Below are 247,338 nucleotides of genomic sequence, written 5' to 3'. Positions count from 1 at the left end.
CTCTAATTCAGGCAGCTTCCTAGTAAACCTCCTCTGCACCCTCTCTAAAGCCTCAACATCCTTCCTATAGTGAGGTGACCAGAATTGCATGCAATACTCTAAATGCAGCCTAACCAGAGTTCTATAGAGGTGCCTCATAACTTCTAGACTTGTCATAGACACTACATTACAAGATGAGGACAAACATAAGTTCACATAACCTTAAATTATACATATCTTACACGTACAAAAAAACAAAAAAATGTAACAATACTCATGCAAGATTGAATAAACATAACAACATTAGTGTAAGATTCTCAGCTATTCAACTGTATGTGCCATCACAACTAAACTCAGTCTTTTTCTTCTCGGCACATGTGCCTTCACTCTATCTACGCCTCTCATAATTTTATAAACTTCTATCAGGCCTCACATCAGTTTCCGCCGCTCCAGAGAAAACAAGCCAAGTTTGCCCAACCTCTCCTGAGGGATGGCACTCAGTTGATTTCGAGGGAAGGGCACTGAGGCCCGGTCCAGCCCCACTCTACACTGATCGGGGCTCCTTCAGTGAGCAGAGGGAGACTTTACTCAGAGTGTCTACGCCAGAGGTTCTCAAGAGGACATACTGTGACATTACTGTCATCCAGATGAGTGAAAGGCATTCACCTGGTCTACTTCTATTTCACTCGTAATGGGTCCATGATCCGATGCTTGGTACACAAAACCACAATGAAATCACCCAAGTATTTTCAGTTTGCCTCACCACCATCTCATTATTTCATGATTCTGTTGAAACAAAACAATTCTCAAGTTACACCAGTGACTGTATTTCCTAGCAACATTGGTGACTTGAACCTTTGGACCATCCTCAGTTCCACAGGGCACAACAAGAAAGATCTATAAAACAGACCTCAGTGTGACCCGCAGCTGAGTTATTACTTCAGGTGTTGTTAAAGCAAGGCCCTGTCACAGACACGTGGGGAAGAGACGGTCACCCATCTCTTTGCAGACTGTGGATTCGCTAAGAGACGGATGCGAGGGTCCGTGTCACGGTTCATCCCCAGCAGCTGCGAGACAGAGGGCTCTCTGATCTACGGGCTGTTCCCGGGGACACACACCAAGTGCTGCTGGAAGGTCATCAACTCGGTGAAAGACGCCCTTTGGTCTGCCCGAAATGTGTTGGTCTTCCAGCGCAGCGAGATGTCCGTAAGGGAATGCTGGCACATTCCAGGCTGCGGGAATACGTGCTGAGGGACGCACTGAAGCTCGGTGCAGCCAACGCAAAGGCTCTGTGGCGATGGCTCCATCCACTACCACACACGGAGGGGCTGAGTCAGGTGGTGAAGCCACTCAAACTTTGAAATGGTGTCTCACCCCAGGGGCAATGGTGCTATGGTTTAAAGAAATAAGTTAGCACTACTGAATGCATTGGCCATGAATGTAAAAGTTTTGCGCTATTTATTCTTTTGTCTATATTTTTCATTATGAATGAAGTTTATTTTTGAAATAAAAAGAAAGCCGTGCCACAGATACATGGGAGGTGTAGGCATTAATGTGTAAGAAGAGCAGGGGCACTCCTACCAACAAACTGGCCAAGTAAATTCCTTCACCAAAGTCATCAGGATGGATTATTTAGTTGTTGTTTCAGAGATCTTGCACACTGACTACATTTCAGAAGTAGAGTGTATTTTGCATGAATTGTGACAATGATAGACAAAATGATATTTCTTTATTAGTCACATGTACATCGAAACACACAGTGAAATGCATCTTTTTACGTAGAGTGTTCTGGGGGCAGCCCGCAAGTGTCGCCACATTTCCGGCGCCAACATAGCATGCCCACAACTTCCTAACCCTTACGGCTTTGGAATGTGGGAGGAAACCGGAGCACCCGGAGGAAACCCACGCAGACACGGGGAGAACGTACAAACTCCTTACAGACGGCGGCCGAATTTGAACCCGGGTCGCTGGCGCTGTAAAGCATTATGCTGACCGCTACACTACCGTGCCTGGCCGGTTTCTGCTCCTCTTCACGCTTTTGATGGAAAGAAATTGAGCAAACATTTCTACTTCATCCTACTTCAGTGATAGCCGAGCAACGATGAGCCACCAGGACTGTGGTGAGAACTCCCTCACTGGCCGGGTCTTGCACGAAAAGGCGACGTGCTACAGATTCTGGAAACCTGAGGTAAAAACAGAACCTGCTGAAAATGTGCAGCAAATCAGGCAGCGTCCACGGGGAGAGAAAGGGTATAGGGGATGCAGCCACGGGCTTGGTTTAACCTATGGCTCTGAATACAGCACCTAGAACAGGGCTGCACATCCTTTTGGGTGGTGCCGGTTAAAGGGATGAATCGTAAAGGGGGTGAATCTTAAAGGGATAAATCTTGGGCAAGGAGGTAGAAATCAACGTGCCAGGAGCTGGGTTAAATATTCTCATTCAAAACACTGTGCTTCTGGCAATGAGGCATTCCCTCATCACTGGCCTGGAGATTTAACTGTACCTAGTGCATCCTGAACACATATGGCCATTCCTTCATCGCTGAGTCTGTGTTATATTGGGCTTTGAACCCAAGATGTCTGGATCTGAGCCATCTATGTTACTGAAGGAAACTGGCTGGTCATGGATTATACAAAAGGAGGCCGGGAGTCTGAAGTATGAACAGAGAACGCAGGGAATCATCAGCAGGCAGGTCAGGCAACTTGTGTAGAGAGAGGAAGAGTTAACATTTCAGCTTACGGATGAATGATCATCGACGTGTAATGCTGGCTGTTTCTTTTTCTACACACGTCACCTGACCTGCCAAACATCTCCAACACTTTATGATTTGGCATGGATAAAGGTAATCACATTCTCAGATGGCAGGGCAGACCCCAGTGTGGTGGCATCTTCTAAAACTTCCTTTTTCCGTGCTTTTCACTGCTGAGACAATGAAGCAGAACCTTAGAAAGCACCTGATATAAAATGAAGGGTTATTTACCTTAGTTATCAACATCTCTCTGTCTCTCTCTCCACAGATGCTACCTGACCTGCTGAGTATCCCCAGCATTTTCTGTTTTTATTTATGAATTTAGAGAAACTTAGTTTGATGTGCTTGAGAGAGTGATCAAAAGAGAGAGGGAAGGAGAACAAATAGAGTTGAGTGCACAGACAGTTAAGGCAGGTTTGTCAATCAGTCAGCAGAAACTTCTTAAACTTCACAGGATTTTTTTTATTTCAAAAATAAACTTTATTCATGATAAAAAATATATACAAAAGAACAAACGATGCAAAACTTTTTACATTCATGGTCAATACAGATACAGGAGCCTGAAGGCACATACGACCAGGGTGAAGGACAGCTTCTATCCCACTGTGATAAGACTATTATGATGATGAGATGGACTCTGACCTCACAATATACTTTGTGACCTTGCTCTTATTGTCTACCTTCACTGCACTTCCTCTGTAGCTGTGACACTTTACTCTGTACTGTTATTGTTTTACCTGTACTACCTCAATGCACTCTGTACTAACCCAATGTAACTGCACTGTGCAATGAATTGACCTGTACGATTGGTATGCAAGGCAAGTTTTTCACTGTACCTCGGTACAAGTGACAATAATAAACCAATACCAATACATTCAGTAGTGTTAAATTTATTTAAAACCATAGCACGATTGCCACTCATGTGGCCCCCTGGGGTGATACACCACTTCAACGTTTGAGGGGCTTCCCCACCCGACTCAGCCCCTCCATGTGTGGTAGTGGAAGGAGCCCAGGCTGCTCCTTCCCCACAGAGCCTTTGCATTGGCTGCCCCAAGCTACAGTGGGACTTCACAGAATAAATGAGTCAGAGGCAGGAGATGGAACTTAACACAGGACTGTCATCATCTTCTGTAATCACTTACCCGAATGAAAATGATTTACCTTATGCTTAACATAACTATTGCAGCAAGTTTACATTGCTTCACTCTGGGACATGAACTTTGAACTGGTGCTGCAGCAGGCACCAAGGCAATGTGGCATATCAGCCTTCACACAGACAACAGAGGGTGAGTGATTCAGGGGAAAAAAGTTAACAATCCCATCGCTTTTTTGCAATTTAACAACACTACATCAAAGTAAGCTTGAAGTGCAGTTACTGTTTCTCTTGGTTTTCTGACCTGCAGTTTCCCTCAACAATCAATATCTCCAAACACAGCCAACTAGTGGGCCAAGCTATAGTGACCATGAGAAAGTCTAAATCGTCTGCTACCACTGCCTATTGTGATGAGGTATTGCTGGAGTGGGTGGGGTTAAAGTGCCTCCCTAGGCAGGAGGGGCACTAACTGGAGGGCACAGATTTAAGGTGCGTCCCAAAAAATAATCAAGGGGAGACACAAGAGGCAACAGATGCTGGAACCTGGAGCAACAAACAATCTGCTGGAGGAACTCAGTGGGTCGAGCAGATTCTGTGGGAGGAAAGGAATTGTCAACATTTCGGGTTGAAACCCTGCGTCAGGACTGGAGACACAAGAAAATAACCAAGAGGAGGTTGTTCCAGTTTGGAAGGCAACACCTGAAAGGTCAGTGGAAAACACAGTAGTAAACTTTAGAAGGATATTGGATGGCTACTTGAGTTGGAGAATGTATATGGATTGTGGTGGCAGGAGAGTGGGACTAATTACAGTGCTCCTTTATGGAGCTGGTACAGAGGTTGGACCAGACAGAGCTACCTGTAGTTCTTCTGGTGAAGTTATTCCTACAGCAGCCAGCGTGCAGCAGCAATGGAAGGGGTGAATGTTTAGGGTAATGGATGGGATGACAATTGGGCCATTTGGATGGTGCAAAGCTTCTTGGGTGTTGTTGGAGATGCACTCATATAGGCCAGTGGAGAGCGTTTCATCACATTCCTCACCCGTGCCTTGCAGATGGTGGGAAGGGTTCTGGGTGTCCAGAGGTGAGCCACTTGCAGCATCTCAAGTCTCTGTGGTTGTACAAGGTGGTGGTGAGGCCATACCTGGGGTATTCTGTATGGTTCTAGTTACTCTGTTGTAAGAAAGACATCATTAAGATGGAAAGACTACAAAGAAGATTTGTTGCCAGGACTTAAGAGCCTGAGTTATAGGGCAAAGTTGGGCAGGGTAGGACTTTATTCCTTGGAGCGTAGAAGACTGAGGGATGAACATATAGAGGTGTATAAAATCATGAGGTGAATAGATAGGGTGAATGCACAAGGTCTTTTTCTCAAGCAAAGGGAAATCAAAAATGAGTGGACATAGTTTGTGAGAGGGGAAAGATTTAAAAGGGACTTGAGGGGCAACTTTCTCACACAGAGGGTGGTGGGTAGATGGAACAAGCTGCCAGAGGAAGTGGTTGAAGCAGGTACAGTAACAACATTTAAAAGACATTTGTACAGCTACATGGATAGGAAAGGTTTACAGGGATATGGGCCAAATGCGGGCAAGTGGGACCAGCTTAGATGGGCATCTTGGTCGGCATGGACGAGTTGGGCCGAAGGGCCTGTTTCATGCTGTATTACTCTGTGATTCTATGACCTGCTCGTGTAACCACAACATGTATGTGGCTGGCCCAGTTAGATTTTTGATCTACAGTGTCCCCCAGGATGGTGATGGTAGGAAACTCAGTGATGGTAATGCCATTGACTGTCAAGGGAAGGTGGTTAGACTCTCTCCTGTTGGAGAAGGTCGCTGCTGGCACTTGAGTGGTGGAAATGTTATTTGCCATTTATCAGCCCATTCCCTCCAGCTCTGTTGTATCTGGCCCGATGACGACACCACACCAGTGAGGTGGTGAGACCAGCAAGAGGAGTTGAGGCCAGTGATGTTACCTGCCTTCTTGAATATTTCCAGCATTTTCTGTTTTTGTTTCAAATTTGAAGCAGATTTTGTTTTTAATGTAAATATCACAGAGCCCAGAAACAGACCCTCTGGCCCACCAAGTCCAAGCCAAGCATGAAGTAGCTGTCCACACTCATCCCATTTTCCAGCACCTGGTCCCTAGCCTTCTATGCCTTGACAATTCAAGTGGTCGTCTAGATACTTCTTAGATGTTGCGAGAGTCTCTGCCTCCACCACCCTTTCAGACAGTGCGTTCCAAATTCCAACCAATCTCTGCATGGAAAAATTCTTCCTTATTCCCCTCTAAACCTCTCACTCCTTACGTTAGACCTATGCCCTCTGGTTATAGATACTTCCTCTATGGGGAAAAGAACATATACCTTTTCTTTTAAGGCCTTAGCAGAAACTGGCTGTCCATGCAAGTGCAAGAAAGACAAGCACTGGGTTATTCATCCCCTTGAGTCTGTCTATGATCCATGCCTGATAACATAAGATAAGATACTTATTTATTAATCACATGTACATCGAAACACACAGTGAAATACGTCTTAGTGCGTTGCTAAGAATGTGCTGGGGGCAGCCCGCAAGTGTCGCCACGCTTCCGGCGCCAACATAGCGTGCCCGCAACTTCCTAACCCATACGTCTTTGGAATGTGGGAGAAAACCAGAGCACCCGGAGGAAACCCACGCCGACACGGGGAGAACATACAAACTCCTTACAGGCAGCGGCCGGAATTGAACCCAGGATGCTGGCGCTGTAATAGTGTTACGCTAACCACTATGCTACCATGCTACTATCTACGAAGCTCTTGATTTGCTCGGCATTCAAAAATGAATGCAAGACTTTATCTCCAGTTAATTGCTAATGAAAGAGGATGGAAGGTAGGGGAGAAGGTAGTGGAGGAAGGGGATCCTGCATGAAGCCTTAATGATTCAAAATGTGGTTTAGCAGTGCAACTGAACACCCTCAGAGAGTGACTAAGCCTGTTTCACTGATACCTGGAGTGGTGCCCAGGGGGGCGAAACTCATAGGATTTGCCAGACTCCGCGCTGCTCAATAAACAGGAAAAACAGGTCTTTAAACAGGAGACATCTTGTAATGAGTTAAGACTTCTCCTTAAAAGCACAAGTCACTCACCTCATTTTAAAATAACTTGCTGTCTCCAGTGCTAATATTTGATTTTACCCAATTGTCTTCCCATTGACTGCATGGCCCTGTGCCAAGATAAACTTTTGCATTCATTGATCACAATTGTTTACCTCTCCTATGGTCATATCTTGTGGAAAATTAGACATTCAGCAGAAGTAAGCTAAGTAACCTTGGGAGGCATCACGTCTGAGTCTGATCCCATTCTTAATGTCCACGGGTGTTTATTCCACCAAACAATACTGGCTGGCTCTTCCCTTGGCTGTCTCCTGTTGCCTGCTCTCAGGAATCAGAATTGGAGTCTTGCCACATGCTCAGGAGTTGTCAGTGTGAGATCCCTCCTCTGATTGGTTGCCCTCAGTATCTGGGTATTAGTGTCTGGGTGTGAATGTCTATTTCTCCAGGTGTTAAACCCACAGCTACTGCCCTGTCCTCCTGACCATACGTCCTTCACATTATTTGGCTGGGGATAGATTGTGCCGCAGTCCAGCTGGGTGATGGTGATGGTGTGACACCTTTTCATTAAGGTCATTGCTAGCCAACAACAAAAACGTAGATTTATATGGCACCTTTAACAATAAAACACACCAGGATGCACAATCAGATTTTTAGAGAGGTGAATCTGAGTGAGAGGAGAGACGACCAAAGGGCTTGGTCAAAGAGGTGGGTTTTATGTGTCTTAAAGAAGGGAGAAGCAGAGGTGCTTGGGAAGGGTATTTTGGAGCACAGGGTCCGGGCATGGAGCAAACCAGAAAATAGTAGTAGGAATAGGCCATTCAGCCCCTCAAACCTGCCGTACAATTCAATATGATCATGGCCCTAATCCTGGGTGGTGGAATGATTTAAACACAAGGATGAGGATTCTGTACATCAAGGCGATGCCAGGGCAAGGGTCCCTTTTAGTAGTTGACTGGCTGCGAATGTTGCTGGAAATGCCAGCATTTATTGTCCATCCCTAATTGCCCCTGAACTGAGGAAGCATGTAAAAGACAGAAACAACGTTGGGGCTAGAATTACATATAGGATGACAGATATACATTAGTGAGCCAGATGGATTTTTACAGCAATCTGATTGTGCTGTGTTTACCTTTGCTGACACTAACTTTAATTCCAGATTTATATAATTAGTTTAATTTCTCCAGCAGCCCTGGTGGGATTCAGACCTCTGCCCACCCATCCAGTCACTTAAGCGCCACATCGCCATAACCCACAGTGTAACTCAAGCACAGCAGTGAAGGGAGAAAGGGACTTTGGTGAGTTCGGGTCCACTTTGGATGAACTCTGATTCACCAACAGTGGAATAACAGAGGCCAGGGGTAGTGAACATGTAGATCAGGGTTTTGACAGCAGCTATGGCTGAGGGAAGAGCAGAGAGATTCTGGAGGTGAAAGTGTAAACACTGAGTAAACCTCGCAGGTGCAGCTGTGAAATTTCACCCCACTCAGCAGAATTAAAGCAGGTCGACCAGTTAATCCAAGTGCTGCTGGAGACTGAAAGATCTGGGGTGGAGCTGAGGTGTCGCGGGCCACACCAGTGGAGGTGCAGGGTGCTGCTGAAGACATTGCGTGTTGCATGTCTTCAGGTGCCTGCAGGCACAGCAGCTTGGCGGCAGCTTGCAGTGCACATTCATGTGGTTTTGTGACAGACGGCACAGCGACGTTTCAGAAGAGACGGCCATGCTGTCTCGGTGACTTCATCCCAGGTGATGCCAGCGCTGTCTGGCTTTCAGGCTGAACATCAAAGGCAGCACAATGAAAGAGCAGAGAACCTGAAAGGTGAACTGCTGCCATTTTGTGAATACAGGGGTGAAACAGTGGCTGAAATGGATGTGTTATGGAGTGAGAAAGAGAGGCTGCATGGAAAAAGACCCTGTAGCCCACCATCTGTGCTCACCACCCACCAACCAGCACCCATTTACACCAACTCACTTCATTCTCCCCACATTCCCATCAATGCCCCCCAGATTCTACCCCTCACATACACGCTAGGGGCAATTATATAAGATATAAGATATCTTTATTAGTCACATGTACATTGAAACACACAGTGAAAGGCATCTTTTGTGTGGAGTGTTCTGGGGGCAGCCCGCAAGTGTCGCCACGCTCCCGGTGCCAACGTAGCACGCCCGCAACTTCCTAACTTGTACATCTTTGGAATGTGGGAGGAATCCGGAGCACCATTTTTGGGATGAAGGAGGAAACCAGAGTATTCACAGGAAACCCATGTGGTCACAGGGAGAACATGCGAACTCCACACAGACAGCACTGGAGGTTGGGATTGAACCCAGGTCTCTGGAGCTGTGAGCCACTGTGCCGTGGTGTTGACTGTTGCTCAGTGACAAGTTCCCCACAGCATCAGAAGGTTGTGAATTCAAGAACTCCATGACCTCGAGTACAAGAATTCTAATGTGGCGGATGTTTCTGAGTGAGCGCTGCCTTGGCAGAGCTGCCATTTTCAATGTGGTGTTAAAAATGAGGTGCTGTTCTCTTCCCCAAGTGGATGCTAAAGATGCCAGGACAGCATTTGAAGAAGAACAGTGAAGTTCTCTCAAATACCCCAACCAATGTTCATCTGTCTGCTGCCTCAGTGATCGTCTGGTTATTATTGCTGTCTGTGGGAGCTTGCTATGCTCAAATTGGATGCCCGATTTTGTATAATACAACAGGGAGTTGACCCGAGAAGTACTTCAATGGCCGTGAAGTGCTAAATTCTCAAAAGGTTTCACCGGGCTGATGTGGAGTTAATGTCTCTGTTTGCCAGGGTCTTGAGAACCAAAGGCCACAATCTCAAAATTAGGGGCTATTCATTCAAGAGTGGGCTGAGAAGAAATTTCTTCACTCAAATATCTATTTCCATCTGTGGCCATTCACCTTGAGTAGATCACCATTTTAATTTCACCCATCATCCCTTTAAGATGGAGAAGGAGGCCGATCGGCCTATCGAGACTATGCTAACCCTCAGAGCAAATCCTTTTCTCTACTTATTTTCCTGCAACTATTCCCTCTCACCTTGATTCTCCTGCCTCCTACCCACATTCGGGATGTTTAAGTAGCCAATTAACCTACCAACCAGTGTGTCATTTAGATGTGGGAGTAAACCAGAGTATCCTGAGAAATTCACGTGGTCGCAGGGAAAACGTGCAAACTCCACACAGGCAGCATCAGGGGTCAGGGTCAAACCCAGGCTGCTGGAGCTGTGAGGCAGCAAGCACTGCCTGCTGCAGCATCATGCTGACTCTCTGAATTCAATCCTCCTCCTTGATCTGTTTCCTTTGAACGAAGAAAACTAAGTCAACAAATAAATTAGGTAGGTGCATCAGATTCCCTCATTGTAACTGTACATCTTGGAACTACATGCCGTTCCCTGGATACGAAGCCTACTTACCCATTGGCTAAGCTCTAGGATCTGGAGGGAGTGGGAATACTTTCTGAATCAAACCTGTAATCTTAAATGTGTGTCACCTGTTGTTCCCCATTGCAATCTTCTCTGAAGTTTTCCCACAGGATTTCACTTTTGGATATATAATTGGTCTGAATCCCAAGTTATTATCTAATCTTCTTTAGTCTATCTACAACAGATTCTTGAGAACACATGGGGGTGACTCCCTCTCCAACTCCCATCTTCCCTCCTGCTCTCTGCTCAATAACAATTCCAAAACAACTCGGGATCTGGAATTCACCTGACTGGGTCTGGAAGTCCAGGGCAATTGGCTTCTGGCAATCTGGTTCCTTACTTTTAGACTGTCATCCATTTGGGGAAATGATTTCAATGTCCATTTCCCCAGTCAGAGATTCACCTCAGTACCCCAACTCTGGAGTAAATAGACTGATCCTGTGTTATAACAAAAAGGATATTTACTCAGTAAAGCAACTGTTCTGTGAAGGAAAGAACAGAACTAAGAAGTGGGTGAGTAAGTCATTTCCCACAACAATTATATGCAAATCCTGCAAGTACAGTCCTGTTAGCCTTACATCTTTTCTTGAATTCCGTGTCAGACATGATAACCTACTATTTTCATGGAAATGTACCTGTTCTTTTGTTTTTAAACATGATCTGAGCAAACTATAAATGAGCTAAAGGGAAACAAAATTTGAGGAGCAGAGGTAAGGAACCGTATTGGTAAAGATTGGAGGGGTTGGGGGTGGGGGTGTTGACTTGGGGCTATCATTATTTACCACATCATGGAGGGGGGGGGGGCTAGAAAAGATATTTGACGTGCTTAGGTTTTGATCAGGTGCAGACTGAGGAATCAGGTTTATCCCATGCAGATAATGAGCTCATAGCAGCAGGAGTAGGCCACTCGGCCCCTCAAGCCCACCCCACCATTCAATGTGATCATGGGAGATCTGCCCAAGGCCTCACCCTCTCTTCCGTGCCAGTTCCCTGAGCCATGAATTCCCTGATCTTTCAGAGACTCACCTATATCCTTCAATGATCTAGCCTCCATAATCCTCCGAGGTTACTCAGATGCTTTTGGCTTTTGCTGGCTTTTGCTTCATGTTACCTCAACAACAAAACACATGCTCTTCAGAGCAACTTTTAATCTTGAAAAAACTCATGATTAAAATATGCTTAAAAAGAAGAAGTTTAGATTTTTTTTATTGTGGTAAATACATGAGGATGTCATTTAAAATCTATTCTGTCAATAAATCCCAACACAGCCTGACCACTAGTAACCCTTCCGTAACTTTGTAACCTCTGCCAGCTTTTGGGATCTTTGCATTCCTTCAATTCTGGTATCCTGCATATCCCAGAATCTAATTGTACTCTCAACCACACTTCCAGCTGCAAAGGCTAGAAGCTCTGGAATTCTTTCCCGAAACAGTTCCTCGTCTTTACCACTCTCCCCTTGGAATGTTCCTCCAAATTTACCTTTTAGCCTTGTCTGCCTGGATGCGGCTTGGTGGCAAATTTTGATGGATAAATGAAGTATAATGTGGGGAAATATGAAACTGTCCATTTTAGCAAGAAAGATAATAAAGAATCAGTTTATCAAAATGGTGAGAGATTAAAGGATCCCAACATCAATGGCCTAAATCGCCAGCTGTTTTATATCCACATGAGGCCAGGATTTATATGATGTAAATGATCCCATTGTACCACGAGAGTGGGGAGTTAGCCACAGGATGCTTCTCGATATTTGTACCTTAAGCAACGTCATCAATGTATTGTTGTTTGTGGGAACTCATTGTGTATAAATTGACCACTGTACTCTCTACATTAAAAAAGGTGGCTTCACAAGTACTTCATTGGCAATGAAATGTTTTGGTAGATCATCAGTTGTGAAAGGCGCTACATATATACAAATCTTTCACTTTCACATGCAGTTGTTGAGGCAAACAGCTCACATGTTTACAGAAGAAGTCTTCTCTCCTTTCCCATCAGGCAGAAGATACAGGACCCTGAGGGCACATACCACCAGGCTCAGGGACAGCTTCTATCCCACTGTGATAAGACTATTGAACAGTTCCCTTATACGATGAGATGGACTCTGACCTCACAATCTGCCTTGTTGTGACCTTGCACCTTATTGACTACCTGCACTGCACTTTCTCTGTAGCTGTGTCACTTTACCCTGTACTGTTATTGTTTTTACCTGTACTACCTCAACGCACTCTTTACTAACTCAATGTAACTGCAATGTGTAACGAATTGACCTGTACAATCAGTATGCAAGACAAGTTTTTCACTGTATCTTGGTATAAGTGACAAGAATAAACCAATACCAATACCAATAGTTGAGAGGAAAAGGTCTGGAAAGATGTGCTGAATGGCTGAGGTGAACTAAATCGAAATAGAAGAGATTCTTGTGAAATCTTCCTCTTGCTCTTAGGCAGTCCCTCAGGATCTGCTTTTGTGGGTTTGGGGTGGCTGACGAAGCTGATATGGGAACACCTGAGTCTTCCATAAAGCGGGCAGGTTGAGGGGGGCGGGGTGGGAAGTTGCGAGGAGTTAGTTTGCGAGGTGGCCCACTCCTTCCCCTGCTTACACAGGGTCTTTGTCTGCTCCCAAAGCATGGACTTGAGGTTCTAACTACCATCCTGAATGCCCCTTCTCCACTTTGAGTGGTCATGGGCCAGAGGTTCCCAGGAGTCAGTGAGGATGTGGCATTTATTCAAGGAAGATTTGAGCACATCCTTGAATCTTTCCTTCTGTCATCCTGGTAATTTCATCCCACGACAGAGCTCAGAACAGAGTATCTTCTTCAGGAGTCTTCTCTCAAGCATGTGACTGATGTGCTGTACCTAACGTAGCAGTCTGAGAGTGACTAGGGCCCTCAATGCTGGGGATGTGGTCCTGGGACAGGACACTGATGTCGGCTCGCTTATCCATCTAGTGATCTTGGAGAACTTCATTGGTGATACTTTGAGAAGCCTGTTATAGGTAGTTCAGGTTAGAAGCACATAGGAGTACAAACAATGGCACTGACTCATTGGACTGAATGTGTTCCTTCTACGTTGAGATGGAAATCATCCAACAATGCAAGCAATCTTATGTCCTGCCACCAGAGGGCCCAGTTCACTGAATTCTGCCCCCAGCATTCCCATCCCTGTGGGTCATGCAATGCCTGAGGATTCAACAGCACGACAATTATCTAATAAGACATAGGACAGTTAAATCCACGGTAGGGAGGGTCTTAAGAGAATATAGCCTTCATCTGGATAAATGTTTAACAAATGGAGGAGATTTCACTGGCTTTGTGGTATCACTCTTGAGTCTGATTTTAAGTCTCAGTCCAGAAACCCAAGTCCATAACCTAGGCTGACACTCCCAGTGCAGGACTGGAACCCAAACCACTGTACCGTCAGAGGTACTGTCTTTGGATGCTAAACCAAGGCCCTGAGCTGGAGGCTTCTCTCTACTGTCCTGGGGCCAGTATCTATCTCTCAGTCAACATCACAAAAAACAGAACAGCCGAGATATTGGATTGTGTGGCTCTGTTTTTAAGCCATGTGTGACCATCCCCTAGCACCAGGCATACACCAAGTGTTGTCACTCTTCACCTAACATGTGCTTCTGCCCACCGGCATTGTCAAAGGGAAAAGAAGACTTCTGTGGAATGCCCCTGCCCAACTTCCATGTCCTCATCGTCCAACAAAACAGTAGAGGGGTGCATTGTCCTGACAGAGATCCACTTCTCCTGAGGAGCCTGAAAAATCATAGTCCCTAGAGCAAACCAAGTGATCCTCTCCACACTCCCCACTCCAACTGTTACCAATAATCAGCCAGGAGAGCCCTTCGTACACACAATCCCTCAAATCCAACTTCTCACATGCATCTGCTCTGATTACAACATGTTAATAAATGACTCCCTGCTCCGGTTACTGAAATTATGTGCCGCTACATCTCGGCACTTCCTGATCTGTGGTTTTCACTCAGTTTTTCTCTTGATACACAGCCTGACCTGCTGGGCATGTCACATAACGCAAAGCACAGACAAAAAAGCATGATCATCCTCTTGCTGCCCCATAAACCCATTTGTTCTGGTCTCACCTTATCACAGATATTCCCTTTATACTAGCCATCCCTCCCACCACCTTTTCTGCAGTATAAAATTCCTTTTATATGTCTCCGACCCAGTTCTGATGAAGGGTCTCCGACCTAAAGCATTAACTCTCTTTCTCCTTCCATGGGTGCTGCTTGACCTGCTAAGATTTTTCAGTATTTGCTTATTTTTACATCAGATTTGCAGCATCTGCAATGATTCTGCTCACCATTTTGTCTTTCCTGATGAGTGACACCTCAGTTAATGAACCTGACCTCTGTGAGGATCTTCACTCCACAGGTATAAACAGTGGGTGTGTGGATCTTCATGTTGTTCCACTATGCAGGGATTGTCACTCCTGGAGGAGATGACTGCATGCACCTCTCACCAATCTCTTCTGCTGGTGGACTTGACTGTTCTCCAGGCAATCCCTCCCAGTTCATTGGACACCCCACCCACCCGGCTTGTATCTTGTTGACCTGGACTTGACCCCTTTTAAGTGAATTTGGGTGTTGTCTCCCTCTCCTCTGCAGCTGGTCTCCTCCAGCATAAGGCATGTTGCAGCTGTCTGGCTGCTGTGGGGAGTGTGCCTTTAAGGGCTAATGCCCTCCGAATGCCACACAGCAGATTGCACTGAACTGATGCTGGTCTGGTCAGGAAACATGAATCCTGTTTTAGTACCTTTTCCAGGTGGAAACACTGGATTTTGTCAACTTGGTGATATTTTTCGTGTTAGCATCAAATACATAAATGCATTAAGGCATCAAAAATAGATGCAATCCAACTTTGAGGCCAATATCGAATCATTAGTATGTAGGTGTTTGTGAGAACACACTGACTGAATATTGATGCCATGATTCCAATACTACAACATATAAATTGCATATATATATCATTGGCTATAATGCACATCGGGACATTGTGAAATCAAAAGTGTTGCAGAAATGCAATTCTTTCCTTCAATTTCCCATAAAAAGCCAATTTCCATTGAAAGTCTGACCTCATTGGGCAGCACAGTGGCACAGCTGGTAGAGCTGCTACCTCACAGTGCCAGAGACCCGGGTACAATCCTGACCTTGGGTGCTGTCTGCACGGAGTTTGCATCTTCGCCCCGTGGGTGTTTTCCTCCGGGTGCTCTGGTTTCCTCCCACATCCCAAAGACATGCAGATTGTTAAGCAAATTGGTCACTGTAATTTGTCGCTGGTGTGTAGATGAGGGGTAGAATGTGCAGGGTGTTGCTGGGAATGTGGGGACAATAAAATGGGATTAATGTAGGATCAGTGTAAATGGGTGCCTGATGGTCAGCATGGACTCGATGGGCCGAAGGGTCTGTTTCCCGGCTTTATGCCTCTGTGACACTGCTTATGCAAAATACATTGCAGCTAAAGTGACACATGACCCTCCCTCACTGGGGGCTGAGGTGGTGTCATTCTAAAAGTTATTTCTATTAATATTTAAGGAACTGTTGTTGACTTTCAATAGGAGGAAAATCCTCTGAAATAACATGAAGGAAAAGATGCAGTCATAGTAGAAAGGATGCCATAAAGAATAAAATCTGATGTGGTAAAACAGAAATTAAAAGTATAAATGTATTTTGATATGCAATACACATGTCTTATTATTACAGACCATCAAATACCCGACTTATGGTCACCCCTACATATGAACGAGCTCCCATAGTATTATTAAATTCAAAAGTCCTATGTATGTACATACATTTGTTCCTATGAACGGCAGAACTAGTTTCCTCTCTTTCTCTAATTTTACTAATTCTTCTTTCTTATCATTTCTATGTGCTTTTGATGCCACTCATTACAACTCTGTGGAAGGTGTGGTTACCATATCCAGTGATTTTTGTGCATTTTCCAACTTATGGACAAAATCAACTAACAGACGTCTGTAAAAGCGGAACCCATTCATTACCCAGGGATGGCCTGTACATTGAATTTCAAAAGCACACAACAGAACAATCTGTTGTCAGACAATGGGAAGAAATGGCACGTGCTGGGAGAAAGAAATTAGCTCCAATTAACATGAGTAACGGACAATGACAACTTTCAGCCAGGCTGGCTGGTTTGTTTTGCTGCTCACTGGAACCCCATCTGGTCGAGCCCCGCCTGACTCTTGCACGACATGTGGATTCAATTGAATTCAATTAATTTAATAGTGGGAACCCAAGCCAAAGGGAGAGAGAGAGCGAAAGGGAGAGAGAGAGAATACACAATACACTCAACCCTGTAGCTGAAAAGGGAACATGACGTTAAAAATAATTAACATTTACACTTCAAATTTTAGCTGTGTTAGTTTTACTTGCTTTGTTGTGAACTTTAAAATCTTTGAACTTGCAATTATTATAACATTCAGGCTTCCAATTAAGGGTTAAAATTAATTATTATTATAATGAATTGAAAACAACATTTTGAACAAATTTCATTCTCGAATTTCCGTTTGCCTCACTTTCTGCTTTAACTTCCATGTGGCTTATCTTCCAGGACTGTTTATGCTCGACACACCCAATACCTCCATCATCTGCCAGGTAATGTATGACTTGCCTGGTCCCCTCAAATCAGCTGATGACCCATCTGGTCCTGTGCAGTGAGGGTAGGGGCAAAGGTAAATGATTAGGGGAGGGTCAACGCTTGGGGAAAGGATGATGAACCATGATGGTGCAGGAGGAGGTGGGTGATGGGCAGAGGAAGGGCAAGAAGCACATGGGAACACCACCAATTGCGAATACCCTCCATGTATCACATTATCCTGACGAGGAAATATATATCACTTTTCCTTCTCAGTAGTTTTATTCAGTGCCTGGCCACCATCTTCTCAAGGGCAGTTAGGGATGGCCAATATTGTAATAATATAGGGCGTTAGTGAAACCACATCTGGAGTATTGTGTACAGTTTTGATCTCCTGAAAAAGTGCAGTGAAAGGGGAGTGCAGGGAGAGTGGTTCCAGAGACGGTGGATTTACTGAATGAGGAGATTTTGAGCAGAGAAGATCTCATTGAAACTTACTAAATAACTATGTGGCTCAACAGGGTGGATTCAGGGAGGGTGCTTCCCCTGGATGTGGGGTCCAGAAGCAGGGGTCTGTTACGGACTCAGTGAAAGTCCCTTTAAGATAGAGAGTGTGTGTGTATGTGTGTGTGGGGCGTGCTTACGTCAATAGAAGATAAAGGACGTAATGACGTTGTTGAAGAAGAAGAAGAAGAAGAGAGAGAGAGAAGGGAGAGAGACACCAGCCTGCTTGTTTTTCTCTATCGATGGATGAGAAACAATAACTGTGTTTACCACTGAAATCCATGTATGGAAGTTGGAAGTAATCCGGTGGAGTTCACTTTGTTGCTGACCTGTAGAAGGAAACAGGTATTTGTATGTGGACGACCACGGTTCGGATGCTTTTCGGGGTGAGGAAGTCACTACCGAGTAAACACTGAAGTGTCGTTTGGGTTCCATCGTGGAACATTTGGATTTCGTATGTACTCTCTCTAAGTTTTTCTACATCTACATCTTATCTTCAGACAACAGTGGTTGTTGAAGAAGCCCTTGCTCATGTTTCACCTTATGGCTTGCGGAACTGAACTTTAAGAACCATTCAGGAACTGGGAGTTTTGGACTTTGTCACACACACACACGAAGAGTTTAGTTTTGGGGTTAACGTTCGAGGTTTAACATTTTTGAATTCTAACATACTAACATTTTTACTTTTATTTTACGTATTATCATAAGTAGTGATTAATAAAATAGTTTTTAACACTGAATCATGCTCAGTGTGTTTCTTTTGTTGCTGGTTCGTGACAGGTCACAGTCTCTGAATAAGGGGTAGGCCACCGGGGAGAATCCTCTGCACAAGACAAGTGCTTAGTCTTTGGGATTCTCCATCCCAGAGGCTGTGGAAGCTCAGTCATAGAGTTCATTCAGGTTGATAGATTTCTCTACACTAGGGGAATCAAGGGATGTGGGGTAGTGCAGGAGTGTGGTGCTGAGGTAGAAAATCAGCATGATCCTGATGTATAGTAGAGGAGGCTTGAAAAGGTCAATGGCTTCTTCTTGCTCCTAGTTCTTGTGTTCTAAACGCTGGCCTTGCCGTCAACACTCACGTCCAGTAAATGGGAAAAATATGCTCAGGGGAAATTTTAATTGAAATAAGTTGAAGGTAGGAGTGGACTTTTCGCTGAGATTTTTTTGATGAATACAAATTACCATTTGTAGAAAAAGGTAAGAAAGAAAGAAATAGAGTTGGGGGGGGGAATGAATCTGCATTTATATAGTACCTTTCACAATTTCAGAAATTCCCAGGTTCATTGCAGCCAGTGGGGTGTAGTTGCTCTGTTATATAGCAGGGTTGCATAGCTACTGGATCCACTATCTCACAACACTAGTGACCTGGTTTCGGTCCTGGCCAGTATGGAGTTTGCACAGCAAGCAATGTGCCGGAGGAACTCAGCGGGTCGAGCAGCATCTGTGGAAGGAAAGAAATTGTCGACGTTTCATGTCGAAACCCTGCATCAGGACAGAGTTTGCACAATCTCTGGGTGCTCCAGTTTCCTCCTACATCCCAAAGGTGTGCTGGCTGGTATGTTAATTGGACACTGCAAATTGCCCCTGGTGTGTAGGTGAGTGGTAGAATCTAGGGGGAGTTGGCGAGAATGTGGAGAGAAATGGGATTAATAAAGGGACTGGTATAGATGGGTCAGTATGAACTCATTGGGCTGAATGGCCTGTTTCTGAGCTGTATTGCTCTGTGACTCCATGACAATTTGCCAAGTTGTTTGATTGGAATGTTAATAAACCACGAGAGAGAATATAACCACCTACTTTTGACATTCAATGGGATTACCATCACCCAGTCCTCCACCATATTCTAGGGGTCATGGTTGATCAGACACATAAATACAAGGACTGCAAGAACAGGTCTCCTGATGACTCATCTGCTGACTTGCCAAAGGTTTCCATCTTCTACACGGCATAGATCAGGAGTGTGATAGATCACTAATGTGCACAGCTCCTGCAGCATTCAAGAAGCTCAGCACCATCCAAGATCAAGCAGCCCAGTTGATTAGCACCTCATCCCCACCCTCAACATTCACTCCCTCCACCACTGGCATACAGTGTCTGCCACTAACATAATGCATAATGCTCACCTCTCCAACAGCACTTCCCAAACTCACAACCTCTGCCACCAATGGCTTCAGGTGTACTGGAAAACCGCCCTCCTACTGACTTAGAAATACATCTCCGGTCCGTCCTGGTGTCCAGGTCTCCACTGTGGGAGCAACATCGCCGGAGGGAATGGAGCAGTTCAAGAAAGTGGCTCACCGTCACTTTCCCAAGGGCAAGGACTCACAGATCCTCCCAAAAATGCAAGATACGTGTCAAGGAAAGAAGTAAGAAAGAAGTAGAGAGGAGAGAAGTTTGGGGAAATCTAAATCATTTAACAGACCCGGTTCTAGTTAAAAGGTTTAAATAATTTGTTAAAAAAAGAAAGTGGCCAATACTTCGGAATACTTGGAACCGCCCTGGTTACAATACTAGAATATATTTCAGGAAAGAAGCCTGTGGAAATTGTGAAACGAGTTAAGAATCGTTGAGGTTATAGGAAGAACTTTAACTGGGCCAGATCAGCGGCTGAACAACTGCTGCCGGGTTCTGGTGATTTGCAGGGACCCGGCCGCAGGAGCCGAGACTGACTCGTGCCAGACGCGTGGTTTTTATTTCCATCAATTAGTCCCAGCGAGACCTGGTCTGGAGAAAGGGCGAGAGAATGTACAAGAATGCACTCATTTCTTCTTTGCAAATAAACCTAATCTGGGACTAATTTCAGTGATATTATACTGCGAAATGGCACCATTTAGCAGGAGGATTTCGCATATAATGTTTGCCTATGTAACGTGTTTTGTAATATGCATTTGCCATTATATTTTTACATCTAGTAAACTATAGTGCAAGTCAAGTAAAATGGATAATGCTTTAGAACTTCGGTTCAACATTTAAGAATAATTGATTTTAATTATCTCTATTGGAAAATCCGCAATTTATTGTAATCAGCTTCGCATTATGAACCGTCTGCAATGCAAGCCCAACATAATTTGGGTCTGTTTTGACTTCCAAGGCTATCTGTAAAAAACAGAAAGCGGTTGTATACAGGCTGCAGGGGCAGATGTTTCTCTCCGTTAGCGTGGATTTTAGCTTGGGCAGCTGTCTTTCCATTCTGGGACAGATTTTATGCCAGTTGGGTCAAACCAAAACTGGTCGTAAAAGTTGACCCATAATTTCACAAAGTTCTCTGTCAAGTGATAAAATACGCATTAAGTCAATGCAGGCATAAGTAACCTAATTTTCAAGCCGACACATTGAACCGTATTTATTTTGGAGACCAAAGTGGAAACCTTTCTCGTTAAACCTGGTGTACTTCCCCAGTGTCCCAGAGCTCCTCTGTACACTTGGGAGACTGCTTGCCGAGTTTGAACAAAGCGCTGAGATGTACTTATTCTCCCCTAATCTCCTGTCCCAGAACAGTTCCAAAATAGTGTTGGTGCTAATTTAGAACAAGCTCTGAAGAGACCTTTGTTATTTCCCGCGGTTTAATAACTGCGAGAGTTGGAAGCTGAGGAATTCCTGATGTGTTTTTGGATGACCGGCTGCTGTTGAACCAACTTTCGGGCTTCTCCGAGTTTTCCATCGGCCCTGGCGGAATGACTGGACTCGGCGCCTCAGCCCTGAGGCTCCCATGGTGTCCTACGAAACTCACACGAGCGCAAATGGACTGTTCCTATTGTCCATTTATTAAAAGGCACGCGTTGGAAATAAATCAAAGCCAAATCTTTTAAACCAGTCAATTAATCCCTACTGGTTTATATGCTAATTCCCAGCCTCGGGTTTCGCTGACTAAATGGATCCCCTGTTGCACGGGTTACTGGAGAGGTTAACGGGTCTGGGGTAAGCGAAAACCCCAGTCTTTATATTACGCCCTGGGAGAGTAAAATTTCTGCTGAATGTATTTAGCAGGCGAACAAATGACAGAAGTCTGCAGTCTCTCCCTCTCCTTCCCCACACCGTCACATCCAATGTTACAGCAACTGCAGACACACAGCGAGAGGTTTGCGGTCTCCGATCGCAGGACCAGGCAACGATTTTTCGGCAGCTGAACCACCCACGTCGATTTTTAATCCTTTCAACCACTTAAGTACTTTTTAACAGAAGCTCAAAAATTTGTTGAGAGAAGGGCTCTCCTTCCAGCGCCAATGTTCAAGTTTTAAGTCTTCGATTCTAATGCTCGACTCAGACTAAACTAATGCTCCCCTTCTAAATCATGGACACTTGTGTCGCTTCCCGCTCCGTTCAATGTACCTGACCGTGCTCGGATCTGTGACCACTCTCGCTGGTGTGTGTGTGACTCGGTGAGGGTGCTACATAACTCGGTAGGTTTAACGGATTGTAGGCCAAACGCAGGCAAATGGAACTATCTCAAGAAGGCACCTTGGCCAGCATGGACGAATTGGGCCGAAGGGCCTGTTTCCTCGATGACGCAGTGAAGACTAGAGAACACTGCTGTCTGCCATCCGTGACACTGGGGTCGCACATCCGGCGCGGTGGCACCGTCTCTGTTTCTGTGGCCAGCTGACTCTTGTCCCGATTGAACCAGACTGTTCAACAACTTAAACAATTTGTATTTAACTAGCGCCAATCATACTGCAAAAACGTCCCAGGACGCTTTGTAGGAGCACCACCACACAGAAGTTAATAGGGAGCCACGTAAGGAGACATTAGTGGAGGTAATAGAGGCAGATTTGGAGAAAGAACGAGGGGGAGAGATGTGGACCATTTGCGAGGGGGTATTCCAGTGAAGCGGGTACAATTATGACATTTAAAAGACATTTGGATAGGAAAGGTTTCGAGGGATACGGGCCAAAAGCAGGCAAATGGGACTGGCTCAGGTAGACAACTTTGTTGGCAGGGCCGGGTTTGGCCGTAGGCCTGTATAACTCGATGACTCTATGAATGGAGCTGTTAACTACACAGTTGCTAAGGCATTCATGAGAGGCCAAAGGATTTGCAGCCGTCTTCCGTCAAAGGTACAGAATGGTTGCTGCACCTTGATCTCCTCTTGAGGGTCCCCCTATCACAGAGGCCACAATCTGAAGCTAATTATATTCATTCCACGTGGTAGCAAGCGATGGCCAAGATAACTGGATACATCACAGGTTATGCGACCAGATACCATCCTGCCTGTTGTACTGCAGACGTTTTCCGCTGAAGCTACCTCACCCACTGTATCAATGACCTTTCATTGGTTGAGTGAGCTGGGGCTTTTCTCTTTGGAGAGAAGGAGGATGAGAGGCGACTTGATAGAGGTGTACAAGATGATAGGCATAGATCGGGTGGACAGTCAGAGACTTTTCCCCAGAGCGACAATGGCTAACACGAGGGGGCATAATTTTAAGGTGATTGGAGGAAGGTATAAGGGAGATGTTAGGGGTAAATATTTTACACAGAGAGTGGTGGGTGCGTGGAACGCACTGCTTGCAGAGGTTGTGGGGGCAGATACATTAGGGACATTTAAGAGATTCTTAGATAGGCACATGAATGATAGAGAAATGGGGAGCTATGTGGGAGGGAAGGGTTAGATAGAATTTAGAGCAGAATAAAATGTCGGCACAACATTGTGGGCCGAAGGGCCTGTACTGTGCTGTAGTGTTCTATGTTCTATCATAAGCTTAAATTTTGTTGATTGCACAATATTTAATTCTATTCACAGCTCCTCAGATAATCAAGCAGTCGCTGACTGGACCCAGAAAGACCCACCAACACTCCTGCATGGCCAATGAATAGCAAGTATGGCCCGGGCCACACCAGTGTCTGGCAATAACCATCCCCAACGCGTGAGGACCTAATTCCCCTGGGTATCCATTGGCGTTACATCCACTGAGTCCCCCATTGTTAACGTTGGTCAGTAATGTAACTGGGCCAGCCACAGTAAAACAAAACACACAAGGAGAGGAGCAGATCAGTGGGTGAACATTCTGCAGTGAGTGGTTCACATCCTGACTCCCCAGAGCTATTCGCCATCTCTGGGGCACAAGTCAGGCGTGTGATTGGATACAACAATCCTCAGGAACTTGACGCCATCCAGGACAAAGTAGCCCGCCTGAATGGCAGTCCAGCACCCACCCCAAGCATTAACCCCTTCCATCACCAGCGCACAGTGGAAGGAGTAACTACCGACCACAGAATGCACTGCACTTCCTCACCTGGGCTACTCTGACATCCCCCCCCCCCCCCCCCCCAACTCCTGACCTCTCCCACCAGGGCAGCAGGTGCCTGGAAATGCCATCGCTCAAATGGCGCATTATCCTTAAATATATCGCCTTTCCTTTATCATTGCTGGGTCTGAACGCGGGAACTTCGTACCAACAGCAAAATGAAGACCGCAGTTATTCAAGAAGGCGTCTCACCACCATCTTCTCAATGGGTCTTAGGGATTTCCGGCCCCTTTCAAGTTCTTCAAGCAATTCCCTCCCCTTTTAACCATGTTGAAAAGGATTTTGACTGAGCTTTTGGCTTTCCCCGGAGGCTTTGTTTAGATGTATTATTTTTCGGAACTTTATTCTTTCTTATTCCAGTCTTCCGTTCTAGCTGTCGATCTCTCTACCCCATTAAGGATTTCTCAGTTTCTCTCGCTTTCTTCAGCCTCCCCGCCCTATCCCTCCCGTCCTTGGAGTTTGTTTCCATCCTGCTCTGTGTCTGTAATTCCGAATTTCCACTCCCCCTTTTTTTCTACAGAAACGATGATAACTGTGGTTTTCCGCTCCCCTCTTTCACCTACGGGTGGGGCGTTAGGCAGGAAACTCGGCTAAACTTTCGATCGCTTCAGATTTTACACCACACAAGCTCAGTAGAACGACCCCACTTGTCGATCGGTGTCACGGTCCTTTTGCACTTGTTACCTTAAAGTCCGGACCAACAAATCTAGTCAATGCAAATCACTTCGCGTCGCCCTTACAAGCAAATGCCTCTCAACTGCCGGCAGAAATAAATTAGGGTCTGAGTGATGGGGAGAGGCGGGCGAGAGCCAGATCATTTACTCGCTGCAAGTTTTGCTCTGTCCAGCTGCTGCCCAGTGATTGGGGAAACGGCACGCGACAGCTAGTGGGAATGAACTTCTTACCGTCTGGAGCTGTCGAGAGGACTCAACTGAATAAGAGAATGGACAAGCCCAGTCCTACATGATGTGTTGGGTCAATGGGATTTCAGATGTAATTATTGCAATACTTGATGATAAATGTGTTTTATTTTCTAGGCGCAGGAGCCTAAAACTGCATTATTTTGATTAGCACAGACTGCAGCGCTGTTAATTTAGATAGTACAGCTCTCTCAGCGCTGTGAGGCCATCTTCAACCCGTGTGGTTCCGCATTAGTCTTCGCTGGGTCTGGTTCTGCTTTAGTCCTTACCTGGAGAGCTCCCAGGGCGGTGTAAATACGAGTCCCAGGTTTGGCATCAAACTGCTGGATACCCTCCCCTTGAACCAAAACCTCACATCTGATTCCAACCCTGGGTAATGTGAATAATTAGAAATAGCGGCAAGAATAGGAAATGTATGGTATTATTTTTGGAATGTCCTGGGAATACAAAATGCAAACACATTCAACAAAACGTAAATGAACCCTATTACTGACTTCTAAATATTAGGGAAATGTAAGAGAGATTTGAATAAAATATCGGGTAGAATACTAAACATGGAGCGTTCACTTATAATTATGCCAATTTAATGTTTTTGTTTGCATCACAGTGAGTGGTCACTGTTATAAACGGGTGTAAAAGAGCTCAGTGCAGAATTACGCCAAGAGCACACTACTGCAGACTATTTTCATAATGTACACTAGACATAGTGCACTATCTTGTGCGGTAGCTTAATTTATGTTACAAAATATTACTATTTAATATTAAATAATGCTGAGTTGTTTTATTGTTTAACATTAATTTAACATAACGCTTATGCCGAATATAAGAAAGTTAAATTGTAGGGCTTATGCACCAATTCTAATCTCTAAATAAATTGGAGCCTCCTATATAAGTGCACATGGAGAGCGCACTGCAATATAGCACTGTTATTAACTGTAGTTGTACACCTGTTGATCTACATTTATAGATAAAGTTGCTTTAAATGTAAATGTGACTTCAAAATATATTTCAGTCACTAAAATACAATGCTGAACAGCAGCTATAATACAGTTTAACATTAGATTTTGAAAGGAAAATTATCGGTGACGATTTGGAGGAACTTCTTACCTCTGCCCACTGTTGTCGAGTGACTGGGCTCTGTGGACATAAGAGCCCAAACCCTTCAGAATGAAGGGGCAGTCTGATTGTTCATCCCACTCCGAGTCACCCAGAGAGAGCATATGGGACCCTGACGCCAAAATTGTTTGAAACACAACAAACCTCCCCCCCCCCACCCCCCACGCACCTAAACGAAATGGGAATAAGAAACTCCCAGGGAGAAAACGGGAGGGCAATAACTTTCAGAAAGGGGCTGCGTTCTGCGCTCCCTGGTCTCGCTTGTCCAGGGACCCTCCGTCTGTTCGCTGGCTCGTGTCAGACGCGTGGCATGAATTCGTCTCAACTAATACCACAACAGCCCTGATCTGGGGCACTGTAGAAGAAGATGCATTCAACTGCCAGCAGCACCTCGCACCCAGAAATGTATTTCAGCATCATCAAACGGAAAAGGCTCCTCACAAATAAACTGAAAAGAACAAGCTCAGCACTTGCGCCCTGCATAAGTCATTAAAATTGTTTAACCTGAAGACAATGATATAATTAATTTTTTCCTTACTTATAAAAGTTTTTTTTGGAAACAGGTTATGAATCTCTCTAGATTTTAAATATCCCCATGAGTTTCGCGACATCAATGGCAAACGCAGTGTGTCATTGATGTCGCGCAGTTGTGTGCAGTTTAGAGTTTATTGTGGCCCGATGTAATATAGCAAAGTGGGAGAACCCCCTGTGTACCCGTGTAAATACGGGGCGGGTGTTTCAATGGGACAGCATTCCTTTCGGCTTTGAGGCGCTGCTTTTCTTAAAACAGAAACGATCTGAAGTTAGTTTGAATGAAAATGGAAAGAGTTTAATGATGGAAGGAGCACAATTCTCCACTTCCTAAATAATCTCAACTGGAAAAGTGCCTTTTTCAGACAGTAGGTGTTAGATGGGTATTTAAAAGAGTCCGCGTTTATTACTCGGGGGATCTCAGGGATGTTCAACGAATAAAGAAAACTCTAAGTTAAAATTCGTTTCAGTGGGGTGTTTTAAACAAGCAACACGGGATTTTCACAACATTATACCAATTGCGAAATTCCACGTTGTTGATGGAAAACCGGGCGTGTCTGTAAGGGAGAGAAGGGTGGAAAGTTCCGTTAAAGAGGGCTGGGAGAAGCCTCGTTGAAAGGAATATTTATTGAGTCGAATGGTTTGATTCAGTTTTGTAAATTTCATGTAATTCATGCATTGATATGTGTTTGTTCCTATTTTCAGCCGCGGTCATCGAGTGCCAATTGGCCGTTTGACTGGGATATAATTACATCTTTCCAGTGCAAATTGATCATAAATTTTAAATGGTAAGTTATCTTGGTGCTTTATTGCTGGCGCTCTTTTGATTCTGTCCATTCTCTGGCGACACGCCCGGTCTCTGCATCCTGCAGTCTGCCGGAGCTGCTGTTGGCGCGTGCCGAGTACACGACTCATTAATCCCACCGAGAGCCAGCCGGCAGCAGGAGGGAGACAACGATGCGGAAGAATGCACTGAACTCAACCTCAGCACTTCCAGCACCGTTTCAACTGAAATAAACCTCTATATTACCCTCCAGTCCGGTCTAACCGAGGAAATTCTGTTAGAGTGTTGAGTTTTATGCACAGGAAATCGAAATGCAGACAGAGAAAGCCTCTTTGCGGTTTCCTCGGTGTTGGACTCCGTGTGGTCTGATTTGATGCTGACCACATCTCTAACGGCATCAGTTGTGTGACTTACATATAAAAAGTTTAGAATCACGTGATCCTTTGGCCCGAACCCTCCAATAACCTGGGGATGTTTTTGTTGGGGGTGGAAACGAGTGGAGGGGTGGGGGGAGTTGGGGAGATTGGTGTGTGTTGTGGCGGGGTTGGAGGGAGTTGGGGGGGGGGGGGTGCTGGTTTTAAGGACAGATGTTTCATTTAAAGCAGCTTCCCAAGCCAAAACAAACGCTCTCTTTTAATTCTAGGACAGATTGGAAGTTATTTTAATAATCCAACAACAAGCTAGCCTTTCGAAAATATAACGTATGTCCGACCTAGAAGAGTGGATGTAAGGGAAACTTTTACATAGCACAATTAAAAACACATCTTTTTAATATTAAACCACGCAGTAAATATTTATACCGGAAACAAATAACTTCAGAAAAATGCATTAAATTCCATCCAATTATGCATTTTAAATGGAGCTAAAACAGTGATATATTTTTCTCATCTACATTTCAAACCAAGACAATGGATTCGCTCCTTACTTCCCCACTCCCATCTCCCAGTTGCATCTGTGTCACACCTTGCTGTCCAAATCTGCTAGGGGTATTTATGACCAGAATCGAACACTTTCTTAATGTGTTGTTTAAAGATTCCAAGTAGTCAAAAAAGAATGGATTTTTGCTTTTGGAATTTGAATTAAACTTGCTTTAGGCTCGGGGCTGTAGGAAGTGCCAATATTAGTGACGGCTGGGATCGCGGCTGGCAAGTGCCTGACGCGTGGCGTGAATCCAAATCCATGAATCCTCGAGGGAGCAAGAGAGAGAAATGTTTTCACTAAATGTTCTTTATATAAGATTAATTTGTCTATACTTTATGCCAGCTATACCCTAACTAAATAGCACCGTTTAATTTCGTGAGTTTTTGCTAAATTAAGACAGAATTGTTTAACATTATTCTGCACCGTCCCAGAGTTCCAATTAAAATTAACCCACATTTATCCAGTTTTTGAGTACAAGTCGTGAAGGAACAAACGCAGTTTGTAATGACCATATAAAACGATGAAGTTTGCATTGTAACTGCGAAACAAAAGCATCCTCAAAATACAGGCAACTTCGCGCTGGTCACTTGGACACAGTTTATTTCCAACCCCCACCCATTCTCTCACATCCGAACTGTTATTAATCAAAGATTTAGTTTAAATGCCCGAGTCATTGTCTTCAAAATGAAGAGACGTGCGTTGTTTTGTTTAGTGGGACGGCGTAGTTTTCGGCTTGGGAAGCTGTTTATATTTTTTCACTTGAGAACAGGTTTGTTTCCAACCTGAGACCTTGGAAGTAGCGGAGAAGCTGCATCAGACCGGTTTAACAAAGCATACACAAATTAACAATTCAAAAAGAAACGAGCACCATCTTCCTGCAGTGCACCAGTTATTTGCGAATATCATTTAGAGGACTTCTGAAGGAGTTGTTACTTTTTAAAAATCAGATTTGGTGGAAAACTTTAAAACTTTTGTTTGGTACTTTTTGCGTCTTCTTTTGAATTTTCCTTATTTGAAGTATCACTTCCAAAACTCTGAAGACAATTCGCGACACGTTATTCTTCATTCTCTCAACAACATGCTGAGTCCACATAACTAAAGTTAACAATGGCAGATTTCAGCCGTACATTTCAACTTAAACGGACACGCTTTATAAAGCATTTCAAAACAAGAATTTTATATTAAAAGTCGTCTCCGATGTTTGTGTGATTGCTGGAGTTTGGCAATCTATTTTTTTATTGGCACGGTGATTTAGTGTAGGACAGATGGTAGCTTTATTGTAATAAGTTTAGTGTGGTGCACAGGAGCGCTGCCGCGTCCTTTTTGCCATCACACAAAAGACGAGTGGGCAGGGCGTGGGCACTCCCACTATCTATAAATACACTCACATGCGGGCTGCTCAGTCACTCGCACGCTCTGCATCACTTGCGCCTGTCGACTTGATCGCTCTCGCCCCGCACCTCTCTCACACGCATACAGAAACACAGAATGCCTCCTCGTCTCCTGGAACCGAGCAACCCCGCGCACGGACAGCTCTCAGCACAACTCAGCAAACGTAATAAAAGACAAGCCAGCGAGTTGAGAAAGGTAACGAGCACCGCTGATGTGCCATTCGACCCCGGGAAGCGAGGCACGGCCGATTGCCTCTCCCCCTGATCCCCACCGTATCCCGTGCCTGAAATCTGACAACCTGACATGCTATTTCTTTGCAGACTCTGAAACCTTTGATGGAGAAACGAAGACGTGCGCGAATCAACGACAGTCTGAATAAACTAAAGACTCTAATCCTGCCTCTCATTGGCAAAGATGTAAGTGCGCTTTGACTGATTACTTATAAAATGCAGAATATTAATGCGTCAAATTATAAACTGCAAAATAGTAATAGATCAGATTATGAGGGGGCTGATTAAAGTAAAGAGGAAGAATCTTTCATTTAGGAAAGGGTTAAAAAAGGACAGGGCATTGAATTAAAGTTACCGGTGAAGCAATTAGAAGGTAGCTGGGGATTCTTCATCACTATTGGGGGTCTGAAACTCACCGATTAAGGGAGCACTGCCCGTAGAAACTGTCACTGGATTTAAAACCAACTCGGATGTACACTGGGCCTGGAACTTGTCGCGATTTGCAGGGCTGCAGACCTGGTGTTGCAAGGTGGATTTAGTTAGGTAACTCTTTTCCGACTGGCACAGACACAAGGGGCCGAATAGCCTCCTTCTGTGTCGTACATTGTGATGTTGGTGATCAACCTCACTCCGAATTTGGGGATAATCGAATCAATAAAACTTCGAAAAGCAAAAGAATAAAACTGCTGATATTGGAAAGCTGAAATAAAACCAGACAAATGCTGGAAATACACAGCAGGTCAGGCAGCATCTGTGGAGAGCAAACTGTTTCAGCCTGATCATATCGTGTCTTTCCCCTGTCAGAGTCCACGATACTCCAAATTGGAAAAGGCCGACATCCTGGAAATGACAGTTCGATTTCTGCACAATTTGCCGAAGTCCCCAGTTCACGGTGAGTGCACGGCCACGGGGAGGCGGAGGAGGGGGTGGTTGGGTCTAAAGTGCTCCCATTGTTTGAACATGTCGCAGAGGGCAGATTAGCAGTTAATCATCTCGATTTGCACTTGCTGAATCGGTCGACAAACTCGGCTGAATTTCAAGACTATTCTGCCTTTGAAATTTCCCAGAATTGTTCATGAGATGTTTATGAGCGAACCATCGCTGTTTTCAGCATGACTTTAAACAATCCGATTATTTTGTCATATGAGAAGTCTAACTGAAAAGATTGGTGCTAAATCGGGGTGAAATTCCGAATGCACTTGTCGGAACATCACAAGGCGTTTTACAACCAATTATCTGCCTTTTGAAGTGTAATCGAGCGATTCGCTTCCAATGATATCGCACAGTAGATAAATGAGCCCTTAATCTACTCGCTGGTGTTTCCAAATGCTGTGTTATTTTTATCTCCCTTGTATTCTCAAATGCAAACGATGCAAATATAGAACGATCTGCCAGAGGAAGTTGTAGAGGCGGGTACAATTACAATGTTTGAAAGACACTTAGAGCACAGCGTGGATAGAGAAGGTTCAAAGGGTTTATGGACCAAACGGAGGCGAATGTTAATAGACATGTTGGTCGGTATGGACGAGTTGGGCCGAAGGGCCTGTTTCCGTGCTGTATAACTCTATGACTCTATCCAGATTTAGAACTAAATTATGAGTGAATGTATAGACTGGTGACATCTTAAACTGGGTAAAAGGGGGAAATAACCATTGTCACCTCTGACTCTACAGATCACCTGGATAGCTATCGCGAAGGATACCGGGCGTGCCTCCTACAATTAACTAGCCTGCTCCCGTCTTCAAAACTCATGGGAACGGAACTGTGCAATAGCCTGACAGATTATCTGGAGAGGTGCATGGACTTGTCCTTGGTTTCCTACTATTCGTATTCACACGGCAGGGCCCCGACCTGCCCGGAGGAACCACGGTGCTCGGTCCAATCCAACCCCAACGAAAGAGCAGCGGATCTTGCTCCTTCCTCGCCTGGAGTCAGCCCTCGCCAGCAAGCCACCGCAACTTACCAGGACAGATCTATCTGGAGGCCTTGGTTATCGGCGTGAACACATGAATTATAAGGACTATTGATGTGTATAAAATACTGTATAGACTTAACTGTAACAAAGTGTAAATTTGTAATAGCTTTGCGTTACATTTCGTTTTGCTGTCAGTTGCACAGTTTCTATTCAAAACAGAAACTTTCGTTTACATGCACCCGACTGAAGGTCGACACACGAGGGGCACTTTGCAATGCGAGCATGCCATTTATTTTTGTGTAATGGGGGCCGGGTATATTGTACATGAGGGTTCAAAGGTGACATAATGGTGTTTAATGGTTGGATGCAAGGGATTTCTGCAAATGAACCGAAATAGAAAATCAACAGGTTGTCCCAGTGTCCTCATTTTCAAGGGGTTTCATTCCTGTGACGTTGCTCGATGCTGGGCAAACGGGGCGGGGGCAAATGGATCCGCGAGAATAGGCGCAATAGTGTTGGAACTGCGGGGTGGGGGTGGGGAGGGGGGTAATGGGGTGGGGAGGTGATGGGGTGGGGAGGGGGGTGATGGGCTGGGGAGGGTGATTGGGTGGGGAGGGGGGTGATGGGCTGGGGAGGGTGTTTGGGTGGGGAGGGTGGTGATGGGCTGGGGAGAGTGATGGGGTGGGGAGGGGGGTGATGGGCTGGGGAGGGTGATTGGGTGGGGAGGGGGGTGATGGGCTGGGGAGGGTGATTGGGTGGGGAGGGGGTGATGGGGTGGGGAGGGGGTGATGGGCTGGGGAGGGTGCTGGGATGTGGAGGCTGATCGGTGGGGAGGGGGTTGATGGGCTGGGGTGGGGAGGTGGTGATGGGGTGGGGAGGGGGGTGATGGGGTGGGGAGGGGGTGGGGAGGGGGTGATGGGGTGGGGAGGGTGATTGGGTGGGGAGGGGGTGATGGGGTGGGGAGGGTGATTGGGTGGGGAGGGTGATGGGGTGGGGAGGGGGTGATGAGGTGGGGAGGGTGATTGGGTGGGGAGGGTGGTGAAAATGTTGGAGATTGAAGCAGGGAAGGATTGTGATGGTCTGGGGTGGTTTGGGGAGTGGGGAATGACAGAGATTCTCCTCCCGCTGTGCATTAAGATCCCGGAATAACCCACTGTCACCCTTACCAGTCCGCCAGAAGCTAAGTATCAATGACAAAGATTTAAGCTCACGGGTGAAAGATCCGGAGCAAAGATGAAGAGATATTTTACCTTTCACTTTGGTTGTTGGAGTCCGGGTCTGCACCTGAAGTGAGAGCCAACCACTCCCGGCTTTTGCGGAGCACAGTTCCCAGGGTTGGGGATGTGGTTTGAGATGAGCAGGTAGGAAGGTTTCACACAACTTCCCGGTGTAAAACATAAACTAAGTTTAAGGTTGCAGTTGAAGGAATCACAGGCGTAATTCTGATGCCGCGTCTATGTATAAAAACCCACCTATACCCACATCTGGGGCTCTTCAATTCCTCTTTATCAGAGCACTTTTCCACTAAAACCTTATCATCGCTAATTGAAAAACGGACTGAAAATATCTTCTATCCAATTCTATAGGAATATAAAACAAAACTTATTTCAAGATTAAATTTAGAAAAGTAAATGTTTAGTAACTTTAGTAACATTCCAGTTAGTGTTAAATAATCTATGTAAACTCAAATTCATTGTCGCGCCGAGACTTCAGAAGCAGGCATACTTCACCCAATAATGGGCGCTTCAGCCTACAAATGCAAGTTGAAAAACATCTCCTACAGCCTCAGTAAAAAATGGATTTGCCATCCCATGACATTCCAAAGAATTTTACAGACAATGATGTATTTTTGAAATGCATCCATTGTTGTAATACAGGAAATGCAGCAGCAAGTCTGCTCAAAGCAAGCTCCCAAAACCCCTGCTTTTAATGTTCCTCACTGTGAAATACCCTCCCCCCACGTACACACACGCACACGCACACACACACGCACAGTCGATCTTCTAATGATGCGATGGGATCGATGGGACATTTTATACACGCCCCCCTCCCCCCCCCCCCCCCATAAGGTTGAACATGGGCCCGGTTTAAAAACTCATCTCAAAGGTAATGCAGCACTCGATCAATACTGCTCTCTCGTCCTAGACCATTGTGTTCAACCGTGACATCTGAATGCACGACAGCACTCCAGAGCCACAGCCAAGCTAGAATGAGAAGTTTTCACATATCCTATGCCTAAATATCCTAACTCCTCAATAGACGGAATGACATAATCTCGTATCTTTTCTTCTCAAAGCAGTACGCATCTGCATGACCTATCTCTTCAATTTAAGACACAACCTCATATCCCAACCCATCACATAATCACGGTTACGACACACAAGGAGCCAGTCAGCCCACCTGTTCTGTACCGTTCAACTGTAAGAGCCATCCAGCTAGTCCCGTTTAACAACCCGCTCCCCATTGCCTTGCAAATGCTTTTCTTTCAGATACTTATCCAGCTCATTTTGAACACTACAATCGAATCTGTCCCGATAGTGCAGTCAAGACCCTAGCCGTAAAAAAGAAAAATCGTCATGTTATTTTTGATGCTTCGGCCAATAACCTTTATTCTAAGCCCACTCATTCTTGATCCATCTGCCAATAGGAATAGTTTCTCTCTATCGATTCTTTCTGTATGTATGTATCATGAGTTCTAAATACCCTCCTCTGTTCCAAAGAGAATAATCCAAGTTTGTCCAGTCCATTCACATAGCTAAAGTCCCTCATCACCAGAATTATTTCAGCAAATATCTTCTGCGTCCCTTTCAAAGCCTTCACATCTTTGCCGAAATTTAGCTCCCAGAACTGGACATAAAAGACCACTGTGGTCAAAACTCTGCTTCATAAAGGGCCATTGTGGCGTCTTTGCTCTTGTACTCATGTTTTGATTTATATTTAAAAACATTTCGCGCATGCTTTTTTAATCACTTGTTCAATCTTCCCTGCCATTTGCAAGGAATTGGGTTTACACACTCAAGATCTCTCTGTTCATTTACTCCATTTAGAATTGTACCCTTAAGTCTACGTGCCTTACCCACGTGCCTTGCTATATCCTCTTGCAGTCCAACACTGTGCTCCCCGCACTTCATGACACCTCCAAGTTTTGTACCATCTGTAGACTAGTAAATTGTGTCATCTCTACGCAATCCAAAATCATTAATAGCTATTTTAAAAAAGGAACAATTTAGCACTACCCCCTGGAGAACTCCATTGTACACTTCCCTCCTGGCAAAAACGTGAAGTCTCACTACTACTCTTTTTCCTGTTAGTTAGCCAATTTTCTGTCCATGCTGCTACAGCCCCTGTAATCTCACGGCTTTCAGTCTTGACCACTAATTTTGGAAGTATATGTGTGCATCAACGGTATTCGCCTCATCCACCATATCTGCTACTTCATCAAAAAAAACCTTATCAAGACACAAACTGCCTTCAACAAGCCTATGCTGATTTACTCTAAACAATTAATTCTTGTCCAAATGAATGCTAATTCTGTCTCTGATTATTGACAATAGAACCTCCTCGAACACTGATATTAAATGGAGACACAGGAGATTGCAGATGCTGGAATCTGGAGCAACACACAAAACGCCGGAGGAACTCCGCGGGTCGGGCAGCATCTGTGGAGAGAGATGGACGTCGACTGCCCATTTCTCTCCATAGATGCTGCCTGACCCGCTGAGTTCCTCCTGAGCTTTGTGTGTCGGTCTGTAGGTGGTGTGTTTATTCCAATGCCCTTTATTGAACAAGGATGTAGTATCTGCAAGTTCTCAGTGCCCAGACACCAACCGTGATCCACGGATGTTTGGAAGATCATTGTTAGGGCCTCTGGAATTTCCTCCCTCACACTCCCCAGCAACCCAGGAGGCTGGACCGGCTGACGCGTGTCTGCATGGTGGTCCCACCGCGCCTGGTGGGAGTCACATCTACCTAGCCTGCATGATCTGTGTACCAGGGCCATTGAGACATTTAGGGGCACATAATCTTCATTCTTAATAAAATGGTATAAAACACGTCAAACCGAATAAAAGCAACACACTGTGAATTTCAACACCATCACACGTTCTATGGAATGTCAACTCAACCGAGTTTATTTCTAGTCTCCCAATTCTGGTTAGACCTATTTCTCTTTTCATTAAATTTGATATTCTTTACGATGAAATACTCTTCTCTTGACAACTGAAATTTAAGAAAGGAAAACAATTCTCAAAATGTAAAACTTTTAAAATAAATTTATTAGGTGAACCATAACTAATTAGACTTTTGAAAAACACAAATGAATAGAATCATTTCACAGCACATTTATGAGTAAATCCGCCTTCTGATGGTATCTGTCGATATCTCTTATGAAACCTAGTTTTCACGCAATACAGCATTTAATGTCCGTGTATTGCAAACTCCGCTGTTTTAGGAGCTACAGCATAGCCTTCGGTTTGTACCCTCCTTACTGCAAATCCTGACTCTGCTAAAGCCGATTTTATGTAGTTGCTTTTCGATAAAGCACGGCCCGCCCCAATTATTCCAGGTCTGTGTCATTCATTGTTAAATCACTGGTACAGTTAGAGCCTTCGTTAGCAGCCAATACAACAGCGCAGTTCCACGAGGGAGAGAGTGGCCAGTGTTACAAAATGTTGCTCACCAATGTGATTGTGCTTTTACATCGTTCTCCCTATGAATAAATATCACTTGGTAAACCTACTTCTTTATTTGATTTTTTAAAAAAAGGCTTAAACAAAACTCAATACAAACATTTAACTCTTTAACAACCAGATTCTTGTCCAGAAACATATTGCTTGTTTTCGTTTAGTGAGATAATTCAAATTCATAAAGGGAGGGGTGTTCATTCCGGCTCCACTTTGCAACAGACCAAATGATCTTTTATTTAAATAACGCATTTAGAACCGAGAAAAAATGCCCAAGACTGTTTCACAGAAGTATCATTCCAGCAGCATTTCACACGGAGCTGACCGAGACCGAGATGTTTAAAAGGCCTGGTGTTTGCTCCGGCCCGTCCTTCAGCTAAAGAGCAGCTTAAAATAATTAAAAGTTCTGAAAATATCCCCCGTCCCCAAACAATGTGTGCTTCGAGCCAACACCTGTAAAAAGCGCGGTGCGAACTGATTGAAACCCCGTGCACTTGTTGAAACTCTCTACATGTAATCCGTATTATCCGTACGCGCTGTGTAATTTGGTTTGAAGTGTTTGCAGTCAGTATAGTGAACAGTACAGTGTGCAAGAATTTAGATCCCTCAAGTATAATTAAATCCTTATTCTTGGATAATTATATTGCAATTAGATAAAAGCTAAGCAGTTGGTTGTGATGACGTCAGCACTGTCTGTGTAAACTATGAGGCCGGTAACGTTGTTACATCAGCTCCTAGTTATGCAATTTACTGTGGCGAGGCCTTCTATCGATCAAACAGGCTACGTGGGTTTATTGGCCCTACAAGCAGGTTAAAGGGTTGTATACCCTTATCTTTGGGGTTTGGGCTTAATGTCCATGTAGTTAAGATAAACATAAATACTTCTATACTTGTCCCAACCTCTCTGAATAATTAAAATGTTAGAATTAGATTCAGATATTGTCATTATGACCAAATCTTGCATTCACCAAATATTCCTAGCACAAACTACCCCAACTCCACATTGAAACACCCACCGCGTTGTGTAACCAATGGTGATTTTCTTAAAAAAGAAAAACGCGCGCTATTTCCAGAACTTTCTGTTTTCATTTCCGCATTTTGCCTTTGGATACAGCGGTTTCTTATCTAACTATTAATCAACTCTGTCGCGTAAATCTAAAGGGCTGAGCAGTTCTATGGGTGGAGACTACATAGATATGATGCCTAATAATTAATCCCAACGAGCCGATAAACGACCCGCTGAATATTGGTTGCAATCTTCTGACCGTTGTGTTCTGAACCAGTACCGGCGGGGACGCCAACCGGAGATCTCGTTCGCAATGGCTTGGTGAAAATTAGCTTCCAAGATGAAACTCCAACTCTCAATAATGAAATTATTAACGGAGGAGATATGGTTAAGGAACATGTAACAGCAGCGAGTGAGTTTTCCATAGCTAATCGTTTGATAATCATAATATTGTGATGGTTGGCTTGGAGTAGTCAAATTTAAAGTGTTGTTGGTAGATCACATGATGCAGTCTGCAATGTGGGATTAGTTTTACATATGAATCTGTGCAGATCAGAGCAATGCATACCCTCCAATTGCCCACGTCGACAAAACTTAATCTGTTACTGAAACGAGAAGAGTGAAATGCAGTTTAAGAGTTACCGACGCCTGGTGTGTTGCTGGCACGCAGCCCTGCAGGTGTTCGCCTCTCCAGAGCACACCTGTATACGTCATGGCAGGAGCGAAGGGGTTGCTCAATTTTAACCTGAAGCAACCGGATCAGCAGAAGTTACCTGCGCACATCTGACACAACAGACGATGCGTGAACCCGTCATGGTTCCCGCTTCCCGCATGTGACACCGCTGTTTCTGAATAGCGAATTGTCTCTTGTGAAAGGCAGTGACCACGGACAAGATGAGAGGAAAGGGGGATCAGGTTGCCCAGACTTGTGTTTGTAGCGGGAATTTGAATTTGAAGTTGAACGGTAGCCTTGCTGTTCGGCATAGAGCCACCAATCTAACTGAATGTGAACACAGCAAACCTGGTTCTGTGCAGGCTGGAACCAGAAAATAAAAGGTCTGAGCCCAGGACTCTGCAGTTCCTTGTGAGTGAGCAACACTAGTTCGATAATGGCCCGTTCTGTCACTTCAGCCTGATCTGGCTCTTCCCATTACATTTGCATTGATTTACTGGCCATCTCCAGATGTTCGTAGAGGCTGTTCATCTTGAAGCTGCCGTCTATGCTTGAAGGTGCTGGAGGGAAGGATATTCTGGGATGTTGACCCAGCGCTGTAGTCTCCCACTGCATAGGTGACCCACAGAGCATTGAGAGGAGCTGAAATTACCGGTGTCATCCACACCACAAGAACCGTCTTCAGAACATTACTCTCCGGGCAGATTGACGGTTCCAATCCCACCCTTATGATTAAGCACAGAGTCTAAGCTGACAGTTGGTTTTCGAAAGCACCAGGACATCACTGCCATAGTTCCTCGGGGCAGCATCCTGGGCCCAACCTTCTTCAGCGGCTTCATCAAGGAACTTCCACCCTTGATAAGGTCAGAAGTTCAGATGTTTCACTGATGATTGCGCAAGGTTTAAATATACTTGCAGCTCCTCAGCCAATGCGGTAGTCCACGACTCTGTGCAGCACGACCTCAACAATGGTGAGTAGGTGGCAGAGGGGCACAGGAATAAGCCTTCCCACCCTTCGAGCCTGCTCCACTGTTCAACAAGATCATGGCTGACCTTTTCTACTTGGGCACCAGTTCCTACTCTATCCCTTTGACCTTTGATTCCTCCAATTTCCAGAACTCCATCAATACCTGTTCAACCAATGACTGACCTCCCCACAGCCCTTGAGGGCAGAGAATTCCAAACATTCACAGCCCTCTGAGTGGTGGATCTCTGCAATATGTTTGGGACAAAAACACCACTGTGAGGATTTCCCGAAGTGATATCCTGGGGCAATGACATCTAGTTCGGGACTTCTCTGTCCTGGAAAACTCCTCCCCAGATCCATTCTGTTGAGCTCTCCAAAAATTTTGTATGTTCCACTGAGGTCACTGATCTCTTCTAAACTCTGGAGAGTAGAGGCTAGCCCAGTCAATCTCCCCTCATATGATAGCCCCAACATCATAGGGACGAGATGGGTGAACCTTTCACTGAGCTCTGCATTAATATAAGTATATCCTATTCTGGTTGCCCCGTTACAGGAAGGTTGTTGAGGCTTTGGAGAGGGTGCAGAAGAGGTTTACCAAGATGCTGCCTGGATTAGAGGGCATGTGCTATGAGGATAGGTTGGACAAACTAGGATTGTTCTTTCTGGAGCGGCGGAGGCTGAGGGAGGATCTGATAGAGGTGTATAAGATTATGAGAGGCATGGATAGAGCAGACAGCCGGTATCTTTTCCCCAGGGTTGAAATGTTTAATACCAGAGGGCATGCATTTAAGGCGATAGGGGGTAAGTTCAAAGAAGATGTGCTGGGCAAGTTTTTTTACACAGAGTGTGGTGGAAGCCTGGAATATGCTGCCTGGGGTGGAGGTGGAGGTAGATACGATAGGGGTGTTCAAGAAGTTGTTAGACAGGCACATGGATGTGAGGGAAATGGTGGGATATGGACATTGTGTAGGCAGAGGGGATTAGTTTAGTTGGGCATTTTATTACTAATGTAATTGGTTTGGCACAACATTGTGGGCTGAAGAGCCTGTTCCTGTGCTGTACCGCTTTTTTTATTCTACGTTCCATGTTCTATTAATAAGACGGAAATTGTAATTCAGGGCTGGTCGCACCATAGCCCCATAATAATTGTGGTAAGGCATCTTTAGCCTTGCGGTTAAAACTCTTGCAATAAAAAACAGCATACCATTTGCTTGCTGCACCTGAACAGGTCATCCCCAGGCTCCTGTGAACTGTTCATAACCCGAAAAGTGCACAAGTCAGAATTGTGGCCATGAATCGTGTTCCCACATGGCAGAAGATGACTGCAGCTCCACAGTATCTGGTAATTCCATCCCCATCCATCTCCCAGGCTCAAGGACCACTTCTATCCTGCTGTTATAAGACTATTGAACTGTCCCCAGTACAATAAAATAGACTCTTGACTTCACAATCTACCTCATTATGACCTTGCACCTTATTGTCTGCCTGCACTCTCTCCCTGTAATTGCATCATTTTATTCTGCATTCTGCTATTGTTTTACCCTGTACTACCTCAATGCAGTGTTGTAATGAATTGATCTGTATGAACGGTATGCAAGACAAGTTTTTCACTGTACATTGGTACGTGTGACAATAATAAACCAATTTACCAATTTACCCAAATGCTTGTTCCTACATACAATCTGTCCATAAGTCGGGTGTTCAAAGCTGGGGAGGACCTATATGTTAGCTTTTGGTGATTTCTGTACAAGGACACTCAAGTCCCTTCAAGCATCATTTCCCATCTTCTCACCATTTAAAAAAAATACTCAGCACTTCTGCTAATTCTAACAAAGCGGATTGCCTCAGATATTTCTGCCACATACTCAATTTGCCCAGTTCTTGGCCACTCAGATTTTCTATTTCCCCTTGAAGCTTCTTTTCTTCATTACATTCCCACTTAGTTTTGTGTGATCAGCAAACTTGGAGATATTATACTTAGTTCCCTCAGCCAAATTATTGACATGGATTGAGAATAGTTGCAACCCCATGCACTGATCCTGCAGGTGCACAACTAGTCACAGTCTGCCAGTCTGACGAGGACCAATGTACTTCTATTCGTTGATCTCTGTTAACACACTTGCAATTAACACTTGTATGTTATCCCGTGGTCCATGTGCTCTAACCTGGTTCACCAACTTCCTGTATGACACATGATTAAAAGCCTTTTGGAACTCCAAATGCTCACTTACTACAACACAGATGGAGGCCAATGTCAGGGACCACAGGAGTGTTGATGTACAGAGGGACTTTGGGGAGCAACACCACAGCTCCCTAAACATGACCACACAGATGGATAGGGTAGTGAAGAAGGCATACGGCATGCCTGGCTTCATAGGCCAAGGCATCGAGTATAGAAGTTGGGATATCATTATATTTCAGCTGCATAAAACATTGCTGAGGCTGCACTTCGGGTATTGTGTACATTTTGATCACCATACTGTAGGAGGGATGTGGTAGCATTAGAGAGAGTACAGAAGAGAGTCACCAGGATGTTGGCTCAGATGGAAGGCTTTACTTATATGGAGAGATTGGATAAGCTGGGTTTATTCTCACTGCAATGTAGGAGGCAGAGTGGAGATCGTACACAGCTTTATAAAATTATGAGGGGCATAGATAGGTAGATAGTCAGGGTCCTTTCCCCAGGGCAGGGGAGTCTAGAACTAGAGGACATATGTTTAAGGTGAAAGAGGAGTAAGTTAAAGGAGATCTGAGTGGCAAATTTTTCACACAGAAAGTGATGGTTATTTGGAACAAGCTGCCAGAAAAAGTGGGAGCAGCAGATACAATTACAGCTTTAATGGACAGGTGCTTGGATAGGAGAGGGATACGGGCCTAATGCAGGCAAATGGGATTAGCACAGATAGGCATCATGGATGGCATGATCATTGGACCGAAGGGCCTGTTTCTGTGCAGTACAACTCTATAATTCCGTGTCTTGATATCACATCCTTCATTATAGATTCCAACATTAGTACCAGCATTAGGCTAACAGATAGGTAGTTCCATGTTTTCTCTCTCCTTCCTTTGTTAACTAGTGGGATTACATCTGCTACCCTCCAGTCTGCAGAAACTGTTCCAAAATCTATGGGCACCACTTTCAAGACACTGGGATATAGACCTTTGAATTTCATAGTTTCTCCAGTAGTTTTATTTAGCTAACACTAACTTTTCTTCCTCATTTGTACTGGAACCTTGATTCTCCAGTATTTCTGGAAGGTTTTTTATGTCTTCTTCTCTGAAGACAGACACAAAATATTTGTTTAATTTATCCATCATTTTCATACTGTCCCGTATTACGTTTCTGATCGTTATCTGTAATAGAGCATGATGGTTTACCTTCCACTTGGCAGCATGAGTGCAGCACCATCAACACTGAAGAGGTTTGATACCAACCAGAACGAAGCAGCCCGCTTGATTGGCTCCCGGTACATCAGCCTGAACATTTATTCCCTCTACCAATGGTGAACCATGGTTGTAGCATGTACCATCTAAGAGTACACTGGAGTTGCTTACCAAGGCTACACTGTTAGCATTTACCAAATCTGCAACGCCAACCACCAGTTAGGGCAAGGACTAGGGTGCATGGGAACTCCACTACCTGTATGTTCCTCTGCAAGTGGCACACCATCCTGGCTGGGAAATATGTTGCTATTCTTTCACTGTTGCTGAATCTATATACTGGAACTAACAGCATTGTGGCAATACCTTCACCACTGGAGTTGCAATGGTTCAACAAGGTGGCTCATGACCACCTTTCTCAAGGGCATTTAAGGATGGGCAATAAATGCTGGTCTTGCTCGAAAACTCACATGCTGAAAATATGAATTAAAATAAAAATCAGTACTGAGGAGAATCTTTCAGGTGAGATATTGAACAATATGCTCCTCAAACTATCCCATGGTGCTAGTTTGGAGAATAAATAATGTTTTCCTTGGTGTCCTACATAATATTTATCTAACAACAGGAAGATTATTTGGTGTGTCATCTAGTTGCTTGCAGGATCTTGCTGAGCACAAATCTGTTGCCTCCTTTTCTACAATAGTCTCAAGATTTCAAAATACTTAGCTGGCTTTGAAAATTACATTAAGACATAGTTCAGGAAAGGTGTTATGCATGTTCTTTCTTCTTCAAAATAAAATTCCTTCAAAAGCCAAGTAGCACAACAATGAATTACACCTCTAAAGGGCATGTGTAGGATAGAAATAGGGAGGAGAGAGGAGGAGAGACAACTCCACAGATAAAATTCAAACTTCCAGTAGGCTGTCATTATTTTTCTCTGCTGTACTCCCACTCTGACCTTTCTGTTCCTGATCTCTGAGAGAGGTCAAGGGCAAAGAAGCCAGATGGGAGTGGAACGGAGAATTGAAGGAAGCTCAGCAGAGATGAGTTTTGATCTGCAATTCACTGCCTGAAACAGTAGTGGAACCAACATCAACCTGGGACTTAAAAAGGGAATTGGATGGGTGCTTAAGAAGGAATAAACCTCAGGGCTGCTGGAAAAGAGAAGAGCAGGATTGATGAGATTGCTCTACCAGCATAGTTTCTGTGGGCCAAATGGCTTGCTTCTGCACTGTAAGACCATGTGATTCGATGAAACCTGATGAACAGCACTCTGCTGGGTGCATTAACCTTTTCCAGGCCCCTGATAGATATCAACAACTTCAGGTCACATTCGGCTCCTCCTGACCAATCATTTGTCTTTTTCCTTGTACATTTACCACCCACCTTCACCTTGCTCTATCAATAATCTTGTTCGTTAATCTCCCCTGCGTTCTACCCATCCTGCGTTTCCCCCTTTGCTCCCTGCTCTTGATACCCCGAACAAAGTGCCTGGGGTTTTGGGCCTTGGTGACCTGCTGGATGGTTTATTTTGACTGGGTGTCCTTCTGTTCTAATCCTGGTGGCATTTAAAACTCAATGGTTTAAATGGGAAAGGGTCAAGGGAATGGGGTGTGGGGTGGGCAGGTTTCCAGCTGCTGCCTTTGCAAGGAAGGATGAACCCTTTATCTTCACTAACTTAACACGAGCAATGCAGGACTGAAAATCTGGATGAGCTGCGAGGAATCGTTGTGGTGCAGGCACTAACACAAAGAACAATGGTGCAGAACAAGATGTAGAAAGCCCATACACAGAGCTCAGCCTGTGCTGTGTAGCTGGTGTGAACGAGCCCAGACCTGCAGCCGGCCCAGCTCACCGCCCACAGTCAATTGGATTGAGTAAGCAGTTTCGGTGCAGTTTCCCACGCGCCGCAGTTAGGGGAGCTGCCAGATGTCACAACACCTGCATGACAAACACACGCCTAGGCAGCCGAATTCATGGCTCCACACGTTAGGGAACCAAACCTCACCAAAATGCCCCAAGGCCAAGCACCTCCACCCATAGATTGATTGTGTACCTCCTGTCGCCTTCAGCCTGTGGACCTGTTTTAATTTTTATTAAGTTCCTTTTCCCCCTACTTCCCAACAATTAATCACAAATCAGTTTTTGCAGTTTATTACTGAGTTCAAGCCAAGGTCCCGGGTCCCCACGATTGAGCTACAATTCATATCTGAGTTTCATGCTTTCTGCTGAGTCTTGTTTCAGTTGTATGGATTGAGAGGTTCCTCAGCTCTGGTATCTGATTGGTGGATAAATCATGAATCAGCCACAACTTGTGGCAAATGCAGCTTAAGGGGTATTTACTCAAGCTTCCTCGCCACTCCTCTCCTTCTCTTTATATTGGCCATCTCGCCTCTCCACTCTCAGTCCTGGTGCAGGGGTTTCGACCTGAAACATCGACAATTCCTTCCTTCTCACAGGTACCGCCTGACCCGCCGAGATCCCCCAGCAGGTTGTTTGTTGCTCCAGATTCCAGCACCTGTAGTCTCTGGTGTCTCTATTCAAGCTTCATCCTTGGATCTGTTGGAAGGACTCCCCAGCACAGAGATTCAGAGACTGGGACACTGGAGAGAATTCTCTAGCATCTCCCTCCTATCACGGGGGAGAGGAGATGTTGCCCACTATCAGCCCTGTATATTTCTCCCCTCAGATTGATGGTCCACTTCTTGTCATCTTCAGCCTGTGGCACAACTTCAATCTTTATTAAGTGTATTTCCCCACTTAATCAAAAGCAATTTCAGACATGCTGGTTTTTGGATGAATGATTAAGCCAAGGCCTTCCCTATGCAAAAACAACCAAACAATCAGCACAAACTTCCCAAGGAGAAATGGGAAAAAAAATTGCACAGAACATTATTTACAGAGCTAAGGGGAAAGGACAGGGATCTGGGGTGAATTAGACAACTCTGGGATTGGCTGGCAAGGGCACAATGGGCCAAATGGCCTCCATCCGTGCTATGTCATTTTATTATTACAGTCACCAAATTGTAAAAAAACATTTGGAGACACTACAGGCCAGACTATGTTGGTGAGGATTGTATAGCAGTATGTACATAGTGTAGAGGATTGGTACTGGCAATATTGCCCTTCTTCCATGATGGTTGGGAAATGCTGGGGCTAAAATAAAAGAATTGGAAAATGCCCCCTGCATACATTCCTGCCAGCATTTACACCAGCAAGTCCATGTCACATCCTCTGGCCCAAGGAACATGATAACATTTGAATCAATTCCCCACTGTGTAGTTTGAAGCTGGGTTCAAGTTTAATGTTGGTTGGTCAGCTGTATTTTTCAGGAGATGAGGGAATAAATAACTAAATGGGGATGGGTACAGGTCAGGCAGATGTGCGTTTTATAGCATTGCTTCCAAATTAAGAGAGGAGGTGTCGTCTTTTCCCCTGGAATAGGATGGCTTTTAAAATTATGGAAGGAGAAGAGAGCATAAATGGTGAAAGACACTTTGTACCAGTCAGTCAATCACCAACATGGTTCAGAGTTTGAACATTGCAGGAAGACTAGAAAGGAAATCGGAGGATTGTCTTTCCCTGAGTGTAACCTATTCCATCCATCAGGAGTTTTACACTTCATGCTACGTTGGCGCCAGAAGCGTGGTGACATTTGCGGGCTGCCCCCAAAACACTACGCAACAAAAAATGCATTTCACTGTGTGTTTCAATATACATGTGACTAATAAAGGTATCTTGTCTTATCTTATTTGGTTTTACTGTGCCAGGGAGTTCTGGACCTGAATCCAGCCTGGAGAGAGTGAGAGTGAGAGAAAGTGAGAGAGAGAGAGAGAGAGAGAGAGATAACAGTTCAGGTCAATGATCTTTCACCAGGAAGAGTTAGTAATCGACACGTTTCAAGCTGCCAAGAATGGGGAGTGAAGAAAACAAAGGGAATGTCTGTGGCAGGATGGAAACCAAGAGGCAGGTGCTGGTGGTGACACAGGTGGGGGTGCCAGCTCACTTTCCTTAAGGTAAACAGGAGGAGGTGCAGTGACATCCAGTTTAAACTTGTTGGATAGCACTTCACCTCTGGGAAAGATCAACCTGCTGGAGGAACTCAGCAGGTCAGGCAGCATCTGTGCAGGGAAAGGAAGGTCGACATTTCGGGTCGAGACCCTGTTTTTTGTTTGTTATTTGATTCCAGAATCTGCAGCCTGTTGTGTTGGCATCTCACCTCCGCCTGGGCATGTTACAGTCTCTCAGCACTATACATTGAATTCAGCAAAGTCAGATAACCAGCCTTTCCAGTTAACTCAGCTTTTCTCTCTCCACAGATGCTACCTGATATTCTGAGTGATTCCAGCATTCTCTTTTATTTCAGATTTCCAGCAACAGTAACGTTTTGCATCTCTCAGTTCCAGCACTGTTCTTTCTCCCTCCTCCGTTTTTATTCATTTTCTTTTATCGGCTCCTCCTTCAGACAAGTCAACTATGATTAACAAGCCTTCGCCCCTTCTCAGCCAGCGCCACCACCACTTACGTCAGTCAGTCTCCCTTGGTCTTTCCCCTATCGCAAACATTCGCTTTGCTTTCCTGTTCCCCTATCATCATTCTCTGCAACTTAAAGTATATTTGTTTTCCCTCATATCTTAGTTCTGATGAAAGGTCATTGATCTGAAATATTGGCTCTGTTTCTCTCTCAGTAGTCTGACTTCCAGCATTTCTTGTCGATATTCTCTCTGGCGCATGTAAAAATCCCCGTGGTTCTGTTTCAAAGAAGAACACTGGAATTGTCCTGCAGCAACAAACAAGATGCTGGAGGAACTCAGCGGGTCAGGCAGCATCTGTGGAGGGAAGTGGACAGTCGACCCTTCATCTGGACTGAAAGGTAGAGGGGCGATAGCCGGTACAAAGAGGTGAGGGGAAGGGATGGAGTAAGAGCTGGCAAGCGATAGGTGGATCCAGGTGAGGAGGGGTGATTGGAAGATGGAGGCGGGAAATAGTGACAGGTGCTGGGAGGTAAAAGGTGGAGGCAAAGGGCTGCAGATGATGGACTCTGATAGAAAAGGAAGGTGGAGTTTGGGATAAAATAAGGGAGGTGGGGAGGGCAGGTTGGAATAGTGGGGGGAGGGGACCCAGTGGGAGGGGTGTGTGGGTGATGGACAGATGGAGTCGGTGGAGGAGGGGAAAGAAACAGGATGATGGGAGACTGAGGTGGGTGTAGAAGGGACTGGGTTGATCAGGAGGAGACAGAAAAGAGACAGAGGGGGAGCAGTTTACCTGAAATTGGAGATTTCAATGTTCATGCCGTCAGGTTCTCCTGATGGAATTCTCTTGATGTCTTTGTCAATGTTTATTCTTTAATCACTGACTCACTTTCCTAGGATGCTTCCACTTTTATCTCCTGCTTCCTGATTCGGAATTAGGATCGATGGGATAGGTTTCTGATTGTCCAGGCTCAGGCTTTGAAAGTGTTCGACTGAGTGAGGTCGTTGTTATGTAGCCTTCTGGCAGGGGGAAAAGACGTTACTTCTCCCGCAGTTGCATGGAGAATGGGAGTTTGTGTTGGCTGAGGTGGAAGAGTGAGCTAGGGAGTCACGGAGGGAATGGTTCCTTTGAAATACTGAAAGGAAAGTGTCTGGTGGTGGCTCCATGTTGAAGGTGGCGGAAATTACAGAAGATGAACCATTGGTCGGAGGAAATGGAGCAAATGCGTCGGAGAATCAAAGTATGATTTCACAGGAGATGAAAAAGTTGTGCAGTAAGATGGGGAGAACAGATACAAATAACATTCGGTGAAAAGGCAACATTAATCCTCTAGTCTTTTGCACCTGAATATTTGCATGTTGGCTCAACTCACAAAATGCTGGAGGAACTCAGCGGGTCAGGCAGTATCTGTGGAGGGAAATCCTCCAGAGCAGTCCTGATGAAGGCTCTTGATGAAGGGTTTCGACCCGAAACGTTGGCTGTCCATTTCCCTCCGTGGATGCTGCCTCCACCTGCTGAGTTCAACCAGCATTTTGTGTGTGGCTCCAGATTTCAGCATCTGCAGACTCTGCCATTTGCATATTGGCTTTATGATAGAACAAAATCGCAAAGATACCAGTGGCATCAAGCCAAGGAAGGGAAGATAAGAAAAAGGAAGGAATAAGAGTGGGTTTTAAGAAATCTCCCAAAACTGTTAAAGGAAGGGAAGAAATGAAAATCAAAAAAATGTAGAAGATGGAAATCTAAAATAAAATCAGAAAATGCTGGAGCTTCTCAACAGGTCAGGGTGCATGTGTGGGAAGAGTTAACCTTTTGGGTCAAAGAATCTTTGTCAGAGCTGGTAAGAACCCTTCAAAGGAAGGGAAAAGGTGGAGGCAGTTTATGGAATCCTGGAAGTGGAATCTGTGCATAATAGCTGTCAGTGGCCTTAGAAATGACAAGATGTCAGAGTCTGTGTGTGTGTGTGTGTGTGTGTGCGTGTGTGTGTGTGTGTGAGAGAGAGAGAGAGAAGGGGAGAGTATGTCTGTAAATAAGTGTGTGTGCATATGTGTATCTGTGCATGTTTGTTGTATTGAATACCAATCAAGTTGAGAAATTCAAGTAGTGAAAAGTGCAGTGTAACTTCAGATATCTGGAGGTTAGTAAGTTTGTATTGTTTAAAGCAAAAGGGTGTGTTATCGAAACCAAACTCCCTTGTATGCATGGGTTGAAGCTGCGCAAGCTGCTGGAAGGGCAATCCACCCGTGCCATTTCAGGTGTTTCAGACAACATGGACATGCCTCTAATTTAAAGATTTCTTAATAGATGTCAAGAAGTTTGATCTAAAGCCTATAGGCAGTTGGACTTGTGCCTTGGAGATATGGTGGGTTTAAGATCCCCTGCAAGTTACAACATATCCACCTTCTTCTTACAGCATCTTTCCCACGGCTGGACAAAGATTCATTGAGCTGCTCCCAGCAGCCACATGAAAGGCTACCAACAGATTCAAGACTGCAATCACTTTTTAGATTACTTAAGGAAATGAAATTGAAATAAATATTGGCCCTGTGAACTCATTTTAAGAACTATAGCCAAACATTTTAAAGAAGCCAACAATCACCTTACCTCTTAGTAAACTAATCTAACAAAGGATGAATTTAAAACACTTGCTTCTTTCTGTTCCAAATTGTTTCTGCCCTGTCATGGCACTTATTAAAAGCTGCATGCGGTGAAGAGCCTAAAACTAAGCTGTCCTTGTGGTCAGGCAGCTTACAGTCTGAAATTGTTATCACTGTAACGAGTTTGTCAACAATTTGAATCCATTCAATCAGGTCATCATGTGGTCACTATAGATATGTGCAATTTCTACAGCTACACCTTAATTCACTGATTACAGCACAAGGAGGCCATTCAGCTCATTATGTCCATGCCATCTCCTAGCAGAGCCATCCCTATGTCCAGGCTATTTTATTCTCACCGACATGTGCATCAGTCCATGACTGAGGCAGGCATGGTAGTGTAGCAGTTAGCTTAACGTTATTACAGCACCAGTGACCCGGGTTCAATTCCGGCCGCTGTCTGTATGGAGTTTGTACATTCTCCCCGTGTGTCTACATGGGTTTCCTCCGGGTGCTCCAGTTTTCTCCCACATTCCAAAGACGTACGGGTTAGGAAGTTGTGGGCATGCTATGTTGGCGCCGGAAGCGTGGCAACACTTGCGGGCTGCCCCCAGAACACACTATGCAAAAGATGCATTTCACTGTGTGTTTCGGTGTACATGTGACTAATAAAGAAATCTTATCTTATCAACACTTGGATTATTTCTCTTTTTTTCTGGAGATGATATTCAAGACAGATATCAATAGGTTTTCAAATATTAAGGGAAACAAGGGGTTACTGGAGGAATGTGGTGCTGAGGTAAAAGGTCAGCCATCGTCTCAATGAACGGCAGGGCAAGAGCAAGGGCCAAATGTTCCCCTCCAGCTGCTATTTCTTATGTCTGATTATGTTGTAATTGATGGGCTGAAACTCCCACCAAAGTGTGGCTGACTGTTCCCTGTGATGATCACCTGAATGGTTCATCATTGGTGTTATGGGTTAATGGAATTCACCTGGTATATTGGTTGAGGCTTTTCCTGGTGGGCCCAGGCTGCTCACCTCAAACAGGCTTTATGCACAATAATTAACACTAAAATAACATTAAATATGAAAAGTCATCTAGCCTCCTGATTTTCATGCCTTTGTGGGTGTGGGTGTTGAATGTGATGCTTTTCACGGCTGAGTGAACTGACAATATTTTACCCTGCCATGTGTGTGAGTGACGGGGGTGGGGGTGGGGGTGGGTGAGATGGGGTTGCTTCATGCAGATTTGAAACTGTAGCCCAACGGGAGGGAGACAACAGGAGAAAAAGGTAAGGAAAATACTTGTAGTTTGAAAGCTCCCTTCACAAACACAAATGTCACAAAGTGTTTGCAGCTAATTAATTAAGCTTGAAATCTCAACCTTATCAGCAGATCTTCAACCCTCCCAGCATACACCCACCTTCTGGGGAAAGACAAGACCCCAGTTTAATGTCACCACTGTAAGACTGAACCTCTGATCATACAGTCTTTCCTCAAGTAGTGCACAGACATCTTACCTTAGATTATGGACTCAAGTCCCTAGAATGGAACTGGAACCCACCACTCGGGTGCACTCTCACCCCTTGAGGGAAGCTTGAAATTAAAGGTTTTGAGATAAACAACAAGAAGAACCACAGATAAAAGCAAATGCAGAAAGGTACGGGTAGGGGAAATTCAGTTTAAAAAAATCACAATAGAAAAAAAAAGTAGTTTCCCTTGAGTTATGCACTGTTAGGTCTATAATGACAGAGCAGATGTATGTTTGGACTTGTCCCAGCAGAGCATATTACGATGTTCGGCGTACCTATTATCCATTGAACAATGGGTGAGATGGGTCACTGTTTTGTTTTGCATTGAGGGCAGATCTAGGCACGTATCCTCATATGTTCCTCACAAGTATCAATTTATTTTTTTTTAAATGACAGCATCCTTTTCAGGTGGCTTGAAACAGGATTTGTTTAAATTAATTTTTGATTGTGTGTGTCAATGGCAAGCCCAGAATTTATTGCCCATCTGTAAATGCCCTTGACAAGGTGCTGGTGAGCTGCCTTCTTGTACTGCTGCCGTCCCACAGAAGAAGGTGCTCCCAGTGTTTTTAGTTCAGGTGTTCCAGGATTCAGACCCAGAGATGATGAAGGCCGGGCAATATATTTCAAAGTTGGAATGGTGTGCAAGTTGGAAAGTAATCTGCATTTGGTATTGTTTCCATGTGCCTGCTGCCTTTGTCTTCCTTGGTGGTAGAGGTTGTGGGTTTGGGAGGTGCAGTCAGCAGAGCCTAGGCAAGTAATTGCAATGCATTTTGTAGATGGTACCCAATGAAATCACAGTGCACTGGTGGTGAAGGGTGGACGATGGTGCTAATCACCACCGTTGCTTTGTCCTGGATGCTGTCATGCTGCACTCATCCAGGCAACTGGAGAACATTCCATTGTCCTCCTGACTTGTGCCTTGTTGATGGTGCAAAGGCTTTGGGGTTTCTGGAGGTAAGCGACTCACTGTGAGATATCAGCCTCTGACCTTATGGTCATGGTATTTATGTGGCTGGTCCAGTTGAGTTGCTGGTCAATAGTGACTTACAGAACATTGATAGTGGGGATCTCAGTGATGGGAATGTTATTGAATGTTTGCGGTGTAAAAAGAAAATGATGGCATTCATAAACAGCCAATAAAAATCCCTCTTCACAAATAATATTGAGCTTTATTCAGCAGGCTAAATTAATGCTGCATTAATGCTGACCCTGACTGTGTTGCCCGCAGAAAATTGTGAAATTAACCAAAAGCAAGTCTGGAACAGAGTAGAATGCCTAGCACCCAGTATTTGTCCAAAAATAAAACCTGCACTGGACTGAGTGGTGCAACACTCCAGTGAACGCACTTTGCCACACAGCAATCTGAGAGGAGCATCAGCTTTGAAAGGCACAGTCCCCTGGCAGCCAATAACACACAGTGTGGCTGCCATGGAGAAGAGAGAGGGAGAGAGTGCTCCCAAATTCACTCAGTGACATGAACGTCCTGACCAACAAAGTACATGCCAGAAAGATGCCAAAGGGAGCCAGGACACCCAACAAGGCCAGTTGTCTCCTCCTGAAAAGAAAATCCCTATAGAATGGAGTAATATGGAAATAAATTTCATGTCCTAACAAGACCAGAATCAGAATCATGTTTATTATCATTGACATATGTAGTGAAATTTCTTGTTTTGTGGCAGCAGTACAGTGCAAGACATAAAAATTACTGTAAGTTACCAAAAATTAAATAAAATTGTGTAAAAGAGGAATAGCTTCATGGGTTCATGGACTGTTCAGAAATCTGATGGTGGAGGGGAAGAAGCTGTTCCTAAAATGTTGGGTGTGGGTCTTCAGGCTCCTGTACCTCCTCCCTGATGGTAGCAACGAGAAGAGGGCATGTCCTGGATGGTGAGGGTCCTTGGTGATGGATGCCGCCTTCTTGAGGCACTGCCTCTTGAAGATGTCTTGAAGACATGTCAGAGTGAATGGCAGGCCACTGAAAACACTGCTCTCAGTCCCCCTCTCTCTCTCTCACACACACACACACACAAATAACACACAGGCATATACACACACACACACACACACACAAATAACACACAGGCACACATACACAGATACACACAAGCTCGATGAGCAATTCATCCACATTCCCCACACACCTGCCCTCTCCTCAATCCCACCTTTACCTCACCATTGACAGTCTAACCTCTCCAACTCAGAGACTGAGGTCAACTCTCCAATCCAGTAAAATGCCATCTCTCGGTGTGCAGACAGAAGTCATTGTGGTCCAGAACTGGCATTGATGCATATCTCATGATGCCTCACCCAGTAAAATTGCTAGTATCATGGATTTCACATCAACTGGTGAGTCGGAGGGAATCTTTTCAAGTAAAAGGGATCGCCACAGTGCAGGTGAATGTATGATGGTGAAATTGTTAGGCTCCTTGGTAGATCTCACTCCACCAAGGTCCCTTACAACCCATGCAAGCAAAGTCTGCCACCTCTGCAGAGCAGGGTCACACACATCTTCTTTTAATCTTCTGACATCCTCTTGCTCCTGTACTTCAGGCTGTGCCTCATGACCCTTAGGCTCCAGGACCTTGCCCTGCTCTCTTTGGCACTGGCAGTTGACATCTTTTGACAAGGTTGGGTAGCCTGTTGCTTATCATGATGAAGTCATCACATTTGGTTGGTGTGTACTGCAAGGCATGCCAGGACAAATGCAGAATTAAAGGCTCACCTTCAGGATAACTATGGTATTTTCCTGGTGCTGTTTGATCGACTGATTGTCTGTTGTGAATTACCCCTGGTGTAGGTGGGTAGCAGGAGAGCAGGTGATGCACAGGGGGTGGGAAAAACGGGATTAGTGTGGGTGAACGTTTGATACCAGTGTAGATACGTAAGCAGAGGGGCCTGTTTCTGTGATGTACAACTCCTTGTCCATACATTGAGGCAGCGGAAACAATTCCTGCTCATAAGAAGGTCTAGGTTATTACTTGGAGCCCTCATGGGCAGATGAGCATGGAGAATGGCTGCCTGCACTGCTGGGACACCAGCCATACTGTCAAATCCCAGTGCTCAGGTCCCTCTTTCTCCTCACTGAAATCAAAGTAGATGCAACACTTGGATGACCTCTCAGACTCTGTGGTGAGTAGCAAATTGTGAAAAATGGCTGAGATCTGCTGAAGACATGTGGAATGATCCAGTGGTTGGAGAGTTCAAGGTCAACATGACCTTGACCTTCAAGGAAAGAGTGGTCCAAGCGTAGCAGCATTGTTGAGGTCTTCCTGTCAATGCCACATATCTCTCCGATTACAGGCCTGGAAATACCCTGTTCATCAGAGATTTGGTGTATCTAAAAACACCATGGAGTAGTCTCTTTGTAGCTGGGTTGACCCATATTGAGTGACCAGCTCCACCTTTGCTAATGGAGTGCTGGAAGTGATGTCACCACTAATATTAGTTGGAGGATAAATATTGTGCAGAATACCAGGAAGAAAATGCCATTCTTTAAATAATGCAATGGGATCTTTGAGAGGGAAGCCAAAACCTTGGTTTAATGTTTATCAGAAAGGCAGCACCATTGACAATGCAGCACTCTCTAGCCACTTCACCAGAACGTTGATTTTTTTTTTAATGTTTCTGAACAGGGACTCAAACCCACAACCTTCTGATTCAGGGGTGAGTGTTCCACCAAAAGGTCACAGTTGCATGGACAGTGTATCTTTGTTAAACTTTCCATTAGACATCACGGTCCAATTGTGTGACAGCGCAGACCGCATTCTGCAAAGACTTTTGGGATGTTGTCTCAATAATCTGATCAGTTTATGAACTCTATGTAAGGTGAGAGGCAGGAGGACTGTAATGAGTTCTGAGGGAAAGACCAAATGCCATACAACTTTATGACTCTTTTCATTGTTCATCTTCACTTATATGGCTTCTTTCTCTATCCCGCGGTAACTTATCGAATCATAGAATTGTTATGGCATTGAAGGAGGTCAGTTGGTCCTCAAATCTATGCCAGCACCTAGCGGAGCAATTTCCTCAGCCACTTTCCCTCACGCTTTCCCAATTGCCCTGCAAATTAGTCTCGCTCAAGTGCCTATCCAATTCTCTTTTGAAGGCATGAATTGTTTTTGTTTTCACCAGCACTGCAGGCAGTGGATTCTAGACCCTAACCACTTCTTGAGTAAAAAAAAATCCTCACCTTCTCCATCTATAACTTTGCTCAAAAATTTAAATCTCCATATTTAAATTTTGTCTTCTCTCTTATAAACTGCATATGTTGGTTTTACCCAATTATCTAGTGCACTCCAGTTGCCTTTTTATTTATTTACAATCTATCTACAATTGCTGGTTAATTTTTGAAGGGACTGTTTGTTGTAAGTTAACATGAAAATGTATTGAAGAGGAAATTCTGGAAGTTCCTGTGGAGGGAAGAGTTTGGGGGATTGGTGGGGGGGAAGATTGATGATAAAACGGGAAAGAGGGATTATGATCCATCAGTATAAAACAGGACTTCTTGGCCTTTTTTTCTGTGCTTAAAACATGACCAAATTAAAACATCACTGAAAAAGTATCATTTCCTTATACACTTAAATCTTTCAACAGTCTATGAGACAATTCCCCTCAGTTAGCCAATCTCAACCAAGCAAGACATTCAATTTTAAATTTATATTTGTTAAAATTGGATCTGCTGGAAGGTGCTTGACCGGAAATGTTAATTTTATTTCTCTTTCTGCAGATGCTGAGTATTTCCAACATTATTTAATTATTTCAGATTTCCAGCGTCCATAGTTTTTTGCTTTTCCAGCACTTGGGGCTCTACCTGACTGTGAGGCAGCAGCTCTCCGATTTGCACCACTGTGCTGGCTCAAGCCCAAATGGAATGAATTGAGCAATGAGAGTACACCTCTCTGACACTGCTGTGGAAAGCACCTCTTGCTATTGTCTGGGGATGAACTGTAGAGAATAGAGTATTGGCCTGTCCTCAGGAGTTGCACTGTCACATCTAAGCCAAAACGTCATTTCAGTCCCCACTTCTGAGACAGAGAGGAAAGCTTTCATTTATATACTGTTTATTTGCAACATTATATGTCCCAAAGAACCTTTTAGTGAAAAAGTAGTTCTATGTCTATGTGAGAAAGAGGAAACATGGCATAGAATGTAGCCTGACACTCTACTGACACACTGAAGGAGGTACTGTTCTTCAGATGAGATGTTAAAACGGGACTATCTCTGCTCAGTTAGGTGGACACAGAAAATTCCACGAAAAGCAAAGGAATTCCTCCCAATGCTTTGGCTAAATTTATCGTGCAGCCAACGTCTTTAAACCAGATATACTAGTAATTATCTCATTGTCAATGGGTCTTTGCTGTGGCGCACCCTGGCAAGCACGAATGCCTATCAACAAGTCTGTGCTTTAAGAGTACATTATTAGCTGTGTGGAGTTTTGGGATGTCCTGCAACTTGCTGAATGCTCTGAGAAGTGAATTTCCAGACATGAAATGAAGGCTGACATCTTGTGGCCAAAACATAAACAGCAGCATCGAGTTCACTGGATAAGGAATTCTAAATGTTGTTGCATCTTCAGAATCAGAATCAAGTTTATTATCACTGATTTATAGGAGGTGAAATTTGTTGTTTTGCGGCAGCAGTACAGTGTAAAGTCATAAAAATTACCATGAATTATAAAAAATAAATAAATAATGTGGAAAATAAGGCATAATGAGGTAGTGTTCATGGATCATTTGGAAATCTGATGGCAGAGGGGAAGAAGCAGTTCCTGAATCATGTGGGCCTTCAGGCTCCTGTACCTCCTCCCCGATGGTAGTAACGAGAAGAGGGCATGTCCCGGATGGTGAGGGTCCTTAGTGATGGATGCCGCTTTTTTGAGGCACCGCCTCTTCGAATCTTTGATTGAAGACAATGGCATATTTGTATGGCCCAGAATTAACAGGGAAAATAACAGCAAATTTAATGAGTATGTTGCTGTTATTCATTTGTAACACCCCCTCACCCCAAGTCTGTGATGAGGAAGCACAGAAACAGTCTCTTTGGCCAACCAAGTCCTTGCCATCCATCAAGCACCCATTTACACTAATCTCATACTAATCTCATATTATTCACCCAACCTTCCCAAAACCTTCCTCCCTCCAGTTTAACCACTCCTCTATACATCAGGGGCAATTTACAGTGGCCAATTAACCCACAAACCTGCACACCTTTGGGATGTGGGAGGAAACATACAGCTGTGGAGGCCTGATCATTGGGGGTGATTAAAGAGGAGACTGACAGGTACCTAATCAGTCAAGGTATCAAGGGACATGGGGAAAAGGCCGGAAATTGGGGCTAGATGGGAGAATAGTTTAGCCAATGGTGAGGTAGTGGAGCAGACTCGATGGGCCAAATGACCTACTTCTGCTCCTTTGTCTCATGATCTTGTGAAACCAGAGCAGTTGGAAGAAACCCACACAGTCACAGGGAGAATGTGCAAACTTCATGCAGACAGCATCAGAGGTCAGGAGTGAACCCGGGTCTCTGGGGCTGTGAAGAAACAGCTTTACTCGCTGTGTCACTGTACAGTCACTGCAAACTGTAAAACAGTGTCCCCCTAGCAAACTTATTTCAAGAAAACATTCCATTTGTAACATTAATGTGAATTGAGTATCATGGGAAGTTAAGTGATAAGTTATGCTAATAGTGCAATTTAGGCTCCTGGCCTGGTACTCAGAAGACAGAGCCTCAATCCTGTAGCGTGTAACTGATATTGAGTATTTTTTTATCTTACACTTTCCAATTGTTCCCTTACTTTTCTTTCTCACTTATTTTTCTTTCGAATAATACCATCTTTGCTTTTCTCTTTATTGTTTGTTTAATTTTACTCTAATTCATGCATTTTTATTCTTGGTTCATCAATTTCCTTATCCGCAAGTTTCACTGTCTCAGGAGGTAAGTAATGTTGTCATTCACCTAGGTCATAGAATCTCTGTTCAAGCAATTTGCAAAGCATATTTGTTTTCCATTAGAGGATTAGAAATATCTCTTGAGGCTCATTAGATGCACGGTCCCAGGAAGAGAGCATTTGTCATACTGGATAGGCTGGGGCTCTTTTGCTCGTAGCATAGGTGGCTGAGAGGTGACCATATAAGGGGTATATAAAAACATGAGGGCCATAGATAGGGTGAATGGTCACAGTCTTTTTCCCAGGGTAAGGGAGTCTAAAACTAGAGGGCATAGATTTGAAGTGAGAGGGGAAAGATTTAAAGGGGACCAGAGATGCAGAGGGTGGCGGGTACATGGAACAAGCTGCCGGAGGAAGCTGTAGAGGCGGGTACAATCACAACATTTAAAAGACATTCAGGCAGGTACATGGATAGGAAAGATTTAGAAGGATGAGGGCCAAAATCGGGGAAATGGGACTGCTTAGGTAGACAACTTGGTCAGTATGGACGAGTTGGGCCAAATGGCTGGTTTCTGGGCTGTATAACTATCTACATGTGAGCATTACTGGAAAAATGTTATTGGATATACACTGGTGCTTTTTGAAGCATTTATTTAGACCCACATTAATGATAAAAGGATGATGACTTAGGGAGTGGGAAAGAGCTCAGAACATATTTTACTATGATAACAGCAGCATAAAGAAGTGAACAGTAAGCAACAATAATAGTTGTATGTTATGTGGCACTGGAAGCCTTTTAAATTGTTTCCCACATTGAGTTAATGGGAGTCTTTGCAATGTGGCATCCAAAGTACACTAAGAAATATAACAGAGATTCTTCCAGAGGTGAAAAAAAAGGGAATCAAGTGCAATTTCCTAACAGCAAAACGTATGCATTTCATGCTGCTTCAAGGAACATGTATTCCAAATACTAGGAATACTTGCTCATCACACAATATCATGGGATCTTTAACATTTACTATAATAGCAAAACGTGTGGGATTCGGTTAACGATCTTAAAGATCTTACCTCCAGCTTGGCTTTTGTACTCTGGTATGTCAACCTGGATTATGCATGAAATTTCTTGAGTTGGATTTAAATAGTATGAGGCTGCAGTGCAATGGAGCATTCACATGTAGTGCAGGGAAAGAAGCAGATCCTAATTTTTTGATTGACAGCTTGTTAAGAAAGCTTTACCTGCCTGATGAATTTTTGATTGGACAGTGTATTGGTAGTTTTTCTGGCCTTATGCCATTTTGTGTGCTTTTTTAAAAAAAATAACTTTACTAACAACAGAAACTAAATTAATATGTTGTCCTCTGTCCATAATACATACATGCCCACATGAGCCCATCAGTCACACAAGGCCACAAACAAATCAGCAGTCACCAGGGACATGGGTGCATGAATGCAGCCTTGGAAGAGGGGCAGGCAGCTGAATGGACAGACTCTTGACAGCCTGCTACCTGATCCCACCTGGAGACAGGAGCAGCAGACTAACAAAGAGGTCAATCGACCAACTCGCTCCTCTCCTCACTGGGTTCCCAGGAGTGTAAGCCTTAGGTGCAGCCGGTGGTTGAGAAACAGCCCCCTTAAATATTTGTATAAGAGCTGCAACCTCCTAGAATATATATATACATGGAACATAGATTTATCTAGGTTGCAGAAAGTTTTAAGTTAATAAAGATACCCAACAAAACCTTAAAACACTTTTCCAAAGCACTCCAGCTCTTGTGGTGCCTACAGATACTTGAAAAGCTCCACTGAAACTCATTCTTGGGAAAGAATGTAACCTCAGCAGAGGGGTGAGCAGTTGGGATGAAAGGACCCATAAGACCAAGGAGCACAATTAGGCCATTTGGCCCATCGAGTCTGCTCCACTATTCGATCATGGCTTATTTATTTTTCCCCATTCTCCTGCCTTTGACATGCTTACTAATCAAGAACCTTTCAACTTCCACTTTAAATATACCCAATGACTTGGCCTCCACAGCCATCTGTGGCAATGAATTCCACAAAATCACCACCCTCTGGCTAAAGAAGTGCCACGAGCCTTCGATGGCCCACTGTTTAAACCTGTGATTAGGTTCAGGAGCAAATCAACGAGGAGATCCCTCAATCAGCTGACACTCTCTCCACTGGGGACGCAAAGACCAGGAACAGACAGCTGAAGTGCAGTCAGAACTTGAGGAGCAAGTTCTTAAATAATCGAACAGGGGCTGCAGCTTCCCACATTCCAAATACACATGGAACAGAGACTCATTTAGGCCCCAGAAATTAGAGCTCTTTTTCTAAAAAAAAGATTATTTACATATTTGATAACATTTTCAAACTAAAATATTATTATCCTTTTCCAGAATGGACTCTAGCCCCTGCAGCATCCACTGGTCCAGGAGCCCTCCAGAGAGCCAGTCCCACTGCACGATCCCTCTCCAGGGACACATGGGCATGGAAGAGGGGCAGGCAGTCGGTGCAGACAAACTCCTCAGTGGCCCACTGCCTGAACCTATGAATGTCTACCATGGCCAGGCCTAGCAGCAGACCAATGAGGAGGTTCACTGACTGACTTGTTAACCTTCCTCCATGTTGGGTGCCCAAAGATCAGGGGTGTGGGGCTGAAGTCCAATCCAAACTTGAGGAGCAACCCCTTCAATTAGTCAAACAGGGACTGCAACCTCTGACATTTCATATATACATGGAACATATACATCATATATATAGACTCATCCAAGCTAGAGAAATTACAGCCCATATTGTACCTGCCCTGGGAGAGTTCGCTGGGAGAGGCAGATGCTATTGCCACAAGCTGATGAATTCCTATTCTAGGCTGGGCTGTAGGGTGGGGTGGTGATGAGGATAACATCACTAGAGGGACTAGCACGGTTTGGAAGGTAACTCTTGCCTCATTACTGGCACGCCCCTTGTGGCATTCAGCTTATGGCTATGTTAGTATAGTTCAAGTGGCAGGTTTGGTATGAGGGGAGAGGGGTGATTTCACAGCTGCTGGTCTTGGGTGAGTGTGTGAGATCTGGTGTTGGGAACATAAGAATTATACAACATGGAAACAATCCCTTCAGTCCACCGAGTCTGCCCTTATTTCTTGCTTGTTCCATTTCACTTCCACATTCCCTTTAACTCCCCCTAAATTCTATCACTTATCTACACTTCAGGGGCAATTTACAGTAGCCAATTAACCAACCTGCTGTCTTTGGGATGCAGGAGGAAACCAGAGTGTCCAGATGAAACCTGCACAGTCACAGGAAAACTGTGCAAATTCCATATTGGCAGCAATGGAGGTCAGGATTGAACCTGGGTCATTGGAGATCTGAGGCAGTAGTTCTACTAACAGTGTCACTGTGCCACGTGATATAAGAAAAGTTGTATAATTCAGAGAGTAAAGCATAAAGTCAACTGAAATAAAGTAAATTCCTCCAAAGTGACACTTCAAGAGTGGTCCAGTAATTATTAAAATGAGATAGATGTTTGAAATGTTCCAGTGCAGTGAGGGTGTTTTCAAATTGGTTGTGACTTCTAAATAATTGATGAATATAAAGATGGAATGATTTGAATTTGGGATGTCAATGCCCCTTCCTGAATCTGCCTACCCTTTACCTTTCCTTGCCTCTAATCTCCTGTCTCATGACTCCCCCAATTTCACTCCCCACATCTCCCTTCCTCACTCTTGGTTTCTGTTCTCAGTCATACAGAAGAGAAACAGGTCCTTCGGCCCAACTCGTCTGTGCCAACTGAAATGCCCATCTAAGCGAGTCCCATTTGTCTGTGTTTGACCCATATCACTCCTAACCTTTCCTATCCATGTACCTGTCCAAAAGTCTGTCAAATGTTGCTTTTGTACATGGCTCAACCAATTCCTCTGGCAGCTCATTCCATATATGCACCACCCTCTGCATGAAGAAGTCGTCCCTCACATCCCTTTGAAATCTTTCTCTATTCACATTAACCTATGCCCTCCTGTTTTTGATTCCCTCTCCCTGGGAAAAAGACTGTGTGGATTCACCCTATCTATGCCTATCACGATATTACACACCTCCATAAGGTCACCGCTCAGTCTCCTGTGCTCCAATGAACAAAGTCCCTCCTTCCTCCCCTCCCCTCTCCCCCCTCCCTCGTCAATCCCCTCCCCTCCCCCTCATACCCTCCCTCGTCAATCCCCTCCCCTCCCCTTCACACCCTCCCTCCTCCTCCTCCTCTCCCTCATCTCCCATGCTCCCCCTTCCCTCCCCTGCACCCCTCTCCCTCCCTCCCCTCCCACCCTCCACCTCCCCTATCCCCTCCCATCCCCTCGCCCCCTCCACTCCCTCCCCTCCTTCACCCTCTCCCCTCCCTTCCTTCACCCCTGCCCCTCTCCCCTCCATCCCACCCTCTACTCTCCCTTCCTTGTCCCTCCGGCCCGCCCTCACCCCCTTCTCCTCCCCTCCCCTCCCTCACCCCCTTCTCCTCCCCTCCCCTCCCTCACCCCCTTCTCCTCCCCTCCCCTCCCTCACCCCCATCCCCTCCCCTCCCCTCCCTCACCCCCATCCCCTCCCCTTCCCTCCCTCACCCCCATCCCCTCCCCTTCCATCCCTCCCCCCTCCCCCTCTTCCCCCTTCCCCTCTCCCCCCTCCACCCCTCTCCTTCCCCTCCCCTCCCCCCTCCCTCACCCCCTCCCTCTCCCCCTCAATCCCTCCCTCTCCCCTCCCCTCACCCCTCCCTCTCCCCTCCCCTCACCCCTCCCTCTCCCCTCCCCCCCTCCCTCTCCCTCCCTCTCCCTCCCTCTCCCCCCCCTCCCCCCCTCTCCCCCCCCTCCCCCCCCCTCCCTCCCTCTCCCCCCCCTCCCCCCCCCTCCCTCCCTCTCCCCCCCCCCTCCCCCCCCCCCTCCCTCCCTCTCCCCCCCCTCCCCCCCCTCCCTCCCTCTCCCCCCCCCTCCCTCCCTCCCTCTCCCCCTCCCCCCTCCCTCCCTCCCTCTCCCCCCTCCCCCCTCCCTCCCTCTCCCCCCTCCCCCCTCCCTCCCTCTCCCCCTCAATCCCTCCCCTCCGCACCAGTTCCGGACCGGACAAGGATGGATGGCGCCGTTAAGACGCGGCTGCAGAGCTCCGGCTGCCCGATTCAAGTCAGCAGGTGAGGATGAAGGCTGGGGCGGGAGATGGGAGAGAGACCGAAGGAGGATCAGCCCTCCTCCGTCCTGACTCCCCCGGCGGCCCTCTATTCCGGCACCGCACGGACTCCCGGCGATGGGAGCAGGCCGGCAGCCCAAGGGCGGGGAGGGTGAGCTCAGGCCCGGCCCCGGGGCGACTCAAGGACACGGAGGTACCGGCCCGATCCCTCTCCATGTTCGGCCTCCGCCACAGGGAGTGACGATCAGTGAGGTGAATGATCAGCCATGATCCGAGGGGCTGAATGGCCCAGCATAGCTTCGCCTTGTGTTTCTTCCGTTCAGTTTCACCTTGTCCCCTCACCTTCCTCCGCCCCCACACTCTCCGCCCCTCACCCTCCGTCCCTCACCTCCTTCCACCCTCCGTCCCTCACCTCCCTCCACTCTCCGCCCCTCACCCTGTCTCCTCACCTCCTTCCACCCTCCGTCCCTCACCTCCCTCCACTCTCCGTCCCTCACCCTGTCCCCTCACTTCCCTCCGGCCCTCGCCTCCCTCCACTCTCACCTTCCCCCCCACCCTCTTCCCTCATGATCCTCCCTCATCCTGTCCCCACACCGTTTCCCTCACTTTGTCCTTCACTATCCCTCACACTCCTCCCTCATCCTGCCCCTTTCTTGAACTATCCCCACCACTTCCCTCACCCTCTTCCCCCCTCACCCTCTTCCCCCCTCACCCTCTTTTCTCTCAAGATCCTACCTCACCCTATCCCCACACCATTTCCTTCACTTTGTCCTTCACTATCCCTCACCCTCCTCCCTTATCCTGTCCCCGCCACTCTGCTGTCCCTTCTGTACCCCTCACCCTGCCCATTCGTGTTGTCCCCTTACCCTTCACTGTCCCTCATCCTGCCCCTTGCCATGCCTTGGCCTAGCCCTTCACCTTCCTTCCTTCCCAGAGACACTATTGATCCTCTCATCAGGTTGAAGTAAAAATAACTGTGCTTGCTCCTTCTGGTACTCACTTCGAATGCCTTGTAGCAACTCTTAGCACTGATTCTGAAGTACATAAACAGTGCACTAATAATTCTATTTCGCAGATCAAACTGCACACTTTTCACAATCTTACATAGAGGCCCATGGCATGTTACTATTGTCTTTAAACTTCTATCGTTGTTTCCAGTTTAGAGTGATTGTAGTTTTTCTTTAATTTAAATGCTTTGTGTGTTGATATTTATTTGGCACCAAAGCAGAATTGTTTACCCTTGGGCACAGGTTGGAGGAACAACACCTCATATTTCACCTTGGGAGTCTCTTGGGATGGCCTCAACATTGGTTTCTCTAACTTCCAGTAACCCCACCCCTTCTTTGTCTCCCCTCCCCCTTGTCTTCCTTAATTCCTGTGGCTCCCTTCCCCTGCCTTGATGACCTGCCCATCTACTCTCCTTCCCTCCTCCATCCTTTATTCCATGGTCCACTGCCCTCTCCTACCGGCTTCCTCCTTCTTCAGCCCTTTGCCTCTTCTACCAATCACCTCTCAGTTTATTACATCTTCCTCCTCACCCCCACCCACCTACCTTCCCCCTCTCACCTGGACTCGCTTATCTCCTGAACTTGCCTCTCACCTGCCTGTATGTGCTCCTCCCCCTCCCTCTACCTTCTTATTCTAGCTTCTGCCCTCTTCTTTCCAGTCCTGATGAAGGGTCTCGACCCAAAACGTCGACTGTTTATTTCCCTCCGTAGATGCTGCCTGACCTGCTGAGTTCCACCAGCACTTTTTGTGTATTGCTCCAGATTCCAGCATCTGCAGAATTTCTTGTGTCTTGTTTACAATTTAAACTTGTTACCAGAAAATGCACAGAACATCACTGAGTGACACATATCATTAACAGTAACTTTATTTTGAAACCCCAAAATACAAGAAATAAATATTAAGAATAGTATTTTGTATTTGATGTCTATTAACATGTAATGGTGGCTTAATGTTTTGTTTGCTTGTTCAATTAGACAATATATTGCAAATCTTCAGGATACAGGAAGATGCCAGTGACAGGAACTGTCACTAACTTACCCATGTGATTACATCTGTTGGTTGTCACGGGTACAGCATTAGAAAGGAGGGGACGAATGGGGCCTTTAATATGTGCCACAGTGATCACTTTTCTTCCTTGTCAGTTTGTCCTGCTTGAATTTTGTGGAAGTTGTGTCTGTCCTTTTGGTCAGACACAGTTCACTGCACTGTGAGGTGGATGGAAATTGAAGAAAGGGACTTAAATGCTATCCACAGCTCATGCAGCCAATGTCTCAGAGAGAAAGGAATCCTCTAATTTTATATGAACATTGAGCAGAAATCACATGTTTTGGAGCAGGATGCTGCACTCATTGGCTGCGTAAGGAAAGGCACCACAAAGTCAGCAATCCCCAAGATAGTACATTGTGTATAAGAATGTGGAGTAAAAACTGAAAATGAGGGAAATATTTAGCAGGTCAGGTGGTATCTGTGGAGAAAGCAACAAGAGTTAATGTTTCAAGGTGATGGTTTTCTCAGAATGAGAGTAGAGACAGAGTTGTACAGCCCATTAGTAGGTCCTTTGGCCCATCATGTCCATATCACCTTTTTGCCCACCTCCACTAATCTCACTTGCCCGCACCTGGTCTGTATCCTTCTATGCCTTGCCAATTTAAGTGCATGCCTAAATGTCTCTTAAATGTAGTGATTGTATCTGACTCCACCACTTCTGGCAGCAGCTTCCAGATATCAACCACTCTCTGTAAAAAGAGACTTCACTCCAGGGAAAATACACCTACCATATCCAATGAAGAGTTCTTAAGAACCAGCCATTCCTGATGCAAACTGGAATGTGATTTTCCAAGTAGGCATGCTACAGCTGTCAGGACTCTGCATTGAGTTCAATAATTTTAGATAACTAGCCTTTCCAGTATGCATCAGAAATGGCCAGTTCTGATGAAAATCATCAACTTGTAACACTGACTTGAATTTTGTCTCCATAGATGCTGCGTGACCTCTTGAGTATTTATGCATTCTCTTTTTATTTCAAATTTCCAGCTTGCACTGCGAGCAGTTTTTTTTTCCTGTCTCACCGTTCTCTTCTATTTCTCTAAGAACGTGGAACCTAATAGCTATGCAATCTCATACCTGACCCATTGTGCTTTTTTTTTGAGAATCAAATCAGCCTTGATTCTAAACTGTGGTTATCCTTTATTTCGTGAGCACATTAGCCAGGAATGCTACATGCTCTCAGTTACTGTGGAGCCATCACGTGGGAAATGCTCCAGAACTGTGTATTGGGCCATTCAGTGGGACATCTCAGCCCTTGATTAAAACAAGGATTGTTGAAAACTGGAATGAGAGGCTGAAAGAGATGGGTGTCTCTATGGTGGCTGACATTAAGTATTGACTCAAGCAGAAGCTTCCATGCCAAATGAACCTCATTGTGCATGGCTAAGGAGTTGTGGAAGGTACAAGTTCATTCTAGTAAGAGTGTCACATTGCATTAGTGCAATTGACACAAGGCAAATACCTGCGGCTTTGGCAAGCCAGCCCATGTACATTTCAAGACTTGATGATAAACATGGACAGGAGAGTGATGTAACCTGACCACGTGGGCTGAAGACTGGATGAAGATCCCAGAGCTGGACATTAAGGTTCACATTTGTTCGTCAGCCAGTTAACATGAGCTGGTGCTGCACATGACAATATCTAAAGAGAACTGCCAACAACCAGGACAATGTCTAACCCAAAAATTATTCTGGTTCTCCCAAACCTGACAGGAAGGGGCATAGACTTCTGTGCTTACAGCTTTTATACTTATCTTTCTAAATTTATTCATTTTTTAGGATCTAGGCATTGTTGTCAAATCCAAGATTTATTTCCCATCCCTAATTACGAATAAGAAGGTGGCAATGAGCAGCTTTCTTTAATTGCTGCAGCCCTTTGGGTGTATATACTTTTAAGGTGCTGTTGGATAGAGAGTTCCAGGATTTAAATACAGTGACGATGAAGGGCTGGCAATATACTTCCAAGTAAGGATGGTGTGTGACTTGCAGGGGAACCTGCAGATGTGGTATTTCCATATGGCTGCTGCTTTGTCCTTCGTGGTTGAGGTTTCAGGTATGGGAGGTGCAGCCAGAGTAAACTATGTGTTACTCTGCTGTGCATTTTGTAGATGGTACACACCAAAGCCATTGCATGCCAGTGGTGGAGGGAATGGATGTTTAGGTTGGCAGTGGCCTGCTTTGTCATGGGCTCTTGACAGTTGTTGGAGCAGCACACATCTGGACAAGGGGATTGTATTCCATTACACTCCCGACTTGTGCCTTGTAGATGGTGGAAAGATTTGGGGTGGAAAGATGGTGGAAAGATTTGGGGTGTCTGGTGGTGAGTCATTCACTGCAAGATACCCAGTGTCTGATCTGCTGTCATAGCCACAGCATTTATGTGGGTGGTCTAGTTGAGTCTCTGGTCAATGTAGTGCCTTTTGTGACCTTGGGACAGCCTATAGCACTTCACAGGCAATGAAATAATCCTTCTTTTGAAATATTATCCCTGTTGCAACAGCCACTGGGACATTGAGGGACAAATATGCAGGCAGATTAGGGAAAGGTGCAAAAACAATGTGGCTGTCATAGTGGGTGACTTTGACTTCCCCAATATAGACTGGGACCTCCTTGGTGCAAGAGGGTTAGATGGTAGAATTTATTAGGTGCATCCAGGAGAGTTTCTTAAAACAGTATGTAGGTAGTCCAACTAGAGGAGGAGCCATACTGGACCTCGTGTTGGGAAATGAGCCCGGCCAGGTGACTGACCTTTCAGTGGGGGAACATTTAAGAAACAGTGATCACAACTCCCTAAGCTTTAAGATAGCTATGAATAAAGATAAGAATAGACCTTGTAAGAAAGTATTACCTTGGGGGAGGGCACATTATGAGAGTATTAGGCAGGAGCTAGGGAGGGTTAATTAGGAACAGCTGTTTTTGGGCAAGTCCACACCTGACAAATGGAGGTGTTTAAAGACCAACTGCACAGGGTACAGGACTGGTATGTTCCAGTAAGGACAAGGATGGCAAGGTCAGGGAACATTGGATGATGAGAGAGGTTGTGAATTTAGAGGAAACATAGGAAGCTAAAATCGAACAGGGCCCTTGAGGAATATAAAGAAGCCAGAAAAGAACTCAAGAAGGGAATTAGGAGAGCTAGGAGGGGCCATGAAAAGTCCTTGTCAAGTGGGATTAAAGAGAATCCTAAGGTATTCCATACATACATCAAGAGTAAGCGGATAACTAGGGAGAGGGAAGGACCACTCAAGGATAAAGGAGGGGATGTGCTTGGAGGCAGAGGATGTGGGCGAGGTCCTAAGTGAGTACATTGCGTCGGTATTCACCAAGGAGAGGGAAATGGAAGATAGTGAGATCATTCTGGAGTGTGCTAATATGTTACGGCATTGTGAAATAAAGGAAGAGGTGGTGTTGGGTCTCTTGAAGAATGTTAAGGTGGATAAGTCTCCAGGGCTTGATATGATATACCCCAGGTTATTGAGAGAGGGAAGAGATGAGATTGCTGGGGCCTTGACCAGGATCTTTGTGTCCTCTCTAGCCACAGGTGAGGTCCTGGAGAACTGACTAGTAGCTAAAGGGAAATAAAGATAATCCTGGAAATTATGGACTGGTGATTCTCACATCAGTGGTCGGCAAAGTATCTGAGAGGATTCTGAGGGATAGGATTTATGAGCATTTGGAAAAAACATGGCCTAATTAGGGACAGTCAGCATGGCTTTGTGCAGGGCAGGTCATGTCTTACTAACTTGATTGAGTTTTTTGAAGAAGTGAAGAAGATGATTGATGAAGGTAGAGCAGTGGATGTTGTGTACATGGTCAGGTGTTTGACAAGGTCCCTCATGGTAGGCTCATCCACGAGATTAAGAGGCGTGGGATCTATAGTGACTTGGCTGTTTGGATTCAGAATTGGCTTGCCTGTAGAAGATAGAGTGTAGTGGTCAATGGGTCTTATTCTGGCTGGAGGTCCATGACTAGTGGTGTTTGGCAGGGATCTGTACTGGGATCTGCTGTTTGTGATATATATAATGAATTGAATGAAAATGTGGATGGGTGGGTTAGTAAGTTTGCTAATGGCGCAAAGATTGGTGATGTTGTGTAGAGGGTTGTCAAAGAATACAGTGGGGTATAGATCAGTTGCAGATTTGGGTGGAAAAATGGCAGATGGAGTTTAATCTAGGGAAGTGTGAGGTGTTGCATTTTGAGACATCATATGTAAATGTAAACTTACAGTTAATGGCAGGACCCTTAACAGTGTTGATGTACAGAGGGATCTTGGGGTCCAAGTCCATAGCTGCTTGAAAGTGGCCACACAAGTCGATAGGGTGGTAAAGAAGATGTATGGCATGCTTGCCTTTAATAGTGGAGGCATTGAGTTCAAGAGTCAGGAAGTTATGTTGCAGCTTTATAGAACTCTGGTTAGGCCGCATCTGGAGTATTGCATTCAATTCCGGTCACCTCATTATAGAAGGGATGTGGAGGCTATGGAGAGCGTGCAGAAGAGGTTTACCAGGATGCTGTCTGGATTAGAGGGCATGTGCTATAAGGAGAGAATGGACAAACTTTGGTTGTTTTCTCTGGAGCAGCGGAGGCTGAGGGGAGACCTGATAGAAGTTAATAAGATTATGAGGGGCATAGATAGAGTAGACAGCCGGTATCTTTTTCCCAGGGTCGAAATTTCCAATACTAGAGGGCATGCATTTAAGATGAGAGGGGAAATGTTCAAAGGACATGAGCAAGACAAGTTTTTTGCATAGAGCAATGTGCTGATATGGGTGGTTTTGGAGGCCGATAAGATAGAGGCATTTAAGGGGCTATTGGATAGGAACATGAATATGCAGAGAATGGAGAGATCTGATCCAGTGGAGCTGGAAGGGATTGGGTGTCAATAGCTTAATTAGTTTGGCACAACGTTGTGGGCCAAAGGGCTTGTTCCTGTGCTGTGCTCTTCTATGTTTGATAAGGTGCCTCATGAGAGATTATGAAACAAAATTAGTGTGTGGTATGGGGGTAATATCTTGCTGTGGATTGAAGTTTGGTTAATAAAAGGAATAATCAGGTTATTTTCATATTGGGAGACTATTACCAGTGGGGTGCCTCAAGGATTGGTGCAGGGGCCCCAGCTGCTCACAGTCAATACCAATGATTCAGTTGAGGAGATCAAGTTTAGTGTATTAAAGTTTGGTGATTGTACAAAGCTAGGTGGCGTGTGGACTGTGAGGGGAATGCGAGAGGCATCTTAGGGATATAGACAGGCTAAGTAACTGGGTAAGACAGGACAGTGGATTTTAACATGAAAAACTGTGAGATCATTCTTTGCTCAAAAAGTGAAAAGATAGAATTATTTTTTCTAACAATGAGAGGCTGAAAGGTATTGGTGTTCAGAGGGGCCTGGTACACAAATTACTGCAAGTTAACTTGCAGGACCAGCAAGCAATTTGGAAGGCAAATAGTATGATGGCTTTTAATGCAAATGGATTTGAATACAAAAGTAGAGCTATCTAGCTTTAGTTGGAGGGCTTGGTGAGACTGCATTTGGAATATTGTGAATAGGTCTAGTCTCCCTACCCAAGGAAGGAAATACTTGTGGTAAAAGGAATGCAGTGATGGTTTACCAGATTGATTTTTGGGATGGTAGGTTTGTCATTTGAAGAGAGGTTAAAAAGGCTGGGCCTGTACTTTCTTAAGCTTAAGATAAGAATGACAGGTGGTCTCATAGAGGTAAGCAAAATTCTTCAGGGACTTGACAAGGGTAGAGGAGGAGTTGTTGTTTCCCCTGACTGGGGAATCTAGAAATGGAATCACATTATCAAATGGCCATTTAGGATAGAGATAAAAAGAACATTTTCATTCAGGATGTGGTGAATCCTTACAGTTCATTGCCTAAGAGAGCTGTGAAGGTTCAGCCACTGAATAATTCAAATCAGATTGATAGATTTTAAATATTAAGAGTACCAAGGTGTGTGGGTTTAATGCAAGAAAGTGACACTGAGGTAAAAGATCAGATATGACCTTACTGAATGGCAGAGCAGACATGAGCGACTGAATTTCCTACCCCTCCTTCTGTTCTTCTGTTTTTATGTTCATGCATTTCATTTGTATATCCAGTTGATCCCCGTTGGTTTGGATGATCTGAAAATGGCCGCATGCAGAGATCAGAAGGCACCTGGTATAACTGGAGCCAATCTACGTTGTAGGAAACCACCATTGTCCTCCAGTTTGTACCTTGGCGTGAAGGAAACTCATGATGGTGTGGAAGGCAAACTTACTTTTAATTAGATCAAAATGTGGAAACCATGAATGCAGAGAAACGGTTTTGCTGCAATGGTCTGACAGAGAAACATAACAGGAAAAGGACCAATAGAAACAAGAGCAGAGGAAGGCTGGCGGCAGGAAGTTGTGGACACAGAGCGCGGTGCAGCCTTCCTTCCAACAAGGCAGGAAGTGCCGTGACATCCCAGAGAGAAAAACACATCTTTTTGTTGATTTGAAGGAAGGGAATGTTTTTTGTAGTCTTTACTGATCTCTAAGCTTCCTGCGTGTTAGTTGCCTTGACAATGAGATTCCAGAAGCCTCAGTCGATTGGCACAAATTCATGCTGTTGTGTAATTTGTGATGTGCGTCTTCAAAAAAGGAGAACCACAAGGCATCCAGATGTAGCTTGAGGGTGGCTTCTGTGGCATCTGTGATGTCAGTAATGACATCTGCAGAATCTGAAGCTTACCACATTCAGCACTTTATTTCTTGAAGCACTTGATATTAGATACACCAACATTAGTGTGTCAAGCCTTTCCTGTTGTGTTCTCAAGTGCAACACCTCAGTCTTCTGATAATGATGATAATCAGGTAGGGTAAATAAGGCTAGTATGACTTGCATTTTCAATAGTAGAATTTTAATGAAAGGAAAGTTGTTGCTGAGATTAATATAACTAGACTTAAAATTTACTGTTGTGCATTTATAGTGAAACATCATGTTCTTTCTTTCCTCCTGTTGTCACCCTGAGTCTTTCCTCCGTGAAGGGTTTTCTTATGAATGTAATTTATGATATTGCTTTGTTCAAGGTTAGTGGTCCATGGACTACATTATATTTGCAATTGGTCTTTTCCAAGCTGGTGATATATATAATTCCAGGTTGTTTGAAAAGTTGTAAGGGTTTTGTATTGGTTTGATATACAGTATATCAGACTAGAAGGTTCTGGACAAAATGAAGAAAAAATATCCAGTTTGACCCAGAAAGTAGTTAGCATTTCACTGCCTAAAGGGACAGTGGAAGCAGATTCAATTATTACTTCCAAAAGAGAGTTGGGTAGAGGGAGAAAAAGGACCTGGGGCTGTGACTGACTGGATTGCTCTTGTAAAGAACTGATACATTCGCAGTGGGTCAAATGGCGTCTTTATGTAGCTGCATCAATTCTATGATTCTGTGTGAGCTTTGATTAGGAAGGTTGCACTGACCCCAAACCGAGTGACAACAGTCACACGTTAAGAAGTGTTTCCAATGAGTTGAATGCAGAATCTCTACTGGCTGTGCTTGGTGTGCTTTGGCTTCTGCAGTGGTTTCTCTTCTCTTCTTCCCCAGTGTAGTTGAGCCCCTCTCATTCCTCATCTCCAGGCTGCTTTTCCTGACATCATGTGAGGAGTTTCTAACCCCATATCTAGTTCATTGTTTCTCTCAATCCCACCACAGGCTCTGTGTGTGAACGTCTTGTTCGACACGCAATATGGATGAGCCTCAGTTTCCTTTGATTAGACATTGGAGGAATTAATACTAATTAATTATACATTGTTACTTCTTTGTTTTTAGCAGCAGTACAATTCCCTTCCGCGCCGCCCCCTTTTCTTGATTACTATCTCAAATGGAGGCAGATTTTCATAAAATTGTACTTTGCCAAGTTTCTAAATCTCTTTCACTCTGTTTCTCTCTCGACAGATGCTGCCTCAACTAAACATTTCTGATGGTTTCTATTTCTATCCCTGTGTTACAGAGGCAGCCTTTTTCATAATATTTACTAACTCTGCTTCAGATTGTTTGCTGCTGATACTCTCATTTTTGCTTTTGTCACCCCCCAGATTTTACTTTTCCAACCTGCCTCTCCCATCCAATACCTGTCCCAAACCTTGGACCTAATTCCTAACTGACAGTACTGCTTATCCATCACTCTTCTGGTTGCTGACGTCTTGTGAACCTTAGTCTTTCAGTGTCTTGTTCAAGATTTCATCCTGTCTATCCCTGTAATCTTCTCCAGCCTACGATTCTCTAAGATCTCCTCTGTGCCTCCAACATTAACCTCTTGTACATCATCCCTCTATTCCCTTCCACTCTCCTTGATTGGTATGTCTTCACCTCTGAAGGCCCCAGGTTCTGGATTTTCAGTCAGTTCTCTCTTCTTTGACAAAGTTTTATCAGCTGACCTGATGCCGACTTTGACTTGCTATCCAATTTGTCACAGCAGGCACACATCCGTATTCATCCCATCTTCCAGCACTTGGCTCATAGCCTTCTCTGCCTAGGTGGTTCAAGTGCTAGTCTGTACACTTCTTAAATGCTGTCAGCAAGTCTGCTTCCACCACTCTGTTCGGTAGTGCAGTCGAGGTATCCGCCACCTTCTGAGTGGAAAGGTCCTCCTCAGGTCCCTTCTAAATTTTTTATTCCTTGCCCTAAATCTGTGTCCTCAAGTTTTCTCTCTCTGATGTGGGGAAAGTTTCACCTATTTATAGCCCACATAATTTTATATACCTCAACCATGTCCCTTTCTTAACCTCCTCTGCTCCAGGGAAAAGAAACCTAGCCTCTCCGATCTCTCCTTATAACTGAAACACTCCATCCTAGGCAGCATCCTGGTGAATCTGCTCTGCACTCTCTCCAGCATTATCACATCCTTCCTAAGGTGTGGTGACCAGAAGTGTTTTATAATGTTGAATGATGATTAATGTTCTATAAAGTTGGAGCACAACCTCCCACTTCTTGTACTTAATGATCTGTTTAATGAAGGCCAATAACCCATATGTCTCCTTAACCACATTATCTACCTGCACCCTCATCTTCAAGGATCTTTGGACTCGTACACCAAGGTCTCTCTGTTCCTCAGTTACTCCCCTACCATTCATGCTGGATACCATAGCCTCATTAGAACTCCTAAAAATTATCACCTTATGTTTATCAAAATTAACTTCCATCTGCTATTTCTCAGCTCATTTCACCAATATATGGATATCACCCTCTAGCCTAAGACTATCCCCCACACTATCAGCTCCACCAATCTTTGTATCATTGGCAAACTTACTGAATGTGCTTTCTACATTCACATCCAAATCATTCACATTTATTAAAAACAGCAAGTGTCCCAGCACCAATCCCTGTGGAACACCACTAGTTACAGACATCCATTCACAAACAACACAATCCTCTACCTCACCCTCTGTTTCCTGTTGCCAAGCCAAATTTGGATCCAATTTATCAACTTGCCTTGGATCCCATGGGCACTAACATTATCAACCAGTCTCCCATACGGGACCTTGTCAAAGGCCTTAATGAAGTTCATGTAAGCCACATGTACTGCACTGCCTTCATCAATATACTTTGTTATCTTTTCAAAAAATTCAATTAGACAGGATCCACCCTGGACAAAGCCATACTGGCTACCTCTGATTAGCCCCTGCCTTTTTATGTGATCATTAAACTTCTCCTTCAGAATTTTTCCAATAACTTCCCTACCACTGATGTTAGATTCACAGGTCTGCAATTGCCAAGCTTTTTCCTGCTGCCCTGCTTGTGAAGGGGGACCACAGTGGCTGTCCTCCAGTCACCTGGTACCTCACTTGTGGCCAGCAAAGATTTAAATACCTCAACCAGAACCCCAGCAATCTCTTCCCTTTCTTCCTATGGCAACCTGGGATAAATCTCATCCATACCTAGAGATTTATCCACCTTTAAGCCCGCTGCAGCATTGTGTACCTCCTCTTTATTTCTGGAGAGTCTCACTAGAATTTCACCTGCCCCTCCTTCCAATGCCAAAGTCTGTTTCCTTTGTGAATACCAATGAAAAGTACTCATGTAGGACCTCACTTATACCTTCTGGCTCCATGTACAGATTTCCTCTCTTGTCCCTAATGGGGTCTTCTCTTCCCCTGGTTATTTTTCCCTTAATCTACCCAATGATCAATAAGAAAATAGAACATCTGTGTGTCCCAGGAGTCCCATGCATAGCTCAAGAACAAAGCAATCTAGAAATCTGAAATGTTTCATGTAAGCTAGGTTTAGCAGAAGGATGTGCACAACACTTGTTTTACTATAAAACCCCATTGGAGGCCCTCCTTAGCCCAAAAGGGTCTAATGTTAATTGTCCCCATTGATGAAATTTTTTTTCAAACCTATTTTTGAGGTACTAAATATTTGGGTGGACCTGACCTAAGTACTTTTGATCTACCTGAACCACAAAGAGTAACTGAAAATTTGTGCACCAAGTTTCTGTTAGAGACCGGTTAGACAAATATATCCAAGAGAAAGAACCAGGTTTAGTGAGACACCAAAGCAGTGCCTTAGATACTATTAAGAGGCTATTTACAATGACCAAGGAATTTTTGTTTTTGGATGCTTCTGGGGGAACAGGAAAAATTTTCCTTGATTAATCTATTTTTGGTAAAAGTTCAAAACATGATTCCCCTGGCTGTGGCATCATCAGGCATCACTTTAGTACTTTTGACAGGGGGAGAAACTGCACAATTGGCTTTTAAATTCCTTTAAAATTTGAGAGGTGTGGAGATTTCAACATGTAATGTGTGTCGGGGAACTGCAAAAGACAATATTCTGAAGGATTGTAAACTTATTGTCTGGGATAAATGTACAATGGGTCACAAGGTAGCTATTGAAGCATTCCATCGAACATTACAAGATCTTAGACACAATAATACATTAATGGGAGGTGCTACTTTAGTGCTAGCTTGAGATATTCATCAAGCACTACCAGTAATTCCATAAGATATTAAAGTAGATGAATTGAAAGCCTGTATTAAAGCATCATATATTTGGGAAGATGATAACCAATTACACTTGAAAACTTGTATGCAAGTGCATTTGACAGGCCATCCATCTGTGAGAGAGTTTGCTTCAAATTTACTCAAATTAGGAATGGGGAAATTAAACACGAAGATTCGTGAAAAAGTTGGGCCGAATTGTTGCATCACTTCATGATCTAGTCCAAGCTGTTTTCCCAAATGTCAGTCAACACTATTTGAATTACCAATGGTTGCGTGAAAGAGTAATTTTAGCACCAAAAAGTGATACAGAGTAGGCCATGAATAAAGAGCTTCTTTCAAAGCTTCCCAGACAACCTTACAATACAAGTCTTTTAACAGTATGACCGACATTGGTGAGGCTGTACATTTGTTGAATTTTTAAACTCTCTGTCACCACCTTCTATGGCATCACGTAATCTTGAACTAAAAGGAGCTCCAATCATGCTACTCGGGAATTTGGATCCATCAATACTACGCAATGGCAAAAGACTATCAGTTCAAGTTGTAGAGCTATGCGAGGTAATGATGCAGCTCTACAAAACTCTGGTTAGACCACCCTTAGAGTACTGTGTCCAGTTTTGGTTGCCTCGTTATAAGTAGGATGTGGAAGCGTTGGAAAGGGTGCAAGAGGAGATTTACTAGGACGCTGCCTGATTTGGAGAGTATGGATTATGAGGAGAGACTAAGGGAGCAAGGGCTTTACTCTTTGGAGAGAAGGATGATGAGGGGAGACATGATAGAGGTGTACAAAGTATTAAGAGGAATAGATAGAGTGGACAGCCAGCGCCTCTTTCCCAGGGCACCAATGCTCAATACAAGAGGGCATGGCTTTAAAGTAATGGGTGGGAAGTTCGAGGGAGATATCAGAGGAAGGTTTTTCACCCAGAGAGTGGTTGGGTCATGGAATGCGCTGCCTGGGGTGGTGGTGGAGGCAGGTACATTGGTCAAATTCAAGGGATTGTTAGATAAGCGTATGGAGGAATTTAAAATAGAGGGATACGGGAGAGGTAGAGGTTAGATAGTCTTAGGTGAGGTTTAAAGGTCGGCACAACATTGTGGGCCGAAGGTCCTGTATTGTGCTGTACTGTTCTATGATTTAGATTCAAAAATTACTACCACATGTCACTGAGGCTACAATAATGACTGTTAATGTGTTGGGCAAAATGTCTTCATCCCTCAGATATCAATTATCCCACCTGATCTACCCTTTCAATTCAAGAAACTCCAGTTCCCTGTTCAACTTGGTTTCGCTATGAGTGTTAACAAGGCACAAGGACTATCACTAAAAGTTGTTGTCCTATATGTTGGCTGCTCTGGAGCTGGAGATAAAAATGATCTATGTATTTTTACACCAATTTAAAAGAAAGCAATGTAATGCATTCTGAAGCACTTTAACATTGAACTCAAGTAAATTTACACATTGTGCATAGGTACATACCTACTAAAAGAGAACTATATTAAATGTTATCTTTGTTTTTGTATACATATTTATTTTCTGTCTGTTTTGATTGCTAACTTTAGTTATACGACATAATTTTAACCCCCAATTTTCTTATTCATGGAACAATTATATTCTTAAGTTAGATTTTATTTCATTTACAAGGAGTGTTATAAAATGTGATTCCATGGAAATAAATGCAAATATCATGATGCCAGCAGCATAATAACCTGAACAACGCTGGATATACCTGATTGCTTACAAACACCTTTGGATTTACCTGAATCCTGTCTGCCAGTGATATTTGTGTAACTATACTCCTGTGAAGCCCCTTTGGATGATTTCCAATAGTAAATGCACCATGTAAATGCAAGGTTCCATGCATCATGCTGGGCTGAGGGTGCATGGCTTGCCTCAATCCTTTCCACTGCTGCTGTGGAGCTGATCACTAGATGGTGCTGTAGACCAGCCTGTGGTCAATCGCGCTCTGCTCTTCAATGCTTCACAAATCATCTCCCTGGTTCATCTCTTTTGACACCTTGGATTCCTCCCATACCCATATAGGAATTTCTTTCAAGCCTGTTCATGACTTCAGTTTATTTGCAATTTCAGGTTGACCTTAACACCTTTATTTTTAAGGTTTTCAAGCATTGAAGCGTTGCATTTTTTAAGCATAGTGACAGAGTTTTACTTATTTTCTGGCGAGAGAGGCTCCCAAATGGTCCAGAGAATTTTGATTTTTCTGCATTACCTGCATTCCCCATTCTAATAATAAACATTGCACAATTATAATTGCAGGGGATTTCCCATGTCTTTTACCCCCACCCCTACCCCACCCTCTTCCCAACAGGGCTGTCCCAGTCTGAAAATGTATGCCTTGGAATTCATCATCAGGTAGGAGTACTAAATGCACCCTGGTATTGTGTTGTCTGAAATTCATTCCATTACAAAAGATAGGCTGGATTTTAGAGGCAGTGTACAATTTATTGAAGCTAACAAATGTTAAGCTTGATTCATTGGCACCACTCTCATCTTTGAATCATTGGATTGTGGCTTCAGTGTGGTGGGGAGGAAGTCGGCACTGATGGAAGATGTCCTCTGGATGGAACGTAAATTTGGACTCCCTTGGGTATTCGCAGAAGATACTAGGGCACTTGTGTTGACCCCATTGTCCTGGACAATACTTAATCCTCATGTCATCAGTTTACCTGGTCATTTATATCATTGCTTTTTGTGAGAATGTGTCATCCTAGTCCATTTTCTACATTACAGAAGTGATTTTCTGTCTGAAGCATTTAATTGACTGTAAGCTGAAGCTTTGAAAGATGAAATATTAATATAAATTATTGGCTTTTTATATATTTGTGGAATATCTTGCTGTTCCTTTAAATAATTTCTGAGAAGTGATTTTGCTTTCTGATGTAATCAAAACTCTTCTAACTATAATTTTCTATTTTCACTGATTTGCTTGATTTGTTCATGTTCATGCTGCTTCTATTTATCTCTCACAATCAGAAAATCTGTCATGCAACTCAAAAAAAAAAGGTAACAATCCCTTTTTTATAAATATTAAAACCTCTGAAAATGTTGACTGTGTCTGCTACCTTTTAGTGTCACCAGTCCCCTCTGTGAACGTAATTTATTCAATCACCAAAATTAATACTACTTTCTCATTTCTTTTGTCTCTCTTAATACAATGTATATTTATTTGCCAATTCACTGGTTTTCAGCCATATTTCTCTTAATGCTTTCAAAATTATATCTTCCTGTAGTGCAATTGATGAAAATTACCTCCCACCTGCCCCATTTTAACCCATGCTAGATAGATTGAAATATTATGAAGTTTGACTTTTGTTGCTGTTCACATTTAAAGCTACTGCTTTCATTTGGTCTTTATGCCTAAGTTAACATATTTGTTTAAATTTCTTGTTTACAACTGGCCAGGTTGAACTTTTTCTGTGTCTACTCCATTTATTCCTTTTGTCCTTTAGGGTAAATTACTTTTGTATGTGTTATTTGTATCTTCACCTCTTCTGTTCCAATCCACCTTTTCTTTGAAGATTCTAAACTTTTCCTTAGTTTCTTACCTTTTCAGTTTCTCACTTACAGTATCTGTTTCCCTGCTCATGTTGCAGGCAATAGCAACTGAAGATATCCTGATTAGAGTCTGACTGATAATGTTTTGAGATGAACATGGGAAGTTGAGGCCACTGTCAGTTTAATCTCCGCTGATTTGAAGTTTAAATAGACTGAGTGTATTGTCAGAAAAATAATGAATTGTCTGAATAACCCACAAGGATTTTGAAGAGGCTCGTGTCATAGAGTCCAGATGTAAATTTACAACAAGAAAGATCTCTGATAGGAGAAATGCAGAAGAACATGAAAGTATTGCTTTGCAAATCTCTGCTTTACTGCTGCTGAGTTGCTGCCTTGCATTGTACATCCTTCTTCCTTTCACTCAGTTCTTGTCTGTCTTGCTGTTTCTGGCTCTCATTCCACAGGCTGTACATCTGTGGGATATTGTCCAAACAGAGATATAATCTGATTTCTTCTGCTTGTTCTACTTTTCCAGTCTGTACAACTAGTGAAAGAGCATTATTAAAACATGACTGTGTAATAGAGCCATTGCTGCTGCTTTTAATGAAGGAAGGAATGACGGCTGCAGGGAAGGTAGCAGAGGAATGGGGATAATTATGTGGCCCTTTCAGAGAGCCTGCTGATTCCCCCATTTTCTGCTATATAATTGCCTGAAAAGTATATAAACTGCTCAAGGGCATTGTTAAAATTGGGAGTGCATTGTTATTGTGTGTGAAACTACAGGTACAATCTCGTGTCACTGTGAGATGGAGACTTGTAATACTCTCAAGTATGCCCACTGAGTAAAGCTCTTTTGCAGTTTGGGACCCTAGAAACATGGCACTTCAAAAGGAAGGGCTTGGCTGGTTGGTGTGTTTGGGACAGAGGAAATTACACCATGACCTGTGAATGCAATATTTTAGGTTAAAAGTTGATGTTAATTGACATCTCACATGGTTGGTGAATTTGGGGTTCTAACTTATCTTGTACTTTTAAATTATTTTTATGTAATTTTTTGCTTTAGTTAATCTCAGGAGGTGTGACACTTCTGAACTCTTGCAGAATCTTACGTCCTGATGATGCCAACATCGCAGGCAATGTCCATGGCGGTACAATTCTGAAAATGATAGAGGAGGCCGGAGTCATCATCAGTACCAGGCACTGTAATAGTCAGAATGAGGTGAGTCTCAAAACATGGCCTTATATGAATGAACAGATCTGGCTTCACACTGCTTTGTTGTGGCAAATGTAGACATTCTAATGACAGTCCCTTGAGTGTTGATCATTCAGTTTTACTTACTGTTGGCACGTACTTGCAGAAAATAGAATGACAGAAGATCCCATAATTTGGTTGAGTTATGCTTTAGAAATGATAAATCTTTCAATTGAATGTGATGTTGCTTGATGTTCATTCCTGGCAAGTACAAAAAACTTAGTTTTATAGAAGAGTATTACTGTATACACCTCAATGTTAAGGATACATATTGTATTGAAACTTTATTTTATTTCTATACTGGACTCTGTGGCTTCATATGGTTTCCCAGCATTGCTCTTGCACCAAGTGAGAAGACCACCAGAAAATTTTAAAAGTAAAATTTCTTTGTTATGAGTAGTAACTGCTGACTGGTAAAGTGGTTTGTTCATCTCCTGTTATTAGTGTCTAACAATGAATAGAATGAGGTAGTTTCAGGTATTGTGAGGAAGAAGTTGCATTAATAGTACACCTTATTGCACCTGTCAGATAACTACCAGAGCCACTAATTTACAGGGGAAATATTGGTTCATTGGCAGACACTTCTGTAAAATGTTGCAGTGAGATGAATGGACAATTATTCTTTTACTTATTGGTTCACAGTACTCGGAGAACATTCAACTTGAACTTATTCAAATAATGGGGCCTTTAACATTCACCTGAATCCCAGAACTGTTTAATACCTTCCAATCCTCCCAATGAGATCTGCACAACCCACTGCCTTGGAGACCTCTATGCCACTATTTCAGTTACACTGCTGAGATTGATCTACCAATGATTTCCCTGACTTTGAGTTGTAAATTGACAAGGAGAGGAAGAAAGAACACAAGTGTGACCAAATCCTGCATCACTGATGATGGTAAAGGAAGATCTAAGGCCCCAAAAATGGCTAAGAACTAATTCCAATTAGTTGTACCGCAGAGGAGGAATTCTAACAAAAAAAAGGAAAGTGGACAAAATGAATAACTCATTAGTAAATAGATCTCAGTGGAAGCTGCTAAGCTCATGCAACAACATTCTGGCAGTTCTTCAAGGCTATGCAATCCAGAATCTGCTCTGACCTAGTGCCAAAATGCAGGCTATATCCTACATACCTAGGATACTCTTACTTGATAATGTAGATTTAGGATGGGTGCCCTCTCTGTGCTTGGGTAAGTTATTTCTGCTGCTCTGTGCACACATGTAACCTCACAGAGCTCTCTTTTGCTCAGGGTGACTACAATTGCAGATGGACAGTGTAAATGGGCAGCTGCTGAACTGAACATGCACCGTGACTACAGGTTTAGGTGCAAGTATAAGGCATGGGTGAGCTCAGTTTGTACAGGGATCCTTGCAGGCTATCCACTGATATATTTCCCATAAGGCTCTTTGCTGCACGCTGCTGTAATGTAGAGGTCCCAAGAGACTGCTGACAGAGTTAGGGACTCAGTTTTTGGTTAAAGTGACTTGAGCATTCATCCTTGGAAGGGGCATTTAGCTACATAGCAGGCATTCACAGAAGGCGTGCATGACATGATTGACATGTTCCTTGTAACTTCCTATATTGCGGCCTTTGCACAAGGAAGCTGCTTCCTGCTCCTACTCTTCTTCAGAAGCCAGTGCTGGTTCCTCTGTCCCCCATGGTGCACCATGCTACCTCCTACCCATCATTGTAGCTTGCACTCATTCCTTGCTGTCACTCCCCAGGAGCTGAAAGAGTGCTAGTTGTGTTATGGTATGACCCTGTGAGGGTTACATCCTGAGGCCAGAGCCATGAGGAAAAGTGGAAAAGGTTTTTGATGCCCCCTCTTTTGTCAGATGTCACCCTCCTGCTTTTTTTTAAACATTACTGATCTGATGAATATGGAATCACTTCTATCTTGAAGGAGTGATACACGGTCTTTGACTTGGAACATAATTCTGTTTCTCTTTTCACAGATGCTGCTTGACCTGTTGAAGTTTGTAGAATTTTCTGTTTTTATTTCTTTTGAAGGGTTCTTCTGCCAGTTCAGGACTCAATTTTGAGTGGGATCTTGATGAAATCACCTGGGATGTGTTTATTTGGATCCCAGTTTGAATCAGTCTGCCTGAGACTTGTTTAGTGGAGAGTTTTCCCTGTGATTGTGGGAGAAATGTATGAGACTCTTTACATTATGTTCAGTTTAAATGTTCAGTGTTATTAAAAACTATTTATTTTCTGAGAGAATAGTGCCAGTCATTATTCAGATGAATGCAGTTAAAAACCTCACAGAAATGACTTGGTGATGATGTTATCTGGATGAGATAAACATGAGAAACACAGTGCTAGGGTATATGAAATTCTTGCATCAAATAAACTTATCTTTATAAACAACTGGTGTTAACTGACTTGGAAATATGTGCAATTTCTTTTGACTTTCTGCAGAGGAATTTCTAGCTAACTGCCTCACTACCCCTTCTCCGTAATATTAATATCATTAAACATACTGAGGTTGCCTTTGCTCAGAAATGTAGCTAGATTGGGGAGATAAATACTGTGGCTGTAAGGGCAGGTCTAAGGTTGGGCTTTTTGTAATGAGTGACTAACTTCCTGACTCCTCCAATTTTCTTCATCACGTACAACATGCAAGTCAGGAGTCAGCTTCTGCAATACTAACGAAGCTCAATACTAATCAGTCTGTTGGGTTGGCACACCGCCCACCTTCCAAAACATGCACCCCTCCATCACTGAGATTCTGTAGCTGTAGTTTGTTCCATCCGCAAATTCTACTGCAACGCCTGACAAGCCTTACAAACCTGCACCCTCCATTAACTAGAAGTATAAAGGCAGCAGACACATGCAAACACCACCACCTGCAGGTTCCCCAACTAACCCTGACTTTAACACGTTTGCTGCATCTTCCGTTTAGGTCAAGATTTGCAACCTCCCACAGAATTCTGGCATTACCCTTTGCACATACTGCAGTGATTTAAGATGGTGGCTTACTGTCACTTTCTGAAGAGCAGCTCAGGATGGGTAAACTTAAAACGACAGAGAAGGAGCCTATTCTGCCCATCTGTTCCATGCCAATTCCCACCTGTTCCTCTTGCCCTTATTTCCCTGTATCTACAAATTATACTCTGTCACAAGCTCATGAACTCGTCTAATTCTTTTACCACTTATGGGATAGGGATACGGATCAAGTGCAGGCAGATGGGATTAGTTTAATTTGACATCATGATCAGCACAGATATCGTGGGCTGAAGGGTCTGTTCCTCTGCTGTAATGTTCTATGTACCTTCGCTGAGGGATAATTTACGGTGGCTAATTAACCAAACAGTATGTCTTTGGGAATGCTGGCCTTCCTAGGAATGCTCAAATCCTAATAATGAATGTAAAACAACATAGATTATTGAAGCCATCATTGACGTACGCAGAATAAAAAACACATCCATTGAATTCATTACTGCTGCTCGTTTATGGGCTAAATTTCACTTTCAATTCAGAGCTCATTGCATTTGTGTTCTAGTCTCAATTATGGAGTTTGATGATGCTGAATTAATATGAATTAGCTAATGTTCAATGTACATGCATGTTAATATGCTGGAATTATGCCACCTTACCAAGAAGCAAATGAACTCTGATGACGCAGGAGTTTTCATGAGGACATTTTAGGCAAGCTAAAGGGAAAGTAATCAGAGCAAAAAAACCAGCAGATTCAGGAAATCCGAAACAAAAAACAGAAAATACTGTATGCATTCAGCAGGTCAGGCAGCATTAGTGGGGAGAGAAACAGAGTTTGATATCAAAAGCCCTTCATCAGAAATGAAAAAAATGAGGTAACAGTTGCAAAGAGGCTACAGTTCTCAATCTGTGTTAATACATTCCATGTGCCCCAATCTTGTTGACCAACTTCCTGTGTTGGACCTTATCAAAAGCCTTCCAAAAAATCAAATACTCCACATTCACTGTTTCCAATGATCTATTCTGCTAGTCACATCCCACAGAACTCTAGCTCATTAGCCAAAGGTGGTTTCCCTCTCATACAGTATGTCCATGCTAACTCTACTCAAATCTATTATTCTTTAAAATGTTCTGTTATTATAGATAGCAACATTTTCTCTGTTTCTGGTGTTAGACAAACTAGTTGGCTGTTCCCTGTTTTTTCTCTCCCTCCTTCCCTAAATATTGGGGTCATATTTGCTACCAACCCATCCAATCCACAGGAATACTTCCAGAATTTATAGAATTTTGGAAGATGAGCACCAAAGCATCCAGTATTCCTGTAGCCACCTCATTCAAAACACTGGAATATAGGTAACCGAGTCCTTGGAATTCATTAGCTTTCAAGCTCACCAGCTCCTCAAGGATAATGTTTTTGACTAATACTTATTTCCTTCAGTTCCTCGTGACTTAATTTGACATCTGAAATTGATACGTTAAATACATTCTATAGTTTATTTCCAATGTAGAGTATTTATTTTTGCTCAGTGTGAAAATATAATAAAGGAATGCTTGCACTTGAGTGCCTTTAGCTAAAACCCAATTAATGTAACATATTGTATGTCTACATAACCTATGTGTTTTGAATAACGATTAAAGCAGTTCTATATGGCAGAAGAATCATCCTGAAAATGGGAAAAGAACATGGGTTATTATTTCCTTTGGTATAAGAATTGCTTGTAAAAGGAATTGGGTAGGGGAAAAGGAAGTTAACTTCTCTGCTTGTGATTTGATATAAAACAGATTTTATCACGGTTAAAGAGTACAGGGGATGGTGGAAGAAAAATGCAGTGGGTTTGAATGATGCATTGGGTCTGTTACCTCTGGGTTTGGATCTCATCCAGATTGAGCGATGTAAGTCTTCTCTATATAATAGCTGTAATGGTTCAATGTGAAAGAGTTTTAGGCAGTTTCAACCCAATTCCCAGTGTATATGAGCCTGTAGCACAAAACTGTCCTAAATTGTTTACTAATTGGCATTCAAATTGTCTATCCCACTCAGGAGTTATAGGAATGGCTGGAGTGATTAAACTAAAGGTCAAAGGCTCATGAGTAGATGCTCAGGGTTTGGGATGAAATGTATGCTATTCAGGCAAAATAGGTGGAGCTTTACCTTGTGTGTGCTGGTTGACTCAGCGATGCTTGATGTGAGTGCTGAGTTGATAAATTGAGTAAAAAGGTTGAATTGTTTTGCGTTCTTAATTCTGCAGATTAATTCAGAATATTTCTGGAAAATTTATCATTGCTTGGGTGACTTCAGTCACATTTATTAATTGGTGTTTGGGTGATGTTTAGGCAGTGAGACAAGAAGTTACCACACTTAAAGTTCCCCTGTTTACATTAAACTCTTCTTCATAGGTTGTCCCCAGGGGTCAAGGATCAGTTGCTTCTGAAGAGGGGAAGGTGTTTGTGCATGAATTCTTTTAGACTATAGTGGTTGTTACATACCAGCTGCCACAGGGACTTGAGAGTGAGGTATTCATCCTGTAACAATATGGTCCAAGTTGATTGGGGACCAGGGACAGCTGCAGACTGATCACACACATGTCTCATACTGAATTGGCAGAACACAATATGAAAGAGACAACTGCAAAGGCACCTCAGGAACCAGTAGACATCCAAGAAGACTACTCTCAAAAGCCAGCTAGAGGAACCACTGGGGCTCCAGTTTTTTTCGGTTTTACATTATTAATATTTAAGGATATTGATAAGAAATCATTGGCAAGTTATGAGTTTGAGGAGGAAGTAATCACAGTACTTGCAGTTTCCATTTATACACTTGTTTCTGTGTAGCAGAAAAACCAATATATAGACAAAACAGAAACTGGGGCAGAGTTGGGGGAATGTGTGGGAAGCATTAGGAACAGATATGATATCTATGCAAGGATGCACAGTTCTGAGAAATAGATCAAAATGTCACGTAAGTACTTCTGGAGATAACATCATAACATAGATAACCCAGCATGAACGTTATAATGCTTAATGGAAAATTATAGATTTGTGTTTTTTAGGCAGTACATATTTATTTTGTCAAAAATGAGGGGGGGAAGAAAGGATGTCCTGATCCCATCCTGACTGCCCCAGTTGCCTGCCCCGGATGGTGTACTTGGCTGAACCAGACCTGCATGCCAGAACCTTATGATACCAGCACAGCACCAGAGTAACATAACTGTTGTGGGCACCATTCCAGGAAATACCTCAAACCTACTCTCCCCTTATGAAACTCTAGTAGGATTTGATTGTATGTGGTGTTTGTTAGAACTGAAGCCATGTGATGCATTCACAATCTACATAACAGCTCATTGTCCACTTTGATATGTCACTGGTATTTCTTCTTTGCATGAAGCAGAACCTCTGCAGAGATGATCAGCCACCAGATGCTTCCAACTTTCTGGTGCATTGCTCCTATTAAGAGCTCTTCTCAGCAGTCAAGTTAGTTCAAACTTGTTATGGTCAACTAAAAACTGTGGAAGGGTTGTTGTTACTTGCAGAAAACTTTAACAATCTTCCAATAGAGAATGGGTGTTGAAGTTTCATTTGTTATTTGGCATAGACCATGAAGAGTCTCTCCATAAAGATCTAGTAGTCTTTATGGAGTGGTATACACCTTTTACAATATCTTGTGCATCAATTCTAAGGGTATTCTGGCATTTAGCAACAAGGAAGAATTTTCAAACATTGTGCATCCTTGAAACCTCATTTGCATCTTATGCAATAAGATTTACCATGTTCAAATATTTTGGAAACTAAAGTTTGGATATTCTTGAAACGCTCAACATTTCATTGATTTCCAAAGATTGCAAAATGGAGCACCCTGTGGAGGTGCAGGGAATCACCGATGGCAGCTTCCTTGATTTTCCACTCCAGAGGTTAATGTCAGTTTCACAGTGTAATGTCAGTTGATGCTGATCATAAAGAACAGTGAGATCTATATTGTGCACAGTTGGAAGGGAAAGAAATGACCCATGAGCCTCTTACTACTTGAGCAAGGAAAATTGACCAGGAGATTAGAAAAAGCCCCAAGGTGTTTGATCCCAAGGATTTTAATTGGCACCTGAATCACTGAAAGACAGTAATGGTGTTTAGTTAACTCACCTGAAAGACTGACTCAAATCATGCAGGACTCTTTTAGTATTGTGCCAGTGTTAAGACTTGAAGAGTCCTAGAGTGGGGCATGGATTTACAGTTATCTAATATGGAGCTAGGATCGATAACCAAGTCACACAGACACCTCCAGAACACTTCAACCTTTGTGCTGCTGATAAGAAGAAATTTTATGTAGACATCCAGTAAGCAGCTGAATCATTGGACAGTTGAATTGATAATCAATTCTTTAGAGTGGTTCCTTTTAATTGGAAAGCTGTAGTCTAGTAATAGCTATAGTACACTTCAGGTTAAGTAAATGGAATTACTGCTTTGTTCAGCACTGAAATGGTTAATGTGCTTATTACAGCTATTGTGTGATTTTGTGGAGTTTTTGTTTGCTTCTTAGTTCTAGTGACAGCATTTGTTATGCCAGCCTTATTGACTTGATATTTCTTGTTCTAGGAACATTCGAATTCAAAAGATGTAGAATTGAAACTCCATAATAACATTACTTTTATACAGCTCCATTAATATTTGAATAATAATGATAGAGTAGGTTCAATGCTGCTAATATGAAGGTTCTCATCTGATTTTTAATAATAAACACAGACTCTGCACTGTTCTGATTGATTGGCTGAGATCATGGTTAGTGCATAATTTTCAGTGATGAAAAATATGAAGAGCTGAAATGTTTGCTACGAATAAAATCTGATACTAAATGAACACATCCGCCATGGTAGGAGTTGGACCCATGCCACAGCATGAGTGGCAAAAAGATCTTGATTGCAGCAACATCTGCTCCACCCTTCAGCCATGGTTTGGTTGGTAGACGCTTCTGAGTCAGTAGGCTGTAGGCTTATCCCACTTCAGAGATTTGAGGCTTGTACTCCAATGCAAGGTTGAAAGAGTGCTGTACTCTCTGAGGTGCTGTCTTTCAAATGCGTTGTTAAACTGAGGCCTTGTGTTTCTTCTCAGGTGGATATTGAAGAACCCATGGCACTATTCAAAGAAATGGGTGTTCTCCCTCTTTTTGTGGCCATTGTCCCTCTACCAACTTTTGTAAAAACAGATGATCTGGTCCTAATCACAGCGTTGTGGTTGGGAGCTTGCTATGTGCAAATTGGCTGTAACACTTCCAAAACATTACAACATTGTCAATGTTTCAAAAGCATTTCATTGATGCTTGGGAAGAATAAGGCACAATTATATACAAAGGCATGTCTTTTATGGTCCATGAATATGAACTTTTTTGCTCTGCTGAGCCATTGACATTATTCGAATTCACTACCACATAGTGAATGCATTACCTCCTGACAGCTATGTTGTAATTAACATGGAGATGCTTGACAATAGCTTTCAGCTAGTAATTGTACAACCCACCTGTCGATCAACCACAGTAAGTTTTCTCTGCAAACCAAAAATCAGTTTATTAAATGTGGGTGTTTCATTTCAGGCAAAAAAGGCGATAAGCCCAGTGGGCATTTTTATCTGGAGTCTGCGTTCACAGCAGGCAGCCAGTTCTTTTTTGAAGTACAGGTTTATCCTTGTTTATCCCAGTGGGAAAGCAGGCTTGCATTGCTTTCACTGTGAGGCCAATTCCTGGAAATAAGTATGAGAAGTAATTATGTAGAATTCTAACACAAACCTCCATGTGGTTCAGGATGAATGAAATCATATTGATTTACAGTAGGTTACATTTTCATAGCAACAGGCCGACTTTTCAGTCCTTTATGTGCTAACTTGCAGGAACATAAGTTCTACTGGCTTTTATAGTTTCGTACTCCTCAGTGAATGAGTCATTATTGCTCTGCAGTGGCACATGGACCATTTAGCACACTCAATGTCAGCATCATTTGGATATATTGATCAGTTATAGCCTGACTCCATGTGGATCATTCTTCACTCTTCTCTCAACAGTGCCTTTATGCTAACCCTCACGATGCTGCACAATGGCAGGCATCCTTCAAGAATTCTGAGATTGCCAGTTGAACAATGGTTATTGTTGAAATATGGACACATTTGTAACTCATTGGGCTGGGACTGAAAGAACCCTGAATTGGCTTTGCTATTCATTCAATGAATGCATTGATTCTACATGATGATGGTTTTGTGTGATGAGCAATTTGCATGTTGCATTGGAATGATAGGAACCTCATTTTCACTTACACTTGGCATGACTGGAGGACAGCAAATGTGGTACTTTTATTCAAGAAGGGTAGCAGGGATAAATTAATTATAAGCTTGTGAGTTATTGGGAACAATTCTGAGGGGCACAATTAATTCCTGCCTTTCAATGTGTACATTAAGCAAAGGTAGTCAGCATTGCTTTGTAAGGGGCAAAATTGAATTTTTCAAAGAGGTTACAAAATCTATTGCCAAGGGCAGTTCAATTGCTGTAGTCTACATGGACTTTCAGTAAGGCCTTTGACAAGGTTGTTTTGAAGGAAGGGAAGTGACTATGGAGGTAGTGTGAATAGAGAGGGCAAAAAGCAAAAGATATAGATCTCCACACAGAAAAATGTTCCACACATGCTATTCAACGGAATTCCAATACATTTATCTTTACCTTCTCATCAGACCTTAATTCCCAAGCCAAGGCACCTTGTGCTTTGTTAGTAAGTGATACCATCCAAATATACCAGACCCCATCGTGTATGTGTTTGAAATCGCTCACAATTTGTTTTGTGCACTACATCATCCTGTGAATTTAGAGTATGTAGCAGTTACTGCTAGCTTCCACTAGGTGGGGGAGTCATTCTCAGCCTTTGTGGATTTCAGTGGTCCACATCCAGAATTCACAGGCTTCATATTCTTGTGACATCCAGTTCTCTCTTTTAGACATAATTACTTTTCTAGTAATATTCGGTTTGTGCAATACAGTGACTGTTAAATGTTAACTTTATGACCTTATTGCTCTGTATGTAACATGGGATTTAATTTTTCAGATCAAAATTGATGAATGAATGCTTGATGTGTCTGTATAAAATTCTTTTAACCTGTTTTTCAGCTTCTTGCCTCCATTAAAATATGGGACAAAGGAATTTCTTATAAATGTGCTAGGTCCCATGCACTGATATTTCACCTTGGAATTTCAAGTCTGTAATCTCAATCAAAATAAGTGCAATGCAAGTGCAGTTTGCACCTCCTCTTTGCAGATTGTTCTGAGAGTTGTCATATTTTTTAATATTTTTTAGCTGTTTAATGACCAGGTTGCATGGCATTGTAAGCATTACTAACATAGTTCTCAGTGTTCCAATTTCCAAATGTTTTTCAGCTTCCTCATAATATTTGCCCTTTTTGTTAACAATTAATTCCATGTTTTAGAACAGTAATGAATCTTGTTAAACAAGAGATTTGCAAGTATTGCTGCTTGTGTCTACCCTTTCAGTCAATAACTTGGTTCACTCAGTAACAGGCTCACCACTAAGCTTCAGTGTTTAAGCCCCATCTCGTTTTGAGCAGGTAAATTAATACGAAACTTGGATGTAGCAGGAAGGGAATGCTGTTCTGTCTTTTGGATGAAACATTAAACCCAATATATTAGCTTTCTGCTCAGATTTATTAGTTATCTTGTGGCTGTGATTAAAAAACAATATCCAGGCTAACATTCCTCCCTCACCCTGGAGTATGTGAATTGGCACCCATGTTTGCTTGCTTAAAAGTAATGACTCGAGATGCTGCATTTCCCACTTCAAGCACTTTTAGAATGTCCTGAGAATGTGAAAAATGTTTATCAAGACAAATCCATAATTTTTGAGGATGCGATAAATTGTCTAAATGTGTTTCCATTTTAATGAAAGAAAACATAAACAATAGATGGCTTTTCACAACCTTGGGATATTTTAAAGTGCCTGACAATTAATAAAGTACATTTAAAGTGTGGCAATTATCTAATGTGGAAAATGAAGTGGCCAATTTGATAACAGCAAAGTATTGCGTACAGCAAAGTATTGCATGCAGCAATGAGTTAAACAACCAGACAATGTGTTTTTGTGATATTCCATGAAGGATAAATATCCAGGTCACCTCTGATCTTCAAGTAATGCCATTAGATCTCTTATACCATGGAATGACCATCTGATCTGGAAACAGGAGTTCTACCATTCCACTAATGGTGATGCCTTATCTTTCCTGATTTTCCAATGGAAGTGCCTTGGGATGCATTAGAATACATATGCAGTTAAGGAATTTTGACCTCCCAGTCTCATAAAGTATACTAAGATACTTTCTGTAGTGAAAGTTTGAATGGAAAGATAGTAAAGAAATTTCATCCCAAAATTTCAATAACAGTCACACTTGAGTTAGCTGATAACTGTGTTACATGTTGGGAAATTTAAGAATTTAGTCTAAGTCCCTTGACCTCCTTGGTAAGCCCCTTCAAGATTTTGATATTTAATCAAATATTCCTCTTGCACTGTTTACTATGTTTGCTACTCTGTACTCCTCCCCAGTACATTTATTTTTCATCCTTTCATGCGCCTCTAAGAGTAGAAATTCCACCTTATTTACAGCTTAAGTGGGTGATCTCTTATTCTGAGAGTATTCCTCCCAGCCCTAGATTCAACTTTGATTTCAGTAGATCAAGTAATTATTTTTATGAGAAGTGTTGTCACATTACTTCCCTCAGTCTTTGCTGAAGAGGTACAGTTTAGCTTCTCATACACAGACATTCTTTGCTGTCTTGGCCACGTAGCCTTTTTCCATGGATGAACTTCATTAGTGAGAGTAAGAAAGCTTATCCAGCAGTGACAATTACCATTTTGAGGTGGTCTGGCCCTTTATGGAGGTTACAAAAGGCACTATAAAAATACAAACCCTTTTCCTTCAAGAAAAAACTTGCATTGATTTTGCAACTAATCACATCCATAGGACATTCCTGAAAGCTTCATATCCAATTAATTACTTTTTAAAGTGAAGCCACTTTTCTTATGCTTCAAAATGCAGCAGCTTGATCCCACAAATTGCAATTTGAATGTGCATATAGATGCATTTTCATGCAGGCCTGACTGTGCAGCAAGACTAGGTTTTCTTGGCTTAGACGAGGTTTGCGGTAGCTGAGTGGATCTGCTAACAACTCAATTTATATTGCGAAAGTACAGTACTTAAGCATTAGTGATGTGCCTGAGGGATGGCAAGGTTCATTGCTCTTTTAAAAGAGAATACCAAGCATCATTCACAAAGCCTTTGAATAGGTATGGGTGTTGGATCAGTTTGGAGCAGCTGGTTTTGGAGCCAGTGTACTATCTGCTGGTGATCTGCACTACATGGTGTTGCATTGCAGTAGTGGTAGAGTCAATACGTATTAAATATGCAGTTAATACTACTCATATCGTGCATTTACAAACATCACTGAGAAGATGTAATTTTTCACTAAGAAAATGTCCTTCCAAAAATGAAGCATGCAGTTTCAAAACTTTGCTGTCCAGGGAGAGCAGGCAACTGCCCATTATAAAGAGGGGAAATTCATTCTGGCCCTGTCATGGTATAATATCACATTACCTTGTTACACAGCTGATTCATTGTGGAATGGTTGTTATTTCTATAATGCCTACTCTCGGGGATATATATACTGTATATGTGTGTGTAAAACCTTTATTTTGGCTGACAGTTTTTGATTACTTTCACACATTTATTTTACCTCTGTAACTTACTGATGAGATTATTACTGGAGCAACTGTTAGTGTGAGAATTATTTTCACAATAAAATAAGCAATTTCAGAATTTGTGAAAATAATTTTATTTCTGATACACTGTTTAAAAAACCCTTCCATTTGACTTGTCCTAAATGCAGCCAATTTAATTTGACTTGTACTACATTCCGTTCACTTGTACCTCTGCCTGCCTTGATCTGCCAATCCTAGAACCAGAAATCAATTTAAAATTCTTGTCCTCATTTTCAAATCCCTTCATGCCATTGCCTCATCCTGTCTGTGCTGTTCTCAAGCATCCTATCCCCTTTCGCATCCAGTCAGTGCCCTAGTTCGGCACCACTGCACATCTTCTTTCCATTTGACCCACACCTGTGGGAGAGCCTTCATTCACCTCTGTGGCTCTTGTTCTGAATTCCTTTGTTGATCTTGCCTCTCTCTCTTTGAAATCTGAAAATACATCTGTTTATGAAACTTCCAATTGCCCCAGTTCAGCTTAGCAACCATTCCATACCCATTGTTTACTTTCTTCTAAAACCAACCGCTCCAATACTCCCACTTCCTTCTTCTATTAAATGTGCCATGTAAATGAAATTTGATGTTGATGTGCAGTCATGCCAATTTTGATAACTCGGCTTTTGAATGTGAGTTCACAAATCTCCACAAATCAGATCTCATAATAGGTTTTATTAAAGATGCACAATGTGGTGTAGAACAAAAACACAACACTGGAAGAACTCAGCAGGTCAATTAGCATCTGTGGAGCCAAAAGGTGTAAGTCAATGTTTTGGGTTGAGACCTCGCGTCAGGGCGGAGAGGGAACTGGAAGGATTGCCAGTATAGAGCAGTACGAAGCAGGGGTGGGATAGAGGCTGGTAGGTGATATGTGGAGCCAGATGGGGAGGGTATGATAGGCAGATGGAACCAGTTTTGGGGAGGGGATAGGAGGGATGAACAAAGGGAGAAGAAAGCTAGGTGGACAGGTGAATATGTGTGGGTGGAGAACATCAGGAGTGTAGGCTACCTGAAATTGGAAAATTCAATATCCATATGTGGAATATGAGATATTGCTCTTCCCATTGGTGTTTGGCCTCTCCGTAGCAGTGGAGAAGTGCAAGGAATGACAGGTCAGTGTGGGACTGGAAAGGAGATTATCATCTAACAGCCTCTGTCCCACACCTTCCTCCCATGCATGCTATGTAGGAGTTGGAAACGTGGCGACACTTGCGGGCTGCCCCCAGAACACTCGACGCAAAAAGATGTATTTCACTGTGTGTTTTGATGTACATGTGACTAATAAAGATATCTTATCCTGGTTCCATCTATTCATCACCTCCTACCTATCACCTACCAGCCTCTATACCAACCCTCCTCCCCCACCAGGTTCCATCTGCCCATCAGCCTCTCCCCATCTGGTTCCACCTATCATCTACCGGTCTCTATCCTACCCCCTTCATGCTGCTCTATCCTGGCAATCTTTCCTGTTCCCTCTCAGTACTGATGCAGGGTCTCGACCCAAGACATTGACTTACACCTCTTGCTTCCACAGATGCTGATTGACTCACTGAGTTCTTCCAGCATTCTGTTTTTGTTCTAGATTCCAGCATCTGAAGTCTCTTTTATCCTCAATGTGATATCATTGTTACAATGCCAGGCATGCATCCCTGGTCAACAGTAGCTTCTGATAGGCATAAAAGGTATGTAAAAGAGAATTTAATTTGAAAAGTGAAGACTGCTACATGGATTTACGTTCTTGCTTGAGACCAGGTGTGAGTGGACTGATAATGAACTAGGTTCATGCTTGTAGTTCCCCCTGTGATTACCTGACCTTGGATGCTCCAAGAGGAGAGGCAGAGATCGTGACTCTGGATATTCACTCAAGCAGGGAAAACAAGCTTTTTATTTATTGTACAATGCCAAAGAGTTACACACATTTAACACCTTTCCAAATTCTTGAAGCATCCAGAAGTTCCTCGTAAAGGGCCTTTGCTTCTTTTCAGAGAAGTGAATTGTAATCCAGGTGCTTTAATTCTTGTGCCAGTTCAGCTGTGTTTATATATTACAAATTACAAGAATAAAGGAAGGAAATGAAGGGAGATTTCTATTTATATGGCATCTTTCACAATCTCAGGATGTCCTGAACCACTTTACTCCTAATAAATTACAACTTGAAGTATAATTAAAAAAAGTAATTGCAGATCTCTGATTGGCCTACTGCTGGCTGCACTCTGGGATTTAAACAGCAATTTCTATCTCCAGTGCAGACCTGTAGAGGTAAGGAGAGTAAACCAGCATCAGCTTGACATAAGAATATAAGAAATAGAAGCAGGAATAGGTCATTCAACCCTGATGCCTGCCCCACCATTCAATGAGATCTTTTGCCTCTACCATTTTCCTGCACTAATCCCACATCCTTACTGTAAAAAAAAATCAGGCTTGAATCTCCACAGTCTCTTGGGAAGAGAATTCGAGAGATTAACCGTCTTCTGGGTGAAGAAGTTTCATCTCACCTGCTGAATCACTGAGCCATTACTTTGAGAATGAGACCCCTTATTCCAGACACTCCAGTCAGGGGAAACATCAATTCTACATTTGCCCTGTCAAACTACATTTCATTGTGATCACTTTTCATTCTTCTAAATTCAAGAGACTATAAACCCAGATTTTTTCCTTTCTCCTGGTAAATCAAACCTGTCATCCTAGGAATTAATCTGAGGCACCTTCACTGCATTCCTTCTGTCGCAAGTACATCCTTTGGTAGAGAGACCAGACAGTATTCCAGTTTCACCACCAACTTGCATAATCAAAGCAAGACTAACCCAAATCTCGTACTCAATTCTTTTTGCCATGAAGGCCAACAAATCATTTATCTTCCTAATTGCTTGCTGTACTTATGTTTAGCAATTCATGCTGAACACCGAGACCTTTTGCCATTTAAAAGTATTTCATATTTCTGTTTTTTTCAATCAAAGTGGAAAGACTTCAGAACTTTGCACATTATTTTCCATCTGCCACGACATTGCCTATTCACCTTGCGTTTTGATATCCTCCTGAAATATTTCTACGTCCTCCTAAATGAACACACAGCCACTAAGCATAATATCGTCAGCCTATTGTAGAAATGCCAATTGCCACTGTTCTTATGATGGCCAAACTATAATGTTTATATCATTATACCATGACGCTGACAATAACCTTGGAAATTCTGCACGAGTGGTTTAATGTTGAAGTCCCCAAGTTGCCGACAGTGGTTCAACCCTTTTCCACAGGCTCTGCTGTTTGCAGCCTTATCCACTACAATTAAGGGAACTCTGACATTTGAAATACTTTTGCACTATTCTTATTTGTTAAATATTATGTGATTTTTATGTTTTGTTGCATGAGCTCTAAATGAGTTTCTCATGTCATATTAAGCCAGAATGACTACTTGTCAAACTTTGACCTACAAATAATTAACTTTATGTTTATGGATGTAATTCTCTTGCACAAATGTTTGAAAATATAATGGATTTTGAAAGATCTATTTGGAACATTTCCGTAACTCTATAGTTGTGTTCTTTATTTATTTAACACAGTGTGAAATGTTTAAGAGGATGCATTGGATCTTGCAAGATCAGGTCCACTGCCCGCAAACAAACCCTTTGACCCCAACAAGTCTTTGCCAACCGTCACTCACCCATTTACATTAATCTCACATTAATTCCTTTTTTTTATTATCCCCACATTCTCACCAACCCCCGAACTAACCTATGCATGAGGGGCAATTTATAGTGGCCACTTAACCTACCAACCCAGATGTCTTTGGGATGTGGGAGGAAATCGGAGCACCCAGAGGAGGCCCATGTGGTCACAGGGAGAACATACAAACTCCACACAGACAGCACCCAAGGTTAGGATTGAACCTGGATTGCTGATGCTGTGAGCCAGCGGATCTACAAGTTGTGCCACTGTGCTGCCCAAGCATGATGATTGTTGCCCGGCACTTTTGTGGCATGAGTGTTACTTGTCACTTATCAGCCCAGGCCTGAATGTTGTCTGGACAACCGCCAACAAAACTCAACTCATTTAATAAAATTGTGCCTTTTTCTTTCCTGGCTTGCTGTCTGTTAGAATACTTTAATGTGATTGGCTGCACAGCTTGCTTGTTGACACTGTGGCTGCTGGATACCAGGAATTCGTGCCCGACAGCAACCAGTGTCAGAAAAAATGAACTTGCCACATAGATCGCTTGATCTTCATGGGCAGCTTTCTTTGAGGTCAGAGCCGAATGCCCTTGCCTTGCCACTTTTCTGAAAATCAGGGTCATTGACTATCTGTGTCAGCTTTGTCTTGATAGTTATAGAAGGTGCGATTCATTAAAGTGCCAAAAATATAGCTTGTCTTTTCATAGGTTTGAGTCTTTCTTGTCAGAAATCACACACAGGCCTCGAGCCCTGACCATCCAGTTTTGATTTGTGCTTAGGTTTTAATCATTGTTTTGTGTCTTTTTTTCCTTTGAGATGGGAATTTAAATTGGAGCTGTATGTGAAGTTGTTAACCTTTGGTGGATAACTTCTAAGTCAAAACAGCTGCAGCTTCTAACGCCCACGTCATAGAATCATACAGTATGGAAACAGGCCCTTTGGCCCAACTCATCCATGCTACCAAGATGTCTATCAGAGCTAATCCCATTTGACTCTAAACCTTTTCTATCCATGTTTCTGTCTAAATGTCTTTTAAACATTATAATGTACAGTATGTGCTTCTATAGGTTCTTCTGGCATCTCGTTCCATATACCCACCACCCCCCTTGTGAAAAAGTTTCCCCTCAGGAAAATCTTATCTCTGTCATGTACTTAAACTTTTTGGAATCGAGTTTTCTCTTTGGCCCGTCAGGGCTGATTACTTAGTAAGGAAGTTTTTATTGATCCCATGCTGCCTTTATGAGTTTAAGCAAAGTCTATTAAATTATAATGTGCTTTGGCACTGCTTTGTGACAATGAGATCTCTATATAAAGCCAATGGACTCGTCTTTCTACAAATCTCTGATAGAATCAAATAGTAGGCAGGGAGTACCACAGGCAGTTGGGAAGGGGAGGACAGTTGGTGGTCGGTACTATCATGCCCATTTATTACTAGCAAATAAAAATGAAATTCCCATTTTCTCAGTCCAAGGTTATGTATTGTGCTAGTGTAGTTCAGATACAACAGAAATGAGGACCAGAGCAAAATAGTCGCAAGTTGCAAAATAAGGGATTCACCATTCAGGATGGAAAGGAGAAGAGAGTTCTTCACCCAAAGGGCAATAAATCTTTGGAATTTGCTACCAAAGAAATCCAAGGAGGCACAGTTACTGAATAGGTTCAAGACTGAGATCGATAGGGGTTTAGGTATTAAGGGAAATGAGGTTAGGGCAGGAAAGTGGTGCTGAGATGAAAGATTAGCCATGATCTAGAGGAATAATGAAGAATTACAGGGGCTGAATGGCTGCCTCCTGCTCCTATTTCTTATGTTAGCATATGGGCAGATTTGCCCTATAATATGTGATTGCAGTCTCACTATCTGAAGGTCACACTGCGTACAGCTGTCTGTAGGCCAGATGTGTGGATGCCTGTTGTAACTATCACAGTTGTACGGGCGGATGCTTGCTGCAGAAACAGAGAAAGGCCCCAGATTGAACTTTCTGAGATGATTCACTGGTGACCTCATCAATTTAATTTCAGGCTGAGCACTCAGGAAGAATTATGTTGAGAAGGAAAGGACTCTTTTTCATCTTCAATGGCTTTGATGGAAGCAGTAAATAAAACTGGTGTTATTTTCCATATTGGGTACTTTTCCTGTAACCACATTAGTGACACCCATCAGCTGCAGAGAAAGGATGTGTTTCTGGTCCATTGTTTCTCTGGACTTTTCCTCAACGAATACAAGTTTCATTTATATGGTGCCAATAACCTGATCATAGAGTGTTTGAAATGTTCATTATCAAGGAAAATTTGAAACTGAGTCACAATTGAGATATAAGCACAAGTAATGGAGAGTGTCCTAAAGGAAGAGAGAAAGAGCCATGAAAAGGGGAAACTGGAGCTTAGGATCAAGGCAATTGAAAACACAGAAATCAATGGAGAGGTAAAGGAAATCAGAAATGACCAGGGCAACTCTATCCTTGCTCTGTCTAGGAGGAGAGGAAGTGAAAACAGAATGCGGAAAATGGATGAAATGCGGTCTAGGACGCTGTCAAACGTGGTAGAGGGGAATCTGTGTTCTTTGTTAGTTTGATGCTCTGCTTCATGTCGGAATCCCAGAAATTTATGGCACAGAAGGAGCCTGTTTGGTCCATTATGTTGCTGCTATGTAAAGACTGGCTTAATCAAGAATGCATCCTATTTACAGCACCATATCAGCTGTTTTATCCTTGCAGCAGACTTGTAGATTTTATTTCGTGAGTTTACAATTCTGGCCACTGCATACCAGATCTGGGCTATGGAGTATAAACATGGGGAGCTGGCTTACTGATATTTGCTGCACGGAAATCCAAAGTAAGCAACAACTTACATTTAAGTAGCATATTTAATGTTGTAAGAGCTTGCAAAATACTTGCAGTGAGACAAATTTTGAGACTGAGCCAAAGTGGAGTTATTAGGACAGGTGACCAAAAACTTGAGCAAGAAGTTAGAATTTTAAGGAGTGCCTCAAAAAAGAAGGGAGAGCTCGAGATGCAGAGAAAATTAGGCAGGAATTTCCAGAGCAAGAACCTGAAGTAGCTGACAGCAAGCCACTTCTGGTGGACCAGAGTTAATTGGAGATATTACTTTTCGTTGTTGTTTCATAACCGAGCAACAATCAATTCATGTACAGTAAGATCCTACAAACAATACATTAAACAAAAGAACAGCATTAACTGACAGGGAATATTTGCAGGGACACTTCATTGAAAGGTGGCATGGGATTTCTTGCGTCCAACTCAACAATAAATAGAGCCTTGGGTTTAATTTCAGATCTGAAAGATATACTTCTAAGAGTGTGGCAATATCTCACTGGTAGCAGAAATCTCAGCCTGAATTTCATCCTTGTGTTCTGGGGTGAGATTTGCACACAAATTTTACTCTGTCTCTGTGATGCTTGCACTGGATACAGATCTGATTTTGGTAATGATGCCTCAACAGCTGATCTGGTTGATTGATAACACGGTGTTTGCTGGTATTGGAGTTCTATGAATAAATAGTGCCGGAGTAGTTCATGACCTGGGGCTAGCACATTACAGGATTCAGAATAATGTTTGATTCAAAAAGTAAAAGGAAAAACAAACACGTTATGGTAAGAAATTAATAAGTGTTATCTTCTCTACCGTCTTTTTCAGGAACGCTGTGTGGCTGTGCTGGCTCGTGTGGAGCGAACAGACTTCCTCTCTCCAATGTCCATTGGTGAAGTGGCTCACGTCAGTGCTGAGATAACCTACACATCAAAGCACTCCGTTGAGGTCCAAGTAAATGTGATGGCTGAAAATATTCTTAATGGTAGGAAATATGGCATGTTATTTGGGTTTTGTTTTGAGTTCTCTGTCTCTTATGTGCATATATGTTTGTGTGTCCGTGTATATCTTGTGGATTAATGTTCACTATGCAACTATTTAAATCTTTAAGATTAGGAATGCAGGACTACATAAGACTTCAAGGAACAATTGGAGTCCAGCTATCTGATTTCAAGTGTTGATTACATTTCCTATGTTACTTTTGTCTCTCAAACTTATCACTCACACCATCTGACAAGGATCAATCTAGCATCCTCTTGAATTTGCCTCCACAGTTGCCTTGGGCAATTACTGGCCGCTTGTGTAAAGTAGTTAAACTGTATTCATGTGAGCTGAGTAGCCCTTGACTTGTAAAGATTGTGATTGTAGTTGACTTATCGATAGATTTTGATATATGTGTATCTGTGGAATATTCCCATGAGCGTTCCAAGCAACTGTGTAAACAGTGTAGTTTCTGCAGCCTCTTCAAAGGAAATATTTTTCATCCATTGTCAAGTGTCCTAGGTGTGGAAGCTTAACACAACGCTCACAGTGGCCAATTTCATAGTGAAAATAATGTGTAAAATGATCATTATCTCATGGATCTGAAAGTGGTCATGAAATGTTGAGCACTATTCACAGAGATTTTAATGTTACCTAAACCTTCATCTGTGATAAGGCTGTTTTAAAATAATTCTGGGAAATTCATTATTCTTTATTTGGAAGTGAATTGAATTTTCCCCACTGTGGCCTGTGAATTGTCTCTCTGCCTCCTGAAATTACTGGCTATTGGGAATCAAGTACTAATTAATGAGAAGCAAAAAAAAATCTTCAGATCTCGGAAATCTGAATTTAAGAAAAAATGCAAGAAAGAACTTTTCCACAGATGTTGCCTGACCTGCTGAGTATTTCCAGCATTTTCTGTCTTTATTTATTACTAACTGATCAGCTGTATTATCTTTGCTTATTACTTGTTTGAATAACAATATGCTGGGACTAACTAGGTCTTTCTTTTTGTTTCTTTATCCTTTTCATAAAATCTACCAAAATATCATCATATTTCATGAACTTTTAAATATTTTCTTTGAACAGAAGTCTGCTCACTCCATTGAAAATAATTTTTCAGAGGGGTTTCAGCAGTATCCAATTTATTTTTAATGAATTTGTGTGTGGTGTATATCGAGCATTTCAGCTGCCAGAACTCTCTCTTTTACTGGTCCACAAAACGTGTCTCGTGCCCTGAAAAAGCATTATAGAACTGACCTTGTTTCAAAGACATTAGCAATCCAAGCTACAAAGTCCATACGTTATATTACATGCTTTTCTGGACATTTTACCAGAGTTGAGATAAGTTACATTGATTGAAAGTGAAATGTTGGCAAGAGGTCGAAAGAGGGAGTTTTATTGGCAATGGCACTGGCAGCAGATGGTAAGACAGGTGGCTTTCAGTTGTATCCTTCACAATACAAAGGGTTAAGAACATTTCAATGATTGCATTTTCTTCAGGTGCAACCTGCCAAAATGCTGAAATGTTAAGCAGAGTGAAAAACTAAGAACTTAATCAAAGATTAGGGTTAAATTATTCAGTGCTATTTTTGGAAAACTAGTTAATTCCTTGAAGTTAAATTTTGACCAGCCCTATTTTAATTATAATCTAGGTAGCACATGAGGGACACAAAATCCAACTATGTGAAATAAATGATTTGAACAAATAAATTAGGCTAATGAAGCTGTAATTGGTATGGTGGGGCAGAAGGAGGTGCAGTGAACATAATGAAAGAGTCAAATTCAGTGTAAAGAATGGGAGGAGCAAATCAGAGAAGTGCAGATAATGGCCAATATAAGATTTCAAGAATTTCACATGTTCAGGCAAGGCTCCGATATTCAGCTGCCTTACAAAACCTGAGTAGGTCAGAGCTAAGCAGGCCCAGATGGTGTTTTCATTCTAAACAAGGATTAGTAGATTTCTGGAAATTTAGGGAATTAAGGAAAATGGGATTGTGCTGAAAAAGGATGATGAGGTAAAATATCAGTCATAATCTTGATGAATGTTAGAACAGGCTTGAAGGGCTAGATGGCCTACTCCTGCTCCTATTTCTTATGGTCTCATGTTCAAACCTTGACAGGAAAAACTGAAAATGAAATCTGAAACAAATTAGAAATGCTAAGAATATGCAGTGTGGCAGTCAGTATCATTAATGAGAAAAGGCATTGAAATGTGACCCATCATCTTAATCTGTTTGGTATACCTTTTGTAGGGTACTCTTCCAATCTTCCGGTTTGGTAACCAAGAAAGGGCAATTCGAAGTAACACCTCTATCAATTTCAGTTAGTAGTAGGGAGTCATATGACATTTATCCCCTGAACATTGGACCGCATTAGCAATCTTTGAGCTCCTGTCATTGATTTTCTGTTAATAGAGATAATGTCTGACCCCCAATTCATTTCCAACTTTCATCTAAATAAATTCATAATAGTATGGCATTTGTATTTTCATCCAAGTGCATCTAACCTTAAGTCTAAAATCCATTCCGTTGAAGTTTATTTACAAGGTAGCTTGCTTTTGTGTTGATTTTACTGAGTTCTAATGGCTCTTATATTTATTTTTTTCTTCAACCATTCACTCATAGCAGCGTCGTTGAATTTATTTTCTCTGCACACTCTCTTTAGTTTGTCCATAAGGGTTAGTTACCAGATAATAACTTCCATGTTTGCAGTGAAATAAGTACTTAGAGCTGACAGCAGACTGTTTTTGCATCTATTCTGTAAACATCGTAATCTTATTTATAAGGTCCCATCGGGAAAAGTGTGTCTATTACCTTTGGAAAGTAGTATTCCGGCAAAATGTGTTGTTACATGATTCAAGGTCACTCTATACTTTAAATTTGGGGAAGTTTTCCTATGTATTTATTCATACAGTCCTTTATCTTAGCAGTGTGGACATAAATTAATCCCTGTGAGGATCCAACCTGTGGAGATATGATGGGCCGAATGGCCTGCTTCTGCTCCCTTGTCTTGTGATCTTGTGAAATACCTGTATAGCAAGTACTCTTCCTGGTATAACTCCTGGCGTATGAATGCAGTACAAATGATTTTATATTAAACGCGATGTTTTCTATGAATTTTTGTAAAAAATCTGCATACAGAATGGAAGTTACAAAGAGATTCTGATCTGCAGTTATCAAAAACATTATTAACATGGAGGATTTGGGTGGTGAGTGACTTCTTGAAACATTGGAGCAGAGCTGAAGGAGAAGAGTGATGGTGGGAATTAAAAATATGGACCGAGAGAAAGTATATTTGTCAGAGTAGCTGTCACCAGTGGAGTTTGGGAAATCACAGAGCATAAGAATTGTAGTTATTAGTTCAGGCGAAACATTATTCTAATTTACATATGAATAAAGTTAGGAAGGTCAAAAGTGAGTGTTGTGAAATTCAGTGCCCAAGGATGAATGTCAGGTAATTTCATCACCCAAACAAGGGGATAGTGGAATCTCAGCACCCAAAGAATAACATCAAGGGATTTCTGTCTCTGCTTGGTGTCGGCTGATTTCAGTGCATGAAGAAGATTGTTGTGGAATTTCAATATTCCATTAGCATAGCTAATGAATGAAAGTAATCTTAGAGGAAGGTAACCTTGGTATAAACAGTACACCAAGGACCTTCATGGAATCATAGTGTTATACAGCACAGAAACAGGCCCTTCAAACCAACTCGTCCATGCTGACGAAGTTGCTTCTCTAAGCTGGTCCCTTATGCCTGTGTTTGGCCCATATCCCTCCAAACCTTCCCTATCCATGAACCTGTCAAATGTCTTTTAAATGTTGTAATTGTACCCACCTCTACCACTGCCTTTGGCAGTTCCTTCCATCGATCTACCACCCTCTGTGTGGAACAACTTGCTCCTCGGGTCTTGCCCCTTGGATCTATCCCCTCTCACTTTAAAACTATGCCCTCTAGTTTTGGACTCCCCTACCCTGGGAAAAAGACTGTGACCATTCACCTTGTCCATGCCCCTCATGATTTTATACACCTCTATTAGTTTACTCCTCGGCCTCCTACACTCCAGGGAAAAAAACCCTAAGCCTGTCCAGCATCTCCTTATAACCCAAGCCCTCCTGTTCCAGTAATATCCTTGTGAATCTTTTCTCCACCCTCTATAGCTTAAAAATAATACTTTCATTCGCTCAGTGCTGAAAAAAGACTGTAAAATATAAGAATTTCCAGGCCCTTGCATTTGCTGGCATCCATAGTCAACTGGAGGCACTCTACATCTGAGAGAACAGACTGAGTGGTGATAGTAGAGTTAAGGAAAAGGAATTTGCATGTGTGTTACATTCTCAGATGTTCTAAAGTATAATTCCTGTTATTTAGGCAAAAATTTTGTGCCAGCAAGTTCCTCAAAGCAGTGTGATATGAAGGAGTACTTAATCTATTTTTAGTGGTTTTGGTTGATGGGATTATTAACCAAGACCACAGGGGAATTCCTTGCTCTTTGATGAATAGCACCGTAAAATCTTTTATCTGGTCTCTTTTCACATGTCTGTCAAAAGATGACAGTTCTGGGATAAGGTGAGATTTAGCAGGATGCATCCATACTCCCTTGAGTTTAGATAGATGAGAGATGATCTCACTGAAATATCAGAGGGCTTTACTAGGTATATGCTGGGAGGTTTGCTTTCTCTGGGTGGGGTATCTATAACTTCATACAGTCAGGATAAGGGGTCAGCGATTCAGGATTGAAATGAAGTAATTGCTTCACTCGGAGGGATGTGGCTGCATGGAGTATATTCACAGCTGCACTGATACATTTTTAAAGTCTATGGAAATCAGGAGAAAAGGGGACCAAGCACGAAAATGGAGTTGATTTCAAGAAACAGCCATGATCTAATTGCAGACTGATTATACTTGAATGGTTGACTCCCATTCCACTTTCCTTTGCCTTTAGGTTCCAAGATGTTGCAGTGCAGTTTAAATTGGAGTATTTATTGGTTTGAATCTTGAACCCATACCCTTAGAACCCGTAGCGAGAGTCAATAATTCTGCTACTGGCCTTAGATGGCACTTGAGTGGAAAGTGATTGATGTTTTAGAGCAAAACAATAATTGAACCATTTGAAGTAATCTGGAGAACTAGATTTTTGCATCAGGTCCCTACTGGATTGTGCTTTCCAATTCTTGGTTAATTGCTGTGTTCGCTTATTGTTGTTTGCAGGATCACCCTTGAATACTGCATGAACAGGACTTGCACAGTTCCTTAATCTTTTTGTAACTTAGAAATAGTTTTTATAAAACAGTTGGTCACATTGAAATAGTTGAAAGGATTACCAGTAACCCATGAATGAGGTTTATTACTGATGCCACAGGGAAAAGCCAGCTAACTTGTCCCTGGGAACGTTCTGAACGCCTGCTAAAGTTCCTGACCTAAATTTATCCATGGTGCATGGTGTCATGAATGATGGAAACTACATTGGAAGATTTCTTTGGAGGCAGAGATCTGAGTGAAACTTTTAACATGCCTTTGAACAAGTTCCATGCTGGAATCATTGAATTTTATGGTACAGAAGAAGGCCATTTGGCCCATGATGACCAATTTCACCAAAAACTTTAGGTTGGTCACATTTCACAGCATTTGTTGCACAGACCGGCAGGTTATGGTTAATCAATCATTCATCCATATATATATATTTTGAATAGGATGAGAGTTTCTGCCTCCACCATCCTTTCAGGCAGTGAGTTCCAGATGCCCACTATTTACTGAGTAAAATACTTCCCACCCACCTCCCTCCACCCCCACCCCGTCCTCTCTTCTACCACTTAAATCTGAGCTGCCCCAGCAGTTAATGACCTCTCTGCTAAGGGAAATAGGCTTTCTCTGCTTGCCATGTCTGGACCTCCCATATTTTAGTACACCTTAATTAAATCTTTGCTTTCTTCCAAGGAAAACAACCCTGTCCAGACAGTCTTCCTAGCCCCATCCTCTGCACTCTCTCCAGTGCTTTCACATCCTTGTCTATGTTACCCAGAAACAGCTGTTTCTGTGCCCATATTATTGGTGAATGTGTGACATCCTTACGTGACATGAATTTGGTCACCATTTTAGCTGAGGTATGTCTACATAAAATGCCTACATAAAAAAAATGGGCGTGGGCTTGTCTCAAGTATTTGTGATCTATTTGTTTGCTATTATCACTCACAATTATGCTGAGCTTTACTGTGAATAAACCTTGAATTTACTAATTCTTCCTTTGTAAATACTCACTTTCATTCCTTGCAGAGTAATAGTATAAAAATAACACGACATAAAGGGTTGATGGTCCCCCACCACACAGGAGCAGCAAACTGTGCCACCATGTTTTTAATCAGGAGCTAATGGGAAATCTGTCTTTAAAACTGGGTGTGATGGGGGTGGGTTGTACGTAGTGATGGTGCCGTTAGAGAGAATTGCAGAATTCTAAAACAAAGGCATGTTTTTCCAAGCACTTTCCTTAAAGCAGTATTTTACAGTATCTGACAACAGAAAATAATTGGACCAGAATTTATTAGCTGTCTGTCATTTCCAATTAGCCTCTTTTTTGCGGTTTATGTTGTACTCCGTGGAGGAGACTGAAATATACCGAATGGCACATTGCATGTTGCTGTGACCGTCCCCCTCCCCTCTTCCACTGCTTTTCCTAGCCTGAGTTACCCATGTGAATTTTCTTTTACATCTGAATAAACTCAGTATTTTGGTGGACAGTAACTGTACTTAAATTTGCATTTAATCAAAAGAAGATTAGGAGTGAGAAGTGGCTTTTGGTTAGTTGCATGTTGGTCCAGGAGAGAGACATGCAACATTTCCATAGTGTTGCTATAGAGACCATCCTGTCAGGATTGTTTTGGTTGGGTGTGATGCAAATCTTGTTCCCAAAAGCATACTGTCATATTCAGTTTGAGTCAAGACCCGTTTACATTTTTAGCTGCATGTAATTATTATTTCGCAGTGGTCTGAAAACAAGAAGTGGTTTACCAAACCTCTGCATTCTTTTTCTCTATAAATGATTTTAAATATGTTTTCGGATGGCAAAATAGTTGTATTCTGGCCAAGTTTAGTGAATAATTAGAGAAGATTGCCATGGATCAGATAGAAGATGAAATTTTTATAAATAAGTATGAAATGTGAGGGAGAGCTTGAGATGGAAAGGCACCTTATTTGTTATTTTTTAATCATCTATTCCCTCTGTTATATACAAGTGCCACCAAAATGTTATGAAAATGCACTTGTTGTAAAATTGCAATAACTTGTTTTGAAATCATTACTCTTTCCATACTTCTGGGAGTTTGAATTATTTTGGAAGAAAAATGACATGGATTCATCTAAATTATAATTCTGTCCTTACGATATAATAATGGTGGCATTTTCATGTGTGAAGAAGAATTTAAAAATATTTTGTATATAAACAAAAGATCGTGTATTACTGTGTGGAATATTTTCTCTGCAGGGTGTATATAGCAAGATTGTAAACCTGGTTGCAGAGAATGTCCTTCTAATTCCACTGATTCTGTGTGCATCATTCTCCCATGTATGTACTCATATCCTTTCCTGATTAATATTGCAGTTTATTTCAAAACCTCAACATGATTGTCCAAAAAATAAAATACTGCAGGTGCTGGAAATGTGAGATAAAAAGGAAATGCTGGAAGTGTCAATATGTCAGGCAGCAACTGTTTATAGAGAAACAAAGCTAACATTTCTGGTCAATGACCTTTCATTAAAACTGAGTAGTTCCAGCTCTTTCTGTTTTCTTCATTAAGATTGTGTCATGCATTTTGTTTTATAGAATACATCCCTGAATAACTGCTGTCCAGTTCAAAAGGTTCAGACAGCAAATAGCTCCAAGTGATTTTTGAAAATCTTTTCATCTGCCATTTTATATTCAATCAAAGGTCAAATCAGAATACTAAATATAAACAGGGCGTGAGACTTTATTATTGCTTTGGTTTCCCTAAGTATAATTTTTGACTGGATTAATGTGAAGTATTGGATCAAAAGAAAGAGAGGGAACTTGCATGTAGATAATACCTTTCACAACTTCAGTATGTTCTAAGCCTATCATTGTCCTTAAATTATTTTTGATGTTCAGTCATTGCTGCAACGTGTGCAACTGTTGTTGTCAATGCGCACTGCAGGGACCCACAATAAGAAATATGTCAAATAGAAAGGGAGAACAAACTTGTATTATGTGGACCCTTTCATGAACTCAGGACATCCCAGAAGATTTTATGGAGTTTAGGGAAGTATGGCAGCCAAATCCCACAAACAATAATGGGAGAAAAGACCAAGCAACCTGGCTGTTGGTTGACAAATTAATGCTGTATAGGTCACTGGGAGAACTCCCCTGCTATTCTTTGAATAATGCCTTGGAATTTTATACATCCATCCCAATGTTAACACTTCAGGCAAATGGTGGCAATGCCAACTGTGCAGTACTCACACAGTGCTATTCAGGACTGGTGGTTGGAATTATGATTCTGTATTAGGCTTGACGCCATGACCTGATTTAGAGAAGAGAGTGAACGAACCACACAAAATACATACGTATCAGAATGAATCTCACTTAACGTAAAAGAAATCACACATACCTGAACCTATGCATGACCATCCCACAAGTGTGCCAGACACTGATTCAGTTCTTTGCTTGTTTACTTGTTCTCTGCCATAGGACACCAGCAACCAAATCACAGCAGCTCCCACAATTGACCTTTAATGGGTGGTGTATACTTGCTGGTATCATCTTTACTGCACTTAAGGTTAGTTCTGCTGAGGATTCCCTTAGAAGCTACTGAAAGATTCAGTGTATTTTTTAAACAACACGATATTTTCTGATGGAACCAAAGTGGACAGGAATGTACCAAGGACTCCGAAAGAGTGATGATCATATTTCCCTTACCATATCTCACACAATTGCCATCTCTGTTGAATGGACTGCTATTGGCAGTTGCTACTTGAAACTGTGATAGGTTGATTATTGGTAGGTCCTCTTGTTGTGGACATGCCATTGATGTATTGCCATATTTATACCATCGTCATTTCAGGAAAGTTGAGGCAAAGTTGCTAGAGAATTTTCGTTGGTTATCACGGGGTTTAAATCAGCAGGTACCTGATCCTTTGGTGCAGAAGATCCAACTGAAAAGCATACACTGTAACAAAATATAAGAAAGTCTGAATAATATAGCTACTTTTCAAAATTCAGGAATTCAGATGAAGAAACCAAGAAGCATTTGATAAGAAACCATCAAGGTTAAAAAGAAAGGATTAGATCATTAAGTGGTGCTTGTGAAACAGGGAGGGGGGAGGGGATAACCATTATTGGTTCATTTAAAAGAGGCAAGCAGTTATTGGCAGGTTTGCCTGAAACCTATCATGTCTTTTCACCAGCGAAAAACATCTGTGACTCGAGAGTTTTGACATAAAAACAAAATTGGAAGAGAAAAACAAGCGTATGGTGCTCTCTTCTCATTTCTCAGTTGCCATCTGTGGTTGAGTAAAACACATTACCCGAGTAAAGCATCGCTCGGGAAATTAGCCATGAGAGCATTTAGGAATTTCATAATTATCATTCAGTATTAATTGCACACAGCAGCATGATAACACACAGAGTTTACTCAGTGGCACAATATTAAGGAAATAAATTGACGATGGCTGTTGTTTTTCATTGTGGACTCTATGATAATGAGCTGCTGCAAAAGTATGTCTGATACAAAATATTCATCATTTCAGGAATGTTCAGCTTGACCTTTCTACAAAGAATTAAATTTGTCAGTCATAAAGCAGTGGTAATTGACTGACAATGGTTCATATATCTAAATCAAGTGATTGCCACTTTGTCTGTCCTTGAATATAGGCACTGGATTCTCATGAGGCTTATTGAGTGTATTCATGTTTTGCGCTGAATTCTCATATTATTTGTGTAGGAAAAGGGATTAAATTTGTTCAGATCCACAAGTGCAGACACAAAGTGGTGGGTACACATGGGGCACACAGGAACAAAAAACAAAGGGCTTGGTTTCGGGTCCATAAAACTGCCTACTGTCCTAATTTTGGATCAGGGTTATGCAACGAGCACAAGGTCCTTCATTAACACATGCAAGAGATCCAATGTTTGTGATGGGAGCCTGCAAGGATGCCTGTGAATTGCCAAAGCCAATCAGGGATTTTCGGGCTTCTGTCAAAGCCCCACATAGTGGTATATCTTGCCTTCATTCCCCTTCCAAAAAATGGGCTCTTCAGGGCCCAAATTTAGTCTGTTTGAATGTGAGTTACGTTATTATTATATAATGAGCTCCTGATCTTGCCTGGACAATTTCTACTAAGCGGCAATTTCAGGGAATCCGGTGGGCTTTCCATCAGGGCATCAATGTCAGTCAGGTATGTGAGCCATAGCAGCTTAGCTGATTCTGATATCATTGAAAATCAGTTTGCCCATATTTCCCAAAATGAGCTGTCCATCCTCAGCCTTCTCCACTGCCAGGGTCAGGCCCAATGCAAACACCTCGTATTCTGCCTGGGTAGTCTACAACCCAGTTGTACGAACATTGAATTTTCCAATTTCAGATAACCTTTGCCTCCTTTGTTTGTCCTCTCCCCCCTCTCCTTCTGATCCACCTCCAGTCCTCCCATTGTTGTCCCCTCTCCCATCCCCTCCCCTCCAGCACCCCATCACCATTTTCATTCCCCTCCCATTTCGAGGTCTATCCACCCACTTCCCACACATTTTACCCAGCCCTCCTCCCCCTTCTGGTTCCATCTCCCTTTCACCACTACCTTAATGTCTCCTATTATCATCTTCTTTACTTATCAGATTATAGCACTGGTAGCCTCTGCATCCCTGCTTATCACTGCCCAGCGGCTGTCCCCACCTTCACCCTCCCCTCCTCCCACCTGGCTCCATCTGCCAGACTGGACAACTAGTTTGCCGAGCACCTGCACTCTCTCCACAGTGGCCATCTTGAGCTCCTGGTTGCAAACCATTTCGACACCACTTCCCATTTTCACACTGACCTACCTATCCTTGGCCTCCTCCACTGACTGGGTGAGGCCGAACGCAAACTAGAGGAACAGCACCTCGTATTTCCCCTGGGTAGTCTACAACCCAGTGGCATGAACATTGAATTCTCCAATTTCAGGTACCCTGCACCCCCTCTGCTCCTTTCTCTCTCCTTCTGATCAACTGCACTGCTTTCACGCACACCCTTCTTTCCAACATCCCCAGCCCCCTGTTACCCAGTGTTTTTCACCTTCCCCCACCTGGTTCCATCTGCCTATCACCCGCGCACTCTACCCACTCAATCCCCCCACCCCCCCACACTGTTCCCATCTGCCCTGCACCACTTCCTTGTCTGGTTTCACTCATCACCCTCCATATCAGATTTCGTAACCTGCAGTCCTTTGTTGTCCCCCAGCCTCTGTCACTATCTCCACCCCTCACTCCCCCAACTCACCTCTTTATACTGGATATCCGCTTTTTACACTGTCTGTCCTGATGCAGGGTTTTGACCTGAAACATTGATCATCCCTTTGCTTCCACAGATGCTGCCTGACCTGCCTGATTCCTGCAGCAGTTTGTCTTTTGTCTACTTCCACCTATCGTCCACCTGCTTCCCCCCCCTCCTCTACCTGGCTGCATCTGCCCAGCATGCTTCAACTATCCTTGGTCCACCAATCACATACTGGCCCCTGTCTCACCCTTCCCCCTCTCCCCTTTAATACTGGCTGTCTTCCTTCTCCACACTCAGTCCTAATGCAATTCCTTTCCCCCCCAACAGATGCTGCTCGATCTGCGAGTTCCTCCAGCAGGTTGTTTGTTTTTCCTTGCACAGTTATTAAACAGTTTGCTGTGGCACCACAGGCTAGGAAGTGAATGCTTTAAGTACAAAGACAATTGAAAATAAAGTACAGAAAACTGGAAATATTTTGGTGACTGTACAAGACCATTGTTTGATCAGACAATAGAAGCTGAGTATTCGTGTCTGTTTTCTTTATATATAGGCCAAAATGCAACAGTTATTGTAGCTGCACCTCAATCTTTTGTGTTGCCTCTTAACCATCAGATGCTTTATAATACAGACTACCTACATAGTGGTCAATAACATCAAAAGATGTGCCAGCAGACATAAGATGTCAAAGTGATTCATAATCGACCTATAATTGCAGTAATCTAGCCTCGACTGGAGGCGACAGGCATAAACCTCAGTTGCATGAATATCTGGAAGAAGCAGTCTTCTGAATTTGGAGAGGAAATATCACCTTTATTTTAAAACCAATTTAATTAGTTTTTGAGACATCCAGTCTCTAATTGACTAAAATGCAAAATACTGCAAATCTGAAATGAAAACAAAACACTGGAGTCACTGTCACCATCTGTCAGAAAGATGTTTCAAGTATAGGGCCTTTCTTGGAAAGATATTAGGGTGGAATAGCCTTTGAAAAAAAAGGAGCAGGAAAAGCAGAGGGAAAAGACATAGAATCAGGCTGTGTACAGAAAGTACTAATGTTATTTGTGAAGTGCATAGGTGGCACACAGATGATCAAGTGGCAAAAGTGATATGTTGAGATAAAGAGAAGTATAATGAGAAGAACCAAAGAAACAAGAGGCCTCTGCCAAATATGAGAATAACAAAAGCAGTAGGCTTGCACTGAGTTTGATCCAAACTGCAGAGAACAGAAGTAGGGAAGCTAGAGTGGGGCAGAGAACGACTGGTCTGCTGGGATACGTGTCTGCCAGTGTGTGTGTGACTGATTGGTGCTTTGTGACCCTATGTCTTGCTATGTGGTAGATCATTCAGCTTATTGAGCTGATTCCAGCAATCAGACTGTGTACCGTATTTAAACTCTTGCAGAATCTCATGTTTCTATCTTGGATCCATTTCCCTTGATATTCCTATCAAAATTTTGTCAACTTTGAAAATATCATCTGACCCAACATTCTTAGCTTTTGGGGGACAATGCTATGGATTTTGACTAAACTTTGTGAAGGTGAATGGCCTTCTGACTGCACTCTAGAATGAGTTGGTGCCATTTTTAAGATTTTTTTCTTTGCATAGCCATCACAGGTAGTAGTTTCCCATTGTGTCATTTTCTAATTATATAACACCTCAATTAGGGTTGAGGGAATAGAAACTAATTTTATGCAACCTGTTTTCATTGACCGCTGGTATTTTGGTGAGCTTAAGTTGTTGTCCTTCCAAAGACAAGTAAGCCTGTTGGGAATCTGAGGCACAAAACTCAGTCCACAAAACTAGGTCCAGACAAACCCACTGCAAAGGAATTGAAAGTGATATTAAAAGATTATTAGAAACAATTCTAATTGCTATCTACTTCAAGGAATCATTCCAAGTTTGGCTCCATTGTGAGCACGACGATCAAAACTGGTTTGCTTCACTAAATATAATAGCATTGTCTTGTTGAGATTATGTGTGCTGACCTAGAAATTAGATTGTATGGTACTCTTTGTGTCAGCAATGCATGAATGAATTTGTATTTGCTGCAGAGGGAAATTCGATAATGATGATTCCCATGTTGTCTCATGTCCCTCTGGAAATTTGACCAGGCATTTCTTGACATGAGTCAAACTTGAGCATCTGATGTGATTTCACTGAGTGACAGTTTTCTCTGCACCAAGCTCCTTTGGATCGTTGCTGGGGAAATTAGTTCCCATTGTCCACCTGCTGTTATTTTTTTACAGCTTAGTGCAGGACTGGACCCCACGAAGGAAAGTCCCATACTTACCTTTTATTCTCTGGCCACCCCATCCAGCGTACCAAGCAAATCCCTATCCGCTGGTCTTCACTTCCCCCTGCCCCATCCAGTTCCTTACATGGCCCAGGCCTGATTAGTTCCTTGAGGGCTATTTCTGAGAGAGCAAGGACCTCATTGGACCAAGAAAATTAGAGCCTTACAACTTCATGGGAGTTATTAGAAATGAGCTTGGTTATAAAATCTTCACAATGATTACTTTATTATTTATGTAATGGACTTTGAAAAATACATGGCTGAATAATTTTCAAATTCGTTGTGATAGGAATGTTTTCCAAGTGGAAAGTTTTTCTTATTATTTATTTACTTACAGGCAAGGCCAACAAAAAGGAGGTCAAGTTACTTCTTAGAAAGCAAGTGATTAAATGGATTAGAGGAGCAAACTTTTGTTCAAACAGTCTCTGTTTTGTTTTAAATGTGCCTTTTGACCTAATTTCCAAAAGCAATGATAGATTTAGTCTCAAACCAATAGTTCATATGTATTCCTTTTGTTTATTGACAGATCTTGTATGAGACAGTTTGAGATGGTGTGAAAACGCTTGCATAGCAATGCAGCATTGATGATGTTGTAATATTAAAACCCCATGCTGGTTTTTACTGGATTGAGTTAATTATGAACAGATTTGTATGGGCTCAGATAGCTGTGTTATAGCCTAGACTTGCCTTATCCCGGTTTGGTATCTTGGAGCTTTGATCAAATTGGGTAAAACTGTGCAGACAATTAATGGGCTATGAAAAATTTAAAGCTTTTAGCATTGATCCAAATATTAAGCTCTCCAAAGTAAGCTACAGCAGTATGATGTTCTGATGATGGCTCCTGGACCTAAAACATTAACTGTTTCTCTTTTCACAGATGCCACCTGACTTGCTGAGTGTTTCCAGCATTTTCTGTTTTTATACAGCAGTACAGCATTTCATTTAAGTTCACAAATTAAAGAAATGATTTTTGTTTGCCAAGACTCAGTCACACAATGGTTTGTTAATATGTATTAGCAAACAAAAGCTTGGAATTTGATATTTAAATAAGCTAAAATTGCTGAATAGTGCTACATTTAGTTAGGCAAATGTGTGAGATTTGTATGGATTACCAACTCTGGTTAAGTATAACCCTTGAGGATTCAGCACAACTGCCTGCTTAGCATTGTCCTGCCTTTACACTCTTGTCATTGTACACCATCCATGCCTTGCCTTCCCATACTGAGAGAAAGATGTCAAACTTTTTGGCCTACAAATTTGTCTGCACTGTTCAAACAGAGCCAGCAATCTCAAATGTTGTTTCAAAAATTTCTAAGAAAATATTCACAATGTTTCTGAAAGCCAACCCAGAAATCTCAAACAGCGATGAGTCGGAGTAGAGGAAGGAGATAGAGAGCTTAGTAGAATGGTGTCATGACAACAACCTTGCCCTCAATGTCAACAAAACAAAAGAGCTGGTCATTGACTTCAGGAAAGGGGGCAGTGTACATGCACCTGTCTACATCAATGGTGCTGAGGTCGAGAAGGTTGAGAGCTTCAAGTTCCTGGGAGTGAACATGACCAACAGCCTGTCCTGGTCAAATCACGTAGAAGCCACGGCCAAGAAAGCTCACCAGCACCTCTACTTCCTCAGGAGGCTAAAGAAATTTGGTTTGTCCCCTTTGACTCTCACCAACTTTTACAGATGCACCATAGAAAGCATCCTATCTGGATGTATCACGGCTTGGTACGGCAACTGCTCTGCCCAGGACCGCAAGAAACTGCAGAGAGTTGTGGACACAGCCTGGCGCATTATGGACACCAGCCTCCCCTCCTTGGACTCTGTCTTTACCTCTCACTGTCTTGGTGAAGCAGCCAGCATAATCAAAGACCCCACCCACCCGGGACATTCTCTCTTCTCTCCTCTTCCATCGGGTAGAAGATACAGGAGCCTGAAGGCACGTACCACCAGACTTAAGGACAGCTTCTACCCCACTGTAATAAGACTATTGAACAGTTCCCTTATACAATGAGATGGACTACGACCTCAGGATCTACCTTGTTGTGACCTCGCACCTTATTGCACTGCACTTTCTCTGTAGCTGTGACACTTTATTCTGTACTGTTATTGTTTTTACCTGTACTACATCAATGCACTCTGTATTGACTCACTGTAACTGCACTGTGTAATGAATTGACCTGTACGATCGGTTTGTAAGACAAGTTTTTCACTGTGCCTTGGTACAAGTGACAATAGTAAACCAGTACCAATACCAATACCAGAAACAGTGCTAGCAGACTCCCTATAACACTCCATTTTAGGAAAGGCAGCTGTTAGGGGTCACTTTCCCAAGTTAGCAGCACCTTACAGCTCTGATTTCATGAAGTAGACCTGACAAGATTGAATCACAATATCATATTTTTGACAGTGTAGAGAGAGGCCATTTGCCTGATCAAGTCCATGCTGGTTCTCTGTTAACCTGACTGCTTTATATGGGTTCAGGCTTCCATCAAAATTGCATCATTTCATACAAACATCATGGATGGCTGCTGCAAGTGCCTGTATAATTGCAGTCACTTTACTTCAAAGTGATTCTTTCTGTGTGATGTTTCTGCACTGCATGTTTTGTGTCATTCCTGAGGAACCGGATGATATTGGTATTGGTTGATTATTGTCACTTGTACCGAGCTACAGTGAAAAACTTGTCTTGCATACCGATCATACAGGTCAATTCATTACACAGTGCAGTTACATTGGGTTAGTACAGAGTGCATTGATGTAGTACAGGTAAAAACAATAACAGTATAGAGTGAAGTGTCACAGCTACAGAGAAAGTGCAGTGCAATAAGGTGCAAGGTCACAACAAGGTAGATTGTGAGGTCGTAATCCATCTCATCGTATAAGGGAACTGTTCGATAGTCTTATCACAGTGGGGTAGAAGCTGTCCTTAAGTCTGGTGGCGCATGCCCTCAGGCTTCTACCTGATGGAAGAGGAGAGAAGAGAGAATGACCCAGATGGGTGGGGCCTTTGATTATGCTGGTTGCTTCACCTAGACAGTGAGAAGTAAAGACAGAGTCCAAGGAGGGGAGGCTGGTGTCCGTGATGTGCTGGGCTGTGTCCACAACCCTCTTGACCTCAGCACCGTTGATGTAGACAGGTGCATGTACACTGCCCCCTTTCCTGAAGTCAATGACCAGCTCTTTTATTTTGTTGATATTGAGGGCAAGGTTGTTGCCATGACACCATTCCACTAAGCTCTCTATCTCCTTCCTGTACTCCGACTCGTCGTTGTTTGAGATACGGCCTACAACGGTGGTATCATCTGCAAACTTGTAGATGGAGTTAGAGCAGAATCTGGCCACACAGTCATGAGTGTATAGGGAGTAGAGTAGAGGGCTGAGGATGCAGCCTTTTGGGGCACCAGTGTTGAGAATAATCGTGCCGGAGGTATTGCTGCCAATCCTCATGGATTGCAGTCTGTTGCTTAGAAAGTCATGCAAGTATCATTGCTGTAAAACTAATTGTAAACATGTTGGTTTCAGTTTCTCCAGTAATGTGTGAAGCTTACCTCTCTTAGAGTCAGACTTGAAACCAACACCCCCCAAAAAAATGCTCTGCTAGTTTAGCCAATCTCCTGCATGCCAAGTCTAGTTGAGATGGGGAAATACTTGATGGTAGTTTGGTGTATTTGAACAACCATCTCTTTCCTTGCATAGAATCACAAATATTATGGAGCCTTTCTCCTAGTTTTCCATTTTCTTCTATTTCCTTTGTTTTGCTATTGGTGGCTGTGCTTTTATCTACCTAGTTCTCTGCTCTGGAACGCAGAGTTTTGGAATCACTAAACAAGCTTTTAAATCTTGCCATCCAAGCTCCTTAAATCTTTCTACCTTGTTATTTCATTGCTTTTAAGGCATTCTTTAAAATCTACCTCTTTGACAAAGCGCTATAATGTTCATTGAAATGCCTCCTGAGGGATGAAGGTTAGATTAGAGTAGCTACGGTTCCCCTCCTTAAAGCAAAAGAGATTGAGAGAGCATTTGGTAGAAGTGTACATGACCGTGACTAGTTTAGATAGGGAAGCTGGTCCCACGAGCAGATGGCTCATGCACTGACAGACGTAGATTTAAAATTTGTGGCACAAGTTACAAGGAAGATGTGAGGAAAATCATTTTATTGAGGTGACAAAAACGGTGGTGGAAACGGAATCAGTCAGTGCCTTCAAAAGGTAATTGGAGAGGCATTGAGATGGTAATTTGCAGAGCATTGGTGAAAGAACAAGGGAATGGGACTGATGTGATTACCGCACCAGGAGCAAGCTGAGTAACCTCCTGTGCCACTGTAATGAAATGATTCAATGATTCCTCCTGTGGTTCAGTCTCAATTCTGTCTGATTATGCTCCTGTGAAGCAACTTGAGACCTTTTATTACTTGAAAAGTACAATGTAAATGCATGCTACCTGAATTAAGAAAGAATCTTTTCTTTTTGTGATTTCTAGGTGCTAAACAAATGGCCAATCGGGCAACACTGTGGTATGTACCGTTGTCCGTGGAGAATGTAAATAAAGTGGTCAAGGTTCCTCCTATGCAGGTAACTAATTACAGTGCTGCATAATTTAATTCTTGATTTTGTGAAAATGAGAATTCAATTCTATTTAAAAGATGAGTAAAATAAACTTTCTTGCTGGAAATCTGAATTAAAAAGAAAAATGCTGGAAATCAGCCATATTTTGTTGAAGTATTAATTCACATGGATGTTGCTGGCAATGCAAGGAGTTATTGTCCGTCCCTAGTTACTGCTGAACAGAGGTAACCCATTGGTGCGTCTGGAGTCACATATAAGCCAGAATAAGTTAGGCTGGCAGGTTTTCTTCCCTGATGGCCATTAATGAACCAGATGGACAATCCAGTAAATTTGTGGTTAGTGATTCTGAAATCAGCAACAAAAATTTCCAAATTTAGTTCATCATTTAAATTTAAGTTCCCCAGCTGTCACGGCAGATTCAAACTAATGGATCAATTGTCCAGCGTGTTGGCTGCTTGTCCGGTAACTTAAATTATCTGTTACCATACTCCTTTAAAACAATGTGTCAGGTGATCATTTCAGTTGGGACTGTTCATCAGCTGATTATTATTTCCAACCTTTCCTGTTGAATGGATAGTAGTTTACGCTACTCATCTCAAATACAGTATTGCTTAGCATAACATTTTTAAACCCTGTCAATCTTTGTTGGGAAATGTTATGTATAACTTTGCAGCTAAGAAACTACTATAGTTGCTCTTTCATTCCAGGGTTTCCAAACAGTCTGTGATAATCATGTAATTGTAGAGTTTTGATACAGAATAATTTGAAAGGTTCGACCCATCTGTTTAACAAAAATATTAAAATTGCCAAAGCACACTGCACTTCTTCACAAGGTTAACTAGATTTCTTTGTGTTCAGCTTTCAAACTTGTAATTTCCCATGTCTCATTCCCATTTATTTCCTTTGATCATCTCTGATTTATTTAGCTTCCCTGATTTGGACTGCCGAAATTTTTAACTTCATCCAGACCTAGTCAACTGTTGGAAAAAGTGCACTTCATCAAATCTAACTTCTCTGAGGGAAGACATTCTTTGAAAGACTTATTTGCCTGAATCTTCCTGGTGGTTCTGAATGGATCATCTGCCACTGTATTTAGTTGAGCAGTGCCAAATTTCACCTGGAATATATTTTTTTCCATTTGGAGAAGAATGCTTTGGGAAGGCTTGTGGGTGGTGGCTCTACAGTGGGTGGGTACTGCTAGTAAATGGCTACTGAGATTAGGCAACTTACTGTTTCAAGGAAAAACCAAATAACACAATGGGTTGCATCAGAAATAGAATATGCAGAAACAAAATAGGAGCATAAAAATAATGAATAGGTCTAATAGTACATCTTTACATCCACAGAGGTCATGTTTTGTATTTTGTTAAAGGAATGCTGCCTCCTACCTGCCAAAGACACATGAATTAATCCCAATTTTAGATGAGCCATTTTACTGTACTGGCATAATAGTTCTATTGAATCTGAATCATCCTGTGTGAGAATTGACAGTTAGATAACAGGTTTGGTTTTCTGGTTGGTTCTGAGATTGATTCTGAATCAACTATAACATTCATCTCACGACCCAGCTGCCCTTATGATGGCTGCTGCTGTCACTGTAGGATGGGGTGAGGGTGGGGAGGAGGAGGAGCATGATCCATCGTTACTTAACTTGTGGGGAGATGCAAGTCTCCAAAAAACCAGACACAAACTGGCTGGTGCAAGATGTACTTCTAGTAATTAAGTACAATCATTCAGTTTATACTGTCTGATAAATCTAAACAGTGGAACAGAGAATTAGGATGATTAAACAGTAGACTTCCAAGAATAAATCCAAGGAAGCACTTTGATTTCCATTGAGGCCTGAGTTCTGATTACATTCACAATGAAGGACCACAGGGAGCTGCTTTCTCAGTGCTACAGTATATTCAAAAATGATGTACATTAGGCTGGGGAAATTAAAGGGTAGATTTGTTTTTTTTACATAACTCTATGGCGAAAGATAGAAAGCCGTCTTCTTTTGGTGGCTTTCACAGCCTCGCAATGTTCCAAAGCAATCAATGAAGTATGTTGGAAATGTGATCACCCATGTAATTAGGAAGGTTTTTAGCCAATTTGCACGTTACTATTTTGCAAAGTCCCATAAAGACCAAAATGATAATGACCAGGTAATTTGTTTAAGTAATGTTGATTCAGTGACCAAGACCTTGTGGCACAGAAATGTAATTGCAAAATTGTGTTTTTTTTCCTGTGTTATACAATTGAAAATTGACCTTCCCTGGACTGAAATGTGATAATGACCATATGTGGGCTGTTTCAAATCACCCTAGAAATTCGACTATCATTGAACAATCTGTAACAGCAGTGTGCTGGATTGAGAATATCCAATCCTAGTTTTTGTTGAAGACCCTGATTCTATGTCCCAACTCATGTCAAGCATCCCTGACCCCAGGCCCTGATCTTCATGGATGATTTCTGACCCCAGGCCCTGATATTTGTCAAGGACGCCTGACTCTGGAGCATGACCTTCTTCAAAGACCTGATCTCAATCCCTGAAGTTCATTCATGACTCCTAACCCCAGGGCCAATCCCTGTAAATGACCACAACCGCAGAATCTGATCCTCATCAAAACCCCTCAATCTTAAGCCCTAATTCTCTTGATGATTCCTGACCCAGGCTCAATAGTCATCAAAGATCCCTGTCCCCATACCCTGAACCTGTTGCCCCTGATTTCCCCTAACTCCAAGGACAATCACCCATCTTGGTCAGGTACTGGGGTTGGATCACCCTCATCACATGGTCACTAGCCCTCCCTGTTGCCTAAACGCCATCACAGGTCGCACATTTCTTGCTGAAGATGAATACCATAACCTCTTTATGACCTTGAGCACTCTGGAATTTACAGGGACTTGGGAATATGACAGAATGGTCATTAGTGCTCTGCTGTGCACCAATCTAGCATGCCCATTCTAATGCACTAGAATTTCTAAGCATATTACATTTTTAGTGTTTGTTTCAATTGGAAAAGCCTTGTAATTGTGGACCATATCCTCAATCCATTATCTAGGAGAATACAGTGTGGTGTTTTATAAATTAATCTAATACCATTTAAAAGCTGTTTGATAAGCTATTTTTGGTTGGTGTAGGGGAAGGTATGGTGTAAGAGATGTATACAACCTATGGCGAAAATCTTCGATGATGGTTATCAATGTTTTAGATTAAAAAATATGAACTGGATCGACCATCATTCAGCTGACCAGAAGACCATCTTTATTTTTACAAAAATGGAAGGGTTTCAATTTAGATTTTTTGCAAATTTGTTGCAATTTTTAAAAAAATCTGGTGTTCTGGGTGCAATTAACATATCTGTGATGCATTTTGGACAGTCAAACCAGGGTAAGACTCATACAGTGAATGGCAGGGCTCTGACAAGTGTGTGGAACAGAGGGACCTGGGAGTACAAGTGCACAGTTCACTGAAAGCGGCCGCACAAGTAGACAGGGTGGTGAAGAAGGCATTTAGCGTGTTGGCCTTCATCAGTCAGGGCATCGAGTTTAGGAGTAGGGATATTATGTTGCAGTTATATAAGTCGTTGGTGAGGCTGCACTTGGAGTATTGTGTACAGTTTTGGTCACCCTGTTATGTGAAAGACATTGTCAAGCTGGAGAGGTGCAGAAGAGATTTACGAGGATGCTGCCTGGACTGGAGGGCCTGAGAGATAGGGAGAGGTTGGCCACACTGGATCTTTATTCCTTGGAGCGTAGGAGAATGATGGGTGACCTCATATAAGTTTATAAAATCATGAGGAGTACGAATGAGGTGGACGGTCATAGTCTTTTCCATCAGTTGGGGAGTCCTTGATGAGAGGGCACAGATACAAGATAAGAGGGGAGAGATTTGAAAGAGACCTGAGAGGTAACTTCTTTACTCAGAGGGTAGTGAGTACCTGGAATGAGCTGCCAGAGGAAGTGGTCGAGGTGGGTACAATTGCAACTTTTAAGAGGCATTTGGAAAGGTACATGGAAGGGAGGGGCTTGGAGGGTTATGGGCTGAATGCGGGCAACTGGGACTAGCAGGGAGGATGCTGTGGTTGGCATGGACCAGTTGGGCTGAAGGGCCTGTTTCCATGCTGTATTACTCTACTCTATGACTTTCTGGATAGAAATTTGTCCATAATTATCAACCCTTCCTTGCTACAGAACTTAAAGAATATTACAAATTGTTGTGCAAATGCGCAGCTGAAAAGATTTGCTAAATATCCAGGAAATACCAGTGTAACTATATCTTCCCCAGAATAACACTTTAAAAAAAATGAGGTACTTCCACTTTTAAAAATGTGTGGTTTTATATCAGCACCAGACTGCATGCCCCCTCATTGAACTTTGGATGTTTGGTTCAATCCTCCCATTATTACTCCATATTTCCATTACATCTCACCCAGATCAGTTCCCATGACCTAATGTCAAGAGGAGGCCTTGTTTTTACTTTGGGAACGTTCCTGTCAAACTCAAGGATGTGGTGTACACAGAACTCGAACCCTTGCTCTTGTGCTACAGAAAAAACTGTAACTTAAGTTGTATTCGTTGGTTGTGATACCATACATACCAGAGTTCAACATCCTAACTAGTGGTGCCCTCTCATATGGGGGGACTTAAAACCCTTGTCACCATCAATATTCTTGGGACCAGGCGGAAGACTGTTCCTCCCGGCTCCACAAAAGTGCTTGGCCTCTTGCTGTTTACCTCTCACCCTGCCTTACCCAGTCATCCATCTTCCTACCTACCCCTGTTGTTAGAATGCCTCTTACAATTGGTGTAACCCATGTACCTTGTTCGATCAATGTAATTGTGCCATAGCCATTAAATGTAGCTCAGGAAGCAGCAAGGAGCATGGGCATACTCAGCTTGTGGGTAATACTCAGCCTGTATTCATTTCATACTGTGCCAAAAGTTGAATTTGACCCTGTACTCTATCTTGGAAATTTACAGGCTTATAAATAATGAGTGATAATAAATTATCAGTATAATTTGTTTTAACCACGGAATTTGATATGTGCACTTTATGCTCAAAAGAGTGAAGCATGCAGTAAGATAGAAGTGCTTGCATTTTATACGATGCCTTAACACATTATAAAAATATTCCAATGTATTTTGCATATTGGCTTGATCTTACAATGTGGAGGTTGTGGTTTTTTAGAGAAACAGGATAGTTTACATTTTCACTGAACATCAAGTGCTCTTGGTATGGATCTGGAACAGCCAGCTACAGAGCAAAGCTGTTGTTACTTTGCCCCAGCAAAGTTGGCAGGCTGTCATTTTATTGCATCAGTCACCCCTAGTGGTTATCTGAGTGCCACATGTCTGCAGATGCAAAACTGCTATTGTTCACATTTAAATAGGACAGCAGTCTTTTTCCCTAATGAAAGGTCACTGACCTGAAATGTTAACTCTGTTTCTCTCAATCAGATGCTGGTTGACCTGGTGTTACCAGATTCTTTGTTCTTATTTCAGATTGGGAGCAACCAAAAAATAATGCATTTGTTTTAGAGCTGAACTTAGCTGTGGACTTGAGACAAAAATAGTTTGTCTTTCCCTCTATGGCCATGCCCTGAAATGCTACTTCAACCTCCTCTCTCCCAACTCACATTCTTCAGTCCACTATTTCTGGCTTTTGAGTGTTGGTAGTCAGATCATATAAGATCCTGAGATGTCTTGGCAAGGTAGATGTGGAGAGGATGCTTTGTCATGTGAAATCTAGAGTCTAGAACAAGGAATCACTGTTTAAAGTCTCAGGATTTCCCATGCAAGGCAGAGATGAGGTGATTTTTTATCTTTCTGAACACCATTGGTCTTTGAAACACTCCCTCGAAGGGCTGTGGAAGCAGGTTCTTTGAATATTTTATGAGGCAGCAAAAGAAAGATTCTTCATCAGTAAGGAGGTGAAACATCACTGCGAGTAGACTAGAATGTAGAGTTGAGGATACTGTCAGAACACTGGGATCTTACTGAATAGCAAAGCAGTGCTGTTGACTTCCAAAGTGGATCTCCAAGGAATTATTGACATGCAACAATGGGTTTGATGCTCAAGGATGATTAAAGATGCTGCATTGTAAAAGAAAGTTTACATTAAAAACATTGAATTTTCTGCTCCTCCCAATCCCAACCCCCACCCCCACCCCCACCCAAAAGTATTCAAGTCCAGAACAGCAAGAGGAAGGTCGAAAGAGGTATGAAGCTCAGAAATTGGATCGAATTGAAACCAAGCAAAGGAATGAAGATCAAATTTTCCCTGCCATTAATGTGGGTAAGGCGCATGATGAAGCTTATTTCCATTTCTAAGCTGGGACTGTTGTGAGAGAAATATTTCCTGTCAGTAACCCCCAACCAAATTCCAGATTTTGAAATTTATCTCTGTTGACCTCAATGGAACCTAGTCTTTGTTGTAAAAATTAATACTTACACACTCCCATATTGTGGGTCGTCCTCAAAATCAGCATACTGTTTGATTTCAAAGGTTCTTGTTTCTTTCCTGTTTTCTGATTTAGCTGTAGCACCCATAACATGCTATCCTCCTGCTGGAAGGTGGCTGCACAGATGCAGCCCATCTCCTGCTGCACTGTAATCCCATTGTCCATGACCCCAACATTAAATTGTTAGCTCCACCGCCACAAAACTCAAGCTTCTACATTCAAAAACTTGGAGCTTTCATCTGCTGCTAATAGATCCATTGACAGAGACCTCCTTTTCCCAGAGCAAATCTTGTACATGCAGGATGTAACTGGGATATGTAAGTATAGGGCATGTAACAATCTTTTCTACACTTAGAATCTCATGGCCAACAGTTATAATTTTATATTTTACAGGAATATTCTGTGTCACAATGGTTAAAATTCCAAGTGTAGCCTCATAAATTTGTAAGATAGCTTAAATGTGAAATAAATAATTGTGATTTGTGTGTTTGGTCAGCCTTTCAAAGTGTATAGATTTTTCAAATTATCTTGCTAGATAAAAGCCTTGGAATTATCCTGAACAATATTATTGTACAGACACTTATTGTCAAATTCCTCTGTCCACGATTTCAACAAAGGGACTTCCTTTCACTTTTTAAAAACATAAACCAAAAATGTTGGAAATGCTTAGCTGGCCAGAACTGATGAAAAGTCATCAATCTGAAGCATTATTTTTCTCTTCATAAATGCTACCTGACCTGCTGAGTAGTTCCAGCAATTCTGTTTTTATTTTGCACTTCCAGCATCTGCAGTGTTTTGCTTTTGGGTTTCTAATTATTTTAAATATGTCACAGCCTCTATTAACATAAATGGCCAAAGAGTTTCATACAAATGCTGACACAATAAAATATGTATACTGAACAGAAACACATTGATAAATGTGAAAAAGAAGAGCACATTCTCACATGTCACAAGTTTCTACTTAGTTACTGCTCTCCCAGGATCCCAGTATTAACATAACACCACAAGAATGTTGACCACACATGGAAATGGTACTGCATCCAGTCTCTATAATAGTGCACAAAATGCCAACAACACTTCCTTAGATTTATAGTTACAAACATGCTTGGAATTCCCACAATTTACATTTCCAGTTACTTGTCTGTGGCATTTAGGAAGGTTACCTTATTGCGGCAACAACAGTTGAAAATGCATCGTTTTGTTCATAAATCTTTAAATGTGTGTGTGGTATGTGTAATGCTATTGTTTGTTCTCACAGTAATCCAATAAGGACTGATTAATAACTCAACAACATTTTTTTATTTAAAATGTTCTATTCTAAAACTGCCACTAATATTTGATCTTTTAAAAGAAGAAAAGATAGGTGTGAGCTGAAGATTAAGATTAGTGAACCCATTTTCTGCATCTCTGCTGCCTGTGAGAGCTTTGTCCTTTGGGAACGAGTATCTGGAGATCAGGGATCTGCTGTCCATGATTTTCCTTCAGGCGTGGCTGCCAGGCAGTGCTTTCTGGCAGTGACGTGAACTCAGAAAATTGGCCCTTGTGAATAAAAACAAGAACACGATTTTCTCCTCACTGCTAGCTAAAGAAAGGAAGACATGAATTATATTCCACCATCTTGTGTGACTCAATAATGTTTTAGAGCTCAAAACAGCATATTAGTGTGTAAGCCGTGACTATTTATGTAGGCGATTGACATAGGCATTGTAGAGTGATGGAAGATAGCAATAAACTGCAGGGGGACTTGGATACAATTTAATGCAGATAAGTCTACACCTAGTGACATGAAATAACCATAATGATTATAATGATAATGGGGAAATGGCGTCAAAGACAAATCAAGAATTTGCAAGTGATGAAATAAAGAACCCTCAAGACATCAAAGCACAGTCAAGCTGCTATCAAGAAAGGATATAGGACGTTAGGTTACTTAATTTAGTGTGGATAAATATGAGTGTGATTGTGAACACCAATGAGAATTGCTGTGCTGAATGTCCCTTTTCCATAGGGTAATTCTACTGTATTTCCTCTGTCTGCTCTTTCAGCAACAGCATTAACCCTGATTAAGTTTGAAGAGGAATGTCACGTGGACATGTTAAACTTTCATCAGTACAGGTGTTCTTCAGCTTCATAGTTCTTTCTCCTTTGCCATGGACAGTCCACTGGAGCACGATAGGGCTCACATGCAGTGAAACTTACTGCCACAGTTTACAGCTAATTTTAATTAGATTAAGTTGGAGTGAATTCGTAAAATATGTTAATTTCTATCTAGTTAAAATTGAGCCACAGAATAGATCCAGTTTCCTTGAATTAGACTAACAATTCACTCTTTTCTTGTTTTTTAATTACTTTCCCCTGGCAGACCGACAATCTAAAGGTAAGCTTTTTCATTGTACTATTGCTCTTTTTCTGAAACTCCCTTAGTTAAGTACATATTAACTCATAAGATTCAAGGCTCTGCAGCATGGGGTAGATTAATTCTGCTGTATGTTCTATCTGAGACATTGCATTAAACTAAAACAAAAGCATAGGAATAGGTTCAGGGAATAGAATATGAAATATGTCGTGATGTTGTACAGAATTTGGTGTTAAAGGAGGAAATAATTCAGGTGTTATTTTGTCCTCAAGTTACAGCAGTAATGAATGAAACCACAGAGTGATGGAATATGAATTTCTGCTTATCTATCCAACTGTGATTAAGCTGTATCCTTTCCCATGCAGATGGAGAGAATTCACCTAGTGAAGGGCCAAAACCACGTAAATATGACTGAAAGGGCTAAGCAGTTACAGTAAACATTTAAAGCAAAGCTTAGGGAGTCTGGTCTGCAGTTTTGTCTTGGCGGAAGAAAGCTGCATGACTGATGCTGATATATTGTATTAATATGTTACACCTTAATGTGTTAGTACAAGCAATCCTACGTTTTCCAGCTACCCTTTAGTGTGATTGCCATTCTGTACTGTTATTGTTCAAGTTCAAGTTCAAACAGTATGCTCTGACCTCAAGTCATTGTGATTTGTAGATCACATTCCTGGGTATTTTCTTTACCTGCCTTTGTTCATTTTAGTTTTATCCCTTTTTCTAGTCCCAATAGCTGACCTAGAATGCAAAGCTCTTGCATACACGCCCAATCTGTTTGTTATCATTAGTGATCACATAATGTCTGAGCTCAAGAGAAGTGCACAGTGTAGAGGGATTAACAACCAGGAAAGAAAAGGCATGGAATACTGCACTTCTAAGTTTAAGTTCAACACTTTATTCTGCAATCTGTTATTGTTTTACTTTGTACTACCTCAATGCACTGTGTAATGAATTGAGCTGTATGAACAGAATGCAAGACAATTTTTTCATGTACCTCAGTACATGTGATAATAGTAAACCAATTTACCAAGTGGCAGTAAAAACTTTGTTCCTGGGGCAATGTAATGGTGAGGCACATTGATGGATTTCTCCATTGATTGTACAGTTTAATCTTGACACAGCTTGGCCAGCCCACTGCATGAGGGACAAAGGGCTTCTGATATTGAAACCCAGTTTGTTATGGTGCTTATTTAAATTCCTAAATTTATGTTGTATTTTGTTTTATTTATTCACCTTTAGGAAATCCTGAATTTATTGCTCCATAGCTAGTTGAGAAGTTGGTGATAAGACATCTTCTTGAATCACTGCAATCCTTGTAATGAAGGTGCTCCAATTGTGCTGTTGGGTAGGGAGATCCAGAATTTAGACTAAGATGAATGAATGGTGTTGGAAATATATCACCATTCCTTCGTCTTAGTCTAAATTCTGGACTAAGATACAAGGACCTGAGGGAATCCTGCAGGTTCCAAAATGCCTGTTACCCTTTTCTTTGTTGGTGACAAAGGTCAAGGGTTTGGGATGCAGTGTCAGAATGTTGTAGGTGAGGAACTGAAGTGCATTTTACTCTTACTCTATGCCTTGTGTCCAATTGGTTTTCCTGTATAACTTCAGCAGTTTACATTTAACAGAGTTTACTTTCACTCAATAGTCTATGAATTGCAGTTTTGTCTTGGCATAAGAAAACTGCACAACTGGTGCTGATATATTGTATTAATATATTACACTTTAATGTGTTCTTACAAGCAATCATACATTTTCCAGCTACTCTTTAGTGTGCTTTTCATTCTGTACTGTTATTGTTCAAATTCAAGTTCAAACAGAGTGCTCTCACCTCAAGTTATAGTGGTTTGTAGATTATGTTCCTGGATATTTTCTTTATCTTCCTTTGCTCATTTTAGTTTTATCCCTTACCTGACTGAACCTTTATGCAGTCATGCTAAATCTCCATTGCACACTTTTACTTTAAGTAAAACATTGCTATGATGGAGACGCCAATTTCCACTGAGGTTTCCAGACTGCATCTCTGATTATTCATACCATGGCATTTCACTCCCTTAAAATTTATTGCTTATTTACAGGAGTACTGACTGAAGCTCCTCTGATTCTGCTGTTCATCTAAATCCACCAGTAGAGGGGTGACATTTGCAATTTGCCAGGCACCGACTTGTGCATTTTTTTTCAGTTCTTTGTTTATATTTGGCCTGCAGAACTTTGTGACAGCATTATGAGTGCCCGATGAAGCCACTAAGTCTGGCTATCCAGCAACATTTATCACCAGACTTGGATTCCGGCTCTGGCACAGGTGACAGAATCTGAAGAAGGTCACTGCAAACTTACAAATATTAATTTGAATGGGCTCAGTAGTTGGCTGTTCTTGTGAGAATCCTTTGAGTTGACATTGAAACTGTTGAGACCTTGGTTGTAGGTGACTTCATTGTGGGTGCTGTCAATTACAAGAAACAAATTATATTCTTTTGGGATACTCAGAATTAATTTATGTCTTTCTGTCTTGGCTTTTAACCATCTGGATTCTCATTGAATTTGGGATTTAGAGCTGCTGCAGTTAATTTCAGAGATCATTTAATATCACTTAAAATCTCTCAAGTTTAGACAAATTTAAATTTGATTTTCTTGAAGGAGGTTGATAGTTAAGGGCATTAGCAACTTAAACCTCAACATCTTTCACCTTGCACTAAGGCAGGTATTGACTGACAGCAAATGAAAAGGAAGGGCAATGAAAATTAATTGAAACAAAATTGGAGGAATGTGTACTTATCTACAGCCCAATTTTTCTTAAACTCTGTACACAAGCTGTATTTCATTTTTCCTCAAAAGTATTAGATGATTGTTTATTAGAAAGACTTAAATTGCAGTAGAGGGGTCACTGACTGGATGGAAATGTGAGTAAAGAACAAAACAGCTTTAGCTAAAGTCACAGCTGAGATCTTCAGTGCTGTTGACTTGATCCTTGACCTTGGTTTTCATGACCTGCAGCAATTGATCCAGTTAATTGCCCATTTAACTCCTTCACTACCCTTTTGCCATTGTCCACATTTCTGGGAATGCCTTTGCTTAGTTTTCCCATGTTTTTAGTCACTTTTTCCAATCTCTCCTTGGGCTTGTCAGTCATGTTGAAACTTTGCACCTGTGACGTAATTTGGGTTTTTTTTCTTCATGAAGGCACTTTTGATGCAAGATACCAACCTTCTAGTAATAGATGAGATTAGTTTCCTGAGAGGATAAGTAGCTCAAGTTAAATTGTGAAGCTGTAAGCATCAGAGCGTATCTATACAGAACTTTCTCTTAGAAGTTAAATGGGTGAGGCCAACTCCATGACGTTATGGATTATAAGTAGATTGGACGGAGCTTTATATGTTGAATGGAATTTTCTCATTCCTTCATTATTTATGCTCAGATTCAGGATGAATGAGCTTCATAATGCTGTGTGTTTATTAAATAGTTTGGCCAATGTTGATGTAGTTACCAGACCATACCAGCCTGTAGTATCACACAAATTTTCAGTCCCATTCACAGAACTATTAGGAATTACAGTAATGAAGTGCTTTGAGAGTTGGTTATGGCTAGAATTAACCCCTGCCTGAGCAAGGACCTGAACCCACTGCAATTTGCCTACCGCTGCAACAGGTGTACAGTGGACACAATCTCACTGGCTCTCCATTCTGCTTTGGAACACCTAGACTACAGCAAAACATATGTCAGACTGCTGTTTATCAATTACAGCTCAGCATTCAACACCATCATCCCCTCAGTATTAATCATCAATCTTCTAAACGTGGGCCTCAGTACCTCTCTCTGCAACTGGATCCTCAACTTCCTCATCAGGAGACCACAGTTAGTATGGATCAGTTGTAACATCTTCTCCTCACTGACAATCAACACAGGTGCACCTCAAGGATACGTGGTTAGCCCACTGCTCTACTCTGTCTACACTCATGACTGTGTGACTAAGCACAGCTCAAACGCCATCTATAAATTTGCCGATGACACCACTGTTGTTGGTAAAATCTCAGATGACAATGAGGAGGCGTACAGGAGTGAGATGAATTGGCTGGTTGCGTGGTGTCGCAACAACAAACTTGTACTCAACGTCAGCAAGACCAAGGAAATGATTGTGGACTTCAGGAAGAGAAGTCGGGAGAACACGCACCAGTCCTCATTGAGGGTCAGCAGTGGAAAGTGTGAGTATCTTTAAGTTCCTGGGTGTCAACATCTCAGAGGATCTGTCCTGGGCCCAACGTGTTGCAATCACGAATTAGGCACACCAGCGGCTCTGCGTCGTTAGGAGTTTGAGGAGATTTGGTATGTCACCAAAGACTCTTGCAAATTTCTCTTCATGTACAGTGGAGAGCATCGTGACTGATTGCATCACAGCCTGGTGTGGAGGCTCTGATGCAGAGGATCATAAGAAGCTGCAGAGGACTGTAGACTCAGCCAGCTCCATCACAGGCACAACCCTCCCCGCCATCGAGGACATCTTCAAGAGGCGATGCCTCAAGAAGGTGGCATCCATTGCTAAGGACCCTCACCATCTAGGAGATGCCTTCTTCTCGTTACTACCATCAGGGAGGAGGTAAAGGAGCCTGAAGACCTACACGTAGTGATTCAGAAAAAGCTTCTTCCCCTCCACCATCAGATTTCTGAACAGTCCATGAACCCATGAATACTGCCTCATTATTCCTTTTTTTGCACTATTTATTTTGTAATTTATAGTAATTTTACGTCTTTGCACTGTACTGCTGCCACAAAACAACAAATTTTGCATCATAAGACACTGATAATAAATTTGATTCTGATTTTGACTGAAATGTTGGAAGAGAATTGCCAAACAGCTGTGTTTGGTATTTCTCTTTCAGGATGGGTTGAAGATGTGTTCTCGAGCAGAAGTTTTGCCATTAAGTTGGCCAGCAGAAGTTACAGGACTAGCAACGAAGAATATGACTCAGGGCCAAGGTAGTTTTCTGCTCCAAGGTTGTGCACTTAAGATACGTGTAGTTTTCATTGTGCTGTCCTCCCTGTGATCAGTAAACTCAGCCCAGTCTGGGCATTGAACGTGGCATCATTGAGGCTTGTAAGGCTCTGTTTTTCACTTCATTATGTCTCTGTACCTATAATTCAGATCTGATGCCAATGTAACTTTTGCAAAACTAGGCAAGCATTTTGATTTTGAACTCTATATAGCACGGAGTACCTTGTAGTGATATGAAGCTGTGTGATCCAGTGGCAAAGCAGGTAAAATGAAGATTGCTCGCCACACTGGCCAAAGTGGAAGGAAGTTTGTGTCTTTCATTGGCCATGTCCATCTGGCCAAGTTCATTTTCTGAGCCTAGAGGGTGGGCACTGCCAGACTCCTGGGCAGTGGATGACGATCTTCTCTGACTTCCGCTCATCTACGTCATGCAATTATGCTGCATAGAGTTAATTCCAGCAACCAATGTTGAGACGCATCATCATAAAAGCAGAAAGAGCTGGAAAATCTCAGCAGGCCAGGCAGCATCTGTGGAAAGAGAAACAATTAAAGTTTCAGGTCAAAGACCTTTCATTAGAACTTGATTGTCATTGAGGTTCACCATCTCCGGCTGAGATCTGCTGAGCTCATTTTGGGTGTCTTCTTCCCAAATTGACCAACGAGCTAGCACAACATCAATGGGAGTAGCTGCTGGGACTCCATTGGTCTTTTAACCCAGTGTCTGACTGGTCAGTGCATTGGTTTTGATTTGAGATCATTGGTTTTGATTTGAGGTTAAAGGAGAAATGTTAAAGAAACACGAATAAGAGTGTAATTTTCAACCTCATGAGCAATTCAGTCACTGCTGTCACACACAACTATACACAATTTTCATTCAGTTAGTTTCACTTGGATAAAATCAAGTAATTTGAACAAAGGTTGGGCATGCAGCAATCCATTCTGATAGGCCAATACTTGATTGGTGAACTTTAAAATCATTTACTAAATGTTCAAAATTTAAGGCTGCCTGAAAAGGTCTCTGTATTTGGACATACAGTATGTCTTGGGAGATGTGGCTCAGTAGCACAGCTAGTAGAGCTACTGAGTCACAGTGTCAGCAACCTGGGTTCAATCTTGACCTCCAGTGTTGTCTGTGTGGAGTTTGCATGTTCTCCCAGTGACAGCATGGGCCTCCTCCAGATGCTCCAGTTTCCTCTCACATCCCAAAGATCTGTGGTTGCTAGTTACTTGAACACTATAAATTACCACATGTTTGTAGATGAGTACAAGAATCATGGGAGGGGAAAGTGTTGATGGGAATGTGAGGAGAGTAGATTACAAGGAAAATTAGTGCAGGAATGGGAATGTTCTGGGAGCCAGCATAAGTTCAATGGGCTGAATGGCCACTATCATGTTTTAGGTAAATATGGAAATATTCTGTTATATAATGATACAGAATCACAGAGAAAGGTAAGTATGGGAAGTTATGTCTACTATTTAGTGAACCAGTAAACAGAGCATAAATTTAGGAGTAATTAGATGAATAAGTGGGTGATTAAAAGAAGTAACAATGACTTTGATAGTTTTTATTCTGATTAACCTGCTATATGCAGATATTCCTTGATTTACGACCAGTTGATTTATGAATTTTTGTTTAACAGCATTGATTTTTAGGGTACGTCTTCAATCTACACAGCTATTTTTGATTATAATAAACAGCACGCCACTTGCTGTGCATAAGAATACATCAACCAAAATTCCCAGAGTTCATTTTGCCAAACCTATTCAATTTCTGAAATTTTGCTTAAGGATATGATTTGTACATCAAGGAATGTCCGTCAATGAAAATTGATTCTGTTCTTCATAGACTGCATTTCACTGACAAACTAGAAAGCTGATATTATTGAAAACAGTCATTAGTGTAGAGTTATTTGGAAGCCACCTTAATTGACAAATTGGTCAAATTGTGATCATACTGATTGGTGAGCGTATTTCCGTTTCGGTAACAATGACTTAATATTCTTCTCTTAATTTCTTATATTGCAGAGCCATATACCGTTGGATACAGCCAATCTAGTCTAATTCATCTAGTGGGACCATCTGACTGTGCGCTGCACAATTTTGTTCAAGGAGGTATTGTACTGGTCCATCTATTATTGTTGATAAATATCCATAAAGTATTGCACATTGTGGGAAGAATGTAGGAGACACAGAAGATTTATTTTACCTGTGTTGACAACTAAAGGCATTCAGCCAGAGATCCGACATTGGAGTATGTCTTCAGCTTATTAAATTTCTAATTCATTGGGACTTTGTCTAACAGTGCAACCAGCAACAGAAGTACAGAGATATCAATGGCTTAATTTTGTCGTAAAGCTATAGTTTTTTATATATAATGCTCCAATACATGATGATAATTTCTATTTTTATATTATAGTAAGGTGACTCACTTACTGGGAATACAGATTGCAGCATTTGGCAAGGTGGTGTAGGGGGTTGGGGGATCAGTTGCAGGCTTAGCACACTTATCCTCATATTGTCTAATCCAGAGAACAAAATCTTGGAACATTTACCTTTTAGCGACCATAACTCAGAGCAGTTCCTCCTTTGCAGTAAACTGCAAAATAGAGCAAAACCAAGATGATTGAGGTATAGACATAAACACAGGATGCAGCAGCCTTGAGTCACTCTCAATTGTGTTTATGGACAGTAAGGATGAATGAACTGCTTTATTAGGATGGATGGACTTAAATTCTCCCACAACTATATGAGGTTTTGTGAGCTGTTTATCAAGATCTGAAGGTAAGGTTATCATTCATGAATACCCAACCAGAATGATGATATAGCAAAACTTTCATGATAACTTTTGCACATTGTTTTGCATGTGTGCAAGGTGACAAGCTGTGCTTCACTGAAATGACTAATACTAGATTTATCATGAGGACAGTGTGACCTGTTGCTATTTCCATATTTAGCAATAGTACACATCTGCGTTCTTTTCAGGGAGTTAGTTCCCACAACTTGATAGAGTCTTGTATCCTCCCCTCAGAAGCATAGGAAAATCAGGCCTGTTAACTTTCAAGGGACGGTTGGATGGTATCCTGTGCTGCTGATCTGGCCGTTGGATTACTACTTTGGGTACTTGTCATCAGTGCTGACAGAACTAGGTTGCTGATGTATGTTGATTAAATCAATGGGTGCATAATAACCAGTGAATCATTTGGAATAACTTAGTATTGTATGGATATCAGTTCTTTTACTAATTTTATCAGATGCAGGATCACAATCCTCAGTGATTTTAGTGTGTGGCTGAAAGACAGCCATTAAATAAAAATTTAACAAAAAAAAATCATTAAAGCGTAAGAACTTTTGGCTAAAAGTAATATCCTATTTTCTAAAGGAAAATATTAGCCTCAGGGAAATTTTAACCAATATTAAAATGCTATCAATTTTATTATGGCAAGGAGACCCTTAATGTGGAGCTTCAATGCCCCTAAAGAGATATTGACCAGGAATGCTGCTTTGCCATCCATTAACAAAGGGCTAATGAGGTCCCAAAGGCTCTCAGGCAGATCTGACATTATGTTGTTCCAATAGAATAGCTCTGGAACACAAGGCAATGCTTCCAGGCATTAATCATACTGCGGTGGTCGAACATAGTGAGAGAGGCTTGACTTGAGGGATTCTATGTCAGGAACAAAATTGACAGTTAAAAATAAGTCACAATTGTCAAGGGTAACATTTTCTTTGAAGTATAAAGTATATCCCTGGACTTCCCCTTTAAATTAGAAGCATTGCTCTCATTTTATTGATGCTACAATTATCAGTGAACTTTCCTCTCAAAGCTGTTATCCTAAATGAACCCCTGCGTTCTCATTGTGCTAGAAAGAAGCCTCACTGCATTATTTCCTATTCTAACCCATTTTAAGCTGGAAGAGGAACTTGATAACCTCCCCAAGTCTCCCTTGTTCACACTGCCACTGGACTTTTGAAATTCCTACCTTTTATGTTACTTAGCCATTACTTGCTCTATTTTTTTCCATTCCCCTACTGGCAATATGGACTTGCAATCAAGTGAAATAAAGGTAAAGAAATGTCTTTTGTGTTCAATCATTATGTATTTCAGTATTCTGGTCATTGGTGCAACTGTTCATGCTTGGGAGTTTGACATTTCCTCAGCTCCTCATTCTATGCAGCAGAAATAATAGGCATCTTAAGAATGTAAATGCATGTTCCTTATAATCCTGTAATTCTGCCAGTTTAACTGCAGTTTTAATATCACTGATTCAAAAATAAGTTGCAAATGATCATTGGAATTTCACTCCCAGGAGTGTCAGCACTTCAGGAGAAGTTGGCCACAAGCAGGACTATATTGACTTGGCTAGGCTCCAAACTAAATATGATGAAGAGCACATTGTAGTTGTATGGTAGTAGTCTGCATTGTTTGCAGTGGATTGAGATGAAGCATTTTATGGTTCCCTCTGATTCCCACTTTTGGAGGTAACACACTAATCAAACACCTTTCTCCAAGTTGTTGGAGTTCAAATAAGAGAACTTTTTGAAATGATTCCAGCTGGCACTATGGTGGATGCCTCTAAGGTGACAAGCTGTCTTTCAATGTTCTCAGCCTTTTTATTGTTTAATATATAATTAATAGACAATTAAAACAGGATTACCAACAAAACAGCCTGCCCTTTTGTGTTTTTATGTAATGCATCCATTATTTGCAGTTTTGTCACAGTGAAAAATTTTCTGCTTTTTCCAAAAGAATCTAATTGTCTTTGAAAGTGATCTCTAGTGACGAGATGATAGGGTGATCAGGAAGTCCTGACTAGTACCTTTTATTTCTTAGATAGGTGGTGATCTACTAAAAAGTAAACTGAAAGGTATGCTAAATAAATGAATTATTATTCAATGTAAAGAGTGCCTTTAAAAGGGGGCACTTTTCATTAAAAAGTAACTTCTGATGGTTATGTGCTTGCTCAATTGGATTGACAAACCCTGTAATTACTTCTTATTTGCTGAAGTTTTGCCTGGAGTGTACAACTTGTCTCCCCAAATATGGTCAATAACAAAATGCTAAGAAAATGACCAAAATATATTATTTAATGTGTCTTCTGTATTCCCACTGTAACAATCCTGTACACAAGATTTCCATTCCCCCCCCCCCCACCCCCAGCATTCAGCATGGCCATGACTGCACAGATGGCATTATAATATCTTTCTTTGAAAATTTTCTTCCCATTTTAAAACGGCAACATGAAGGCTGCTTGTGTTTCTATTGTCTGTTCGCACCCTTCATTCTATTTCCAAGTGATGTCCCCACCAAATTTGAATCAGGAACTCACCAAAATAAGGGCAGGCAAATGGGCACCATCGTCATGGTGAACCTTCCTTACCCCACTGTGCTTACGTAGTCTAATGACTTAGCAGAGATCCAGCTTAATGTGCAATCAGGTCTTGCAGAGCAAAAAGGCCCAAAGTTAGATTTTGTAAGCTGCTGTGAGGTAGCTGATCACAGCCAGCACAGCAGGTGGCCAATGGGCGAGAGTGGTGAAAATCAGCCAGGGGAACCAGTCCTGATTCCTTTTCTGCTTGTGCTGCTGAGAAGCTCCTGTAAATGTCATACAGCTGAAAGGGGCTGAAGTGTTTAGCAAACCCTTCTCGTTTGCTTCATAAATAATTTTTTATTGTGTTGCAAGCATGTCATTCTGAGAAATATATCATGGTTATTCAGGATCTCCCCAGTAACAAAGATATTATCTGTTTGACAGATAATACAACCTAGATTTCTCTGTCCTATTATTTCAATGCTGGCTTCAACCTATTTAAAATGAATGGAGGCTGGCCGGTTTAAAAATAACATCTTCCTCTAGTGTAAGTACTGATACAATGTAACCATTCAATATCTCCCATTTCCTTATTTCCATTTACAATATCATCATTACTTGTTTTCAGTGAGCTTCCAACCACCTTAAAATAATTGCCAATAAATATTTTTGTGTTGATCTTAATATCCCTCGTAAGTTTCATTTCATTACCTCTTTTTCCATTTGCTTGTATCTGTAAGTGTTCTATTACCAATTCCTTAAAAAACAGATCTTAGCACTTTCTTGACGACTGATGTCAGGCTAATTGATTTGCAGATATCTTTCCTTTCCATGTTGAATAGTGATGGTCAGAAAGTATTGGCTTTGTGTCACCTGGTGTACCCTGCTGCTGTTGAAATTTGGTTCTCTTCGATGTTGATAAATTTGCTATTAATCCTTGGAATTCTTTGCCCAGAAGCTGTAGATTTCTGGTCAGCAAAGGGATCAGGGGTAGGGGAATTGGTGAGAAATGAGTTTTAGAGTCAGCCATTACATTATTGAATAGCAGACCAGGTTGGAGGGTCTATGTTGTCTATATCTGTGTTTTGAAAATACAACTTTTATTCTTTCCATATAGACATTTTTTAAGAAGTATCTTTCTTTCCACAGTACGGTAGCGTAGCGGTTAGCGCGACGTTATTACAGCGCCAGCGATCGGGGTTCGATTCCCGTCGCTGTCTGTAAGGAGTTTGTACGTTCTCCCATGTCTGCGTAGGTTTCCTCCGGGTGCTCCGGTTTCCTCCCACATTGCAAAGATGTACGGGTAGGTTAATTGGGTTTAAAATGGGCAGTGCAGACTAGCTGGGCTGGAAGGGCCTGTTACCACGCTGTAAATAAAATTTTTTTTAAAAATTAAAAAAAAATTGACTGCATGTATGTTATTTTCCCATCCCTAAACCATGGGTATTATTGGTCTTTGCAGAGAAAAGGCTGAGTGAGTGATCTAATATATTCTGAAAGGATTTGATTGAATTTTTAACATAGGAGCAGGTATGTTTTGATGGTAGGTCATTGACCTGAAATGTTAACTCTGTGTCAACAGACAGTGCCTGACCTGCTGCACATTTCCAATGTTTTCTGTTTTTATATTATTATTATTAGAGCATAAACTTTGGATTAGAATCAGAAGGAAAAATGTTTTATGAGGAAACAACATGTATTGCGATAACTCAGATCAATGACATCCACAGGGAAAATAAGATTAAGTACGAAAAATATTGCGAGATAATGGGGAATGAACAAGGAATAGGAATGAACAAGGAATAGGAATGGAGACCTTTGGTAAGGGAGGTTTTTTGACAAAACCTCACTATCTTAATAAAAATATTGATGGTTCTGCAATGATGCAGAGCAGTGTGGATTTCATCTGATGGCTCAAGCAACTCAGTAACATTTAATGTTTATTTCCTGTGGTGATCCTCTGCTTGAGAGAAAGGTTGTCTCTCTGGGTTCCGTTACCAGTAGTACAGCTGACCAGCACGGGCCATGAGTAGCTAGACCCACAGCCTGACTATTCTCTATCCATGCAGGGCACACATTGAGCTGCCCAAGCACGTTAGCAAGAGCTGGAGAGAGTGAATACTGTGGAGTTCTGACAGCAACAGAGCTTTAGCGTAAAACTCGATTTCTTGTTTAAAAGCAGTTGAAGCTGGCGTGCACAGCAGATCCGACAGCATCTGACAGACTCGTGCTGTGTGTGGAGACCCTTTATCTTGGAAACCTTGACCTGTCTGTTCTAGTTTCAGAAACTGATGGATCTCAAGTCTTACTGTAGAATCTAAATATTTAAATGTATTTATACATATCTGTCACCAAAATCAGGGTCATAAATCACTGATTAATAAATCCAAATTCTTTATCTGGGGAGTAGGTAGAATATGAATCTCATCACCCAAGGACCCAATCACCCAAGTTGGGCAGGCCATGTCTTTCACATGCCTGAAGCTAGACTTCTGAAACACACATTTTATTCCAAGTTCAGTCCTGGGCAAAGAGGAAAAGATTCAAAGATGTTCTCAAAGCCTCCTTGAGAAGGTGCAACATTTGAGAACCTCAAATTCATTTGTTGGCCGCACACAGAAGACCAATGTAAATGGTGGAAAAAGTTCACCAGCTCACCAGCTACCCACCTTTCTGTCCTGTCAAGTACCTACTGCCCCATCTGTGGATTCAACGTTGGCCTCAGCAATCACCTCAGAACCCACAGGACAGGAGTAGAAGCAAATCGCTCCCAATCAGAAAGGATCTCCTATAAAGGTGATGAGGTGAATAGCATGAATGAACTTAAGGTGATACATGAGAGAAAGGAATTGAAGATTATTGGCAGGGTGAGCTTTAATAAGGTGAGAAAGAGCTTTTGCAGTATGTATCTTGTCACAGGCGAATGATATACAGGCAACCCCTGCATTACGGGGTTTGCATTCCTAGAAAGCGGGCTGTATCGTGATTATCCGCAACGCAAAGCTGTGTCGTCGGCACGTGTGTCAAGAAACGCAAGTTGAAAGATTATAAATTATGTTGGTTTATTTACTTTTTTTCACATAAATTCCATGAGAACAAATTTTATTCCATATCTCAGATTTTTAGGTAGTGGTTTGTGAATTCTGTCAGGGCAAATTTCCATTACCTGAACGGCTGTAACGCAGGGTTGCTTGTATCTCTACGTTGGGTAATTCTGATGTAATTTGCTAATGGATGTAATCTGTTTTTGATTTCCATTTTTGTTGTTAGATATTGTCCGTCATGTAAACAATTTCTTGCAGTGCAAATTTGCATTTTGTTGCGGCTTTTTGGCTCCCTGGTGTATCTTCGTCTTGTTACTAAGGAGAATTTTGCTTATTACCATGGTAACTGTTTGACTGCTGAAAAAGATTAAGGAGGCCCGAGGGTACATCTTTTCAACTAAATTCTGATATCTGTGGAGTGCCTTGCAGGATTTCATTAAACTTCTGTAAAGCCTCCAGGACAATGGAGAGCAATGCCATATTTTAAAGTAACTTCAGTAAATGCTGGAAATACTCTACAGGTCAGGCAGCCTTTCAAGGGAGGGAAACAAGCAGCATTTCAGGTCAATGTCCTCCATTTGACTTTAACTGTTACCTTTGCTTCCTTCCTTGTAGATGCTGCCTGACCTGCTGATTACTTCCAGTACTTCCTGCTTTTGTTTCAGATTTACAGCTTTCAAGGTGTTTTATTTCTGTAAGTTATAAAGCACCTTGGCAGGGATATAGTCCGAGTGCAGACAGAGATATGGAGTTAGAGTGGAAGGTAAGGGATTAGTGAGTTTGGAAGGTAGAGGAAACAGAGGCTTAAAAATGGACCACAGAGGATTCTGGCAGTGCCCATTTTTATATACGATGCAATGAGTTCAGTGAATAAAGTAAATGAACTCAGGCGCAAATAAACAGTTGGAAGTATGATATCCCAGTTATTACTGAAAGCTGGTTTAAAGAAAGGGCAGGAATGGCAACTCACCATTCCTGGTTACAGGACTTTGAGACACAATGGAGAGGGGTATAAAAACAGATTGCAATATTGATGGAAAAGCGATTACAGCTGTGAGGAGGGTTGTTTTGCTGAACTGATCAACAGAGACCATATTGGCTACAGAATTTTAACTCTGAGGATAGATTGGCAGGGCTGGGATTCTTTGGATGGGTGGAGCTGAGGGGAGATTTAATTGTGGGTGTCCAGGCAGCATGGATAGGAAGGATCTATTTGTCTTAACATGGTTATGTAACCAGAGGATATGGATGTAAAATAATTGGTAGAATGATTATTGGGAAGTTTAGTTGAATTTATTTTCACGCAAAGGCTGGTGAGGATCTGTGCTCATTCCCTGAAAGGGTGGTAGGGGTAGAACCTTCAACACTTAAAACAAGACTGTTAATGAGCACTTGAAATGCCGTACAAAGGGCAAAACTGGAGATTAGTCTGCATTTGGCCAGAGATAGCATGATGAATGGTCTCTTGTGTTGTACCTATTTTTAACAGTAATGTGATTCAGGTATTGTGTGACTTTCCTATCTGACTGCTGCATTAGACAATAGATCATTGCTGGTTTATTGTTTATAATTTAGAAAGAATTGTTGGAATCGGGAATGGTATATTTTGTTTCTAGGGCTAAAGATTCTGTATTTCCACATTCCATGAGGAAAGAGCTTATTATGGATGCATTTCTGATACTATACCAAGGGACTGACGTTTTTTGAATTAGTTACTCCTCATTAGTTGCTGTTCCAAGAATCCTAGAGGTTAATTTGGGAAAATCTGCATTGTATAGGCTAATAACTTCAACCTGTTATTTACAAGTATAGGAACAGGAGGAGGTTATTTTGTCCCACATCCCTGTTCTACAATTCAGTGAGGTTATGGTTGATTGGTATCTAATTCCATGTACTTACATTTTCCCCACATCCCATTACACCTTTGGTCAGCCAAAATCTGTCAGTCTAGGTTAAAATCAACAGTTGAAATACAATTAATGGATACTTGCACAGGAGACTTCCCATTTATTACCACTTTCTACGTATTGTAATGTTAACTAATTTCACTTCTGAAAAGTCTGGTTCTAATTTTTAGAATGCATCCCTAGTCTGATGCTCCCCATCCAGCAGAAGGAGTTTCTCTGGCCCAGGAGTTCTAGTGCAAAGCGCAACATTGTTGTGTGTAATGCAACTGAGTTACTATAAAAAAATACAATTTTTTGTGCACCTCTGAAGTAGACTAAAATAGTGAGTTATCCAACTTTTTTAATTCTGTTAAATTGCTATCATTATCTGATGACTGGAATTTCAGGTCAGCTTTTTTTTGGTGTGTGGGCTGCGTGGGGGTGGGAACTGAATGGTTTTTTATTCTGTTTGATTGATTATTGTTAAGACTTATACTGAATTTGACTTTGGAGAGAAAAGAAATGTCAACCAGCACAGAATTTACATTTGCAAGGGGGCATTTAAATGCATTATTAAAATAATCTTGGCTGCCAAGGTTGTTTTAATAATGCGTTTAAATGGCCGTTTTCAAATATAATGAGTTCATGACTATTACATAATATACACCCATGCACATACGCGGTGGTCTTGGACAAGGCACCCTTGCCCACTGCATCCTCCAAGCCACCTCCTCTGCAGTTCCCTTGTTCCTTCTGGAACCAGTGGGCGCCACAGGATCTGGAATGCTTCTGGACAAAGGATAATGTTTTAATTTGAAAATGAATAGTGGACACTCCTCAGATTAGGAAACACAATAGTAAATCAAAGCATGGTCCCAACTTGTCACTTGGAATGTGTTTACTGAATTTCGAACTATTTGTCTTCTTTTCATTCTTTTTCAAAAATGAGCTTATCTTTTCTCTACCTCTCATTCAGTCCCACGCTGTTTGCTTGCTGAACAGTTTTTCCATGCTGCTCTGAGTTCTTGCTGATAACAGAATTTATTTGTTGTTGCTTTTGTGCAGTGTTTGAAATAATTCAGCTTCAGTATACCCTTGTACAGTGGCCTTTGTTACTTGCTTTTTATTCATTCTGCATTGGGGCGCTGGGTCCCACCAGGCTGGAAATGGTGGAGAGAATTAGCATCTGCATGTCTCGCTTTAGATTGACTGCCTGTTGTTGTCACCAACAGGCATCTCCCACAAACGAGATTCTCCAGTCTGTTTGGATCCTGCACTGAAATTATCACTGTTCTTTCAGAGATTTTAAGGTGTTCTCTGTGTATTCCCTTGCTGTTGCAGAGCCCTGGAGTTTTAACAGGTGGTTCTTTGCTAGTGGTGGGGTACAAGCTCATATTCCTGCCTTTGAGTTTTCATTTCCAGGCCTCTATCCAGACAGAAAGATGTGAAGAGGAGGCTGGGGTGAGATTCCCAGCAGTGATACAAGTGGGAAGAGATTTGAAGTGCACAGCAGGAATTGCTCAGGTTTTTCATTCTTCATTTCCTTCTCTTGCACCAGTTTTTCATCCTCCTCCTCCTCCTGCTGCCAAAGGGTTTCATCCATTTGTGGGCAGTGGTCACCTGCTAAATGCTCATCATCCATCTGTGGGAGTAAGTCAGAGCAGAAACTCTGAGTGCAGTTTTGCTCTAAGGAAAGATATTCTTCCTCCAGATCGTGAAATGCAAATGCATGCTATTGATTTCTGGGATGAGGGTTTCATCCTGTTAGGAGACATTGGCCTATAGTCACTGGAGCTTCAAAGAATGATAGGTGATTACATTGAGACACTTAGGATTCTGAGAGGGATTGATGTAAAGGAGATGTTTGCTCAGGATGAAGTGTCTCGTTCTCAGACATGTTGTCAGGATAAGTGGGTGGCCACTTAGTATTGAGACACAGGGTATATTTCTTTCCTCAGAGGGTTGTAATTCTTTGAAATATTCCATCTCAAGCAGCAGTGGATGTTCAGTCATTTAAGGTTGAAATTGATAGATTTTTGTATGTTAGAGGAATCAAGGGATTTGAGGATCAGTCTGAAAATGGACTAGATATTTCAGCCATCATCTCATTGAATGGTGGAGCAGGTTTGAAGGGACGTTTGATTAACTCCTGCTCATACTCTTATGTATGATTCAGTTCCATATTCAAGATCAGGTAGGCTCCTCAGATAATCCCCATTAAACATCAAGATGGGCCCTTTAATATTCCCTAGATCTGCTTAGATAATGGAGTTGTGACTCTTTAATGACTTAACAAGTTCATCAGGAAGTCTGGTTGGTACAGAGCAGACTTTCACTCACCCCAAGCTGCTGTTATTTTAGGTACCATTTATTTGAGTTAACTAAAGACACTTGTGGCTATTGCAATACAAAATTATTCACAAGTGGGTACTAAAGTTGACCACCTTGTTCAGAATGGCCATGAGGATAATTGCTTGAGGAGACAGATATGGCATATGGTTGCAATAGAGGCTGGCATTTGAAACACAAACTAGAGTGCTGCATAAACTGAGATTACCCTGGAGCTAGCTGTGCAGGAACCTTAATATTTTACTCCATTCCAGTGTTCCTGTGTTTTTATTTTGTATTGTGATTGAATTTTCAAGCTATTCAGTCACACTGAAAGAGGCCATTCCCAGATCATAATTCCATCTAGCATTGTGCTGTGGAAATCTGATATAAGAGAAAATGTTGGACATACTCAGGCAGGACATATTGCAAGAGAAAAAGCTTGAGGCTTTCCGTTCATAACCCTTAACAAACCCACCTGTAAAGTTAATTCTATAGTTCTCTCCTCAGATGTAGCCTGAGCCTCTCTGGATTTCCAACATTTTTTTGTTCTTATTTTTTAAATTTTACGTTTTGTCCATATCTTCTTCTTACAAAGAGCTTGCCTATCTTCCAGTTGCTTTCATTTTCACTCCATTGGGCAGACACAGTGGACAGAATGGCCTTCTCCTCTATTATACCATTGTTGCATGGCAACGTAGATTGAAAACTCTCCACCATAACAAAGTACCCAAGACCCAGACACAGAAAAACAACTGCGCTGCTGAGTTTAGTTTTAGTTCCCACACCGAGTGACTGCCAGTTTGGAGCAATTTGGAACCAATGTATTTCACGTCAGAACCTTTCAGCCAACATACAGAAGAGACTTCTTTTGGAGCAATTTGAACCCAAGTTCCAAAGTTGATAGATCACTGGCTAATCCACTTCACCATCCATTTACCTCCAGGTTGTTCCAACCACAGCTTTTACAGCTTTTGGATGATGGTACAATGATCGACTGACTCTGGGTTTGTAGCATCTTCAGTTTTAATTCCAGATATATGATATTTGAATATTATTGTTTAGAAAAGCACACAGTTTTTATAATCCAACCTTATTTATATTTGGAACTGCATTTTTTAACATGAAAGATGAATTTCTGCCAATAGTGATTTGTTTGGAAGCAAATGTATAATTGCTGGTGATTACTTATTTAACTTAATGCTGACAATTGGCTCCAACATTAATTATTACCCAATTAAGGTTTTGCTACTGAGATTGACATGGGTACTGTATCTCATAAATACAACAGGGTCATTTTTTAACATGATTTTGCATCAAGTAGAGGCCAATTATTGGACAGGCTACCTTGAGCACCATTTTCTGGGAAGATATAAGTCACCTGTAATATATCAAAGCTGACCATAAAATAATAGCGCAGATATAGGCCATTTGGTCCATGGAGTCCATGCCTTTGGGAAAAGCAAAGCCAACCCCAGCTAACCCAATCTCACTTCTCAGCTCCCAATCCCTATAGGATGCAGCACACAAAATACTTCCCTTGTACTTTGTAAATGTGATGAGAGTTTTTTTTTGCTTGTGCTGCCCATTCATCTGGTGAGGGCCATCAGGGAGGAGGTACAGGAGCCTGAAGACCCACACTCAATAATTCAGAAACAGCTTCTTTCCCTCTGCCATCAGATTTCTGAACAATCCATGAACCCATAAACTCTACCTCATTATTCCTTTTTTTTGCACTATTTACTTATTTTGTAAATTTGAGTAATTTTACGTCTTTGCACGGTACTGCTGCTGCAAAACAACAAATTTCACATTATAAGACAGTGATAATAAAATCTGATTCTGATTCTGAGTTCCAGACCCACCACTCTCTGGGTGAAAATACCTTCCCTCAACTCTCCTCTAAACCTTCTACAAATTACTTTAAAAATTGTGCTTCTGGTTAATGACCTTTCTCCCATTCATATCTAGGCCAGTAAATAACCCAAATCTGGTTAATAGTTCCTCATAGCTAAAGTTCTCCAATGTTGGCAGTGTCCTTGTTCCCAGTAAGCTGGCTGACAAGATGAGCTCAATCTCACTATTATCCTTCTGCATTTAACTGATAAATAATTCCTGGTATAATTTGACGCTGCAGCATGAATGAACGATCTTTTTGTAGGAGTGAGGAGGTACATACCTCCGACTTGAAAAAGAAAAAGACTTTCAATTGCCTGGTGAATAATGAACAAGTCTGTCTGGGTGGGTCAAAGTAGCAATATCTACAGATTCTAGTTCCTGTCTTTTGTGTCAAGTGCTGGCCTGAAGTGCTTCAGGTACTTTCATGATGACCTATTTCTAAGCATTTGCTGTCACAGTTGGAGGTATAAATTTAAAATAAAACACAGTATCGCCACACAGCAATAAGTCATGAAAAAAGAGAAACTGCGAAAACAAACACTAAATATTTTGAAAAAAACCTGAAAATATTGGTGTTACATAGCAGGTTGTGATGAAAACAATTGTCCAAAGTGTTAACCTGTCTATTTTCTTTCAGTTTCTGAGGACAGTGCGCAGCAAGTCAAACTTTTGCATTTGTTATGTCATTAGTGCATTGAGCAGTTGAGATGGTGTTGTGGAGAAGGCAGTAACACTATACTAACTATACAAACTCCACAAATCCAGTGTCCACATCATATTTCTCTTACAGCTCGGCTATCCTGGTGAATTGTGATGTAAATATATCATAGAACATAGAACATTACAGCACAGTATAGGCCCTTCGGCCCACAATGTTTTGCTGACATTTTATCCTGCTCTAAGATCCTTTCCCTCCCATATAGCCCTCTATTTTTCTCTCATTCATGTGCCTATCTCAAAGTCTCCTTCAAGTCCCTAATGTATCTGCCTCCACCATCTCTGCCGGCAGTGTATTCCATGCACCCACCACTCTCTGTGTAAAAAAAAAACTGACCTCTGACATCCCCCTCTACCTTCCTCCAATCACCTTAAAATTATGCCCCCTCATAAAATTATGCCCTGGGAAAAAGTCTCTGACTGTCCACTCGATCTATGCCTCTTATCATCTTGAGCACCTCTATCAAGTCACCTCTCATCCTCCTCCACTCCAAAGAGAAAATCCCTGGCTCGCTCAACCTATCCTCATAAGATATGCTCTCTAATCCAGGCAGCATCCTGGTAAGTCTCCTCTGCACCCTCTCTAAAGCTTCCACATCCTTCCTGTAATGAGGCAACCAGAACTGAACACAATACTCCAAGAGTGGTGTAACCAGAGTTTTACAGAGCTGCAACATTACCTTGCGGCTCTTGAACTCAATACCCTGACTAATGAAGGCCAACACACCATACACCTTCTTAATAACCCTATCGACCTGCGCAGCAACCTTGAGGAATCTGTGGACATGGACCCCCACGATCACTCTGTTCCTCCACACTGCTAAGAGTCCTGCCATTAACCTTGTATTCTACCTTTGAATTTGATCTTCCAAAGTGTATCACTTCACACTTTTCCGGGTTGAACTCCATCTGCCACTTCTCAGCCCAGCTCTGCATCCTATCAGTGTCCTATTGTAACCTACAGCAACCTTCTACAACAACACCACAACACCACCAATCCTGACGTGATAAGTGATATTACACTGAGCATGAGAATGAGAGTGGTTTAACTTTGTACTAACACAGAATGGGAAACTGCAGGATATCAATCCTTCACCTCTTGGAACTGGGCTCAAATGCAACCCAGACAATGCAAAAGGCTTCTAATTTGTTGGGCTCTTGATGGACCTAATAGGGTGGTCTCTGCGCATTCCTACAACTGGAATTACTGTCTCTTATTAGCACTGCTTAGAGATGGGGCAGAGGCGAGAGAGGTTTATCCCTGCAGCTGCCTGAACCTTGCCTGACTTGAGAGTGGTTGAAGTTGACACTGGTTGACTGAAAGGCCAAGAGCACCATTCCTTAGCTCCAGTATCCAACCAATAAGTAGTAATAAATATATTTCAAGGTACATTAATTATTTCAGGCAGTGCTCTGTGGGAAAGTCGCAGCAAAGGAGCAATGATGATGACTTTCAGTATAGATTTTTCCTTTTACTAAATGGCATTTTGTTTATCTGTGGAGGGTAAAAATAACTTCAGCTTTTTGAATGTTGGAAAGTAAAATATCGCAGAAGTTTTATGCACTGTGCAAAACATAACAGATTTCAACAAAGCAGAGGGTTACTCCCTTTAATGTTATTACAATCAGTTGAAAATCTTGACTCTGCTGAAGACTGGGAAGTGCAGTTTTTGTGATCTTTGAAGCTGGTTACCAAGGCAACAGTTCATTATCGGGCAGTTTCTTTTTTTAAAATTGTACAGCTTTAAGCAGTTATTAGAAAATATTCTCTGAAGGAGTGAATTAATTTACAGTTCTAAAATTAGATCAGTTTTGTTACCAGTAATTGCAGCCCTGGATGTCGAGCCCTCCAGTTTCATGTGCGCACTAGAAACTCCTGTGGCGATTTTGTGTTTCAGTTCTGTCATACATTGACTGAGGTGTCATCTCCCTCACAAGTAATGCATTCTGAGACTGGCAATGCACCTTACCTGCTGCATCCTCTGCTGTGCAGGGAAACTAATGCAGGCTGATAAATTAGAGTTGAGAACATAATACATATGAAGATTCTTAATCCCTTTACATGACTTGGAGTTGCTTGTTCGCTCCGTTACTCTGCCCACACTGACACTTGTTTTGGTCACTATCTGGAAGTATTGCAGTTTCCATTACTAAAGGAGGTGATTTGGTCAATCAGGCTGAAACTTCCCTTTCCAAACTTATTACAGATTTGTCATAGGATGTTTGCATTGCATTATTTTCCATCCTTAATTGTTCCCTGGACACGTTCACTTGCAAGGGTATTTCAAAGGATCAAAAAACAAAATGCTGGAGGAACTCAGCAGGTCAGCAGCATCTGTGGAGGGAAATGAACAGTCGACATTTTGGGTCGAGACCCTTCTCCTATTTCAGATTATCATTATAAATCAGTCACATTGATGGGTCTGGAGTCACATATGGGTCAGTCTGGGTAAAGATGAGATATTACCTTCCCTGTTGAACAATAGTGATGGATTCAAACTTATGTTTCCAGATCAATAGTCCAGGCCATGGGATATCAGTTCAATAACTTAACCAATATGCTACATGACACCATGCTGTTGTTTCTACTCAGGCATGTTATGTTAGGCAATGCGCTTCTCCTAACCTCTCCCTTTGTTTTGTTTCTTGTGATTCTAAATTACTACCTTGTAGCTACTGACACACAGATCAGTGGAGGTAGATTTTCTTTATTTGCTTTTATTTATCTCTTATCTTTATTAGTCTCCTTTTAAACTTCTTGTGTGAGTTGAGTGAAGCACTCTTTATGTATTACTGAATATTGTTATTATAATGAGCTGACTGCCATATCTACCTTACAGTATTTTGGGATTTCTAATGGTGGAAGGTTGCTGGTACAGTTAGTTAAGTCCATCCCTTGGATGATTAAACTGGAGGATGGGGGCGAGGGTGAGGGTGGATTATTGTGGCAGGAAGGAAATGTGTGCTAAAACTTGACAGACTATTTGCTTCCTTACGTCCAGCTTTAAACTGAGACGTTGAGAGTCAAGTGGATCGTTGGTCATTATGTCCAGGTGGCCCCAATCAATGCCGAAGTCGCAGAAAATAATTTCAACATACTCAATGTAAATTAAAGCAGTTCAACTAACATTCTTTGGCTTTGCCCAGCTAATGCTCTATCAGACAATTCATCTATCAACTGAAGGTAGGCCACTGAGGAAAAGGTGAGAAATTCTGTCATTTAATGCAACATTTTCATGCACTACATAACAGTTATGTGCATAGCACACTTAAGAAATTGACATGCTGTATTCTATGCAAATAACACATATGCAAAGAGGCAGCTGTGCACACAACATCAACAACAACAGGCATGAAATGCAAGACCAATGTGATGTCGCAATATTCTAAAGTGAGTGCATGCAGCAGGGCCACAGAATGGTGGAGGTGGCCTTCACTGGAGGATGAAGGCCTGCTTCACATTTAGTTACAAGGCAGGTCCATCTCTGTACTTTTGTCAGTGACTCTGTTGGAAACAGGTGGTGTCCGTCCCCCTTAGCCGTCCCACTTGAGGGCCAGCATGTCCAAAGTGACCTCACTACTTGAGGTGATTGGAGGTGCTCCCACCATTGTGGAAGATCACAGAGCAAAGTTTCTTGTCTCTTGTGACTTGGTAGGCATGCTATTTTGACATTTCTCAATCAAAAGTCAAGAACCTGATTATTAGCAAAGAAGTTTTCACTTTTATGTTAATGAATTGTTTCATCTTATTGTGGAAGGTTATTAAAACACTAGCATTGTTCTACAATGAAATAACTGTGCACGTCTTCTGCTGAAGAAACAAGAATATAAGACTGGGTTACAATGATTAATGATCTCAGAGGGACAGATTTAGAAGGATAGTTATCCATTCCAATGATAACTTATACCCCTGGAATTTATACATAGCTATGTTTTTTATTGTGAAGTTATCTCAGGCTTCATTCCATTGCTCAGAAGTGGAGATTGGTTCTGGTGAAGGGTAATAATCACACATCGTCCATGAAAAACTGTAGGCATTCCTGGACGACATTCCTCCCTCAGTCAATGCTATCTCAATCTTATTATTGCCAGTGAGACAAAATTGTCAGCTTCATTATCAACATATAACAACTAATCTTGAAAGTAACTTATGGTAGACAAAGTGCTTTACAACCCATCCAAAACCTGGCTATGCTGTATAAATGCAATTTCTTTCTGAATGCAGTGAGTGGTTCATTTCCTGGCACCACCTTCAAATGTAATCAATATGGGTTTTTATTTCAGGGATAATTTAATCTTTAATTGAAACTCCTGAAATTGCATTTGCTTTGCTGCTGATTGAACAACACTACTCTAGCTGCTTAGAACCTACACTTGTCTTCTGATAGAGGAGTTTAATTTCAAGCCACAGGAATAGTTGCCTTTGTGTTAAGTGACCTCAGAGTAATTAAATCCTAGGTTAGGTTTGTTCTTCTTGTTGAGCAGCAGTTATTTGCCAGCAGAGCCAATTTCAGTTGCACACATGACACATCCGATAGAAGGATCAGAGCTGATATCAGTTAAATTATCAGAGCAATTAATTGCATTCTTGATTGAGTTCAAATCACAGTAAAAGTTTCTAAATTGCCCATGGTAACTGGGCACTTGAGTAATGACAATGGCAGGACAGTACAACTTTGCTGCCAGTGTCCCAGATTTTCTTCTTGGCCAGAACTATGCCGAGCCCAGGGATACCATGCTGAACCTGGTTAGATAAAGCTGCTGGGTTCCACCAGCCTAAACCCAGTAGTCCCCCTAGAAGCTGTCAGAGTGTCCCTGCAGTGAAACTTTCTGCTTGTTTCTCTCTGAAACTCCGGAATCCGTGAAAAATTAAAGAGTGAACAGGCAAGATTAATGGATGTTAATGGATGCTTGTATTAGTTCGTCCTTTTCCACAGTAGACTATGGAACGGAAGGAAGCAGAAGTCTCTGTTTTGGTGTAAAATGTGATTAACAATTTCTTATCTAAGTGCACAATGATTCAGATGTCTCCCAGAGTTTATCTGATGCTTTCTTTTTGAGCAGAATTGACATGGGAGAAGAACCACAGCTTCATTCACCACTGGAGGTCTACATGTCCAGACCCCAAGCTCTAGGATTCCCTCTCTAAGCAGCTCCACCTTTTTAACCTTCCTACTATTCGAGCAAACCAACCTCTTTGGTCAAGTTGCTTAAAACCTCTCCTAATATCTCCCTTGGTGACTCAGTGTTGAATGTTGTCTGATAACCTGTCTGTGAATTGCCTTGGAGAGTGTTATGCTGACAATGCTATAGAAGATAAGTTACTGTTGCTGATATAGATCATGTCTGAGCTGATTTGGAACACCTTGTTCTACCAAGAGTTGCAGGAGCAGTGATCCTGGCATGTCAAGCCCTAGGCTGCCTGGTAATTTTAGTAACTCAAAAGTTTATTGCTAAGCTCAGTTTTTCTTTTAATTACTCAATGCAGGCACAACCCTATCTGTGTCTTAATCTGTCCCAAACTCCTCCACGTGCCTACTTTTAGACCGAACAAAAAGCTTACAATCTTATATTGATCGTTTATGAAGAGTCGTTGTAAAGTGCTGCTGAAGAAATAAGTAAAACAGGAATGAATTCGGTTGAGGAATATTTCATAAGGTTTTTATCTGAGTCTATGATTGTGAAGGTGTTTTTTTTTGACCCTTTTCTGTTTGGTCTGAGGCCCATGAGAACACTGAAGCAGGACTTAACCAAAGGGGCCTGCTTCCACATCAGTTAAAGGACTCCACCCTATCCAAGCTGATATTGGAGACCCCTGGCATCTGTGCAATAGATTCTGATGGTAGGTTCTTACACAGATTGGTGATGATATAGAGTTAGAGTCATAGAAATGGACAAAGTCAAGATTTTCAAAAGGGAATTGGATAGGTGCTAGAGGGCTACTGGGGAAGAGCAGGGGAAAAGGATTGAATACAAAATACCAGAATAGTATTAGAATACCAGATAATAGAATACCAGATGGGCTGAATGTCCTTCTCTTGTGCTGTAACAATTCTTTTATTTAGAAGGCACGGTGTGCAGCTAGTCGAGCTGCTGCCTCACAATCCCAGTGTCCCAGATTCAATCTTGACCTCCAGTCCCATCTGCAGGGAGTTTGCACACTCAGATGGAGGGGGTTTGCCATCATTGTACCATTTACTTCATTTTAGAGTATAAACTCCAGTGACCCAGGTTCATTCCTGACCTCACAAGCTGTCTGTGTCGAGTTTGCAACTTCTCCCTGTGACTTTGTGGGTCTCCTCTCATTCTCTGGTTTCCTCCCATAACCCAAAGACTGGTTGATAGAGTAAATGGCTGCTATAAATTGCCCCTCGCATATAGATGAGTGCCAGAATTTGGGGGAAGTTGATGGGAAAGTGGGGAGAATAAAATAGGATTAGTGTAAATGTGTGCTCGATGGTTGTCATGGACTCAGTGGGCTGTTGGACTTGTTTCTGTGCTGTATGACTCCATAAGATAACCTCTGTAAGAGCAGTATAAAGATGTACAGCTGCATGGCAAACCTCTGCTGTGAATTGTATCACCATGAAGAATCTTTTTGAAAAATATGGCTTCATAAACATTCCAAAACATAGTTTCCAACTGTCTTGCCAAGATCACTCTATTTCTCTGACAGCTCATGAATTTTCCCAGAATCAAATTTCACTGGATCCAACTGACGGCTTCTGGCAGGGATTTCTTTCACTCTTTCCATTAACCTGCCCGTTCCCCAAAGAGCATCCATTTGAGGAAAGCTGATTGGTTGTACATTAAGCAGATTTTCATGACTGTCATTTGCACAAAAAATACATCTATCAAACCCAGAAAACATCTAAGTTTCGAATCCTCTAAGTCAATTAATATACTCATTAGTAGGTTGAAATCCTAAAACTTCCTATTTAACATTCACCTCAAGAACTTCATTGTTTTATGAAAGCCAATGTTTTCTCAAGAACAAGTAAGGAAGGAGAAATAAACACTGGCCTTGCCGGCAACATTCACGTACCCAGAATAAATCTTGTGATTCAGTCAGCTCCATCACGGGCACAACCCTCCCCACCATCAAGGACATCTTCAAGAGGCAGTGCCTCAAGAAGGCGGCATCCATCACTAAGGACCTTCACCATCAGAACATGCCCTTTTCTTGTTATTACTATCAGGGAGGAGGTACAGGAGCCTGAAAACCCACACTCAATGATTCAGGAACAGTTTCTTCCCCTCTGCCATCAGACTTCTGAACAGTCCATGAAACCATGAACGCTACCTCCTCGTTATTCATTTTTTTTGCAATTTATTTATTTTTGTTATAGTAATTTTATGTCTTTGCACTGTACTACTGCTGCAAAACAACAAATTTTGTGTCATATAAGTCAGCGATAATAAATCTGATTCTGGTGATGGCATTGATCCATGCAGTCAAGAATGTCCGTAGTGTGTTATCCCCAAATGGTGTTTAATATGCTCGTCTCCACCAGTGGACAGCAGTTGGGAAGGTGCAGTCAGTTTCCCTGGGAAAAGGAAGGGAAAAGTTGCCTTTGTTCCTCCTAGCTTCCCCTGAATGTTGCCCATACTGATGTCAGGGCGAACAACATTGAACTTGACATCATTCCCTCCTGTAGGAGCAAGTTTTCCCCATGCTGATGGGCTCATGTGGGAGGTACCATCATCCACTGGAAATAGCAAATTATTAATTTTATAGATATGGAGAAGTGGTTGAAATGACTGCGTTGGTTATTTTCCATCTCTACAACCTCTTGCCTATTGAATAGCTTCTGTGATTTCCTGTGTGCAAGTCTACTTTGTAAAGCAGAAATTTGAAACCAGCTCTGCTGCACCCGTCATCGTGTTCTGTGCAGTTCTATTTATCACTGACTGGAGCTAGGGCTCCCTCTCCCAAAGGGGGGAATAAGAGAGTGCTATTGTCTCTGCAATACATGGTTCTCATTGGCAGTAATGGAAACGAAAAACTGTAGATGCCAGAAATTTGAGATAAGAAAGGAGAAAGTGCTGGAAATACTCTGCGGGACAGACAGGATCTGTGGAGAGAGAAGCAGAGTTAACATTTCAGGTTGATGACCATGATCATCATTGACATGGAACAGTAACTCTTGTTTCTTTCTCCACAGATGCTTCCTGACCTGCTGAGTGTTTCTATCATTTTCTGTTCTTGTTTCTAATTGGCAGCAAGTTGATTTGGCAAGGTAGATCTGCCACTGAACAAAAATATTCCTTAACTCTTAGCATTTCCAATACCTGGGAGACTCAATGTGGCATCAACAGCTGGATACCCTGGTAATGGAGAGTAAAATGATGGGTAAATCAAGTTTTAACATTGAGTCATAAAGTATATTCTAAATGATGTGAATGGTTTGAGAATTTGCTGAGTAAGTTTAGTATAAACATATAATGGCTTTAATATCTTTACCATCTCCATTGTTTTCTGTTCCAGAAGCCACTGTTGATGCTACCAGGTCGAGGCCACTCAACAATGGGTGGATCATGACCTGGAGAGACAGTTGTGGTCACTTACACCTAACAGTTACTTCAGGGCTTTATTGTAGCCATTTACAAAAACTTGCAAAACTAGCTCATAGATTGCTGTATAATACAAAAAGGATTCATACACAGTATTTAGTCATAAGAGATAAATAGCATTGCATAGGGCCATAAGAGATAGGAGTGGGCTATTCAGCCCCTCACCTGCTCCAGTATTCAGTGAGATTATGGCTGATCTTTTACCTCAGCACTACTTTCCTGCTTTGATCTCATAACCTTTTTATCCAAAAACTTAATAATCTCAGTCTTGAATACACTCAGTGAGTGAGCCTCCATAGCCCTCCTAATCAGAGAATTCCAAAGATTCACCACCCTCTGGATGAAGAAGTTTCTTCTCTTCACTGCCATGAAAGGCTGACCCCATATTTTCAGACTGTAACCCCTAGCTCTAGATGCCACAGGGGAGCTATTATCCTTCTGTCTACCCTGTCGTACTTTGTAAGAATTTTGATGCTTCAAATGGATCACCTCGCATTCTCCAGAACTTAAGAATACTGTCCTCGTTATGACCTTGCACCTTATTATCTACCTGCACTGCACTTTCTCTGTAGCTGTGACATTTCACTCTGCATTCTGTATTGTTTTACCTTGTACTACCTTAATGCACTGTGTAATGAATTGATCTGTATGAACGGTACGCTAGACAAGTTTTTCACTGTACCTCAGTACAAGTGACAAAAATAAACCAATTCCAACTCTTTTAGTATAATCACCCCCATCCAAAAATCAATCTTTCTCATGTTACTTTTATTGTGAGTATATCCCTCATTAGGCACAGAGACCAAACTAGTTCAAAATATTCCAGGTATGCTCTCGTCATGGCTCTATATATTTTCAGTAAGTTGTTTTTGTTATTGTACTCAAATCTTCTTTCAATAAAGGCCAATGTAGCATTGGACTTCCTAATTGCTTGCATTCTTTCTAAAATGCAAGTCCTTCATAAACGCTATGCCAAATTCTGCAAGCCACGGTGTACATACAAAAGATTTCTACATGGCTAGTGTTGCTCCTGATTCCACCAGAGACTGCATCCATCTGTCTGTGCCACTGGTTACCTTGTGGCACAGTTGCCCCTAACTAGTTGATGCACCAGAAGGCTTCCCAGTTCATTCTGCTTCAGCAGGTTAGACATTAAATATGGCTGGAAACACTCAGCCGATCAGGCAAAATCTGTGGAGAGGTAATGTTTAAGGTTGAAACCACTTCATTATAGCCAACTTCGACCTGAAAAGTTAAATCTGCTTCTCTTTCCACGGATGCTGCCTAACCTGTTGAGTGTTTTCACCACTTTCTGTTTCAGGTTTCCAGGATCTGCAGTACTTTTTTAAAAAGATATAATGCTTCCTCAGACTACAGAAGTTATGGTACAGGCCCATTTTCTGAACATTCCTGTGACCCTGATGAATCCAAAATACCTTGTCAATAGCCTTTTTTCCCCCTCATGCTCAATATTCTTAACTGAATTGTTGAAATATTTTTAGGCTCCCTCTGGTTTTTCTCCAGGGTTGCTTGTTCTTGAGTTTGTCCTCAACTCTCGGAGACTCCTCGACCACCCAGCATGGGCAGCAAATACTCTCCCTCCTCACATTGGCTTCTGTTACCCAGGCCTTTGTGCACGGATGAAATCACACAAAATACCGTCTGGCATTTGTTTCCGAGTATGTTGAGCTCACAGCCGAGATGTCTGACTTGATATCGCTACTCACTGATCTATGCATAGCGCCAGGAAGGAAATTAGCCTGTTGCTTTTCCAGAATTCAACCCCTCTATGTTTATGTAGAGCACTGCATCACTGCTTGTATTCACTGGTCAAATAAAACATAATTAATTTTTCCTCTGAGCTTTTAAGAAAATTGCTCTGTGCAAATAAACGTACCATTACATACCTGTCAGCCTTCATTTCCTTGCACTTCTTCCACCACACATTCTCCCTTCTCTCTCTCTCTCTCCCTCCCTCTCACTCAGATAAACTGAGCATTTGTTCTGAAGCCGCTGTTATCTTAATGAGAACGGGGACACATTGAGCCGTTACCCTTTCGTTTATTTGTAGACTGCAGTCAGCAGATTTGTCACTGTGTTTGCAGAATAAGGTGAAAGAAGATGAATGCAGGACAGTGACAGTCAGCCTGCAAATGGAGCATTTCCTGACATTGAACATAAATCTCATACTGAAGCTCAGCTTGATATTCTAAATTTGTCCTGAACTTGTATGTAGTCAGTGACACAAATAATAGTATCTGTAAAAATATTTTACCCTTGTCATTCAAAGCATATTGTGGAATTCACAGAAGAAGGAATCAGTTTTATTTTCAGAATACACGTTTACTAAGATTAACTTGGACCTGAGAAGAACATAGTAATTGATCTGTTTCTGCTTTAAAGAGGGGAAAAAGGAAAAAAATTCTGAATGTCTGACAGCAGAAAATACTACAAATAGAGACCAGGTCCATCAGAATAGAAAAGGTAGTTCTAAAGCCAGTTACATCGCCCTCATTAGAACACACCCAAAACATTCACCTATAGTTACAAACACATAATACTGCAGACTTGAAATAAAAACAGAAAATGTTGGAAATGCTAAGCAGTTGAGGCAGCAACTATGGAAGGAGAAACTGAGTTAATGTTTCTCCTCGTTGATCTGACGAAAAGCCATTTGCCTGCTCTGTATTTCCAGCGTTGTCTGCTTTTATTATAAAACATTAGCCTGCCTTTTTCAGCTGCAGACTGTCCTACTGTGCATCTTCAGCAGTGCTGTTTTATTCACACAGTGCAGAATGTGATGTTGGCAGCTATTTTAATCCAAAGTAACTCAGCAATGTATATTTTCTAAGTCAGTTACAAATCTTCTATACCCAATAGACCTATCCATCTTAATTATCTCAGTAAAAGTGCTTTGGGAATTGATATTTTCCTTCCCTTTTGTGTGTTGATTAAATGAGGAATGATGGCTCTGAATCATGTTTCAGTTGAAATTCTCATTTTGCTAGATTTGGTGAGTAGTAGCTGTTTTGCCAGCAGAAGTGCTTAGATTTACAAAGTACCTCATCACAATGTCAAAACATTCCAAAATGTCTCATTAGTTTTGACAGATGGAATGAATAATCTATTTTTGGTGGCATTTATTGAGGGAAGAATATGGACCAAGACATAAAGGAAGCTTTCAACTTGTGTTCAGTTCATGACATGAGATATTTAACCTTTGTGTAAGTATATAGATGGTTTAAAATTCCATCCACTTTGGCAGTGAGGCACTCTTGTTAGCGCTGCTTTAAGTAACCAGGCCAATCTATGTGGACACTTCCCACTATGAGATTAAATCTGCAACCATTTATCTGAAAATGTGAAACAAATTAACACAACAATTCTGTGTTTGTACAGAAATCTGCCACGGGACTTCACCCTGATATAGTTTTAAATTCTGGTGAACAATCTTTCACTCTGAAATGTTTGCAGTGGATGCTCCATTGGCCTGAACAATATCACCATGAGTTTCAGGCCATTATGTTGAAATACTTGCTCAGGTCCTTATATTTATTTGCTTAAATGATGGTGACTTGACAATTGTAACGGCTGCTATCAGTCAAAACCTGGCTTACAGTTACTGTTGGCCATTATCAGCCCTGGAGTAACACACACTCTTTCTGATTTATTTCTAGTTATATGTCTAAAATGCTGTTCTTTATCAAACAATGCATTTAATATTTCAGAAGACTTTATAATGGTGAAAGATTATTGATGGATAAACCTGCTGCTTTGTGAAGCATTGTCTTGAATAACTATTAGAATCCTATAGCTGTGGTGATAGTGTAATTGTCTGAACTACTCCATCTGTAAAAATCAAAACTCTTCCTTTAATGTACAAATATCTCCAGAGATGGAGCTGAAACTGAATTTAGAGAATTTCTAAGATTTAAAGTTAACAATATTGATGTCACCAGACTCTAAACCTGCAACCCAGAGCCTTTGAAACCTTAGGACAAAAGTAAGATCAAGATAGAACAAAATGTATGGGGTCTAGACAGGTAAATGAATGGGAAGGGTTTAGATGGATATGGGCCAAATGCAGGAAAATGGTAGGCATCTTAGATGATGTGGACAATTTGGCCAAAGGGCCTGTTTCTTTGCTGTATTATCTAGTTGTTGAGAGTAACAAATTGTTTCAACTCAAGTTACTACATCACAGGGACTGACACAGAGGATATTCAGAAAGCCCATCAGCTGGGAGAGGAAAGAAATCCCTCTTGAACGCACATGTTTCAAAATTTCATATTTTATTCTTTTTTCAGGATGTGGATTTTGGTGAAAAGTCCTGCTTTAATGGCACATCTCTAACTGACCTTGAGAAGATGACATGTGCACTTCAGTCCTTCTGGTGAAGGCACTTCTATAGTACTGTTGATCAGTGATTATGTGTGATTTGGAGTGGAACCCAAAGCTGTTGGTGGCCCCATTCATCTGTTCTCCTTGTCCTGCTGAGCAGTAGGGTTTGCAGATTGAGGAGTAGCTTAGATCAGTAGTTCCATTGCCTATTTGCACACACCACAGCCAAGCTGCAAAAGTAGTGGAGGGAATTAAAGTTTAGGGGTGTGGATGGGATGCTAACTAAACAGCTACTTGTACAGCCCTGGAATTGTATGAGGCAATACCAGCCCTCTGGAGTCAGCTAAAGTCTGAGTTAAGTACTGGTTGACCTGTGGCCTTCTTCTAATTGTGTTGATGTAGGGCAGTCAATGAAACTCTTGATAATTGCATTATGTTCTTTTCTACCTGACTTAGAAATATTTTACAGGATATGTCATAAATTTGATCAAGACCAGATCTGATATTTTTCTCATGTCAATATTGATGGGGATTAAAGAATGGGATAACTTTGTAAGTATCATTGGTTATTGATACATCATTTTTACAATTATATGCCAATGAAAAATGTACACTGGATACATGCAGTCAAGAATGCATGTGGGAAATAAAGATCTTCTGGTTTTACATGCACATGTGCACACACACACAGAATTTCACAGTAATTCTCCCTGTTTTTAGAAGCTATGGTATGTCAGTTTGTAATGTATTACTAATATAAGCTGGTTAATAGTTTATCAGTTGACCTTGACCTGAAGATTGTGAGTTTCTATTCAAGGGCTGTGACTGGAATATTGTCCTCAACCAGAATATTGTGAAGGCAAGGCTGACCATCCTTTAGAGAAAGGCTGTATTCACTGGCTTAAGTGCACCATTGTCCAAGGCACAGTAGATACGTATCCCATGCCATGAGAGTTTTTGAACAGATGGACAATGTGTGCAGCATTTCCCATGGTGGACAAGAAAGAATAACCACCTGTAATTAATGGTGATGTTGGAGGTGATGTAGCTGAGTTGAAGCCATGAAAAGAATGTGTCAGCCTCAGACAGGAGAATTATCCCCATAAATGCAAGAAGGCACCCATACACTGGTGAAACACAACAGGCTGCAGATGCCGGAGTCTGGAGCAACAAACAATCTGCTGGAGGAACTCAGCAGGTTGAGAGCATCTGTGGGGTGATAGGAAATGTCGACGTTTCCGTTTGAAACCCAATGCAGATTTTGACCTGAAACGCACAATTCATTTCCCACCTCCCCCCCCCCCCCCACCCCCAACAGATGCTGCTTGACCCACTGTGTTCCTCCAGCAGATTGTTCATTGCATACATTGGTGAGAATTGGTTGTGCAGGAGGAAGCTGGAATACTCTTTGTAAGGAAGCACTGCTCTCTTGGCCATTTGTTACTTGTTTAATATAAAGCTCAGTAAAACTGAGATTAAAAGACTATATGAGTTTGGTTCTGAAAAGGGGTGTTGTGAATAGTGAGGAAAGTTGTAGGATATAGATCAGATGGAAAGTTAGGTGGAGTGTTGGCAGATGGAATTTAATTCCAACATATGCAACGTGATGCATTTTGGGAAGTTAAATAGGGGAGCGACATATACAATAAATGCTAGGGATCTAAGGAACGTTGATGAACAGAGGGACCTTGGGGTTTAAGTCCACAGTTTCCTGAAAGTGGCAACATGAGTTTGGTTCTGAAAAGCATGAAGGGTTAATTTGAGATCACCACACGTGGATTTCAGAACCCACAGGGATTGTACAGGGACTTTAAAAAAATTATAAATTTTGCCAAGATTGTAAATAGATAATATAATGATTACTGGAGCCTTAGCTAAAGATCTTAATTAAAACTTCAAGGACCAGTGAATACTTCTCATGTAAAGTTTAAAATAAAGTTGGAGTTGCTGCTATTAATTAAGGTCACTCCAAAGTTTGGTGAGTTACAGATATGTCCAATTCCATAAATCTTCTCTTCACCTGAGCATCAGAATGTATGTGAATACTCACATCTAGAGCAAAAGGTCATATTTCATTGATAATCACCAGTACAAAACCTTTCTCATGGGTAAGTGCGCTAAATAAAGAGCGGCAGGTTTCAGGCTAAAATCCTACCCTTTAATGAGTTGTTTGATCTCAGCCAGTATTTTAATTGAAGTGCTATAATTGGACTCAGCATCCTAGAGCTATAGAGGGAAAATCCATCAGTGGTCTTTCTACTGCTCTACTTCGTTAGGAGTTTAAGGAGATATGGTACGTCACCAAAGACTTATAAATTTCTATAGATGTACGGTGGAGAGCATTCTGACTGTTTGCATCACAACCTGGTATGGAGGCTCCAGCGCACAGGGTCACAAGATACTACAGAGGGTTGTAGACTCAACCAGCTCTATCATGGGCACAACCCTCCCCACCATCGAGGACATCTTCAAGAGGCGGTGCCTCAAGAAGGCAGCTTCCATCATTAAGGGCCCTCACCATCCGGGACATGCCCTCTTCTTGTTACTACCATTGGGGAGGAGGTACAGGAGCCTGAAGACCCACACTCAATGATTTAGGCACAGCTTCTTCTTCTCCGCCATCAGATTGCTGAACAGTCCGTGAACCCATGAACACTATCTTGTTATTCTTCTTTTTTGCTCTATTTATTTATTTTTGTAAATTATAGTAATTTGTATCTTTGCCGCAAAACAACAAATTTCATGACATATAAGTCAGTGATAATAAATCTGATTCTGTTGCTGATTCTGATAGAAAAATTGCATGTGAAGAAGGCAAATGAAATGCTTGCCTTCATCAGTTGGGGCATAGAATATAAAAGTTGGGATATTAAAACACTGGTTAGACCATACTTGGAGTATTCTATGCATTTCAGGCTGCCGCACTACAGGCAGGATGTGGTTGTGCTGGGAGGATGCAGAGGAGATTTAACAGGATGTTGCTTGGATTGAAGGACTTCAGTTATAAGGAGAGATTGGATAGGCTGGGCTTATTTTTCCTGGAGCAAAGGGGGCTGAGGGTGACCTGAGAGGTATATAAAATTATATGAGGCACAGTTAGGGGAGGGAGTCAGAATCTTTTTCCCATGGTAGGAGTATCAAAAACAAGTGTGTGTAGGTTTGTAGGAGGAAGGAATTTTAAGGGGGATAAGAGGGGGCACTTTTTTTACATGGAGAGTTGTTGATATCTGGAACATGATGCCAGATGAGGTAGTGGAATCAAATATAATCACTAAGTTTAAGAGGCATTTAAACGGGCACTTGAATAGGCAAAGCATAGAAGGATACGGACCTAATGCAGTCAGGGACGTAGTGGACCAAAGGTCCCATCTCTGTGCTGTATAACTCTACGACTATGGCTCTCTGATTATCTGAATGATCTTAGGTAGAGCATGTAAATGCCAACATAGTTCCCAGAATTTTGCTGAAGGCGGGAGGAAGTCAGAATGAAAATGGATGTTACTTGACTTCAGGTTCAGACTAACCAAAACAGAGAGGAGTTTGATCCCTTTCATTGAAGTCAAGAATGTGACCTCCTCTATAGCTCACCCACACTGAGGCTAAGATGGGTATCAGTTGACTGAAAATTCTCACTCTGGGTAACACAATGAAGCTGAAGAACTATTCTATATTAATTTTAATTTTATGTAGTGATTTATATTGCAAGCCAATATTATACTTTAGACTCCCGAGTACGTAAGGAAAGATTATTAATGAATAGTCATGAAATCATAGTTAGGTTGGAGCAGTCTATGCATAACTGAGGAGGGCGCAGGAAAAATATCAAAGTGGAGAATTGTAAATGGGCCTGTGATCCCTTCAAGAATAGTTGAAAAACGATGGATCTATCATATCAATGCTGGCAACTCTGTTTTATATTCTGGAAATCATTTAGCATTTTCAATGGGTACTGAACCTGAAAAACTTTTGAATTCTGCCTGCATGGTATGCAGGAAGCAAATTTCCAGTGGGACCAATTAAAATAATCAAACAGTAAATCAGAGAAAAAAATACTCTGTGGGACTCAGAACTGTGATCCTTTGGGCATGGCCATTGGATTTATTCCTTTCAAAGGCTCAAAGCATGCAGGGTGATGGTCACTGAAATGGAATGAGGAAATATCAAGCACAAAATTGATCATCCTATTGAAAATAATTTTATCTTTACATTTCTCTTCATTACATATTGCTAATCTTTAATTAGATAACTATGTTGCATCCAGTAAAAAAAAATGTACTTACCTTGATTGTTGCATTTCTAAGTGTGCTAATGACCTGAAATCAAGTGGGAACACGAGTAGTGATGAGGATGCAAAAAGGTTTCAAGAGTATAAAGACAAGCTGAGTGAGAGGGCAGAATTATGGCACAGGGAATAGGATATGGAAAAGTATGAGGTTATCCACTTTGGTAGATTGTACTGAGTACTTTTTAAATGATGAGAGATTGGCAAAGTGGATGTTCAAAGGGTCATGGATACCCTTGTACACAAGTCAGTGGACGGTAACATGCAGATGAGCAGACAGTTTGGAAGGCAAAAGAGTATGCTGGCTTTCATTGCAAGAAGATTTCAGCAAATTTGTCTTGCTGCACTTATGAAGAGCCTTGGTCTCCTTACTTTAAAAACTGATGTACTAATGACAGAGTGGGTGCATTGAAGATTCACCAGACTAGTTTCTAGGATGGCAATCTGTGAGAGGAGAAGAGACTGAGTAGACTAGGACTCCATAAAGAGTTTATGGAGAGATGATTTGATTGAAGCATTCAAAATCCTTAGAAGAATCAATGGGGTAGATATGGGGAGGATACTTCCCCTGGCTAAGGAGTTTAGAACCAGGTGTCTCAGTATCACGATACAGAGAAGGCCACTTAGACTGAACTGAGGAGAAATGTCTGCACTGAAAAGCTGGTGAATCTTTGAAATTCTGGTGCATTCAGAACTGAGATTGATAGATTTCTGAATATTAGACGAACAAAGGGATTTGGGAATAGGGTAGAAAAATAATGTTGAGATGGAAGATCAGGCTTGAGGGATAAAAAGGATGACTCCTATTTTTATGTGGCTACGTTTCTTATGATCATGGTACTAGATTATACAGAGGCAAAAGTTACAGAGCTGCTACTGTATCACCTAGTAACTGCCGCTTGCAATTACCATGTGACAGATAAGTTTACATTGGAAATTCCCGTTATAACTGCTTGCAAAGGCCAAGATCTTGCAGTCAGTGGGGAAGCAATGGAGCCCACAAATGACTTAAATAAAACCTGATGCCCTTTTTATGAAGCTAATGGTCAGTTAGCACCAATTGACCTGCAATTTGTAATTTCCTGGGATATTCTTTCATTGCCACAAGTTGCTGGTTGACTTGCATCTTAATGTGTGCACAATTCAGATGTTGTTAATGGCCTAGATGGTGCTGATTTTTAGCTGGCAACCCCATAGTGAGCGAGCAACTAGCTGCAGTATGCATGTCACCCTCTCCTGGACTTCCACATCTGCACACCGCAGCACAGAAATGCACTGGAGGTCAAATAATGGTGCATCTGACTTCCACTCCACAGCAGGACTTGGCACTGAGTCCTGATCCCACTCAGCCAAGGGGCTGGATGCTCTTTATATTTGACCCCTCAGCTGCACATGGGGTTGCTGACCTTCATTCAAAATCTAAGTAGTTTGGTTTCTCTTCACCTTTTTTAGCTAATATAAATGGTCTAAATAATTTAGGAAAAAGTTTCTTTAAATAAATGCATTATTTTGAAATATATTTTAAATCAATTTTAAATTTTAAAAAATTGTCATTCAGCTGTTTCCAAGTGCCTTCTGAATGTACGAGTTGCCTGAAGGCCATCAGGGCTATCTGGAGGAAGAGCCTTAAGATCTGCAGCCAGAGGCCAACACACTGTTCTTGGACTCTTCCTCCCTGTGGAACAGCCAGGACTGTGGTCTTAAGAGGTTGTCGGGGCCAGAGGGATCCAATGGGAGACAAACCTGACGTGGGAGCTGGATCAAGCACAATCCAGCCCAATGCCTCTGTAAAACTTAGACCCCTACACTAGATCACTGTGCTGTCCAATCCTTAATGTTGAATTCATTGTTTGTTAGAAATATTATTGGAAATTGGCTACAATGAAAGAGGTGGCAGGTTGGGTCAACTCAGCTCGTGTCTGATGTACATTATGTATAATACTAGGACCCAGCTCAAGCAGATGAACAACCTCTTAGGCGATTCCAGATTTGTAAAAGAGCCTAACTATTGGGCCCTGTTTTCAGATTTTTAATATTGTAAATGGATTTTTTCCCCTTATTTTGCAATTAATTCTTGTTCATTATAATTAAGTTTGCAAGAAAAGGGAACTGGTTTGCTAAAACAAAGCTGAGGTGTTGTTGCAAAGCCCCAGTGCCTGATTAATTCCATTCTGACAATCTGTCTCAACAGTAAGTGGCTGGTTGCTTTAATGTAAACAAGGTTAGGACATTAAAATGAGGTTGGTTTGATAACAAAATCCTGAAGCTGTTGGGCCGAATCCTGGTGGGTCGAACATGCTGCCTGCAATCCCCAACTGTCTTGAGTGTACCTGCCGATCTCACTGACCCTCTGCACTCAGGAGTTGCTGCGAGGCCTCAGCAATGAGTAAGCATCCAGGGACATCCTACTTGCTGAGATCCCACTCCTGAGACACCTTGTCAGCTTTTGACAGACTAGTAAGGTAAGGATGGGGCTTTACCTCATCTCAAGCCTGTCAAGGTTTTACAACTTTTTAGATATCAGAGACATCTAAAAAACTATTATTGTAAATTATAGGATCTCCAATCCCAAACCAGGAATGACTGGCATATTCCCAGCCTAATACTGCAAAATCCCAGCATGAACAGGCTCCACTATTGGTCTCCATATCACCAGTCTAGCAACAGGCCAGAGTGAGGTGCTGCACCTGCCACTCGACACATCCCAGACCTGTAGTGGGTCCACACAAGTCTCATGGGAATGGCTAAATGCTGGTAGTTCTACAACCAGCAGAATTCAGCTCATTATGTTTAGGTACATTCAACCCACACCTCCATAAATATCTTATCATTTCACCCATTCCTTCTGTGCTTGACCCCTGTTGGCTGAAAGCTGAGGTTATTTAAAATCTTCTGATATAATTATGTATATCTTTCTCAAGATTAAAGAACTGACATAAAAGAAGATTTCTGTCAACCCACATTGAACCACATCAGAACCAAGTCCTGGCCTACACAAATGCATGGCTTTGATTTTTAAATAAATCAATGCAGTTCCACTACATGTAATCTTGTTACTTGAAAATCTTTACATTTACGCATAATTCTCCTTTAACGTTTTGGAGCCAGTGAATTTTATTTAATGGAAACTTTGTGCAAATTGTGTCAAAACATGCTGAGCAGTTGAATACTTGGCTGATTCAGAGCCCTCTGGCGCCTCTCCTTAATGGTCCAAACAGCTGGGATGATCACAGTGACGTGAAATCTGTGCTTTTAATGGAGGGGCACAGAGCTTTGTTAATTAGATGTTCAGCTCTCTCAGTGAAGATCACTGAGTAGCAGTGCCAAAGTCCTGGCAAATTACATAGAATTACATAGGATGCACAGCACAAAAATAGACATTGGGTCCAACGGGTCACACAACCCTCCTTCTACCCCTCTTCAGTTAACCTTTCGAGCAGAGCCATCCATTCCTTACTTTGTATGTTCACCTAGCTTCTTCCTGCAGCCTCAATGGCATGGGATATGTAATGGCATAACGTCACTCTCACTGATTTCCTGCAATGCCTACACTTTAGTGGTGATATATTCGTTAGCTCTCCCTCAGTCCCTTTTCTCTTTCCTCCTGATCTACCCAGTTCTTCCTGCACCCACCCCAGACCCCCATCACCCTGTTTCTTTAACCCCTCCTCCACCCACTCCATCTGCCCATCACCCACACACACCTTCTGCAGGTTCCCCACCCCTACTGTTCCCATCTGCCCACCTCACCTCCCTCACTTGATTCCATACTCCATCTTCCTCGCCTATCAGATTTCATCATCTTCAGCCCCTCGTTGCCTCCACCTATCGTCTCCCAACTTCTGTCACCATTTCCACTCTCCCCTCCTCCGTCGTCCTATCACCCCTCCTCACCTGGATCCACCTATCGCCTGGTAGCTCTTGCTGCACCCCTTCCCCTCACCTCTTCATACTGCTCATCTCCCCTCTATCTTTCAGTCCAGATGAAAGGTCCGGATTCAAAAAGTCGACTATCCATTTCCCTCCACAGATGCTGCCTGACCTGCTGAGTTCCTCCGGCATCTTGTTTTTCGCTCCAGATTCCAGCATCTACAGTCTCTTGTGTCTCTACTTAATATCCTTCTCTGCTGAGAATCAAGTGAGCATCTGCCCCTCTTGTGGGACAATTCCACCCGTCTCTCAGCCTTTGTGTAAAGAGGTGTCCTCCTGTATCTGGAGTGATGCAGTTCACTTTCAAAACCGGCTTCAGAAACGGTGGACCAGAAATTAATTTGCATAACTCCAAACAAAAATTATGCATCTGGACATTGGTTTAACCTGGAGCTGAGCAACTCTGTGCATATTTCTGGGTGTCCTAGCACACTTCGAGGAAATCAACTGCTGACATTTTGGCAGGATTTCATTCTCCGTAGCACCGCATGTAAAACTCCATAAATGATGTCAATTGTGATGCAATGGACAACATTATCAGCTGTGAGATTTTCAATCTCATTGGTCTGAAAAGTAACATTTACTTGCAGAACAAGAATATTTTATGAACTGTATGTTCTGTGAAAGTGCTATTTAAAGGGCCAACGTTCAAACTTTGTTCCTTGTTCTCACTCAGATCTGTGACATTCTGTGGCCTCAAACAAAGCCTTGCACAGATGTCTGGAGTGCTTTACCCATGGAAGGTCAAGGTCATTTTCAGCTTCATAACCTAAGGGTCATTCCAGACTGCTGCTACTGATCTCTGCCATATCTCAGTTTGCTGCTCACTGCTGCATTCATGAGTTCACCCAAAAACCATTCTGAAGGGCGGTGCAGGCTCATTGGGCTGGAAGGACCTGATACCGTGCTGTATAAATAAAGGAGAGAAGACCTTATCTATTTACTCTTCAGCCCACGGGAGCAGACAGAGTTGGCGTAGGCATTTCCTTGCATTGCAAGCTTCCCCAGTGTACAAGCATTTATAAAACTGCACTCATGCCCTTAAAGAGACTTTCCTGGCAAACCCTTGGCTGTAGCCCTAGAGATTCTCTGTGGCCTTCTTGCACATGCCTCCTCTCGGCACTGTTTTTCCAACATGCCCAAGTATCTCTGACCACCCCTTTCTCCACCCCTTCTGCCCCAATCTTTGTAGCATCCATTCATTCAGTAACAACTCTTCCTAGTAGCTGGAAGAGTGTCACTTGCATTTTGGTATATTTCTTTAAGTGTGATAAAGTTGCATTAGCTGTTTCAGGCCAGTACTGTAAACCAGTGATGAAATGGCCAATGCTATGTTAACGAGATGACCATACAGTAAAAAGTTAAGTTACTTTTATTCCTGTTGCTGGGCTAAATTACAATAGCTGAAAGAACTTGCATCACACAGCAAAACTGGCAATATCAATTTTAGCACAGAGTTACATAGGTAAACATATTGCTGTTCAAGGAGCCTTGATATTGAAGATGTCAATTTTCTTTGCAATTTTTACAAATAGCATTAGGGTGACCGCTAATGTCACTTTAACCCAATTAAAAGCCAGGAATGCAATTTCTAGCCCAGTATCTTTCAGCATTGTGGTCTGAACATTGTCTTTATAACCTCCCAATAATTTATTTTCCCTTTTGAGGTCTCTTCTACTGTCTCCATTTCCTCTGGTTTTATTTGTGTGGGCCATTTTTCATCCTCTTAATAATGTGTTTTTTGACTTTCCATTGCACAAAGTTATTTCTGGGATAATTTTGTGTTATCTAACATTTTTTGTTAATTGAAGTGGTCACACAACTCATTACCTCCCTATGTGAGATTGGAGTACCTGTTATTTACCCCTCTACAATTTGCCCAGCTCCTTTCCAACCTTATTAGTTTATTTGATTAATTTTGCTTGTCCATATCTGATGAAGGTCTGCATAGAAAACGTTGTCTCATTTTTCTCTTTCCCATTACTGATTGACTCACTTTCTCTTTTTCAACTTGAGATTTCTAGAGTTTGAAATTATTTTTCTATTTATTGGCACCATCACATTTCTCTCCCACTCCACTTCAAACCTGATGATGTCCTGCATTCGAGGGTCCTATAGAGGCACTTCTCTTCTAACCACCCCTCCCTTGTGCCTCCATAGTCATTACACAGAACAAGGGTGTGAATGTTTGCTTGTATGGATACAGTATGCATCTGTTTAAAGTGCCTCTTCATAAGATGTTAGATTTAAATTCCTGCCCATGCCTCTGACCTTACAGCCAACCTATCTTCTTGATTAGGAAAAGAAAGTGATTTGTGTAGATTTGAAATTTTTTATGATCAAAGTTTTCCTGACAGATTGGGTGATAACATAGAGAGAGATTCTTGTCTTGAGCAATTAAGCCCACTCTCTTCGTCTTTCTCCATGGTCCTGAGGAATTTCCTCCTTCAGGATTTATCCAATTATCCTCTGAATGTTCTTATTGAATCTGCTTCCACCATCCTTTCAGGGAGTGCATTTTCAGATCACAACCACTTGCTGTGTAAATTTATTTCTCCTCTTATCTCCTCTGCTTTGTTCGCCATTTGGAGGTTTGTATTGTGGTTGATTGGCAGACGGTCTTTAAATCCAGTGTAGACTGTTGGAAAGGCAGCTAAAGTAAACAGTAGGGTGGTTCTAGTAATTCAAGTTCCTTAACAGGAAATAAATTGTTTGTACTTAACTTACCCAAGCAGTATTTAAGAATTACTATTGAGAACCTAGTCAATGAAGAATTAGTAGTGTGCACTGTCCTTATCACAACAGAATTCCTTGAAACAGAACAACAGTTGCAAAGTCAAAGTTAAGTTTATTGTCATATGCACAAGCACATGTATGCACAAGTGCAATGAAAAACTTACTTGCAGCAGCATCACAGGCACATAGTATCATATAAGCAGCATTCACAAGAAAAACATAAATTAAACATAAATTAAACAATATTTTTACAATAAAGAACACAATTACAACAAAAAAACAAAGTACATTTTAGTGCAAAGTGATCATTGTGTTGCTAATCTGTAGTGATTAGTGTTTTGCCAGTTAGTTCAAGAACTGAATGGTTGAAGGGAAGTATCTTTCTCGAACATGGTGATGTGGGACTTCAGGCTTCTGTACCTCCTGCCCGATGGGAGCTGCGAAAAGATGGCAAGGCCTGAATGGTGGGGATGTTTGATGATCCATCTTGCCTTCTTGAGGCAGCACCTCCTGTAGGTGCTACCAGTATTGGGGAGGGATGGGCCTGCGATGTACTGGGGAGAGTCCATTACTCTCTGCAACTTCTTACATTACTGTGCGTTTTTTTAAAATTTTATTTACAGCGTGGTAACAGGCCCTTCCGGCCCAATGAGTCCGCGCTGCCCATTTCAAACCCCCAAATTAACCTACCTGTACGTCTTTAGAATGTGGGAGGAAACTGGAGCACCCGGAGGAAACCCACGCAGACATGGGAGAACACACAAACTCCTTACAGACAGCGACGGGAATCGAACCCCAATCGCTGGCGCTGTAATAGCGTCGTGCTAACCTCTACGCTACCGTGCCGCCCCAAAAAAAACCATCTCCCCATTGGGGAATTGAACCCCGGTCTCCCGCGTGACAGGCGGGGATACTAACCACTTTTGAATTGCCGTACCAGACCATTATGCAACCAGTCAGGATACTTTCAACAGTGCATCTGTAGGAGTTTGTTAGAGTGTTTGGTGTCACACCAAACCTCCTTTATCTCCTAAGAAAGTAGATGCTGGCACACTTTCCTTATGATTGCATCTATATGCTGGGCCCAGGACAGGCCATCCGATATGATAACACCCAGGAATTTTTGTTTTAATTTTATTCATTTTTTTGGGAGATGGGTGTCACTGGCCAGACCAGTATTTATTGCCCATCCTTTGTGAAGGTGCTGGTGACCCATCTTGAACTGCTACAATCCTTCGGCAAAGGTACTTCCACAAAGCTACTGGGGAGGAGATTCCAGAATTTCAACCTAATGCTGATGAAGGAATGGTGATGTATATTCAAGTTTATTGTTCAGCTTGGAAGTGAACCTACAGGTGGGGTATTCCCATGCGTGTGATGTCTTTATCGTTGGTGATAGTACTTGCACGTTTAGGAGGCTTTTGGAGTAGCCTAGGCAAGTGACTGCAGTGCATTTTGTAAATGCTGCGTTCGAGGACATGAATATTTACGATGATAGATGCAGAGTCAGTTAGTTTGCCTGCTTTTTCTGGGATGGCTTAAAGATTCTTGTATGTCGTTGCAGCTGAACTCGAGGCAAATGAAGAGTGCCTCATTATGATGTTTGATGTAAAGGACTCTGTCGTAAAAGTTGTGTATAGAAATGTATCCACAATCAGTTGCACTCAATATGCTGTATAGAAACAATACCATGTTGTATTCTGCCTCTGAAATTAATTTATTGACTTAAATGGAGTAATTTTCAGAGGACGAATATAATGAGCTGTTGCTATTATTTGGTGCAACTGATTGAGGATGAATTTTGAGCCAGTAACCAATTGGAAAGAGAGCATTTTGGACTCAGATGTTCAGAAGAGGGATTTTTAAGTCCTGTGATGTTGCTCATAGATAGTCTGCAACGTGGTTGTGATGGTTGGCAGAATGTAGGGAGCTATGTTTAGAATTTATGGCCATTGCTCAGGCATTTCCTACAAGTAGAACAAATATCTAAATTCAAATAACTTGCTGTTTTTAAACCCCTGAGCTTGGTTAGAGAGCACATTGAGTTGCTTGTAAATGTCTGCCTGCAGGACACAAGGACCCAGCATGAAATCATAGCCTTTCACTTTTTGTAAGGTTGTTTACATGTGTACAGTAAATCTTGATACTTTGAATTGAGCATGAGAAATGCACACTGGATATAAAGATGTTATATAGTACATACAAACAGATTTCAATAGTCATTGCTGACAGTAAGGTTACTTCACTTATAGATGTGAATTTTACCATGCATTATATATTGCAATATTTTGCTGAGTTGTTCCTTCAAGAAAAATAAAGAAAAAATACATTTGCATTTATACAGTTCCTTTCAGAACATTCCAAAGCACTTTTGTTGTAATTCAGGAAACTTAGCAGCCAATTTGCACAAAGCAAGATCCTGCAAACAGCAAAGTCATAACGACCAGAAAAGCTGTTTTCTACTTGTTGATTGAATGACAAATATTAGCTAGACTACCAGGAGAAATCTGCTGCTCTTCCTCAGTAAAATGCCCTTGGGGTATTTTACGTCTGTGGAAGAGAAGATCCTGAGCTCGATATCAGTAATGTGAAGTTTGTAGTGTGGGATGGCAAATGAAAACAACATTTGAAAGTGGGGAAAGTGCTGCTTATCACTGGCTGGAGAACAATAGCTTGATCCAGGCCTGGTGTCGGAGAAGTGAACATGGTGGCCAGATATCAAAGGCCTCATTACTGTGGTGCTGCTGGGTGGGATGGGGAATAGGAAGGTGGTGGCTGCCCAGAGATCAACACCTTGTGGTGTTGGAGACTTGGGGAGGGGGGTTCAGGGCTGAGTATCGGGAAGGTTAGGTACCTGAACCATGTCAGATGTGTAAGGGTGATTCACCACAGGAAGTGCCCGGCCAAAGTAGCACAGTTCATCCTAGAAATGGTCCCAGTGGTTCTCCACACTAGGGAAAAAAATTCAATTTGTAGACACGTGAGACTGAGAAAAACGTGCTGCAATATAAATCAGAATTTCATGTCATTCACATCATGTAAAAGAACAATGTCTTTGTGTGGCCTGAGCCCTGATGTACCAGTCTGCACTGACAGACAGGCATCTGTAAATCACTGAAGAGTGCCATGTGCACCAGCCGTTTAACAAAACATATTATCATTCCAATGCCTTGGTTTTCTTCAGTAACTGAACATTGTGGGCAAACCTGTCTTTAATACCATTGAGCTCTTTCAAAGCAAGTAGAGGAATCAACCCTTTTAATAACCAGGAGTGGCAGTGGGGAATACACAAGTGTTTTGATTTTGCCTTTCTACCTGTTCTCATTCAGAATGATGGTCTAAATTTCCTTTCATTAAAAGTTATTAAGGATTTGCTTATCTGGCAGCCGCTTCATGATGTCACTGGCAAGCCTTCCCCACTCTGTCACACCAGAGTGGGTATTGAAGTCACTCTAGGCTGGAGTGTTTGCCAGACACTGGGTAGTTGGAAGCAGGCACAGGGACTTGTGACATTTGTGATATTTCTCTGATGAGCAATCCCCTTCTTGTTTTATGTTGCCTTCTGAAATCAGTCACCAATGCTTATCTACATCAGTGAATGGTGATAAGTTGCTGTAAGAGTCTTAAGAAATTATTAATATTAAAGATTGAGACTGTTTGCTTGGCAACATGAAATGATCCATTATATTATTTACTTCAGAGCATGGCAGCCTACAATAGTGCATTCTCTAAAACAAACCATAACCAAATGAAAATAGCTCTTAAATAAAGAGCTTAACCACAACAGAAGCAAGGAACTACAAGCTTAAATAATAATGTTGTCACCAGCATGCCCTACACACTGCAGTCCCTGCAGTGATGACCAGTTGTGATGGCAGTGAGTTTTATGTATCTTGACATCTCTGCCTCCGCCAGCAGTTGGAGCTCAGTCTAAGCTGGAGTCCACTGTAAAAACAGTAAAGATGGCTTCTAGTGCTTGAGGCCCAATACTGTCTGTACAGTAGGTTGAAACAAAATCTCTGGTTGGCTGTAATTAGCTTGGGCAACCACACCCTGCCCACCTGGCAGAGACAGCAGCTCAAAACGGACATATCCTTTAGAATCATTTGGCACAAAGTTGTTCCTCTCACTCAGAGATAAGGTGCTAGGTATGGGAAGACAAATGCTGCATGGATGCAGTAAGGGTTGTGTTATTGGTTCAATTTTGAGGGCATAGTAAAGGGAGCTTTGATTAGCGTCAGTCTGATACTTGACCCAGGAGTGCATGGTGAAGTCACTAGATGCCTGAGGGAAAGTATCACACTTCCCAGGCTACATCACTCATCTTGGGAGAAAAAAATGAACAGGAAGGTCATTCATATGAAATGTGACCCTATTTCTCTCACTACAGATAACTTCTGATCTGCTCAACACTTCCAGCATTTTCTGTTTCTTTTTCAGATTTCCAAAATCTTTGCTGAAGTACAAAAGAAAATTACTTTTTAAAAAACTGTTAGGTTCCACATGATATAAACAAAGTTTGTTGGTAGTGGGTGAATTTGTACAGCACACGCTTCCCTTACTGTTACCGAGAAAATTTGCTGACTTGCTAGGTTCTACTTTGAGTTTATTGGCAAAAACAGACTCAAACATGGGACTCCCTTGATTGTGGGAAGGCAACACAACATGGAGTTGGTATGATGAGGGAAGGCAATTGTCCTTCTGCCTGCATCAGTCTTTGTCTTCTTAGACAGACCCCCACAATCAAGGATGACTTGATTCCACTCCAGTTTCAAGAGCTCTGAGGTGGCTAATGAGGCCAAAGTGGGAAATGCAGAATCTTCCACAGATGGGGTAGGAGGTAACTGACACGGTGGAGGAGAATGGGACTTTGTGAGGCAGTGTGCTCCTTCTACTGCAAATGCAGAGTTTCTGCGTACTCCCAAACATAGCTTCAAAGTTCTCAATGTTATTGAGAACTTTTCAACTTTGACTGCTCATAGACCAGAGGTACCTAGGAGTTAATGGGGATGTTGCGCTTCTTCAGTTAAGTTTTGAACTCATCCTTGAACCTTTTGAGATTGAGATTAACTGGAGCCTTAATGCTGGGGATGTTGGACTAGAAGAGGATACTGACACTGATTTGATTGTCCTTCCAGTGAATTTGGAAGATTTTACAGAGCCAGCATTGGTGGTGTTTTTCCAGTGCCTTGAGATGCCTGTAGTAGGTAGTCCAGGTCTCCAAAGCATAAGGGAGGACAGGGATCACAACAAGAGGTTGTGCTACATCTGCGATACTGATCTTCAAACAGCCTTTTCCTCAATCAGCCAAAGGCTGTGCTGGCACATTGAAGAAAGTAGTGAATTTCATCTTCAATGTCTTGCCTTCACTGAGAGGTGGCTCCTGAGATACGGAAAGTGGTTCAAGTTTTCCAGGATCTCAACATAATCCTATCTTGTCACAACTGAGTGTGATACAGCAGGGCAGGTTGGTAGCGGATCTTAGTCTTGCATCTGGTGAGTGTGAGACGCATCCTCTCATATGCTTAAGTGAACAAGTCTCTGATAACTTGCAGTTCGGCTTCTGGGCATGCACATTCATGTTTGGGTGACCTTAGTTCTGGCTTGTAATCATGTAGATTGAGGAGTTTCCTACTGGTTCTGAAGATTAACTCCATTCCCACTGGAAGTTTGTTAGAGATGAGATGCAATTTTGTGGTGAGAAAGATTGGCAAAAATGTTGGGACAATGACACAGCTTTGTTTGACACCAGCTTGGAACTGTTATAGACCTTTTGGTTAGTATCCAGGCTCATATGTTGTCTCAGAGACAAATGTAAGATGGAGACAAACTTGTGTGGGCAGCCAAATTTCAGGAGAGGGCTCCACAGTCCCTCCAGATCAATGGAGTCAAAAGCTTTGGTGAGTTCTTTTACCTTGAATAAAGGTAGAGCTTCCAACCAAGAAAACCTTATGTTTATGTGATTAACTCCTTGATCTCCTTATCGTTCTCATCAAACAGTCCTGGTTCTTCTTAGTAGAGAAGTCAAGGGTCTCTCCACAGGTGCCAAGTATGGCAGGACTTCAGGGCAGCCTGCAAGCTGTGGGTATTTTCCCGCTCCTGTTATCTGGGAGTTGATAGATTATCTGTGAGGTGCTGTCTGAGAAGAGTTGCCTTTGAGGGACCCTTGAGAGCTTCAACATTGACCTTCTTATGGTAACGTGTCTGTTAATGCTGAGGATTTAGGGTCAGATTGATGGAGGTGTAGAGTGGATTAGGCAGTGGTCAGTCCAGCGTCATCATTTCCTGTTATGGCACAGGCAGAAGTGCTGTACTGTCAATAGTGGGTTCAAGCCCCACTGCCGACACTAGTGTTTAGGCAAACACTCCTAAGTACTAATATTTGAATAAGACATTAAATCAAAGTCTTGTTTGACCTTTCAGATGGATATAAAGAAGCTGTGCAGCAGAATCTCCCTGGTGTCCTAGCCAAGATTGAACTCCAAATGGAGAATCATAAAATTGATATGTCGTTTGGCTCATTGCAAATGTCCTGGCTCTCTGTGGAGCAATCCAATCAGTTCCATTCCATTGATCTTTCCCTTTAGTCCTGTTAATTATTTTTCTTCAAGTGCCTCTCCAATTCCCCTTTGAAAGCCCTGATTGACTTTGTTTCCACCACCTTTACAGACAATGAGTTCCCAATTGTAATCATTCTCTGCAAGAACAGCTTTGCCAAACATTCCTTTTGCTCATCATTTTAAATATGTCCCTTGGTCCTTGAACCATTCACTACTTGGAATAGCTTCTCCCTATTTATGGTATCTCAACCTGACATGATTTTGTGTTCCTCAACAAACTTTTTTCTCCACCTTTTTCTGATCCTAGCTTCCCCAATCTAACCTTAGAGCTGAACTCCCTTATGCTGGAACCATTCTAGAAGTCTGTTCATCACCCTCTCTCAGACCATCACATCCGTCAAGCATAGAGAACGGAATTGGATGCAATTCTCCATTTGAGGCTTAACCAGAGTTTTATGGAAAGTTATTTTGTCAAGAACACATTGCCAAATTTATGGGATCTTGCTGTGCACTGATTTGGCTGCTGGATTTCTTACATTAAAACCGAAATTGCAAAGTTTTTGTTTTTACTTGTAAAGTACATCTGTGAGTCCTAAAGTTGTGAAAGTCACCATACAAATATTAATATTTCAAATCTTGATTTTTGTTTTATCTTTTTAAAGTGTTAACTTGCTCTGAGTTTATGTTTTCATTAACCAAAATGTCAAGTATTGATTACTCCTCCTGTGATAAAGGACTTCCCTGACATCTATCCAAAATTTATCTTTTGCTGTTTTAAATATATAGCCGTAGAAATTGAAATTTCTTTCAGTATTACACATCTGAAAATTGAATTTTTTCAGAGTGGAAAGTGTTGGTGACAATTTCCAGATCAAATTGGGTCACTCTGAAAATTCGGCCACACAATTCCGGTCACAATTCATTATCCATAATTTCTGCAGTCATTTGAGTATGGGATGGTGTAACGTCTTGTGCTTCATTCCTTTTGGAACATTGTGGGGAAAAATAGACTAAGTTCTCCAGTGAGTGATCATTGCTGAGCACTGCAGGGCATGGATTTGGATCCCATTAAGATAAATACCATACTTACCTTTTATCCTTAGGTTTTTCCCCTTCTACCTCTTTCACACACAGACACCCCTCCCCTCCCCTCCCCCAACTTCCCTGGTCCTCCATTTGGATGAACCCTATAATAGCCTAATCAGCCAAACTCCACAATGGAGGTTCAAATTCCTGACATCTCCTCCAACCAGTCACTTACACAGTTGCACCTCTATCCCCAGTCCCAATCCCAATCATGGTAAATGCCTTTTACTTCCCAGCCACTTTACTGATTGTCAGCCTGACACCAAGCCTCAATTAGTATGGACATAAATATTCAAGCCCATACAATCTTCCAGTCAAAGTTGATCTTGAAGCTGCGCCCTGATTTACCTTATCTAAACTGTTACCAACCTAAAGTCTGCAAATACTGATAAATGAATGACAAAGTTGAGGTTTGTTCAAGCGTTTAGTGTGGTTCGAAGAGATTGTCTTTATGATTTGTTTATATTATGATGCCCGTTCCATAAATGAACGCTGTCTTTCAGGTGTCACTATGAAGCTGATGGATGAAGTGGCTGGCATAGTTGCAGCTCGTCATTGCAAGACTAACATCGTGACTGCATCTGTGGATGCCATCAACTTTCACCAGAAGATTGAGAAAGGTACCACACTTGCCACTTTAATTTCCTTGTCACTAGGGTCCTTTTAGTTGGCATTGTCACACAGCAGTGTTAACATTTTGTGCAGTACACAGTATATCATTTGCATGTTACAGACAGATAATTTAACCACTGCTTAAATAAATAGGACAACTATAACTTTGCATGTCATTACAAGATTAAAACTATAAAACACACCTAATAATACCCTGACAAAAAAACTATACTGCACAGGGACCCAAAGATGGAAAAGATTAATAAAAAACTTATTTTACTAGTTAAATTGTTTTTAGGAAAAATGACCCATATAAATAATTTACTCTTGATGAGGTTCACTGTTCTGTGAGGGAGATATTACCATATCCTTTCACAGAGTTGAGTTCTGCTTCCTCTTCAGGCAAAAACAGTGTCTGTCACACTTTGAAAAACAATCCAGCCTTGAAATTATGGAGTGAGATGCTTAACACATTCCCATGATGTTTCTTGGTGCGCTAATTTAAAAGGTGTTGATTTAACAGAAACTTAATTGTTTAATTATGAAGGAGTTGTACACTGGTGTTCGGACAATGCAATTTGAAGTATATAATCTGGCAATTTCTAAAATGGGATCTTTGCACATTTTAGGGGAGACTTAAAACCTACAAAATTTCCAGCTCTAGATTTCATCATAGTACTTTCATTTAGTGAATATATCTAAGTTCATAAGAAGGTGTAAATATTAGACATAGGAGCAGAAGGAGATTCTTCAAACCTGCTCTGCCATTCATTAAGATTGTGGCTGAATTTCTACATCAGATTCTTCAGATCACTTGATTCCCCTGTTACCCAAAACTGTTGCATTCAACCTTGAAATGGATTCAAATTATGGTATTACATGCAAACAATGCAAATGCACAGCATTACAAATATTGATAATTCGTAAACATTGTGCAATTTATTTACAGATCATTTAATGCTAATTAATTTCCACTATGCCAGCAGTCATATATCTACCGTACAGATCAAGGCCATTTGGTCCATCATGCCGGTGCCTGTCCTATGAAAATTTCCAGTTCTAAATCTGCTGCCTTTTAAATTAGAGCACTTCAAATGCTCAACCACAGATTCTGACTCTACCATCTTTTAAGGCTGTGAGTTCTAGATCCCGACCACATTCTGGCTAAAAGTACATATCCTCAACTCCCCTCTGATCCTTTTTTCAATCTCATTAGTTCCTTATTCTCTATCCTTTGTTTCCTCTGCCTCTAAAGTTCATTCATTAATTTTCTGCTTTTCTTTTTTTCTTTACCTTTCTCCCTTCTGAATATACCTCAGGTTTCAACCACTGTAAAGGTAATTTAAACCTCCCCACCATCCTCTCCTGCCATCCCACCCATGGCAGTAACCTCTCCCCAGCCAATAAAACTAATCCTATACTGACATCAATCCCAGGAGTAATCTCTGCCTTGTGCAAGTCCCACCTCCCCTGATGCCCAGGTATAAAGGGCACCATTTCTCTAGCCAAACATGTATCTGCACTGACCTCCTATTTTTGTACTCAGTATCATATGGCACTGGGAGTAATCCAGTGAGTCACCTTTGAAATACCTGCTTATTAATTCATTTCCAACTCCTTAAAGTCTGCCTGCAGTACATATCCCTTTTTCTATCTATTTAATTGGAACTGATGTGGACCATTACCTCTGGCAGTTCACCCTCTCCATGTAATGTCCTATATTTGCCCAGTAACATCCTTGAATCTTACAGCAAGGGGAATGACTCACTACTTTTTTCCTGACCTTCCTTTACCTCTTCCACCCAGCCCACCTACAGCTGAACTACCCTTGATGCGCTATGCACTTGACTGTACCCGTAGTCCTCAAAGGAAGTTCTACTCTCACCACTATCCAGAGCTGAATGTTTTTTTTAATTCAAAATAAACTTTATTCATAATAAAAAACAAACTATATACAATTACAAAACAGTGCAAACCTTTACATTCTTGTACAGATCATTCATTAGTGTTACCTTTTTATATATATATTAAAAAAAAGCACCAATGCCACACGTGTGGCTCCCTGGAAGCTACCTGGTCCCGTATTTACAATATTTAGGGGCTTTCTCACCTGTCCCCACCCCTCCCTCTCCAGTGGCAGAAGAACCCTAAACTGTAGTCCTTCCCCACCGAGCCATTGCTTTGGCTGCGCCCAGCTTCAGTGCATCCCTCAGCACGTACTCCTGCAGCCTGGAATGTGCCAGCCGGCAGCATTCCCCTACAGACATCTCGCAGTGCTGGAAGACCAACAAGTGATGTTAGTTAGAGTCAAAGCTGCATTCAGGGGATTCATCATTACTTCCCGTCTGTCCGGCAGTCAGCAATTCCCCTCGGCCTGTACACTTCTAAGCTGTGGGGTGCCGTCTGCTGTAGCACGTTATCCATGTAGCCCTCAGCACTATGAATGCACTTCAGTGAAACCAGCTCTGAAAAGCGGAGCTTGAGCTTCTCCAGGCAGGCTTTTTACAGGACTGAGGTGCTCTACAATGTCCCAATTTTCATCTTTTACCTTCTAATTACAATATTGAGTCATTGAACTATACAACACAGGAAGGGGCAATTTGGCCCACCAAGCCCGTGCTGGTAGAGCTCTCCAATTATTCCTTCTTTCTTGTTCTATGTCCTATAGCCCTATGATTTTGTTTTCACTTTAAAAAGATACTCAATTCCCTTTTGTAAGTTTTATTGCATCTGCTTCCAACACCCTTTTAGTCAGTGCTTTCCAGTGGTTAATGTCTTTCCCTGTCATTACCTCTTCTGCTCATCCATATTGCTCTCTCCATTCTATGTGACTATTTATTTGGAAATATCAAATGATTCGGAAATGATTTTATCAAAATTAAATTTACACTTCCCTGACAAACCAGAAACATAATTCTGCATGTTGTTAATATTTGTACCCAGTCTTGAACCATTTTTGTCATAAGCATTACATTTATTTTACTTATTCTCAATCAATGTTTGTTAAACAAAAAAATGTGCTGGTTCATCTTTAATACTTCTCCAAGAAAGTGTTATCTCAGTGGACTGAATCTTAGCTGTCAGTCCCAATGAAAGGATAAAATTAAAACCCAAGTTCCAGAAGTGCCAAGCATGTCCACCTGTATCCAAATGAGCAAAAGAGGAGGAGACTCAGGGACTGCGATGAGGAATCTCTACCCAAAACTCTATCCTGACATCCTGTTTGTGTTGGAGACAGGCCCATTGTGTCATTTCTAGGATTTTCTGACAATGACTGAGGTAATGGCAGTTTTACTTTCTATGCAACATTGAATTATTGAATTGTATGATACAGACAGAGGCCATTCAGCACATGAAGCCTATGCTGGACCTTTGATAAAGCTCCCCAATTAATTTGACTCACTTGTTCTTTGCCCCTAGGATTTATTTCCCTTTAAGCATTTATCCCATGCCTTTTTATAAGTTGTTTTCTGCTTCTGTCACCTTTGTTAGTGCTTTCCATTCTCCATTCTAGAGTAGTGGAATCTAGCAATTAGGAATGATCATGTTTAAGGACTGAAAAAACAACAAGATGCTGCGGGAACTCAGCAAGCCAGGCAGCATCCATGGAGCAAAGCAGACGGTCAACATTTCGGGTCAGGACCCTTCTTCAGGACTGAAGATAGGAAAAGGGGAAGCCCAATATATAGGAGGGAAAAGCAGAGCAGTGATAGGTGGACAAAAAGAGGGGAGGTGGGTGGGCACAAGGCAGTGATGGGTAGATGCAGGTAAGAGATAGTGGGGAGGAGGGGAGAGCAGATCCACCAAAGGTATGGAGGCAGACGGCAATGGGGGGGGTGGGGGTGGAAGAGGAAGAGAGGTAAAGGAGAGAGAAAAAAAATGGCGAGGAGAAAAAAGAGAGAGAGGCTGGGAAATGGAAGAAACAAAGAGGCAATGTGGGTGGGGGGGGGGGGGTTTGGTTTACTTAAAGTGGGAGAATTCGGTGTTTTCAGCCACATAAACTAGTTGTCCTTGTCCATTCGAAGCCTTCGCAGGAGGTCCCTTTGACTCCAAACCAAACTAATTCAACTACTTTTTGATGACATTTCTGCTCAAATTTTTTGCATTAACAGATGGTTAAAAAAATAAAACAATGACTCCCTAGATTCCAAATTATCAAAGCTTTACAAAAAATGTTATTTCTAACCAGAGAGAAACTTGAAGGTCTGTATTCCATTTAAGATTTGGATGCAGTGTTTTGTAGAATAGTGTTCATAGCACTTCAGTCTAATTGGTTCCAGAAATGCCCATCGGTCAGCACAGCAAAAATTCTTGCTTAACTTTATTGAGATTTTTTCTAATTTAGTCAGTACAGGTGTGTTCATTTGCATTATTCCTTTGATATATCCTTAATAGCTCTGACCAGTGCAGTGTTTGCAATGTTTTGTACTAGTGTGTCTGCTGTTCAGTGAAGTAATACTGCAAAAACATTGCCAGGATGTAACCTTGGTCAAAATATCTGTCAGTGGCACTTAAAGAGGATATATCCTCTTGCTGCAACAGGGATGAATTGAGTGAATGTTAACAGATTTTGAAGAAACCTGCTGCTGATTGGAATGTCTTCAAAATCTTTTGTGTGATGGAAATACACTGTCTGTGCCTGGCCCATGTAACCAGTAATGCTGAGTATTGAATGGTGTTTTTGACTTTAAAAAGAATGGTCAACTTTAAAAATATGTTTGTACTGAAAACTACTCTTTATTTAAAATCAATTTCTGTGCAACATCTCAAATAATCCGGACTTTCTCTATCCCCTCCCACACTTTCCTATTGGTGTTGCTTGACCTCAATTTGAGGCAGGAGAGCTGGCTGCTTTCTATCTGCTCTCAAGCCCAGGTGCCAAGAGATCAATTGTAGCATCCTCAGCAAAAGTTGATTACATTTGACTCATTGTGAACGAGGCATCAAATCAAGGCCCTTGCCAATTTGTACTATTTAACAGTAGACTTGGTGGCAAATAACTTGTTAATGAAACACTTGGATAATTTGGATATTTTTGGCCCTCCTCTGCACAAAGTGCAGCACAGATATTGACATTGAATTGAATATTTGTGTTTATTTCACACCTTGCTTCAGTGCCACTGCCACCAATTACCAGCAGCTACTTTGGAATATCTGTAACTAGTGAGGCTGAGATGAGACTGCTGGTGGAATCATGGTGACTCACTCTGCAAAGTTTCATTGCTGTGGATGCAAGATGACAGATGAGGGGTGATTATCATGATAAAAATTCCACCATGTCTGTGTCACAGCAGATGACATGCCAATTCCTTTTGACAGCTTTGCAGCATTCTTTGTTGAATTGATCCGCCGATGTTGCCAGGCACAAAAACTGATGATCTTTTCTTATATGTTTCCATGACCCAGCATTTAAAAAAGAAAGTGCTCTTTCTCATCATTACTTGGCTTACAAGATTTCAATTTATATAATGTTTAGTTACAGGTCATGTTCCAGCTCTATGATATCTTGTACTAAAAGGAATTATAAATATTGAAATAGATAGAACTGTCACCCTGGATAGAATAGGAAATCTAAAAATAGATAGGGCCCCAGGTTCCAGTGACATTCATCCAAGGAGATGGGATAGATATTCCAGGAACTCTTTGTTTCTATCTTCAAAGGCTCAGAAGAAAGTTCCCTTTAGAATAGAACATGACCCTTCTGGGATCCAATATGAAAAAAATAGAGCAAATCAGCCCAGGCCATTAGCCTAATGTTCATCACAAAGAAGGTACTTGAGGAGTTCTTAAAGAATGTTCTTTATCGTCAGAGATGTGTGATAAAATTATTCGAGATGGTGAAATTTTTGAAAGGAACAGTGGATCATTTGACAAGATGGAATATTGTGGTAGAATCATATCATTAGTAGCTACAGAAAAGAATTCATGGTAATCGCATTCTCCACCTGTCAGCCTGTATGCCTGGAAGTTACAGCACAGCAAGTGCTCATCCAAGTGACTTGTAAACTTAGGGAGGATTTCTGCCTCGACCAGACATTTGGACAGATCCTCAACACTCTCTGGGTTGAAATATGTTTCCTCAAATTCCCTCTAATCCTTAAACAATTACTTTAAATACATGGCACTTAGTTATTGACCTCTTTGTTGAGGGAAATAGATCCTTTCTGTTTGACCCACCAAAACTATTCATAATTTCTTACACAAAACAAAATACTCCTCTTTGGCAATGTCTTTGTGAATGTCTTCTTTACCCTCTCTATTGCTGCACTTCCTTCCAGTGACCAGTACTATACTAAGTATTCTAGCAAGGGGTTGGAAGGTTGCCATGGGATAGAGAGGAATGCAGAGTTGAGTCAAGTGGACTGTGTCAGTGGACTGTAATCTTATTAAATGGTAGAACGTGCTTGAGGGGCCAAGTGATTCACAAATATAATTTCTGTGTCCCCAACAACTCTTGAGATGCTTGACACCATTCAGGACGAAGCAGCCCACTTGATTGGTATCCTATTCAGCATCTTAAATACTCATTCCCTCCACCACCAGTGTACGGTAGCTGCAGTATGTATCTTGTACAAAATGCACTGCAGTTACTCACCCAGACTAAACTGACAGCACCTCCCAAACCTTTGCTCTCTAAGAGCAAGAAGGTCAAGGACAAGGCACAATGGGAGCACCACCATCTGCATGTTCCCCTCCAAGTAATACATCATCCTGGCTTGGAGACATATTATCATGCCTTCATTGTCCTTGGGTCTGAAATCTGGAAATTCCCCCCCCCCCCCAAAAAAAAGCACTGTGGCTATATTTACATCAGAAGTACTGCAGCAATGCAAGATGGCAGCTACACCACCTTCTCAAGGACAATTAGGAGTGGGCAAAGAACCATGCTCAGATCCCAAAACATGCATAAATTATAAAAAAAAACACATCTTACGTAACAGCAGTGATGCTGTTGAATATCATAAAATAAGTGACCATGCAAGAAATCATAGATACTAATACAAAACAGCATGCATGAAACAGTTACAGAGTCTGCATCAATAAAAGCAAGGAAGGGAAATGATTTGAATGTGGAAATCAACCACTACAAGTACCCAGCCATTCTGAGTGTGCTATTACCAAGGTTCACCAAGTACCAGAGAGCATATCAAGGCTATTGATTATTAATTTAATGAGTCTTCTACAAAGCATTAGTAATGACAGATTAGAAAGTACAAATCTGTGCACTGTCTTCAGAATTTTATTGATACTTTCAAAGAGAGTTTAAAGTTTAGAGACAATTCCAGGATACAGGACATTAAAATGTGAATGAAGAACCAGAGAATCACTTTTCATTGTTGCAGGAAGGATTGAGAGATCATCTGGTGTGGTAGTTAATTGGCTGTTGTACTGGACTGCAAACAATTCCATCAGGCTAATTAGTGAAGGTGAATCCAATTAATCTGGTTCTTGTAAGTGCCAGGGAAAATTGTCCATAAAAGCTGCTGCATTTTACTGTCTAAACTGCACTAGCTCACAACTATTTTACAGAAAAGGAGAGGTCTGACTTGCATGTAACTTTTCTGAGAAAAATTCATTTTGAATCACCAATGCTAAACACATGCCAAAGTATCAGCCAGTGGATGAACTCATCTCTCCAGTTAATTGCTCCAGTGTCTACCAGTAGCAAACAAGTTCCCCTAAACACTGACAAGCCACTTGTTTTAAAAAAGAATATCTGACCTTCTCAGCTTTGTATAATTACTTACCTATTACAACATGGAAGAAGGCCATTTGGCCCATGTGATCCAAGCTGGCTCCCAACAGACCAACCTTATCCATCCCATTTCCTCCTCCTTACTTCCCTGTAGCCCCAGAAGTCACTCTCTCTCACATGCCCTTTAAGTTTTTGCCACTTACCCACACTAAGGGGCAATTTATAGCAGCCAGTTAATCTACCTACCAGCATGGGTTTGGGATCTGGGAGGAAACCGGAGGACCCAGTGGAGACGCACGCACTCACAGGGAGAACTTGCAGACTCCACACAGATGGCATCCGAGGTCAGGATTGAAGCAGTGTCCCTAGAGTTGTGACGTAGCAGCACTAAGCGTTGTGTAACCGTGCCGTTCATGGATGATAAATGAACCCTTTTGTTGCCCACATTCCACAGGTAAATATTTAAATAAACTACTGTTTTCAGTTGGGAGCCAATGTTTTTTAATAGTTATGTCTGGATTCACTCTTCCTGCAGTGAATGACACATAATCAAAATTTTTTGCTTTGAAGCTTGCAGATTTTTTTGGATCATCTTTCAAGATAATCCAAAATGGATTTAGATATTTTTAAAGAATTTTATTCTAAAATGTCAGTTGAAGATTGCATGGCATTATCGGATGCTTTCAGGTGTACTTTAATCAGATACACATTAAAGTTGCCACAACTTGGCATGAAATTCAAGATTCAGTTAATGTTGATCTATCACAATAACACTGTTATTTACTGCATTACTTGGTGTATGTATTGCACATCTATAAGCTACTCCTCTGATGTACATTCAGTTCTTTAACAGAAACTAATTTTTTGAACATGATTTCATTTGCTGGATAATGCTGCCACAGTCCCTTAAACAACTTGGTTAGTGTATTCTTTATATGTGAAGTTATACTGTAAGTGTCCTTTCAATTGTTGTCCACATGTTTACACTTAGTAGTAGGGCTGTGAACAGAAGCAATGGGTGAGCAACTTTCTCCCCAGTTTTTGGATATCAAGTCATTAAGTTGAAACCAAGATTATAATATGAGACTTTTCTATCCTTAATAGCTTGGTATCACAATACATGCTTCATTTTCTTTCTGAAACCTCTCCTGCAGGCAAATGGGCAGAGACAAACAGACAACAGACAAAAAGGTGACCTTCGTTACTTCTAGGCCACATCAGTGAGAGAGTACAGGAGGGTAACTATCTGCTGTGGAGGCTTTTGATCATATGGAAGCACTGGGCAGTGACTGGGGTTGGTAATGGGGTTAATGGGGAGTGGAGACTCAGTAACTGGGGATCAATGGGCTGGTCAGGGTGAGCTCAGATGTGAGGGGCTGTGGATGGTGGTCAGAGATAATAGGTTGTTGGTTGGAGGTGGGGTAGGAGGTTCTGGATTCAGATCAAAAATTGTGGGGGCGGATGCTCAGGCAGCAATTGGTAGTCAAGGGATGCAGATGGGGAGGGTGAGGAATTCATGAGGATTATCAGCTGGGGGAGGGGTGGGCCAAAAGGGGCTGAGGAGATCTACCAGAGTCAAACCAAGGCTGGGAATTCTCGGATGGGTCTCTTGTAAGAAATAGTGAAAGCAGGTCATACAAGTGTTGTGAAGGTGTGCATGGTCCAAAATTCCAGATGGTACACCACGGCATGTGTTACATGCTGTTGGATCCACAGTCTGTCATCTCACCCCTTTGTGCATCAGTGCACCAGATGTACCGATGACCCAGAAGGAAAGCCGTAGATTTTGTAGGAATTACAGTAAGTCACCAATTTTCCTTCAGGTTGATTTTTCATTGAAATTGTATAAAATGTAGTCCAGTTTCTAAGTATGGGTCTTCCTCTTGGGAAAGGGATAGTTAACAGTTTTAACTAAGATTTCTTCAATAAGAAGGGCTTTGACAGTGAATACAAAAGCGCTGCTTCACTTCTGCAGAGTCAGTTATGTGAAAATATCAATTTAATATTATCAGTCAGAGAGAGAGGAGGGAGTGGTTTAAGAAACTTTGATCAAAGCATGGAATGCTTTGCCCTGGGAGAATATTATAGATCTATACATCTTCTGAGGGTAAATTGGGTAAATATTTGAAGTTGAGAAAAGTACAGGTGTTTGGAGAGAGAACAGAATTTAGTTTCCTACTGGATGACCGTTACACAGTCCCCCTAATGAGTTTGATGTTTCACTACTGATACATATTGTCACCTGGCAAGTGTTCCTTTTTATTCTATGAAGACATAAAATAATCTTAAATCTTAGGGAGAAGTGGAGCTTGTGCCTTCTTCCACATGCAACTAATCCAGCTAAATACATGAAAATCAAAATAAAAACTGTAAATGCTGGAAATCTGAATTTAAAACAGAAAATGCTGGAAACACTCACCAATTCAGGCAGCATCTGTAGAAGAAGAAACGGACCCAACTTTTCAGATCCAAGACCCTTTGTCAAAATTTAGGAAGATTAAAAACAAGTTAGCTCTCAGCCAAATACTATGTAGCCTGCACATACTAAATCAGAGCTCGCCAGCCTGAATAGAAAGCACATTTTCATAAGATCTTCTTATTTAATGAGGTAGAAACTGGTCCTGTCGCCCTCACAGGTGTGAACAGAAAGTCATAGTGTGATCCTGAAAGAAGCCTGGATTCTCACTTCCATATTCCACATGAGCTGTCAGCACCTTACACACCACACAACAAGGCCACTTAGGAATGGACAAGATTTAATAATGGGAAAGTTTGGGTGGGAAAGAGGGAGAGTAAGGGATCTAGAACTGAATGTGGTACTCCAATTGTGGTCTAACTGGAACATTATATTCCCTGTTTCTGCAGTCAATGCCTGATATTTATGAAGCCCAGTATCGTATATGCTTTACCAATTACTCTTTCAACACGTTCTGTTGCTTTCAAAGGTATTTTGTACACGAACCCTGCTTTTCCTGTATACTTTAGAACTGGGCCTTTGAGACTGCATTGCCCATTGCTTCTGCTGAATACATCACATCATAGTTCTCTGTATTAAGTTCTGTCCCATTATTCTGCTAGCCAACCTATGTCCTGCTGCAGTCAAATGGTATCATCATCACAATTATTCAATGATGTTGGGACCCCTCATTGGTCTATTTAATAGTTTGGATGCCAGTTCTTGCTGAATGCTGAAAAATGGTCCCTAACAAGTTTAGCAGAGAGGCAACACTTGTCTGCAGGCCAGTCTGCAATGGAAAGCATTGTGCCTTTTATACATTAAAATCAAGCACAGCACCTCATACTTTCCTTCACTAGCCTGGAAACTGGATTAGAGAGACAAAACATTTGCACCTGTCTTTTAACGCATAAATTGCTCATAAGAGGTATTTCGCATCTGATTTGGAGTGCTTGGAACAATTTCCTTTGGGGAAATTGGACCAGGCACTCTGCTGTGAGTCACAAAATGTAGGTACCATTTTCCCTGTTGTACTTCATGCAGGCACACGTTTTTGATCTACTGTCTGAAATTGGATCTGAATGCCACTGTCTAGGACCTTTGTTTTACACTCACAGTAAAGAGCAAACCACCAAGCAAGTTGGGAGCCAATAGAAATTTAAAGGAATGCTGTTAGGACATTGATTTTATCACTAAGTGCCCACACATTGATTTCCACGTGTTGCTCGTTTGCAGAGAGGCAACACTAATGAACATCTGTGCACTGTGCAGCTTAGTGCAAGATATTGGCCCTAATAATGGCTGTGCCAGCATCCCAATCATGGTGTGGAGCTTCATAGTATTGATGGGGGCTTGATAAAACATCAATGAGCCATTAAGCATCCTTCTTCCCCCTAATTTTCCTCTCCCACTCTCTTTCTTCACCGCCCTGTCCCCATCTTACTCCATTTTCCCTCACTGCCATGGCAGTTTGGGGCTCCCTACAATTTGACTTGAAGGCTAAAGGCAGTGGCCTCTTAGTTCACCAAAAGTGGACGAGATTCAATTTCTAGGCAAATAGCTTTACTTTGTCTTTTGTGGTGCACGCACCATGTGTTTGGACAGCCACATTAACTAAGTTAATCTCTGAAACACATCTGTTAACAGTTACCTCCCTGTATTGTCACTGACACAAATATTTATAGCTACGTAAGATTATTGAAAATTAGTCCAGAAGTTGCTAAGCAAGGTCATTTCTGACTTAGTCACATTTATAGCAGTGTTGAATAATTGCATTCATGCTTTGTCCTTAAATGGCCTTATTTATTTAAATCAAACACTTGTACCTTTCCAAGTTCAGCAGACATGGGCCACTGCATTGACCTTGGCGAAGATCAGCTGTAGACTTTCCAGACTTGCTGCTTAACCTGTGGATGTCTTTCAGATCAATAATGGGCGTTCCTTTATCCATCTGCATAAAATCCCCATGTCAGTAACTTCCTGTACCTTACTTCCTCCACAGAACATCTGTTTGCTCATTCCATACCATGCCTCATGGCATGGTATGGAATTATGTTCTCTTAACTGTGATGAAATGACATTAGATTATGCTGCTAGGGTCTCCATTAGTATTGAAATGGCACTTCACAAACATGGCATCCCTACGGAAAAATGGTTAAAGATAAAATCGGATATACAATTAACTTCGATCAGATATCTGGCTGGTGTGCTAAAAACCAATTAAAACCTTACTTAAAATATTTGAAATCTATTTTGATTTTGATACTCTTTTGAATCCTGGTTGAATTAGATCCACCTCCAGTATTTGTGCAAAGATACGACTTGTGCCCTGGTTCACCTCCAGCAGAAGGGCAAGTACGGAATTGTGTAGCTTCTGATTCTGTAAGGTGGGGAATGCCCACATTGCAAAAGACATGGCAATATGACAAAGCTTCATTATAGAAGACCATTGACCAAATGGATCTAGGAAGTTCTCTATATTTGGTGTGGGAAATGATCCTAATGGCCGGGGATATTCACCTTATTTTGGAGCATTTCAGCCTCTGATCTAATTGTCGTTAAATGGATATTGCAGGGCACTCACTATTCTGGATCAGAAGCTCATCATGTTGCCCCAGAATTAAGCTGCAAGAAGGCAGACAGTGTGCCATACCATGTATTCCAGATAACTATTATTATCTTCCATTCATCAGTGCTTACACATCACATATATTATTAAAATAATCTATTGGGACACATTGAGATAAAGTTAAATTATGCAGTCTTATTCTGTTTATGACAATATCTTAAAATTGTTACAAAACAAGGAGGGCACTTGGCCCATTTTAGTTCAGGAATATTCTGCAGTTTTCCCAGTTGCCATATGCACTCCTTAAAAAAAATTCAGTGACCTCTCTGGGAGACCATTCCATAGATTGGTTAGTTTTTGAGATAAAGTTCCAGAAATGTGTCTCTGTTGCTTGCTTTAATGGGCTTTCCCCTTGTCCTGGCCCTGAAGTTAATGTAGTTTTCCAGATTAATCTTTTCCATTCCCTGTATAAAATTGCCTTCCTCAGCAGAAGAGTCCTGGATTAACCAATATTTTCCAGTTAATTTAAATGTAAAGCACGTGGTCTTTAACATATACCCTGTCAGTGATAACGAGTAATAACTTTGGGAGGGGTGGGGGGGATGTCACAGTAGCACAACTTATAGAGCTGCTGCCTCACAGGTTCTGTGACTTGGATTCAATCCTGTTCTCAGGTGCTGCCTGTGTGGAGTTTGCACGTTCTCCCTGTGACCACATGAATTTCCTTCAGGTGCTCCATTTTCCTCCCAAAATGTGTAGGTTGGTGGGTTAATTGGCCACTGCAAATTGCCCCTTGTGAGTAGATGAGTGGTAGAATCTGGGGGGATTGATGGGAATATGGGGAGAATAAAATGGGTTAGGGTAGGGTGAGTGTAAAAATGGGTGCTTAATGGTTGGCTCGTACTTGGTGGGCCATAGGGCCTGTTTCCATGCAGTATCTGTCAATGACAGTGACTCTCTAAACATATCTGGTATATTTTAAGTAGTTAATACTTAAATTAAATGGATTTTTTTTGAGAAAATTGTGCTTCTCAGCCTTGTATCCACTGGGCATTGTAATGTAAGCATTATTACAGAGATCAATTCATTTTTTGAGGTAATCCTCTTTTCTTTGTCTAACTAGCACCCTTTTGAACATCTGTTAAGAGTTCATTATTGGCTTGGGCCTGGATTGCATAATGATGACCATGATGGAGGTGACATCATGTTAGCGGGATACAGAGTGCTTCAATGACAGCATTACTGTAGCCTGACTCACAGCCAAAGTGGTGAGGCGAGTGATATTTCTGACATCCGGTGAAGTGAGTGACAGAATCCAGTCGGAATGTGTCAGAGTTCACATCCAGGATGGATGAGTTTCCAGCATATAAGTTCTCAATTATCTGCCAAAATGGCCTGTTCTGACATTCCATTTTGTCAAAGTCTATTTTTAACAACATTCACAGCTTTTTATATTCAGACTTGGAGTAAAAAGATTTTGATTAATATACCACCTCACCGCACCTCTTTCCACATACTGCAGAGTTTGCAGAAATTGCTTTAAGTGCATTGACTGATATTATGTAGGTAAGCAGACAGCAAGATCCCATAATCAGTAGTGAGATGACTAGCACTTGTTGAACTTGACAGAAATACATTGGTCAGTACTTTAAACCCAACAGAAAACAGCACCATGTATCTCTGGTATCCATCTGAAGAGTAGCAAAGGCTACAAAGAACAGTACCACATCTGGCAGTAGTACCACATCTGGCAGTAGTACCACAATGCAGCAGTCCCTCAATACTTCACTGAATATCCAGTTTTCAGAAAAAAAAAATTCAATTTACAGTCTTCTGACCCAGCAACAATAATACTCTGATTAAATCAAGCCAATGCAAGGTCTTCTCCAGAGTACAGATGGGATACAGTCCCATAAAATTCATTATACTTAAAGTAAGCTTGAATAATAAAATTACATTGCAAATCTAGGAGACATTTCTAAGTTCTTTAGATAACTTTCTTGATCATCGAGAAATTGGAGAAACCTGTCAAAATGTATAAAATAGTTTGTAGACAGATCAATATTTTAATATTATTTCTAAAATAGAGGAGAATAATTTGAACCATATCAGAACTATAAACTAATCACAAATTCTATATACAAGGTACTAAAGGAATAAAATAGTGTCAAATAAAGTAATAGCATGAAGATATTTATTGAAGAGAACTTAAACACGAGAAACCTAAGCTTCAGTTGCCCGACAAGGCCTTTCCCATCAGGACATGGATCATTTGGAGAGTTGGGGGGAATGTTGGCAGATGGTATGTCATCCAGAGAAGTGTGAGGTAATGCACGTTGAGAGGTCAGATTCTGTAAGGACATATAGAGTAAATGGCACAGACCTTAGGAGCTTTGATGTACTGAGAAAACAATCCAAATTTATCCAACCTCTCCTTATCGGTAATGGACTCCAATCCAAACCACATCCTGGTGAACCTTTTCTGCACCCTCTTCAAAGCCTCCACATCCTTCCTATAATGTGGCAACCGGAATTGAACACAATACTCCAAATCTAGCCTAACCAAAGTTTTATACAGCTGCAACATGACGTCCCAAATCCTGTACTCAATTTCGGTGCAAGTCCATAGCTCCCTGAATGTAGCGACATGGGGGATAGAGTCGTGAAGATGGTATTTGGCATGTTTGCTTTCATCCAACGTGCCAAATTGAACGTCTTTGGAATGTGGGAGGAAACCGGAGCACCCGGAGGAAACCCACACAGTCACAGGGAGAACGTACAAACTGCTTACAGACAGCGGCTGGAATTGAACCTGGATCGCTGGTGCTGTAATAGTGTTACGCTAACCGCTACACTACCGTGCCTCATCCTTTGAAACTTCAGCCAGTACAGGCCCAGAGCCATCAAACGCTCCTCATACGTTAATCCTTTCATTCCCGGGATCATTATTTTAAACCTCCTCTGGACCCTCTCTAATGCCAGCACATCCTTCCTTAGATATGGGGCCCAAAACTGCTCACAATACTCCAAATCTGGTCTAACCCACACCTTATAAAGCCTCTGCTTTGCATCCTTGCTTCTATATTCTGGTTCTCCAGAAATGAATGCTAACATTGCATTTACCTTCCTTACTATTGACTCAACCTGCAAGTTGACCTTTAGGGAATCCTGCACTAGGACTCCCAAGTCCCTTTGCACCTCCAATTTCTGATTTCATTCCCCGTTTAGAAAATAGTCTACACCTTTATTCCTTCTACCAAAGTGCCCTGCACTGTATTCCATCTGCTACTTCTTTGCCCATTCTTCCAACCTGTCCAAGTCCTTCTGCAGACTCCCTGCTTCCTCAACACTACCTATCCCTCCACCTATCTTTGTATCATCCACAAACCTAGCCCAGACCATTAATATATAATGTGAAAAGTAGCAGACTCAACACTGACCCCTGTGGAACACCACTAGTCACCGGCAGCCAACCAGAAAAGGCCCCCTTCATTCCCACTCCTTGCCTTCTGCCAGTCAGCCAATCTTCTATCTATGCTGGTACCCTTCCTGTAATACCATGTTTTGGTATTATATACTATCATATTATATACTGATATATACATGTTATATACAGGTAATATAATACTGTCTTGTTTAGCAGCCCCTTGTGCGGCACCTTGTCAAATGCCTTCTGAAAATCCAAGTAAACAACATCCACTGACTATCCTTTGTCTATCCTGCCTGTTACTTCCTCAAACAATTCCAACAAATTTGTCAGGCAAGATCTCCCCTTAAGGAAACATTGCTGACTTTGGCCTATCTTATCGTGAGCTTCCAAGTTCCCGAAACCTCTTCCTTAATAATGGACTCTAACATCATACCAACCCCTGAAGTCAGGCTAACTGGCCTATAATTTCCTGTCTTTTGCCTCCATTCCTCTGGAACCATTCCTGACTCTGGTGATTCTTGAAAGACCACTACTAATGCCTCCACAATCTCTTCAGTTACCTCTTTCAGAACCCTGGGGTGTAGTCCATCCAGTCCAGGAGACTTATCTACCTTCAGATCTGTCAGTTTCCCAAGCATCTTCTCCTTAGTAATAGTGACTACACTCACTTCTGCCCCCGGACTCTCTCGAATTTCTGGCATGTTGCTGGTGTCTTCCACAGTGAAGACTGATGCAAAATACTTAGCAGTTTGTCCGCCAGTTCTTTGTTCCCCCATTACAATGTCTCCAGCATCATTTTTCAGCAGTCCGATATTCACTCTTCCCTCTCTTTTACTCTTTATATATCTGAAAAAACTTTTGGTATGCTCTTTTATATTATTGGCTGAGGGGTGAACTGATAGTAGTATATAAAATTTTGAGAAGGGTAGATAGACATGGTCTTTTTCCCAGGGTGGAAATGTCAAATACTGGAGCGCATAGCTAAACATGAGAGGGAGAAAGTTCAAAGGAGATGTGCGAGGTAAGTTTTTTTACACAGAGAGTGGAAGGTGCCTGGAACATACTACTGGGGACAGTGGTTAAAGCAGGTACAATAGCAATGTTTAAGAGGCATTTAGACAGACACATGAACAGACAGGGAATGGAGGGATACAGAACATGTACAGTCAGATGGGATTAGTTGGATTGGCATCATGGTTGGCGCAGACCTGGTGGGCCAAAGAGCCTGTTCCTCTGCTATTCTGTTCTATGTTTCACTTTTCCCAGTTCTGACAAAAGCTCATCAAACTGAAAGGATATGTCTTCAGGTTCTCCACAGATCCTGTCTGACAATACTTGTCTTTCTTCCTTTTGTATCCTCCTTCAACCTGACCTCTTTGGACCATCTTCCCTTGTAAGTGGTATCAGTATAATATCCTGATACATTTTGCTATGTTAAAGATGCATTATAAATAAGAAGTTTTGTACAAAATTGTGCATTACTTTGCAGTGATGTTTCTGTGAAAACAATTAACAAAAAAATTCTGTGAGCATATTAAAATGTTCATCCACTATCGTTATCAACAGTAACTTCAAGCTGCAAGTGAATACATTTTCCCTCAAGAAATGTATTTACTTCACAAGGTGGAACCATGTTAGCTCTTGCTGCAATTCATCCACTATCGTTATCAACAGTAACTTCAAGCTGCAAGTGAATACATTTTCCCTCAAGAAATGTATTTACTTCACAAGGTGGAACCATGTTAGCTCTTGCTGCAATTTAAAGTAGCCATTGCAGCCTCTGAAATAAGAGAAAATGCAAAACAATACATTAATCCTCTCCAACTATTTTGGATCTGCAAAGTAAAAGACTTCTGACACAGGTAGGACTGAAAATTGTCCACTCTAGTCACATATTAATATGTTGAACTTAAGCGTTAATTAAGTAACTCCTTTTACAACTTAGTTAACCCAGACATTACCAATAGGCCATCTGAAAAGTTGCTGCATCTTACATTATTGTCCTGTTGAACACCAGCAAAGGCACCAGAAAGATCAGACAATGCCTTACTGTCTAGAATAAACCACAGCTCAGAGGGAAATAATGCATATATCATGACTTATCATTAATGAACAGCAAGATGTATCAAAATCTGTTTATTTCCTGCAGCTAGATTTTCTCCTGTGGTTTTGCTGACAAGTGGTCCAGAGCATGATTGCTGATCTTTAGTTAGGAAGTTGGAGTTGCGTTGACTTACTTGCTGTCTTGTGGTCAGCATCCAAGCACCCCTGTGTGGAAGACCACAAATAAGCACATTCAGAGGCCAGCTGGAAGCTAGTTGTTAATGGAGATTAATGTAGTCTGGCAGATGCTTGAAAAGTCACAGTTTCTGACTGTTAGCTTCAGAAAAACTCAACTATGACAGGTTTAATTTCTCATTTTGTTAATACTTTTTCTGCAGTGCAGTGTTACAATCAAGTGATAGAAGCGGATATAGGTATAGAGCAGGAGAAACGGAAAGAAGGCTGTTTATTTTTAACTTCCCCGTAGAAAAATGATAGCTTCTCCTTGATCAGGATATTTGTATGTGTTAGCAGGTTAATGATATTCACAGACTAAATATAGAACTGCAGGGAAAAGACAAACTTTGTTAAGCAGAGGAATGAAAAGGGAAAACTTATCTTTTGCCTGCCAGCAATTGGTCTAAAGAATTGACTAATGATGAAATTGGGTCTCTGGGACTGTACCTTCTTTGACTACTATGTTTAAACTTATCTCCACACTCCTACTGTGGTCTTATAAATCAGTATTATATGCAGCATGAAATTAAAAGCATTGAGCACTCAGGGGAACAAAATCCTTTCCTAGACAATACTTAGGAAAAGCCACTTGAAGACATAACAGAGCATTATTTATGGCGCTCTGGGCCACAGTTCAAAAGCACTAAGATGTCAGCCATGGCTCAGTGTTAGCGCGTTCACCTCTGTAGAGCACAGAAACAATGATGACAGTGCAGTGCAGTGAGGGGTGTGAGGGGTGTTTTGTCAGAGATGTTCATTTTTCAGGGAAGACTTAAAACCAATGCCCTGCCTATCCTCTCAGCTGGACATGAAATATCCCAAGTACTAATCAAAGAAAAGTGAAGTGTTTTCCCCAGAGTCCTAGCCAATGTTTACCTGATCATTATCACATTGCTATTGTGGGAGCTTGCTGATGACAGATAGGCTATCACTTTCCCTACATTACAACAGTCACTACACCTCAAAAGTATTTTAATGCCTTTAAAACATTTTAAAACACTTTGAGTTTCTGAAGGAAGTTATGTAAGTGCAAAAAATATTCTTTATATTTACTTTAAATACAATTGCTTCTGCCCAAATAAAGCAACAAACTGTGGATGCTGTAAATCTGAAATTTAAAAAAATACCGGGAATACTGAGCAGGTCAGGTAATATCTGTGGAGAGAGAAAGAGAGTTAATGTCAGCAGAGACACAAGAGATTCTGCAGATGCTGGAATCTGGAGCAACACACACAAAATGCTGGAGGAATTCAGCAGGCCAGGCAGCATCAATGGAGAGAAATAAACAGTTGACCTTTTGGGTCAAGACCCTTCATCAGGACTGGAAAGGAAGAGGGCAGAAGCCAGAATAAGGAGGAGGGGGAGGAGCACATGCAGGCAGGGGATAGGTGTGTGCAGGTGATAGGTGAGTCCAGGTGAGAGGGGGAAGGTAGGAGGGTGGGGGACGGGGGAGATGTAAGAAGCTGAGAGGTGATAGGTAGAAGTGGCAAAGGGCTGAAGAAGAAGGAATCCAGTAGGAGATGGCAGTGGACCATGGAATAAAGGGAAGGAGGTGAGGAATAGATGGAAGGAGCTTGTATTCACAGGTGAAGCACTGCCTCACCTGGAAGGACTGTCTCGGGCCCTGAATGGTGGTGAGGGAGGAGGTGTAGGGACAGGTGTAGCACTTAGTGCGGTTGCAGGGATAAGTGCCGAGAGGGTCATCTGCTGGGAGGGACGAGTGGATGAGGAACAGGAGTTAATGTCAATGTCTTTTCATCAGAACTGGAATCAGTTAGAGGTAAAGTATGGATTTAAGCTGCAGAGAAAGGTGGCAGTGAGGAGATGGAGTGCGGATGGGCAGTTGCAAAGGGAAAGGTCTGTGAGAAGATAGACGACAGCAGGAATTAAGTAATAAAAGAAGTGATGGTGACAAGGGGAAAGAGGTTAGTAAAGAAACAATTAATGTGTCTGCAGGAGGTATAAATGGGAATAGCAGAATTATTACCTGTAATTGTGCAACTCATTGTTGAGTCAGGAGAACTGTAGTATGCCTTGTTTCTCAAGGTTAGATTGAGGTCCTTTGGAAATGTGTAGGAAGCCAAGAACAGAGATCAGAGTGAGTTTGGATGGGAGAGTTAAACTGACACTCAACTAGAAGCTTGGGTTAGGTTTGCAAGTTGACAGAGATGTTCCAAAATTTTCTCTTTGCTCAGAGTACAGGATCATTGAATTTTACTAAATTGTAATTCCACATCAACTCATCCTACAGCATCTATTTATATGATGCTCCTATCATTGTAAGACTTGCCAATATATCACCCCATAGTAACAGTTCAGAGTCTCATTGCAGTACACTCAGATATGTACAGTGCATATAGCTCTTGCTATATACAAAGCAACTAGTCCTTAACACAGGATTCCTCTAGTGCCACATCCCACGGACATTTCTATCTTACTTCCATTTGCACAATAGAATAACAAAAGTATTAATGGATTCTGCATATAATGCAATGTGTGTTGCCAGGGACTCGAAGAGGTAAACATAGTCTCTTTTACTTGTGTATGTAGTTTTATTTTTCACAGATTTTTTTAGAATCATAGAGTTGTACAGCTCAGAATTGGGCCTTTTGGCCACTGCTCTGCCTTAATCAATGTTCTTGGTTACCTCCTCAAAAAAAAACTCATTTATGTTTGTGAGACAGAATTTCCCCTGCACAAAGCCATGCTGACTTTTCCTATCAGCCTCATCTTTCCAAATGTACCTAAATCTTATCCCTAAGGATTTTCTCCAATAATTTCCCTACCACTGACATAAGGCTCACTGGCCTGTAGTTACCTGGCTTATCTCTGCTGCCCTTCTTAAATAAAGGAAGAACATTGGCTGTGCTCCAGTCTTCTGGTACCTTGCCTGTGGCTCCTTCAGGGCCCCAGCTATCTCCTCACTTGCTCCCTATAGCAACCTGGGATAGATCCCATCAGGCCCTGAGGAGTTATTAATCTTTATGCATCCCATGACACCCAACACCTGCTCCTTAATACTGACCTGTTTCAGATTATTCATGTACCCCTCCCTGAACTATCTTCCATGTCCTTCTTCTTGGTGAATGCAAATGAGAAGTATTCATTTAGGACCTCATCCACGTCACCTGTCCACACACATAGATTACCCCATTGGTCCCCAAGGGGTAATCTTTCCCTGGCTACCTCTTGCTCCTGATATACCTATTGAATGTCTTAGGTTTCTCCTTATTCTTACTTGCCAAGGATATTTCATGACCTGATTTTGCCCTCCTAATTTCTTTCTGAAGTTCTCACCTACACACTCTATATCCCTCAAAAGACTCCCTCAATTCTAGTGGCCGATTCCTGCCACATGCTTCCTATTTTTTCTGATCAAACCTTCAATAACCTTTGTCATCTAAGGTTCCCTAATCTTTCCATCTTTGCCTTTCACCCTTACCGGAACATGCTGGCCCTGAACTTTCTCTTACTCTCTTTCAAAACACTCCCACTTGTCAGCAGTTGTTTTACTTGTAAGCATCTGCTCCTAATCTACTTTCAGGTCCTCTTGTATGCTATTGAAGTTAGCCTTCTGCCATTTCAAGACCTTGATTCGAGCACAAACTTTATCCCTTTCCATTGACAACCTTGAAACTTACAGAATTATGGCCACCATTCCCAAAATGTTCTCCCACCAACACCTCCACTATTTGCCCAGTTTCATTTCCAAAGGCAAGGTCGTGACCTGCCCTGACTCTAATAGGACTATCAACATATTATCTCAAAAAACTGACTTTAATGCACTAAGCAAATTCTGCCCCCGCAAAGCCCCTTGCACTAAAGCAATCCAAGTGAGTATTGGGGAAGTTATAATCCTGCACTACTATAACTCTATCACTCTTGCATCTTTCTACGACTTGCTTATATATGAGCAGGCATGGTAGTGTAGCAGTTAGCGTAACACTATGACAGCGCCAGCAACCCGGGTTCAATTCTGGCCACTGTCTGTAAGGAGTTTGAACTTTGCCCTATGTCTGCATGAGTTTCCTCCAGCTGCTCCAGTTTCCTCCCACATTCCAAAACCATACAGGTTAGGAAGTTGTGGACATGCTATGTCGGCGCCGGAAGCATGGCGACACTTGCAGGCTGCCCCCAGAATTCTTTACGCAAAAGATGCATTTCACTGTGTGTTTCGATGTACGTGTGACTAGTAAAGATATCTATCTATCTATCTATCTATCTATCTATCTATCTATCTATCTATCTATCTATCTATCTAATTTATTCCTCTAATCCCCACTGACTCTTGGGAGGCCTGTAGTATAACTCCAGCAAATTGATGACCTCTCTTTAACTCCTAAGTTCTACTCATATGGCCCCATTGGCCAATCCCTCCAGAATATCCTCTCTAAGTAGTGGTGTTATGTTCTCCATGATCAGAAATGCAACTCACCTTCTTTTGCATTTCCCTTTGACACGCCCGAAACTTCTATACCCTGGAATACTAAGCTGCCAGTCCTGCCCATACTCTACCACGTTTCCAAGATGGCAATACTATCATAATTCCATGTGCTGATCCATACTCTAAGCTCATCTGACTTCTGTGTGAGGATCCTTGCATTACACCAAATGCAGATGAGCCTGCTAGCCTTCCCATGCCACTGTCTGCTCTGCCCACTGGACTTGCTTGGTTTATCCTCTACATTTTTCTCCCCACCTATGCTTTCCACCCCTGCCAAATTAGTTTAACCCTCCCCCCACCCCCCTGAGTGGCATCAGCAAACCTCCCCAGATGGATACTAGTCTCCTTCCAGTTTAGATGCAACCCATTGTTGTACAGGCCCCACTTACCCCAGAAGCAATCCCAATGATCTAAGGATCTAAAGCCCTACCTCCTGCACCAGCTCTTTAGCCACACTTTCATCTGTCCTGTCCTCTATTTCTACCCTCACTAGCACTTGGCACAGGGACTAATTGTGGGATTTCGACCTCGGAGGTCTTGCTATTTAACCTTCTGCCTAACTCCCTAAACTCACTCTGCAGGACCTCATCCCTATTTCAACATGTCATTAGTACCAACATGTGCTATGACTTCTGGCTGTTCTCCCTCCCCCTTCAGAATGTTCTGTATCCGATCAGGACATCCCAGACCCTGGCACCAGGGAGGCAACATACCATTCTGTAGTCTCGCTCACCACCACAGAAGAGCCTGTCTGTTCCCTCACTGATGAATCCCCCACACTACTGCTCACGTAGACTTTTCCCTCCCCTGCTGTGCATCGGAGCCAATATTGGTCCCACAAACATGGCTGCTGCTGCCACTTTCCTCTCTGGGAGGTCATTCCCCCAATAGGAGCCAGATCGGTATACCTGTTTGAAAGGGGAGTGAGCACAGGGGAGTCCTACACTACCTGCCTGTACTTACTGCCCTTCCTAGTGGTCACCTATCTCCTTTCTTTCTGTGGTTGTGGTTGCACAGTTTTTTAGTTCCAGAAGTTTGGTAACCAGCAGACTTCTTCATTCATAAGCTGTACTGAATACACATGTGAATAGACAAAACCTATTTGCAAAAAAAATGTGTTCCAGATGATGATTTTAAAATCCGGTTCTGTCATGTATGAGACAACACTGCAGGTTATTCTGTTCATAGGTGTCCTGAATATACATGTGAAAGGCCAAAGTCCATGTGCAATAAGCATATGTGATTAGTATAAAAGCCCAATTTAAGTGTTTATGAGATAGGAAACTGCTGTGAAACCATTATAATAGGTCCAGCATTGGTCGGCGTATATGCAGTAAAGTTGCAGATAAATTCAGCAAGGGATCTGCTTCCTAGTGTTCTGTCATTTCAAGAAAGGATTGTTTTTTTCTCAATTCCTTCCACCTTTGTTAAGAGCAGAGTTTCTCAGATGGAAAGCAGCAGCTCACTGGGATTCTGTGATCACTGATGTTGGTGCAGTATATGTTTAGTGATTTGTACAGGTCGCTGTATTCTTCTGCCAGTCCACTGATTCCTAGCTTAGTCATTCAGATCAAGTCTGTTTGCTTCATGTTCAATTGGTTTTGGAGTCTATATATTGACATGGCACCTCAGACCCTCTGCCCATAAGAACACTATATGGGACATGGAGCTATCTCAATGAGTTATCGTAAAAAATATGGAGTCAAAGGTTTCGAGGGATCTGGCAAAGAACTCTCTCACCCAGAAGATGTTTGGAATCTGGAACATAACGCCAGTGTGGGTAGTGGAGAAGTGGTATTCCCCGGAGAGGAATAAAATTCAAAAAATCTGCAGCTGGGCAGATGACTAGCAAATGGCATTTTATATTAAGAAATGTAATGGGATACAGATTGGTGCAAAAGTCTTTTGAACAATTACATATAAATGGCACAGCATTAGATGAGCTGAAGCAGAAAAAAGATTTGGAAGTGCTAATTGAACAAAGGTTGCATTGTGGTTAGCTACTGCCAAGCTAAGTTGAGCAATCTATTGGGAAAGTAGGTTCACAGAATATGTTCAAAGAAAACATTAAGAAGTATCTAGAGGAACACTTGAATCACCAATGCAGAGAAGGTTACAGATCAAATGTTTGTAAATGGAATTCATATAGATAGGTACTTGATGGTTGGGATGGATATGGTGGGTCAAAAGGCCTGTTTTCATGCTGGATGAGTCTATGACTGTCACAACAGAGAAACAGGATGAGGGTCTTAATCCTTTGGCCTGATGTAGAAAACCATCAGACAGGGCACAGACCCATGGCCACAGAGTCCTTCAAGATATTTGAGACATAGAGAAAACTAATTGTTTGAGATTTTTTCAAATTGAGTATCTGTCAGGTGTTCTAATGGCAGTCTTCCATAAGATCATGTTGCTTAAAGCCAAATACTGTGGATGGTGGGGATCTGAAATTAGAACCGAAAATGCTAGAACTATTTTGTGTGAAAAGAGAAACAGGGTTAACGCTTCACAGTTCTGAGTACCCACCAGAATTTTCAGATGAAAGAACATTGGCCTGAAACATTGACTGGTTTACCTCTTCACAGATGCTGTCCATCCTTCTAAACATTTCTAACATCTTCTATAGTTCCTTCTGCAGTTCACATTTAATTTCACCAGCCCTGATGAAGAGTCCTTGACCTGAAACATCGACTGTCCATTTCCCTCCGTAGATGCTGCCTGACCCTCTGAGTTCCTCCAGTATTTTGTGTGTTGCTCCAGATTTCCAGCATCTGCAGTCTTTCTTGTGGTTTTTTTGTCATTTACTTTGTAGTTTCCATTAACTAATAATCTAGTTCTCTACTTTCAAACAAAGACTTTCAGCCATTTGATTCCCAAACATACTTTTAAAAAAAATTGGTTCATATTTTCTCTCCCTGTTTTTTTCCTTCCCATTTAGGAAGAGATTGATTTTATTTAACGTCTCCTCAGGTCACTAAGAAGACTCCACATTTTCTTTGTTGCTCCTATTTAACCTTAATCCATTGTTTCCTTTCATGTAAGTATGTAATTATGAAGTCCTCCTAAAAATGACTTTCTAAAATGCCATCTTTTCTTTGAACATATTCTGTGAACCTACTTTTCCAATAGATTGCTCTACTTAGCTTGGCAGTAGCTAACCACAAATCTACCTTTGTTCAATTAGCACTTCCAAATCTTTTTTCTGCTTCAGCTCATCTAATGCTGTGCCATTTATAAGTAATTGTTCAAAAGACTTTTGCACCAATCTGTATCCCATTACATTTCTTAATATAAAATGCCATTTGCTAGTCATCTGCCCAGCTGCAGATTTTTTGAATTTTATTCCTCTCCTAGGAATACCCACTTCTCATATACAACCTGGTGACATCCACTAGCTTACTCAACTGTAAGATGCTGCTTTTGTGAAGTTGTTAATGGTTACTGTGAACAGTAGGCTTGTCAGCATTGATGCCTGGAAAGATGCCAGTTCTTCCAAGTGCCCATTTAGAACCATGATCACTGATAAGTGCCATCTATTGTTGTTGATTTCAGAGTCCAGTTTGATGTTTCATATTCTTTCAATGATTTTTCATTACCAGCCCTAAGCTTTTCAGGATAGTCCACATTAAATGTTTCCTCCAAGTCAAATTTTGTATCTTCCAGTCCTTCCATTGTTGGGTGTGATTGAATCTTTCCCTGACCACTATTGGCTTTAGTGCTGAAATCCTACTCAAAGAAGTTAGCAATGAATGCATCAATGCACTTATTTGAAGGTCCTCTTCAGTTCATGAATATAAACACATTTTTGTACTTGTTAAAATTGCAATCACATTACAAAAAATATAAAATACTCATTACATCATATCAGCACATTATCATATTTCTGTGAAATTCCGATATAATGGTGTGCAACCTATTATTGCCTTACTCCTTGTTGTCTGTTCTGAAATTGCTTCCTATACAATAGGTTTCAGTAATTTGCACTCGTTATTACCAATGTGGAGCTGAATGGCTTGTGATGCACAGAACGGTACTTCTGACTTTTCTTAGACTGTGAGTCAGAACCAGCTAAGGTTGTTATTAGAGTCATAGAGTTATACAGCACGGAAACAGGCCCTTTGGCCCAACTGGTCCATGCCGACCCAGATGCCCCATCCAAGTTAGTCCCATTTGCCAGCATTTGGCTCATAACCTTCTAAACCTTTCCAATCCATGTACTTCTCCAACTGTCTTTTAAAACTTGTTATTGTACCTGCCTCAACCACTTCCTCTGGCAGCTCTTTCCACATACATACCACTCTTTATGTTAAAAAAAAAGTTGCCCCTCAAGTTCCTACTAAATCATTCCCCTCTCATCTTAAACCTATGCCCTCTAGTTCTTGATTCCCCAACCCTGGGAAAAAGACTGTGCGCATTCACTCTATCTATGCCCCACATGATTTTATACATCTCTATAAGATCACCTCTCTGTCCCTTATTCTCCAAGGAATAAAGTCCTAGCCTGTCCAACTTCTCCCTATAACTCAGTTCCTCAAGTTGTGGCAACATCCTTGTAAAATGTTTTCTGTGCTCTTTCCAGTTTAATAACATCTTTCCTATAGCAGGGTGACCAAACTGAACACAGTTCTCCAAGTGCGGTCTCTCCAGTGTCCTGTACAACCGCATCATGACCTCCCAACTTTTATACTCAATGACCTGACTGATGAAGGCCAGCGTGCCAAATGCCTTCTTCACCACCCTGTCCACCTGTGACACCACTTTCAATGAACCATGTACTTGTACACCAAGGTCCCACTGTTCTACAACCCTCCCCAGTGCACTGCTGTTCACCGTGAAAGTCCTACCTGGATTTGACTTTCCAACATGCAATACCTCGCACTTCTCCGAATTAAACTCCATTTGCCATTCCTCAGGCCACTTACTCAGCTGATCAATATCCCTGTGTAATTTTTGATAACCTTCTTCATTGTCCATTATATCACCTATTTTAGTGTCATCTGCAAACTTACTAACCATGCCTTGTACATCCTTATCCAAGTCATTGATATGGATGAGAAACATCAATGGGCCCAGCGCCAACCCCCAAGGCACACCACTAATGTGTTTCAAGAAAATGGAGCACATTCTTGATTGATGCATCAGTTCTTTGCTGAGAAAGTGCTGCATTGTCTTTCAGATCAGACATTAAAACATTTTCTCCTTTTGCTAGCTCATTTGATAATATAAAATCCCAAGACATTACTAAGTAAAGGAGTAAGTTCTCCCAGTGTCTTGGTCAAGATTCCTGCCTGAACCAGTACCATAAGGAAGCTGGTTACTCATTGTCTTGCAGTCTATAAAATGTTCCAAGAAAATCATCTGCTGTATTTGTCTTCAGAATTCAAGCAATCACACTTCAAAATTAACTAATTTTCTGAAGTAGTTTGTTACATTGTCCAACCACAGGAAGGTGTTATTTAAATGCAAGTTGTTTCCTTTCAACTTATCTTCTGTCACATCAACCATTCTTTCATTAATTTCACTCCTTGCTTTTACCTTTATCTATTTCATTATTTACAAGTGTGTTCTCTGTAGTTTGATGGAACTTCACTGTCTATGGAACCTTACCAGGGGATTCCACTCTTTACTTTGCAAAGAAGTTTCACTTTACCTTGACACAAGAATGTGTTGTGTGATTCAGGCTGTATTCGGAGTGTTTTATATTTAAGCTGATGGAATGGGACCACCTCAAGGAGACAAGCTCAGAACAGCTGAAATGTAACTGCAATTGGTGTAGATTGAATTTTAATAAATTTGCAGTTCATTGCTCAGGCACCCTTAAAATTTCATTTAAAAGATTTTTAATGTTGCCAGGGAGCCTATTCTGCTGCTGAGTCATGGCTTCCATTTAACCATCATACACAGGTTTCCATTTCTTAGACCAGAGAGCAAAGCTGGCTGCACATCAGTCAAACTCCCACAAGTAACATAACTGCTCTTTTAATGACTGTTTAATTGCACACTATTGTTTACCCTGCAGTTTCAATTGCAATCAACTTTTTCCAAAATCAAAACTATGGGGGGAAATTAAAAAGACCTACAGAGTAGTTTCAGACCTGCACCAGTTTACTGAAAGGAAGGATTTTATGACTGGTGATTTTCTAAAGCTTCATCTGCCAAACTTAACACCATTAACTCAGAGGGCAACATTTGCAATTCCAGTTCTGGCATTTGACAGGAGCTCAATCAATGTAATCATTCTGGATTTTTAGCTGCTTATTTTAATTAATAATAAGTTGGGAGCACCCCAGTTTTCTAATCTGTGCTCCCATCCAATGAAACCTCCACATGCTAAGTTCATCTTGTGTCTGGTCTCTTATCTTGTCCCGCCATTTAACAGAAGGAAAATATAACCAGCTCTCTAAATTTATTTCCCTTCTTTTATAGAACCATATAGCACAGAAGGAGGCTTTTTGTTTTATTATGCCTTCCCTGGGATTGTGAAAGAGTTCTTCGGTTAGTCTGACTCCTCTGCTCTTTCCCCATAGCCCTTTTTCAAATATATATTCAATTCTTTTTTTGAAAACTAGTATTGCATATTTTTCAAGCACAACTTCAGATAGTAGACTCCTGATCACAACAATTTAATGCAAAAAATAATGCTTTCTCACATCCTCTCAGGCATTTGCCTAAAATCTTTGTCCTCTGGTTCCTGATCTGCCAGTGAAAACCAGTTTCTCTATGTGTAATCTATGCTGGTCTCAGTCGGTAGCACTCCTGCCCCTTCGAATCTTGTGGGTTTAAGTCCTACATCTGAGTTTCAAGCATGGAGAAAAAGCCTGAGCTTCTAGCGCAGTGAAGGAGAAAGAGAGTGTGGAAACAAGGGAATGCAACACTGTCAGACAAGCTGTCCTTTGGATGGGGGTCCCATCTGTTCTTTCAGCTGGATGTAAAAGGACTTGTTGCATAATATTTTGCAGAGCAGGTGAACTATTCCCTCGTGTCCTGGCTAATGTTTATACATCAATCAATGTCAGTAGGACAGATTATTTGTTTGGCTTTATCACCATGCTGCTTGTGAGAACTTTCTTTGAGCACTTGGACTGCTGAGTTTCTGAACTTACAATAGTGACTACACTTCAAAAGTTACTCATTGACTGTAAGGTACTTCAGAAGGTCCATAGATCCAAAAAGGTGCAACAGAAATGTAAACTTTTTTTTACTTTTTATTAAAACCTTCCAGATCTTAAACACCTTTGTTAATTCTCCTCTAACCACCTCTACTCTAAAGGGAACAAGTTCCTCTGTCTTTCCGCATTGCTGAAACCTGTCATCCATTTTGAAGAACTGTTCCATTCACTTGCACCAAACTTTGATTAATTTCTGCTCCCTTCCTTTCCACGGCACCTTTTTTTTGCTAAAATAATTGCACATCAAACTCTCTACCTTTGCTCCAGAATCCCACAGCAGCTTTTGAGCATTATCTTTCTTCATAGACATCCACTCTCATTAGCTGAGACCTTTCACACATCTTAGGTTAAATCCAACTCTTTCAATAACTAGATACAATAATTCTAGTCACACATTCAAATTCCTGTCGGGTAGAAGAAAAAAATCATAGCTAAATATAGAAATCTCACTGTAAAAATAAACAGATACAGGGGCACACGCACTTGTAGACGTACACACACACACACACACACACACACACACACACACACACACACACACACACACACACATTCAAGAGCACATTTAACATGTACTTGTCAAAGTTCCATTGCTCTGAGTGTAATAAGAAACCTTTATTTGCATGATTCATGATAAAGCTAGGAACTTTTGTCATGGCAAATGATAGGTGATAAGATCCAAGCCCTAGACTTGCAAGCAGCACAAAATTATTCTCAATTAACCACATTATTTTCTCTAAATCTGTCACGTACTGCATGTTATGCTATTTCCTGAACAGTAATTGTGGCAAATGTTTTACTTTCAGCATTTTTTAGGACACAAGACAGACTGGAACAGAATAGAAATATACATTTCTACACCTGCAGTGTTAAGAGCTGATTTCTCCATCCAGGTGTCCCTCTATGGCCTGGGCTTTCTGCAAGCATTGGTTGGCAACTTGCACACTTTATTCAAAATCAACAGGAAATTCAGGAATAAAAACAAACTAAAAAAATACCCTGGAAATACTCAGCAGATCAGGCAGCACCCGTGGAATGACAAACAGAGTTAATGTTGCAGGTCGATGTCCTTTAATCAGAATTTCTGGGACTCTGTCCATGCACGTTCCTAAGTTATATATTTTCCGAACACCACCCTACAATTTGAATGCTGGATTGAGACTCCTTGCTTGTGGAGTGTCTGTAATCGTCTTCCTCTTCACTTTCAAAGCTATTGGGCTGAACCTTATCTCCAATTTATAGGTTTGTAACATAAGCTAAATTCCAAAAACCTGGAACAGGAGTCGAACCCTTCATGAACTTTTAACAGAGTAAATAGGCAGTGGGCAGCCTCATCTTGGCAACTGAGTTGCTCATTTGAAGACTATTTTGACAGCCATTCTGCTTTTAACCTTGTTTCCCAGGCCTCAGAAAACCTCGCAGCTGAAAGCAGGCAAGGTAGACTGAATCCATGGGGTAAATGTCATTGCAGCCCTCTTTGTGACCCAAAAAGAAAAGTGTTTCTTCCAAACTTCCCAGTAAATTGCCCCACATTCTAGACCTGGGATTTCCCTGCTCCCCTACTCCCCTGACCCACCAGCAACACAACATCAGCTCCATCCAACCTCCATCAGAGCCCACCTTTGGAATCCATTTCATCTTTTTGCTTGATTCTGATCCCCAATTTCTTGCACTCCCCCCACCCCTGTACACCTTCCTGTTTTTATACACTTTGGTCTTATGAAGCCTCCTCCAACTCTCAACCCCAACATTATCCCTGTGAGATGGAATCCCACTTATAGAAAACCTTAATTCCTGAGTTTTTGATTCCCAAGCCAATTAAAATGATAGTGCTGTTGTTTCCAGCAGTTTTGCATTTTGCCCATTCCAGTAATTTTGCAAACTAAAAAAGTGTTAATTAGGAAATCTATCACTGAAGATCAAAAGATACCTTTCTTTTACAGTTTATTTCATTAGTGTTAACTTCATTTCAGTATCTCTCCTGACTGATTCACTGCTACAAAAATGTAAGAGGATTGGAACTGAAGGGCCATGTCCCCAATTTGGGGCCAGACTCTTGAACTACAAAAATGCTGAAATCAACAAAGACAAGACAGTGATGCCATGGCTGCATCTTCTGACACTACTTGCCATGGCACAGGCAGTGGCATTCTCACCTCTGAGGTAGAAGGTCAAAGATTTAAGTTCCATTCCAGAAACTTTGGCACAGTATTCTGGCTGATGTCTAAGTGAAATACATAGTGTGTGCTGCATTGACAACAGCTCCATCTGCTCTCTCAGGTGGATCTAAAAGATCTCATACCACAATTTCAGTAGGGGAATTGATTCTGCCCATCACACTCATCCACCATTGCTGAAATTGTCCATTATCTCATTTAAAAATTGTGGTAAGTTGGCTTTCATGTTTGCTTCTACACTGGCCATCATTCATTGCCCTGAAATGTACAAACATCACAAAAGGAACTTGCATTAGTTCAAGATTTTGATCTTATCGCCACTCCCAAAGCTCCCATTGCATGATTTGATTCCTGGGCCATTGGGTCCAGTACAGAACTGGGTGGGTTACAGCAGATAAGGACCAATGGTAGGTGGTGTTTGCATAGTGCTGTTTGGGAGAGTTTAAACTAAAGTGGCAGGTACAGTATGTTGGATCTGGAGATGATATTGTCCAGAAGGTTCTTCGTAAGTCAAGAATGAGGCATAAATCTTATGGTTACAGCCGTTTTACTGGATGTTCATAACAAAGAAGTGACAGTAAGTAGCAGCAGAGAACAGCACGTAATTAAGTATGAGGAGTAAGAAACGACTAGAGACCTCGTGGTCTTCCTTTATACTGAAAACTAGCTCAAGCTGGATAGATAAGGATAAGAACAGTCTGTGAAACAACAAGGACAGTCTTGATTTACACTGCATGACATCTCAGGCTTACAGACAAAGAAACTACAGAAGTACAGAATGAACTACACTACAAATTACCAAAAATCTACTGAAAATTTACAGACAATCAGGTGTTTATACAAACATATAAGCAAGTATAAAGAAAGTTAAACTACAAGAAAAATAATCAGAATCAGCATCAGGTTTATTATCACTGACATATGTCGTTAAATTTATTGTTTTGTAGCAGCAGTACAGTGCAAGACTATTTAATTAGCAATTTAATCCAACAAGTATAAATTGGATAAAAAGGCAGTATGTAGTGGAGGTTTCATATTCTACTTTCATTCCAAAATGTGGTTCCTATTGATTCCATTGAAACAACATTTCTGAAGTGGAAGAGAACATTGGGCAGATATTATATGGTACCACCAAACAGGAATAAATGGGAGCAATCACCTTTTGGTTGAGCTTTTAAACGAAGGCCTTCTTTTAGGTAGATGACTGAATTTTTTGAAGAATGGAAGTTCTCCCATTGTCTTGACCAACATTAGACTAGTGCTGGGTGAAAAAAAAACACTCAGCAAAAGTTCATTTGCTTTGGGATACCATGAGTTTGTGAAAGGCACTGAGTAAATTTACAACATTTAAAAGACACTTAGACAGGTATATGAATAGGAAAGGTATAAAGGGATATTAGCCAAAAGCAAGGAAATGGGACTAACTCAAGTAGACAACTTGGTTGGCATGGATGAGTTGGGCTAAAGAGTCTATTTCCATGCTGTATAACTCTTTATAAAAAAAAGCAAGATCTTCTTTCGCAGTCATCGTTTTGACTACCAGTGTTAATCTAACCAGAGGCATTTTTCTACCTGCAGGATCTGTGATCACTGTGTCTGGCCGAATGACATTTACCAGTAACAAATCCATGGAGATAGAAGTTTTTGTGGATGCTGACCATGTCTTGAAAAGTCTGACAGAGACGGCTCATGCTGTGACTGCATTCTTCACTTATGTTTCTTTGGACAAGGATGGAAAGGCACTTCCTATCCCTACATTGAAGGTGAGAGAACATATCCATTTGTATTATCACTTTTAAGTACATTGCTGGATTTTGCTTCTCCACACGATAAATGCACTAAGCCAAGAGCTAATGCTGTATAAACAATACCAGTGAATGGAACTGCAGGGACTGACAGTAGCAGGACAACTAGGTTTTCATCAGCTTATCCTGAGATGACTGTATTCACTATACTTGGTCTAAAATCTAATCCATGGTAACACTCAAGTTGCAGTAGTGGGTCATGGAGATAAGATGAGGAAGTCCAACCCTGCTGACTATCCTGTGATGGTTATTGGGAAGTGGAAAAGGTTTACTTTAAGATATCTTTATTAATCACATGTACATCGAAACACACAGTGAAATATATCTTTTTGCGTGGTGTTCTGGGGGCAGCCCACAAGTGTCACCATGCTTCCGGTGCCAACGTAGTATGCCCACCACTTCCTAACCTGTACATCTTTGGAATGTGGGAGGAAACCGGAGCACACGGAGGAAACCCACGCGGACACGGGGAGAATGTACAAACTCCTTACAGACAGCGGCCGGACTTGAACCCGGGTCGCTGGCGCTGTAAAGCGTTACACTAACTGCTACACTACCATGCCTGCCCACAAGCTGCAATAATATTATGAACCAGTTTGGAAAGAGGAAATATCTCCTAGTTAATGATCATTCTTTCCCACAGTGTCTCTCTGGGCTTGCAGATGAAGATAGACCAGTCAGATTAGACACTGAAGAGCTGCAGGCATCCACGGAACCATATCCTAGAAAAGCACATACCATGAGGGAGGGCAACAAATGCATGCACCTTAGTTTCTCCTTACCTTCCTTAATACAGTTGTCAGACTGGCTGCAGTTTATCTGAGCAATGGGGTGGGAAGCCATTTTTATTTGGAGAGAAAGCTACTTTTGATTTCTCTGCTTTTTAATCACATAAAATATTTTGAACTGAAATCATTAGGAAATACCTTTCCTGCCAGGACACAGTGTAATGTAATCCTCCGTAATAAGTGCAATTAATAAGTTCATTGAGGAGGATGCAGAGAAGTGGTCCTGCATTGTGTTTGTATCCCAGAAAAGGTGTTGGGGCAAAAGGCAGCTGCGAATAAATTTGATTGTACAGCGTTGTTTATTTTAGTGTTTGGCATATGAAAATGACATCTCCAACGGTGAAATGCAGTGATGACCATTTCCAGTTTGCAGAATCAAAACCACAACTGAAACAGTCTTTGCCAGACATTTGCAGCCCATGTCACTTTCTAGTCCCTCTGGTTTTCCTGTAAAATAATCATTTTAAATTCTCTATTTCACTGCAACTGGTAAAAGTCACTAACAAGTGCAGTGCAGCAGCTTTATACATGGGACTTGAACTTCTTTCATATTTTACTGATAATAACTTAGAAAACATCCCCAAAGACTTACTTGGAAAGTTTGTTTTTTAACACCAACAAATTCTGTGTTAATAAATTATTCTGCACTGTAAATCATGTAATTTGCTTTAAAAATGCAGATTTTAAAATGCAAGTATTCTACGTAGACAAATGATCAATAATACTTGTTTGTGAACCTCTATATAGAATATGTAAACAACATGACTAGGGAACCGGGGAAAGAAAATCCATATTAGTAAAAATGTAGCAGTAGTGGGCTAATTTGAATGGGAAGGTATTATTGTCATTATCAATTTAGTTATAGCTTACTATGGAAACCAAAAGTTGTATTTGCCAAAATGTTTAACAATAATAACTGGAATAACCCAATTTTTCCAAATGTAATAATGAAAAAGATGCCAACAAATTCAAGCAGAAAATCTGAACAATGTATATGTGAGGATATAGACCAGAATAGTCCAGAGTTGGTATTTAGTTCCTGCAAAACCATAGATAGAAACAAAAAATAAAAATGCTTAATGTGAGTAAAATTTCAAAACTAATAGAAATGTACAACAGATCAATTGACATCAGAAGGGGAAAATGGACCAACATTTCAGCTGATGTTTCAATCAGTCCTAAAGGCCCAGCAAAAAATATGTCTGCAGTTTTATCTGTCAGTCACTCAGTAATAGCTGTGCATTTCAATGACTTTTGTCAATAGTTTAGTAGAAGTAGGGGAGGGTGTGAAATTCAGCATGTACCAAATGAAGAAGGCTACCGTAGTTGAGATACTTTTTGGTAAAGTGTATCTAGGACAAGCATGGAATCGTGCAAGGGTAGACGTGGGAACTTTTACAGTTTGCTGACCGTGAGATTACAGGTTGTAGGCTCCATCCAGGTGCATGTGAAGTTGCAATGTTTAGTGCCCATTCAAAGCTATGGGAGAGGGGCAGATGTTTCCATTTACTGTAGCCAGGAGGGTTCCTGGAGAGATATTTTCATTAATTACTGAAGTCCCGGGGTCAAGTTCGAAGAATTCCCAGATCTACTTCAGAGTGCCCAAGCCAAATGAATGAGAATTTTCCACAGGTAGATTTCAAGTGCCTGATTTTGGACAGTCTTTTTATTTAGATTCCTTGAACACCTTGAACAACAGATTACATGTTGTAACAGTAAAGAAAGGTCTATATTAGTAGACAACATATATAACAGTATATAACAGTAAAGTCTACATTAAGTTACTATGCTCACAGTTCCTTCAGGATGCTTTTTTTATATATCATTTTACCTACGCATTTCTACTATTTTTCTTTTGATTGCTAAATTTCATGCATACCCCTAATATATAATAACAAGGTAAAGATACACAGAAATGACAACGTAATATTCAGCACAATCTTTAAACCTTATCATGTTTACTTTACTCTCCTGAGCCCCAAATGTTCTCTGAATCTCTTCCAGTTATTTAATTACTTCTTTATCTTGTGGGGGTACATTTGCCTGAAACCTCTTTAAGCACCACATCACAGTCACATCCTTATCCAAAAGCTGCTTAAATTTACCTTGTGCTGGTTCCACATATTGCTTGGACACTAAGTTACTCAAGTAGGCTAAACTCTCGTTCCATACCTGATATAGACTGCACACTAAGGCTTTGAATGATTTAAGTAAAAGTTAACAGACCTCAATCTTTGGGTACACAGGGTTTGGCAGTTGGAGGATGGTTGGCTGAAAACCACAAGAGGGTTTGGGGAGATCTGCCAACTTGTGGCCTGTCGCACATAATAGATGCTTTAAGAAGGAGCTAAATGAGTAAAGAATAGAAGGGCATGCAGATAGTGGGTTAGATTAGAGGACGTCCAGGTTAAAGCATATATTGACAAAGATCAGCTTGGCCACATGGTCTGAGTCTGTGTTATAAATGCTACATAATTGTAGCTTGTCTGGCTTCTTATATTGTTATCTGGCAACAAGCAGTTAGAGTTCAGCTCCTTCTGACAGGTTGACATTTCTACCTTCTTTACTAGTTGGGTTGGTTTCTCAACCATCTGAAGCACCCTTGCATGCTGATAACCTCATTGACAAGTCTGTAGCAGTTGTCTAAGTCTGCCACAGACTTGGTCCCAGTGCCCTTCAGCCCAGTGTGCCACCTTGGCATCAACTCAAACCCAACTCTGATTTAGAACAGAGTCACAGATATGGTGCTCTATTCAGCTTTACATCAGGACATTCAAAAGATTATTTTTTGCACACAGGAATAGTTATCCTGCCACACTATATAGTTTATTAAAGAATTTGTCTGTGATTCCTGTTGAGAGGAATTAATGCCATCTGTTTTTAGGCAGATTTTAGGTTATTTCTTTCAGTGAGTGGGCTGGGATTCAGTAAATCAGGACAGCAGATGTGATTGTTGAGGACATATAGCAGTCTGTAGCATGTAGAGGTGACGTGGGTGCTTTGGAGCTACTGCCGATCCTTCACTCTACTTGGTAAGGTTATACCTGCCTGTCTCCATTCTCAACCCAGAATCTCTGACTGGAAATTTGGGAGAATGTTGTTTTGTATCTCGTGGTACTCATGAGACTTTGAACTAGAACAATCATCTTGAAATTACCTTCAGTGGGAACATGACCTACCCAGTGTGGTGCCAAATTCAAGCCCTTCACAGATCGTGTCTGAGAAAATGGGATAGTTCCAAGGCTCTACAAAGGTGAATACCCTCCAGATCTTCTATTAACTACAGACACAGGGCCTTGTTCACTTTCAGCTGGAATTCCATGAGGTGGAATTTCCACTGATCCTGGGAATGCTACTGCAGAAAGGGTGGCAAGAGACACTGAAGAGGCAGAAGCTGCCCAGAAGCAGCATCAAGCCTGCTACATTTGCATAGAGGAGCAGGCAAGAGTCAGCAGTGGCCCTGGTGAGGCCCCACGGCTTGAAATTTTCTGCCACCAGGTTCTGCCTGGGTCTTGGATGGGTTCTTGGAGGAGAATTAAACCCTCTGCATCCAGGGTTCCCCTTTACCCTATGCGTGGCTTTTAGCTGATGCCTCAAGCTGCATTCAATATGTTGAACTGAGATTAGCCACTCACCTGGATGGAAAAGACCATGGTCCCATATACTTGTGTTCCCAACCACATCATTGCACAACCACTGAAACCTAGCTGCAGAACACTCCAAAGCTTATATTTGTAATAACAACTTAATACAATCTAAAATCAATCCTGATTTGCATCTTCACCACTCCTCAGATGACACTTCAGAGAAGGGCTGGCTGTACAGTGACAGCTGGTCTCCAGAGTACCAATTCAGAACTGAATAGCTGGCATGAAATTGGCACTGATGTCAGGTGGGGTGAGACTAGATAACTCACCTACCAATTAACGAGGATATATAGTGAGATTTACAGGAATGACTTTTTTCCGGCAGAAAGTAGAGAGCTAGAAGAAGTGTCACAAAGCTCCTCCACCTGTCATCATGTTGACTCAGTTTTTCATTTTCTGTTCCTAGTGTCCGGCCTGCAGGGTGTGTCCCACATCCTCACCATTTACTGCACATGACAGACAAAGAAAATTAATGCACGAGTAACTGCCCCCCTTATGCTTTTCAGTCTCACCATTTCAGTGATATTCCCTTTGTTCTACACATGCCTCCCCCACCTTTTCCCCTACTGAAAACTAACCTGTATTTCTCTCTTTCCCTTTTCTGTCAAAGGGTCTCGGGTGCAAAACATTAACTGTTCTGGCAGCCGCTGCCTGATCTGCTGAGTGTCTTCTGCGTTTTCTACTTCTGTTTCTTCAACTTGCCTTTTTGTAGATTTTATTTTTATTCATTCAGGGGATGTGGGCTTCGCAGGCCGTGCCAGCATTTAATTGCCCTTCCCTAGTTGCCCTTGAGAAGGTTGCGGTGAGCTACCTTCTTGAACCTCTGCAGTCCTGGAAGTGTGGGTATGCCCACAGTGCTGTTAGGGAGGGAGTCTTAGGATTTTGACCCAGCGACGGTGAAGGAACAACGATACATTTCCAAATCAGGATGGTGTATGGATTGGAGGGCCACATTTGAATAGAATCTGCTGCCTTTCACATTGCAGACTTTATCCTCCCTGCCTTCCTTTCTTCCTGCAACCCAGTGCATCGCCAGTATTATTCATGGTGAGGGGAGGACAATTGATGCAGCCTGATTTTGTTCAAAATGTCAATTTTATTTCATCTTCACTCACCATGCACACTGATCTGAACCCATTGTCCTCCAGGCAGTCACCTTCGTCTTCAGGAAACGCATGGTATTTATAGCTTAGATTAAAAATAACAAAGTGGTCATAATTGATAGCTGAACAGATAAAAATCGCATTCGTATTGATGTGTCAAAATAAGAAGATAACCTTCCTCAATAAATAAAAATAGCACCTTGGCCTTTCTGATGTGTATAAATAGTGCTGCTGCCCGTGTATCTTATATAAATAGCACAATATCCAGTTTTTTGTACTGCCTTCAGGTGACATTGGGATATTTCTCTGACTATTTTTAAATCAATTTCTACTCTGAGCAATTGGAGAAGAGTAAAATCGAAACACGGATGGTGCTAGTGCTGACAGTCCCCAGGACTAGTTGTCTTATTGTTGAACGCATCTGATATTAGGCGTGTTTCTTTTTTATTACCCAGAACATCCATTGCTAGTTTCTGAGCTAGACATTTGAAGCTTATCCCTTTACTAAATATATTTGGCAGATGTTAGAAATTTTACTACTGTCATCTTTTTCCACAACTGGTATCTCTGCTCAGTTATTGAAGTAGTACTGAAAGTGCATAAAAGACCATCAATATCTGAAGCAAAAAAATTATTAACTCACTTTCATCATTTTTGTCAAAAGCAGCCCAAAGGAACCTTTATTTTCGTGATGGATCCTGTGCGCTTTTAAGGTACTACTTTAAAAAATTATAATTCACATCATTGTGGTGAGGGAAGCAGGGATATCACCCTCCCTTCACAAGTCCAACTGAAATTGCTCTCACTCTCAGCCTGCTCAAGGCACAGTCTCCTAGACCATACTCAGAGCCAGAGTGAGTTGCTTGGCACAGGCCAACAGCTCACATCTGTAGGGCCTCATCTACAGAAGTGGAGCAGCATCCAGCCATTCTGACTGACGCACTGGCACTTGGTCCTGGAAAGAGCTAACGGAAAGATCAAAGGCCGCCTTACACTCTTACAAGTGAAGATATCCTCTGTCACCTTTATCACTGGAGCCTTTGGGGTCATTTCTTGGCCTCAGCGGAAATGCAGCAAAAGGTGGTATTTAAAGTGGGAGGCAAATTTGATTCAAAAGAAAAAAGAACGTTGCATTTTTTTACTGCACCTAGTGAAGTGGTTCCTCAGCAGAGTACCTTTTCAATGAAATCACGATTGTAATTTAGGAAATGCTACAGCTAATTTGTGCACAGCAGCTCCTGCAAATGCCAAGATGGTACATTCTTTTCCATCTTTTAAACCCAAGCAATTTCTGTGCGATATTGCACACTGTATTATCAAACTGCAAGGGATCTCAATCCCACACTGACACCTTGGTCACAAGAAATGGTTGAATTCTTCAATTCACTTCGGATGGTTTTTTACATTTCATGCTTGCTGAGTTTTTGCTTTTATAGGATAAGATCTTACCTCAGAAATGTCTCCGGATCAAGAGAACAAACATCCCATTGTATCTTTCAGATCCCCAGGATGTCCCCAAGTGCCTCACAGCCAATCCATTACTCTCTGAAGTGATGTTCTTTTGGCAGAAAGGCAGATAATTTGTTCATTCACAGCAAGGTTCTACAAATAGCAAATGAGATAAAAGACCTGCTGATCTGTCCTGGTGGTGTTTGATGAGAGATAAGCATTGACAAAGGCTCTGGAAGAATTCCCTGATGCTTCCACCAGTGATCTTTTCCACCCAACAGAACAATTCTCAATTCATTTTGTCATCTGGAAGATCTCATCTCCATCTGCACTCTCTCAGTGCGTTGAAATGTCAAATTAAATTCAGATTTGGGTCAGGGTTTGAATTTAGGACTTCCGATTCAATGGCAAAAATACCTTCAACTGAGCCACGTAGATATGAACAACTAATCACATATTTTAAAATGTAGACTCAATTTATTTCAATGAAATCAACATTCTAAATTCTATTTTCAATATTCTTTTGCAGCCACCAAATTCTTTTTTTTTATTTTGCTGTTGCATTTAATAAATCATTTTCTCCTTGAAGATTATCCAAGGTCCCTCTCAGGACAGAGATCACCTACGTGATCCAGGCTGCCTAGATTTTCTGTCTCGATACCAAACCACCTACATAACCCAATGTGAATGAGATGGGAGCAGGTATACGTCCTTTGCATAATACAAAGTTATAAAGCAAGCACGAAGAAACCAGGATATAAATGGGCACCTTTGTTTCATTACTGCCCTCAGGACCATTGATTTTCATGGAAAGACTGGATTAAACAAGAGTTTGAAGTTACATCCACATTGAAAGCCTGAGAACAGACGATATTTAAATAATTTAAAAAACTGAATTATTTATTGCAAATCAAGATTAACGAGCATCAAAAGGAACCATTGAAATATTCCCCAAGTACTGCAAAGTGGTTGTCTTAAATGCAGCAGTGCTTGTTCCAGCTGATTGTGAGATATGAGAAAAATTGCACTCACGTACACATGGGCACTTTTCAGCTGGACTCACTAAGCAACCATAAGGAAGTGGAGACTTGACTGCTTATTCTCCCCTCCTGGAATCAGACACAGATAATGCATAATGTAGAAAATTAAAAAGTTCAAGCACAGATTGTAGCATGAATATGAGTAATGGACAGCATGGGATTTTTTCAGAGCTTCTCCCATTCCACTGCTGATTATTCCTTCAGTAAAAGCTGAAGTAGCTCTGAGAAAATTTCTGAGGAAGTAAATGCCAGTGACAAGCCCACATTAAAGGCTGCAGCAAAGATTTTGCAAAATATTCTTTAAGTATGCCATTAGTTGAGCTTGGCATTTGCCTTGCAGAATCAGTGCTGCCCACACATTAATGTACCATTCACTGAGAACAAATCAAATTAATTTTATTCCATGATTAGTAAAACATTGCAATTTGCAGTTAATAACTTTCCTCACCCTTGGAATTACAATGTGATTTGCTAATGTCCATTTGAAAATCTTTGCCATTTTAGAGAGATTAATTTTATTTTAAACAATCTGACATCCCACATAGAAGAGCCGACAAAGGAGATTTAGGCAAATGTGTTAAACATTCAGATGCTTTTGCGCTGCTGTATATTTCCCAGCTCCCCTTCTGCTGAATATTGTTTAGGTGAAAATTACACTGTCACTGAAATCTTGCATTATATTTTCTGTTTTATTTAACAGCATTGTTGTGGAATCAGTTTAAGCAACATTTGTAAATCTAAAGGTTTCTCCAAATGTCTGTTCTTAGATGTGCCAGTGCAGAGACTGCACATGAGAGGTAGTTGGCAGAGTATGGTCAGAACATGCCAAGTACTGCACTGGTTTTCCAAGGTAACATTACTCTCCCGATCCCATACAAACTCATTAGAATGATCCTAGGGGTAAAATCTCCTGTAGCTCAGCAGAATTGCATGGCCTAATTGATCGTAATTGTTTGTGACTAGGGCAAACATCTTCTGGCATCACTGGAGGAGTGAGAGTGCCAGGAAACGAGCCTTTCTTCAGCTGACTGACTTCATGCTCTTGGCCTTACCTTTTAATGATGCAGCCCAGGACTCCTCTTAAGTTGTTTATTGCTGCTTAATCATCTGTTGAAAGTCACATCTCAGAAACATCAGCAATAACCTGTACCTGTGCTAACCCTGTCCTCACTGCTCCTGAGAAACTGTTTGATATATTTTCTCAAATGCTGTGTATTGATGCCAAAGCCTCACATGCAATCATGGTCTGCCATATCGCTGTAATATGGAAGCTGTTAATTTCCCACATTTAGCCCATACTGACCTCAGGAGCATATTTTCAGGTGTTACAAGGTTAAATAAGCAACAGATTAAGTTTTTCAGGTTATTATTTAATCTTGGCGGAGTTGCCAAACCTGGTTTAATGTACTCCAGGTGACTTTATCACATGACCTTCTGCTGACAACTCTGCCCCACGCTCCCACCATGAGTCATCCAACATCCCATCCTTACGGTACACTGCTTTTCTAGTCCAGTTGGAAAGTGATCAGCACCTTTGTTCCTCAGTTGGATGAACTTTCCTGTCAATCAAACAGCCTAATTTTACCCACCCTGCCCTTTCTCCCATATTTTTAACAACTAAACGGAAGTGTTTGAAGAGACACTTTTTCTTTGCTCACAGATTTGACTTGGAGATTAACCTTCCAATCCTGGAGATTGTAAGTCAGTTCTGGAGGGTTAGGAACACAAAGTATCAGTCACCTGATGTACAACAGCCTAAAAACACTGCAGATTGTGGGCTTCCAGTCTATTTGTGTATTGCTGAATGTATTTACACCAAATTCCTGGGTATATACCATTTAAGAAATAACCTTAACTTGAGCATAGGAATATGTTGGTACACAGGAATTTTAGTACCATACTGCAAATATTATGGTAAGATGACAGTATTTTGGGGGGATTTCTTCTTTCCATTTCTTCACTTCTCCCTGCCCCAAACAACCATGCATGTGTGTGTGTATGCGCATGCACGCGCGCACACACACACACACACACACACACACACACACACACACACACACACACACACACACACACACACACACACACACACACACACACACACACCCTATGTTGTTTGTTCCAAAGCTGCAAGATCTTGCTGACAAATTGTTCCAGTTCCATATCCAAGTGATTGCTCCACTGGGATTTGGCATTGGATATCAAGAGACTCACTGTCTAAGGGGCATCGCAGCCAAGCTCAATGCCCTCATAAAAGCACTTCCCAGCAGAGTGCACTGGATGTTATTAGGAGCAGGAGGCATAGAGTCATGCAGCACAGGCACAGGTCCTTTGGCCCACCATGTCCATGGCAACCATCAAAAACCCATCCACATTCTTCCCACAATAGTGCCACATTCCTCACAACTCTCCCAGATTCTATCTCTACCTATACACTAGAAGCCATTTATAGTAGCCAATTAACCTACCAACCCACATGCATTGGGATGTGAGAGGAAACCCATGTGTTCTCAGGCAGAACTCCACATAGAGACTTGGATGACTGTTCCTCTCTCTGCTGCAGCAACACCAAGACCAGCTACAGCCTCTTATTCAGCTTAAAAAGAGAAGCAAAGAAACAGGCCCTTCAGCCCACCATGTAACCAGAACTTGATCCATAGCCTTCTATCCTCTAGCAATGTAAATGGTCATCTGGGTACTTCATTGGAATCTGTCTTTGCTTTTAAAGTCCATAAAGTCATATTGCACATAAGAACACCACACATCCTCTTGTGTCTCCTTGAAGCTGCCCAATTGGACCCATTCCTCACTTTCCCTGCAGCCTTGCAAGAAATTCCAACAAGATGCATCCAATCTGAGCCTGTTTTACACAAGCCTGTTTTATGTCCAGCAGCTGCTGTGGCTGGTAATTGTTCCTCTTAATGCAATTGTGTTCATAAAATGTTAATTTATTATATATTGTCCTTATAGCAGATTCTACCCACCAGAATGCACAACAGTGTATGACAGTCCTCAATAAAGTCACATTAGTGTGCAATCCCATGCATTCAGTAACTGTTCGTGCAGAGATTATCAGAATGTTAATGCTGCATGAAAAGGTCTGTCCGGTCTGCCATTGTATCGCTGCACTTGTAATTGTGTCAGCGGAGAAGCCTGATCTCTCACCTGTGTCAATTATATTGTATGAAACATCAAGTTATTTAACATCTTGAAAAATATTCAGAGCAGTCCATTCATACTCTTGATCAACATGTATGGATTTATGTCTCGTGATAAGAAATCAATTTAACAGTCAGTTAGCTCCACAATGACTAATTATGCTGCTATTATTTAATAACAGAATAGTTAACCTTAGTGGTTTGGTGCATTGTTAATTATACAATTCAACCACACCTCAAGCACGGCTTCAGTCACCAGAGTGTGCAGAGTTGACCTCAATCAAAGCTACAATGAAGCACCCACATTGTATCTCTTGATGACTAACTCTATGACTCTAGTGTGGCAGCAGTAATAATCAGAATCAGGTTTATTATAACTGACATATGTCGTGAAATTTGTTGTTTTGCAGCAACAGTACAGTGCAAGATATAAAAGTTACTCTAAGTTACCAAAAAATAAGTAAAATAGTGTAAAAGAGGAATAACAAGGGTTCATGTACTGTTCAGAAACATGATGGCGGAGGGGAAGAAGCTGTTCCTGAAACGTTCAGTGTGGGTCTTCAGGCTCCTGTACCTCCTCCCCAATGGTGGTAATGACAAGAGGGCATGTCCTGGATGGTGAGGGTCCTTAATGATGGATGCCACCTTTTTGAGGCACCACCTCTTGAAGATGTCCTCGATGGCGGGGAGGGTTGTGCCCGTGATGGAGCTGACTGAGTCCACAACCCTCTGCAGCCTTTTTCAATCCGACATATTGGAGCTTCCGTACCAGGTGGTGATGCAACCAGTCAGAATGCTCTCCACCGTACATCTGTAGAAATTTGCAAGAGTCTTTGGTGATGTACCAAATCTCAAACTCCTAATGAAGTAGAGTCGCTGGCGAATCTTTTTCATGATTTCATCAATGTGTTGGGATAGACGCTCTGAGATGTTGATGCCCAGGAACTTGAATCTGCCAACCCTTTCCACTGCTGACCCCTCAATGAGGACTGGCGTGTGTTCTCCAGACTTCCCCTTCCTGAAGTCCACAATAATTTCCTTGGTCTTGCTGACACTGAGTGCGAGGTTGTTGTTGCAATACCACACAACCAGCCGATCTGTCTCGCTCCTGTGCACATCCTCGTCACCATCTGGGGTTCTAACAATAACTGTGGTGTCATCGGCAAATTTATAGATGGCGTTTGAGCTGTGCCTAACCACACAGTCATGAGTGTACAGAGCGTAGAGCAGTGGGCTAAGCACACATCGTTGAGGTGCACCTGTATTGATTGTCAGTGAGGAGAAGATAAAATCACAACGTTTTAAGAAGGGCAGTGCAGTAGTGCAGCTGGTAGAGCTGCTCCCTCACAGCGCCAGAGACAATTCTCACTCTGACTGCTGTCTGCGTGGAGTTTGCACGTTCTCCCTGTGGCCATTGATTTCCTCCAGGTCATTTGGTTTCCTCTGACGTGCGGGTTGGTAGGTTAATTTCCTTCAATGTGTAGGTGAAAGGTAGAATCTGGGAGAGTTGGCAAGAATGTTAGGAAAATAAGAAATGGGGATTAATGTGGGATTAGTGTCAATGGGTGGTTGATGGTTGGTGTGCACTCAGTCAGCCAAAGGGCCTGTTTCTGTGCTGTATCTCTCTATGTCTCTGTGACCCAGTATCAGGGAATGATGGGTGCAGTCCTCTTCTGATCATCACCCACTCTACCCTGCTATAAAGTGCAGAAGTTTAGACATCGGGTGAAAGCACTTAATCAGTCTATGGACATTCACAATCTGGGTTTGCACTAGAAGGATGGTAACTTGGCTGAGGTTGAATAAGAGGGTATCTGGGGGAATGAGGTCACACTGACTAACCATTTGTGAGGAAATTTGGAAAAGAGACATTAAGTATAAGATAGTAAGTATATACGAGCAATGAAATCAGGAGAAACTCCTTCACTCAAAGAGTGGTCAGCATGCAGAAATTACCTTCACGTGGAGTGGCCGAGGTGGACAAAGGAGAGAGGACAGAATGAAAGTTAATGTCGATGAGATTAGGGTGAAGGAGGTGTGCAAAGCAGGAGAAATGGCATGGATATCTGGGCTGAATGGCCTGTTTCTGAGCTGCAAATTCATCAGAAATACTATCAGCAGCATAGTACTAGTATATTTTATAGCATAGATTATAAAATCAAACAAAGTATGTTTATTGTTCAAACTTTCCTATGTGGACTTAGAATTGTCCATGCACATCTTACAGGCACACAATTTCTTATAGAATGAAAATGAGTAGATGACTTGTCAATTTGTTCATAAAATGTGAACAATATATGTTTATGTTCCTCTGAGCATGTTGATGGATGTGGGTGGAAGCGCTTCACAACACATTTTTACAAGAATTACACGGGTTGCCATTTGTTCCTGAGCTGAGTACTGATTAAGTATAGGAGAGTTCCCATGCATATCATTTCACAGATAGCTGCCCTTTGGACAAGAAGTGAAACTAAAGTCCCTCCTACCTGATTCAGAGTATACAAAATGTCCCATAACACAATTTGAAGGCAGCTGAGTTCTCAAGGAGTCCTTGTTAATAGTTATCCATCAAAAAGAATGAATAAGGATACACCAAATGTCGAAGGGAAAAGGCACCATTGTCTTATTTTGGTTTGTGGTGTTTCCCACGCTGGTGTGCATTGTGTCCTGTTTTGGTGGTTTTGATGTTGGACCTGTCCAGTTTGGTGTGTGATTTGCCCTGCATTGGTACATGGTATGTCCAGTTTTGATGCCATCAAGTCATCCAGCATGGAAACAGACTATTTGACCCACTGATTCTGTGCCAATCATCATTCACCCATTTGCACTAATGCCATTTTTAATCTCCATACGTTCTCCACCCAGACATCAGCACTTGAATCGCCTGGGAATTTAAGGCTACGGGCCAAGTGCTGGAAGGTGGGATTAATACAGAAGGGTGTCCACTGTTCAGCATGGACATGGTGGGCCGAACGTCCTGTGTCCATGCTGTAATACTCTATGAGTGGTGTGCCCTTTAATGTGTGAGGCATGCCCTGTTTTGGTGTAGCTGTCCAGTCTTGTTGTGTGGTCTGTGCTGTTTTGGTGTGTGTTGGTCCTGTTTTGGTTTCTGGTGTATCCCCTGTTGTGCATGGTGTGCCTCATATTGGCGCAAGATGTGACCTGTCTGGTGCAAGGTGCATCCTGTTTTGTTGAGTGGTGTGCCCTGTTCTGGCATGAAGTCTGTCCTCATTTGGAATGTGGATCTGCAGGTTGATTCTTTGAGCCTGTCAGTTAACCATTGCCTATTTAAGGGGATATTTAACTGTGCGTTTCTTGTTTGGTCCTGTTGAAGATTCCAGTGAAGCTGCTGATTTCAGTGAATGTGAGAACAGGTTTGCAGCGTTGGCTGTAAACTAAAGGAAAAATTGAAATATAGAACAGAAAGGAGTTTCCAACTGGTTGGAGAAAAACATGTTACCATGCACACACACCCAGGAGCAATCATTTTATTGATTTTGTGTTGGCTGAACAATATAAATATCTTGGCAGAAATCTCTGGGTGCATTTTTTTCCCCTGTGCAAATAATAACACGATATAAATAACATCTCTGTTGCTATTTTGGGGCATGCGGAATTTCACTTGAATGCTGCTATTCATGAAAAATTCATGATGCACCACTCATGCGTAGAGAATAAGGACAATTTCAGAGGCTTTACATGAATTATTGCAGCTGAAAGTGCTCAAAGCACTGAATCAGACTGGGCATTACTGCCGTATACCAGAGAATTGTACCACTCCCTATTCTCTCTGAATTTTATTCAACTTTAGTTTATCACATTGATACTTTAAAAAATGGCACTGTATTTGGGGCTCAGAATCCATGAGTTGGGATGGAGTTCATGATCAGATGACAGGTTGTGTTTGAGAGGTGGAAGGGGGTGGCACTTGAGGTTGTGATTGCCTGTGGAGCTCTGCATGTGAGGGGGCGCAATGATGGATTGTGACAAGGAGTAAACCTTTTACTTAGCCTGAGCTAGCTCCCAGAACCAAACTCCACTGTCTGGTACACCCTTGGGCAGGTCCTCTTTAAACATTTTTAGATGTAGACCTCTAATTTCCTCCTTCGGGGTGGCCTGATCCATCTAAAGGTCTTACAAATACAATTGAAATTTGCAGAAGGGACACTCAGCCTACTTGCATATTCCAGTGTCTCTGTCCACCGCTAAAGGAGAATAGTGGACATTAGAATACACACAAAATGTACAACACAATCCTTTCAAAGGTAAAATTCATAACCCCTGCTCTACGTGATAGAATGTCTATATATTAAAAAGTGGTTGATAGCACTTGTGCTTCTCAGTCAGGGCACTGGAGATTCAAAGCCCATTGTGGGTTTTAACACACAGTCCAGGATGGCACATGAGTGCTGCCTAATGAGGTCTATTTTTCAGATGAGACATTAAGCCAATGCTCCATCTGCCTTTGCTTGGCAGATGAACAGAGTTGTCTCCTGACCGTCCAGCCAATACTCTTCTCTCAACCACCACAAGAAGCAGATTATCTGATAATTAATTCATTCATTTGCTTGAGGGACTGTGCTAAGCTTAAATTGTCATGGCTGGAATTATGAGAATCCTGGATAGGAAGGACAGAGAGAGGTTAGTAACCCGAGGGCATACATTTAAAGGAATTAGGTAGAGCAATTAAGAGAGGAATTGAGAAAAATAAAGTCCCAAAGTGTGGTGGATGATGATCTGGAGCTCCCTGTCTGAAAGGATGGAGGTGGCAGAATGGGATTGATTGAACAAGATTCTGTTTCAATCATGGGATTTAAACAGTATCTTGATGGGACTAGGTACTAGAAAGGGCGATTAGACTCGATTAGATGGTACGCTGTTAGGGTTTGATGAAGATGGGTGTGATGTGCCTCCAGGGGAGCATGGACCAGTAAAAACATGGCTCCCTGTTTCATTTTACTGCAGTGACCTCTGACAGTAGAGTTGATCACAATGTAAACAAACATATTAAAAATTCCATAATATGTAGAATTTACCACAGGGAAACAGACCGGGTCTGACCTGGTGTTTATGCTGGACACCATTCTTCAACTCACCTCATCAACCTATTTCTCCATTTCTCCAATGTTCCCCTTTAATGAATCCATGTTATTCATAATCACTCCATGTGGAAGTGCACTCCTCATTCTCATCGTTCCCTAAGGAAAAGGTGTTTCTCTTTATTTCCCTACTTACAGCCCCTGGTTTTGCACTCAGCAACAAGGGAAAACAGCTACTTTAACCCTGTTGGAACTTTTCATAATCTTAAAGGCCCCAATCAAGTATCCCATCAATTTTTCCTTTTCCAAACCCAGCCTGTTCAGTTTTGCCTGACACTTATATACTCTCAGTTCTCTGTCATCCTTGTAAATCTTCCTTAATAAAAGTCTTGTCGTTGTCCTTTTTGGGGCCTTGTTTCAGAGAGAGTTGAATGTTCTTGTCTCTGTCCATGTGAATTGTGACAGATGAAGTATGCCTATTGGATAATTTATATGCTATTAGTTGGAGTCAGTGCATATTTAACCCCATCATAAATTATTTCTGTTAAATTGTGGCTGTTGCTCCTATCTATTGTGATGCCCAGTTTGTGGTAGTGTTTTTTTAAACACTTCCAGTGACAGAGACATGTGTCTGATTTCCAATCAAGCTGTTCTGCTTGATGAGTGCAATAGCACCAGCTTGTTGAAGGGCCCCATCAGAATTGCTAATTGACATGTTGTGTAAGGACCATCTGTAGATACAACCCCAGTACTGTCAGAAACCCAAGTGATCAATGCCATGGCTAAGCTCTAATTCATACGTTAGGTAAAGTTGGTAAATGCTGGGATATCAGGTGGTTTCAGTTCTGAAATTTGAGTTCAACCAGGTTGTGGGAAATTGGAAATTAAAACAGAAAAAGCCGGATAAACTCAGCAGGTCTGGAAGCATCTGTGGAAAGTAAGGCAGTGATAATGTTTCAGGTTGAAGACCCTTCTTCAGAAGTTGCAGCTGGTTTTATGGAGTCAAACATTGCCCTACACAACCTGCACAGAAAGAGGGCCTTTGGTCCACTGAGTCCATACCGATCGTCAAGCATCCAGTTACTCTATTCCTACATTAATTCCAATGTATTCTCCCCACATTCCCATCAACTCCCCCAGATTCTGACGTTCACTCACACACAAGGGTCAACTTACAGTGGCCAATGAACCTCTCAATCTGCACATCTTTGGGATGTGGGAGGAAACTGGAGCACCCAGAGGAAACCCACGCATTCACAGGGAGAACATGTAAACTCCATGCAGACAGTGCCGGAGGTCAGGATTGAACCTGGGCCAGTGGAGCTTACACTCTCTAAACTGCATGTAAATAGTGCAGTCGTGGTGAACCCACCCCATTTGAGAAGCCCACTAAGTGGTAACCATCACTTCACCTGCCAACATACACAGCTTGCTTTGCATGAGAGTGGTATACGAATGACGGCAGTCCTTGGGCAACATTCTTTTTCATTGTTCCCAGACACAGTTAGATAAGTTTTGTGGCACTCATGGGAACCAGCTTTTAATAGTGCCCCATTCAAAGCAACTTTGAAGCACTATTTAAAGAGTTTCTCGGACACTTTTTTCACAAATGTGTATGCAGTGCACTGTATAAGAAAATTGGAAACTTGGGATAAGTGACAGAAGGTGGAAACCCAAGCTGCTCCAGTTACTTTGGATGAGATGCACCATCACTTCCCTTGGAATCATCTCTTTGCCATAGGTTCTTCAGCTGGGTGAGCTCCATAGTGAGGAGCTACAGAAGTACCAGAGTGAGGGCAGACCTGGAGGGAGGTGGGGCAGAAGAGCTCATGGCTGATTTCCCTAGTTCTACTGCCCCACCCCCCCTCCAAAGGAATTCAAAACTGCAATCCCGGGAGTAATATATCAGGAGATCTAAGATCGGTCCAAGGTGACACTCGGCTGGCAGGTTTGTCCTTATGGATCCAAACCTGATTGTGTAGGGCAAAGGGGAACCGAGTAGCAATTGCAGGCAGTTGTTCCCACTCAGTAAAAGCCTTGTCACTAAGTGCAAAGGTTTCTTAAAGCATCAGAAAGGCTGATAAAACTAGACAACCTGGCAAAGTGCTATCATCTAAACACTGGGCTCTCTTATTACTCATCAGAATAGGAAGTGTTTTTTCCAGATAATTGATGTCAATCTCTTCAGCTTCAATGTCAGACCTCCTAGTATGTCATTGTGGTCCATTATGACTCACAAAGACTTCAGTTATTTTCTCGAACAAGTAGATGAATATAACACTATCAATTGCTGCTGCTTCCCAGTGAATGGCTTCTGCCACGTTAGGGCACTCACTCTGTCCAGCCACACTACAACCTTAACCTGTCAAATAATGAAGCTGTTGGAGATGTCAGGCCACTGGGAACTCCTCATAGAGGTGACCCTTGAGAACATGGCTGGGACTGCACCATTGCATAATAGAGGCTGAATACAGTGTCTCCCTAGACCCACACCATAACTTTCCAAAAATGGATTTCACAGTGGAGGGGAACACCATAGTGAATTCACACTCTTGTGAATGCTGCTTATATGCTCTGTGCCTGTGATGCTGCTGCAAGTAAGTTTTTCACTGCACCTGTGCTTACACGTACTTGTGCATATGACAATAAACATGCCTTTGACTTTGACCATCCTTGCTGAATTGCACTCTGGAAAAATATCTTGAGAATGCTGTCTCAATGATGTGTATTCTCCTCACCATCACACTAAGCCAGCAATCTCTCCCAAGCAGGAAGCCAATGTGTCTCAGTCTTGAAGTTACTCTTGGATGGACTTGCACTGAGAAATGGCGTCATCAGGAAGCTAGCTTGCTTATTTGAGCATGGAAGTACCTCCTCACCAAACATCCTGCTCCATTCAAGTTACACTGACTCTACCCTTTCAATCTGTTACTCACAAGCAGAAATCTGTTTAGTAAGTTCCTGGCAATGGCAGCCTAAACTAGAGGACACCAAACTCTTGCTATAAAGTAATTTGTCCTGGACACATTGTCATCCTTTCCCATGGGCTGCAGTCTCCAGTCACTCCCATCCCAACCAATCGTATGCCTACTAATGAAGAAAGCTACTTAGTAATATGAGGAATCAGTGCAGGCTCATCGATCCCCACAACAGCTTGTTTCTCTCAACGCTTCTCATATTCCTCATCATAGATAAATGTCTTTTCTTTCCTATGGATTATTGATTATTCAGTACAAGCAACAGTTGTTAGTCTGTAATCACTACAGTTTATCAGTCCCTGTGCTTGCAGAAAATAGAAACTTAAGCAGTGGGTCACTGGTCCTCAAGACCATGCCTTGTGTGCCTTTCTTCAGAACAACAAACACCCTTACAGACAAGATCCAACCATATGTGGGCTCATATTGATGAACTGTGCTATTTGGTATCCCTAAAGCACTACACACTTCTGATTACATCACCTTTGTAAGTATTTAGCAAAATGCTCAAAGGCACACCGTGAAAATGATATCTTGCCCTAATACTTTACTGAGTGTGCAAGTGCTCAAGAAGGGACTCAGTCTTATTACCTTGAAAGTACACGGTTAAGACCATACAGGTTCCTGGATTTATAAAGTTTAAGGGTGAAAAAGGCATGATGGACCTTTATAAAACCCAGGGTGAGCCACAACTGAAGATTATGTCCAGTTTTGGGTACCATACTTCAGTAAAGATATAAAAGGTTTGAAGGGAGACGAGGAGAGATCCACTAAAATGATTCCAGAGACAAAGGCCTTTAGTTACATGGATAGTGAATGTTTGAAGTGATTTTGTTGCACTGTGAAACTTGTATGCTGTGCTTATCTGCCGAAGGGGTATAATCTGCAGGATGATGTGGTTTTACATGTATTATAAGCAAACCCACCTCCATAAGAACTGTACCTACATTGAGTAAGTTTATTGAACATAAACAAGTGAAGCCAACAAAAGCTTACAAACTCAGTGAGAATAGGAATTACTCACCCTTGTTCTTCCTCTTAGTGCTAGCTTTCTACTTGGTTTGGTGGGCCTTCTATAATGCTGGAGGAACTCAGCCAGGCAGCGTCCGTGGAGAAAAGCAAGCGGTCAACATTTCAGATCAGGACCCTTCTTCAGGACTGAAGATAGGAAAAGGGGAAGCCCAATGTATAGGAGGGAAAAACAGAGCAGTGATAGGTGGACAAAAGAGGGGAGGCGAGGTGGGCACAAGGTGGTGATAGGTAGATGCAGGTAAGAGATAGTGATAAGCAGGGTGGGGGAGAGGGGAGAGCAGATCCACTGGGGGATGGGTCAAAGGTAAGGAGATAAAAAGCAGGGTAGAAAAAAGAGGGATAGGCTAGGAAAGGGAAGAAAAGAACAGGCATGATTGGGGGTGGGGGTGGGAGGGGTGTGGGGATTACTTAAAGTGAGAGAATTCAATGTTCATGTCATTAGGCTGCAAGGTTTCAAGATGGAAAATGAGGTGCTGTTCCTCCAGTTTGCGCTTGGAATTCTCCTGGCAGTGGAGGAGAGATAAGTGCAGGGGAGATTAAACATTGTGCTATTTTTAGAGCTGGGAGTTGATACATTGGGATACATTGGCATCTCCCTTTCCCCTTTCTTAGCCTATCCCTCTTTTTTCTACCCCTTTTTTTCTCCTTACCTTTGACCCATCCCCCATTGGATCTGCTCTCCCCTCCTCCCTCGCACCTGCCTATCACTATCTCTTACCTGCATTTACCTATCACCACTTTGTGCCCACCCTGCCTCCCCTCTTTCGTCTACCTATCACTGCTCTGCTTTTCCCTCCTATATATCGGGCTTCCCCTTTTCCTACCTTCAGTCCTGAAGAAGGGTCCTGACCTGAAACGTTGACCACCTGCTTTTCTCCACGGATGTTGCCCGGCCTGCTGATTTCCTCTAGCATCATGGTGTTTTTCATCTAGATTCCAGCATCTGCAGTCCTTTGTTTCTCTGGTGGGCTTTCTACTTCTGCATAGTGCTTCCCTGTGGCTGCAGAGAGACTGGTAGAAGATTGCTCCAAGCAGATGGCCCTGAAAGTCATCAGTGAGTAGCTCTTGAGCTCAACAGGTCTGGTTGACAGTTGCATCATCTCTGCATGAGTCTGGGCTAGTTGGCTCTGAGGCACAAGTGAGGACATTGTCGATGAGCCAGTGTAGGAGCATACCCTGACATCTTGAAAGAACACAGCGATTTCATGCTCCACGGATCCACGGGCAATCTCTGGGGACTGAGTCCATGGTGCTCATGTGACCTTTTTCAATTTAACATACCTTTCATCCACTTCAGGGCCAGCTGAATAGCAAAGTTTGAAATAAATTATTACAGGGGATTTGTGAGCTGAGTGTTCACTGAGGCAGAGAATGAGCATGAGACCAGAGTATATGAATGTAAATTGTAGCCTTGAGCAAACATATCAAGACTCATCTGCTGAGAAATGTGTATGTTACAGTAATTGCATTTTAGCAGGGGTCTATTTTTAATATCTTAAAGAAATAACTAAAAAAGCATTATAAAATAGGTCTTCTTCATATTAACAGGATGTAAGAGACAATGTATCACAGAAGCTTACTTGCATCAGTCCTGAGGTGTATTATGGCGCTGGCTATTTGTCAGTCTCATCCTTTGCCATACTCCTTAAGTACCATATGAAAAGTGGTGGGTGATGGAACAAGCATTAAACCTGGTGAAGGCTGTGGTAATAAACTGTTACAACCACCCTTTCATCTTCAGCCAATTTTCCCTGTGCAGATGCATCCCCAATGGATGAGCCATATGGAATGGGGGAGGTGCTATTGCACTCTTCTCCGGAAATCAGTGTGACAACATGAATACGACTCATAAGATTGGCATCTACCAACAAAAATGATGCAAATATCTGCAGAAATAGTAAGCCACACAGCCCAGAAAGGCCCAATGGCATTTGCCAGAGTGTGTCAATTTAATATATCTCCTCTATTGCGACAAAGGAGGCTCCTTCATTAACTTCAGCATCCCCGAGTCAAAGGAGAAGGAAAACAGCAACATTCACACTCCTGATCATGATTCGGTGGTTGCATGTCAGGTCTAGACTGAGATATCCCTATGGTTGAATAGATGTATAGGTTCATTGAGGGGGACAAGCATAAAGGGAGGTTACCAGGCAGGAATGAAGCTCTGGACAACACATTTCAGGCAAAAGGGCCAATATTTATTTCTCAGTCAGGGAGCTTGCTGTGTGTAAATTGGTTACTGTATTTCCTGCATTACAAAGTGACTACACTTCCAAAGGACTTTAATGAAATGCTCCATCCTTGGTTAACATCCTAGTGAATCTGCCCTGCACCATCCAGTTTCATCATGTCCTTCCTACAGTCCAATTGTTATCCCAATTTTAAGTTCCCACTCCTGCCTACTGCAAAATCACACAGTGCCACGGATTAATTCTGTTAAAACGCGTTTATTAACAGTATACTGCCAGGGAGAATTCTCCTGACTCTCATGTAGAGTCTTTATCAGAGGTCTCCACAATACAGAGGGGCAGACATCAACTAATACAGTCCTTGCCACACACTTAAACAATGCGACTACACCGATTTTCAACTGGGGAGCCTAAGATAAAAGGCAACCATCACACTCATTGTTTAAGACGACCCTCACACTTATTGTTTAGGACAAACCTCACACTTATTGTTTAATATAATTGGCTTACAATCAAGTTCCAGACACAGTAATCACCTCCTGGTCCTGAGTCAGGGGTTTGCGTGCGTGGTATTTTTTCATTAGTTATATGTACAGTCACAATTTCTTAACCCTTTACTTCCTCACAATGACCAGAACTATGCACAGTGCACCAGCTGTGGCCAATATTGCTTTAGGATGTCCTGAGGCTATGAGAAGGAGCTATGCTTACCATCTCAGTGCAGCTACTGAAGCTAACCTGTGACATAAATAATTTGTCATCCATATTAATGGCACCTTGTTACACAATTAGGAAAAGTCACTTCTTGCATTTTACTTTCATGTTTAACACAGGCACCTTGAGAGAAATAGATCAAAAGTTTCATTTTTATTCTGCAGTGCAGCCTGTTCCACTGAAGTGTCTGCCCATCTGGTGTGCCTTTAAATTGTCCATTGCTCCTTTTCACTTGTCTTTGTAGTTGAAAACCATGAAAAATGCAAATGAGAACTCAGCACAAAGGAAGCACTTCTCATTTCCATCGAGTTCCTGTCAGACAAGCCGAGACCTTCTGCTGCTGCGTCTGTGCTGGATACATTTTGTTCTCTTACATAATGCCGTCCTCCATGACTTTCCCCTCTGGCTTCACACATTTTCCAGCTGACCCAACCTTGCACGGCCTCAGAAATCTTTACTACCCTTTCCTGCCCTGTCCTTAGCAAGGCTGCTAATTTCCACCATTGTTTTACCTCCCCGTCGCTGTCCACCTTCCCCTCTTTCTTCAACTTTGACATTCCCGCTTCCACTTTCCCAATATATCAACTCCCAGCTCTGTAAACATAGCACAATGTTTAATCTCTCCTGCACTAAATCCAACTCACACATCTTGCTGTCCTGCACAATCTCCAACACAGTGCCACAGGCTGAATCTAGATTCCTCATTTTCAGTTACAGATCTTTATCTCATCCTACCTCAGTTAAATTCCCACTGCTACCTCAGGGACGATGGTCTCGGGTTTTTCTATTTATCCTTTGTGTGAAGTCCTCTCTGTTTGATTCTCAGTGCTGGGCTCTCTTCAAACCGTCTCTGCCTTACCAACTCTTATTCAACAGTTACCAACAGTTAAATTAACAGACTGGTAATAAAAAGCTGGGAGTAACTGTCGAAAGGCCTGAGTTTGAATTTGACCACAGAGTTTGAATTCATTTAATTATCTGGTATTTAAAATAAAACAAATCATTGATTGGCAACAAAATTATTGGGTTGTTGTAAACACCCATTTGGTTCACTAATATCCCACCATCCATCTTTGCTGTGGCCTATAGATCTGTCCAGACTTACCAATGTGGTTGACTCTGAAACAGCCAGGTAAGCCATTAATTTCATACAAAGAATGACACCCCCACCCACTCAGTTTTAAGACCAGTCAGCAAAAACATAATGAAGCAATGACTCCTCTGGGAATGGGAGCACTTCTGCTGGTGCCTCAGTCTCAAACTGTGCTGAATCCTTGGAATTCTCTATCTTGGAGGGTTGTGGGGCTCAATCATTGACTACGTTCAAAACAGAGATCGATAGATCTCTGGGTATTAAAACAAATGAGGAAAATGGGTTTGAGGTAAAAGATCAGCCAGTGATTTTGTTGAATAGAGGAGCAGACTTGAGGGGTGAAATGAGTTACTCCTGTTCCTTTTTCTAATGTTCTTTTGTTCCAAAAGCATATCAGAGCAAAAACTGAGAATCCAGAGCATACTGTGTGACAGGTGGCTTTCACTTTCTCCTCTTGCTCAGTGAAAGGTTTGAAAATGTCTTCTGCTCTTACCCAACATTTTTAATTACACCAAAACTCATGAAAATAGACCATTAACACTTTTTCCTAGACTTAATTTTTAATACAGAAAACAGGCACTTTGCTGCAGTATGCATAACCATGCAAAACAAAAATCAAAGCTTTTTACTGTTGGTTTCCAGTGATAACAAGGACATTTGTTCCTCTTTGTGGCAGAAATAAGTGGCATGACTAACAGGATGAAAATGACATTTCTTTGCATTTACGTAGCACTTTAACACAGTAAACATTCCATGTTGCTTCACAGGGACAGGTGGTGAGCATAAACCTAAGGGTTGGGGAGACAACATAAGCATTTATTCCATTTGCTCTGTCTATGTTGTATTTTCTTTGACGATGCCAAGTTCTATATCCTTTTGATGTGTTTTAACTGAGAATCTGCTTCCACTGTAAATTGACAGGGACCCTAACTGTGTCTTTTTAATTTCCTACACTGTTAGCCTCGCCCTTTTCATTATCTCCCTGAATATGTTACGTTGTCTTTGTCCTCACCTCCTGCCTCACCAGCCTTCACATTCAGTGAATCCTCTCCCATTTCTGGCACCCTCCCTGAGTGAAGCTGCCACCAAACCATCATCCCCTCTCACTTCAATATTTTGAAAGGACCTTTCCTTTTGCCACACTTTGCTTAATACTTCAATCTCCTCTCAAACTCCCACCGCCCAGCACCTTCCCATGCAAGTGGAGAAGATACAATACCTGCCCTTCTACCTCCTCACTTCCTGTCCTCTTGGACCCCACACACTCTTTCTGCGTGAAACAGGGCTTTATTTGTACACCTTTTTGTTTATATTCTAACCTCTTCTCACAATGTGCTTTTCTCCACGTTGAAGAGACCAAATGCAGATTGGGTGACCATTTTATGTAACATCTCCATTCAGTCCCTAAGTGTGACCCTGAGTTTCCAGTACCCTGTCACTTTAAATCTCTGCTTCATCCCACTCTCACCTCTCTATCCTTGGCCTCCGGCGCTAGTCCATTGAAGCTCAACACAAGTTTGAAGAAGAACAGATCCTCGTCTTACAACCAGTCACATTAAGGCCTTCCAGGCACAGCATTTCCTCAATTTACAAAAGGGATACGTTCCTGCAAAACATTTAATAAGAAAACTTTTGTAAATCGAAAAGGCTGGCCTAAATTCATTACTGGTATTCTCATGCTCAGAGAGTGGTGCACTATTTGTAATAATAATCACTTACGGTATAGAAGGAGGCCTTTTGGCCTGTTGAGTCCATGCCAGCAGAGCAATCCCATTAGTCCCCTTCCCACTCTGTAGCCCTGCAACTTATTCTCTCTCACGTGCTCACCTACTGCCTTTTGACCCTTGTTACAACCTAGCAATTTATAGTAACCAATCACCCTGGAACGTGGGAGGAAATCAGAGCACCGGGAGAGACTCAGACCATCACAGGGAGAACATGGAAACTTCACACAGACAACATCCAAGGTCGGGAATGCACACAGGTCATGAGAGCTGTGAGGTGGCAGCTCCAGCTGCTGAGCCACAGTGGCACTGAAACATAGCTGTGTGAATCACAGATATGTACCCCAACAGTCAATAGCGTTTCAGAAAAAAATTATAAGTCGACCATTTGTAAATCAAGGAATTATTAAACCAATGCTTCCATTTAAGCTATATCCTTTCCCCATTATTGCACCCTCTCACCTTCTGAAACTGTATCCCTCCACTCTGCTGTTCTCTCCTGCCCTTTGCCCTCACCCTCAAACCCTAACCCTTGTTTATCCCTCCTGATTTGCTGATTTCATTATTTCCTCTTCTTGTGACAAGAGGCAAAGGTGCAGAAACAAGTTTGAGGAGAATTTTTTTTATCAGGATTTCAGGATTCAAGATCAGCATTTGGTGCCCACGTCTAACTACAAGCTGCACTTGTAGTGGGATTAGAAATGCATTTCAGGAAGAATTGGTATTTCTAAAGCAAAGCAGAAGTCATTGTATCTACTAATTGGGGCCATCCCTCCACTCCGTGCTGCCGCACACATCTGTTCATTTGCACCTTTCCCCCTCTTGAACATGGTGGTGATGCCAACTCATGCTTTGACCCTCCAAAGTTTACCAATTACTTTGTCGTGGACAAAATGTCTTTTTATATGTTAATGACTTTTCTGCCTCTGCAGAAATCGGAAACTTGACAAGAAGCCATACATTCCCCACTCCTGGCATGGTCCAGGCATCACTTGTGACTTTATTATAACTTGGCGGGTCCCCAGCTCATCTGATATGAATCATGATCATTACAAGCCTTGTATTTATGTCCTTAGTTATTAGACAGAAAGCTAGAGACACACGAATAACACTAAGCAACTATCAAGCAAACCTTTTAATACTGAGCCATTATTCTGCAGAAAAAGGAAGATTAAGTGGGGTGGGAGATAAGGGAATCATAGAGGGGCTTTCAGCGAGGGTTTAGAAATAATGAAAAATTATGTTTACTATTAGAACAAAAGTGGAACTGAGAAGCTTTTCCCTCTCACACAGTTATTAGAACATGGAATACTTCACAACAGGTGGCAACAGAGGTATATACTATAACAGAATTCATTAGGAACTTTGGTAAGTATTTGAAAAGTATTTGAAAGGAAACAGGGAAACAGAATAACAGCAAATGCACCAGTTCTGATTGTCCTCTACCTGTACTGTAATTCTGTAATATATTATGCTATAGGTATGCGGTTCAGTTTGTATTCTGTCAGAATTCTGTCCCATACAATAAACCTATAGAATGCCCCATCTGCTATTGATCTTGCTTTTACTGGAACTGAGTGACTTGCAAAATACCTGTGCAGGTGCACTGTCAGGATTTTTCCTGAAGATGTTTGAAGGATGTGGCTGTGGCATGTAATTAACTTCTGGTAACATGCTCTTTGTTAATTATGGTGTGTGTGTGTGTGTGTGCGTGCGTGCGTGCGTGTGTGTGTGTTTCCATCTCAAGCATGATACGCTTGGAATAATCACCTTTTTGCTTCCGATCTTCTCCGATGCAGCAGACACATCAGAGCTCAGAGTGTACCAAAAAATGGAAATGCAAGTGGAAGTCTTACAAGGGATGATTCAAAATAATTTTGAATTCTCCAGAAAGCTTGCAGTTAGGTGCACTGGACTAAACTAATGTAAAACATATTGTGTAAGACTTACATACAAATTCAAAGAGAAGCATTAAATTGAAACTATTGAGAACAATATGGCACCATTAACAAAGGAAAACCTCCCAAGGTAGTGCTCAGGATTGTAAATAGATGCCAAGCTATAGGAATAAAAGTTCTGAGTAAAAGCTTAGTGATTGATTTTAAGTTGGGATTGACTTCCAAAGCATGGAATGTAGATGATGATAATACACCCAGCAATGGCAGAGTGAAGGATGGTGTGGACAGACCACGTCTAAGGCTCCAGTAGAAGATGAGAGGAGATGGCACCACAGCCGCCTTCACAGAGGAATGGCATTTATGATGTTGATTAAGACTGTTTCATTGCCAAGGATGAAGCATAATTCTTATCGGAGATCTTTAGCTGTGCAGTTCTTGAAAGATTGGCTTGGATGTAGGAGACAACACTGCGCTTTGGAGAGGAAAGAGAGGTTGAATATGTGTGGTATTTGCAAGGGCAGGAAGTTTGAGAAAGGTGGTGATGACAGCGGAACTGAAAGTGAGCAGGATAGTACCTAAGGAAGGGAGCAGTGTTACGATGTGAGGGAAATTGGTGGTTATTAGTGTGCCAGCTGCAGGGAGCAGGAGGTGGTCTTGATCTGTTCAGATAGGACAGTGGGGCATTAGGAAAGAAATTGGGTTCAAATTTAAGGCAAGGGAGAGCTTAAAGTTGGGGGTGGTGGTAATTAGTGGGGACAGTGGTTAAGTGAAAGGATGGGAAACAAAAGAGGCAATTAAATGTTTAATGACAAAGAAATTCATGAAGGCTCCACTCGTTAGAGGTAAACAGGAGAGTTGCTTGTGAAGCAAAGAATCTGAGGGCAGATTCAAGGGCCAGCGGCGAGTGATGCTTTCAGAAGGGTGCTGCAGTTAGTCCTGGCGGAGTTGCTGGAAAGGGTAGCGAAGGATGGAGCAGTTAGAGGGAATGATGAGAAGCTCGGTGGACAATAGCAAGAGGGAGGCAGAGGACAGTTGTGGGTTTATGAAGAAAGGATTCATTGTTATAGGGTGTAGTGAGAGGGGGGAAATGACTGGGAATGTCAGAGATTTCAACTCTGCCTCCTGAATTCCAAACCAGAAACTGCTGAAGTGATCCTTTGCTGCGCTAGACATTTAAGTATTAAATAGGTGCTAGCCTTGGTAGCTTAACTCATGACTCAGTGAATATCACTAATAATGTTTAATGGTGCTTTCTGTTCCTGCCCCAATTGATTCTGTGATTGTGTGGCTAAGAGCCTCTTGACCTTGGCCCCAACTACACCTGCATTATATTCAGTGATAAAAACATGGTTGAATAATGTTTGTGGAATGACACTTGAAATTCATTCTATTATGCTGGCAAAAAAAATGTGTCAAGTGTGGTACACTTCGGCTGGCATTGAGAGAGAATTGCGCAGGAGGACGTGTGTCTATTTTCTAGTGAGTCTCTGAATCAGTAGAATGGAGTGCTTACCAACGCATTCAATGCATTATTAGAGTACACTTTGCAATTTCTTTCCACTGCTACATTTTTTGCACAGGTTTTAAGCTCTTCCTGTCATGATACTCATCAAGATTCACCTTCTTCCAATTAGTTGAGTGCATGCAGATGCAGCAGTGCTGATCTGTAACGACCAAGTATTTATAGCTGGGATGGCAGCAGAGAGCAGAGTTAGACTCAGTGTCCTTATATTGAATTATTGCAGCTCCTAAAACCCATTGTGTTCTGTCAGTCCCATTGCTGTGCTCTTTCACCAAAGCCTGAAAATTATTCTCTCTTGTGCCTCTCTGATCCCCTGTTGATTTTGTTTGCCCCACCCCTACAGGCAGTGGATTCCAGAATTTCATAATCGCTCTCTGTAAAAAAAACTCCCCACATTTTTTGCATCTTTTGCCCAGATTTATATCTGTGCCCTTAGGTCTTTGATTCATCCAAGAGTTACAAAAGGGAATATTAGACACAACATTCAGACCTAAATTTGATCATTCAACCCAACTGGTGCGCACTCACCAACATTCTACTGTTCCTTATCTTGAACTATGAGCATATTCTTCTGTTTCTCACTCCCTCCTCTGCTTCTCCAGCTTCCCTTTAAGCACACCGATCCTAGGGCAGTGGAATGACGCAGCTAGTAGAGCTGATGCCTCATTGTTCCAGTGATCCCGTTCAATCCTGACCTCCGGTGCTGTCTGTGTGAATTTGCACATTCTCCCTGTGACCGCATGGGTTTCCCCCAGGTGCTGCTGTTTCCTCCCACATCCCAGAAATGTGCAGGTTGGTAGGGAATTGGCCGTTGTAAACTACCCTTAATATGTAGATGCGTGGTAGACTGTGAGTGGGGCGGGGTGGGGGGTGAGAATGTGGGGAGAACAAAATAGGTTTGCATAGGATTAGTGTAAAAATGGATGCATGATGGTTGGCGTAGACTTGATCGGCCAAAGGGCCTGTATGTGTGCCTGATCTCTCTGTGGCTCCATACACTGGCATAGCAATCTCGCTGTGTGAATTTTCCTGTACTTTCCCTTGCACCTCGTTTTATCTTTATGACCCCTGGTATTAATTTTCCCTCCATTCTGCCCTTACCCTATCAAACACTTCCAAAATCTTCAAAGACCTCTTACCTCAAAGTCTCAGGCTTCTCGTTTCTAAGGAAAGGATCCCAGGCTGTTCAGTTGTTCCTGACAGGCACAACCTCTCAGTTTGCTATCATCCTTGTAAATCTTTTATACATCTTCTCCAGTGCTTCTTCTTTAATATATGAATACCTGAACTGTGCACAATTTTTTAAGTGTGGTCTAGTCAAATTTAACATAACTTCTACGCTTTCCAATTCTAGCCCTTAAGAACCAAACCCAAGTTTTTCGTTGCTTTTGCCATGGATTTATTAACCTGAAGTACTGCTTTCAGTGAACATGTGGCCTCTTGAGCCTGCTCCGCCATTCACATTAATCGTGACTGATCATTAACCTGAACTCATTTTCTCATCAGTTCCCAAGAAAATCTGATTCCCTTTATCTATCTCATCCTTGAATGTACTTAATGACTCAGCATCCATTTTAATCAATTTAATCAACTGACTTGCTTACTTAGGGCCTTCTATTTACTCATAAACTAATTATCACAATTAAATTTATTTTAAAGACAAAGATTCAGTGCAGCATTATTTTACTTTGACAAAACTTTTGGATAGCTGTAAATCCCAATGATGCCAGGGGCATCCACATACAGTAGAGCTTTATATCTGCTGATGGATCAAGGCTGATAACAAACTAATGGATCTCCCATGGTCTAGAAATTCTCTAGTGTCATTAAAGGCTCGAGGTCCTGGGTCTGTTTTATTCAAGGTACATCACAGCAGAGTGTATCCCATACAAGGCCCAAGACCTGATGTGCAACACAACCAGCCCTGCACATGAAAACGTTCACTAAAGCCTCTCCTCAACAAGGCATAGCTAGCTCTGTGATGCACAAGGTGGGATAGGAAACTGTAAGGGGGGGGGGGGTTGTTGAGTGGGTGGAGGGGATTGAGTGTGAGAATGTGGGTGGATATTCAGGGTACTAGATGAAGGGGCAACATTAGGGAGGGGACATCGGAGGAAGGAACATGAGGGGAAGGAGCATCTTATCCATAAGACAGTAGTTCCATCAGTGCAGCATTCTTTACTGTATAAAAACATCAGCCATGATTGAATGGCGGAGCAGATGCGATGGGCCAAATGGCCTAATTATGCTCCTATATCTTATGGTCTCATGATTTTAGTTTAGACTGTATGATCCATGTTTTCTTACAACATAGAAGGAGGCCATTTTGGCCCATTGAGTCTATGCCTCACAGAGCGATCCCAATACCCACTAATTATCCCTGTAACTTATTCCTCCCACATTACCATCAACTCCATCCAGCAGTGGTTGATGTTAGGCTTCAATGTATAACCTTCCATTCCATCACCCAGAATGCCCTCAGAAGAAACTGAGCTGGCACTTTGTCCAAACAATAGCGTTGACTGAACCATGAGGTGAGACTGATTCATCCGTCCACACATCCACAGATCTCCTGTGGCACTGCTGATGGTAAATCAAGTGATTTACTGCTTCATAGAAACAGTCAGATGTGCTGTACAATGGTGCTAATTGGCATTGTTTTTTTTCCCAGGGCAGTTTCAGAAAACATGTTGTACTATTAAGCTCATCATCAATGTGGAAGGATGCTAACAATGCGTAGCACATTCTTTAATTACGGAAGAACGGGGCTGCATTTCAATTGAAAGTGATGAGTGCTGCCTCCCCAATCTTATTAAACCATGTCTGACCATGTATCACAGATCAAACAGTAGACTCTAAATACCCTGACCCTCATCTCCCACCATAACTGACTGGACAATGTACTGCACACAATGAATGTCACCAGTTCTTTTTTATTATTAACAGGTTGAAACAGAAGATGAAAAGAGAAGGTTTGAAGAAGGAAGGAACAGGTACCTACAAACCAAAGCCAAAAGGATGGCTGAAGCAATGAAGTGCCAATGATGACCAAACCTTCAACAGCCTGAGACAGCTAACCTGAACCAACTCTCATAGGCACTATATTAATTGAAACCTATTTAAGTCTTGAATGTTAACCAAAGCACTATTGTATTTAAGGGAAACTATGCATTCCATTGAGGTTTTTGTGTTTGCCTGTATTGTATTATTGAAGTGTATCGTTATAGAATAAATGCTGCCAGGCTTTGGCTAATGGAAAGTCAATATTTACCTCATTTATTTTCTTAATACATTTTTACAATACAATCTTAATTTAGCAATACAATGCAATCTTAATACAATTTTTTCCCACTTCTCTTACCGTCTTTAAACAGTTCTCTCCCAGACCACTAACTCCACTTGGTTGATTCTAATGGACAGGACATATTATTTGCACAACTGATACCAAATTCATGAACCGGATATTCTGATCCACACTCGGTCATGGGAAGGGACTTGGCTCCAGTTAATATCTCATATAAAATGGCAGCTCTGGCACAGCACTGAATTGGCATCCTGGGTTTCATGCGCATCTCTGGGAAATAAACATCTCTCAACTCAGAGGCAAGAGTGTTGCCGATTGAGCCAGGGGTTGAAGTCCAATTTCTACCCACATC

At 41.9% G+C, this 247,338-nt stretch overlaps 2 protein-coding genes across 4 annotated transcripts; both read left to right on the top strand.

Annotated features, from left to right (window-relative positions):
• The first annotated feature begins 29,378 nt into the window (after positions 1–29,378).
• On the top strand, positions 29,379–31,913 carry hes2.1 (hes family bHLH transcription factor 2, tandem duplicate 1). Its single transcript, XM_052039492.1, has 4 exons — positions 29,379–29,558; positions 29,684–29,779; positions 30,398–30,485; positions 31,267–31,913. Exons 1-4 carry the CDS (start codon positions 29,460–29,462, stop codon positions 31,593–31,595), a joined length of 612 nt encoding a protein of 203 aa, XP_051895452.1. The 5' UTR covers positions 29,379–29,459; the 3' UTR covers positions 31,596–31,913.
• Positions 31,914–62,753: 30,840 nt separating this feature from the next.
• Positions 62,754–246,941, top strand: acot7 (acyl-CoA thioesterase 7). Of its 3 annotated transcripts, none has more exons than XM_052039373.1 (10): positions 62,754–62,863; positions 80,501–80,618; positions 100,702–100,858; positions 119,102–119,193; positions 125,356–125,470; positions 127,999–128,013; positions 135,008–135,094; positions 180,178–180,294; positions 214,085–214,269; positions 246,629–246,941. In XM_052039373.1, the coding sequence occupies exons 1-10, from the start codon at positions 62,805–62,807 to the stop codon at positions 246,725–246,727; spliced, it is 1,044 nt and encodes a 347-aa protein (XP_051895333.1). In that variant the 5' UTR covers positions 62,754–62,804; the 3' UTR covers positions 246,728–246,941. The 3 variants fall into 3 exon arrangements, with proteins under 3 accessions (XP_051895333.1, XP_051895334.1, XP_051895335.1); XM_052039375.1 differs by lacking the exon at positions 62,754–62,863 and adding an exon at positions 63,072–63,111; XM_052039374.1 differs by lacking the exon at positions 127,999–128,013.
• The last annotated feature ends 397 nt before the right edge of the window (positions 246,942–247,338 follow it).

Source organism: Pristis pectinata, chromosome 26 (assembly GCF_009764475.1).
Source record: "Pristis pectinata isolate sPriPec2 chromosome 26, sPriPec2.1.pri, whole genome shotgun sequence".
NCBI lineage: Eukaryota > Metazoa > Chordata > Chondrichthyes > Rhinopristiformes > Pristidae > Pristis > Pristis pectinata.
The sequence above is the reverse complement of the archived record's forward strand: the minus strand, read 5'-3'. Positions and strand labels throughout refer to the sequence as shown.

Coding starts and splice junctions, on each gene's coding strand:
- acot7 (XM_052039373.1), top strand. CDS start 62,805: ATGGATGGCGCCGTTAAGACGCGGCTGCAGAGCTCCGGCTGCCCGATT. Junction 100,859..119,101: donor GGCTGAAAATATTCTTAATG/GTAGGAAATATG, acceptor TGTGATTTCTAG/GTGCTAAACAAATGGCCAAT. Junction 214,270..246,628: donor TTCCTATCCCTACATTGAAG/GTGAGAGAACAT, acceptor TATTATTAACAG/GTTGAAACAGAAGATGAAAA.
- hes2.1 (XM_052039492.1), top strand. CDS start 29,460: ATGCCTCCTCGTCTCCTGGAACCGAGCAACCCCGCGCACGGACAGCTC. Junction 29,559..29,683: donor AAGCCAGCGAGTTGAGAAAG/GTAACGAGCACC, acceptor ATTTCTTTGCAG/ACTCTGAAACCTTTGATGGA. Junction 29,780..30,397: donor TGCCTCTCATTGGCAAAGAT/GTAAGTGCGCTT, acceptor TTCCCCTGTCAG/AGTCCACGATACTCCAAATT.